Raw genomic sequence first — 210021 nt, forward strand, 5'->3', positions numbered from 1 at the left:
ATTGTTCAGACACTGTCCATAAAAATATTCCACCCTGTTAGGGACATAAACGTATATCACATGTTAATAATGTAAATGTTAAACAATAATGAGCTTTTCTTGCATAGTATATGTCCCTTATGCCATCTTAGATTTTTTCTTCTTCTTGAAACAAGCAAAACTATTTTTGATGAATCGAATATGTTTAACATTCCACCCTGTTAGGTTTATAGATCTAACAGGGTGGAAAATTCTGAGCTAAGTTGGCCATAGCTCTTTGAGTGATCAACATTTTTAGCTAGCTAACCTTCTACAGATGAACAGAACTTTTATAACTATGTCAGATTTGTTTTTAAATTTTTTTTGATAGGACAAACATTCTCAATAACATAGCCTAACAGGGTGGAACTTTAAGGGTGGGACAAGCAGGATAACATTTCAAAAACTAAAAAAAAAGTTAGGAGTGAGAGCTGAAGCATACCTCAGTTTGTAATGTTGAATTCCAGCAGGTAAAAGAAAAGAAATTTCACTTCTTGAAAATGGTCTTTGCAGTTGGATTTGGAAGGCAAAAAAGTACATACTAACAGGGTGGAAGATGAATTCAGGTACGCAGTAATTGAAGAAAATTTTAAGAAAAAGACCTATATTTCCACATGATTTATATGTATGATTAGAGGCAATTTAGCCTAGTCTATAACATAATTTAAAAATATTTTGAGGTTTTTGTCATTTCATGGTTTATATTTCTTATACTATATGAAGTCATACTATATTATGATGTGAGAGAGAAATTTAAGTCATTAAATTCAAGTTCACGAAAACGTTTCCCTCCGCTGCGGCTGTCAGTCATTCTCCATTCAGCATCAAACAGCGCGTCGCGTTCGGTTACAACCTTTACAGTCTATGGTTACTACACAGTCAACGATGAAACTCTCTCCAAGATGATTCAATGTTAATATTATTATACTTGATCTATAGATAAAGCTCTATGGTTTCACATAAAATGACTATCTTGCTGGACTTTATTGTTGTATCTTAATCATGTTCCTTTCTACCGTGTGTCTGTTAGATCACAACACTGGAGAGCACTATAATTGTTCTTCACGCGCACAGTAACTGAAATTTAAAACTGTTAAAAGAAAAGGCTCAATAAACTATTGCATAGATAGATACTGTATAATTCACTACGTATCAATATGTCTTTCCTTTGTGCTTTGAAATTTTCAATGCGGACTCGACGGCACTGTGACTCCGTGTTGTTTCAAGCGCATCATTCTGCGCTCGGGATGCGCATAAGCGCTTTGTGTTGGATCCTTTCATAATCATATAATAGGCTACTTTTGCGCAATGAAAGATTATTAATAGCCTTTTCTGTTCTGTCCTATCTATCATATGTTGCTGCCTCATTAAACAGCTGTGATATACATTTAAACAAAATTCTTAATTTTATAGTAGCCTAGACTATACATAAAATAACATAATCAGGCCGTATAGAATGCAATATGTTTATTAGCCTAACTTTCAAATAGACAGAAGAAAACATGAACGTCCGATTCATTCAAAGATGAAATTGACTATCACCATCTCCGTGAACGCGCCTAGAGAGAAATGCATGTAATGGATTGCATAATCAGAAAGTAGGCCTATCCTATTTCTTTTCGTTTTTAATTGTTTCGTTTAAAGACATTTCAGGCTTTCTATATAGATATATTTCTCATGGGTGAGGCATACGCTGAGTTTCGGTTAATTTATGATGAGATGCGCTCCAGTTCACGTGCAATGCAAGGGACCGCGCCCGCGCCTCCATGTTATGATTATATTGTCTATTTGCTTCCTATTTATTAAATCCAGGGCAATTGGTTTATGAATTTTTTTTAAAAATTAAGATACAATTTATAGAAATTCACTTTAAAGAAAGGCTTTCTACAAAACAAAATTTAATTAAGTGGCCAAAATCATGTCTGACCATTTCTCCGCCCAGCCCCCCCCATATATTTGATTTGAATGCATTTTTAACATTGCTGTATTTAAGGACTGGTATTTGTATGTGTGTTATCTTTAAATTTGTTTTATGTGTTGGACAATATTGGAACGTGACATTGGATATATTTATTTTATTTTTACTATTTAGTTTATTTTACTATTTATTTTGTTAGGCTTTTATATATTTCATGCATTTGCAGTTATTTAATTTATATTCATATATAGTATTCATTTAGAGTCCCTGATTATATGTTGCATGTTCTCTTGTTGTTGTTTTTTTAAAAGACAACCCATCAATTTTTGGAAAAGAATTGATGGATTTATACCGTTTAGAAAAAAAAGTATAACTCTGAATTTATCATCAACAATATTGTTGTTTGATTTAATAATAATTTTTCAACATGTTCAGACTGAGCAAAAAAAACCAAACATTTTTTTACAGCAAAAATTGAATATTTACAAAGTGTGTGGGTCTGGGTAAAAAATGTAATTTTCCTGAAAACTATTGAAATGGATTTATATCGTTTTGGAAAAGAGCTCCTCAGTGCTGATGTTATCGGATTTTCAGCTGATATTCTCAATTCATTCAGTTAACGTACGGTCTGAAGCAGGGGCGATTCTAGGGTCAGAGTTTTAGGGGTGCTGAGCACCCAATAAGCCCCACTGCCACCACCCACCCTCTTTTCTCACAAAAACAAAAAATATGTCTATTGAAAAATTACTTTATCATTTTAACATTGGTTCAACTAACTCAAAAATCCAGATTTTTTTCCTTCTTTTTTTGAGACCTTTTTCAGAACACCAATTGTGAGAGTTCACACAGACATCCAAAAATTGAGCCCTTGCATTGTAGCCACATCAGCCCACATTACCCCCCACAGCCATGTGCATTTAAATGTGAATAAATTGATTTCTCTGACCTACATATGTGCAATTTAAGACTTTTGAAGGCCAAAAAATTGATAATAAATAGCTTTAAAACCATGTCAGTGTGCATTGGATTATTTGTCAATACAGGCTCTCTCATCTAAATCTTTCTTTTTCTCTCAGTCTTCTTATCCTGCCGTATTTCTTCCCCTCCTAAAGCTGAACTTTGACTGATAGTCTTTTCATTTTTGTCTGTGTCAGTGAAGAAAGTATTGTTTTATGAATCATTTTCTTCGATAAGTTAATTTACTCAAGGCTTCCAGATCAGCATTGCCAATAGGAACCTTCTACAAGCTTTGGAATTTGAAAGGCAATTTTAAATAATACAAATTATAGGCTACATTTAACGCAGTTAGTGGAATTGGCAGATGTTCCCTTAGGCACCATAAGTTGTGGAAACGCGTCAAAGCATTCTCAGGTATAAATATGCAGCATTAATGCACAGTGATTTTGAACGAATATTTAATGTCAATAATGGTGGTTACATATGTTAAAACTAATCCTGCTATTGATATCTTTGTAAGACTGCCGACCCTATAACAGTGGCTAGGGAAAACAATGTCCGGCGAAATATCGAACATTAAACTAACTTTACCGCGCTCAACCACCGTGAGAGAGAGAGAGAGAGAGAGAGAGAGAGAGAGAGAGAGAGAGAGAGAGAGAGAGAGAGAGAGAGAGAGAGAGAGAGAGAGAGAGAGAGAGAGAGAGAGAAATGCTAGGAGGAGTTCGGGAGTTAAGCCTGGTTCAGGTTAAATCCTCTGTGTGTGAGGAATGAATAAATAAATACAGCAAAAGAAAAACATTAAACTGTTCAATATTTCTCTCCGTTTATGACTATGGACGAGTCACCCAGGTCCTGTGCTAGCCTACTCCAAGGCGGCGGCGACCCGCTGGACTAAAATAGTCCGAAAATAAACACTTATTATAGGTGTACTATGGTGATTCAGGATACTGACTACAGAACTCACCGATATGGTTTCGGAATCGGAACAACTATAGGTAACGTTAAAAGGAAAGAAGTGTGAGACACAGCTTTGGAGCAACTTAGTTGATTCACATTTCACATAACTACATAACTGGATGTCACTCTGCGTGTGTTTTGCGCTGGATGACGGTCGTGCAGACTCGTGCTGAGCAGTGCAAGTCCAGAAAAGTAGAAGAAGAGAAGAGGGTGACACATTTGCTAAGCGGGGCCAGGGATGTTTTCATTTTCATCCTTAACACATACATTTTAAACCACAAAATACGAAGTATGTTTTGGACATTATTTAACCTTGTCAAAGACGAATTTTTTTTTTAGAATAACAACATTTCTTACTCCAAGCTTTAGGGGTGCTGAGCTCCTTTTTAGGGGTGCTGAAGCTCCTCGTCCTCCCTGACCTTGCGCAAGGTCTGCGCAAGAAGGCTCACTGGGGGAAACGCATACTTGCGGCCCTGCGGCCAGATGTGCGCAAGAGCATCCGTACCGAGCGTGCCCTCGGTCAGAGAATAAAACTGGGCGCAATGGGTCGAGTCGTGAGAGGCAAACAGATCTATCTGTGCGTCCCCGAACTGGTCCCAAACCAGCTGTACCGACTGGGGATGGAGTCGCCATTCTCTAGGGAGTGGCTGAAGGCGTGAGAGCTCGTCGACGGCACAGTTCAGCTCTACGGGAATGAAAATGGCTCGAAGCGACCTCAGATGCTTCTGACTCCATAGGAGGAGGTGGCGAGCGAGTTGTGACATACGGCGACCTACGGTAGACCACCTTGACGGTTGATGTACGCTACAGTGGCGGTATTTTCTGAACGGACTAGTACGTGTTAGTGTCTATTACTACTTTGACAACCCCCCCCCCCCCAGTAATATTGTGAAATATTATTATAATGTAAAACAGCTGTTTTCTATGTGAATATAGAGTAAAGTGTAATTTATTTCTGTTTATAATACATCATGTGACACTGAAGACTGGATTAATGATGCTGAAAATTCAGCTTTGCATCACAGGATTGAATTATATTTTAAAGTATATTAAAATAGAAAACGTACTCGGTTACTAACGTAACCTCGGTTCTCTCTAGAGATAGAACGAGTACTGCGTAATATCTTACGCTATGGGGAAAACCTCTTTTCCACGAGATATTGAAGCAAAAAATTATCCTTAATTTTGAATTAATGTAAAACGCTGTGCAGCAGTATGCAGATATAGGCAGGACGGCTCGCGTGCCTATTGGCTGCCCTGCGGCAACAGCAGCAGCCTATCGAGAGAGGCGCTGTGTGACACCATCCTATGGGGGCATTTCGAGCCCATTTCGTCACGTCCCGCCAGAAAAGGCGCAATCTCGCCCTATATATATAGCTCGATAAGGCCGGAACACTGGTTTTCATCACCGAAGCGAACCAGAGCTGTGTATGCACGGCAAGATACGCAGTACTCGTTCCCTCTCTAGAAAGAACCGAGGTTACGTTAGTAACCGAGTACGTTCTCTTACGAGAGTATCTCTCGTACTGTGTAATATCTTACGCTATGGGGAACACAATGCAAAACGCCGTGTGTACTGGGATCCGACACCAAGGTCCCAAGGGCAGTAGCCCGGGGCCAGGCTTGGGAGGGTTACTTTAAAAATGTATTCCGTTACAGTTGCAAATCACGTCATAAAAAAAGTATTCAGTAACGTAATCCAAGTACCACAATATGAAAGTAATGTAACTGATTACTTTTGGATTACTTCAAGGACAGATATTATTTTAAAAAACAGCAACTTTTATTTATTAAGAATTTAACAGCCCTGAATAAATATTTATGCAAAGGACTATACAGACATCTAGTGGCTACAGTATGGTATTACAGATTATTTTGTTTTATTTTTAACTTGACATGTACAAGGAAAAAATAAAATGGAAATGTTTCTTCAACAGGAAAATAGAGAATACAAATTAATTTTTTTCAAGCAAATATATTAAGAAACAATTTTTAGACAATGGAAATGTTTCGTCAACAGGAAAATAGAGAATACAAATTCCTTTTTTTCAAGCAAATATAATAAAGAATTTTTAGACAATGGAAATGTTTCTTCAACAGGAAAATTCCCTGTGTACAACCATGTTGTTGGCATTTTCTTCTTTAAAACAAAATAGCAGCAGGAATTTTCAAGAAATTAAAGCATTTTTACCCGTGAGCAACATCGTTTCTAGCAGCAGTGATTCAATCTGTGTCTGAGGAGATTGTTGTAGAGAGCTGTTATTTTGCGCATGCACCAGCGGGTGGCACACGTGACTCGTGTCGTGAGTCATTAATCAAGCAACGCTTAAAATAGTGTTATCATGCAAAAAAAAAGATTTATTTTGTTTTAAATGAAACCATTGTAATCCTGAAAGTATCCCCCCTTTTTTCAAAAAGTAACTATAATCTGATTACTACGTTTTTTGACATAACTGTAACGAATTACAGTTACTGGATTTTTGTATCCTTATTACATAACGCCGTTACATGTATTCCGTTACTCCCCAATCCTGCCCGGGGCTCATGTAGTGCATAATCACCATAGACTCACAGAGAGTCGGAGAAGAGAGGCTGCAAGCATCGTTCCCCATGAAATAGCATCCTATAGGAGCTAGTTATGTTAATAGTGTTTGACACAGGCAGGGTGAACGTGTTCAGCCTGAACTGGGTAATAGTACGGGTTATTCAACACCCATAGAGCCGTTTTATCGCTCAGTGAGCGATACATAAGCAAAACTCAGCATCTGGGCCGGCACAGCGGGGCAGATAGCACTGAATTCTATACCGACAGAAGCTTGGCTTGTAAGGCGGGAACATCTAGGTTATAAAACCTTATAAATGTAGACGGCGAGGCCCAGCGCGCAGCCGTACAGATATCCTGCAAGGTAACCCCACTATACCACGCCCACGACGAGGCAACGCCTCTCGTGGAGTGCGCTCTGACACCCAAAGGACACTGCAGGCCCTTAGAAGTGTAAGCCAGTGCTATGGCGTCGACTATCCATCTGGATAGGCTCTGTTTCGATGCGACCAGTCCCTTGGAGCGTCCGCCGAACAAAACGAAGAGCTGCTCGGTCTGTCTGAAGGCAGACGAGCGGGACACATAAGCTCTCAGTGCCCTGACAGGGCAAAGGAGACTCGCATCCTCCTCCTCATCATGAGCCGAGAGAGCGCACAGGGAAATAACCTGGGCCCTGAACGGTGTGTTGAGGGATTTGGGCACGTACCCGTGCCTTGGTTTGAGTATGACTTTTGAGTCATTAGGCCCAAACTCCATACATGACGCGCTTACAGAAAGCGCTTGTAAGTCCCCTATGCGCTTCACTGAAGCGAGAGCCAAAAGAAACACCATTTTGAAAGACAAATGACATGACGGTCCCCGTCGCTGAGTGTGGCTCGGCACGAGCCGCAGGATCTTTGCATCTTGAAAAAGACACAGCTCTTTTAGCAGAGAGAGAGACAGTGAAAAAATGTGTGTCGCAGCGGCGAACACACACACACAGTAATGAAAGGATATAACGCCTGAAAGCGTAGCAGGTACGGCGGCTAAAGGCGGCGGTGCCAGCGACTTCAGACACAAAGGCTCGTCCTGCTGTGTGCTTGTCCTCAGACGGCGTTGCTTCTCAATCCGGATCCAGCGATGCGTGTTGCTTCGCTGAAGAGATGAAAATCAGTGTACCAGCCTTATCGAGCTATATTTATAGGGCTAGATTGCGCCTTTTTCTGGCGGGACGTGACGAAATGGGCGCGAAATGCCCCCATAGGATGGTGTCACGCAGCGCCTCTCTCGATAGGCTGCTGCTGTTGCCGCAGGGCAGCCAATAGGCACACGAGCCGTCCTGCCTATATCTGCATACTGCTGCACAGCGTTTTACATTAATTCAAAATTAAGGATAATTTTTAGCTTCAATATCTCGTGGAAAAGAGGTTTTCCCCATAGCGTAAGATATTACGCAGTACGAGAGATACTCTCGTAAGAGAACCATTATTTTACATTGTAATTATATTTCACAATATTACTGTTTTTTTTCTGTATTTTTGATCAAATAAATACAGCATTGATGAGCAGAAGATACTTATTTTCAAAAACTTTACTGTTATTAATGTTTCTAAACTTTTAACTTGTATAATCAAGTGATGTAACTATGTAAACTGTGTAATCAAGTGATATCTAAAATTAACAATGGCTGGACCCTGTTGACCCAATCAACATTTCTTGTCCAATGGTTGGTCAGATTAATTTTCTAATTTCATCCTAAATGAAGACGTGGGGGGAGTAGTTTGATGTTCAAGCTTCTGGGGAAAACCTTTGTTCAGTTAAATGTTTATAAACCTGTTTGCATACTGTTTTTTTCTTTTTGTGCTTTGTTCTATAGTAAATTAACTGAATGAATCAAATTCTGTATCTTTCATATGTCGTTGAAAAAGTCTCTAAAATAGTTTTGGGCAAATGAGGACAAGTTAAATTAGACCACTGCATGTCCGCCCATATTATATTAATTAAAAACTAAAATGACCAAATGCTTACCAACACGCGACTGTTGATCCACGACGTCGCAGTTCCTGACAACGTTACAAAGTTACGTCGTAGCAATGAATCGAGGAATTTCACTTTTCAGTTTGCCAGATTATGTTGCAGTTACGTAACGTGTATTTTTGTTAGCTGGGCTGTCACCAAACCAAGATATAAATCAGACCGAAGTGACAGAACCCTGACAATAACACATTTTGAATGTTTGATTTTTTGTTTTACCAAATGCTAAATGAGAATTAAAGCGAGACACTGCAGGCAAAACGTCTTTTTTTTTCCACTGGTCTATTTTGAGATTTTGGGCTATTTGTCTCAATAACATGTCTTTTAGTCTTGTGGTGAAAATATTCCAAAATACACATCTAGGTCTTTATTTTACTACACTTTGTCTATTTGCGTCTGTAGATTTCTCCTAAATTCAACAAAAAGTTGTCGTTCTAAAACAACATGCTGCTCCGCAATAGCTGCATGCACCCTGTCATCACATACACCGTTGGAAAGCTCTCTCTCTCCTTTACGTTGTTGTCGGATCCAAATATGGTCCTTTTTATCAGCAACCAATCGTGAAAGTACAATGGGCATTTAACTCTAAAAACGAAATCTCATTGGCTGATGTCAATTTCTGACAACGTGATTCGTTCAGATGCATCACGTGACGTGCTCTGACATGATTTAGATGTGTGTTCCCTTTCGAGAGGTCTCTCCTATTGCGTAATGCTTACGCTATGGGAAAACTCCTTTTCTCGAGAAATATTGAAGTCTTTATGTAAAACGCATTGCAGCTGCACAGCATACAGCAATGAGCGAGGCAGCTCGGTCATTGGCTGTGCTGCGGCAACTTGCACGAACCAATGACCGGGCGACTCTGAACCCGCTTCCAATGAGCGTGCTTCGCGTCCACGCGCGTCAGAGCCCGCCAGGATGGGCGTGGCCAAAGGCTATATATTGGGCGCCCCGTCGTCTGAGTTCTTTAGATTTAATCTCCTTCAGCAAAGAACCTTCTCTTCGCTGATCCTCCGGATTGTTGGAGTCTTTCGCCGCCGCCGCCGTCGACAAGCCTACAGCAGGACTGCTTCGAGGACGCCGGCGCCTTCAGCCGCCTTCGATCACCCTTCTGCTAAGCCATCCGGCGCGCATCACTATATCCTTTTTGCAAAGCTAATCAGTGTTCGCCCCCGCGACACTTTTATTCTAAAAGAGCAATTTTCAAGGCGTCAAATGCCTTCCTGCGCTTCGTGTCGAGGCCCTCTTCAAGACGGGGATCGCCACATCATCTGCGCCCGCTGCCTGGGACCGGACCACGCAGAGGCTGCCCTTACTCGAGGCGGATGCGCCGAGTGTAATGCCCTGGGCCTCACCGAGCTGCGCGCTCGCTTCGCCGTCTTCACCGCGAAAGAGCCCACCTCTTCCGTGCTGCCATCTCCTCTGGTCGAGCCGCGAAAGAAAAAACGCCGCTCACAGAGGCTGCCTGAGCACGTGGTTTGCAGCGATGTCACGCCGGGTCAACGCTGCTTCACCGCCACCCGAAGATTCCACGCCGCCAGTCCAGTTCACACAGGCGGACCAGCACCCCTCCAGCGGAGCGATGGGGCTCGTCTCGTTTGGCGCGTCAGGGGATGACGATGACAAGGATGACAGCTTTTCCTGCGATGCTGCATCCGATGACTGGCCGGGCTCGTCTTTCGACCCCGCGCCGTCGACACTAGCCGGCACGAGCGCGGGCTCCAGCATGGACTCAGAGATCGTCCGCGTTCTCTCCAAGGCCGTGGAAGACCTCGGGCTCGATTGGTCTTCCCCGGAAGAACCCGCCCGCAGCCGACTGGACGAGTGGTTCCTGCAGGGGCGCCGACAGGCCCCTCGACAAAGACCCTCCCCCTTCTTCCCGGAAGTTCACGACGAACTCACGAAGTCGTGGAAAGCCCCGCACTCCGCTCGCCTGAAGCCCTCTTTTTCTTTGTCGCTCTCCTCCGTGGACGGCGCAAAAGAAAGAGGCTATGAGGGGACTCCACCCCTCGAGGAGGCCGTGGCCAATCACCTGTGTCCACCCTCCAACGCTGGATGGAAAGCTAAGGCTTCTCATCCCTCGAAGCCTTGCCGGTCCACGTCAGCTCTCGCCGGTCGCGCATACGCCGCCGCCGGCCAAGCTGCATCAGCGCTTCACTCTATGGCTGTCCTACAGGTGTTTCAAGCCAAACTTCTCCGCAGTATGGACGAGTCTGGACCCGAGCCTGAGGCATTTAAGGACCTGCGCAGCGCCACTGACATAGCGCTGCGAGCCACAAAAGCCACCGCCCAATCCATCGGCCGTGCTATGGCTAACCTGACTGTCCTTGAGCCCCATCTGTGGCTGACGCTAACTGATATGAATGATGCAGATAAGGCGTCTTTCCTCGATGCGCCTATCTCCCAAGACGGCCTGTTTGGACCAGCGGTGAAGGAGTTCGCCGAGCGCTTCACCGAAGCCCGTAAGGACTCACAGGCTATGCGTCACTTCCTGCCTAAGCGATCTAGCTCATTGCAGAGCCGCCAATGGCCGCCTCAACAGCAGCGAGCTAAGACGGCGCCCCCCGTTTCTCAGCCCAAACCTGAAACGGATTTTCGACGCCGCTCGCGCTCGGCCAACAGGAAGCAACCGCCCGAGCGACGGGGACCTCGGCCCAGGATTGTGCTGAACCCAGAGCCTCGTAAGTCCTCCTAGCCACAGGGAGGAAAAGGGAGAGAGCGTGTCTCGCAAAAGCCGGACCGTTCTCTCCAAAACGCCTAAAGCATTACCCAGTTCCCTTACAGGCGGCTGGAAATGTCTATACAGCAGTCAATGTGCCAGCCACACAGCTCGCCCACCTGCAAACAAACGCCGTTTTTACGGCGACACACAGAAATCAAATAAAGAGCTATTTTCTGCCTGTGTCATTAAAGGGTCACGTGTCCACACCAAAGTGCGCATTCCCAGAATTTCAAAACTGTCAACGCAGTGCCAAATGTTGTCCCAGCTCAGGCTGGACGCCCCATAAATGTAGATTGTGTGCCAACTGTTACGTATGCACCACTACACACAAGCACTGTTCCCACAGTTATAAACACTTCCCCAGTAAAAGCGGGAAGTTGTATAAGAGTAGCGAGTGTGCCCGCTGTTATGCACGCACCCCAACTCACAAACACTGTTTATATGGCCAAAAAACCCCCGCCACGAGCGGGAAGTTTTATGAAAGTGGCGCGCGTGCCTACCACAGTATATGCACCCCCACCCATAAGCACTATACACACAGTGTCAAACATTGCCCCATCTCACTCTGTGAGCATTACAGCGAGCGTGCCTGTAATCTCACACGCACCCCTGCACTCGGCATTCAGCAGAGCTGCTCAGCGCGCGTCTGCGCCGCTGAGAGCTGTAAGCTCGGTGTTAACACAGAACGATTCGCTGACGGGAGCCATACGTCACTACGACACGCCCCCAGCCAGCAGTCAGCCCATATCTGTGCGAGCAAAAGCTTGGGAAAATATCCCCGACATGCCGAAGTGGGTTATGAACATAATAAAACACGGTTACTCGCTTCAATTCGCTCGCAGACCGCCCCGCTTCACAGCGGTGGTAGAGACGAAAGTGAGAAAAGATGTTTCACATGTTCTACGCACCGAGATGCTCAAACTGATAGAGAAAGGCGCTATAGAAACAGTCCCCCCCTCTATGAGCGAGGAGGTTTTTACAGCCGCTATTTTCTCGTCCCGTAAAAGGATGGCGGTCTCCGCCCCATTCTGTGGCGGTCTCCACATCTGAACAAAGCTTTAATGATTCGTTCGTTCAGAATGATAACTACCAAGCATATCCTCGCGCAAGTTCGCCCGAGGGATTGGTTTCTGTCAGTGGATCTGAAAGACGCTTACTTTCACATTCCAATAGCGCCTCATCACAGGCCGTTTCTGAGATTCGCTTTCGAGGGACAGTCATACCAGTACACAGTACTACCATTCGGCCTGTCACTGGCACCCCGTACATTTACGAAATGTATGGATGCAGCACTTTCCCCCCTGAGACAGCGGGGAGTGCGAATACTGAATTATCTCGACGATTGGCTAATACTAGCACAATCAGAGAGCCAGTTAGTGACACACAGGTCTTGGATTATCAGTCATCTAGAGTGCCTGGGTCTAAAAATCAATTTTGCAAAGAGCATGCTATCCCCCAGCCAGAATATTTATTTTCTGGGAATAGTGCTAGACTCAGTGCAGATGACGGCGCGCCTCTCATCAGAGCGCGCGCTCACTATCCGGCGCCTTGCAACATCGTTCAGAGCGGGCGCGCGCGCCCCCGTCAAGCGGTTTCAGAGGATGCTCGGTCTCATGGCCTCAGCATCAGCTGTACTCCAGCTAGGATTGTTGCACATGCGTCCTCTCCAACGCTGGCTCAAAAGCCGTGTCCCCACTCGCGCGTGGCGCTCGGGCCACTTTTTAATCAGGGCAAATCACGGCTGCATAAAAGCCCTGACGCCCTGGAAAGCTGTCGACTGGTATCAGTCCGGCGTGAGTTTGGGTGTAAACACAAGGAGAAAAATGATCACGACAGATGCCTCCAAAATAGGTTGGGGGGCCCTTTACGAGGGCAGGCCTGTCTCCGGCTTGTGGTCAAACCCGGAGAAGCGCCTACATATCAACTGTCTGGAATTGAAAGCGGTCGCTTTGGCTCTCAGAGCCCTGCTCCCGTACTTGAAGGACGAGCACGTCCTAGTCCGAACGGACAACATGACGGTAGTCTCGCATATAAATCGTCAGGGTGGACTCAGATCGAGCTCCCTGCACTCGATGGCCAGGGAGCTCCTCCTATGGTCCCAGCGCAACCTGCGCTCGCTGAGAGCAGCGCATGTGCCAGGCGTTCTGAACCAGGGAGCGGACATGCTGTCCAGAGACAAAGTTCTCCCAGGAGAATGGTCTCTCCACCCCCTGACGGTTCAGTGGTTATGGCAAACCTTTGGCAGAGCAGAGGTCGACCTCTTTGCCTCCAAGGAGAATACGCACTGCCCCCTCTTCTTTTCAAAGAGCACGGACGCGCTCGCCCAAGTCTGGCCGAGCCGCCCGCTGTATGCCTTCCCTCCGGTTGCGATGCTACCCCAGGTCATCAGTCGGATCAGGGAGGAGAAATGTGCAGTGCTCCTGGTAGCCCCACTCTGGAAAAACCAGACGTGGTTTCCAGAACTGATGCAGATGATACAATCTGCCCCATGGCCGATCCCACTGAGGCTAGATCTCCTCAGGCAGGCCAACGGGACGATCCTCCATCCCCGCCCCGATCTGTGGGCCCTCCATGCGTGGCCCCTCAACGGATTCCCGGGAACCTCCCCAGTGGAGTGTTGAGAACCATCACTGAGGCACGAGCGCCCTCTACGAGGCGCTTATATGCCCAGAAATGGAAGGTGTTCAGTGACTGGTGCAAGCCCAGGAACCTGAATCCTGACACATGCAAAGTACCGAGTGTGCTCGTTTTCTTACTGTTGGAGCTGTTGGAGGCAGGCCGCACCCCCTCCACGCTCAAAGTATATGTGGCTGCCATAACGACAACACATGAGCCGGTCGAAGGACGCACACTAGGGAAAAACTACCTAGTTGTTCGTTTCCTGAGGGGCGCCAGGAGGATAAATCCCCCACGCCCCCCCTCGGTGCCGATTTGGGACCTGACCACGGTCCTGGACGCACTTAAGCGTGCCCCGTTCGAACCCCTCCGAACTGTGCACCTTAAACAGCTCTCGCTCAAAACTGCTCTCTTGCTGGCTCTCGCCTCGGTCAAGAGAGTGGGCGACCTGCACGCGCTGTCATCAAGCGCTACCTGCCTGGAGTTTGGACCTAACGACAACAGGGTTGTCCTCAGGCCAAGACACGGGTATATTCCTAAAGTGCTCTCTACTCCTTTCAGAGCACAGGTGATATCTTTGGCCGCGCTATCGTCCCCAGCAGACGAAAGTGACGCCAATTTACTCTGCCCGGTCAGGGCACTCAGAGTATATTTGGAACGTTCTGCCCCGTTCAGACAGACAGAGCAGTTGTTCGTATGCTTTGGCGGCCGCACTAAGGGTCTGGCTGTATCAAAGCAGAGAATATTGCGCTGGATAGTTGATGCTATAGCGCTGGCTTATGAGGCCAAGGGCCTTCAGTGCCCCTTGGGCATCAGAGCTCACTCTACGAGAGGCATGGCCTCCTCGTGGGCGTGGTCGAGTGGGATACCCATTCAAGATATTTGTGCGGCTGCAGGCTGGGCCTCACCGTCCACATTTACCACATTTATCCACACAGTACATAGAAATGTGCTTGTGTGTATATTTGGACGCCCTTTGGGCCGTTCCACGTTGTCCCTTTATAAAGCCCGCCTTCGGCTGGCTCGTTGGATAATTACTTCGCTCAAAAAAGCTCAGGCACCGGCCTCCGGCTTAATAGATGCGAAGTCAGCACGCACGGCGTTTTACATGGCGTTCCCATAGCGTAAGCATTACGCAATAGGAGAGACCTCTCGAAAGGGAACGACTCGGTTACTAACGTAACCTCGGTTCCCTGAGAGGAGGGAACGAGTATTGCGTAATCTGCCGTGCTTGTGCTTGGTCAATTTGCTTCAGTCGATTGAACCTAAAGAACTCAGACGACGGGGCGCCCAATATATAGCCTTTGGCCACGCCCATTCTGGCGGGCTCTGACGCGCGTGGACGCGAAGCACGCTCATTGGAAGCGGGTTCAGAGTCGCCCCGTCATTGGTTCGTGCAAGTTGCCGCAGCACAGCAAATGACCGAGCTGCCTCGCTCATTGCTGTATGCTGTGCAGCTGCAATGCGTTTTACATAAAGACTTCAATATTTCTCGAGAAAAGGAGTTTTCCCATAGCGTAAGCATTACGCAATACTCGTTCCCTCCTCTCAGGGAACCGAGGTTACGTTAGTAACCGAGTCGTTTTTGACTGTTTTTCTGTTTAGTTGAAGGCCATAAATGCTGTGTTATAAGTTGTAATGTGATTTAGGTGGTTTGTATTGTTGTTGCTAATGATTTGATAAGATATTGTATCTGTAAATAGTTGTTTCCACTAAAAAAAGTATGAATATTTACATTACAAATCTTTAAATGCTGTTTTCTCAAAATGAGTTTTTTGTCATTCTCCAGTACAAACATCTCAGCCTTTTTTCTCAGCCATCTCAAGGATTTGTTTATAAATCATTCCTGGCCTGATTTATGTGACATTTTAATAAAAAAAATATGGTGAGAATTTATTTTTTAAGGCTATGGACAGTATATTTTGATTTCCTAGGTAATGAAAGCATATATCCTGAAATCCCTCTGAAATTCTTTTTTCGTCTTGTGTGTAAACAAAATGAAAAAATAATTTTGCACATGGCTTTATCATATGTTCAGATATATCTACTGAAAATATATGCAAAATTGTGCATATTTAATGAGATAATGCCTAATTGGCATTATTAAACATACAAATTTGAAAAACTTGAAACCTCACCTGTAGTGTCTCGCCTTAAAGACACAGAGGCTATATTTAAAAAAAAAAACAATAACATTTATTTACATTTACACATTTGGCAGTTCTTCTATTCCTTGGGAATCAATCCAATGATTGTGGCGTATCAAACACCATCTCTCCTGTTTGCTCTACAGGAATGCTACATCTGTCTTAACAGCTGTATTTTTTCAGTATGAATTCTGTCTTAAAATAACGTTGCAATTCATAATAATGTAGCAGTGACGTCTGTCTTCATGTTGGGTGATCCATGCAGCCACTACAAGACAGTAATGCTTGTCTCTTTGAAGGGAATTCACCCTGTGTTGTGTCTGTTGTGACCATAAACTGTAAAAAAGAAAATATGGACGTAGTGTCCGTGACGTCACCCGTAGGTTTCTGAAGAGCATTTTTGTTTCCCAAAGTGGGCGGATTTTTAATTATGCAGAACTTTAAGGCTTAATATAATTTAAACGGATGAGTTATAAAAAAAATCACCCCCCTCACAGTTGTCATGAAGAGCCAAATTAGCTATACAGATCAAAACTACTTTTTGTACCAGGCTGTAAACATATTATTTTCTGCTGTAAAGTTGGGAATATTAACATGGGGGTCTATGGGATTGACTCTCTTTTGGAGCCTGTCTCTAGTGGCCAGTCGATGAATTACAGTTTCAGTCACTTCCGGGTTGGAGTAAAGAGAGAGACTGGAAGGCTGCCACTTGGTTGTGACTTGAGTTTGTCATTGTATGACGGCTGATCCTGGAACTGAGGACACATGAGATGTTAATCCTGTAATCCTGATTTCTGTTTTAAGAAAACCCTGATGCTTGTGTTGTTTCCTCCATGTAGGGAACTCAACCTTAAAAATGCTGCCTACAAAGGCATCTCGTTTTGTACGGAGTGAGGAGCTTTAATCCATCAGGGTGTTTTCAGAGGGCAGAGATGCTGTTTCCACGGATATCACTTCCATTCTCTGATTCTCTGTCAGGATCTGTTACTATCCTCATCCTAGAAAACAGAACACATTGGACAAAATTATAGATGAGAATTTAAATTCCATGTTTATGACAAAATTAAACTTGAATGATACAAAAATTGTACTTCATGAATTTTACTCTATGCGTTACAGTAAGGTGTTTTACCTCTCTGGATTCTGGGTTTCTGTTAACATAAGAAAAAACATGTTTAGTCAAACTTCTCAGATCAAACCAACGCATGTAACTGATGCATATTTTGTTTTTTCACAAATGAGTTTAACTGTTTGTATCTAATCTTTAACAATATTTTGGCACTTACGAGTTAAAGTCAGCAGGAATACCAATACTACATCTCCTTTCGAGTAAATCACAGTCAGTAGTTGAGCTGTTTGTGTGAGAATATGTGCCCTTTTTCCTGAGGCAGGAAAAATATGTTTTATAACTAATTGACCAAACATATTAATTTTCTTCACCGTACAAAAAATTACCCCCCAAAACATGAGTAATGTTCAAAATCAAACGTTATTTTATTACATTGAAGATAACTGGCATTACATTACTGCATTTTATGCCTAAAAAATGCTGCATAACTGTTACTTTAGACTTTAAATGTATTTCTCATTTAGGAATTCTTTTTAGGCCAGTTGATAACAGTAATAACTTACTTGACAAGATAGACAGACAGCAACAAAATAGCCACAATGCTTACAGCCAGCACAACACTGACAGCGATGAGAGCGATTGTGACGGCTTGACTGGATTCTCCAGAGTCTCCAGAACTGTCCTCCACTTTGATTACCAAACCAGGACCAAATACCTTCTGCAGTTCAGATGTTAAATCTTTAAGCTCACTGTTCAGTTTCCTGTGGGAGTGAAGATATTTCAGATGCTGCCCATAACAATCTCATCCTTATTATATAGAATAGATGTAATTCAGGCAAGAAGGCCAGAGGAAATGTGAAGAGTATATTTTTGTTATTGTACTTATGTAAAGTATTCATAAATACATATTTTTGATTTATAAATAAATCATAATTTTCAGGGAGAATACTTTTCAAGGTACATTTCTGGGTATTGTGACGTTATGTGCGATCATGCACTTGTCACATAATTCACATACCTTACTGGTATTTTTGCACGAACATGATTGATAAACTAATAACCTCGTTGACAGTCGGAGTTAAAATGGAAATGAATGTACTGTAGATCAATTTTATAATTAATTAAAAATATTATTGATTTACAGTCAGAACATGCCATCCATTATAACTGTATTTATTGTGAACATGTTTTCTGTTTCCTTGCACACTTTCCACATACTCAACTTTCACATTAGAATAGTCTGAATGAACTGATATTCAACTTACTCTTTGACCTCCATGGCTTGGATGACAGCACCACTGGAGTCCATGGCGATGAAACTGGCGTAAGTTTTGTCTGTAGATTCTCTGAGAATGGTGCGCATCTCATTCCCATTCTCAGCTCTCACACTGAGGATTTTCACAGTCCAGCCTAAAACTGTCCCGATGGAACTGAGAAAAACACACTATCAGATGGTGTATAGAACACAAAACAATAATGAGAGGTAACGAGAAGTACCAATTAAGTCCAATTTGTAAAACAGAATTTTTTATTTTTATTTTAACTGGATTATAATGTTTTATGTTATATGGACTGTTTTTTGTCTTATTTGAAGCACTTATGGTCCTTACTGTATGAAATTGTGTGGAAAAGAACTGTATGACGATAATTTTTGTGCGCAAAACCCCCCCAAAAAGGACGACTTTATTTCAACTATTCATTTCCTTCTCTGTGGGCCTCTAGTCAGTTAACTAGTATAATACCATAAGCTTCTGTTGTTGTACGTCACATGCATCACACACATGACCAGCGTCGGCCAATAGTGAGCCTACGTGTGACGTAGATCTAAGCAATCACACTACGTTAACTGACTCGAGGCCCACAGAGAAGGAAATGAATAGTTGAAATAAAGTCGTTATTTTTGGTTGTTTTTGCGCACAAATGTATTCTCGTTGTTTGATAAACTTAAGATTGAGCCACTGTAGTCACTTGGACTATTTTAACGATGTCTTTAATAACTTTTCGAGGCCGGCAAGTTTCAATCCCTGAAGAAGCCAATGGACTAGTATGGAGGAGTGACCCAGTTCTCAGATTTCATAAAAAATATCTTAATTTGTGTTCTGAAGATGAACGAAGGTCTTACGGGGTTGGAACAACATGAGGGGGAGTAAATACTGACAGAATTTTCATTTTTGGGTAAACTATCCCTTTAATAACATGTTTCAATAACAAACAGAGATTACTCACTCTTCCATCTCTGGTATCATCTTCTCCACTATGTATACTGGCTGGTTTAGGGAGATTACTGAGACACTGTCATGATGTACACTTTGTTTTACTTTGATCTGCAGGTGGCAAACACAAAGAAGTCAATCTTTGCATCGACTGCTCTGTTTTACTGCTCTATTCTAAATCAAAATGCCATTGGTGATTTGAAACAGTCTTACAAAATGTTTGTCTTTTTTCTCTCTCTGTATCTGCTCACCTGTACTGTTGTAGTCGTGAACAACCCATGTTTATCAGTGGCTTTAACCTGAAAGGTGAACAGATTGTCTTTAAAACTGGATGGATCCAGTACGTAGATCTGACCAGTGCTTGCCTCCACATCCAGCAGAGTTGTGGACTCCTGCAGCGAATACTGCAGTTCTGAGCTCTCGCCCACATCAGGGTCCGACGCCTGAGGGACACACCACCACATTTCAACCACATTTACTAAAAAAAAAAATCAATTGCAAAAAAATATCAAACACTACAGAAAACCTTTTAGGGGATCCCATTCGGGGATTATTGTATGGATTTAGTTTTAATTAACACATTTTTAGGGTTTTAACAAATCGCTAGCCATTTAGTATGAGCAATAGCAACAGTAACAGTGACGTTTGCCTTAGTGAACACCACTAATTATAAAATAGATCTGACTACATTCACTGCATTTATAACTGATGTCTATGCCAAGCCACACTCACCTGGACCTTCACTATAGGGAATTTGTATGGAGAGATACTGAAAATTTCTGCTTTATATATTTCAGCATCAAACACAGGAGCCTCATTCATGTTCTCAACCTGAATGTTGACCTGAAGATAGTGAGAGAGAGAGACAAAGAAAGTCAAATTCTCTGTGCCAGATTTCTTTTAAGAAGAGAAACTTTGGCTTTGACATGCTTGAAGAGTAAGGTTGAATCCGAAATCGCCCCCTATACGCTCAAATAGGACATACACTCAATGGCTGTCCGAATTCACTCTCTTGTTTTCATTCACTCCTTCAAGTGAACGTATTAGTGCACTAATGTAGTGGATTTGGTGGTTGAGGGTTTAGGATGTGATTTTGGATTCAGCCTAAGACTTAGGCCAGAAACACTCTATGTAAGTATGTGAACACAAATACTTCTAACTGCACATGCTTGTCACTGCATTTTGAGATATAATTAATGCATTAAAGGGATAGTTCACCCAAAAATGAAATTGCTGTCATTAATTACTCACCCTCATGTCATTCCAAACCTGTAAGACCTTAGAATTGATGGATGGATGGCCATATGCAACAACGTCATTGCAACTTTGAAGGCCCAGAAAGGTAGTAAAGACATCGTTAAAATAGTCCATGTGACTCCAATGCATCCGGAAAGTATTCACAGCGCTTCACTTTTTCCACATTTTGTTATTTTATAGCCTTATTCCAAACTGGATTAAATTAATTATTTTTCTAAAAATTGATGTTCAATTGGGTTCAAGTCTGGGCTCTGGCTGGGCAACTTAAGGACATTCACAGAGTTGTCCCATAGCCACTCTTTTGTAATCTTGGCTGTGTGATTAGAGTTTATGTCCTGTTGGAAGATTTTAACCGTCGCTCAAGTCTGAGGTCCAGAGTGCTCTGGAGCAGGTTTTCATCAAGGATGTCTCTGTATATCATCTTTTCCTCGATCCTGACTAGTTTCCCAGTTCCTGCCATCGCTATGCTTTGTCAGAGCTTCATGTTCTTGGTCACCTCGCCGACCAAGGCGAAGGGCCTTAGTCGGCAAGGTGACCAAGAATCCCCCAATCGCTCAGTTTGACTGGACAGCCAGCTTTAGGAAGAATCCTGGTGGTTTCACACTTCTTCCATTTATGGATGATTGAGACCACTGTGGTCATTGGGACCCTCAATGCTGCGAAAAAAATTTCTGTACCCTTCCCCAGATCTGTGTCTCGATACAATCCTGTCTCGGAGGTCTACAGACAATTCCTTGGACTTCATGACTTGTTTTTTGCTCTGACATTCCATGTTAACTGTGGGACCTTATATAGACAGGTGTGTGCCTTTCCAAATCATGTCCAGTCAACTTAATTTACCACTTTTTGTGCTGATTATGTGAGTACCACGACACATGCGTGTGATGCTGACGCAGGAGCTGGCCAATAGTGAGCCATGGAGAACAAAGAAGCACTTCACTGTATTCACTACGTCAATAGCATAGGAGAATTACGTAGAAGAGAAGAGATTGTTGAATAAAGTAACTATTTTTGGGGGTTTTTGTACACAAACTATTCTCTTCACTTCATAACATTACATTTGAACCACTGGAGTCACATGGACTATTTTATCAATGTCTTTATACCTTTCTGGGCCTTGAAAGCAATTACGTTGCTGTCTATGTGGGGTCAGAAAACTCTCGGATTTCATCAGAAATATCTTAATTTGTGTATCGAAGATGAACAAAGGTTTTATGGGTTTGAAACGACATAAAGGTGAGTAATTATCCCGTTAACATAAATTGCATACTTGTGTAGAGTCTGTTTCTGGCCTTAGTTTAAAGTAAGAACAGTACCGTTGTCTCTGCAGTATTTGTAGGAGTTCTGGAGTCTATGGCTTCTACTGTGAGGATGTACCACTCCTCTTCCTCCTTGTCCAGCGGTCTCAAAGCTTTTATGGTTCCCTCACCATCCACAGAGAAGACATCCTCATGTGACTTCATGTTATAGCTGACTGTAACCAGTGGACTTCCTGTTAATGCCCTGATCTTGCCCACTATTGAGGCCTCAGGTTCATTCTCCTTTATTGTGAATTTGTAAGAGGAGCTTTCAAAACTCACACTCTCAGTGAGAGAGGCAATTTTGAAGTGGATCAAGACTTTGGCTACAGAGAGAAGAAATCAGAAGAAATGATCAAATTATCAGGGGGAAATAAGCGCTCCCAATAAAAACTGCTCACATTATCTGCATTGTTTTAACACCAGAATCACTAAAGGAATATTACGCAAACTAAGCCCAAACCTTCATCAGATTCTGGTGGTGTTCCATGATCTGTCGCTATAGCAGTGAGGGTTAGCAGTGTGTCTTCTGTGACCCCGCTAAGGTCAGAGATCAAAGTGATGTCTCCTGTTTCTGCATCCAATGCGACCATTGAGGAGTCTTCAGAGAAACTACAGAAAAACAATATTCATGCATCTGTCTTAAAGGATTGATGTAGGTAAGTGTGTTCATGCTTTAGCCATCATATTACTGATCCTAAAGAAATGGAAGTTTAGTCTCAAGCTTACCTATAACTAATTAGCGCGTTGTTTCCAGCATCTTTATCTGTGGCCGAGAGCTTCAGTAACATATCTCCAACCTTGGCATCTTTAATCAGAATGCTTTTCCTGTAGGTGTCAGAGCCTAAAACTGGAGCGTTGTCATTGACATCTGTGATACTGACCCGCACTGTGGTGATGTTCTGCAGAAAATGAACCCGTTGTAGTGCAGAACAGAAGTTCATATTTGCAATCTGTAGTATCTAACTTAATGTCTGTAATTAACAGTAGTTTACTTGTAAGGATTGAACTATTATCAGGTAGCCAGATTTTTGAATATCTGCATAAAATCTAGAACATACTGCAGCTTCTTTTTTCATGTTTGTGTCATTTAGGAATGGATAAATCAAAAATTCAAATGAAATATAACCTTTAGGACAAAATGAATGTGCAAGTGTGCTCAAGGTTGTCATGTTACTTAAACAACGCCTCCAACAAAATTGGGGAAATCTTTCAAAGTTTATATTTCATGAAGCTATGGCCAATCAGTTAACTAGTTTTTCCTTGGAATCAACTTTGTATGCTGGCAGACAGATAAAACCCTTTACAACCTTCCAGATATGCATAAAGCATGCCAATAAGATTACACACACACACACACACACACACACACACACACACACACACACACACACACACACACACACACACACACACACACACACACACACACATATATATATGTTGTTTTTAAGCATGCTATGCGCTCTGTGATCTTTTGGATTTTTTTGTAAATCTGGGCAGGAAATGCCACAGAATATTCCAATCGCAAATTGAATTGAACTATCATGCAATAATAGAAATAAATAGATATTATTTCTGTACATTTCTCTGTGGGACTGCATGGTCCACAGCAACAATGACCACATCATACACCTCCTGTGTCTCCCGATCCAGCTTCTTGATGGCTAGAAGAGTCCCATCCTACAAGTGAATGAAATTAGCAAGATTTTTACAAAAAAAATTAGATCTGAACATTGACATTACAATTTCATATTTATAAAATAATGATATCATGCATTGTAGGCACAGTGACAGCTGCCTTCCTCATAAGTCCCCTCACCTCTCTGAATCTAAATATTTCACTGTGTGAGTGAGTAGTGATGGTGACACGTCCGTTGTCGCCAATGTCAGCGTCTGTGGCTGAGATTTTGCACACCTCTCCAGGTGACGAGGGTGTGTACACACCTTCCTGAATCTCAATGGTCTCTGGGAGAGTAAGAAATTGTGGGTTGTTGTCGTTGACGTCCAGAACAGTGATGATGACCTGAGCTGTGGAGCTTAAACCATCGACAGGCTGGTCTACAGCTACAACCTGAGAAAGACAATGCAAGCATCTCATTCAGAATGAATAGTCCTCCTGGACATTTTGTAAATAGCTGCATTTAAGAAATGAATGTGATTGCTTTGTACCTGTAGGATGTAATTGTCTACAGTTTCTCTATCCAAGGAAGCGTCGCTCCGGAGTGATATTACTCCTTGACTGTTGATAACGAAGGTACCATTATCCATGATAAAGTGACCTTTAGAGAACCCACCCTAATCAGAGAGAAAACTAGAAAAGGTAAGTACATCAAAACAGACTAGGAATGTTGGCTTGATAAAAAACTTTAAGTTTATAACCATGGGCGTAGGTTTGGTCTCAGGTTTGGTGGGGACATCCCCCCCTCCCCCTTCCCCCTCATTCTATTCTTAAAAAAAAGTGCATTAGATTAAACTGGGAAGGGTCATAAAACTTGCATATTGTTATCCTAGGTTAACAGCTTCTATTGTTCTCAATTGTAAGTCGCTTTGGATAAAAATTGTCTGCTAAATGAATAAATGTAAATCTGTTGTGGTTTGATGCTGTCTTTTCCTGCATACAAAATGGTAAATTAATTTTGTAGTCTATCCTATGGCTAGCAAGTTTAACCCTCCTACCAGATATTGTTATTTGGATATTATCAATCAAATAATGATTCATTATATTTGAATAACCAACAGTGTTAACTTTTGCCTTTTTAACATTGCCAACATATTTTTCCAGCACATGTGTCTAGCAAGTAGGCTACACTCACAAATACATTAAATAAACAGAATGTAGAAACGAAAAATGTCTCAGATGATCCACTGTTTATGACTGCAAGATTCTAAGTTAAGGTAGGCTAATTAACATTCAGTGACTTGCTAACGTAAGTTAGCATTCTATCATGATAGCCCGACTTCTATGAGTCTATCCGTGCTGCACACCCCTAATTAATGCTCCTAACCTTGAAAGATTGCAGAAGCTAGGTTTAACTGTAACAATATCCTGGGTAACCAGGATCACCAGTTAATACTATTTTCCACAGTAGAATCTGCATTTGAAAGCCTGGTCAGTCACTACTACTAAATGCTATTTGTGTGACTAGTTATTTTTGCCTACTTACACTCTGCTTTATGAAAAAGCTTCGTATGTCCCCTTTCTTCTTCTTGGGTGACATAGCTGATCTACAAAGTACAAAAAGGGGCAAAAACGGAATATTAAAATGTTTTACTCTGGCCTTTGAATATGGCAGGCAGAGACAGCCCTGGTAACTTACCGTCGGCTTCGTCAGGCGCGCGCGCACACACACACACACACACACACACACACACACACACACACACACACACACACACACACACACACACACACACACACACACACACACACACAAACACACAGGCACACACCCCCCGTGACCCGACCCGCTCGCTGCCCGTGAGTGCAAGCACTAAAAGTAGTCCCGGCCCGCGCGTGTAGCCTGCCTGTCAGATACCCCGCCGCCAATCAAATTACGGCGTATCTTGTACTGTCGTCGTCCTGGCCGTTGGAATCGATCCAAATAGCAGCGCAAAGATCCAAATGCAGCGCAAATATCAAAATAGCAGTTCAAAGGAGCTTGCTAAATATTGGTGGGGACAAATTTGTCATCTCAAAATATTGATTGGGACAAGTACCCAGCGTCCCCCCCTAAACCTACGCCCTTGTTTATAACAGTTTTAAGGTTGAAGACTTGGCCAGTAAGAAAAAAGATTTTAATGTTATGGCTTGTAAACTTGCATTTCTATACTTTACGTTTCATTAAAATGTCAAATATAACCAGACTTTTCATTACAGTTTTCATGCGTTTCACCATTTTAGTCACCATTTTAGGAACAACAGTACCAGGTCTAGATCAGTGACTCTAGTCTGAAGAACCAACTGATCCTGTGGTGAATTTTCCAGAATAGATTGCGTGTATTCATCCTGGTCAAATTTCGGAGAGTTGTCGTCCAGATCCTCAATGGTGACGGACACCACAGCGTTAGCCGTTTTACTGGCATCATCCTGCTGAGTTGTCTATTTATAAGGATATGATGAATAGAAAATGTGAACAATCAAAATAATGAAATCTCTTCAGATTCTTGAATGTCTTCAGAAACATCTGATACCTGTATGTGAACAGTTATCTGGTCGATTTCCTCTCTGTCTAGTGCTGTTGTCACAGATATCACTCCACTGTTTTGATTCATTTCAAAGTTGCTTTGATATTTTTTTGGAAGGACTGGAACAGAAATGTGGATATTTGCTGTGTCATTATCAGAAACTTAAAACAGAATCACACACATCATTTGGAGATCATGCTGTTCACACACAGAAACATTCAGGAGCACAGAAACAAAAGCACAGAGTTGTTGTCAATGCTGCCCGCGACTTTAATAAAATGGCTTCACTACTGAATCGGTACATTACATTACTCATTAAGGAGGTGGTAACATTGCTCTTTTTGATGTAACTCACAGCTTCATTGATAGTAGAGAGATGCAGCACTGACACAGGTTATTCACACACACACACATCTCTCTCCAATTCCTTAAAAAAAAGGAAACCTTACCACACTTTATTTTCGTGTCTGATTTAAAGTGTGCAGAATGCTAGATCTAACAAGTCGTAACTTCCTTCAGGGTCAATTTATTGCACAGCAAACAGCTTTAACTTTTCACTGTTACCCAGGGGGCAAAGGGGGTTTAGCAGACATGGGCTGCTGTAAAAGGTTGTCATATAAAAATGAAATCTATGATGTCTGAGGATCACAACCTGGGTGGACAACCCGGTCAACAAGCTGCTGGAAACTTGTAATTAGGGTCAAAACAATGCTACCTCAAATTCTGCTCCCCGGAATCACCCAATAGTCCAGTCATTTTATGAAAAAAGGTTGAACAAATTGCAACTGAAGCAAACTCAACTGATTTTGAATCCTCAATATGTCCTAAGTAAGGGAAAAAAAGCCCTGAAGAATCCCATTAGGGGAAAGTTTCGAAAAAGACCCAAATATAGCCTATTCATACGCCTATTCATTATTTTCTCACGTGAATAGGATAAAAAATTTAACCTTTAAATATCACCATGAAAATTACTGAGTTGATTACTGAACCCCATCTAATAATAATTAATAAAGGCTGGTTTCTAAAGTAATTCTTCCTGCCTCTATGTATTAATGTTCATGGATAGCCTAAATGTGTTCCATTCAGACCTTAACATTAAGTCTTTTACTGTTATATGTCAACAAGATTCAACAAGACATTTTCACCTGCTATACCCAATGTTTAGATTTGTTGTGGTATTTATGCAAATTGGCACATATGTAATTAGATTATGCACCGTTTGTCCATGTTAACAAACAATTTCAAAAAACATGTAATACATTTTTTGTTTGTCTTGATGTAAGTAATCAACTTTTCATGGTGATATTTAAAGGTTAAAATTTTTACCCTATTCACGTGAGAAAAATAATGAATAGGCGAATGAATAGACAATATTTTTGGGTCTTTTTCGAAACTTTCCCCTAATGGGATTCTACGGGGCTTTTTTCCCCTTACTCAGGACATATTGGGGATTCAAAATCAGTTGAGTTTGCTTCAGTTGCAATTTGTTCAAACTTTTTTCATAAAATGACTGGACTATTGGGTGATTCCGGGGAGCAGAATTTGAGGTAGCATTGTTTTGACCCTAATTACAAGTTTCCAGCAGCTTGTTGACCGGGTTGTCCACCCAGGTTGTGATCCTCAGACATCATAGATTTCATTTTTATATGACAACCTTTAACAGCAGCCCATGTCTGATTTTATAAAAAACAGGTGTTTTGCCCCCTGGGTATGTTGGCAAGTGACCTTCTTGCATCCCTCCATTTTGTCAGATTTAATAAAATCCGTATTTCATGCCTATCAAAAAACTAATAGTAGAAATCTTCTGTTAACAGCACCTGCTGTTATGCTGTAAACTACAGGCTCGTTGATGCCCGTGTCGCCATCTTGAGCTTTTATGGCCTCAGGAGTGATGTCTGAAAACTGTCCTATCTGTGCATGGACAGAAAAGACATGGAGGGTTTCATTTGTTTGGTCAGACATGCGTTTAAATATTGATCATGACGTCATTTACCTGGTTTTCCTCAATGGATGCCTTGTAGAGACTGTGATCAAAATAAGGGTTTAGATTGTCAAAATCTTCAACTGTTATTGTAACTGTTGTGGTGTCACTGAATTCATCTTTATCCTGCAAAGAAATGTGGTGTTGTATTAGTATCTTTAAAATTAAAGTTCATCCAAAAATGTATATTTCATTGTATGGGTAAAAGCAGTTTGGATGATTATACTAAAAATCTGCTTTAGAGTTCCACAGAACAAAGAAAGTCATACACTCTCAGAAAAAAAGGGCATTGGAGTGGCAATGGAACAGGTATTATGTATCTTCAAGGTAGTAATATGCACCCTTTAGGGGTAAAGAAGGAACAAAGGTGTACCTTTTGAAAGGGTACCACCCCGCTTTTTTTCTGAGAGTGTAGAGGTTTGGAACAACATGTGGGTGAGTAAGTGACGAAATAATTTTTACTCTTGGGAAAATTATTCCTTAAAGTTTAGAACAATAGTTAATAAAATGGAGGTTAGTAGGATGTCAGAGAGTTTGTCTTTACTTTAGCGTGCACGGTGAAGATGTACTGTTGAGCATTGTCGTAGTTCAGAGGTTGTGTCAACCTGATGTATCCGTCACTTCTCACTTCAAGTTCATCTGGTGCTGGAGGCTGTCGGGGTATGTGATTTAAATGAGAAAACACAAACCGAGCTCACACATTATTGAGCTCACACATTATTACACTCAAACGGTAGCTAGATCAGAGATGATTGAGATGAAGAAGTGAGTTTTAGCTTTTGTTTTGCCATTTTGTTTTATTCTTTGGGAATGAGACCTTTGTACCACTCGCACTGAGACATTTCAAATTATATCAAACGTGTAATATTGTATGATAATTATTCACATTAAACCATATAAATTCTTGGGTGAATTCAATTAGGGATGGCTGTAGTGGTAAAAACAAGTTTCCTATTTTTAATCCTTGTTTCTTGTCCACTGTGGGAGATGCTGATGCTATGATTCTGACACGTGCAAACTACCATAAATAGATCCAGAAAGGCGTGTAGATGTTCCAAACAAATAACTGAAATTTATTAAATCAAAATAAAGATGCATTGTAACAAAGCAAACAACTTTTAGGCCGCTTGCAGGTTTGTGGCACCATGCCAGCCTAGCTCCATGTGCACTGTCAAAAGACTGTGTGCTCTTGCACCAGCACCCCCTTCCTGTCAGGGGTGGCCTATCCTTTATACAACTTTTCCCCTCTGACCTATAGAGGGCACACACTCAGAGAAATAAACACAATTAACAATATACAACAAACTGATATTTAAATGAACAAATTTATAAAAATTAAATAAGGTGGTAAGTATGGCTCCTACACCCGCCCTTAATTTAGCGTTTAAAGGATTAGTTCACTTTTAGTGAAGGATCAGTTCATTAGAAACGATCAGTCATTTCAAAAATAAATAAAAACATTTTATAAGCACAAATGCTCGCCTATTGCGTATTGCGTGACGTCACGAGCGCGCATCACAGAGCAGACCAAGGCGAGCATTTATGCTTATAAAACTTAAACTTTTTTATTTATTTTTGAAATGACCGATCGTTTCGCTAGATAAGACCCTTATTCATCGTCTGGTATCGTTTAAAGCCCTTTGAAGCTGCACTGAAACTGTCATTTGGACCTTGAACCATTTGGGTCCCATTGAAGTCCATCAAATGGAGAAAAATCCTGGAATGTTTTCATCAAAAACCTTAATTTGTTTTCGACTGAAGAAAGAAAGACATGGACATCTTGGATGACATGGGGATGGGTAAATTATCAGCAAAAGTTTTTTTAAAAGTGAGCTAATCCTTTGAGCATCAATTACAATACATTAAATGTAAATGGAGCCAAATGAGTCTATACAAGAAAAATGAAAACTCATCCTTTAATCATTATTCAGTCATCACTTCTATGGTTCAGATCTAATTTTCTGCATCTTCCAATAGCAAGCAAAGTTTGGTAATAGGTCTTTCCAAGAAACCAGTCTTTGTCTTAAGTTTTAATTCTTATGAGTCCTTTGGAATCAGGTAGAACTTCTGTTACTCTTCCAAATGGCCATGATCCAAGAAGTGCTGATCTGTCCACGACTAGCACAATATCTCCTTTCTGCAGTCCTCTTTTTGCAGTAAACCATCTCTGTCGTTCCTGTAGTAATGGTAAGTACTCTTGGGACCACCTCTTCCAAAACAGGTCTGCTAAATATTGTACTTGCCTCCACCGACGTCTGTTGTATACGTCTGACCTTTGAAACAAGCCAGGTGGCAATGTAGGGCTAGACTTTAACAGAAGAATGTGATTTGGTATCAAAGGTTCCAGATCATGATGGTCATCAGACAATGTGGTAATGGGACGACTATTCAAAATTGCTTCAATCTCACAAAAGAGTATTTGTAGTCCTTCATCATCGAGGGTGTGTTGTTGTAAAATAAAATTTGAACGAGCCTCTCCCATACTCCCCCATGATGTGAGGCTTTTGGAGGATTGAAAGTCCACTGAATTCCTTTCTGGAGCATTGCCTTCTGGATTATGCTTTGGTTCCATTCTGAAAGTGAATTCTGTATCTCTCTTTTTGCATCCACCAGGTAAGTCCCATTATCGGATCAAATATGCAGTGCTTGGCCCCTTCTGGCAATGAATCTTCTTAAAGCGTCAATGCAGGAATCTGTGTTCAGTGAGTGAGCCATTTCTAGGCGAACTACGCTGCTTGTCATACAAGTGAAAATAACCCCATATCTTTTCACCTGACTTCTTCCTCTTTTTGTCACGAAAGGTCCAAAGTAGTCAACGCCAACATTGTTAAAAGGTGGAAGATCAGCTTGTCCGAGCTGTTCGTGTATGTGTTGAAGGATAAGTGTGGAGATGTGAAGATCTTTTGGAAGTATTATTGGTCGCTTGGTCTCCTCAGGAATTGCAGACTTGTCCAAACTTCCTCCAACCCTCAAAACTCCATCATCTATCACAGGATCTAACTTGTACAGGCTGCTGAATCTATTCAAGCACTTTCCAACAAATTATGTCTTTTCAATTCTTGACATTTCCTCGGAATACCTTTGTATTTACTTAACAATGGCCTTTTCTGCTTTCAAGACATCATCCAGGCATACGGATTGTCCTCAAAGTGATGTATTGAATGCTTTAATTTCATTACATACCTTGTTTTGGCTCTGAGTGTCCTTATTCACGCAGGTTCGCTGTATTTCTTTTCTTTTTGCAGTGAGCAAGCAAATTATATTCTTGAACTTCAAGAACCATGCTACTGCCAACTTTAGCTTTGTCCAACTTGAGAAATAGTTAAGCAGTTGGCTGGTAGGATTTTCCTTTTCTTTAATGACAGTACTATAAACAGTGGTGTTCCTTTTAACTTCAAGATCATCGAGTGATAGAGATATGGGTCCCAGGGACTCTTTAGGCCATTCCTCTTCTTTCTTCTATAGAAAGTCTGGTCCATGGATCCACTCTTTGCACTTCACCAATATGCCGGCACTCACCCCTCCTGATGCTAGGTAAGTAGGTGTCAGGGTTCTGTCACCTCTGTTTGGTTTATATCTGGTTTGGTGACAGAGCTCTCACATCCCCGGTTTGTCATGTGTTTGTGCTAAGTCTGGTTTGTTGTGAGCACATGGCTTGTCTTGTATTCCTTGTGCCATGTGCTCTCTTGTCATTTGCCTGGCCCCTTGTTACCTGATTATTGATTGATTTGCCTTGTTCTTTACCTTTGTTTGTTTGCTTCCTATTTAGTCTCCCTTTGTTTGCAGTCCTGTGCTGGTTCGTTGTCTATGTTCCCTCATGTTCCTTGTTTTATGCCATATGCCTGTCTTGTTTTCCCCCACGGGGAGTTTTTGTTTGTAGTTTTGTTTTGATTAATAAAGATCCTGAGTTTCCTGCACATGAATCCTCGCTTCACTATTTACCAGTTTCGTGACAGAACAAACCAGCCACAATGAGGATTCAGTGGAAGGATTCACGCCAGCCACCAGCCTCTCCTATTTTTTGCCCGAGTTATGAACACATCGTAAAGTTCACCGCTTTGAGTTCCCTTCGTCAGAAGGGGACGAATATGAGAGACTGTGCCCTGGAATTTAGCTCCGCTGCAGAGGGGTTGGGGCTGGGTGAGATGGCCCTTAAGGACCTATTTAACTAAGCCCTGGAGGAGACAGTCGATGTTTGGACAATGGCAGGGCTGGAGCACTTGATGTTCTGGAAGTTTGTTGCTTTTCGTGACCGACGAAAGAGTCCTCCAGTCAGGCAGGCTGCAGTGCTTCCAGGGCCTTCCAGTTCCGAAAGGCCTACAGCATCCCTAGGGGGTCCCGAAGAAGCTGCAGCACCCCCAGTGGACCTCGGAGAACCTGCAGCATCCCCAGAGGGTCCCGAAGAGGTTGCTGTGCCCTCAGTGGTCCCAAGTCCGGTAGTCCAGGAGGACCCGACTTCGGTGGTCCCTGACCCCGTTGTCCCAGAGCTGTCCACTCTCCCTGCAGCTCCCCCAGTGGTGGCCGAGGAGCCTGTAACGCCTACTCGCTCGTGAAGGAGGAGGAGGAAGCAAGTGTCCACCGTCTCTCAAGGCACGGAGACCGGCCCCGAGCTGCTTGCTATCGTCCACGAGAACCCCAACGTCGGGGGTCTAAGGTCCGATGGTCCTGGAGGACCCACTTTCGCTGGTTCCAGAGCTGTCCACTCTCCCTGTTGCAACCCCAGTGATGGCCAAAGAGGCTGCAGCACTGCCGCACTCTCGTGGATGGAGGAGGAGGAGGAGGAGGAAGGCGTTTTCGATCCCACAGGGCCTGGAGACCATCCTCAAGCGCCTCGTCCTTCCGGCGCCACTCCAGCGCCTCGCCCTGCCGGCACCATCCCCACCGCCTCGGCCTTCCAGCACCACCCCACCACTTCGGCCTTTCAGCACCACCCCACCACCTCGGCCTTCCAGCGCCACCCCAGCGCCTCGCCCTGCTGGCACCACCCCAGCACCTCGGCCTTCCAGCGCCGCCAAAGTGCCTCGGCCCTCCAGCACCACCCCAGTGCCTCGGCCATCCAGCGCCGCTCCAGTGCCTTGCCCTGCTGGCTCCACCCCAGTGCCTCACTCTGCCACTGCCGCCCCAGTGTCTCGCCCTACCGGGCCTACCGATGCAACCTACCAAGCCAGTGCTTCTTTGCGTCACGTCTGCCGATCAAGAGACTGTACACGACACGTGTGCCGAGCCAGAGACTGTGCACACCAGCTCAGTCACGCCAGTGGCTCCGGACAAGATGGCCACCGCCGAGCCAGTGTCCCTGGACAAGATGGTCATTCCAGTGTCTGTTCCTGAGGCGGTGTCTGTTCCTGAGCCTGTGTCTGTTCCTGTTTCTGAGCCGGGTTCTGTTCCTGTTCCTGCGCCGGTGTCCCTTCCCCGGCCGGGTTCTGTTCCTATGCCATGGCCGCCCAAGGGGTTGTCTCCATCCTGGTCATCTCCGCTATGGCCACCCGAAAGGCCTGCCCTGTCCCGGTTGCCTAAACAGCGTTCTCCGCCCTGGTCGTCTCCACTGTGGCCGCCCGAGGGGTCGTCTCCATCCTGGCCACCCGATGGACTGTTTGGTCTGCCCTGGCCACCCGATAGCCGGTCTGCTCCGCCCTGGCCGCCTGCCAAGCCTGCACCACCCTGGCTCTCAGCCAGGACTCCAGAACTGCCTGAGCTTCCCTGGTTTCTCCCCTCGGCACCATCCTGGTTCTCCGCCTGAGCGTCCCTGGCGCAACCCCCCCGTCCCACCCTGGTCTCCACAAACTGGTTCAGTCCTGGTTCCCTTCCCTCCCTCCCTCCCTCCCCTCCTTGTCTTTGTGTTTTGATCTGTCTGTCTGGTCTGTTGTATTGTTCGGTTGTATGTCATGTTCCTGTCTTGTTTGGTTTCTCTCATTGGGGATGCCAGGTGGCCTTTGAGGGGGGCTAATGTCAGGGTTCTGTCACCTCTGTTTGGTTTATATCTGGTTTGGTGACAGAGCTCTGACATCCCCGGTTTGTCATGTGTTTGTGCTTAGTCTGGTTTGTTGTGAGCATATGGCTTGTCTTGTATTCCCTGTGCCATGTGCTCTCTTGTCAATTGTCTGGCCGCTACCATCTTTTTACCTGATTATTGATTGATTTGCCCCACCTGCCTTGTTCGTTACCTTCATTTGTTTGCTTCCTATTTAGTCCCCCTGTGTTTGCAGTCCTGTGCTGGTTCGTTGTCTATGTTCCCTCGGGTTCCTTGTTTTATCCCATATGCCTGTCTTGTTTTCCCCCACAAGGAGTTTTGTTTTGTTTAATAAAGATCCTGAGTTAAGATCCTCACTATATCAAGAGAGTTCAAATGTTAATTTACTTTGTTTTCTCAGAGAATAGCCCTCTCTTCCAGTTCTTCCAGTTTCTCCAGTCTTACAACTTCAAACATAGCCGCCACGGACTCCATATCCCAGAATACTCAAACATGGGAGCTCACTGGTCTTCAGATCACACATGCTGCATCTCAATTCGCCTACTTATACTACGCCCTAAAAGTACGTACTGTTTTTGTGAAGAAAACGGTACTTACTTTTGAGTGTGTAGTAGAAGAGTAGACAAGCTTTGGGACATACTATTATGTCATAAAATTGTGCCTTTAACAGTTGCTCTCTGTCGCTTGCATCCTGTCACAGTAAACCAGAGGTGGGAGTAAGTCACACATGTGCAAGTCACAAGCAAGTCTCAAGTCTTAACCTTCGAGTCTCAAGCAAGTCCAAGTAAATTTTTTATAAAGGCAATTCAAGTCAAGTCAAGTCACTGCCTTATGTCAAGCAAGTCAAGTCAAGTCGTAGCTTGGGTCACAAGTCACTGGCAAGTCATACAAACGTTTGACGATTTCACTGAATTTATATATTAAAATAAGTTAAAACTAAAGAAGTTGTGGACTATGGTTTTATTTGCAACTTAATTTTTTTTAAATATATGCATTATATAGCTGAGTGGTTACTACAATAAAAATCTAAATGTAACTGAAATTAGGCCAACATTAAAGCATGAAAAAATAAATATGCCTCAAACATTGCAGAAGACCATTAAAAGGTATTAAACAATTCACAATTCAAGTATAATTGCTATGCGACCAAAGGCATTCTTCAAACTGGCATACCCTTAATACAAGTTATATATTTTTAATTATGAAGTTAAAACCGCCAATAGGTGGCGCCAAATTACTGTATTAATGTACGAGTCATAGAAGCATTCATTTAACTTATGTTCAAAACGGCAGATTCGTTCTGGAACTAAGCAACTAGGTCACTGAATCACAAATACGCATAACTCTTTCTGTGGCTTGTATGGAAATGGAAGCTCTAGCGTTATGTTCTGCCAGGAAGACTCAATTGCTACGTCACTTATTACCTTCTCATCTATCCAATCGTGTCTAAGACTTGTGGTTTAAAAGACCAGTACTTACACATGTCTGAGTTCACAGATGCTGACGCTTTCATGCAGATTCAGCTGTTAAGCTCAGTAGTAGAACCAAACCATGTCTCAGGACACGCAATCAATTTGTGATTATTCCGATTCAGAGGATTTCGTTCAGCCATCTCCTTCTGCTTCACGTCGCAGTACCCGTATTCAATGCCGCACCTCTCTATGGGCGAGTTGGTCTTCCGAACTCATCCTAAACGCTCTCGAGGACGCCGGCATCCCTGTTAGCGAAGGAATTTCAAGAGAAGATCTTCTGCTCTTAGCCCAGAATGCTCTGGGCAATCCACCTGCATCTACTCCTCATCCAGATGCCGCTGTGACCACCGCCCAGCCGAAAAAAGCCAGTGGTAAAAGATCAGCAAAATCCACATCTCGCTCAGCTAAACGCCCAGCTCTACCGGCACAAGAGATATCTCCTCCGCATTCAGCTGTCTCTCTCGATACTAATCAGCTGCTTCTTTCTGCTGTTCACGATTTATCCCAAACGGTTAAAGGGTTACAGTCTAAGATGTCGGTTTTTGAAAACTCTTTTGGCATCCCTGACCACAGCCCAGATCCCATTACAACCCGGCCTTCATTTTCCGGTAGCATCTCAACAAACATACCTTCTACATCGGCCTCTCTGCCCGCTCCTCTCCTCGGGATTCAGTCGTCATCTCAAAATGTCTCAGCTCCACCGGCTTCTCCCAGCTTTAATCTCTCCTCATCTATACCAGCTCAAGCTTTTGGTAGGAGTTTCGTTCCTCCCGCTGCTGCTACAGTATCTCCACATCTCATGTCAAATATTATCCAAGGTAAGGATATCAACTTGGCTTCCTTACTTCTCCCTTTGCCAGCTGCTGACAGAAAAATGGTGGACTGTGGTGACGTGGCAGTGCTCCTCAAAACTTCAGACCCGCGTTTGCAACGCAATTTATCGTTCGGAGAGTTCGTAATCGCCTTTAGCATTTACAGGGACACCCTATGCCAGTTTTCCCAAATAGAAGGGAAGAGCTTGACCTTTATCTTTCGATGATGGCAGACTTTAACCAAAGGTACGGAGGCACTTTATTTTACGAGTACCATAAATCATTTTCTGCTAAATCCGCGTCTTGCATTTCACTCTACAATTCAAGACTTGACTGGTCGATTACTGACACTGAACTGCTAGTTCGTCACTTCGGTGGTCAAAGAAGTTTGTCGTGTTCTATCTGCAGCGCTCACGGACACTCAGCTGCTCTCTGCCCGAAAGCTTTTACCAACCTCGATTCGGACGCTGTCCGTGGTTCTGTAAATGTAAGACGCAGCTCCTACAGCAGAGGTCGCCCTGCTGAAACATTTTATGACAATCCCATTTGCAATTTGTTTAACGAATCTGTGTGTTCATTGAATAATTGTCGTTTTGCTCATATTTGTAGCCTGTGCAAGGACCCGCACCCAAGATCTGTCTGCCCACGGCGATACAAACCTCAAACCAAAAAGAAAGCCCCTTTTCAGAAGAAATTCTGAGAAAACATCCATCCACACCCATCAACATCCAAAACCTCTCTAGCTACCTTTCTTCTCACCCCGATCCATCATTTGTTGACTATCTCATCACTGGTTTGTCCCAAGGGTTTAGGGTGGGGATACTCTCACCTCTCACCGCATCTTTTTCAGCAAAAAACTTGCAATCAGCTATGAACGAGCCCGGCGTCGTCTTTACTCTGCTCGAGAAAGAAGTCAATAAAGGCTATGTTATCGGCCCATACGCCTCTCCTCCTTTTTCCCCTTTCAGGATTAACTCTATTGGCGTCGCTACCCGTAAACACTCCGGCAAAAAACGTCTCATTTTCGACATGTCTTCCCCTCATTCCAGCATAATACCAAGCGTTAACGAATGCATTCCGCTAGAACCATTCTCCCTTCACTATGCTTCGGTGGACAACGCAATGCAGTTAATCAAGCTAGCTGGTCATGGCGCTTGGCTGGCTAAAGCAGACATAACAGACGCTTTTAAAATCATGCCCATACACCCTGCTGACTGGCCACTCTTCGGCGTTAAATGGGATTCAAAGTTCTATTTTGCAGTAAGGCTTACTTTTGGGTGTAGGAGCAGCCATCATATCTTCAACAGTCTCTCGGAAGCTTTGTGTTGGATCCTGCTGAACGTCTGTAAACTTCCGTTCGTTTTGCATCTACTCGATGATTTCTTGCTAATCGATTTCCCCTCTCCACGTTCTTCCATTCTTGATATCTTAAAGCAGGTTTTCAGCGACGTCGGTGTTCCCCTCTCTTCAGAGAAAACTCTGGGCCCCTCCACTATCCTAGAATTTTTAGGTATCTCCCTCGATACGGTTAAAATGCAAGCCTCTCTTCCCCCAGAAAAGCTCATAAGAATCAGATCCTTTTTGGAAAAATTTTCTTCTCTTCATGTCGTTTCGAAGCGCGATTTATTGTCCCTGCTGGGCCATCTAAATTTCGCCATGAGCATCATCCCGCAAGGCAGGGCTTTCATATCGCGTCTTCTAACAGCGGCTCATTCCGTGCCTGAACTCAGTAATCCGGTCCAGTTAGACGAGGGCTGCCGATCTGACATCACATTTTGGTCTCGCTTACTAAACGATTGGAACGGCATTTCTTTTTTCTATAACGAGGCTTTCGAATCGTCCGCAGATTTACATCTATTCACCGATGCGGCTCCGTCTGTCGGGTTCGGGGGATATTTTCAAGGGCACTGGTTCGCAGAGAGATGGCCGGACGATTTCCCCAAATCAACATCCAATCCTCTCTCTTCAGCGCTATACGAACTATATCCCCTAGTTGTAGCTAGTGTAATCTGGGGTCCCGAGTGGTCTAGGAAACGAATTCTTATGTTTTGTGATAATGAAGCTACCGTAGCTATCATTAATAAAGGCAGATCATCTTGCCCGATGATCATGCCTTTTTTGCGTCGGCTAATCTGGCAATCTGTCATTTACAACTTTATCATCAAAGCTGCTCATATTCCTGGCCACTTCAATGTTGTCGCTGACGCTCTCTCTCGCTTTCGTTTTCAGACCTTCAGACGGCTCTGCCCCGCAGCCAACAAGGATCCAACACCATGCCCTCCCATGCTCGCCACAACGCTATATTAGAAGATTTGCTCTGCTCAGCTAGACTCTACATATCTAAAGGCGTTGCTCCATCCACTCTCAAAGCTTATGCTTCCGCCTGGTATTCGTTTTCAATGTTTTGTTTTGCCTTCCAACTTCCTCGCTTTCCTATTTTGATTTCGACCGTTTGCTCCTTTCTCGTGTTCAATTTCGACAAACGTAATTTAAAAATCTCTTCTATTCGTAAACTACTCGCAGGCGTTCAATTCTACGCCAAATATTTCAATCCCGATTCTCCCAGCCTTTTCACCGCCACTCCTATTCGCCTTATGCTCAAAGGCATAGCCAAAACGTCTACTGCGTCCTCCGACAAAAGGCTGCCTTTGACGTTACCTTTAATCCATAGGTTAATAGTTTCAGTTCGCAACGGCCTGTTTTCCACTTATATTAACACTCTGCTAGAAGCAGTTTTTCTAACAGCTTTTTACGGTTTCATGCGTCCAGGAGAATTTACTTCACCTACCAATACATTCGATCCAGCCCGCGGTCTTTCCTTTTCAGATTTATTTTTTTTCCCTAATTTTTTCACACTCTTTCTTAAACATTCTAAGAACGACTCCAAAGGTTCAGGCGTTACTTTAACGATCTCTAAAACCAGTAGCGAATTTTGCCCCTTCTCTTCTATGGCTAAATTCCTTAAAATCCGTCCCAGACATTCCGGTATCTCTCCCCTCTTCATTCTACCCAACGGAGCACCTCTCTCTCAAAACCGGTTCAGGTTCTACCTCAATTCTGTTCTCAAAAGCTGCAGCTTATCCCCCTCTCAGTTCACTGGACATTCCTTCAGGATTGGAGCCGCTACTACAGCAGCCGAGCGTGGCATCTCTCCAGCTGCTATTAAAATCCTGGGCAGGTGGTCCTCCTCGGCATTTGAATCCTACATAAGACCAGATTCAAAATCTATTCTCGAAGCTCAGCAAGCTCTCCAGTCATGATCTAGGTAAATTCCTATTTATCTACTGGTGGTGGTGTTTTTGCCAAAGTGGCTGGCACTTTTTATGATAGCATGGTTTAGCTACTAAACCAAGATGGCCTGCGGGCCAAGTGTCTGCTTTAACGGCGTTTCACACTATAGTTCTAGACGGCCCGTGGCCATGTGTCCCATCTAGATGGCCTGTGGCCCACGTGTTCTTCCAAAAGATGGCCTGTGGCCATGTGTCCTATCAAAAGATGGCCTGTGGCCCATGTGTCCTATCAAAAGATGGCCTGTGGCCCATGTGTCCTATCAAAAGATGGCCTGTGGCCCATGTGTCCTATCAAAAGATGGCCTGTGGCCCATGTGTCTTATCAAAAGATGGCCTGTGGCCCATGTGTTCTATCAAAAGATGGCCTGTGGCCCATGTGTCCTATCAAAAGATAGCCCGTGGCCACGTGACTCTTCAAAGATGGCTATATAAAATATATAATAAAAAAAAAATAATAAAAAAAACCCACACTAATTCTAATTTCTTTTCTATTTTAGGATCTCCAGGATTCACAACCGGTGGGTTTACTTCCTCTACCGTTCTTTGGGGGTGGGCTCCGTCCCGGTGGATTATTATTCCACCTATTTTTGGGGGTCGGCTGCGCCCCTGCCTTCGTCTTCAGGCAGGAAATGCAGAGTCCGGACCCTCGGATTGCGAGCTATGGACGGGGCCTACGCCAAAGAACTTTATTGCTTGCTGGGCTATCAATAAATGTATTTATTGTTACAGTATTTATTCTCCCGAGTCTTTCTGGTAGAACTATTGTCATTGGGGAAATCGAGCAAAAACAGAAAATATTTGGAATATTAGGCTATGTCTAAATGTCACATCACAATATTCACTCTTTGTGTACTGAACTGTTTTATAAAATCATTATCACATTTGCAATCGCGTCAATATTCTGGAAATATTTTTTTAATATCATATGTTATAATTATGAAAATAACTCATACTAGGGCATTTTTTTTCCACCACATTGATGTAACCCCTGATAACATCTAACCCTGCTTTAAGAGAAACATAAAACACGACAAAACATTAACAGTTTTCTATGCTGTTTTTTGTCATTGGAAAGAACGACATATTTGGCTTTAAAGCATGATTTAAAAAGAAATGTGGCAAATGTTATACAAAACATATGACATCATTAATTATCATTTGAATATTCACAACATTAAGCTACATTTGAAAACATAATTGTGTATAAAGAGGCATGCTGTTTTGACCAATATTCTCGATTTAAAGATAGTCAAATTAACTATAACAAACAGGTTAAACAAGCCATAGCTTTTAAACGTGGTAAATGAAGTTCGACTGTACGAGGTTGTGATGGTCGTCCGATATCCCTTGCCAGTTATTATGCGTACAGCAAATCTTCTTGTATGAATATAGTCAATTTCTAGTGTTTATATCCAAAAAGAAACGATGCTGGGATATGTTTTTGTATTTAGCGCGCTCACCGCGATGTATGTTTTTTCTGGCCTTGTGCAGTGTCACGCAATCGTGCAGAATCTGATGACTGGCGTCAATGGTTCCGTTGCTTTCATTTTGTTCATCAATTGATGTTGCGATGATAAATGTTTATCAAGTCATTCTCGAGTCATACAGTTCAAGTCAAGTCAAGTCACAAGTCATTGGATCTCAAGTCAAAGTCAAGTCGAGTCATTTTCTTAATTTAGTCAAGCAAGTCTCAAGTCCTTAAATTTGCGACTCGAGTCTGACTCGAGTCAAGTCATGTGACTCGAGTCCCCCATCTCTGGTAAACTGGCCTGTCAATCATCTTGTCAAAGATAAAATCCTCCACATTTAATTTAATTTAATTTCCTACTATATTGGAGAGAAATGCAGTTGCAGTTTGATCTGCAGTCGAGGGTCTTTCATGCAGAGAACTCTCCTCATATTAATGCATAATGATGCATTTAAAAGTTAATGGCCAAACGGATCTTTATAAAAGTCCACATTGTAATTGCAGATTAAATATAACACAGATAACATTAAATAAATATTTTTTTATCAGATTCAACTTTGATTAGTCAGTCAAACCTTTATCTAAACCTCTCACCATTGGTCGTGCATATCCGCCATGATATGTAGTTTTTGTAACACTACTCGTGTTTGTAGTTCCTCCTCCAAAGCGCAGGGGCTGTGGGCAATATTAGCCGTTATAGTGAGCACGGATCCACACTTCGAAAATGCACCAGAAACAGTAGACCATCCAGGGACTTCTGGCATATACTCTTTTCAACTTACTATGCTTTGGGACACACTTATTTTAATCTCACATAATGTTTAGGATGGATAGTATGCACATTGATATGCAGGGACACACTTGATATCAATTTACACACATACTCAGACACCCTATATAAAAAGACTCCCATCTCCACACTTTGTGAAATATACACTCATTCCCTGTTGTTGTGATGTATTTTTTTGTGATCTGTGTTCTGCTTTTTTGACTTTGGACTGGTTCTCTGGATTATTGTTCTTTGACTTTACTGTGTTATATTGTTTGTTGATCAGCTGACCTCTGCCTGTTCTGAATTATGCCTGTTGGATTTTGGACTCTTTGGCTTGTGGTAGATTTGATAAAGCTGGCTTATCTTCAGCTTCATCAGTCTTGTAGCCAGGGCCTGAAATTAACACCTGACCACGCACCAAATGCGGATGAATTTTACAATTGGCGGGTGAAACTGTCAATCTACCTGCCAGACTGGCGGGTAGCCAATGAGAATTGAGTGATTCAGTAGTTTTTTTTTTTATTGCGTCTGTCCGATAACATCAGCAATTTTCACTCAAGCAGCTGGTTTCTGTGAATGCATGTAAAACTAAATGTATATTGCAGCACAGGGTGAAGTCAGTATATACATTAACGACGATTTGAGACAAATAAATGTACATTTAATGTAAACTATGTGTATGTAACTATGTATTTATTTTATTTTAATTTATTTTAGTAAGTATTTATTTAGTTATCTTCTTTCCTTCTGTCCCTGTCATCTCATTCGGTGGTGGTTTCCTGTATTCTGCATGTTTTGTTTTTTCTTTGTGTGCTGTTGCTTTGGTTCTACTTTGGACTAAATCATTAAATTTTTTCGTCTTTGTAAGTGGCAATAATTGTCGCTGTACCCCATTCACGGGGTCCTGCATGCTGCATGTCTGCTCCTCTGTCTGTTATTTGCATGAAATTTGTTGTATGTAATTCAAAATAATTTACCAATCATTTTACCTGTGCCTTGTCAACGTCTGTGTGCGGTGTTGTCTGGGCTCACTGTGTGTCAGCTTGATGTGGTTATGCATGTAACACTGCATATGCATTCATGAAAGAGTGTGTGTGTGTGACTGTGTGTGCGTGCGTGTGTGTAAGTGAGTGTGAGTGAGTACGAGAGCCATCAGTTGACCCTCAGGTAAGACCACACTTTTGCAGGCATCTGAGAAATACATTTTTATCCTTGGATGATGCTAAGCAACTCATACATATTTTTATTTTCTCTCATCTTGATTACTGCAATGCTATGTACACTGGCCTTTCGAAGAGTTCTTTAGCGAAGCTACAATTGATACATAATGCTTCTGCCAGAGTACTAATGAAATTAAAGCGTTGCATTCCATGTATGAAAAGTGCTATACAAATAAATGTAGTAACCCTTACAAGCAATGCCATGTGTTCTGTGCACTTTATAACATTTTAAGGGCAATTGGGCGATCACAACAGAATATTTATTTATTAATATTTATTTACAGAATTATTTGTATTCATTCTCATTCAAACGAGGCCATTGAAAGCCCTGATAGGTCTGGTCACCACTTTGGAAGTTTTGCCTTATGGTTGAAACCACACATGAGGGTGGAGGCTTCCTTATACTCATCCCTAAAACTCCATAAGCCCAGCGTATAGCCTGCCTGTACGCAGTGTACCGGTATTGCCTAGGGATAAGTAGGAAAGATTCGTAAGTTTTAAACTCTGTAAGTAGGTTGGAAACGTCATTTGAAGCCTGTCTCTTATGCATGTTTGTGCATGCAACACATCTCTTGTCACCTATAGCTGTTGTTCAAAGGACTCCCTGTAAAAAGATTGGTAAAGTAAACATAAACCATGAACATACTCGTGCGTGCTGGCTTGAAGAGGGCCATGATCCTGCCTGAAGTGTGAATAAGCTATGTGTAGCACAAACGGATTCAGGCAGCATGCCTCAAATCCAGGATGCTGCGTTAGGCACGTTACATCTGCTGGCCGCGGGGTGAGATCCTCGACCAGAGACCAAAACGCGCTCACTTCCCTACAACACAAGCTCTCCACCACAGTTTCCATGTGACGACACAGACACCTGCCAAACACAGCGACACAGACGATTACTACTAACTCCCTCTCCCGGTAAGCCTGACTGTGTCAATGACAATCAATCGCGAGGAAAACGAGTTGGCACTATCAACAATAATCACACTGAAGACATGACCAGCCTACTCGGCGTCGGCTACGGTGAAACAACATTTTCACCGTAGAAAGAGGTAAAAGTTTAAAAATAAACACTCACAGGTGGGACTGTCAAGCTTGCATTATATTTATAGATCTTCTGACTAAGTTTAGGTAACGTTACTTTTCTGAGCCAACGACATAATCACTGTCACTGGATAAAAAGAAAACGTTGACTTTCACTCGATGCTATTCACTGACAGTAAAAAAAATGTTATTGTATGCGCTGCTGTTCATTGACTACTAGCTCCAGCGGTCATTGCTGCGTTTCTAAATGGTAGCAACTCACCAGGACACTACACCAACTCTCCATTCATTCTCCTCTGACCATGCATTTATTTGTCTTTGACGGCCATCAGCTCTCGGTATTTCCTCATTCGCCCTCTCACGTCAAAACGGTTCGAAATTATATGGCTGTGGGCCATCAGAAATGTTAACTGTTGGTCTTGCCACCTCTTCCTCATCCCAGTTAGACGCCATAGTAGTCAGTGCCAGTCTGCTAGAATCAGTTCAAGTAGCTGAGAACGACTGAGGCTACATTCCACCGCGTCTACCCTCGTGTGACGTCATCGCCGAGTTGCGTAAAAAATAACCGTTACTAACCAAAAACTACAATAACTAGACTTTAACACCATTTTGGAGACATTTCTAACTTTATATACATATCTTGATTGATTTATCTATGCACCATGGCCTTTAATAGTTATTATTACTTATAATGATTTCGTTAATAACTTGACAGCACTTAAATGTGTATTCTTACAACTTAAAGAACAATGTTTGTGTGATTTCTATTTTTCACCTTTATGAGGCAAAAAAAAAAAAAGGCTGGTAAAGAGTTACTGTTGCTGGTGGTCAAAAAAGTTAACTTCAGGCCCTGCTTGTTGCCCATACATAACAATATTGAAATGTCTTAATTTTTGTCTTTCTCTTTGTGAAAATTGGACCAAAAATATTGATTAATTGTGCACTCACTCATTTTGTCCAGTCAAATGCTCTCTTGAATTTTGCTCCTTCTAGTACTACCTACCCATTGACAAGCAATAGCAAGTAATAAATTCCAGTCCAAGTTTTCAGAGAAATGTATTTCCAGGAACATGTCTACTAACACGGTCACCAGTAATTCAGTTTTGTGAATGACTATTGTGTTAGTTATATATCAAATACATTAGACTCAGTTTAGACTCACCAGTATAGAATATATAATATTGCTGTTTTCTGGAGAAACATCTGCATCTTCAGCTATAACCCTGAGCACATCTGAACCCACAGCTGTCGTCTGGAGCAAAAGACACAGTTTACAAAGAGATATGAGTCTCTGTGATCAAACACACTTCTGCTGTATAAAGATGTGACGTTACACACACCTCTGACACTCGGGTGCTGTATGTTTTACTCTGGAAGATCGGAGGATTGTCATTGATATCCTGAACTTCTAATGTCCGGGTATTTTTTATCTGAAATGCACAAAGACTTTATAATTAAGGTTTATTTTAAAAAATGTTATAATGCCTTTACATTTATAATGTCTTAGTGAATGATTAGATCATGCTATTGTGTAAATAAACATACCCCTGTGTTTGAGCATGTCACTGAATAATACAAACTCCCTCCTGACTGGAAGAAATAAAACACACAAAGAGACATACAGTATGTGTCACTTTCTTTCTTTATGAAAGATATATATATATATATATATATATATATATATATATATATATATATATATATATATATATATATATTATGTATATTAAATATGATTATGTTAATTTTATATTTATTTACTTTATCTAACAAATATAATAGTGAAACAAACCTCCTTAAGTTGATCAGCATCCAGTGGTTTTCTGGTTTGTACAGTAGCGGTTGAGGCTCCAATAAAGTAATGCAGCTCCACAAATGTTACACCAATGGGATTGAAATATCCCTCCAGCACCAGACGATCATCGGGTCCGATATTAGTGATAATCTCTACATCTCCTGTAAGCCAGATTTTATACATATTTAAATACAAGTAATGTATTTTAATACACATCTAAAAAATAAATACTAGATAATGTAATTTTGATCGTGCATTACTGCTCTTGTAATGCTGTTCCCAGAAGGAGGTGTTTTAATAAACCATAGGTCTTTAATCAAAATATTAAAAATTGTAGATTAATATTACTATAAAAACATATTCATATATTAATTAATTATAATTAACATTTTTTTACTTATAATTGTGAATCTATATAATGCGGACTATAGAGTTGTACTTAGTTTTGTTAAGTGGACATTTCTCACCTTCATATTCCTCCAGCACTCTCCCTACATATGCATTAGTTCCAGTTGTACAGTTTATCTGTGAGATACCTTAAACAACAAATCATTGGTTTCAGGACGTAATAAACAGATAGAAGACAACATTAGACAAATTAAGCATTAAGTTGAAAATTGTTCTGAAATGCTGAATTTTTTGTTGAAATGCTTTAGTGACATGGTTCAACTGCCATTCTCAAACATTCTCTTTACATCAATTATTTGTTGACACTGTAACAATTTAGAGAATGTAGAATGACAGTGTGCACTTAACCCTCTGGTGCTCTTCGTGTGGCGGTCAAAATTTATTTCAATGAAAGGAGTGTACTATTTAGTTTGATAATGTTTTTTATTTCATATTGTGTAGGGGATATTATGGTACTACATTATATTTACGCAGTAGTTATAATCCATTTATTCACATTTTGAGCATTGACCTGACAATTAAATTTACAACTTAAACTGTCATAAATCTTGAATGCTTTTAAGCACAGACTTAAGTTTGGTCCCTTTTTAAAAAAAGTCACGTGGCAAATTATTGCTGAAGTGAAAAAAAGTTTTAAAAAGTCAACTTTTTATGTTTATTGTTATGAAACATGCACAAAATTACTATTTTCGATTTTATTTTCAAAAATATGTTTTACTTTAAAACGTCAAGAAAATCAAAGCCATAAATTTAAACAAGTTGTTTTCCAAATTTGTGCTTGATATCTTAAAAAAATTGCTTTAATTGAGTGAGATTTTATTTGGCCGCAATACCAAAAGATTTCACTAGATTTTCACTAGAATTTCGTCTCCCATTAATTTCCAATGCGCTCATTATTGACCATGAGGAGCACCAGTGTGACTATTTTTTCAGGACAATTTAACCCTTTAGAATCATGTCGATGATTTTTTGGTGTGTTCACATAGCAAGCGCCAAAATCTTTCGTACCATTCCGATGAAGTAAAAAAAAAAACTTACATTTTTCAAAGAGCACTGGAGAGCACAAGAGGGTTAGGAATGAAAATAAAACAAATTATCACTAAATCATGACGTAAAACATGTTTTTAAACAACAGGTATAGGTAGGTATTCAAATCTTGATGTACATTGTCAGATTTATTTTTTGATAAATAACAGCGTCACGTCAGCAAAGTTCTGCCTCCCATCCAAACATTTGAACTTCTGCTGGTTATGAATAAATTTGACTCACCGATATTACTCCTTACACTGTCTACATGCAGACAAGATAAAATAAATAAAAGTGAGAATAAATCCATCTTTTCCATAATTAATTGTCAACAATGCATGTATTATGAATGTATTATGCATGTATTATGAAGGCTGGCAGGGAAGAGAATGAATATTTCTTGTGTAATTTCTCCCTCTGAGCTGTTCTTTATTGTATGCCATAAACAGTTATTATCTGGTGTAAGCAAGTATCAAAGGTGCTTCATTGAGGCCACTGATACAGGAGTGATGTGGGAGGGATTTTCTGGAAAGAAGTTGATGTTACAAGTTTATTTAAGGATATTTGAGATGTCTTGAACTCAGATTTTGTTACTGACCTTGTTTTGAGTTTGTACCACCACACCTTCACATGCAATAGTTTATACAGACCAACACAACAGTAAAAGCTAACATCCCAAACCAACAATTACTGTACTTCAAACAATTAACTAGAGTTTTAAATATATTACACTTGTTCTTAGTTTATACCTTACGCATATCAGGAGTCTTCACCCTTTTTCAGGCCATGGACCATTTAGTAGAAAGATTGAGCAAGGAATCCCATTACATATTGTATAGCTAACATGTGTTGAGTGTTTCATTTTAGACTATTTTTTATTTTTCTCTCAAAGACTAGCCCTAAACTCAAATTTGGCTTCTGTAAGGATACATGACAACAATGAACATTTTACACTATGCACTGCTGGATAACTCAGAAAAGTTTATATATATATATATATATATATATATATAAACTAGATTTATTATTATAAATACTATTGTTCCTATTGCCAACACAATCAAAATATCAATTATAAACTTATCACTGCTTGAAAATAATCAGAACGAACTATAAACCTATAACATATTACAGGGGTGGTGATGGTGCAGTAGATAAGACACATGCCTCTGGTGTGAGAGACCTGGGTTCGAATCCACTGTGAGACACCAATGTGTAGTGACATTTAAACCCTAGTTGCTCCATAGGCGTGCAACCTCTGAAATATAGCAATTGTAAGTCGCTTTGGATAAAAGTGTCAGCTAAATGAATACAAAAATGTAAATGTAAAAAAATAACACCAACATCATTGAACAAATCAAATGATGATTTCTCCCAGTTCTGGATGATAAACAGGGATTATATCTTATCTTGATGGTTTTATATAACAAACGGTTTACTTTAGCTATCACAAATAGACTTATGATTTACCACATGACTGTGGAGCCATATGACATGCAGCTTTTTGAGAAGTGTGCTATTATTTTCTTTTATTGCTTGCATGTATAGCATGTTTTGCCGGAAGAATTTTTTTTTATGGAAAACATTTTTTGAATAGAAATAGAATAGAATAGAAATAGAAAAATATTACTTAGTGTTTTCTCCATAGATTTAATGATTCGGCAGATAATTATATCTGCTTTTTGGTTGCAGGTTTCGTGCTCAAATTGATTGTGCTATGTAAATTTTAAAAAGTGCTGTTCAACAAATATATTATTTCCACCCTTTAGCTTTAGACAGGCTACAGTCTGATTCAGCTAGTTATTTTGGGGCTTTAAGTGAACGTGTGTTCCCTTTCAGTCGATAACGTCGGACGTAGTCGACGTCGACTGAATTGGGATCTCGCTAGAGAGCCTGTCTTCTTCAAGTACTATTGAACGAGCCAATGTAATTGGCGTGCGTGATTCGCATCACACACTCCGCCCCCGCGGCGCGGGTATAAATACGGAAGTGGATGCACGCACTAGTTGCCTTTCGCTTCGGAGCCGATCGTTTGATGTCTCTGAGAGTGCTGTTGTCTACAACGAGCGAGTGTGTCGGTGTTCTTCAGGAAGACTCTCCCAGTGCTGGTGTTCTACAGCGCGAGTGCAGCGGTGATCGCGAGCTTTGAGCTCTCAACTGCTGTTTTAACAGCAACAAATTTCTAAATGTTTGTGTGTGTTGATGGCTGGTTAGAGGGCGGAAAAGTGAGTGCTTCACTGTTTCAGTTCTCTGTTCAGTGTTGCCGCGGTCATTCCCCTGTTTGCTCCGGCACTGGTGACGGTCCTATTTTCTGAAAGAGCAACACGGGTGCGTTTGCGTCTTTTTCAAGATGTCATTCCGCCCGTGCGTTTCTGGGTGCGGTCGTTCCCTGTCTCTCTCTGATGGTCACAACTGTTGTGTCACGTGTTTGGGCTTACAGCACGCTGAGACAGCTTTTGTGGACAGCTCGTGTTTTCACTGTGGGAACATGACTGTCGCAGTGTTGAGGGCGAGACTCGCCTTCGTTCGCGGAGAGCGAGTCCCCATTACCATTCCCCATCCTCGGGTGCTGTGTGGGATGGGTGACCGGAGGATAGTGTTGGATGTCCCGCCCGGTAACCATTCCCTGTGGGCTCCTCACTCCTCCCTTCCACTGCAACCACTGGAGCCTCCTGTGTTGTCTGCTGGTCCATCTGTAATGGGTGGGCCAGCGGTTTCACTCGGGGCTCCCCTGGAGGACAGGACGCCGATTGCAGCATCGGAGGGTGAGCTGACTTCTAGAGATGATGACTCGGCTGCATTGTCTCCCTCCGGGAGTTCAATGTTGCCCGAGCCGGATCCAGAATTATCAGCTATGCTGAAACGGGCCGCCGAGGCTGCCGGGCTCGAGTGGAACCTCCACCGTGTCCCGTTCAGTCTCGGTTGGAATCTGGAGTTTGGTATCTTGGGGCGGGCCGCGCTGGTTCTCAGCTCGCCGCCCCAGTGCCTTTCTTTCCCGAAATGCATGGAGAGCTTATCAGGTGGTGAACAGCATCTTTCTCTGCCAGAAACTGCCTGAATAGCTTTTCCCCCTCATTACCCTTGATGGAGGAACGGTGAAGGGTTGCGAGGTGTCCCTCCATTGGAGCGGTCTGTCGACACAGGTGCACCTGTGTCCGGCGGCCGCTGCCTTTTGGGGGGATCCTCGTCTCCCCCCTAAGGCCTGTGAGGTTTTGTCCGTTCCGACGGGCAGAGCTTACAAAGCCTGTGGGCAAGCCGCTTCCTCTTGCGTGCCATGGCGTTGCTGCAGGCTAGGGCACCCATGGCATGCACAAGGGTAATCCAGACCGTGCGCTCATAAGTGAGCACCGCACTGCATCCGACCTCACCCTCCGGGGTACAGGTGTCGTAGCGTGCGTGATCGGTCTGGCGATGTCCACCTTGGTGGTCCAGTAGCGCCTTCGTTGGCTCAGCCTGGTTGGTATGGCGGATGCGGACAAGGTTCGGTTCCTGGTCTCCCCAATTTCCGCGGTGGAGAACTGCATCCAACAGTTCTCTGCCGCTCAAGCGCAGACGGAGGTCATCCGGCACATCCTGCCCCGGTGGCCAGCTGCTGCCTCCACCCGCCGCCGGTGGCAGCTCCTCCGCCTGCTCGTCGCCGTGGGCGTTCCCCGGCCGCCGCTCCTGCTGGCCCTCCGCAGCAGCCTCCACCCAGGCCTCAGCATGGAGCCGGCCGCAGTAGGGACGCCCAGCCCGCTCCAGGCGCTGCCAAGCCAGGTGCCAAGCGACAGCGAAAGCATTCCGGAGCGGGCCGCCCAGGAATGGATGAGATGCTCTTGGAGTGGCACGACCACTCCCTCCCCCCGGGTGAGGGCCGGGTGGAGCCTTTGTTTGTGTGTGTGTCTGTTCCGCCGCTGGCTCCCTAAAAAAAAAAAAAAAAAGCGGAGCAAGCGGTACCCACACTTCAAAGAGAGAGCAATTTCATCTGTTCCTGGGTCTCAAGAGGGCCAGTCTGGCGGGTGTGACCCTGTATAGCCTTACACCCCTCAGCTCCCCCTTGGTCGCCAGCAGGCAGCTTGGTGCGTTCGAGGACCCGGTCATCCGCCTTCTCACGCGCCCCCTGCCGCTTGTGGGGACAGGAAGTGTTGCACAGCACACTAACACCACTCTCTCTACTTTGCTACCCCACCTCAGGCTCGGCTACCCCGCTCAAGTCAGTGATAGTCATCACATTAGGTGTTGAGCAGACGTGCTCCTGAAAATTCAGTGATATTCATCACACCGAGCTTTGAGCAGTGCTCCTGTCTTGTGCGTGCTTATCTTATCCTGCTGGCGCAGGATTTGATATAGCCGCTCCTCCAGCCGGTACGAAGGCCAGTTGTAAACTCGTTCTTCGTGCTACTAGGTGGTGGGTCGTGACCATCTTGGCCCAGGATTGGTCTGCAGCTCCGACCTGAAAGACATGTGCTTAAAGACAGATCTCTACCTTCCGCACCGCAGGCCATCCTGTGGGTTGCGTGTAAGGGTGGAGTATCAGTACAGCGTCCTTCCCTTCGAGTGCTCCAGAGCCCGTTGGGTCTTCAGGTCAACTGGAAGAGAGTAATCTCGCCCACGGGCTTAGTATCTCTTTTTCAGTTTTGGAGATGGACTCGGTCTAACACGTTTCTCCAATGAGAATGTGTTCAGCTGGTGTTTGAAGTGAGAAAGGGTCCCACTGGAAGAACTTTCAGAGGCTCCTGGGGTATATGGTAGTTGCAGCCATTGGCTTCCTCCATATGTGACAGCTTCAGCGCTAGCTTCATGATCGAGTCCCGAGGTGACAGTGGCAGAGCAGCTCACCCTGTGTGACTATAGTTCATCCCGGTCTGCTGCCAAACCCTCTTAGTGTAAAATTGCACGTTGTGTTGAGCCTTCTTAGTGTTTTAAAAATAGCCATTTTTGATGCTATCATATACGTGCCCCTAGCTCTCCCAATCAAAAGGCAATTTGGCCGAAAACAAAAATACGGTCAAACTTTAAAGTGACGTTTCCATTTTAATTATGCTTTTAAACGAAAGTTTGCCTCCAGTAGATAAACAAAACGACAGTTACCCTTTAACGTTAAGTACGCAAAGGCGCGTAGTAACACAAGTGGCATTACGCATTCCTGATTTTTGTCGCGCATGCGTACCTGCGTACCAGTTATGTGCACCCCTGCATATATATATATATTCCACATGGTCCAGATGTGGGCCGGATCTGGGACAACACTATGTTGCTGTCTGGGTATGCAAAAGCAGCAGCCCTTTGGCACACTCAGTGTCCAAATTTACTCACTCGTTTTCATTCACTCATTCAAGTAAGCTTTATTAGTGGAGTAATGTAGGGAATAGTGAATGAGGGTATAGGTTCAAACACAGCCCAGGCTCCAGTTATACCTTTCTCGCTGCTCGAAATCTCAAACTTTAGATCTACATTTGAATTTGGACTTACTTTGCGACCATTAAAAAGTATGTTATATTGTTAGGAGTTCTAGTTTAACTGTCTTAAGTCTAAGCATAGTCCACGGCCTAAAGTGTAAATGCAATATAAGGGTTCCTTTGTTCTGTCTGAGTGTACTGGCATCATCTGTTGTTCATTAGGAAGGACCTCTGTGTTCGGACGGTGAAGTCTTCTTATGTTATACATTGAAGGGCCTTTCTGAATACAGATGCATGTGGAGATCTAGCCGGAAACTGACTACATATGAACTTGTTATACAATCTATATTCTAAATGATGTAATGTATGTTCCTATTGGCCAAAGCCAAAGACTCCCCTCATATTCTTACTGTATATATTCTATAACCCAGGGATCAGGGGCTGAAAGAGCTTAAGGCCTGCCCAGCGCTGGTTCATTGTTCATTCAACTGCTAATTAAAGACCGGAAAGAGGCAGTACTTGGACCCTTCATTTCTGACAAGTATGAATGTGTGTTGTGTTGTGTAGTGTGAATAAAATTCGAACATACTCCACATGTTGTTACTATCACGTGCCCTACCAGCGTCAGTTGCGTCGCTTCACTTTCATCTATAAATCTTCTCCCGTGGCCTCATGGGATAGAAAAGTGTCCATATATTCCCTTTCAAGTCCCTTGCCATATTTGCAACGCTTCCTTGCAGCTATTTCAGACATCCAAAGTCCTATCTGTTTGAATGTGGGAATCCTGATATCTGCTTGCCGAACTCACCATTAAATAACATATTTAAAATCAGCAACAAAATCTGACATTAACTGTCCCATAAATGTTGTTTTTTTATGCGGAAATAACGTTGAAAAGGCTTATGTTTCAGGCTAGACCAATCATTGTCAGGTTTCTATGGGAACCGGAGCTTTTAAGTGTAGCTGCAGTGACGTAATGACTTTACTAATCAGCGATAGGCTCTTTTACTTAGAAGGCGGGACGTATTCCATAATCCACATAGCAGTTTTTACTGAGTTTTTTCCATTCAGAAGTAAATATTAGGAGTGCACAGTCTTTGTATATCTAATTGCTGCGTCCCAATTCGCATATTATCCACCCATTTCACTACATTTCTCTCCGAAGCGGTAAGAAATTAAATTAAAGGGAATGAGACGGATTTTAACTCTGACAAGATGACTGACAGGATCAGTAGCAGGATCTATGGGCTGGATGCACGTAACTAAGTGACAGAGCTGTCAGTTAAAGACGCAGTTATGACGTCTTAAGTAATATTTATGTCCCAAAGATTGCCTATACTCTTCTGCTACGCACTGTAGTGTTACAAATTTATTAAATGTTTTAATTTTCCAATACACTAGTATATAAACTGAGAAAGTTTAGTAGACTGAATTTAGCAGAATTATCAGCAAGAGATTCATTGCCAGTCCTGATCTCTCTATTGTAAGTCAAGCAATTCAGGTGTCGGACATTAACTTTTGTCTGTATGCACTTCCTGGCCATTAACATGGGTGATACAGTCGGGCTGATTGGATTGCCATCTATACATGACACTGTTATGCTGATTCGATTAGCATCTGATGTCACAAACCTGTCTGTTCCTGTCCGTCCTGCTCTCTCTATTGTAAGTTAAATTGATCAGAGCACTGAGACTATCACCTTTTGTCTTTATGCACTGCCTGGCCATTAAGCTCTATGATAATGTGAAGGTATCGGTGAAGAGTCTGGTTGATTGGATTAGGATATTTGCATTACACTGTTATGCTGATTGGATTAGGATTGGTAACACTCTCAGTCTAGGGCAGGCTCCTAAACCTCTATACCTCATTTACATGCTTTGTTTCAGTGTCCCCACTTATATGTAGCTCCTCCCCCTTTCAAATGTATATTAACTACAGTGTATACTGCCTTAGTTAGACTTGGTGACTACAGCGATGCCAATAAAGAACTGGCCTTAAAAGATACCCCCAAGTCTCCTGGTCTTCGCTTCTGACTTTTTCTACACTTAAGAAGGAAAAGGCTTACAACTGCACTCAAAAGTATGTACTTTTTTTTTTTTTAAACCCCAAAACATTACATACTCCTGCTGTCAGGATACAGGCACAGAGACAGAGGTAAGTGAACTCAAACGTTGTTTTATTTAATGTGAAACAAGTGCAAAGGTGAATATTCAAAGTTCAGGTGAAGATTCGGTGATGATCACTACGTGCGGGGCAGATACAGGTGAGCAGGTCCTCCTTAGGTTAGTTGATATCCAGCAGTCACAGTTCATTAATACTTGTCTTTTCTCTTTCAGATGCAGACTCAAGCACGTAGAACTCAGCCTGAACCAAGGAATCTCAGGTGAATACCAGATCTCGGGAAACATGGATTCAGACAGGATTTCTGGAGACAGCGGAACAAGGATACAGAGGTTAGTATTTCTCAGGTAAGTATACGTTACTTAGCGGACACTGGATGACTCAGATACTTCGGGAGACAATGCTTTGGTCTGTTCCTGTTGGAGGCTTGACAAAGACTGAAATCACAGTGAGTGTTTTATTGAGCTGGTTGATGAGGTAATTAATGATGAACAGGTGTGTGTGGTTAATATTCTGGAGAGAGTGATCTTTGAGTGGTGGACTGAAACGAGTTTGCTTGATTCCTGACATTACCCTCCCCTCCAGAGTCCGCGCCAGCGGACCCAGGACCCCGATGTCGTGGGGGTCTACCTCGAGGTCGTGGAGCAGGTCTTTCAGGATGTTGTTCATGGAATTCAGTGAGTAGCATGGGGTCGAGGATGTCCTTACGAGGTACCCAACACCTCTCCTCTGGTCCATAATTCTCCCAGTCTACCAGATATTCGAGTTGACCACCTCGACGTCAGGAGTCCCAGATCTCCCGTACTGTATAGATGGATTCAGCTTCAATGGGGAGTACTGGGGGATTGTCATCATGAACTAGGTCTGTAGAGGGAACAGGAACAAGTGGATGATGGGATTTCAGAAGAGAGACGTGAAATGAGGGGTGGATGCGATACTGGGCCGGCAGACGGAGCTGGTAGGTAACTGGGTTAATTTGTCTTACAATGGGAAATGGACCAATATAGTCCAAAGGTAGTCTTAAACTAATGTCTCTGGTCGAAAACCAAACCAGTTGTCCAGGCTGATATTCGGGGGCGTTACGACGATGAACGTATGCAAAGTGTTGTTGACGGTTCAGAGCTTGTTGGAGATGATGATGAGCTTGGTTCCATAACCTCTCACTGTCTTGGAACCAGGTGTTGACTGCAGGGACTTCTGATGGTTCATACTCTGCCCACACGAGATATCGTCTCCAGAGATGTTTATTAGAATGGCAGAAGGTACGAAGGAAACGACTGACATCTTGGATCTTCCGTTCCGCCTGACCATTCGCCTGTGGGTGATACCCTGAAGTTAGACTCACTGTTACATTCATTAATGCAAAAAATGCTCGCCACACATTGGAGTCAAATTGCGGTCCCCTCTCCGACACAATATCCTCCGGAATGCCGAAATTCCGGAAGACATGCTCCATCAATAATTCTGCGGTTACAAATGCTGTGGGTAAATTTTTCAGGGGAATTTGCAAGCTTTAGAAAAGCGATCAATGGCTACCAGGATACATGTATTCTCATCTGAGGGAGGAAGGTCAGCAGACAAAGTCGACTCCAATGTGCGACCAGGGTCGTTGCGGAACAGGTAAAGGCATGAGCTTCCCAGTGGGTAAGGAATTTTGGGTTTTTATGAGCTGTATGCCAAAATCATCAGTATTAAAACAATAAAAGACCTGAAATATTTCAGTTGGTGTGCAATGAATCTAAAATATATCAAAGTTTAATTTTTATCATTACAATATGGAAAATAATGAACTTTATCACAATATGCTAATTTTTTGAGAAGGACCTGTATATATATATATATATATATATATATATATATATATATATATATATATATAACAAATCTAACTTAGCATTTCAAATAATATCTATGTATTACATAATGGTGTAGTTTTGCGTTGCGATTACATAATGATGTCATAGCGCAATGACATCACAAAGACATTTAGCAACTTTTAGCAACGAATCGATCTGCTTTTAGCAACTCTCTCTGAAAATTAGTAGGCAACAGGGGCTGTTTCCCTACAGGAGTTCTAAAAGTCTTTGTACCCTGTACTTAAAAACCAACAACAACCTTTAGTTCCACGTGCCTAATCAACATTAAAATGGTAAATGGACTGCACTTACAACAGACCCATGGCCACCAAAGCGCTTTACATATTGCCTCACATTCACAGACCAACGGCAGTGTCAGCCATGCAAGGCGCCATCCTCGTCAGGAATCTTGCTCATGGACACCTCGACACTTCGTCAGGTGGAACTGGGGATAGAACCACCAACCTTCCAGTTTGTAGACAACCTACATGATGCACTGAGCCACTGCCACCATTTACATTACATTAACATTGTGTTTTATCACTCTCACTTCTTTCATTTAAAGCTTCCTGGCTCTGTTTATCACTGTTACACAGTTCCTTTAGGAACATTTCTTATGTGTCTCATTAAATTGTGAGTTAAGTCTGTCTATAAGATACATCATTCTTATACAGACAAACTTAACTCACAGTTTAATGAGACACAAAAGAAATGTTCCTAAAGGAACTGTGTAACATACATCTTCATAAAACAAATGTTGCAAACTTTTCTTCCATCATTTTACAGAACACACATAGAATGAACACATCAGCAAAAGTAACAATTAGACAATTTGGTGAATGTTAGCAAAGTAAGCAACCAAATTCCTTCATTAAGTGCCCTTTTATGAGACCATTATTGAAATTTAAATGCGATGGTCACTTCAAAGAAGTAATTGTAGGTTTTTTAAATTTTTTTATTATTTGATATTTTATCTGGAAATGTAACAAAATATCCCTAACATAACACATTTTTAATTTTTTAATTTTTAAATTTTTTACCAAATGATAAATGTGAATTAAAGACACAGAGGCTATAAAAAAATAAAATAAAATAAAATACTTCATTTATTCACATTTACACATTTGGCAGTTCTTGTATTCCTTGGGAATCAATCCAATGATTGTGGCGAATCAAGCACCATCTCTCCTGTTTGCTCTACAGGACTGCTACATCTGTCTTAACATCTGTATTTTTTCAGTATGAATTCTGTTTTAAAATAACATTTCAATTAATAATAATGTAGCAGTGATGTCTGGCTTCATGTTGGGTGATCCATGCAGCCACTATAAGACAGTAATGCTTGTTTCTTTGAAGGGAATTCACCCTGTTTTGTGTATGTTGTGACCATACACTGTAAAAAAGAAAATATGGACGAAGTGTCCGTGACGTCACCTGTAGGTTTCTGAAGAGCATTTTTGTTAGAAGTGGGCGGGTCCGCCCGTCGCCATCTTGACAGCGCGTCAGTACCGGATAAATGACAATGGGCAAAGAGGCGGGATTATCTGAGGTGACGTGACGCTAACAGACAGCAGACAAACGGCTAGTAGTGACCGCAGCGGCAATCCACCTGTCACTCAAGTGGCCATGCCCTTAATTATGCAGAACTTTAAGGCTTAATATAACTACTGCAATGCCTGTGCAAAATCTGTTTTTGTGGATTTTTAGTAATTGTTAGTTTGGTATGTTTGAGTTACTGAATTGCCTAGGCTACTATTACAGAGGAGCCTAAACTCTGAGAAAACGATAACGTTAAGCGCACCAGAATAAAATATAATATTCAGAATTAAAGGTGCTCTAAGCGATGTAGGGTGACGTCACTTCTTGTTGACGTTTAAAGTATTGTCAAACACAACGGAGGCTAGCTAGACCCTCCTTCCTCCTCATCCGCACACTAACCCCCCAATGTTTGTTATGTTTCGTGGTGCATGTTAGCCCAGTTTTTTTTTTTGCCGTTTGTGGAGCCTGGGGTGTCTGCAGAGACCACGTTTTTTTACAGCGTGTTCAGGGGACAGGCAGCTAGCGGATAGTGAGGAGATGTTTGCTGTATGAAATTTTTTTTGCCTAAAAAACATGTGACATCGCTCAGAGCACCTTTAAATAGTTTAGCTGACTTACAGATTCAGTTAACATCCACAAATGAATAAGCATGACGATTCAGGGGAGGTTCAGACTTTGGCTGGAGCCGCGACACAGTGAACTCCGAGAAAACGCTATACGCTTGAGCAAACAGTTTTGTGAATAGGCTACTACAAATGATGGCTGTGAATAAAATATAATATTCAGATATTTTTAAACAACAACCCTCTAATGTCAGAATGTTTATTTTGGGGAGTGGCCACTGAGTGTGTGTGTCTCTGGCCTGCGGCTAGAGCGGCAAAAGCCAATGTGTGCTTATTTTACCGATATATTTCACGATATCTTTTGCATTTCTAATCCAAACAATGTCAAACATGGCACTGCACTTACTCATGCCCGTAGCAAGACAACTGTCAAGTTTGAAATCCATCGGACTAACGGTTTGAGAGATATGCAAAAAACAGATATGCCCATTCAAAATCAGTTTTTGTGCGTGTTTGTAGTAATTGTTGGTTTGGTGTGTTTGTGCGCTTATATACCAAGGGTTAGGGTTAGGTTAGGGTTAGGTAAACACTAACCCTAACCCTAACCCTAACCCTAACCCTAACCCTAACCCTAACCCTAACCCTAACCCTGAGCAAAAGTTCAGTGACATTTTTATTTGTGCATGGTAGAAAGCAAATACTGATACTGACATAATGATGGCTGTGAATAAAATATAATATTCAGGTATGTTTAAACCACAACCCTCTAAACATCTTCTTTTACCAAGATATGCGAATAACAGACACACAGACAGACGTTTCTGTAATTTATAGATAGATGTATGTGTGTCTGTGTATAGGCTATATTATATTTATATACTGTATATTATATGTGTGTGTGTACTGTTTATTTTTTTAATGGCGATTAATGGATTTGACAGTATGTATGTGCAAAATCAGTTTTTGTGTGTGTTTTTAGTAATTGTTGGTTTGTTGTGCTTGAGTGCTCATTGTTTCAATTACACAGCAAAAGTTCAGTGACATTTTTATTTGTGCATGGTTGAAAGGAAATACTGATACTGACATAATGACATACAATAAATATGGAAAATGTAACTACATATATAACTAACTACTGACAACTAACTACTTCTGAATAACTACAATATTCAGAAGTAAACAGTGTAGCTGACTTTTTTAAACCACAATTTTTAAACCACAACCCTCTCTAATGTCAGAATGTTTATTTTTCTTCAATCTGTGCTTCTTTTACCGATATATTTGACGATATCTTTTGCATTTCTAATCCAAACAACGTCAAACTTGGCACTGCACTTACTCGTGCCCGTAGCAAGACACCTGTCAAGTTTGAAATCCATCGGACTAACGGTTCGAGAGATATGCAATTAACAGACACACAGACAGACACACAAACACACAGACAGACCTGTAATTTATAGATAGATTTAAACGGATGAGTTATAAAGAAATTCACCCCCCTCACAGTTGTCATGAAGGGCAAAATTAGCTATATAGACCCAAACCACTTTTTGTACCAGGCTGTAAACATTATTTTCTGCTGAAAAGTTGGGAACATTAACATGGGGGTCTATGGGATTGACTCCCTTTTGGAGCCTGTCTCTAGCGGCCAGTCGATGAATTGCAGTATAAGTCACTTCCGTGTTGGATTCAAGAGAGAGGCCCTGTCCCAATATCTGCACTTCCACCCTTGTGCCCCTCAAATGCGCGTTCTCAGTAAGGGGTGCAAGACTGTAGGTGTCCCAATCCTCTAATGATGTTCTCCAGTGGTGATCGTCAGCGCACTTAATGCACCCCTTTCGCAAGTGCACATCAGACCTCACTTTGCTATGGGCTATTACCCAGAATCCTTGAAGTACCGTGACGTTTTGAAGAGCTAAACAATGGGGGAGCAAAACGGTTGCTATGGTGCTGGTCGGCAGCGGGAAAACTCAGAAGAAAAAGGAAGCCGGTGCGGTGAAGTGTTGGGTCCCAGGTTAGGACCCAAGCAATCCGATTGGTTCAAAGCACGTTTTATGGGTAATTGCTTTAGTGCCTGGCAAACGTCAGAAGGACTAGCCGAGTTAAGGCTAGTCCTTAACTAGTCCTAAAAATAGGCTAGTCCTAAAAAAAAAAAAAATAATAAAAAAAATAAAAATAAAGGATGTTCCAGGCGGGTTACATGAGCGCTGAGCGCCAGGTGATCGCCTGGATCTCACAACTCCGAAAACTTCCGATCAAATTTTAAATAGGCGCTATCTTTATAAATAAATCACAGATTTGAGCTTTAAACAACTACATTCTCGACTGAAAAACTCTTAAAACTAAATTTCGTGACACAATAAAAGTAGTATTTTTAAATTTTGCGGCCTTTCTCTCTGCTGTTGATGTGACCTACTATGAAAAGCGCTATACAAATAAATGTATTACTTGATGGCAACAAACTGCTTTTATCAAGAATGACATGCTATTCACGGGGCACAGAAATGCCTCTAGCCAGGGATAAGTTAACATGGCCATAACATGAGCAGACAAGTTTGTTATTTGAAAGTAAGGGCTTCATTATAAACAGAAGTGAGGTGTGCAAAATTATCCCAATTCTGCTCTTCGCAGCTTCGGGCCCTTGCGCACTTTTCTCTGCTAAGTGCACTTTCAACAAGTGTCCACTTCGAGGAAGACCTTAGGGCTTAGTGTGAGTGTTGGGACAGGGCCAAAGATGTTATTCCTGTAATGCTGAAGCCCAGAGCCTGATGTCTGTCTTAAGAAGACCTGATACTCGTGTTGTTTCCTCCATGTAGGGAACTTAACTTTTAAAATGCTGCTTACAAAGGCATCTCACTAGGTTTGTACTCCACTGAGAAGAAGTGAGGAGCTTTAATCCATCAGGGTGTTTTCAGAGGCCAGAGATGCTGTTTCCACTGAATACACTTCCATTCTCTGATTCTCTGTCAAAAGTTCTCTTTAACCTCATCCTGGGAAACACACAAAACACATGTGACAAAATTACAAGAATTTAGATTCCATTTTTGATGACAAAATGATACTAAATGAATACTCTAAATGAAATGAATTAGTTTGTCGTTACAGCAAGGAGCTTTACCTTTTCGGATTCTGGGTTTCTGTTAACAAAATAAGAAACCTGTTTACTCAAATATCGCAGAACAAATCAATGTAGATAAAAAAAAATCGTAACTGATGCATATTTGTATTTGAGAACAATCTTTTCAAACTATTTGTATCAGATTTTTAACAATATGTTGACACTTACATGTTAAAGTCAGCAAGGTTGTCAATACTGCTTCTCCTTTCAGGTAAATCAATGCCAGTATTTAAACTCTGTCTGTCAGAATCGGTGCCCTTTTTCCTGTGGCAGTAAAAATATATATTATAACTAAATGACCAAACATATTAATTTTCTTTACTGTGAAAAAATACCCCTAAAACATGAGCAATATTCAACATGAAACATCATTTTATCACTATAAACACCACTGACATTACATTACGGCATTTTAGGAAAGCTGTAGTAGTACAGGTGAAACAGCACAGACAATTTAATCAATCCTGATTTCATGTTGACTTTAAGCTTATTTTTCAACTAGGAATTCTTTTCAGGTTAGTTGACCACAACTGAGTTTATTCTCTGTCACACACAAACACGAACGATAGATAGACAGACAGACAGACAGATAGACAGACAGATAAATAGATAGATAGATAGATAGATAGATAGATAGATAGATAGATAGATAGATAGATAGATAGATAGTGTTACGTTCAGTGGTTGTGTTATGGCAGTGTTGGGGTTTTGTGTGTGTTTTCTCTTTTCCCCCTCTCTGCAACTCTGCAGCTCAACCAGGTGAGAGAGAGAGAGAGATGATTGAACGCACCTGCTGCTCGTTATACCGGAGACGCTACAAATTGAAAAGAGGCTTCGGAGGACATTCAAACTGAAGCTTGCCTTTCAGAGTGTTGTGACTGTTTTGCACTTGTTGGTCTACTTGCTATTGTATTGTATTGTATTGTATTGTATTGTATTGTATTGTATTGTATTGTATTTATTGTGTTGTGTTGTGTTGTGTTGTACAATCTTAAGACTTCTTGTTGTTCACCAGGCTAAGGCTTATTGTAGCCTACTACCACTTCTTTTTGTTTGTTGTTGCTACTTTACTTTCGTATACCAAATGGTCTGGAAGCTGTAGGGAGGTGGGTGCCTATTTTTATTTTTGTAATATCTTTTCTCCCGTTTTTGGCTAGTTAGGGAGTTAGTGTAACTTTCTGTGGTTTATTTGTTTTCTTTTGGCAGACTAAAAAGTTTTATTCCCCAACTAGTCAGAGGGTACTTGTGTTTGTTATTTTGGCTTACCCCCCCCCCCCCCCCCCCCCCTCCTGAGGTAATTAGTTTTTTTCCCCTTTTTGTTTAATTTTGTCAATCATATGTTAATAAATTTTGAGCTACAATTTGATGTGTCTGTCGTACGGGGCTGGGAACGGGTTCAGGCACATCTATTTTCTTTTCACTGTCTACTCCCTTTAACCTAGACAAATTTTACATCTGGGACGTAACAATAGATAGATGGATGGATGGATAGATAGATAGATAGATAGATAGATGGATGGATGGATGGATGGATGGATGGATGGATGCAGTTATGGCCAGTAATAACTTACTTGACTAGATGGATAATCGTCGATGTTAAAGTCACACTGATTACAGCCAGCACAACACTGACAGCGATGAGAGCGATTGTGACGGCTTGACTGGATTCTCCAGAGTCTCCAGAACTGTCCTCCACTTTGAATTCCAAACCAGGACCAAATACCTTCTCCAGCTCAAACGTTAAATCTTTATGCTCACTGTTCAGTTTCCTGTGGGAGTGAAGATATTTCAGATGCTGCCCATAACACTCTCATCCTTATTATATAGAATAGATGTAATTCAGGCAAGCAGGCCAGAGGGAAATGTGAAGAGTGAAGAGTATATGTTGTTGTTAATGCACATATATAATTTTTTTCATATTTATAGCTTATACTTTTGTTAAAGCACTTACATAAAGTATATATATATATATTGTAGGGTCTGGACCAATCAGACACACACTAATTATTCATATTCACTATATTTAATGAATATAAAGGTCTATGAAACTCTCCCCCAAAACTAACCTCTGTGATGATTTACTGTCTCGTGTACTATTAGGTATAACAACATGGTATGTTTAATTGGGGTGTATGTGGTTGAACAACCACCCAACGGTCAATATAACCTCACCTGTATCATGCTTCCTAGCAAATTAATCCTCATTTAATGACACACACTTTGATGTACATCACCTTCTCTTAGAATGCAATGTGAATTTGTTATGTCTATTTGAGCTTGAATGAACAGTCTAAGCATGCTTGGGACAAAGATCCGTAAATCAACTAAGAGCCACTTTCCCTCTCAGACATGTCCCCTTTCTGATTGGTCGAGTTCAACCCTTAGGGGAGGATCTTCTCCAGGCCTTATTAGAGACAGTCCACATGTGACCTCCCTCTCTTAGTTTTTTCATCCAGCCGCAACACTGTTCTGGTGAGACTGGGGAGCCCCCTCCCCCTCCACGGGGGCCCCAGGGCCCAGCAGGCCTCGATTCCAACCAGATCCGGCCTCATGGAAAAGAGAGAAGACTCTCTCACGAAGAACCAAGGACAATCCCAGGAGTTTTGGAACAAAGACTCCAACCAACAACGACTCCAATCACCCATCCTTCCGACTTCCTCACTTCTCCTGGGTGCTCGGCGTGGCCTCAACAGAGTCCCAGGCCTTGCCCAAACCAGTCATGCGTTCCTGGAGAAAGAGAACGCTCAACCAACTTCCACTTGACGCTGCCGGAACCATCAACGACTTCAATTTTCAACAACTTCAAGAATTGTTCCCATTACAAATGCAAGTATTCAATTCAATGAAATGTGAAAATGAAATTCTGATGGTTCTTCTCATAGACCCTCTTTCGGTTTCCAATTTCATCCTATCACTAACCTATTTATGTATTCATGTGTGTATGTTGTTTAGTTTATTTATATTCATATAAATATCTATATTTAGTTAATAAAACTTGTACATAATATGTATTTGGTTCTGTTTTGTTTGCAATACAAGTCACTTTACGATCACGGTTTTTGCTACTGGCTCAAAGTACTGTACAGGCGAAGAAATAATTATTCTTCGGTGGCCATGGAAGATACCCTTTATTAGAATAAATTAATAATCAAAAGAGTTCGTTGGAAGAACTGATTAATTGATTGTAATATTAATTCAGCCACATCAAGTTAATCCAATTAACTGACCCAAATATTTATAATTAATAATAACAAGATATTATTGATTATTAATATTTCCAAAAAGCTGAGTTCCTTACATAATGGTGGAGAATTTTAAGGCATCGTATTAAACATTGTATGCAAGCAGACAGTAATCAATCATATGTTGTCCCATAAGTTTTATTAACATCTCATACATGCACGTACAAGTTTCTGAGTAAATCAGCAAAACTATAGCTTGAATATGCCTTCCTACGAATGGCAGAAAGTTCACAAATGCTATAATGCATATTTAAATCGTACGATAAGAAACTCCTGATATTAGCGAAGAAAGCCTAATTTCAGATATAAATCGAGCATTAGCCTTCTCTGACGAAGAAATCTCAGATTAGCCGCGCGCATAAATGGTACCAGAACTAATTAACCTGATATGGACGAAGAAATCTCCATTTTCAGCATTTTTGAATGTGATCTGAGCGATGTTCCTCAATCACCGATTAAGGCCTTATTATGCGTTACGTCATTGTATTCATATTAAACCGCTGAAGCGCCCATATGAAACAATCGCGTCGAATTAGTGGTATAAATTCTAGCTTAGCTAACTAGTAATTTGCCATTGTCTGTGAAAGAACGGTGCTGTTTTGATTTGTTAAAAAGAGTCACTCACACGCAACGTCGTGTCTAAGCGAGAGACTCAGTGCAAACTGTCAGCACAGCTCGATCGCTGCTCCGAACGATCTGTGTTGTTGGTTGGCATTGCGTCCGGAACGCGAGCAGGCGTTCCTATCTAGTTTTTCTGACAACAGCACCAATCTCACAGACCCTCGTGTAAACAAGCGACGGTTGTAGCCAATAGCTCCCTCAATCCTAACTTACACGCATGACTTACAAGTAAAACCCTCTACCTCGAGTGATAGTTTTAGCACCGCCTAAAAACTTAGACACGTTAGATCGTAAAGTGTAACCTTAAACCAAAGACTATAGATTTTGCGTGATTTGAACTGAGTGATTTGAACACGAGTAATGAGAGTCAAAGCTCTTCGAGGCTTTGAATCAAAGGAGTCAACTGAGTCACAAATGACTCTTTGTTTGAAGCGCCCTCGCTGGCGACCCCTGCTGGTCAAAACAGTGGAAGTGTAGCGGAAACTCAAATCAACGGAACACCTTTTACAAACCAATCGCAAAGGTTTTATCAAAAGGTGTAATCAGGTAATGGCAATCCGCGAGCTACCTAATATCGTTTAATATGAGGTGTCTTTCAAGGCATAATATCTTAGTAAACCGTAGGGCTCGTTTTATGAAAGCTTGACTTGAAAGTCAATCAGACCCTTTATCAAATGCGTCATTAAATGTGTACGAATCTATAAAGTGATACGAGATCACATAGAGACCAGATACACAATGGTTCACAAACCGTTGAAATTTAAAACAATTTCGAAGCAGCTATGACGCGTAACGAAGCCCAGTTTAATAAAATCACGTGACCTTAGCAGTGATACACTCCGAATGATTTGAGACGAATGATTCACCCTGGTGTCAGAGCTTCACGAAGCACGTCTCATAAGAGGGTTAAACCACCCTCTTCTCTCTCTTTCTCTCTCTCGACCCCTTCCTCTTGGTTTCACTTTCAGATTGAAACCCAGATACTTTGGGTTTTTATTTGTGTTTCTTTTATTTTTACTTAAATCTACCCCTATTTTATTTTGTGTATTTACACCTGTTGAGCCTGAATAGTCCTATTCAGTTAAATTGAATTTAATTAAATTGGGAATTTAATTAAATCAATTTGCTTAGTCAAGTTCCCCTCTAGTTACCAGAGCTATGAGAACACACAATGTTTACATACATTTTTTTATTTTATTTTATTTTATTTCAATTTAGTTATTTACTTTTGTTTCAGCCTGAATTCTTATATTCAGCTAAAGAAAAAAAGAAGGGCTTAACTAAATTTGAAATTTAATTAAATTACTTGATACGCTTCCCTTTCCTTTTAGTTTTCTTAGAGCTATAAGGACGTTCTAACTTTACCTTTACCTTATTTTAGATCACTAATCACTATCCTCATCTTCTCTCTCTCTATAGGATTACAATATCTAGCGACTGTTGTTTCCATAGCGAGTTACACAGGTCATTAATATCCTACTTCCTGTCTGTGTTTTACCCATCCTCACTCCTTAGCACCAAGCTAAGTACATGAAGTACGGCTAAACACAAACGCACAGTAGGCACCAGACAGAACTGGAAACACTTCCCATTGTTTCTTCTTCTTCTTTTGGACCTTGAGATGTCTGATGTGTCCCTGGTAGCTTAGTCTAACAGCAGCATAACCCATAAGTGACTCCTGTTTACCTATGTCTCCTAGCTAAACCTAAATAGGTAAAACACTCCTTTCTTCCTCTTCTTTTCTGGTTTCATCCCTTTGTTTTATTTTGGTTTTGCTCTATCTGTTACTCTCGTAGCACAACATGTGAGAAGAACCATCAGCATTTTTGAGTAATAGGTTATGACATGTAAGAGCCCAGTCATCAGTCGATGCTGCTTAAAGCACGTCAACTAAGATACTCAAAACTTTTTTTTTGTTGTTGTGTGTGCTCACCAACACTAAATTTTAGCTGCTCCACATAGCCATTCTCCCACACAGATAGCTCACCACCTCTGTAGAAACTTGCATTTGCCTTTGCCATTTCTCTCTCGTGTTCCCACAAGTGTTCCAGTAGGCCTCAGACACCCAGCCCTGCCACCAGGACCACCTGAAGACCTGGCAGAGCAGTGTCATGGACATCCTTCAGCCTGAAGCAGGCAACGACCTGCCACGGCAGAGGAAGGAACAGTTAGGCAACAATGAAAGCAGACGTCTGACACCCAGCCTGAGCCACCAAGAGCTGACCAGCATTATCTTCTCCTTGGCCATGCTCCCGCAGGCCTCAAACAGGAGGTAAATGAACTAACGCTGCCAGCCACAGGACTCCACAGAGAACGAACCCTGCTCAACGGGAGAAGGCACAGGACAGATGCAAGGACCCTGACAGAGCAGAGCAACTGAAAGAGATCATCAGTTTTCAGGCGGACGACAGCTCTGAGCACCTGCAAACCGACGGGTAAAGAACTGTTTCACTCAAAGAACTTAAAGAAATGGTTGAACTCAAAGAGAGCTAAAGCCATCAATGTGCAGCGGAAGTCCGAACACTGACTTAGCGATGCTGTAACATTATTGACGCACTCCATGTGGTCCAAAGAGAGCTGCAACAGTCCAACCCACTGCAAATGGACCACACAAGAAAGATGGACCCTGCTGACCTTCACATTAGCAGCGTAAGCTTCCCCAGCCCTGCACAAAGGGGGGAGGAGCCAAAGCCCTCGGCTTAATACTTCACCAGACAGTGCCCTGAGAGCCCCTGCAGCTGCAGGAGGAAAAGGTAAATCAGACAAACCCTGAAATGGCACATGAAGTGACACTCAACAATCTCAAGTGAAAGGTCAGAAACATCCCTGCCAATCTACGAGACATTGATTTTCACCTGCAGTCTCCAACCGGTATGGCACACCGAGACAGACTCCATCTGATCTGGACACATCCAGCCCAGCTGGGCCCTGCCCAAACACCAAGCAGGACAGACCTAGAAGGCCCTGTGCTACCACCACCAACTCCGAACGAGTTGTCTGTGGAACTTACAACGAACCTGTGACGGAGGAGGACACCAGCTTCAAGAAACTTTTCCTCCAAAACCAGTTAGTCACCATATTTTCACCTGCCCCCACGCAATGCCCACTCAACGATGTGTGACCTGATGCGGAAGGCCTCTAACACAGAAGGCCTCCCCAGAAAGGGTCCCTAAGACCCCATTGATCCTGAAGTGCAAAACCAGAAGCCACACAGCATGAACACAATGCAAGACTCTGCTAAAAAGTCCCTGGTCAGCATAGGACATAAAACTTTTAAATGAAAAAAGTGAATGAAAATGGGTGCTCAAAGAGCAGCAAGACTCTGCATTAGTAAAAATAGAATTTTACTGATATAAAGAAAATCTTGAATGGACGTGTAAGCCTCACCTGCCAACAGACTATGCACAACTCTTTTGAAACAAACATTTGCTACATGCTGGTTGAATTGGCACTGCTACATTAGTTTCCATGACAATGAAGGGTTACAGGAAACACTAGCTCCAAATAGGGCATACCTTGACGCCATAGTGTAGGAAAACCACCTGAGTTTTAAACTACTGTTAACCTACAGGCGTGCATTTGACCATTGCGGTCCAACTGGAACACAACATGCGATACGCATTTTGATCACTGGTTGCTGGCTTGTCTAAATGCAGATAAAACGATAGCGGGAATTGACATCTCTACTGTAAGTGAAAGAGTCTTAGATTTCCAACTGGTATCAGTAAGTTCAGCATTAAAGCGTAAGTCTGTTTGACAAAGGAATCTCATCTCAGCAGCTTGTAAACTGTACCGATATCTATCCTGCTTTGGTTAAAGAAATCCAAATTGCAGTATTGCTAAACCTGTTTCTGAAAAAGAAAGCCCAGGACAGTGTTATATATACGTAGACCTGGGTGATGCTCCCCTTTCTACAATGTAAAGGCCTTACAAATTATTGTTAGATTGATGTAATTCACCTAAATTTTTAGCTGCATCCACAAGCAGCTACCTAGTGATCAAAACTGTTCACTCGCTGAAAAGTCAGCATTTATGCATGAGAGGGACGTAACTATATAGGCTTAGACAAGCTTTGACTTACAGCAAATCTATTTCCTTACTCTGTAAACAAATAGAATAAGTTGTGTAAAGTAAAGAGAAGAGTTCCATGCGTAAAATTAGCAAATGCCAAGACACATTAGCATTTTACTGAATGTAACATCAAGTTCTCGAAAGACTTAAAGTATAGGCGCCCCCTTTTAACCCGTTTAAACATGCATAACTCAGTAAAATGTGTAGACATCCATCAGGTACTGTTGAATTGTTCTGACATGCACTGGTTCCCATGACAACGACTTGTCACAGGAAGTGCTAACTCGTGACGTCATTTTGTAATCAAACCAGCCTAGGTGGCTAAGCTAACTTAACCTAGCGTCCATCCAGCTTAGGCTAAGCTAAGCTAACCTAGCATCCATCCAGCTTAGGCTAAGCTACATAATAACTTCTACAGTTAGCGGTTAGCATCATTTACTTGAAGCCTTAATTACAGCTTTTATGTATACAGCGCAAAGTATTCTAAAATACTTTCTTTAACCCCATTTAGGGTTTCTAATTTTTCTCTTTCCTTACTTTCAATTCTTCTCAGCTGAATTTCACCTTCACTAGTTTAGGCATAGTCCTTGCTGAGCGCTGTAGGCTAAATTTGCAGATGCCCTGGCAATTAAACCCAAGTTTAATTACATGTAAGCTGTGTAGCTAGAGAAGAATTATTATAGTTATGAGAATTTTCATCAGCATATTGACTAAACCTTTGGAGGGACACACACGGTGTGGTCGTAAACACGCAACAGCTGTGACCCACTAGGCAGTGTTGGTCCAGGCAAATCTAAAGGTTAGTCACTAGTGCTATTGATTATTCTCAATTTCAGATCATTACCGCTGTTTTGATTACTTACTTTATTTTTTTATTTTATTCTTTTATTTCCACTTTGATAATAATAGCAGTCAGCTATTCCCTTGTCTATTCAGTCATCTATATGATTTAATTCCATTTCCTCTCTTGTTCGAATGTGGTTCTATTTCCCATTGGGCCCAGAAAGGAAACAGAGACACCTTTATTTGTGATTGTGTTTATTTCCAACAAGTGCACTCATTTTTGTGACCCTGCGACACAAGTAATTTCAACAATTACTAGGGCATAACTATAGTCCTGAGGATTGATAATAAGCATAATTTGAATAGGAAAGCTGTTCCTTTTCCTCCTATCCTTCACTTCGTCAAGCCGCAGTGAACCACCATTTAAGTCCAGAGAAATAATTTAGTCATAAGAACCATCTTAAGTCATTTATTTCATCTCGGCTATGCCCTTTCCAGGAAATACTCTAGGAACCACACAAGTCTTAGCCTCCTAACATCCACAGCTAAGATGATAAAGATACAAGAGACACATCACTAGCTAGATACACATGAAACACCTAACTTCATGCTACATATCTAGCGAACCCATTAAACAGTGGTTCTGAACTTTTAGGGTCATGAATTAGTCTCTCACCACAAGTGTGCCAAAATGTCACAGAGCCTCTGCTTAACCTGACCCCAACCTTCCAGCTTACCAAAGACTATGACAAACCAATGGACACTATGAGAAACCACCTCTAACCCCTCCAACCACCCACGAACGCCGTCTGCACCCACCGACAACCGGTGCCCCAGACAACTGAAATCAACAAGCACATGCTGCGTGCACAGGACAACACTCTGTGTTATGCACCTGATGACATCGCTGCGCCAAAGCTTGTGGTGCCACAGTGCAAAAGGGGGGTTCATGCCAGTGTATGCCCATGACGCAGCATGTGCTGCACACCGCAGCACCAGAACACCAAAGCAATTGGCATACCGGCGTCCTCGAAGCGGAAAGACTGTCCTAGCCAACAAAGGACGACAGTCGCTGAGATCTTTCCTCCCTTTCTCTCTCCCTCTCCCCTTTGTCTGTTCCAGGATGCTGCTGTGGTTAGTCTTCCTGTGCCTCCAGCCAACCAGAGGACAGCCGCAGTCGGTCATCTCACCAGGTCCGGTATCAGGCAGCGTCCCGAAGGAACAACCGGGACTCCTTATCACCAACTGCAGGACCCACACCCAGAGAGTGATGTTCGACTCCACTCCCTCGCCCACGCTGAGGCCAATGTCGAACACATGCTCAACCAACTTGAAAAAAAAAATGTCACACAAGCAGAGCCAGATGGACACAACCGCCACTGCCGTCGGAACTCTGTTAACATTGGCATGTCCAGTGTCAACGCACTGAACCTAGCCACCGTGAGACAACGTGTGGCTGAAATTCAAACTAAAATCCCACAGCTAAAAGGGCAACTCACAACACAGAGTGCCTCCCTGCCGTCCATCGGCAAGACATCGAAGGGAACTGTGGTAATTCTCAACACCCACAGCGTTCGGCTGAACCAGACAGTGAACTCCATGAAACAGCTGTTTACTGTCTTCCAGAATGACTTTACTCAAACTCAGCTGGTCTGCAGTCTCTGATCCAAGACACACGCTGCCCTGCTGAGGCCAAACCTGAATCAAAGCTGGAAACCTCATCCTTCTTCAAGAACCACAATTTCACCCTAACTCCAGAATGACAGGTGATACCCAGTCAAGGCACCTTCTGCCCCAACACCTGCTGCAGAGACCTGTACTGGGCTACTGTCCACATCAACCGCCGTGGAACGACCACCACTCCAGAAGACGCGAGCAACCAGAGGCCACCATGGCCTTCCAGCCTTCTATGACAAAGGTGTGTCTGATCTGTCGGCACTTTCAACTTCGATCATGGTTGTCCTTGAGGGGGACAACAACGGTCGAAAGGGGGGGATGTAGGGTCTGGACCAATCAGACACACACTAATTATTCATATTCACTATATTTAATGAATATAAAGGTCTATGAAACTCTCCCCCAAAACTAACCTCACAAATGAAGTTACTTTGTCAGCCGGGTGTCCGGTTACAGAACACTTTAAGACTGATAACAGACTTTACGACCTCAAAGGAATGTGGCCACATGCGCTACATGCTTAAGAGAGAGAGACCATCTTTAATTAAATAAACTTTGCGGTGTTACTCTGATCTATGAAGGGACATGCCTCACAGAAACTGTGATGATTTACTGTCTCGTGTACTATTAGGTATAACAACATGGTATGTTTGATTGGGGTGTATGTGGTTGAACAACCACCCAACGGTCAATATAACCTCACCTGTATCATGCTTCCTAGCAAATTAATCCTCATTTAATGACACACACTTTGATGTAAATCACCTTCTCTTAGAATGCAATGTGAATTTGTTATGTCTATTTGAGCTTGAATGAACAGTCTAAGCATGCTGGGGACAAAGATCCGTAAATCAACTAAGAGCCACTTTCCCTCTCAGACATGTCCCCTTTCTGATTGGTCGAGTTCAACCCTTAGGGGAGGATCTTCTCCAGGCCTTATTAGAGACAGTCCACATGTGACCTCCCTCTCTTAGTTTTTTCATCCAGCCGCAACACTGTTCTGGTGAGACTGGGGAGCCCCCTCCCCCTCCACGGGGGCCCCAGGGCCCAGCAGGCCTCGATTCCAACCAGATCCGGCCTCATGGAAAAGAGAGAAGACTCTCTCACGAAGAACCAAGGACAATCTCAGGAGTTTTGGAACAAAGACTCCAACCAACAACGACTCCAATCACCCATCCTTCCGACTTCCTCACTTCTCCTGGGTGCTCGGCGTGGCCTCAACAGAGTCCCAGGCCTTGCCCAAACCAGTCATGCGTTCCTGGAGAAAGAGAACGCTCAACCAACTTCCACTTGACGCTGCCGGAACCATCAACGACTTCAATTTTCAACAACTTCAAGAATTGTTCCCATTACAAATGCAAGTATTCAATTCAATGAAATGTGAAAATGAAATTCTGATGGTTCTTCTCATAGACCCTCTTCCGGTTTCCAATTTCATCCTATCACTAACCTATTTATGTATTCATGTGTGTATGTTGTTTAGTTTATTTATATTCATATAAATATCTATATTTAGTTAATAAAACTTGTACATAATATGTATTTGGTTCTGTTTTGTTTGCAATACAAGTCACTTTACGATCACGGTTTTTGCTACTGGCTCAAAGTACTGTACAGGCGAAGAAATAATTATTCTTCGGTGGCCATGGAAGATACCCTTTATTAGAATAAATTAATAATCAAAATAGTTCGTTGGAAGAACTGATTAATTGATTGTAATATTAATTCAGCCACATCAAGTTAATCCAATTAACTGACCCAAATATTTATAATTAATAATAACAAGATATTATTGATTATTAATCAATCAGCCAAAAAGCTGAGTTCCTTACAATATATATATATATATATATATATATATATATATATTTGGTTTGTAGACCTTTATAAATCATAATCCTGAGGAGGACTTTTCAAGGTGGATACATACAGTACCTGCATATTGTGATGTTACAAGTTTGTGCAATCATGCAATTGTAGCACTCGCACTTGTCACATAATTCATATCCCTTACTGGTATTCTTACATGAACATAGTTGGCAAACCAATAGCCTTTTGGGCAGCCAGAGTTCAAATAAAAATGAATGTATTCCCATATTTTTTATAACTGATTAAAATTATAACCAATTTAAAGTCAGAGCACTGACCACAAGGCTACAACCATTAGAACTGCATTTATTGTAAACATGTTACTTACAAATTTGCACATCAGCTTTCACATTAGAACAGTCTGATATTAGTTTAACTTACTCTTTGACCACCATGGCTTGGATGACAGCACCACTGGAGTCCATGGTGATTAAACTGACGTAAGTTTTGGCTGTAGATTCTCTGAGAATGGTGCGCATCTCATTCCCATTCTCAGCTCTCACACTGAGGATTTTCACAGTCCAGCCTAAAACTTTCCCCATGGATCTGAGAGAAAAAAACACAATGGTGTATAGAACACAAAATACCCTGAGTTAACAGCTCAGTAGAGAAGAAGCTTTTCTGTAAATAATGGCATATATTTCAATCTGTTCTAAGTAAATTATGTGGAAGACTTGGAAATACAGCCCACAAGTTATTTGCACTACTTTTTTATTATGTTTTTTTGGTCTTAATGAAAAAAAAAAAGAAAACATAGCAGCACACAGGTTAGGAATGCCATGAGGGTGAGTAAAATAATACATGTTTATATTTGTTTTGGGTTAATTAATCCTTAAACATGTTTTCCACTTACACTCATATCTCAAAACACATTAACCGTTCACAACTGGAAATGTTCTTATTTTGTCTCAATAACATGTTTCAATAACGAACATAGATTACTCACTCTTCCATCTCTGGTATCTTCTTCTCCACTATGTATACGGGCTGGTTTAGGGAGATTACGCTGTCACGTTGTGCACTTTCTTTCACTTCGATCTGCAGGTTGCAAACATAAGAACGCAATCTTTGGATTGACTGCTCTGTTTCACTGCTCTCTCAATCAAAATGCAATTGGTAATTTGAAAGAGTCTTTCAAAAACGTTCTCTTTTTTCTGCTCACCTGTACTTTTGTAGTCGTGAACAGCCCATGTTTGTCAGTGGCTTTAGCATGAAAGGTGAACAGATTGTCTTCAAAACTGGATGCATCCAGTACGTAGATCTGACCAGTGCTTGCCTCCACATCCAGCAGAGTTGTGGACTCCTGCAGGGAATACTGCAGTTCTGAGCTCTCGCCCACATCAGGGTCCGACGCCTGAGGGACATACCACCACATTTCAACAAGTTTAACTACAATAAAATCAATTGTAAAAAAATACCAGGCACTTCACAAACATAAGACCTTTTAGGGGTTCCCATCCGGGGATCATTTTATGGATTTAGTTTTAATTAATACATTTTTAGGGTTTTAACAAATCACTAGCCATTTAGCATGATCAATAACAACAGTAACAGTAATGGTTGGCTTAGTGAACACCACTAATTACAAAATAGATCTGACTACATCCATTAAATTTATATCTGATGTCTATGCCAAGCCACACTCACCTGGATCTTCACTACATAGGATTTGTATGGAGAGATACTGAAAATGTTTGCTTTATATATTTCAGCATCAAACACAGGAGCCTCATTTACGTTTACAACCTGAACGTTGACCTGAAGATTTTGAGAGAAAGAAAGTCAAATTCTCTGTGACAGCTTTCTTTAAGAAGAGAAACTTTGCCTTTGACATGCTTAAAGAGTAAGACGTATAGGCCAGAAACATACTCTATGTAAGTACAGTGTGTGAACGCAAACACTTCTAGCGGCACAAGGTTGTGTCATTGCATTTTGAAATGTGTCAGAATACAAATGTGATGCAAATTGCATTACCAATGTAGCTTTAATGGGGGATAAAGCTGGCATTAACAAATGTTATTCTTATAACAAAGTACACTATGTATGAACATAAATTGCATACTTGTGTAGAGTTTGCTTCTGGCCTTAGTTAAGTAAGGACAATACCGTTGTCTCTGCAATGTTCGCAGGAGTTCTGGAGTCTATGGCTTCTACTGTGAGGATGTACCACTCCTCTTTCTCCTTATCCAGCGGTCTCAGAGCTTTTATGGTTCCCTCACTATCCACAGAGAAGATATCCTCATGTGACTTCATGTTATAGCTGACTGTAACCACTGGACTTCCTGTTAATGCCTTGACCTTCCCCACTGTTGAGGCCTCAGGTTCATTCTCCTTTATTGTGAATGTGTAGAAGGGGCTTTCAAAACTCACACTCTCAGTGAGAGAGGCAATTGTGAAGTAGATTAAGACTTCAGCTACAGAGAGAAGAAATATGTTAATCTTGACATGTTTATCAGATCAGGTTTGAATATTGAAGGGGAAATTAACTGCTCCCAATACGAATTGTTTATTTGCTCAAATTATCTGCATTGTTTTAACACCAGAATCACTAAAGGAATTATGCAAACTAAGCCCAAACCTTCATCAGTTTCTGGTGGTGTTCCATGATCTGTCGCTATAGCAGTGAGGTTTAGCAGTGTGTCTTTTGTGACCTCGCTAAGGTCAGAGGTCAAAGTGATGTTTCCTGTTTCAGCATCCAATGCGACCATTGAGGAGTCTTTAGAGAAACTAGAGAAAAACAACATTAATCTGTCTTAACGGATTGATGTAGGTAAGGGTGTCTATGGTTTTGCCTTCATATTACTGATGCTAATGAAATGGAAGTTTAGTCTTAAGCTTACCTGTAGCTAATTAGCGCGTTGCTTCCAGCATCTTTATCTGTGGCCGAGAGTGTCAGCAGCACATCTCCAACCTTGGCGTCTTTAACCAGAATGCTTTTGCTGAAGGTGTCAGAGCTGAAAACTGGAGCGTTGTCATTGACATCTGTGATATTGACCCTCACTGTGGTGATGTTCTGCAGAAAGTGAAGCCAAGCAACTCTTTGTATTACAGACCAAAAGTTAATATTTACAATGTCTAGTATCTAGCCTAAGGATTGTACTAGTATAAGATCCAGAGCTTTGAATATTGACAAAGCATTGGATCCACAGTCCAACATGTTTGTCAAGAGTACCCCACTTAGATCATCTGCGCAAAATAATAATAATGAAAAAAACATCTGCCTGGTGTTTGCTATGTGTCATTTGGGTATGTAACCTTTATAGATGGGCTTCTCAACTCTTGCCTCAGGATCCAATTTCCTGCTGAATTTAGCTCCAACCTTTATCAAACTCACCTGGACTTTCTAGTAATCCTGCAGGAAAGTGGACCTTAAGGAGGAGAGTTGAGAAACCCTGCTTTAGACCATTGGGCTACCATCCAGCTCCTACCATCCAACCAAATATACCTGAATCAGCTATTCAAGGTATTCAGGATTACTAAAAACATTTCAGTCAAATGTGTTGAGGCTGGTAGAATCTAAACTCTAAAGAACATTGGCTCTCTATGAGCAGGTTTGCACACCCCTGCTTTAGAGCAAGGTTATCAAAACCTGTTCCTGGAGAGCAACCTTTCAGCAGAGTTCAGTTCCTATCCTGCTCCAACACACCTTCCAGACAGCAACATAGTGTTGGCCCAGATCTGGCCCACATCTGCTTCACGTGGATTCCACAGGTACCAGATGTGGGCCAGATCTGGGCCGACACTATGTTACTGACTGTAGTTTTGAAGTAATCCTAAACACCCCAGACAGCTGGTTCAGGAGAGTTTGAGTATATTGATTTAGTTGGAGCTCAACTCTTGTGGAATGTAGCTCTCAAGGGATTGGGTTTGCCTTCCCCTGTTCTATGTAATTATGTGCTACTTTGTGCCTTAAACAAAACCCTAAAATATCTTTTAAAAATTTGGTTCCATGAAACTTGCAAACTCTGGAAAACCAAACAACTTGGCAGATATTTACACTCTGACTTCCATATTTTGCATAAAGCCTGATGAACAGATTGGAGCTTGCATTTCAAGATAGTTCTTGTGATTTTTTTTCTACACTTGCAATATGCACTTGAACTCCATTAACAGACTCAAAACTGTATTGAAGTACAATAACGCATCATGGAAATCATAAAACTAAAAATAAATTACATTTCCGTGTGGCATCCCATGATCCATAGCAACAATGACCACATCATACACATCCTGTGTCTCTCGATCCAGCTCCTCGATGGCTAGTAGAGTCCCATCCTAACGATGAGAATGAAATAAACATTGTTGTTTTATTTATTTAAATAAGATCTGAACATCTGACAATACATTGTCATGTTAATAGGTTCATGTCCTCACATCTCTGAAGCTGAAGAAATTGCTGTAAGAGTAAGTGCTGATGGTGACACGTCCGTTGTCTCCAATGTCAGCGTCTGTGGCTGAGATTTTGCACACCTCTCCAGGTGACGAGGGTGTGTACACACCTTCCTGGATCTCAATGGGCTCTGGGAGAGGAAGGAATTGTGGGTTGTTGTCGTTGACGTCCAGAACAGTGATGATGACCTGAGCTGTGGAGCTTAAACCATCGACAGGCTGGTCTACAGCTACCACCTGAGAAAGACAATGCAAGCATCTCATTCAGAATGAATAGTCATCCTGTATATTTTGTTAATAGCTGGATTTAAGAAATGAATGTAATAGCTTTTTACCTGTATGGTGTAATTGTCTACAGTTTCTCTATCCAAGGTGGCATTTCTCCGGAGTGATATTATTCCTTGACTGTTGATAACGAAGGTACTGTTATCCATGATAAAATGACCTTTAGAGAACCCACCCTAATTGGAGAGAAAACCCAAAAAGGTAAGTACATCAAAACAAATAAGCTTGACAAAACCTTACATGGAACTTTACATGATTAATTTGAAGATCATTTAGATCTTGTGTAGTTTACATACTTGAGCAGTTAGAAGAGATATTCCTTGTATACTTCCATGACTAAGCTGTAGATAAATTGTTTTGAGCAGTTGGTAGCGAATTCTACCAATTTGTTGCTGGGGTAGCTAAGATGTTACTAAGTTTTAAGTTGTTGCTAGAGTGTTCTGGGAAGTAGCTTAGGGTTCCTAAGAAAATGCAAATGATTTCTGAGTGGTTGCTATGTGGTCACCATGCAAGAGTGATGAGTTACCTGTGCATGAAAACGGAAATGCAACAACCTAAAACACCTTTACAACTGCTTAGCAGGGTGTATATAAGAAGGGTGTTATTATGTGGTTGCTAATTTTTCCTGGTGATTGTTAGATTGTTGCTAAATAATTTTGAGAGGTCGCAAGGGCATTTCTAGGCAGTTACTACACAGACAGACTTTGGTGGATGTTGCTTGAATACTATAAGCAGTGTTGTGCCTGAACGCGTTCATTGAACGATAGTTTGGGCGAACATGAACTGAACGTATTGTATTACTGCCTGATGAACGTTACTGTGAACTCGTTCATTCTGGTATCTGTGAACGGTAGCACTCTCATTTTAACTTCGTTCAATAGGATGCCAGATTTCTATAGAGCCTTCTAGGCAAAAACCCGGCAAAAGCATTGTATTGGAAAAAATACCCAAACTGGCAACACCAGCCACCAGTGCCGCACCGCCGCATGCGTCATCAAAACAAAAAGCAACAAGGAGGCGTCGTATGATCATTTAAACAAGTTTTATGACAAGGTCGGTGAGGATGGGAAAATTATTACATTTCTGTGCAAACTTTCCCCGCCAATAAAATAATTGCTGTCTGTGGTTCTATATGGGCTGTGGCAATAATTTTGAAAAATAATAGCTCGCAGCAACATATGGAAAAAAGGGTTAACTAGTTCAAAATTTTAAAGTGTGAACTATGAACTGAACTAGTTCATTTTAAAATTTGTGAACTGAACTTTGAACTATTTACTGTAGAAAGTGAACTTTCCCAACACTGACTATAAGAGTAACATTTGGAAATGCAGAAGTTTAATAACGATTATAAAATGGTTAGTTCCCTTTCAGTCGGTCACTCCCAACATCCAACGCGTCAGTGAACCGACGAATTGTGATCTTGCTTGAGAGACCAATCCACTTTGAGTGTAACTAAACGAGCCAATGCACATTGGCATGCTGGTTTTGCATCTGACGCTCCGCGGGTAAAAATACGGAAGCAGATGCATCACATATTTGCCTTTGGCTTCAGAGCTGAGGGGTGCATGTGTTCTGCTCTGCCAAATTTTAAGACAAGTGTTCAGCTGCGAGTCTGCTGCTCTTCCTGGAAGGTACCTCTCGGTTGGTGTTGGTCTGACGGTGCTCTCAGTGGAGATCGTGAACTTCAGAAAGAGCATTTCTAACAGCTGTTTTCACAGCTCTTCAGAGAGGTTGCGCCTTCAAAGAGTTGTGGGAGCACACAGCGGACTGAGAGAGCAAATTCCTCATAGAGCAAGCATAGGTGTGATTTCTGGGTCTTTTTAAAGATATCATTCTGCCTGTGTGTTTCTGGATGCAGTCATCATCTGGCTCTGGTTTATGGTCACGATCACTGCCTCTCATGTCTGGGTCTGAAGCACACTGAGGTAGCGTTTGTAGATGCGTCATGTTCTCATTGCGGGAACATGACCATCGCATGTTGAAATCGATCTTGGAGCTGGGAGTTTTGAATCGGGCCCTTCACAAGCTCCCGTTCAAAATGTTGACACAGAAACACATTTTCTAATGCCCAAGTCCCCGAGATTGGTTTGCAGCGATCAACCTGAAGGACACTGTACAGTCAGTGTTGAACTGCTTGAATTCATTCAAAGGCAGCGGCCCCACTGAAATTATTTCAGAGGCTCCTGGGGCATATGGCAGCCACAGCCGCAGTAACGGCGCAGTAATGCTGTAGTAATCCCACTTTATATGAGGTCGCTCCAACGTGGCCAAGTTCCGAGATGGGCATGGCAGAGTGACACGTGCCGGGTTTCCATTACCCCGCACTGTTGCCAAACCTTCGGCCCGTGGTTGGACCCTTCGTTTCTACAGGCAGAAGTTACCCTAGAACAAGTGTCCAGGCATGCTGTGGTTTTCACGGATGCCTCTGCCACCGGCTGGGGGGGGGACTTACTATGGTCATGCAGTCTCAGGTCTGTGGACGGGTGCTCAACTGCATTGACACATCAACTGCCTCGAGTTGCTAGCAGTACATATTGCGCTGCGCCACCATAAAGGGCCGCTCCATGGCAAGCATGTAGTGGTCTGAACGGACAGCACTGCGACCGTTGCGTTGGTGAAGTGGAACCTATTCGTTGAGTGGTGTTCTTCCCAATGGGGAGACCACCGGAGATGCCTAATCAAGGCCATGCTTTCCTTCCTTCAGCATGGGTTGGAGCGAAGGTTGTCTCCATCCACCCTGAAAGTGTATGTTGCTGTGATTGCCGCACATCACGATGCAATACTGTGCCCAAGGTTCTAACCACTCCTTTTTGTGACCAGGTAGTGAACCTCCAAACGATGCCCCTGAAGGAGGCAGACCCAGCCCAAGCTTTGCTCTGTCCCGTCCGCGCTTTGCACCTGTACATGGACCAAACACAAAGCTTATGCAGGGCGCTGAAAGGGCCAGCAACTTGGCGTTTTGCGAGATCCCAATTCGTCGGTTCACTGACCCGACGTGACGTCTCCGTTCCCTCCTTCAGGCACTAAGACATTTTACCTGCAACCATCCTTAGCAAAATCTACAATCAATATAGTTCCATGTATTAGGTATTTCAGCTAATTAACTGTTTATTATTTATGTAATGAATTATGAAGGACCTATGCTGGTGTTATGTTACCTTTCATTTTGAGGCTACACCCTTCCCGCTCTCAAAGAGTCTTCTCTTATGGGAGATACATTGATGCGCGTGTCTGTGTGAAAGCCCACAGTTTCCGAAGTGCGGAGGGAATATGAATGTATTTAATAGTTTATTAAAAGTCACGGCTTAAGGTGTTGTAGGCAGGACGCCAACGCCCTTTAGTCGTGACTTATTCACAATACAGCACGCCTCGAATCTCACAATAATTATATTACTTTATAAACAGACAGTGATTTTTTCAGGAACAGTACCAGGTCTAGATCAGTGACTCTAGTCTGAAGCAGCAACTGATCCTGTAATGAATTTTCCAGAATAGATGAAGTGTATTCATCCTGGTCAAATTTTGGAGAGTTGTCATTCACATCCTCAATGGTGACGGAGACCACAGCGTTAGTCGTCTTACTGGCATCATCCTGCTGAGTTGCCTATTTATAAGGAAATGATGAATAGAAAATATGATCTCTTCCGATTCATAACAACAGCCTAAGGGTTTTCATGAATGTCTTCAGAAACATCTGATACCTGTATGTGAACAGTTATCTGGTCGATTTCTTCTCTGTCTAGCGCTGTTTTCACAGAGATGACTCCACTGTTTTGATTAATTTCAAAGTTGCTTTGATATTCATTTGGAAGGACTGGAACAGAAATGTGGATATTTGCTTTCTTTTTATCAGAAACTTAATATAGAATATGAGTACATTTCTTTATTCAAATAGAAGTGTATTATTAGGTGTGTAAAGTGCTTGTTTTATCACAATTACTGTGCTTGACTGTAGTTTGGTGGAATTTTTTATATTATCAGAATTAAAATCAGTTTTTCACCTCTAGCTCTCACACGTCTACAGAGAAACTTTATTTGTAAACAGGTGGAGGAGGTTATTTAGATTAGGACACATGTCATGTAAGTGTGTTGTAAATCTCCTGTTAACATCACCTGCTGTTATGCTGTAAAGTATAGGCTCGTTGATGCCCGTGTCGCCATCTTGAGCTTTTATGGCCTCAGGAGTGACGTCTGAAAACTGTCCTATCTGTGCATGGACAGAAAAGACACGGAGGGTTTTATTTGTTTGATCAGACTTGCGTTTAAATATTGATCATGACGTCATTTACCTGGTTTTCCTCAATGGATGCCTTGTAGAGACTGTGATCAAAATAAGGGTTTAGATTGTCAAAATCTTCAACTGTTATTGTAACTGTTGTGGTGTCACTGAGATCTCCTATATCCTGCAAAGAAACAAAAACAAAAAAAAACTGTTTTATTACAAATGTATATTCAAAAATGAAAATTGTGTAATTTATTTTTCGTTCTTTCATGGAAAAAGCAGCTCGGACATTCTGCTAAATATTTGGTTTTGTTTTCCACGAGTGAGTACACGATGACAGAGTTTGTGTAAACTATTCCTTTAAAGAATAAACTAACAAAGCAATTATTTGGAGTTTAGTGTCAAAGTAATCTGAAGTTGGTTGGATGTCAGAGAGTTTGTCTTTACTTTAGCTTGCACAGTGAAGATGTACTGTTCAGCAATGTTGTAGTTCAGACGTTGTTTCAACCTGATGTATCCGTCATCTCTCACTTCAAATTCATTTGGTGCTGGAGGCTGTTAAAAGAGGGAAAGTGATAAATTAAAATGAAATTCATGGACACAAGCTGTGCTACTGACGAATTAAATATATTATTTAGTTTCCTTTCCTTTACACCAATCTGCATGAATAAAAACTATTAAAAAACCCATGTGATTAGGTATGATTAAATACTATAATTGATTGATAGTCCTGTTGAAAATGTAACTATATCTAGTGCCTGATACCAGTAATGCGGTTTTGTGGAAGCCTATTATGATATTATATAAAAAATATGAGAATCATTCATGACTCACCAGTATAGAATATGTAATATTGGTGTTGTCTGGAGAAACATCTGCATCTTCAGCTATAACCCAGAGCACATCTGAACCCACAGCTCTCGTCTGGAGCAAAAGACACAGTACAAAGAGATATGAGTCTCTGTGATCAAACACACTTCTGCTGTATAAAGATATGACGTTACACACACCTCTGACACTCGGGCGCTGTATGTTTTACTCTGGAAGATCGGAGGATTGTCATTGACATCCTGAACTTCTAATGTCCTGATGTTTTTCAGCTGAAATGGAGAATGAAGATTTTATAGTGAAGGTTTACGTGCTGAATCCTTTTTACTTATTGAATGATTTGATAATGTTATTGTTTAAACTTACCGATGGGTTTGGGCAAGTGAGTGAATAATACAAAATACCTCCTGACTAGAAGAAATAAAACACAAAATGACATGTGGCACTTCATTTCTTTATGAAATAAAAAAATAAAATTGAATACAATTAACTATACCTAAGCTAAACTATTAGTCAGTAGGGTCTATTGTTTTTTTTGTTTTTTTTTTGTTATTGATAAGCTTAAATCCCATTAAAGGTATTAAAACTGAAAAAATAGATGTATATATACTGTAAAAAGTAAACATGCAGTTGTTGCTTTAAGGAGGTATTTCTACCTGATTCTACTTATAAATCCTAATTTTGTTGTTGTAACCTAATTAAATCAGGTTTATATAACATAAAACAAGGGAATACTGTTTTAACTTAATTGAATTACATTGATCCAATATACAATTTCCAATAAAGCTCAGGATGGACACATTCGACACATGCGCACCATGACTACATCAGACCTATAGAGGACAGTAGAGTCGTGATTCGTGTCAGTTACAGGACAACTGCTCAAGGACAAAGAATAAATTTAGGGATTAAGTGTTTTTTTAGTGATTAAGTTATTTTATGTGTTTTTCAGTAAAGGGAAATATGTTGGTAGTTTGTCTTAATGTTTAATGTTCAGTTATGGTGGATATTTAGAGGAGTTTCTGTTTTTGAATGTTGTGGTTTCTATTGTGCTGAAGAGTAGCTAGCACTTATGTTCAGGGTGAGGGCACTTATTGAGCTATAGTACTGTCCGTACTGACACCTGTCTTTACTGAGTGGTTCATTATTTTGTATAATGATGAATGACACGACTTGATTGAAAATTAAGCGTCTGTAAATCTATTTTAAAATTAGGTTCGACAAACAAAAATGTAATAATAATGTAAATTAAACTAAATTAAATTGTATGTAAAGAAAGGGTATGGGTATGATGTATTTACATCAAGGTGGAAAAGGACTTTCATCATATAAAACAAAAAAGATTATATCAAACTTAAGGATTTTACGTAGTTGGAGAAATCAGGTTATATCTGCTGACAGTTATGCTTCAGTAAAATCTTATTGTTTCAGTTTGGTTGAATTCAGTAATAATCAATAATCTTAAATTTATTTCATTTCAACAAAACCAGTTATTGTAGATGTTACCACATGAAGTAAATTGTTGAACTGACAGAAAAAAAATCAGAGTATATGTAGATCAGTGAGAGACGAACCTCCTTAAGTTGATCAGCATCCAGTGGTTTGATGGTTCGTACAGTAGCGGTTGAGTCTCCATTAGAGTAAACCAGCTCCAGAAATGTTACACCAGTGGGAAAGAGATATCCCTCCAGCACCAGATGTTCATCAGGTCCAATATTAGTGATAATCTCTACATCTCCTGAAGGCCAGATCAAATACATATTCTGTCACACAATCTAAACATAAATGCTAGATAATGCCATAATTGTTCTTGCAATTACTACTCTTAATATTCACAAGCAAAGGCATTTTAAATTACTACAGAGTTTTTTTTTATTATCAAATATCAATTATTTTACTGTTGGGGAGTAATAGTTATATGTAACTGAGTTATGTAATTTAATTACAAAAAATGTGTAATTGAATGATAGTTACTTAAGAAAATGTTAACGATCACAAAGGGGGTTACATCTGAATATTTTCTGTAAAAAGCTAGGATATGCTGAATTGAATAATATTAATTTTATTGGTTGCCTGTTTTTGATGTGCACGATGTCTCCTGCTATTTAAAGGCCGTTTAGTAAAGCGATTCTATTCTGATTCTTTTGATTGATTCTTTAGGCTACAAGAGTTGCCACCATGGCGAGTGATGATAAATGCGTACCAGAGCTGGAAATTAGAAAAGTAATCAAATAGTAGTCAAATGATACTCATTATAATATTATAATCATTTACAGTCAAACCAAAATGTATTCAGAATTTCAGACACCTTCAACATTTCTCACATTATCACAGTTTATTCGCTATAGTTTAGAAAATGGTAATAAAATATGGCAAAAACTCATAGTTATCAAACCAAGCAATGTTTAATTTTGTTCAGTATGCGTTGTAAAAAGGTCACATTAGCAATTAAAGAAAAAACAATTAAGCAAAACATGGTCAGGTCAAAGTGTCTGAATAATGTTTGGTCCCAAATTTGTATACATTTTACTGGTCACTGAATGAAGAATTTTATTTTCACAGTTCACTTTATTTTGCTAACCTCACTACATAAATAAACTACAGTCGTGTGGGTTTTGTGTCTTGTTCCTTCTTGTCTGTCATGTGATTCCCTGTTTGTCATGTGATCCTGCCATGTGTCTTGTAATTTGTTAATAGTATGATCATTGTTCACAGGTGTTCCTTGTCTTGTAATTAGTCTGTGTATTTAAGCCCTCCTGTTTGCCCTGTGTCTTTGTCGTGGATTGTATGTTTTGCATCTCTGAACATTTCTTTGGTTCCCTGTTTTTTGGTTTCTTGGACTCTCTGCCTGCCTTTGGATTACCTGTTTGTCTTGTTCCCAACCTTGTGCGTTTATTTGTATGGATGGCCTACCTGGACTTCGACCTGTTGCTTGTACATTTGATTACGTGTCTGGATTTTCCCCTTCTTATTAAAGCTGCATTTGGATCTAAAACTTTCTGGTCTCAGAGCAATTTGTGACAATCGTGTCCTGCACCCACTAGTATTAAATACCCACTAGTAGTAAATCTAAAATATCTGGTGTCTAAATAATTTTTGGTTTCGACTGTACATTACTTTTAATAAAGTAATTGAAATAGTTACATTTCTTATTACATTTTAAATAGGGTAACTTGTCATCTGTAACCTATTACACTTCCAAAGTAACCTTACCAACACTGCTAAGCTATTTTTTATGGGCTGTTTCAATACCAATATTAAAGTACAAATATACAAAGATAAATGTTGGCTCTTGAATTTTTTTTTTTTTTTTGCTTTCAAAGAAAGCATAAAATAAAAACGATCATTTAGACCCATACAATGTATTGTTGGCTATTGCCACAAATATACCCGTGCAAGTTGTGAAAAGATGCATCTAATATTGTGGCCATTTCTCACCTTCATATCCCTCCTGGATATTCCCAACTCTGAGATTGGTTCCAGTTGCACAGTTTATCTGTGAAGTACCTTAAACAGAAACAAATCATGTTTGAGGACTTAACAAACAGCTTAAAGCATGAACATGTTACGGTAGCACAAAATACACTAAATCACACAATACAGTAACAACAAGATGAATAACAATTTATATGAGCATAAAGTTTTAAAATTGTTTTCATTATGCTGGAAAATGTACAGACCGTTCTAATTTCTGATTGGAAAACTAATATTACTCCAATGTTCAAACTCATGTAATTTAATCTTAATCATTTTACTTAGGTGTATATTACTAAATAAAGCGGTTTCCTATTAAATCCTGACAAGCATTTTACTTCATAAGAAGTTTTTTAACAGTAGACAATAGATTAAACTAAATATATATATAACTAGATATATCTTATTAAAGTAAGTTAGGCCTCACATCCACATGTTTGAATTTAAAATGAATACTACAGCTGGTTATGAATAAATTTGACTTACCAATAGCACTCCTAGCACTGTGGACATGAAGACAAGCTAAAATAAATAAAATAGAGAATAAATCCATCTTTTCCATAATTCACTGTCATAGCCGCCTGTATTATGAAGGCTGGCAGGGAAGAGAATGAATATTCCTTGTGTAATTTCTCCCTGTGAGCTGTTCTTTATTGTATGCCATAAAACGTTATTATCTGGTGTAAGCAAGTATCAAAGGTGCTTCATTGAGGCCAATAATAAGGAGTGACATGGGAGGGATTTTCTGGAAGTAGTTTCATGTTTTGAGTTTATCAGAGGATATCTGAGATTTTAAACCTAACTTTGTTATTACCTTTACTTGATCTTGTTCTACCATTCCTCCACATGCAAATGTTTCAGTCATCCAGGTCTATTCTTGTTTATTATGATGAGTCCCTCTGGAATTTTGAGATTAAGACGGCGAGAGTCAACAGTAGACTTTCTGGAATTAACGAAAAAGCTGGTCCAACCCTGACATAGCCTAGCCTACCTCATTTCTGTGATAGTTCTTCTTAATTATTCTACCATCACTCCAACAACTCCATCTTTATTAGTAGGCCTATTGTTGAATATTGATTATATTGTTTTGTTTCACAATTTATTTTTATGTAAAATTATGTTTACACGCACGCACGCACACACACACACACACACACACACACACACACACACACACACACACACACACACACACACACACACACACACACACATTTATTTTAAATCGTAGGAATCCGTAATCTGTGTCCTTCATTTTCTGATGGAAAAAGGGAGCAAGTCTTTTAGTATGGAGTTAGTGATCACATACACTCAGTTGCACTTCTTGTAATTGGGAACAGGGGCGGAGCGGGGGGTGGCTAATTGGGCTTAAGCGCCGAATGGTTTGTCAAAAGCCCCGAATCTTTTAGGTTTTTTAAAATAACTTCAACTTTGTTTAATTTCCTCTCAGAATTTCTGATGGAGCGGCAAAAAATTAAACAATGTGCGTGGTGGCGGACGGTAATGCATCGCGCATCACTCAACTTGTTTTCCAACTGCCAATAAAAACTAACGAAGAAGAATATAAATTAATCTTCTTCGCCGTTGTCATCAGGGGTTGGCCGCTTGCGGGCTGTTGTATGTTTAAACCGGCGTCGTAGCGAGCTTACTGGCTAACCGGCTGAAGTTATTATGGACATCATAAAGTTTTTTTATACGGAACACTAACAGTAAACCTCACCGGCCGGAGAGAGATTCAGAAGCAGCGTCAGACGAACCGCGGACAAGTGTTACATGTGAATCTGCTGTTGTAGGCCTAACACTTGAGTTAAGTGATGACAACAATTCCAAGTACAGATGCATCAATATCGTCAATAAGTTATTTCCCCCCCCCCATACTTTAATTTAAAAAGTAAATCTTTAATATATTCTAGATTCATTACATAAAAAGTTAAATATTTCAAGCCTTTTGTTGTTTTAATCATGATGATGGGCTTACAGCTCATGGAAATCAAAACTCCAGTACGCCTATCTCAAAATGTATTAGAATTTTAGAACAAAGAATTTTTTATACGACCTGACAAGATCTCTAATCAGCTAATCAACTCAAAACACCTGCAAAGGTTTCCTGAGAATTCAATCTGTCAGTTTTGTTCTGGTGGTGCAGCACAATGACCTTTTCCACAATATTACATTTTTTTGAGATGCACCTGTAATAATGTAATAAACATATTAGTATTTACATAATTAAAGGAATTGTTATGGTGAACAGTGATAATGAATAAATGGTAGCAGCAGAGTATTGCTAATTAAATGAATATCACTGTCCACAATTTTATATGTAAGCTTTTTGGGCAACGCATCATTAATTTACTGTAAGATATTGCACAATATCATCAATATTTAATGCAGCAATTCTGAACAAAAAGTATACATATTTAATAATAAGACACAGGTCTTTGGAACTTTTATTGCACACATGAGACTTAAATTATTCTCAGCGAGTTATGGTGGCGTTTTGGCCCCAGTCTAAAAGGGCTGCTATATAAGTTTTACACGCCACCAGATACCACTGTGTGTTACCTATTTAGGCAAACTTAAAAATAGTCAGATAATGGTTGCCTCTTTTTAGTTGCCAGGGGTGAAAATGAGTCATCCTTAACATTTTTGGTGTTTTGGATTCACTACAGCTGGAGAACAATTACATACAAAATAGGTTGTAGGCTCTACTCTGTGATTTTTTTTTTTTTTACTGAGTAGGCCTAACTATCATAATTTTCCCAGGTAGTGTATAGATTTTTAGGCTTTCTAATATCTCAAACAGCCTGAAAAATAGAGCATTTAGCTGACGTAAATGGGGAAAAAATCTCGAAGGGAGTATGCCCCTGCCCCTAGGTTTGGGCTAAGCCCCGAATGTTTACATCGTCTGGCTCCGCCCCTGATTGGGAATATTTGCCTACTCCCATAGGGAGCTGCCTTCTTTGGGCCGGTTTACACAGAGCACGTTTTGCATTCTCCTGCACTGATTTTTATTTGTTTTTCTATATAGAGATGATCTAGTCTAGATATTTGAATGTTGATGCACTCTGCTCCTGACCTGCAGAGGGCGCTGTTGCATGTGCTGTTTCCCTCCAGGAGTTATGGTCTGAAAAAATGTATTTGTACTGTGTACTTAAAAAAAAACTTTAGTTCGACATACATAGATATATGGGTATCTACCCACGCCTAATCAACATTAACATCTATTGTTGTGCATGGTCTTCTCAAGTTTGTTTAAACAGCTTTAAACGCTTCCAGGCTCTATTATATTACTTCTGAAGCTGAATGCAAAGCTACCGCAGAATTCATCCTGACCAATCACAGTAGTTGTGGTCTGGTAGATGCAATGCATCTAGTTACTTTATTGTCATCTTATCATTATGTATCTTTTATAGACAGACTTAACTCAGTTATTTAATGAGACAAATAAGAAATCTTCCAAAAGGAACTGTGTAACATACATCTTCATAAAAATAAATATTGCAAACTTTTCTTCCAACATCTTACAGAATGCACATACATTGAATACATCAGCAAAAGCAACAATTAGATAATTTCTTGAATGTTATGTGATGTAAAATGACAAACCAAACATCGATCATTCCAAACCAAAGTGAGTGATTAGTCCTTCATTAAGGCCAGTTTTATGAGACCGTTATTGAAAGGTAAATGTGATGGTCACTTGAAGGAAGTCATTTTAGAATTAATTTGATAAGTTACCTGAAGATTTACCTAATTTAAATATCCCTAACATAATAATGTTTGTTAGTTTTTACCAAAGGTCAAATATGAATTAAAGACACAGAGGCTATATTTAAAAAAAAAAATTCTACATTTATTTATATTTACACATTTTTTACATTTACACAGTTCTTGTATTCATGGGGAATTAATCCAATGACTGTGCCGTATCAAGCACCATGCATTTTTCAGTATGAATTCAGTTTTAAAATGACGTTCCAATTCAGAATAAAGTGTCAGCGGTGTCCGGCTTCATGTCTGGTGATCCAGACAGCCACTCTGAGACAGTAATACATAATGAGTGGAGCAGAGTGATGCTCGTCTCTTTGAAGGGAATTCTGTGTTGTGTCTGTTGTGACTTGAGTTTGTCATTGTGAGAGTCACATGACGGCTGATCCCGGAACTGAGGACACATGATCAAAGATGTTAATCTTGTAATGCTGAAGCCCAGAGCCTGGTTTCTGTCTTAGGACCTGATACTCGTGTGGTTTTCTCCATGTAGGGAACTCAACCTTTAAAATGCTCCTTACAAAGGCATCTCACTAGGTTTTGTACTCCACTGAGAAGAAGTGAGGAGCTTTAATCCATCAGGGTGTTTTCAGAGGCCAGAGATGCTGTTTCCACTGAATACACTTCCACACAAAACACATGGAACAAAATTATAAATAAGAATTTAGATTTCATGTCTAATGACAAAATGATACTTGAATTATACTCTATGAGTTTTTTGTTAGGGCTTTAGCTTTCCGGAGTTTCTGTTTACAAAAGAAGAAACATGTTTAGTCAAACATCTCAGAACAAATCAATGCAGATAAAAACATGGTAACTAATGCATATTTTGTATTTGAGAAGAATCTTTGCAAACTATTGTATCAGATCTTTAACAATATTTTTGCACTTACGTGTTAAAGTCAGCAATGTGTTCAATACTGCTTCTCCTTTCAGTGGGAGTATCACTGCCAGTATTTGAACTCTGTTCAGAATCAGTCCCCCTATTCCTTTTCCTGAGGCAGCAAAAATATTTATTATAACTAATTGACCAAACATATTAATTTTCTTTACTGTGAAAAAATACCCCTAAAACATGAGCAATGTCCAACATGAAACATCATTTTATCACTTTAAAGACAACTGACATCACATTAAGGCATTTTAGTCCAGGTGAAAAAGCACAGACAATTTAATCAATCAAATCAAAAAATCAATTCTGATTTCATGATGACTTTAAGTTTATTTTTCAATTAGGAATTAGTAGACAAGGTTAGTTAACCACAAATAAGTTTATTCTGTGTCAAACGCACAGAGATAGATAGATCAATAACTTACTTGACAAGATGTATAATCGTCGCCACTAAAGCCACACTGATTACAGGCAGCAGAACACCTAGAGCGATTGTGACGGCTTGACTGGATTCTCCAGAGTCTCCAGAACTGTCCTCCACTTTGATTACCAAACCAGGACCAAAAATCTTCTGCAGTTCAGATGTTAAATCTTTAAGCTCACTGTTCAGTTTCCTGTGGGAGTGAAGATATTTCAGATGCTGCCCATAACAATCTCATCCTTATTATATAGAATAGATGTAATTCAGGCAAGAAGGCCAGGGGGAAATCTGAAGAGTATAATTTTGTTAAAGCACATAGGCTAGGCTACATCATTTTTTTCATATATATATAGCATATATTTTTTGATTTGTAAACCTTTATAAATCATAATTTTGAGGGTACATACTTTTCAAGGTGGATACATATCTGCACATTGTGATGTTACAGGTAAAGTGACAGTGACATGACTTGTTAGCCAAGTATGGTGGCCCTTAGGGGCCGTACACATATCGTGTCTTTTGCTCACTCAAGTTCGTTATTTCAAATGTTGGCGCACGGCAAGTGCGCTCAGAATAGAAGCTATTATGAGCTATTAGCGGTCGGGCGCGTCTATGCCACGGCGAGATGAGAACATCCCAACTTTTCAGAATCCCGTAAGCGCACCGCAGGTCATGTGACAAAAACCAAACGATCAGCTTCGGCCTTTCCGTAACAACATCGAAAGCTCGGCCCAGGGCGGGTTTTTATTAAGCTAATGCAAGGGCTAGAAATCGATTAATTTTTTGCTAATACTTCGTCATCACGGAGAGCGCAGTTCATGTATAGCAACGACAGATGCCATGGGAGCGCAAGCGCTTGTGGAAAGGCGGAGAAAGCGGTGCGGAAGCGTTTTCTACAAGTTTTTAGATGTGATATGTTATCATGCTTACTCTGCATTTCACCCATCCACGTGCACACACACAGCAGTCAGTATTGAACACACACACACACACACTCACAATGTACACACATGTATTTCCGGAGCAGTGGGCAGCCAATTTTGCTGCGGCACTCAGGGAGCGATTGGGGGTTAGTTGCCTTGCTCATTGGCACCTCAGTTGTGTGTAGTGAGAGTGAAAGACTGTTCATTCAGTCCTCCACCTACATTTCCTGCCCGCATTTCCTGCCAAACATGGTTGGTAAACCAATAGCCTCATGGCCAGTCAGAGTTAAAATGGAAATTAATTTATTCAAATCACAGATACACTTTACAACTGATCAAAATGATACTTCACTTAAAGTCAAAGCACTGACCACAAGGTTATCGGCTCCAACCATTATAACTGTATTTATTGTGAACATGTTTTCTGTTTCCTTGCACATTGCCACATACTCAGCTTTCACATTAGAGTAGTCTGACTGAACTGATATTGTTTCAACTTACTCTTTGACCTCCGTGGCTTGAATGAGAGCACCACTGGAGTCCATGGCGATGAAACTGACGTAAGTTTTGTCTGTAGATTCTCTGAGAATGGTGCGCATCTCATTCCCATCCTCAGCTCTCACACTGAGGATTTTCACAGTCCAGCCTAAAACTTTCCCCATGGATCTGAGGACAAAACACACTATGAGATGGAGGACACAAAACAATAACGGGAGGTAACATGAAGTACCAATTCAGTCTAATTTGTAAAACAGAAAAAACAATTCATCGATAAGAACTGGCTTAAAACAACATTTTGCTCACGATTGATCAATCTTTTTAATTTGACACCCTGACTTAACACACTAGAAATGAAACTTTTCAGTAAATAATGGTGTAAATTTCAGTCTGTGTAGAACATATGACTGTCATATGACTTGTCCTAAGAAGACAAGATGACTTAGATTTGGAAATGTCATATGGACTATTTTTAATGCTGTTTTTGTGGAAAAGAACCATATGAACATTTTCTTTGAAAACATAGCAGGACACACAGGTTAGGAATCCCATGAGGGCTAAAATAATTAATTAATCCGTAAACATGTTTCCTCTTAGCTCAAAACACATTAAGACTTCACAACTGAAAATGCTCTTATTCTGTCTTAATAAGATGTTTCAATATCAAACAGAGATTACTCACTCTTCCATCTCTGGTATCTGCTTCTCCACTATGTATACGGGCTGGTTTAGGGAGATTACTGATACGCTGTCACGATGTACACTTTGTTTTACTTTGATCTGCAGGTGGCAAACACAAGAACCCAATTGCATTGACTGCTCTGTTCTTAATCAAAATGACATTGGTGATTTGAAAGAGTTTTTTAAAAAGCTTTCCCTTTTTTTCTCTGTCTTTTTCTGCTCACCTGTACTGTTGTAGCCGTGAACAGCCCATGTTTATCAGTGGCTTTAACATGGAAGGTGAACAGATTGTCTTTAAAACTGGATGGATCCAGTACGTAGATCTGACCAGTGCTTGCCTCCACATCCAGCAGAGTTGTGGACTCCTGCAGGGAATACTGCAGTTCTGAGCTCTCGCCCACATCAGGGTCCGACGCCTGAGGGACACACCACCACATTTCAACAAGTTTAACTAATATAAAATCATGAAGTCAATTGTAAAAAAAAGAAAAAGTCAGGCACTTCATATATAGAACCATTTTGGGGATCCCATCAGGGGATCATTTTATGGATTTAGTTCATATCAACAGAAAAAATGTAATAACCTGTTAAACATGAAAGTATTTCAATTTAAATATAAATAAAGGGTTCTTTAAAATTGAGTCAGGAATCTTAGGTTTATATATAAAACCTCACTGAACCCTCGCTGTTTCTAAGAGTAGTTCAGCTGCTTTGGGGGAAACATTTCAGACATCAAATTTTATATGTCAGGAGAAAAACAGCAACAATTATAACAGTAATGTTTGCCTAGTGAACACCACTAATTATAAAATAGATATGAGTACATCCCAAGCGTGCCGCACAAGCCCTGAAAAGTGAAGCCAAAGTGTCTCGATCGCCCCCCGGTTACCGGTCCTAGTATGGGTCATAAATCCTGCCACGCCATGTTATTCAATGGGACGTGAGAGCAACTAAACAACTAAATTACACTTCACATATCTTTTTTCCAAAGATAGTTTCTGTCGTTTACTGTAGTTTCTATCACGCTGATGTAATTTCAAGTGTTTGTTTTTAAAATAAGTTTGTTTTTAGTTAGTTATTTGAGGCTATAAAAACGGTGCTGTGACGTCATGATTGTGATTGATTCAGTGAGAGTGAGGGCGGGACCAGAGCAGGACGTTGATTTCGCACCTTTTCTTCCTGCTCACTCACTACTGCGCATTTCTGGTCCTGAGATTGCAACTGCGCAGACTCAAGTCCCAAGATGTCAGTGCCATATCGGGACACTGGCGGCTTCATTTCTCGACAATGGAAGAGAGCGAAGGGGCATTGTCCATCTTTTTTTACAGTCTATGGTACATCCACTGGATTTTTTACTGATGTCTATGCCAAGCCACACTCACCTGGACCTTCACTATGGGGAATTTGTATGGAGGGATACTGAAAATCTCTGCTGTATATATTTCAGCATCAAACACAGGAGCCTCATTCACGTCCTCAACCTGAACGCTGACCTGAAGATTGTGAGAGAAAAAAAGTAAAATGCAAATATAAATGATTTCTTTTATGAAGAAAAACTTTGACTTTGACGTGCTTGAAGAGTAAGACTTAGGCTACTAAGAGACATACTCTACTCTAAGTATGTGAACGCATACACTTCTAGCTGCACAAGTAGTTGTCATTGCATTCTGATATATATATATATATTTATATATATATATTATGTATTAACATAAATTGCATACTTGTGTAGAGTTTTTTTCTGGCCTTAGTTAAGTAAGGATAATACCGTTGTCTCTGCAGTGTTTGCAGGAGTTCTGGAGTCTATGGCTTCTACTGTGAGGATGTACCACTCCTCTTCCTCCTTGTCCAGCGGTCTCAGAGCTTGTATGGTTCCCTCACCATCCACAGAGAAGATATCCTCATGTGACTTCATGTTATAGCTGACCGTAACCACTGGACTTCCTGTTAATGCCTTGACCTTCCCCACCGTTGAGGCCTCAGGTTCATTCTCTTTTATTGTGAATTTGTAGGAGGAGCTTTCAAAACTCACACTCTCAGTTAGAGAGGTAATTTCGAAGTAGATCAAGACTTTGGCTATAGAGAGAAGAAAGATGTTAGTCTTGACATGTTTATCAGACCAGGTTTGAATACTGAAGGGGGGAATTAACCACTCCCAATATGAATTGCTCACATTATCTGCATTGTTTTAGCACCAGAATCACTAAATGAATATTACGCAAACTAAGCCCAAACCTTCATCAGATTCTGGTGGTGTTCCATGATCTGTCGCTATAGCAGTGAGGGTTAGCAGTGTGTTTTCTGTGACCCCGCTAAGGTCAGAGCTCAAAGTGATGTCTCCTGTTTCAGCATCCAATGCGACCATTGAGGAGTCTTTAGAGAAACTAGAGAAAAACAACATTCATGCATCTGTCTTAAAGGATTGATGTAGGTAAGTGTGTTCATGCTTTAGCCTTGATATTACTGATTCTAAAGAAATGGAAGTTTAGTCTCAAGCTTACCTGTAACTGATTAGCGCGTTGTTTCCAGCATCTTTATCTGTGGCCGAGAGCGTCAGCAGCACATCTCCAACCTTGGCGTCTTTAACCAGAATGCTTTTCCTGTAGGTGTCAGAGCCGAAAACTGGAGCGTTGTCATTGACATCTGTGATACTGACCCGCACTGTGGTGATGTTCTGCAGAAAATTAACCCACGCAACTCTTTGTAGTACAGGCCAAAAGTTTATATTTGCAATGTCTAGTATCTAACTTAAGGATCAAGTATTAAGAACTTTTAATATTAACATAGAGTTGGATCCAAAGTGTCAAGAGATTAGCCCTCGTGCCAAAAAAAAATATGCCTCTGGTTTCCTATAATGTGTAATTTGTAACCTTTGTAGCAGGGGATCTCAACTCTGGCCTTGAGATCCACTTTCCTGTAGAGTTTAGCTTCAACTTTTATCAAACTCATCTGCCTATAACTTTCTAGTAATCCTGCAGGAAAGTGGACCTTGAGGAGGAAAGTTGGCAACCTCTGCCGTAGCCAACCCTGATCCCGGAGATCAACCATCCTCTGGAGTTTAGCTCCAACCCTAACCAAATACACCTGAACCAGTTAATCAAGGTATTCAGGATTACTAGAAACATTTTAGTCAAGTGTGTTGGGGCTGGTAGAATCTAAACTCTAAAGAACATTGGCTCTCTATGAGCAGGTTTGCACACCCCTGCTTTAGGAGTAAGGTTATCCAACCCTGATCCTGGAGAGCAACCTTTCAGCAGAGTTCAGTTCCTATCCTGCTCCAACACACATGCCTGTAGTTTTTAAGTAATCCTGAACACCCTGGACAGATGGTTCAGGAGAGTTTGTTTTAGGTTGGAGCTCAACTATTGTGGAAAGCAGCTCTTCAGGAGCAGTGTTGGCTACCGCTGTTCTATGTTGTCTATCTAACGTGCTACTACGTGCCTCAAACAAAACCCTAGAAATTCTTCCAAAAGATTTGATTCCATGAAACTTGCAAACTCTGGAAAATCAAGCAACTTGTTCTTTCTTGGAACACAATTTTTATAATTGCAGATATTTACACTCTGACTACTGTATATTGCATTAAGCCTGATAAACAGATTGGAGCTTGCATTTCGAGATAGTTCTTTGATAGTTCAGTGATTTTTTTTTTCTTCTACATTTGCAATATGCACTTGCAGTCCATGAAGAGATTCAAAACTGCATTGAAGTGCACAGTCACATCATGGAAATCGTGAAAAATAACATTAATTACAAATTACATTTCCCTGTGGCATCCCATGATCCACAGCAACAATGACCACATCATACACATCCTGTGTCTCTCGATCCAGCTCCTCGATGGCTAGTAGAGTCCCATCCTGAAGGAATGAAATAAAGGAATAGATTTTTAGAAAATTAAATAAGATCTGAACATCTGACAATCAATTGCCATGTGATTAGGTTCATGTCCTTACATCTCTGAATCTGAATATTTCACTGTGTGAGGAAGTGGTGATGGTGACACGTCCGTTGTCTCCAATGTCAGCGTCTGTGGCTGAAATTTTGCACACCTCTCCAGGTGACGAGGGTGTGTACACACCTTCCTGAATCTCAATGGGCTCTGGGAGTGGAAGGAATTGTGGGTTGTTGTCGTTGACGTCCAGAACAGTGATGATGACCTGAGCTGTGGAGCTTAAACCATCGACAGGCTGGTCTACAGCTACAACCTGAGAAAGACAATGCAAGCATCTCATTCAGAATGAATAGTCATTCTGAACATTTTGTAAATAGCTGGATTTAAGAAATGAATTTGATTGCTTTGTACCTGTAGGATGTAATTATCTACAGTTTCTCTATCCAAGGAAGCGTCGCTCCGGAGTGATATTACTCCTTGACTGTTGATAACGAAGGTATCGCTATCCATGATAAAGTGACCTTTAGAGAACCCACCCTAATCAGAGAGAAAACTAGAAAAGGTAAGTACATTAAAAAAACTTGGAATGTCGACTTGACAAAAACTTAGTTTATAACAGTTGTAAGGTTGAAGACTTGGAGAGTTAGAAAATAGATTTAAGTGTTGTGCCTTGTCTACTTGCATTTCTAAACTTCACATTTAAAAAAACAAAACAAATATAACCAAACATTTCTTGACAGTTTTCATTAGTGGTGGAACAGATAGCAAAATTCACGGTTCATTTGCTTTTTTTGAGCCACGGATCGGATCATTTTTCGGGTCAGCAAAAAAAAAAAAGTATATATATGCATATGTAGGCGTCGCTAGCAGTTTTGGGACCTATGAAAGATTATGAGGTTGGTGGTTTAACTTTGCTTTTCATTTATCACTTAAAGCTCACTTGTGTCAATAGCTACAACATCAAAAACTGATATCTGATAACTGACAAACCTAACTGATAAAGTTCACTCATTATATAAAACAAGTGAACAGTCAGAAATAAAATAAGGACAAATAACACAAATTACAAGCAGAGATGAATACTAAATTACAAAGTTACAAAAGTCTTAAAGTATATTCAGGTACAGAAATGAATAATTAGGCCTAAATGTAAAATAACACTATTTCTTCACTATAGAAATTAAATATAGTTTCAGCTTGGTAAAGCTGTATCTTGTTGTTTTATTAACATTAATGACACAGACAGCAGTAGGAATATTAGGAAATGTGTCCTGTCTGTCCCTTTAAGACCGACTGCAGACCAAAAAACGTACTCGGTTACTAACGTAACCTCGTTTCCCTGAGAATATACATATATATATATATATATATCAACTGCGATCCGTTCCACTAGTTTCACCATTTTAGTCACCATTTCAGAAACAATGAACAGTACAGTACCGTGTCTTGATCAATGACTCTAATCTGAAGCACAAACTGATCCTGTGGTGAATTTTCCAGAATAGATGCGGTGTACTCATCCTGGTCAAATTTTGGAGGCTTGTCATCCGCATCCTCAATGGTGACGGACACCACAGCGTTAGCCGTCTTACTGGCATCATACTGCTGAGTTGCCTATTTATAAAAGGAAACGTTGATTAGAAAATATATACCATCAAAATACTGAAATCTCTTCCAATTCATGAATGTCTTCAGAAACGTCTGATACCTGTATGTGAACAGTTATATGGTCGATTTTCTCTCTGTCTAGTGCTGTTTTCACAGAGATGACTCCACTGTTTTTATTGATGTCAAAGTTGCTCTGATATTCATTTGGTAGGACTGGAACAGAATTGTGGATATTTTCTGTGTTATTATCAGAAACTTAAATCAGAATCACACACATCACTTGCACACAGAGATTGGAGATCATGCTGTGCACACACAGAAACATTCAGGAACACAGAAACTTGTTGTCAACGCTGCCCGAGACTTGTATTAAAGGGGTCATCAGATGCCCATTTTCCACAAGTTGGTATGATTCTTTAGGGTCTTCATGTAAAGTTTGTAATATACTTTGGTTAAAATTTGGTGCATGTCTCTTTAAATGATAATGAGCAACTGCTCACCCCACCCCTCTCTTTCATGGGGCGTGTCAAATGACTGAGGGCAGAAATATGCTAAAACGGTGCAGTCCTTCAGCGGTCGTGGACGGAGCATTAGCATTATGACATCATAGTGCTCAGAAAATCCAAACGGCCTGATTATTGAGTGTCTTTAGACTTTTTAAGGATTAAAAAAAGGAGTGAAAGGATTTTTTTCATTGTAAGGTGGTTCTGTCCACACACTGCAAATACACATTTATATGCAAACACTATATAAAAGTGAATTTTGCATCCAATGACCATTTACTAAATGGCTTGGCCACTGAATCGCTACATTACATTTCTCAGCAAGGAGGTGGTAACATTGCTGTTTTTGATGTAATTAAACTCACAGCTTCCGTGATAGTAGAGATGCTGCACTGACGCAGGTAATTCACACGCACATCTCTCTCTCTCTCTCTCTCTCTATAATTCATTCAAATAAATGTAATCTTACCACACTTTATTTTCATGTCTGATTTAAAGTGTGCAGAATGCCTGATCCAACAAGTCGTGTCTATCAAAAAACGAGTAGTAGAAATCTGTACCACTTTATTTTACAGTGTCCTTGTTACATAATGTTACATGTAGTTACCATATAGTAATAACAGTAAATTAGGCATAATTACATGCAACTAACCCTGAACCAATCCCTAATCCTACCTTAACCCTATAAGTACATGTAGTTCATTAATATTACTCAGTACTTGTGTAACCTAGAAATCTTCTGTTAACAGCACCTGATTTTATGGTGTAAAGTACAGGCTCGTTGATGCCCGTGTCGCCATCTTGAGCCTTTATGGCCTCAGGAGTGATGTTTGATAACTGTCCTATCTGTGCATGGACAGAAAAGACATGGAGGGTTTCATTTGTTTGGTCAGACTTGCGTTTAAATATTAATCATGACGTCATTTACCTGATTTTCTTTAATGGATGCCTTGTAGAGACTGTGATCAAAATAAGGGTTTAGATTGTCAAAATCTTCAACTGTTACTGTAACTGTTGTGGTGTCATTGAGATCTCCTGTATCCTGCAAGGAAACATAGGGTTTTTATTACTATCTACCTTCAAATAATATTTAATCCAAAAATGTATATTTCATTATATGGGAAAAGGAGTTTGGACAATCATACTAAACATCTGCTTTAGTTTTCCACAGAAGAAAGAAAGTCATACACTTTCAGAAAAAAGGGCATTGGAGTGGGACCCTTTCAACAGGTATTATGTATCTTCAAGGTAGTAATATGCACCCTTTAGGGGTAAAGAAGGAACAAAGGTGTACCTTTTGAAAGGCTACCGCCCCGCTTTTTTCTGAGAGTGTACAGGTTTGGAACAACATGTGGGTGAGTATGTGACGACATAGTTTTTACTCTTGGGCAAATTATTCCTTAAAGTTTAGAACAATAGTTAGTAAAATGGAGGTTAGTAGGACGTCAGAGAGTTTGTCTTTACTTTAGCTTGCACGGTGAAGATGTACTGTTGAGCAATGTCGTAGTTCAGAGGTTGTGTCAACCTGATGTATCCGTCACTTCTCACTTCAAATTCATCTGGTGCTGGAGGCTGTCGGGGTTTGTAATTTAAAAAAGAAAAAACAAACCGAGCACACACGTTATTATTACACTCAAATTCAGATCACACACAGTTGATATCAATTCACACACATACTCAGACACCCTATATAAAGAGACTCACATCTTCACACTCTTTGTGAAGTATACACTCATTCCGTGTTGTTGTAATGTTACCAAGCCTTTTGTATTTTTTTGTGATCTGTATTCTCTTGCTTTTTTAACTTTGGATTCTCTTGATTATTGTTCTTTGCCTACTGTGTTATATTGTTTGTTGATCAGCTGACCTCTGCCTGGACTCTTTGGCTTGTGGTAGATTTAATAAAAGCTGCCTTATCTGCAGCTTCATCAGTCTTGTAGTCCATACATACCAATATTGAAATGTCTTAATTTTTGTCTTTCTCTTTTGTGGAAATTGGACTAAAAATATTGATTAATTGAATTGTGCACTCACTCATTTTGTCCAGTCAAATGCTCTCTTGAATTTTGCTCTTTCTAGTACTACCTACCCATTGACAAGCAATAGCAAGTAGCAAATTCCAGTCCAAGTTTTCAGAGAAATGTATTTCCAGGAACATGTCTACTAACACGGTCACCAGTAATTCAGTTTTGTGAATGTCTATTGTGTTAGTTATATATCAAATACATTAGACTCAGTTCAGACTCACCAGTATAGAATATATAATTTTGTTGTTTTCTGGAGAAACATCTGCATCTTCAGCTATAACCCTGAGCACATCTGAACCCACAGCTGTCGTCTGGAGCAAAAGACACAGTTTACAAAGAGATATGAGTCTCTGTGATCAAACACACTTCTGCTGTATAAAGATGTGACATTACACACACCTCTGACACTGTGGTGCTGTATGTTTTACTCTGGAAGATCGGAGGATTGTCATTCTGAACTTCTAATGTTCGGGTATTTTTTATCTGAAATGCACAAAGACTTTATAATGAAAGTTTATTTGCTTAATTCTTATATTTATAATGATTTATTTTTTGTTGAATGATTGGATTATGCTATTGTGTAAATAAACATACCTCTGTGTTTCAGCAGGTCATTGGTTTCCGGACATAATAAACAGATAAAAGACAACATAAGACAAATTAAGCATTCAGTTTAAAATTGTCCTGAAATGCTGAAATTTTGCTGAAATGCTTTAGTGACATGGCTCAGCTTGCCAAATTGCCATTTTCAAATCTTCTCTTTATGTACATCAATTATTTGTCGACACTGCAGCAATTTAAATAATGTAGAATGAGAGTGAGCAGAACGGTGTGTACACTTAATAGGAAATCTAAACTTGCTGTAAACAAATCAATACTAAATCCTGACGAGCATTTACTTCACGAGAAGACCTTTGTCCTGTAAAACATGTTTTTAAATAACAGGTAGGTAGGTAGATAGATATTATTTATTAGACAGATTTATTTTTTGATAAACAACAGCGTCATGTCAGCAAAGTTCTGCCTCCCATCCAAACATTTGAACTTCAGCTGGTTATGAATAAATTTGACTTACCGATATTACTCCTTACACTGTGTACATGCAGACAAGCTAAAAAAAATAAAATGGAGAATAAATCCATCTTTTCCATAATTCACTGTCAGCAGCATGCCACCTGTATTATGAAGGCTGGCAGGGAAGAGAATGAATATTTCTTGTGTAATTTCTCCCTCTGAGCTGTTCTTTATTGTATGCCATAAACAGTTATTATCTGGTGTAAGCAAGTATCAAAGGTGCTTCATTGAGGCCACTGATACAGGAGTGATGTGGGAGGGATTTTCTGGAAAGAAGTTGATGTTACAAGTTTATTTAAGGATATTTGAGATGTCTTGAACTCAGATTTTGTTACTGACCTTGTTTTGAGTTTGTACCACCACACCTTCTCATGCAATAGTTTATACAGACCAACACAACAGTAAAAGCTAACATCCCAAACCAACAATTACTGTACTTAAAAACAATTAACTAGAGTTTTAAATACATTACACTTTTTTCTTAGTTTATAACTTACACATATCAGAAGTCTTCACCCTTTTTCAGGCCATGGACCCTTTGGTAGAAAGATTGAGTAAGGAATCCCATTACATTATATAGCTAACACGTGTTGAGTGTTGCATTTTAGACTTTTAATGCATATTTTAAAAAGAATTCTCTCAAAGACTAGCCCTTAACTTAAATGTGGCTTCTGTAAAGATACATGACAACAATTTCACTCTGTGCACTGCTGGGTTACTCAGAAAAGTTTTTATTTATTTTCCCGTGTTCCTATTGACAATCAAAATGTCAAATATTGACTTATCACTGCTTGTGTCACGTGTCTTCATCTGTATCACCTGTCTAGTTAATCACCATCATCATCATCTGTTTCTTGTCAATCAATGTTCATCTGTGTTGGTATTTAGACCCCTTCTGTTCAGTCAGTCCTTGTCCGTTCTAGTGTGTGTGAACTTCACTTCTGCCTGTCTGTACTTTCGTGAGATTTGCAAGTAAACTCTTTAAATTGGAACTTCTGCCTCTTCGTCTTCTTCTGCCTACACCACACCCTGACAGCTTGAAAATGAACAGAACAAACTATAAATTTATAACACCAACATCATTAAACATATTAAAGGTTGGACTGGATGATAAACACGGATTATATCTTATCTTGATGGTTTTATAACAAACAATTTGAAAGTGAAAGATTAATGTTTTACCAATATGGTTTACTTCAGCACTCTGTTTAACAAATGCATTATTTCCAACCTTTTGCTTTAGACAGGCTACAGTCTGATTCAGCTAATTATTTTGGGCTTTACGTGAATGTGTGTTTTACCTGATAGTTTCTTATAAATGAGCTCTGTTCAGATGGTTAAAATACTCTTTTCAAAGATTCATTCCCTTGTTCTGTTTCCAATTTCATTCACTTTCACTTTTCCATTTCCCATGTATGCATGATTTGTGTTTGTTTACATTAGTTATGAGTTTGTGATTTAGTTTAAACTTTTGTGCACATTTCACATGCGTATTGATTCTGTTGATTCATTGCTTGTATACCATTAATGGTGCGATGCAGCTACATGCTAAGAAAGAGTTATTTTCCTGTGGCCAGGAAGAATTGGTCCCACTTTAATTTGTGGCTTTAACTACTATGTACTAACATTGAAATTAATAATTTGATACAATGACTTATTGTGTACATGGGTCAAAGACGAGACGTCACCAGTTTGCTGTCCGCATCAAATTAAATTTACAAAAGGGATTTTATATACAAAAAAAAGCATATTAAATGCAAGTAAAGAGTCTACTTTCATGTTTCAAATAACTTTGAACTAAACTAAACTAATAACTTTGAACATAACTAAAATAATGCTCCAAAGTGTAAAATTGTCATTCAGCGTAATGGCCCGTAGTTTGAATTTGCTTCCTTGGCATGCATAAGTGTTCGCTGTATTATATTAAAAGGACTATGTGTTATTTTTTTCCTTAAGTATTGAAATAACTAGGGGACTTTTGTCCCGAATATGCAGTTTGTCAGAGGTCATTCAGTGTAACAGGATCAGGAAGCAATTTTTAAATGAAATAAACAACCAATAGTCATCAATCAGTCTGTGACATCATCAAAGGGCACCCTGAAGATCTCGTGGTGCTGCAGCAAGTTAAGTTTATTGCTCTTAAATATTTTATAATTTCACTCCACAAAAACACTTGTCATTCAGTGAAATGCCATAAAACACTTTTATTGTTAGAGTTTTTGAGAAATATGTAGATGTTGTGAATAATTATGATTAACCTTTCTGGTCAAGTTCACTGTTTGATATAGGTCAACCCAGTCTCACGGCAGTTCGTGACATAGTCACGAAATTTAATCTATTGATTCGTGTTCATGGACACGAGTTTCCCCATTTTTTCGTGTCACTCAGCACGACTTTCAATCTAATGTATTTCAATGGGACGTATTTTTCGTGCCTGCACCACGTTTTTCTTTCGAGAGCACAGTATTGTTTTTTTCTCAATTGTTATTCATTTTGCAAACTTAAGAGCTACATTACTCAACATTTAATCAATAGATTTTAATCCTCGTTTTTATTGCTTTATATTCGGTAGGCTACTCAACATTAATCTATTTATTCGTGTCCAAAGGGCACAAATATCCTTCTTTTTTTCGTGCCACTCAGCACGACTTTCAATGTATTTCAATGGGACGTATTTTTCGTGCCTTCACCATGTCTTTCTTCCGAGAGCACACTATTGTTTTTTCACAATTGTTATTCATTTTGTAAACTTTAAGGGCTACATTACTCAACATTTAATCAGGTGATTTTAATCCTCGTTTTTATTGCTTTATATTCGGTAGGTTACTCAACATGAATCTATTGATTCGTGTCTATGGGCACGAATTTTCTTCTTCTTTTTTCGTGTCACTCAGCACGACTTTCAATCTAATGTATTTCAATAGGGCGTATGCACCACGTCTTTCTTTCGAGAGCACACTATTGTTTCATCCTCAAATGTTAGGCTATTCCTTTTGCAAACTTTACATTACTCAACATTTAATCAGGAGATTGTAATCCTTGTTGTATTGCTTTATATTCGGTGGGCTACTCAACACGAATTGATTCGTGTCCTTCAGCACGAATTTCCTTCTTTTTTTCGTGCCACACAACACGAATTTCAATCTAATGTATTTCAATGGGGCGAATGCACCACGTCTTTCTTTCGAGAGCACTATTGTTTTTTCCTCAAATGTTAGGCTATTCCTTTTGCAAACTTCAAGGGGTACATTATTCAACATTTAATCAGGAGATTTTAATCCTCGTTTTTATTGCTTTATATTCGGTAGGTTACTCAACATGAATCTATTGATTCGTGTCTATGGGCACGAATTTTCTTCTTTTTTCGTGTCACTCAGCACGACTTTCAATCTAATGTATTTCAATGGGGCGTATGCACCACGTCTTTCTTTCGAGAGCACACTATTGTTTTATCCTCAAATGTTAGGCTATTCCTTTTGCAAACTTTAAGGGCTACATTACTCAACATTTAATCAGGAGATTTTAATCCTTGTTGTATTGCTTTATATTCGGTTGGCTACTCAACACGAATTGATTCGTGTCCTTCAGCACGAATTTCCTTCTTTTTTTCGTGCCACACAACACGAATTTCAATCTAATGTATTTCAAAGCCGTCTTTAATTTTGGGCTACATTAAAATTACATAATTACAGGACTGCATATTCTATATGCTTAAAACATGCCTTATTTTATTGTGGGATATTTTATAATTGTCGATGGTATTTCAATTTGCAATGGCTTATAGTGAGCCTACTTTGCTTTTTTTTGCGCCAAAAAAATTAAAAAACAGAATAGCCTACTTTTATAGAACTTTCATCTCAATACTGATTATGAAGTTGTAATAAATTAATTATATAGCCTACTGCAGAAATGTTTATTGCTTTATATGGACATATCCTTTGGCAAAGAGATGGATGCATTCTGGGAAGTGATATGTGTTTAAATGTAATGGCTACATACTCGTGTTCCTTCACTTGGACATTTACGCTGACCCCTTTAAAATTTTGAGCACGGATATAAAATATTAAGACTGTACTTTTTAATTATTTCGACAGTTTGGCGCAATTTTGTGCAATACGTCACTGTGTGCGACCATCGCAGAAACCATTGCCCAGCGCGATTCCACCACGGTAAGTCGCTTACAATAGTCTAATAAGCAAAATGAATTCATGAGCATTTACACGTCCAAAATTAATAAAATTACGTGTTTATAAAAAAACATTTTCTAGGCCTAGATATAGGTTCTAGATGTGTGTGTATATATATATATATATATATATATATATATATATATATATATATAATGAGTATTTACATAAAAAAAACATGTGATATATATAAGTATATATATATATATGCATATACACACACACACATATATATATATATACATCACATGCTTTTTTTCACTGTAATGTGTCAGTAATAACAATATTATCACTTGGTCTAACGTTATACTGCACATATGAACACACACTGAACCCTAGACACATGTTATGCGCCATTAAAAAAGTAGCACAGGAAATAGGAACAACGTGAATCTGTATTTATTTATCCTAAGCATTTATTAGAAAATGGGAATCACTCACTATATTAGGGTACACTTTTTAAATCTTATATCAACATAACACTACATAATTAACATTTTCTGTTGTTCTCCCTGCAGATCCTGTCAAACATATCACCTGTCGAACCTATCCGAACCTGATTTTCAAAACCCAAAGGCACTTTTAAGAGCCAACCTCTATCTCTTCATTATTTTCTATATCTTACATCCTCTCTGTTCTCTCACTATCTATATTTCTGTCCATCTCTTCAATCTTTATCTATCTCACAGTCTTTATCTATTGCTCTTTCTTTCCTCCCTGTCTGTCTTTGTCTACTTGTCTGTCTCACCCATCTTTGTCAGTCTGTCTGTCTGTATCTGACTGTCTGTCTGTCTGTATCTGACTGTCTGTCTGTCTGTATCTGACTGTCTGTCTGTATCTGACTGCATTGCAATGGCCACCAAGCATAAACTTGATTCAAAGGATCCACACTACCAAGAGGGGAGACGCATGGCTCTGGAGCTGAAACATGAACACATTCTAGCTGAAGCCAAGGTTAGAGTTTTTGTACACCTCAATCATTTTATAACAAACATAACAAATTAAAGTAAAACGTGATGAGGAATATGTAAGAATGATGAGTGCAGAAGATTTAATACAGGTATATTGCATGATGCATCCTGCCATGCTCTGTGACATGTGTTAATAAGGGAATATAATAATACTAATAATAATAGTATATGCAGTTCCATCCCTCTGAGTTACAGAGACTTGAGAATCTATTCCAAGGCTCATTTAAGCTGTTCAACACCTTACTAACACCCTATGTTGTGTTTTCCTTTCACAAGTTACCTGCCTTTTGGTTACCGTACTTTTATCAACATCAGTCTTACAAGAAATATTAACTCCAATACACAGAGAGCAGCTGATGAGAGGAAACGTGTACGAGACCCTCCACACACCTCTAAAAGGGACTCTGTAGGACGTGGTAAGCCGAGGGGGAGGCGAGGAGGGCGACGCCAAGCCTCCGCTACAGGTTATATCTGAATTATTTGACATTTGTAGGAATTTACTATGACAATGTTGGACCAACTCAAAATAGAACAATGTAATTGTTTATTGAGAGTTTAAAATATTCAAATATCTAAAAAGACATTAAAAAGTAGATAAACCTTTCAGTGACACTATTGTAGAAGACACTACCAAGTACTTAACAAAAATATGTCTGATTTCATAAATTGTTTAGTATATAGTTTGAAAAGAAGAACAAGAATAGAGTGTGATAGCCTAACTTGTTCTTATTCTTCTATGTTTTGTTTTACAGCCACATACCCCACGGTTGAGTGCTCCCTGTCATCCAGTGTGGAGGTTCCACTTACTGCAACCTCAACAAGACTACATCCTCAAGAGGAATTTGGTAATTCACAGTGATGAATTTATGAATGTACAGTATAAAAAAAGTGTTCATTCTGATACTGATCAGTTGACTTTTAATTGTTCCTTATCTATAGTGAATGATCCCTTACAGCTTTATTTTTGGATTTTCTTTACAGAAAAAAATATGGAGAGGCTCTCTGATATTTTGGCGTCATGTCCTTCTGCTGCTCAGCCTCAAAGTAGCTCTGCATCATCATGGTCTTTTCGGCAGCAGAAAGCCTCAGAGCGCTGGAAAGAAGCAAGGCCATACCACCTAAAATGCCTTATTTCAAAAGAGGCTGTTGGTCATCCCCTGTGTTGCCTTTGCAACGAGCCTGCTGTTATTAGGTTGGTTTTCATTAATACCAAACTTAAATTACCCAGGGTAGGTTTGCTGAGTGCCCTGCTTTATAGGCTAAGATACATGTCTTTTGGGATGGGAGAAGACTTAGATACCCAGATGAAAAACACATTAATGAGAAAAGTAAATCTAGGACCTTCTTGCTGTGAGGTGACAGTGCTAAACACTGAGCCACTATGCAATCCTTTACAATTAAATCAAACCTGGAATAGCTTAAATAGAGTATACAGTACTTTATATGAGTTATTCACCTGAAATAATGTATTATATTATAATATTGTTTTCTTTTCTCCCTAGGTGCAGAGAGTGTCTTCCTGAGGAGTGGTTCTGTGGGGACTGTGATGTATTGCATCACAAAAAACAGCCACTCCACAACAGGGAATGCGTGATTCGTGGTTTTTTTGAAGCCATTCCTCCAACCACATGCATCATTAAAGGGGAAGATGGATATTGCACCCATGAGCAAGGTACGTTCTCAAGAAAGCTTTAATTTTGCTGTTCAATGTATGTCTGCAGACAGTTACAGATCATCTAAATTATTTGTTTTCCTTATTTTTGCCAGCTTGCATTTTGCCAACTGTGAAGGTGCCAGACTGCTCCTGTGGAGGCACAAATTTCACTGTGTTACCAGGCAAACCAGTGATTTTAATTACCATCAATGGTATAAAAAATATATATATATATAATTTGATGTTTTTCACACTAGTGTGCTGTGGCATTGTGCTTACAATTGCAGAAGTGTCAGAACATATGGAATAGCACATGGTATTGTTATTAACTGAAACAAAGACAGATGTTTTTTTGTTTTGTTTTTGTCCTCCACAAATAAAAAAATTAGCATCTTTCCAGCATGATGTCCAATCAACACAGCAGTGTGGAATTTAGTGAATTAGAAAATATAAATGTGGGATTATAGGAACTTGTGCAATGTCTCTGTCATGTATTTGTCTCGTGTTTTGTGTGCAAACACATGGCCAGTTGTTTTGGGCTATGTGTTTGCATTGTCTTGTGTTTTACCTCGTTTCCTTGTTAATGTTGTATCAGTGTCACCTGTGATTGTGATCATGTGTCCTTACCACGCCCCTTGTTCCCTCATTAGTATTGATGTTCATCGGTGTCACCTGTGTCTTTGTGATTATGTGTTCTATGTAAGCTCCCGATTTTTGTTCCTCAGTGCTGTTTTGTCTTGTTAATATTCGATCCTGTGAGTATTGTGATCTGTTTGTGAAGGTTCCAGGTCTGTTTTATTGTCAAGTCTAGTTATTGTTTCAGTTACTGTTTGTTTGCCCCATCGTGGGCTTTTGTTTTCTGGTTGTAAATAAACCGTGTTTTATAAAGTTACTGTCTGCGCTTGGGTTCTATTTAACGTAACGTGACAGTCTCTCAACCATTCACAATGTGCATAATGAACTAAGTGTTGTAAAGTTAAGTATGTGGTAAGTGTGTATTTTATATATATTTATATTAATTTGTTTTTTTGTTCCAAGGGCGTTTTGACTTGCATCAGCCACTGTATGAATGTCAAACATGCCAGCAGCAGTGGACCCCTGACTTTAAAGACCTCCTAAGAAGTGGATATTGGCCAGCCTCCGTCACCAATTCCACACTTTATACACTGGACCTCCTGAGCTCCCTTCAGGAACTCAAGATCATATCTCCGGGATTCTCCAGACAAGCCTTTGCAAAGCTGCTGGAACATCGCACTAAGTGTGGAGGAAGAGTAAGTGTAAATGTAATTACCATTTTATAAAAAAAAATTAATAAGCAGACAATATCAAAATACTATTTCATTCTATATATTTTCCAGTCTGGACCTATCAACGGTGATGCACTGCAGCGCAGCTTCTTAGAGCTTTCATATGCATCATATGAGGAAGACCAGCTCTGCTGTAGTGCTCCTTTCACCTGCCCAGCCTGCACGCCGGAAATGTTGGCTGTTTCAGCAGATGGAAATAGAAAGCTATATCGCTTTCGCCGAAACGGAAGGTGATCTTTCTTCTAGTCTTTTTATTGATTTATTTTCTTACTTCATATATTTCATGAATGGATTTTCTATTTTTCTTTCTTCCTCAGCTCTGATGATCCTGGCTTTTTTGAGGGGCTCTTTGTGGCTGAAGACAGTACGGTGTCTAGTTTTGTCGACACCATACAGAAAGCAGTGAAAAATGCAAGTTGACAAAATAGTTGTTACAATAATAAACGTAACCCCCACTTCAATTACTCCTGCCTACCAATTACAAAATCAAATTAAGAAAATAAATGCCATATATTGATTGACAATATTGCTTTTATTTGATTTGTCATGTTTGTTTTGTGTGTCATAGACACAGGGAAGAGGCACATGTGGGGACTCCCAGTGGACAGCAGCGAGGGAGACTTCAAGGAGGGCTTCAAAATTGGATGAAGAGGGGATGGAGGTTGCTGTGTGCCGCCATGGGTTCCTTCTGAAAGCCCTTAATATGTACAGGGGGGAGATATTTGCCTACCCTCTGTACCTTCAGAAGGAGCTCATGCCAGCCAAGGCACAATTCTTCGCAATGGACGTGGCATGCAAATACTGGCCATACCTGGAGAAAGTTGCTAGTGTCCTTCCTGCTCTTCAGGAACTGACCACTATGAAACCCTTTCTCAGTGTAATGCATGCTCGAGCCCATGCTACTAAGTGTGAGGTGTGTATAATATTTTGGCATCATATGTACATTTGTAATATTTACAAGCACATTAATAATATGAAATAAGTTAAGCTACACTATATTATCTTGTCTTTTTGCATAACCATTTCTTGCATGGAATGTAATGCCCTTTGATGCAAATTGTGGTTTGTGATATTGGGCTATATAAATAAAATTAAATTGAATGTCTTCCACCCTTTACTAAAAGATTAATTGGAGTGGCAGGAACCAGGAAGGAGCAGGGACAACCGCTGGTGAGGAGGTGGAGCAAGTGAACAGCTACCTCTCACGTTGTGCCCTGACAACCAAATACATGTCCAAAGCAGGTGATCGGAGTTTGCAATATTCATGTATACTTTTTTTTTAGATTGATCATCATAACCTCATTATTTGCTTTCAACAGCACGGGTGGACATGCTTACATTGCATGCAATGGGGTGGAACGAGAAAAAAAATCTCTCTTTACATCAGGCACTTTCCACAAGATATGTGAAGGTAAGTCTCATATTAATTGTTGTGTGTCCTTTTGTGTTTACTTGGCCTGTTGTTAATCATACAAAGTTTTAATCCTGATTATTGTGTAACACTGTTCATCAGACTTGTCAGAGACTCCAGGATGAGACTGCAAGGCTAGCTGACCTAAAAACGGAGCTAGATTGCACAGATGAAGTGGTGTCACAGTGGCTATCTGATGTAAAGGAATGGGCAACTGGTGGTAAGCATGACCAGATAAAAGAAACAACCATCCCTTTCTACAATCTAAAGTTTGATATTAAAGAGCAGCAAAAAATAGTAGGTGGATCATCTAATGTGATGCCACATTTATGTCAGGTTTATTACTATATTCCAGTTCCCTGCAGGAAGTGCACATACAAAGTTTAAATAAGTTGGATTAAAAGGTTTTACATAAAATTCAAACAGAGAAACGGTTCTGTGTTTTAACAGTAAATTTGCTTTCACTATTTCTTCTACAGAGACACCTGATACATCTCGTGCCAGTCAATGCACAACACTCAGAGGAATGCAGCAATCAATTGAGGGGCTCTACCTTAGTGTGAGGCACCGGAAGCGAACCCTCTACCGTCAGAATGGTATAACTATATAATATAATAGGTTGATAAATTCAGGCTACTGTATGCATCCTACTCCACCAACATGGAATTAGCAAATAATGTAGTAGCACAGTTCAGCTCAATCATTGAATTCTGTTCTTTAAATGACCAGTCTGTAGGATTTAGTGGTATCTATCGGTGAGGTTTGACGATTGCATCCACCTCCCCTCACCTCTATCTTTCCAAGCTACGGTAGCCGACGAGAAAATGTGCGGTACTATCTAAACCCAGTGTTTGTTTGTCCGTTGTGGGCTACTGTAGGAACGTGGAGGTGCAACATAGCGGCCTCTGTGGAAGGGGAACGTATTTAGATACAAAACTGCCCATTCTAAATTAATTAATGCACTATTATTTTCAGGCAATCATGAAAAGTGTGTTAGTTACTCCTGCAAATAGATTCCCCCCAAAATGTTAGACGCTGAACAATTTGTTTCCCATGTCAGTCTACATTATAATTTTCACATACTTCAATAACTGGAGCTTTGCTTTTCAATTTTTTGGTGCTATCATTTTTTTCTTGTTGAAGAGTTCTGTCAAAAACCTCTGCCCCTGTACTTGTCTTTCTAGACAGCAGCAAGTTTCGCCATCGCCTTCGAAGGAAGCTGGCAGAAGACAAAAAACTCCTTCTTCAGGAGATACAGAAATACAATGATCTTGTACTAGAATCGGCAACAACCATTGACGTAGCTGTGGTGGAGCATTCCCTAACTGGAGAGAGTACTGCGTCTCAAATATGGCCGTGGGAGGTTCATGGCAGTGGTATGTTTGTTTTTAGATGCTTCACAGGAATTTATTTACAGTTCTGCTTTATAGAGTATACTGAACTAAGGCATGCATGTTACATATTGAGTGTTGTAATATTAATCTAGTTTAATGGTGTATTTTCAGTTTTCTTATGTATCAATTTGATAAAGTCAATGTTTGTAGTGATTATGCAAGATTGTCTCATGTATACATATAACTGTTATTGATTCTTAGCAAACATTTCAATCAAGAAACGAGTGCACGACCAAGTGATGTTAACAAGGCGACTGCATGAGGAAACAAGAGTTTTGGTGTTGGAGATGGCACAACACTGCACATGGTTGCAGAGCCTGGCAATGGTTCTCAAGAACAAGTTGGCTGAGGAGGGTAAGTTTAATTAAAACCCTGTCCATCTAATGTGTTTAAAAAAAACACAAAAAAACACATCAGTCACAGAACTTGGATGGAGTAGAACGGTTATGGCTCTCTTTGCCGTGGTCCTTTGGGATATACATAAAATGGGGATTAAAGTTGTTACTGTAGCTATGGTAACAAGTCAGTAAGGCTATAAAGATTCACATTTGCTTGAAAGATGTGCAGATTTGTTGTACTATGTCTGTTACTGGAAAGCGGAAATGAACAAAAGAATTTGAACATTGGAATTTGTGTCCTGATGTGCTACATGGGGTTAGCATAACATCAAGATTAATCTTATTATCTCCTCCAGTCAACATAGAAAACCTTGCTGGTCAGCAAGTAACACAATGTGTTACTTCAGCACAACTGTAGTGAAGAAAACTGTTAACTTAAAACAGCTATCAGACAAGTATACTGTATGCTACTTTGGGCCTCCCTCCATAAAGTCACCTCAGTGAGCCGTCATGTTGCCTTAAGTTGTTTTATACAGAAGCTAGCCTGGTCCCATGTCAGCGATACACATAAAAATGCCAATCATTCTGCTATGTAGATTTGAATTGGTACATCTTTTTACTCCATTTAAGTTATTTGGCCTTATGAAACCATCTTAAAGGTTGTATCAGTGATTTCAGGCCCAAACATAAATGATCACATTCATCTAATCTTTCCTAACGATCCGCTAGCTGCCCGCCCCATAAGCAAGCCGTCAAAAAAAAAACGCGTCTCTGTAGGCAGCCTAGGCTCTGAGATCTGCACACAAAAACGATTGCGCTTACCACCACTCAAAACCAAAGTAAATAGTGTTCCAACCAATCACGGCGGGTGTTGTGAGGTTTTGCGCTCGTGCACGGCTGCCTATGACGGCTGCACGCAAAACCTCTCCACACCCGCCCCTGTTGGTGATTGGTTGGAACACCATTTATTTTGGTTTTGAGTGGTGGTGTTTGTGTGCAGATCTCAGAGCCTAGGCTGCCTACAGAGACACGTTTTTTTTGACGGCTTGCTTATGGGGCGGGCAGCTAGCGGATTGTTAGGAAAGATTCGATGAATGTGATCATTTATGTTTGGGCCTGAAATCGCTGATACAACCTTTTAATATAGTTTGTCTTTAATGTAATCTCGTTTGTATTTTGAGACGTAGACCAGGGAAATGAGGGACTTTGCTGTCTCTTAAGAAGAAGACTGTCAGAGGTGTCAGAAAGGTTCCAAGTCGTCCTCCAACAGTACAAGACTGCCTTAGGTCCTGAGGCCTCTGTCCTTCTACATGTTGAAGAGGAAGATCAAAGTGGCCTCAGTAGTCCAGACACCAGTGAGGATGAAGAGGAAAACACAATTTAGGTTATTTATTATGTTTGTTTGTTTTTTGGAATAACCCCCTGTTACTGTTATTCTTAATTTATTTGTGTATTTTATTAATGCTTTACACACCTTACTTATTCTAAAACAGCTGAAATTCACCCTCTTATCTAGGGATGGGAATCGAGAACCGGTTCTTCAGAACCGGTGCCTAGTGAATCGATTCCTTGGAACCGTTAGCATGCCTGCTTAACGATTCCGCTTATCGGTTCCGCTCGTTGCAAATGTGTCATGACGTCACACACGCGCTGCGTTGTTTTGGTTCAGAACGCAGAAAACATGGCATCGAGGCAGAAGCGCTCTAAAGTTTGGTTATATTTCATGCGAAAAGACGACAATATGGCGCCGTCTAGGGCTTAAATCAAACTTCATTCACGCACACATTTATGAAACACTTGCATACACTACGTAGTCAAACATACACTGCTGAATGCGCAAACAAATACATATGAAATGCACAACGACACACCTAAAGTCGCACACGCACATACTGTACAAGCAAACTCTACACACACGAGATGTGCGGAACTCCAGGCACATACTCGTATGAGACGCGCGCGCATACACACACTCTCCACGCACATACTCGTATGAGACGCGCGCACACACACACAAACTCTCCACGCACATACTCGTATGAGACGCGCGCACACACACACAAACTCTCCACGCGCATACTCGTATGAGACGCGAGCACACACAAACTCTCCACGCACATACTCATATGAGGCGCGCGCGCACACACAAACTCTCCACGCACATACTCATATGAGACGCGAGCACACACAAACTCGCGCACATGAAAGGATGACGGCGCCTCATAACAATACGGTCACTTGCAACACGTGTAAAATTTCCATTTCGTCAAAAGGGGGAACTACATCCAATAGGCTATGCAGAAACATTTGGCCACACAGCAACAGTGTAACATACACTGATGATGAATGAGCGCTGCTTTTAAATGAACACTTTTTTTAAACAAAAATTGGCAGAATTTCATTTTCTTAATGGCATAAACAGACTTTAGTCCCATGAAACTTAAACTGGAATGTCTCTGTTTCTGTCACTGCGACTTCCCGAACAGGCGAACACGCACACGCACGCACACATCACTTTTGAAGTAAAATTGAAAATTGATGATGCAGTGCATCGTAATGCATCGAGATATCGAATTGAACTGAATCGATGACATGATAATCGTAATGAACCGAACCGTGAGACCAGTGTAGGTTCACACCCTAATACTCTGTGCTTTGTCTTCTGATCAGATATTAAAGCGAGTTAATACAAACAAACAATTTGTACTTATTCCCTCACCCAATGAGAATCGATAAGGAATCGATAAGCAATATCGATAATGGAATCGGAATCGTTAAATTCTTATCAATTCCCATCCCTACTCTTATCCTAATTCTTGCTTTTTTGTTTTTCTGTGTTTCCCCAGATGGAAGCTGCACGAAGGACTATGTTGAAGGAAATGGACTTGCCCTATATCCGTGTATTATTATTATGCTGATTGATTAACCACATCAAAATCTTTTTGGAAATTCAAACTGTGTCTTTTAGATTTTCCAAGTAATTTAGTAAGCACATTGCACAGTTCGTTGAAAATGCACAAACCTCTCAGTATAAGTGCACTAATCTTGTTAAATGTTAACTTTGCATGTATGATATTACCAGATGTAATTACTGGGCTCATATGATATTAGGGTAGTGTATACTCTTTTAAGAGAGACTCCCCTTAATTGTGGTGACCCTGTAACCTTTCCTTTTGCACCAAGGTTAGGCCAAACTTTTGACTTGCATACAACAAATGTTATGAACCGATTTCTGTAATTTGCTGAGCAATGAATCATGTTATGTTGACCTTATGACATTCCCTGTAGCAAAATCATTAGACCAGAATGTAAAATTGAATAGTCTAATTGGGCAGATTGCCATGAAATCTTGTAAGCACATGATGACCTCATGACAATTCCTCTATCATCACATTTAGGACTTAATGTGAAAACTCATTCTTGATTGCATATCTCAATATTCACTTATTCTGCGGTGCAGCAGCAGTGTCTGTGTCAGTCTATGTCATTTTGTTTTTCCCCAGAGGAGGCTGCCTATGGATCACTACTTGATTGAGTGTATATACCTGTTGTGTAACTTTGTTACTGCAAAGATGCATTATAGTATGTAACAGAAAAATACACCGTTTTTTATTTTATGATTATACTTTATATTGTATATTATTACAGATGACTTAATTCTTTGTTCTGCTGGAGGTTTTTGCAAGTGAATTTAACCTCAGTCCAATGTTTTTAAATGCAGCCTTATGGCTTTGACAAATATGCATTTGGTGTATTTTCACTGGTATTGTTGAGAAAGACGAGAAATAAAGTATTTCCAAAGATTAATATTTTGTTTTTAATTTTTCATACTTTATTGAAAAACAATATTTTATAGTTGATAAAAAAAACATCACACTGTGGAATCTTGTTTACAGATAAACTGTTTAACAGTTTAAACTCTGTTTAACATCAAACTGCATTATTCATTAATTACTTTAATGCATGTCTTTTTACTTATTTTCAAACAATCAACCTTGTTTGTAATTAAACAAGATCTATCATAATAAGTAATGTGTATCTGTTACAGTTTTTCTCTAATGCTGAAACACTATAACTATGGATTTGAACTCAAATTTCAAAAACGCAACACCGTTTATCAAAAAGCATACCCTTTTCCTCAAACTATAAACACTACTCCCCAGTTTTGACACATGAGTCAGATTTGTTAAACTTTCACTGCAAAACTTTACACACATATCCATTTATCATTGCCTACACAATGTTGTAATTTAGAAAGCACTACACAAAGAGTCAAAACTGATCACACAGCAATCAGAACCTTCAACAGATCGATGAAACTGACAAGATGAGAGGGGGAGGGCAAAGAGACAGCAGTCTCAGATGAGATTTGTGCCAGCTCCCTAGTTGGGGTCATCCCTCTGTTCCCACAGCTCTAAGTTACCATGGCCCTATGTTCCCTCTGCCCTATGTTCCCACATTTCTGAGAATTTTCTTTTACTGAAAATTTTGAAAATTAGGTTCTATGTTCCCACAGCCCTATGTTCTCTCTATATTTGTCTAATTTCAAAGATTTTTCTAAAAATGAAACTCTAAGTCAAGTCATTTTCTTACCACATTTAACCATCCCCTGTCCCCCAAGCAGTTACTGTAAGCAAGAAGCGCCAAGTCACCAAAAGGTCGGGAGAAATCTGTCAGGAACTCTGTGATCCCACATTTCTAGAACATTTTCAAAATTGAGTATTGTGTTCATAAATTTCCCTATAATTTCAACAGCTAGTCTATACTACTACAGCTAGTCTACACTACAGCTATTCTACACTGCTACAGCTAGTTAGGGTTAGGTTTAGGGTTACCCTAACCCTCTGTAGGAACAAAGAGCTGTGGGAACTTAGGGCTGTGGGAACATAGGCACGCTCCCCCCTGTAGAGACGTGCCATTGAACTTGTTACTAAGCGTACAAATCAGCGTCCATACTTGAAGTTCTTCCAGTTTCCAGAGTAGGGTTAGTTTTAGGGTTATAAAATTGTAGCTTTACTATATATATCAACAATCACCTACAGTTAAAATATACATTATACTATATTTAAATGATCAAGATGAAAAAAAAATCGCTATCAGGTCATTGAGTATATTCGACTGTTATTGTAGTTGTAGAACAATCAGGGCCGTCTTCAATGTACACTATTTACAGTTTTTTTCCAACTGCTTGCACACATTTTCAAAACTATGTCACCTTTTTTCAAAACTTTCCCAAAACTGCACACACAAAATTGTGTAGCCTAGTGTTTTGAAAAAAGTGTTTTATGCAATTGAAAACTGAGTCAAAGGCTGAGAAATAGTTTATTGTTTTTGGAGATGTGGTGTGCAGTTTTGCACTTTGAGTGAAAGGTTTCAAAAAATCGTGTGACAAAAAAGATTTTGTGTGTAAGCAGTTGGGAAAAAAACTGTATAAACTACAATTCCCACGAGAGACGCGCCATTGAACTTACAAAATGTACAAATCAGTCACCATACTTGTAGTTCTTCTGGTTTCCGGACCAGGAATAATGTTATAAAAATGTGTCTTTACTATTCTATATTATGAAGCATACATTATACAGCCGAAACATACATTATGCTATATTTATATATGATTAGGATGAAAAAAAAATCGCCAAGACTTCAAATCTGTGGTTTTAGCTGGTACAGTAGACATGAATTCAAGATTGTCGACGGGAGTTATGCTACCCCAAAGAGCGACTTATTATGTTTATTTATTTAATTATGGCCTGCAAATGTTTGTTTTACCAACTGATGAATGTAATAAACTGCCACTTATAAATATGTCAGCATTAGATGCAATAAGTATACAAACAATATAATATTAAAGAATTCCAAAATGTGTGAAATGCTACTCTCCAGATCAAGACCTTCTCAATAAATCAATATTTGGCTTTTTAACTAGTGACAAAAACTGTTTAGAAGATAAAATCATTTATTTTATTTGGATGAATTGGTCTGTTTATCAGATTTACCAATTGCTATAATTTGTTTGTCAAGAACAATAGATAAAATTGAATTGCAAGTAAAAACTTGGGGCCACTGTTTCAAATATGTGAGTGGCTCCTCCCCTAACAAATGTAACCTCACTCCAATTTTTTTATAAAACTTGAGAGCCCTGATTAAATTATATATGCTAACCTAAATTTTAATTAAAAAAGAATCCACTTGTAAAGTTAAACAAATTTCACATATAAATATGCTTAATGTAGTCTGTTTATTTTGTCTCAACCACTTCATCCTCATATTGTTTTGAATTAAATGTATGTATGGAAAAGTAAAACAAAAATGATCATCTTTTGCAAGTGTTATTGTAGTGTATTTGTGTTCTTTCACAAAAATATAAGTGGAAATATGCCAAATGCTTATTTATTGCTTAATTACTCACTAGAGGCTTAAAGAATGATCAAATAAATTTATTGACAAGGTGCATAACAAATTAAAACTATATAGTCTTTGGCAATTGGACCACATCAAGACATCATTCTTTTAAGAGAAATGCATGATATGAAAGGAGCCGACACTGGTGGTGGTGAAGGGGTGAGTAGCAATGCTGAGATCTGGATGAATGTGGAGCTCTTCTCCTGATGACCACAGTGGAGGGACCTACTGTATGACACGATTGGCTCAAGAGGGTTGAGATGAAAATACATTTGGTTTAAGACATAAAACACCCAGTCAGCTGATGAGTTTGGAGTAGAAGAGAGTGAGAGAGACAATGTAAAATATATGATATAATGTGCGAGTATAAAGAAGGACAGTCTTATTTGTTGAACTTCATATTTTAGCTTCATGTCAAACAAGCCATAAGGCTGAAATCAAATTACACGTCAACTGTAATAAAATAACAGTGCAATTTATAATCATTCATGAAATATGAAACATGCTTTTGAATAACATCTGAAAAAGAAAATTCAGTTGGATTAAGTACATTTCTAGTACATTCCCTTTTGAGATTAAACTCCAGGTCATATTCTTGGAGATGTTCCCCTTTCACTACTACAGAAAGATGAGATATGACTTCAAATGCAGCACAGAAACAATTTAATAAATAGCCTGAAACCAAAATGGAGTTCTAAATATACACTTTATTTATTTTCATTATTTTGGAGTGAATCCTTTGGCTGCCAGGACTGGGCCCACTGCTCACCACTAAAAACAGAAGGGATTTTTTTTCTGTTACTGGTTGGGGTTTCCAATAAACTTAAAACATTACCGAACATGTCTTTTATAAGTATAAGTTTCATTTTCCGTCTATGAAGGACCACCTCCTTCATGCATGCATTAATGGTGGTGGTCCTTCATAGATGGAAAATGAAACTGTTATACTTAATTGTAGCAAAAAAAAAAAAAAAAAGTTTAAGTAAATAAATAATGTATGCATTAATTCATAAAGCAGAAGAACAGAATAATACATACCATACTGGACAGGGCTCCCAGTCAACCAGCATTTCTGCTTTGCCCTAATGTAAGAAAAGACAAAAAATAAACTCCATTCTTAGCATAAGGCTATTATGTCCGATTATAGGCATTGAGTTTCATTGATTTTCAGAAGACACTCCTTCATAAACTGTAATTCAAAAAGACTGAACACATAAAAAGTATCTACCTAACAATTATGGTATGTATAATATGTATTTGCCAAAACACACAGAAGTTTCTAAATCCTATATTACACTCTGCATACTGCCTACACTCTGCAGTTCCTTTATGACTGTCTAACCTTTCTCACTCTTTCTCTTACTACACTCCTGATGGGGAAAGCCTCTAGGCGAGTGTGGTAGGAGCAATCTGTGAACATCAAAAACACATTTCAAATATTTCTTAGATAGTTAGATTAGGAACAAAATAAACACAACTATGAAGACTTAAGTAGTGACCAGACTTGCAAGGAAGACAAGTGATGTTTATCACTAATCAAAACATGTACCATGGAACCAAATTACTCTCGGTTCCAATGTGGTATGCTTGCTTGAATAACCATACTACTGCTAAGCCACAGCTCGCAACTAAGAATACTCCACTGCTGCTTCTTCTACTACTTGGCAATGCATTTTGGTCAAATTTGACTAATTAAGCCTGTTGGATTTTATAGCTTGTCAATTGTAATAATCTCAATAATACTAATCATTCTATATCTTTTATGAATAATCATGGTTACATGTGCTATGCTGGACTAGCTGGACTGGTCACAACATTTAGGTCACAACATACATTATTGTTGCCCTGTTGTTGATTTGACTGCTTGTACTGTAAATATTGTATTTATTTGTAAGTCACTTTGGATAAAAGCGTTTTCTAAATAATTCATTAAATAAATAAAATTGTGACTACCGGAAATTGTCTGTTGTAGTAGTTAAAAAAATAAGCAATTGAACTGAAGCGAATTAACAGGGGTTAAGTTGCAATGTTTAGCAAAGTATGAATCATTGCATTTACATGCACTTACTCTTTTGTGGCCTTTTCCTTTCAGGCATTTGCCTTGGTCCCCCTGTGGGATATAAGATTACAGTCCAGTCATATATCCACTCACTGTTTAATTTAGCTCCAGATTTTACATCACATGCAGGCTCATTGGAAAATAGTAATCATAGTAGGCTTATAGAATACTCCATCTAAAATGACCTGTTTCAGACAGGGTCTGCATAAAGGACCAGTTTAAGATAAATAAGGACTTTTTTAGGATCATGCAAAGCTACACTAGTGGAGTATCAGAATAAAAATATAGAACTGGAAATTAGCATAATAGGTCCCCTTTAAATTCTATTTAGGCCTAAGTAATTAATTTACTTATTAGAGAATCTGCTTGACTAATGAGTTTCATAGTTACCAAGCTATGGTAACAGTTATCAGAACCACCAATAATTACCCTAATAATAATAATAATAATTCATTACATTTATATAGCACTTTTCTGGGTACTCAAAGCGCTTTACATAGAAGGGGGGATCTCCTCAACCACCAACAATGTGCAGCATCCACTTGGATGATGCGACGGGAGCTATATAGAGTGCCGAAGTTATGACGTCATTTTGTAGGACAACTCGGAAGCTAGCGGCGCATGGGTTCCCTCGATCGAAAAGCTATGCATTTTCCCCATAGACTTTTGGAAAATCCCCAAAAATAAGATCTGTGTTCAACAAAGAGTTGTGACCCTTACACATTTTGCCTATCAAGATAATCTTTACAAGTTCATCCAAAATGTATACATTTTGAAGCCTAAATAAAGCCGTCAGATATTTTAAAGACACAATAAAGTTTAAAAAAACACAAGCAGGTTATAACTGGTGTGTTTTATGTCATAGATCAAAACGTGAAAATATTTAGAGGCTTTGTTAAACACAGACCTTATTTCAGGCGATTTAGCAAAAACCCATTAAAAAAACCCATAGACTTTAGGGCGAGGGAACCGGAGGTGCTAAAATGCTAACTCACTTCCACGTTTTGGCCTATAAAGTGACGTCATAACTTCGGCACTCTATTGCGCCAGAACGACCACCACACACCAGCTTACTGGTGGAGAGGAGACAGTGATGAAGCCAATCAGTGTGTATATATATATATATATATGGGAATGATTAGGAGGCCATGATGGACAGAGGCCAAGGGGCAAATTTGGCCAGGATGCCGGGGTTACACCCCTACACCCCACCGCACCCTACTTTTTCGAAGGACACCCTGGGATTTTTAATAACCACAGAGTCAGGACCTCAGTTTAACGTCTCATCCGAAGGACGGACAAACATTTACATACCTGACTTTTTTTTTTTCCGATTTGCGACTGTGCCCCTGGCTGACCCTGTGAAGACAGCTGTGGGTTTGGAGAAAGAAAATAACTCATATACCAAATAAATCTTTAACTTATTATTTAAAATACTGGAAGATCACAACATCGCACAAGTGTGGCAGTACATGTATTAATAGGTGTAAAGTATATGCATTCTTATTGCGATTGAATTAAGGTTGCTCCATTAACTCCACGTGTTTCATTTTCTCGTTTAGGTCCATCCTGTTTGTGATAATCCTAATTTGTTTCAACAAGCACTGATCCTGCGCTGAGTTGTTCAGGGAACGCAAGGGGTGGGAGAATGGTTAAGTTCAGTGTTCATGGGACACTGACATTCCCAATTATTTTGAATATTCAATTTATCCTAATATCTTTAATAATAAAATTTGGCCTAGTAATTTCAGCATTTGATTAGTAGTACTTATTTTACTTTTAGATTTATAATAGACTCACAAAATTCCTTCCAACAGCCCTAGTACAGAATCAGATAGACCTATCATCTATCTAATTATGTAATATCAGATCAACTTTTCTAGCAGATTATCCATTGAAAATGAGAACCCTGTAGGTGATGATACACAGGGCAACTTTTTGAGCAATGTTGCCGTCAACGGGCAACCAGATGAGACACAGGGCCCACAACCCATCTAAATTATCCAGATAGAAATGTGTTGCCCATTTTCAATGTGAAAGTGCCCAAGGAATAATCCCTCGGCAAGATTGCCCAGCAACATTGCTCAAAAAGTTGCCCTGTGTATCATCACCTAGTGAGTTTTACTTTATCAAGCAGCAAAAAAGTTATAGCATGGTGTGTTTGAGTTCATTTCGTTGAAAAGAGCCCTAACCTGCATCAAGCTCTATGGGGGAAAAACACTGGAAGTCAAGTCAAAAGTTTCACTTTTGGCCTTTACAAATATAAACTGTAACTCTTTAAATTTGTTCTAATTACCTTGCCCCTCTGTGGATTCCGGCTGCTCCACTTGCCCCTCTGTGGATTCCGGCTGCTCCACTTGCCCCTCTGTGGATTCCGGCTGCTCCACTTGCTCCTCCGTGGATCTCGCCTCGCAGGGTGTGAGCTGCAGTGTAATCAGCTGATCCTCATTGCCACTGGAATCCTGGGTCCATCCTGTGCAAGTTAAACAAGTGTTGTGTTTTGCTTATTTAAAACATAGAGGTTAACCATAAATTATCTGTACCTGTTTTAACTGTTAGGTAAATGTTTTTGAATAATATATACCAAATTTTCCCCAACCAGATTTGAAGGCACTTTTGATTGCAGGAGAACTATTGAGAGTCCACAAGATGTATTAGATATCTGTAATATATTTGATTGATTTTCTATGACGATAACCAATACAATATATCTTTAAACCCAGAGTGCTCATAATATCTATTGAAAAAATTACAAGTTTAATGTTTGTTTACAGTCTGGGTCAAACTATTCAGTTAAGACTAGACTGTGTGTGCTTTATACCTCAAAGTTAGCAGTGTAAGTTTGTGGTGTATCCAGCAAAAATTTGATGGTTTTCTTTTTCTTTGTGTTATTTCTGTTAATGATCTACATTTTAGCACTGTCCTCGATATTGTTTTAATGAGTATATATAGATTCATTATCATTTGATTCATCGACCCAGTGACCAAAATGGGTCTTTGCAAATGTAACGTGTTCAATTAGTATGTCACTACAAAAATTGCTGTGGTCAGTGTGCTTTAAACATTAAAAATATGGTTGTATGTGGGCTGAAAACAGAAATGAAATATGGCTCCTACAAAATAATACCAAACATAATTGTTAAAAGTTAAATAAAAGTTGACAGTATATGCTTGAATGCACTTAACTCTGGGTGCCAAATCCCATTGTAGACCAGTGTGCTGCATGCTATTAATACAAACAGGGCTCAATACACTAATAATCTACATGTCTACATCTGCACTTGCAGGAAACTACTGTTTTGAAACAGTTTACTTCAATTCCCATAATCAATTGCCAGGTGTGAATTTTTATGTTTTTCTACCCATTGCTACATTAAATGTGTTGGTAGAGACGTCACATAGAGTAGACTATGATCATACAAGCATTCAGCAGCAGAAAAAAAGAATGACTGAATTTAAGTTTAAGGGGTGAGCCATTCCTTTAAGATTTAAACATTAATAAAATATTTTGCGTACTCAACACAAGTTGTGAACGGTGACTTTAAGATACAGTGCATGCATCTCACCTTCACAAAGGTATTCATAAAATGAACCTATCTTCTGTAGGTAGTCCTGGGCAAAGATGGAGAGTGTGCAGCGAGGCATTAATATTTCGCACTTAATTTCTTTTTTTTTGTTCTCCTTTCCTAGTAGCAGAACTGGTTTGTAGCCAATGGCATGGAGTTTCTCAAGCTGCAATGACAAAATTGTGTGTTTGCTGTTTAAAGTAATAGAAAAACAACATAAAAAATAATTAAGAATATTAATTTAAAAATATATAACATTATTAATGACAGCATCCAGGTTACTGCCATTCAGGATTTTTAACCTAATGGTGAGTTTAGCTTTATGTGCAAACAGGAAAGGCTCATACATTAGAAGCAAAAAACAACTCTATATAGAAAAACAGTAAAAAGATGAATCTGACACCATGAGGGTACCCTTTTTATAACGTTATAAATATTTATTTTTGTAACATTAGTAACTCGTTCATGTGTTATTTCTCATCCACTCGAAAATAAAGTTTGATTATTAAATTGCACCTGTAATTCTGTCATAATGCTTGCCTGTATATATTAGGAACTCAAGAATTCCTGAGTTTCAATTATATTTGCTGTTTGTTCAAATTTTGCTCTGGTAGATCATTTAGGTATGTGATGTATTACGGTGAAGATGTGATAACTTTATGGTTGTATTACCACCACTAAAATAAAAAATACAAATCACAATTACGTGTGCCTTCAAAGTTGATAGTTAAATTATACTTTTAAATTTATTCTGATGACACAGGGAGGACAAAGTATCATTGGAAAAAAAAAGATTCAAATTTATCTATATTGGCAAAAAAAAAAACGCCTTTCTGACCTTGCGCTGGCAATGCTCACTTAATAACAAATGGTACCACTGAATGTACTTACAGATGATCTGGACAGTTTACTGTCATGTATGAAATTGTACGTACCATGATATTGGCTTCATCCTTGATGGATGCAGTGTTGTGGTTTTTCTTACGACCAACCACCCATTGCTCTCGCTTCTCATCAAACCTCTGAAGCTTCTTCTTGAGGCGCTGCTTCAGAGGCTGCTCCTGTTTACAATGTGAGCAGATCTTTTGAGCGCAAAATAAAATCCCCTGACAAAAGGGGCAGATCTTTTTTGTAGACCCCCCTGGCATTATAACACACAGTCAGATACAGACAGACAGACAGTCAGTTACAGACAAACAGACTGACAAAGATGGGTAAGACAGACAAGTAGACAAAGACAGACAGGGAGGAAAGAAAGAGCAATAGATAAAGACTGTGAGATAGATAAAGATTGAAGAGATGGACAGAAATATAGATAGTGAGAGAACAGAGAGGATGTAAGATATAGAAAATAATGAAGAGATAGAGGTTGGCTCTTAAAAGTGCCTTTGGGTTTTGAAAATCAGGTTCGGATAGGTTCGACAGGTGATATGTTTGACAGGATCTGCAGGGAGAACAACAGAAAATGTTAATTATGTAGTGTTATGTTGATATAAGATTTAAAAAGTGTACCCTAATATAGTGAGTGATTCCCATTTTCTAATAAATGCTTAGGATAAATAAATACAGATTCACGTTGTTCCTATTTCCTGTGCTACTTTTTTAATGGCGCATAACATGTGTCTAGGGTTCAGTGTGTGTTCATATGTGCAGTATAACGTTAGACCAAGTGATAATATTGTTATTACTGACACATTACAGTGAAAAAAAGCATGTGATGTATATATATATATATGTGTGTGTGTGTATATGCATATATATATATACTTATATATATCACATGTTTTTTTATGTAAATACTCATTATATATATATATATATATATATATATATATATATATATATATATATATATATATATACACACACACATCTAGAACCTATATCTAGGCCTAGAAAATGTTTTTTTATAAACACGTAATTTTATTAATTTTGGACGTGTAAATGCTCATGAATTCATTTTGCTTATTAGACTATTGTAAGCGACTTACCGTGGTGGAATCGCGCTGGGCAATGGTTTCTGCGATGGTCGCACACAGTGACGTATTGCACAAAATTGCGCCAAAATGTCGAAATAATTAAAAAGTACAGTCTTAATATTTTATATCCGTGCTCAAAATTTTAAAGGGGTCAGCGTAAATGTCCAAGTGAAGGAACACGAGTATGTAGCCATTACATTTAAACACATATCACTTCCCAGAATGCATCCATCTCTTTGCCAAAGGATATGTCCATATAAAGCAATAAACATTTCTGCAGTAGGCTATATAATTAATTTATTACAACTTCATAATCAGTATTGAGATGAAAGTTCTATAAAAGTAGGCTATTCTGTTTTTTAATTTTTTTGGCGCAAAAAAAAGCAAAGTAGGCTCACTATAAGCCATTGCAAATTGAAATACCATCGACAATTATAAAATATCCCACAATAAAATAAGGCATGTTTTAAGCATATAGAATATGCAGTCCTGTAATTATGTAATTTTAATGTAGCCCAAAATTAAAGACGGCTTTGAAATACATTAGATTGAAATTCGTGTTGTGTGGCACGAAAAAAAGAAGGAAATTCGTGCTGAAGGACACGAATCAATTCGTGTTGAGTAGCCAACCGAATATAAAGCAATACAACAAGGATTAAAATCTCCTGATTAAATGTTGAGTAATGTAGCCCTTAAAGTTTGCAAAAGGAATAGCCTAACATTTGAGGATAAAACAATAGTGTGCTCTCGAAAGAAAGACGTGGTGCATACGCCCCATTGAAATACATTAGATTGAAAGTCGTGCTGAGTGACACGAAAAAAGAAGAAAATTCGTGCCCATAGACACGAATCAATAGATTCATGTTGAGTAACCTACCGAATATAAAGCAATAAAAACGAGGATTAAAATCTCCTGATTAAATGTTGAATAATGTACCCCTTGAAGTTTGCAAAAGGAATAGCCTAACATTTGAGGATAAAACAATAGTGTGCTCTCGAAAGAAAGACGTGGTGCATACGCCCTATTGAAATACATTAGATTGAAAGTCGTGCTGAGTGACACGAAAAAAGAAGAAGAAAATTCGTGCCCATAGACACGAATCAATAGATTCATGTTGAGTAACCTACCGAATATAAAGCAATAAAAACGAGGATTAAAATCACCTGATTAAATGTTGAGTAATGTAGCCCTTAAAGTTTACAAAATGAATAACAATTGTGAAAAAACAATAGTGTGCTCTCGGAAGAAAGACATGGTGAAGGCACGAAAAATACGTCCCATTGAAATACATTGAAAGTCGTGCTGAGTGGCACGAAAAAAAGAAGGATATTTGTGCCCTTTGGACACGAATAAATAGATTAATGTTGAGTAGCCTACCGAATATAAAGCAATAAAAACGAGGATTAAAATCTATTGATTAAATGTTGAGTAATGTAGCTCTTAAGTTTGCAAAATGAATAACAATTGAGAAAAAAACAATACTGTGCTCTCGAAAGAAAAACGTGGTGCAGGCACGAAAAATACGTCCCATTGAAATACATTAGATTGAAAGTCGTGCTGAGTGACACGAAAAAATGGGGAAACTCGTGTCCATGAACACGAATCAATAGATTAAATTTCGTGACTATGTCACGAACTGCCGTGAGACTGGGTTGTATAGGTGGCTAGTTGTTAGCCTGCAATATTATCTTAGGTAGAAGTTTCGTCATTCAGGGTAATGTTATGTCCATTCGGTGTAAAGCAAATTGTCTGTTACACCACAGTGGCATCCATTACACTGAATGACAGTGTCACTGTTTAGATAATATTTTTAGCATTTTATTTATATTTCAGATAAATGAGGGATGTTTAGCACTAAAAGAAAATATTAATCTTTATAAATATTAATGTTTTAATGTATTTTTGTATTTTTTTTTCTTGTGTTACTGATTTATTTTAGATGCCCAAAAACAAAGAGAGAGTTACTAGGCACCGGCAGAAAGTTAATTCAGACCCAGTAGCTAGGGCAGCGCTTTTAGCAAGGAGACGAGAAAGATATTGAGGATTGCAATGTCAAAATAATAGGGCTGTGTTAAAAAGATAGATTTCTCGATTTTAATCGATTCTCATTTTTAAGAACCAATACTGATTTGTAAATTGATCTTTCTGTCTATGCTGTTTTCAGTTGATTTTAATAAAAAATAAAATTGATTTGAAATCGAATCAAGTCGTGAAATTTGTCAAAAAAGCCTAGGCCTAAAGTGCAAAGGCAATAGTGTCTGAACCTGAGCCATTAACCCTGAGGAAGTCAAAACTCACTACAGCAGACTGGGAGAAAGTTATCGACTCTCTCTCTCTCTCTCTCTCTCTCTCTCTCTCTCTCTCTCTCTCTCTCTCTCTCTCTCTCTCTCTCTCTCTCTCTCTCTCTGTGTGTGTCTGTTCTCAATGAAATGAGAGACATTGATTATATGTAACCCTGGATGACAAAACCAGTCTTACACAGATTTACCAGATTCATACACCACATGAAAGCTGAATAAATGAGCTTTTCATTGATGTATGGATTGTTAGGTTAGGACAATATTTGGCCGAGATACAACTATTTGAAAATCTGGAATCTGAGGGTGCAGAAAAATCGAAACATTGAGAAAATCACTTTTAAAGTTGTCCATTTATGTGGAACTAATATCCTAATGATTTTTGGCATAAAAGAAAAATTTATCATTTTGACCCATACAATGTATTGTTGGCTATTGTCACGAATATACCCGTGCTTAAGACTGGTTTTGTGATACAGGGTCACATATTACCACCAGTTTGTTTCACAACTGTTAAAGGGATAGTTCACCCAAAACTGAAAATTAACCCATGATTTACTCACCCTCACGCAATCCTAGGTGTATATGACTTACTTCTTTCAGACAGAGAATACACTCGGAGTTATATTAAGAAAATGTCCTGGCTCTTCCAAGCTTTATAATGGCAGTGAATGGCCGTTTATGTTTTAAAAGTACATCTATCCATCATAAAAGTGCTCCACACTGCTCTGCGGGGGCTAATTCTGAAGTGAAGTGATGCTTTCGTGTAAGAAAAATATCCATATCAACTTTATCGACTAAAATAACTAGCTTCTGACAGACGGCCGTACGCATCGATTTACGGTGGAAGAATAGCACTTGACCTGACGCACTGCGTAATGACAAACGGGGAAGTGCAGAGGATAGAGCAAAAGAAAACACCACTCACGAATAAGAGTCTAATAGTAATAATATTATTCAGTTGCTGCCTGCTATTACTACTGCACTCTACATGGTAAAAAAAAACATACAGAACAAAGTGAGAAAAGACATTTAATTGACGTTATCTCTCAATTGACAAAGTCAGATTTGTGGCGATCTTGTGGCCTTGAAAACGTACTCGGTTACTAACGTATCCTCGGTGCCCTGAGAGATAAGGGAATGAGTATTGCGTAGCTATACGCAGTGGGGAAACTCCTTTTCTCGAGAATATTGAAGCCTTTATTTTAAAACGCAGTGCAGCTGCACAGGGAGCACAGTGCAGGCTTTCTAAGCGCGCTGATTGGCTAGGCTGCTGCAACTGCACGAACCTATGGCGAAGCAGCGAGGACGCACAAACCTATCAGGGCGCTTCCCGCCTCGTGCGCCAGAATGGCCGTGGCTGCTGACTATAAACGGCCCATTTCACCATGGGAATCAGGTTAAATCGACTGAAGCGACATCACCTGGACATGCAGCATAGGAGTAGCACGGCCGGCTACGCAGCTATACGTAGCTATATGCTAAGGAAACCCATTTTAAAACGCCGTTCTATCAGCTGATGACTTCGCTCTGACTACCGCCTGGAGCTGAGAAGCCCGAGACTTATAGTAGAACTAAAGCCAGAATCCAATGGGGACCGGATGAATCAGGGCGCTCGAAGGGATATGTAGAGGCTTGGGCCAAAAGGGGCCAAGACCTCCTATATAGAAAGGACTCGTGCCTGCAGGGCCAGCACTTCCAAGTTGTAAAATCGTACAAATGTGGACGGCGAAGGCCAGCCGGCCGCCGCACAAATGTCTTCAATTCTGGACCACACCCATGAAGAGGCCATGCCCCTAGTGGAATGAGCCCTGACGCCTATGGGTCATTGAAAGCCCATTGAAGCATAGGTTAGATAGAGAAAGCATCTACTATCCATCGTGATAACCTCTGCTTCGTGACCAGAGACCCTTTGGTGCGGTCACCGAAGCCCACAAAGAGCTGTTCTGACTGCCTGAACGGGCCAGAAAGCTCTGAATAGACTTTGAGAGCCCTGACAGGGCAGAGTAGATTCAAGTCTCTATCATCTTCCGATGGGGGAAGAGCCGATAGTTAAATTACCTGGGCTCTGAACGGAGTCGAGAGCTCAGTTCAATCAGGAAATACTGATTGTAAAATCAGTATTTGATATGGTATCAAATACCATATCAATTTGATATCATCAAAATGATATCAAATTTTGATATCAAACTTTTATATCAAATTAAATATAAATTTAATCAATATCATCATACTGATGATATGGTGTTCTTTAGGAAATTGTGTAAGGAATAGCCTTACAACTCTCCGTCCACAATCCAGTTCTCTTCCACTCATCTTTTCAAATTATATTGACTTTTTTGATGTCCATCAAAGGGGAATGAATATCTGATTTAGGGCCTATTTGAGTTTCCTCTTAGGACAAGAAATCCCTTCTTATTTGCAGACATCTGTAAAATAGCTTATAGGCTAGCCTACTAGAATTAATGTCCATATTTTATGGATTTGTATACCTTTATCTTCAGATGTATCCTTCATTTATTTCATTATTTGACAGAAACTTATATGCCCTTTACTTGGCCAGATCATGAAAAAATTATCAGTAGTATTTGGTGAAACGTCAATCTTGTGCTATTTTTCAGATTTCTCGTATGTCATTATCCTTTATGTTAATAATTTCACAAATCTTTCTTAAATTCTAAAATCATATACAATACAAATAGCCTATATCTAACTGCTTGATTCCACTAACCCAGTCACTTACGTTTTGAATTAAAATTGTTATTGTTACTCATCGGGATTGGCTTAATATCTGGATGAGTTGAACAATGTTTTTTTATGAACATGTTGTCCTGAGTTTACAAAACCTAGTTCAGCCCTGATCAACCTGATCATAAAAATATTTTATGATTTTTCAACTACCCAACTACCACACCTTTATTTCTATTCAACACTAATAATTATAGGCTACTGTTTGTTTAGTCACTATAGCTGTCACTCACGGGTGGTTGCAGAAAGGCAGACGAAGATGAAGCATTAAGTACAAATATGAATATTAATGAGAGTAATACAAATAATACTAGGAAAAGAATGGCAACACACACTAAACGCAACGTAGACCGAACAACCAGTGCAGGTGAAGGAACAACTTAAATAGTGAACAAAAACGAGGACGATTAATTAAACTATGATGGTGACGATGAGACAGATGAGTGGCGGGAATCTGAAGGAAACATGTGACAATGAACAAACTGAAAGTCCATGAACAAAACTAAACATACTAAAGACAATAGTGTTAAGAAGTGTTAAGAAAATGTTCTTTCATCAAGGAAAATCACACTTGCTCACTTAAAGGGATAGTTCACCCAAAAATGAAAATTATGTCAGTAATTACTCACCCTCATGTTGTTCCAACCCTAAGACTTTTTCTCATCTTCGGAACACAAATTAAGATATTTTTGATGAAATCTGATAGCTGGATCACTCCTCCATAGACTGCTAGGTAATTGATATCTGCCAGCCCAGAAAAGTTAGTAAAGACAGACATCGTTAAAATAGACCAAGTGACTGCAGTCGCTCAACCTTAAGTTTATCAAGCGACGACCAGAATATATTTTGTGTACTTTAAGTTCCTCTAAGACTGAGCTTATTTATTTACAAGAAACAATTTGAAAATCAGTCAATACAAAACTGGTTTTCATAAATTCATTTTAGCCTTTTTTTTGTATAAAAAGTTTACAATACCAATTTAAGATGCTGTCTACTGAGGACAGAAATGCACTTAATCAATTGACAAAAACTTGCATCTGAGAAATATTGCCAAGATTCGTCCTTTTTTATCTTTGGATGATGCTAAGAAACTTATTCGTGCTGTTGTCTTCACCGTTCTTGATTATTGTAATGCTATGTTGCCTAAGGGTTCTATAGTGAAGTTACAATTGATACAAAATGCAGCAGACAGAGTACTTGAAATTAAAAAGGAGAGAGCACATTACACCAGTTTTAATGGAATTGCATTGGTTACCAGTTCATCAAAGAATTGATTCGATCTTTTATTGGTTTATTAAACAGTGCATAATCTGGCACCTCTATACATTTCAGACTGTCAAGATACGTCCAAAATCGTAGTTTAAGATCCTTTAATGCTGGTCTTTTGTTTTGACACATTATAGTAAATCATAAATGATCTAGTGGTAGTTATTTTAGCCACAATGTTCCAAATATTTGGAATTGCTTACCAAATGAAGTGAAAGAGGCTACCAGCATTCATATTTTTAAAAGGCGGGTTAGGCTACTTCAGACATATCTTTTTAAAGTTGCTTATCAGAATAACAATATGGTGTGGAGTTGAGTGTAAGTCTGTTTTATGTTTTATTTTACCTTCTGGTTCTCATAAAGTTGTTTTATGAAGAAATTTAAAATATGTTTTATTTATATTTTATATTGATATTGAGTTCAAATTATGCTGGAAATTTCTTTATTTTACATTGTGAACCTTTTAAAGTTGTTTTCTAATATTTTTTATATTGACAGTGAAATTGTATTATTTGTTTTTATGCTTGTGAAGCACGTTAGGGTTTGCATACCACGTATGAAAAGTGCTGTACAATTTATGTTTATTATTATTTTTTATTATTATAGGTCCAATGTAGGAGGTTTTATAAACGGTATAACTGTTTTTTAAATCTGTCAAAACCATTGTTTATTTCTAGAAAGAGATATTTAAGTGCCTTGAGCAAAACCACTACTGGACTGTTTTATTCACAGGCTTGACATGACATTTTCAGGTCCACCCTGATGACAGATCCACCCAAAGAAGAAAACAGTAAAGATTTAAAAGCTCAAAAAAGTATCTTCTCCTCTTGATTATTCTTGAGCTCTATTATATTCAATTCAATTCACATTTATTTGTATAGAGCTTTTCACAGTATATATGGCAGTGCAGTTTGGATATCTAGCTGTAAAAGATCAATTACCTGCTTGTTTTAATTGGAATTATTTTGGTTGTCTGTGTGTTTTGCCAACCAAACATCATGATCTAAAGTCAAGCAGAATTCAAAGGCTGAAGTAACACAACCTGCTGGAGCTGTTTTCTTTGTTCCAAAACGGTTCTACAGAAAATAGTGCCTTAAAACACCCAAACGGTTAGTTGGTTTGGGTTGATGAAGAAACTTTGGGAGGAACCAAAACTCAGCAGTGAGAGCCCATCCTTCTCTGGAACATGTTGAAATAAATTTGTAAAAAAGTCAATAATAGTGGGATGAACCAAATACACAGGTGCAGCTGCAGGTGGAGGCGACTCTAACATATATAAGTCTGATGGGTCACAGACAGTGAAGACTGAGGAACATTTAAAGACTCTCATTCATCTGTATCTCCAACAACAAAGCGTCTGGTAAGACTAATTTAAATATGGTTCTTGCCCTTGTATGATTGAAGCTTCTATGCTCCAATTGTTTACTTTGTCTAATAACAAACAATATTAAGCTATTTTTCATTTTATTTACAAGAAAAAGCATAAAAAGAACCTTGATATACAACTCCAAATCAGAAAAAGTTGGGACATTTTGTAAAATGCAATAAAATCAAGAATCTGCGATTTGTTAATTCTATTTAACCTTTTATTAACTGACAAAAGTACAAAGAAACGTTTTCCAATGTTTTCACTGACCAACATAATTGTGTTTTGTAAATATGAACAAATTTTGATTTTGATGGCTGCAACACACCCCAAAAAAAGTTGGGACAGAGACATGTTTACCACTGTGTCACATCACCTTTCCTTTTAATTACACTTTTTAATCATTTGGGAGTTGAGGATACTAATTGTTGGAGTTTTGCAAGTGGAATATTTGCCCAATCTTGTCTCATACAAGACAGCCGCTCAACAGTCTGTGGTCATCGTTGGCTGATTCTCCTTTTCATGATTGGTTATACATTTTCCATAAGAGACATATCTGGACTGCAGTAAACAGGCAGGCACATCCCTTCTATGGTGCAGAGTGTCTAAAAACCACTCAGTTTTAGCACGTGCAGAATGAGGCCTGGCATTGTCTTGCTTCCCAGGATAGATGTCATCTTGATGGCAGTTTATGTCTCTGTACAATCCAAATATATGCCTCCATGTCAATGGTACCTTCACAATAATGCAAGTTACCCATACCGTTTGCAATGATGCACCTCAATACCCGGACAGATGTTTGCTTTTGCACCTGTCGCTGGTGAAAGTCTTGTTGGTCCCTTTCGTCTTTGGGACTGAGAACTCGATGTCCATTTTCTCCCAAAAACAAGCTGAAACATGGACTCATTTGACCATAGCACACATTCCCTGACCATAACACACAGTCTTCTAGACCATCTGAGATGAGCTCAGGCCCAGAGAACTCGCCGGCATCTCCACATAAAACTGATGTAAAGCTTTCTTCTTGCGTAACAGAGATTCAAGTGGCATTTCCTGATGCAGCGTCAGACTGTGTTCAGTGAAAACGGTTTTCCAAATTACTCCTGAGCACATGTGGCTGTATTTAACGGATTAGCATGATGGTATCTTGTGCAATGCCATCTGAGGGCTCAAAGGTCACGCACATTCAACAGAGGTCTCCTGCCTTGCCCAACACAGACTGAGATTTCTCTGGATTCCCTGAATCGTGTGACAATATTATGTATGGAAGATGATGAAAGGCATAAATTCTTTGCAATCTTGCAGTGAGAAATGGGATTTTTTAATTGTTTGACAATTCTCTCAAGATATTTGGCACAAAGTGATGAGCCATGACCCATCTTTGCTTAAAAAGACTGAGAAGCACTTTTACACCCAAACATGACACCTTCAACTACTACCAATTTACCTGCTCATTGTGGACTGTTTCAAAATAGTTGGATAATCTAATTTGGATAATCTTTTCACTTTTATTTGGTCTCTGTCCCAACTTTTTGTGGTGTGGTGCAGCCATCAAAATCAAAATTTGTTCATATTTACAAAATACAATTATGTTGGTCAGTGAAAAAATTGGAAAATATTTCTTTGTACTTTTGTCAGTTAATAAAAGGTTAAATAGAATGAACAAATCACAGATTCTTGATTTTATTGGATTTTACAAAAGATCCCAACTTTTTCTGATTTGGGGTTGTACAACCACATTAAGGTGAATTCTCAGTAACTATAAGTGAATACTGCAAAATACAAACTGACTTATAGATGTACTTCAGCAAAAAGGTATGAGAGACCTAACAAAATGTTTAAATTTATCTCTGCTTTCACTTTCCTTGTTTAATCTCCAGATATCAGAGAGGAGAGAGATGAAGAGCATAAACCCAGCAAAGATGTTGGCTGTGTTGGCGCTGGTTCTGCTAGTATCCAGTGTGATTGAGGGACGGATATTCAGGAAATGTGAGCTGAAGGCCAAGCTGGAGGCAGCTCGGCTTCAGGAGATTAAGATCATGGGAGAAAAATTGGACACGAAAGATCTTGTAGCTAGACGTGAGTAATGAGTTACTTTTCTTTCAAATTCCCTTTTTTTTTCTTGCTCAGTCTTCAGATGCCATATTACCATGTCACATAATGGCTTCTAAAAGCTTCATTACCTTCTTCCATCTGTTTCTTTCTATCTGAGACAGTTGTCTGCAAGGCCAAAGACTCAGCCTTCAACACCAACTTTATTAAAACCATCACTGAGGACGAGCCTGATGACACCCCACTTCACCCATCTACCTCCACCTTAAAGCCTACATTAAGTCCCACCACAGGATCAACTACAAGACCCACCACTGGCTCCACCACAAGACCTACCACAAGCCACACCACAAGTCTCACCACAAGACCTACCACAAGTCCCACCACAAGACCCACCACAAGTCCCACGACAAGAGCCACCACAGGCTACACCTCAAGTCCCACCATAGGATCAACCACAAGACCCACCACAGGCTCTACCACAAGACCCACCACAAGTCCCACCACAAGAGCCACCACAAGTTCCACCACAAGTCCCACCACAAGACCCACCACAAGTCCCACCACAGGCTACATCTCAAGTCCCACCACGGGATCAACCACAAGACCGACCACAGGCTCTACCTCAAGTCCCACCACAAGCCCCTCTACAAGACCTACCACAAGTCCCACCACAAGTCTCACCACAAGAGCCACCACAGGCTACACCTCAAGTCCCACCACAGGATCAACCACAAGACCCACCACAGGCTCTACCTCAAGCCCCACCACAAGACCCACCACAGCCTCCACCTCAAGACCCACCACAGGCTCCACCTCAAGCCCTACCACAAGTCCCACAACTGGATCAACCTCAAGCCCCACCACAAGCCCCACCACAAGCCCCACCACAAACCCCACCACAGGATCAACCACAGGCTCAACCAGAAACCCCACCACAGAATCCACTACAGGCTCCACCTCAAGCCCCACCACAGAATCCACCTCAAGCCACACCACAGGATCAACCACAGGCCCCACCACAAGCCCCACCACTGGCTCAACCACAAGCCCCACCACTGGCTCAACCACAAGCCCCACCACAGACTCAACCACAAGCCCCACCACTGCCTCAACAACAAGCCCCACCACTGCCTCAACAACAAGCCCCACCACTGGCTCAACCACAAGCCCCACCACTGCCTCAACAACAAGCCCCACCACTGGCTCAACAACAAGCCCCACCACTGGCTCAACCACAAGCCCCACCACTGCCTCAACCACAAGCCCCACCACTGGCTCAACCACAAGCCCCACCACTGCCTCAACAACAAGCCCCACCACTGCCTCAACCACAAGCCCCACCACTGCCTCAACCACAAGCCCCACCACTGCCTCAACCACAAGCCCCACCACAGACTCAACCACAAGCCCCACCACTGCCTCAACCACAAGCCCCACCACAGAATCAACCACAAGCCCCACCACTGCCTCAACCACAAGCCCCACCATAGGCTCAACAACAAGCCCCACCACTGCCTCAACCACAAGCCCCACCACTGGCTCAACAACAAGCCCCACCACAAGCCCCACCACAGAATCAACCACAAGCCCCACCACTGCCTCAACCACAAGCCCCACCACTGCCTCAACCACAAGCCCCACCACTGGCTCAACAACAAGCCCCACCACTGCCTCAACCACAAGCCCCACCACTGGCTCAACCACAAGCCCCACCACTGCCTCAACCACAAGCCCCACCACTGCCTCAACCACAAGCCCCACCACAGACTCAACCACAAGCCCCACCACAGACTCAACCACAAGCCCCACCACTGCCTCAACCACAAGCCCCACCACAGACTCAACCACAAGCCCAACCACAAGCCCCACCACTGCCTCAACCACAAGCCCCACCACAGACTCAACCACAAGCCCCACCACTGCCTCAACCACAAGCCCCACCACAGACTCAACCACAAGCCCCACCACAAGCCCCACCACAGACTCAACAACAAGCCCAACCACTGGCTCAACAACAAGCCCCACCACTGCCTCAACCACAAGTCCCACCACTGCCTCAACAACAAGCCCAACCACTGGCTCAACAACAAGCCCCACCACTGCCTCAACCACAAGCCCCACCACTGCCTCAACCACAAGCCCCACCACTGGCTCAACCACAAGCCCCACCACTGCCTCAACCACAAGCCCCACCACTGGCTCAACCACAAGCCCCACCACTGCCTCAACAACAAGCCCCACCACAGACTCAACCACAAGCCCCACCACAGACTCAACCACAAGCCCCACCACTGCCTCAACAACAAGCCCCACCACTGCCTCAACCACAAGCCCCACCACTGCCTCAACAACAAGCCCCACCACTGGCTCAACCACAAGCCCCACCACTGCCTCAACCACAAGCCCCACCACTGCCTCAACCACAAGCCCCACCACTGGCTCAAGCACAAGCCCCACCACTGCCTCAACCACAAGCCCTACCACTGCCTCAACCAAAAGCCCCACCACTGCCTCAACCACAAGCCCCACCCCTACCTCAAGATCTCGCACAATTTTGCCTCCAAGGTCTTCAGCAAGACCCCAGAGACGCCGCCGTCACCTTCCCTCTTTACACAGACCCAACGGTCCCATTTTTGAGAAGGAGCCAAAGAGGCCTGTCTGGCGCCTTTATGGAGTGTTTCAGCTCAGTGATCAGTGGGCCTGTGATTCCGGCCTGGTGCCATCGCTCAATATTTGCAACATGAAATGCTCTGGTAAGTTAGAGGAAAAAATGCCATATCAAATGTTTTTAAGAAATTAACTAAATACAGATACGATTAATGTGAACTTTTTTTCTACCAAAGCTTTTTTGGATGATGACATCACAGATGACATTGCCTGCCTGAAAACCCTGATGAACACAAGTACTTACTTGTAAGTACACACAAGCACAAACAAACACATCAACAAAACACAAAAACATGATTACATTCTTATTTTAGCTACGAATTGTTTAAAATTTTTAATTAAAAATAGGATAAAATTATTTTATTTACGATAGTTCTGTATATTAACAAATGTCTTTACACCTTAATAAATGGTTAGAAAATTAAAGAAACTGAAACTGTTAGAAGTATATCTTCACTAAATATAACATTAATGAGTCTGTGCCTTCTTTTGTAACAGGCCACCTAAACCCAAAGTCAATCCCTCTGATTTAAAGAAGATGTAAGTATTTTTGTAAGACTTCATGATTGTAGTAATTATGCTGCGTTTCCATCTAGGCCTTAGTAGATAGAACCATTGTCACTAATGGTCTCTCCGATTAACTTAGCTCACAGTGCTTTTGAGAAATGCATGCTAATTATAATAATACACAATATATAAATATAAGTATATAGTAATATATTTTAGTAATATTTTATGTAACAAATAATATTTAGGGGTTGTTTTGCTTATTGAGTAGCTTTATGTATATTCTAATATATTCCATTTTTCAACATGTTGTGACATATGTTGAAATAATGTGTTTGAACTAACAGAAGTTCAACTATCATACTGTAATTACTAGTGTTTTTGTTTCATATGACAAAAGCAGAGTAATTATTTATTATATATTAGGCGTAATAGGCTTAAGAAATCAAATCATGCCTGAATGTGACTATTCTATGTGTTGCAGCTTGGAGATGTTGTTGGTGAATGGGTGCCGCTTTGTTGTTCCCTCATTGTATTTTTCTGAGTGTTTTTAGAGGAATATCTGATAACTTTGATTGGATGGTAATTGGGTCAAATAAGGGTTGACAATAGTGATGTGCCCTGTTTGAGTTTAAATATAGACTCTTGAAAATGTCTTAAAACAATGTTTGTGTATTAAAGCACTTTATTTTATTGCTGTAATATTATTTGCATATGGCAATTGTTTTATCTAAGCATTCAATGAAAATATCTCTGTTCCTTGCATTTACTGTCGCTTGATCATTTAAAAATGTACAAAATTGTAATACTCAAAATGACCTTTCTTTTTGCACTTGTGCTGTTGATTCATCCCACTGCCTATACTGATGACAGTTTTGCGCCTCTTCTCGGCTTTTGAAAGTTCTGAACAGAATCAAACACATTCACACTAACATTTCCATTTTAAATAGAAAAATGCTGTAGTAGGGCCATTACATTTTTATAACTCCTTTTTAAAAAGGATTTTCCTTAGGTTGATGTTTTGGAAGGGTAGAACTGAGAATTAGGCTAGGGGAGACCGGGGATGGTTGTAACATGGGTCAGTTGTAACAATTCCAATCTGTCCAATCAGGAACTAGTTACAAATCAACTGATTCATTTCGCACGTGCTCAGTTTAGTTCTTATTCCACATGTAATAAAGAAGAGCACTGTGGCAAACACAGCGCATGTTAGAGTGGAAAAAACTATTTTGAGGTAAGAAAGTTAATTTTTTTGTTTTTGTTATGGGAATTTCTGCTTTGTAGTTAAACTCATCAAACCTTTATTATGATTATTGTGTGTCTGTGTAGATATTTTCCATGCAAGTTGTTAGTGCTAATGTTTTGCCTGTTAGCTGTAAAGTGAGCTAGTACATGGCTACATGACTCTGGGTTAGTTGTAGCAACAATAAAACGTTACAATTACTATGACAGAGTCACACACACACACACACACACACACACACACACACACACACACACACACACACACACACACACACACACACACACACACACACACACACACACACACACACACACACACACACACACACACACACACACTAATTTCTCACTAGAAATTACATCAAAAGTGAAAAACGTTAGCCAAAAACGCACATTTACACACAAACTGACCATCAAACGCACCTATCAGACACCATCTTTATTTTTTTTTATTCAACTGTCACAAAATGGAACGCACAGGATTGTGGGATATCAAAGGAGGCGAAGCATACATCTATCATTACATTGTTTAGTTAGTGCATAAGAAACAATGTAGAATTTTTTTTGACAAAAGATATTTTATTCATGTTATGCTATGTCTTCTGTAGAGGACACCAGGACTCAGTTCAACAAGACTTTCATGTCATAAAATGGCATGTAGCATATATGGCAAAAACAATGGGATTTTTTTTTCATTCCCAAATCAATTTTTAGATTTCAGTTTTTTTTTTAAACCAAACTTTGTATGATTCTCAACAATATTATGAAAGATATAATGGAATGAATTGATATACCATTTTCATTTATCCAATATGTGGGTAAAAGGTGTATGTAATTTGCATATTAATGTGTTCTTGGGCCAACATGTTATGAGAAAAGAAGTGTAATAATGGGAGAAATAATTGGCAACATTTTCATAATAATACCTAATATTTCATAGGAATATTGATCTATAACTAAGAACTAAGAAATTCCTATTCTGATCATATTTTGATAAGAAACCCCATAACATTTTCTTGAGATGTTGAATGTCAAACAATAAAAAAGTAATATGATCATATTTCCATAAGAGTGTTTCATTTGATCAGTAAATTAATGTCAGTCTTTTTAAAGACCAAGGAGAAGTTGTTGTTGTCATGGTGAAACTCTTTACAGCAGATCCAGACTAAAACTGTGACGTGTATGGTGTCAGATAAATTCACTAAAATATAATGTCCACTACAGTGGACAAAAGTCTATTCCTGGGTCCCAGGAGGATTATGTTTATATTAAACAGAAAAATACCGGAAGTGAACGCGGGCTGCGCGTGACGCGGATCACATGACCCCCCTGTCAACATCCAACATGGCTGACGCGGACAGCCAGAGATGTGTGAGCGCTTTATTGAACGGAATCACTCAGAGACTCTATTACGGCAATACAGAGATCACAGAGGAGTTTCTGAAGAATGAGCTCTACGCCGAGACGACGCAGGACGAGTTCCGCGCGCTGCATGACAAGATGAGGTCGCTTCTCAAGGTATCTAACGTTATAGCCTACACGAGTTTTACACGGTAGCGGGGACGTTTATTGATGTTTCTGCATCAAAATACAAACGGATACATTCATAGAGAACTTTCATTGTTTAAAACTAAATGCGGGTGTAGATTGCATTGTCTGCCCACCGCTAGAGAGCAGCAGATTTCTTGCAGCACCAATGCTAGTTTGTCAGGTCGCTAGATGTCACTTGCTGAACGTGTATCATTCCATAATGCGTTCGTTTCCTACTTAGTAGGTAACGTTAGTAGCCTAAGTATTCAGTGTATACTACGGCATACTAATCGATTATATGGATTTTTTGATGGCCTTAGAGAGCAGGTGGTTGATGGTCGATATTATAAAGCTCGTATAGTGTGATATATCACATTATTCAATCTAAAGATGGTAAATAACTCATTAATAACAATTGCTGGCTGCAATAAGATTTATATTTGTTTAACATAATTACTAAATTACAAATAATTGGAGAATAAATAAATATGCAAAATACTTATTAAATGTAAAATATCTCAGATAAACAGATTTTTACTAGAAACGTTTTCATTATGTAATCTCATATATTATATTTTTTTTTTCAAAAAAAAGAAATAGTTAAAAAATTTGTTGCAATATTGTTCTTTTTACTAACAGTGAGGCAAACTCTATAATACATTTCATATACTGTTCATTTTCTTTAGTAGTTGTCTAATTTTCCATACATTCTTACATATACAAAATCACTTTTAAACAGTGACCTGTCAAAGAAGGCAGCAGCAAATAACATAAGAACCAGTTTACATTATCACATATATCTCGAAAGTAACTTAAATTAATTCAGTGATGGTACCATGAACAACTTTAAAATATTTAGCAGATTATTCCAAGTAACACAGGCATTATACTTAAATCTTTCTATCCCAAGCCCTGTTCAGACCCAAGAAACATTGAGAAATAACAGGTCATATGAGAGAAGGTTATAATGTACATTAGTGTTAAACGAAGACGGTAATCAAATGAAGACGGAGAATGAGCTCCTGTGTATCTGCGTATTCAGCGCTGTCAAAATAAAAGTCTGCGTCTGACTCCTATCAGCCAAACAGTAAAACTTGTCGGCCGATACTGATAATTCAAAAAGCCAAATATCAGCATTTATCCCATACTACACCCATAACCTGATCCGTCTGTCCCTCCTTCAGTCCATGGCATCAGCGGACATGGATCAGACTCAGCTGGAAGCGTTCCTCACGGCGCAGACGCGTAGGCAGGGTGGTGGCGGCGTGAGCCCGGAGCAGGCGATCGCTCTGGGACGCTTCTGGAAGAGCCACCGGACGCGGGTGCGAGAGAGTCTGTTGGCTCAGAGTCGCTGGGAGCCGGGCCTCAGGGGCCTGAAGTGGAGGGTGGACCTGCACACGTCCGCCAGCAGGGGGCAGGTGTCCAACAGCCCTGTGGCACTGGTGGAGTTAGAGCTCGGCCGCACCGGAGAGGTGAGAAATGAGGGTTCAAATCATGCAAGTTTAAGGGTTGATCTCCATACTGCAGTGTTTTAAAAGCACAAAAGACGTTTTTATTTCACCGCCCAGCTCTGGTGTTTGAATTTAGCATGTTTTTGCATGCTAAAATCAGTCAAGTGTGTTTTGCCAAGGCTAAGTCTACGATAATATCGTGATGGTTGTTTTAACGATGTGCGATCTGACAATATCGAGTATGTTCCTCACTTTACAAAAGCACACAGAAAGAGTGCACACATACATCACACACTATGTGATGTAGTCTAGTAGGTTAGAGTACTGCGTGTGAGCATTTACAGTCTACGCTTTCATTGTGTGATTTAGTTTATTAAAATGCATTTAGAATGCCCACAATATTCAAGATAAAGGGTCATGGACAAATATACCTCTGTTTGTCTTTTATATTTAGGCTATATCATTTAATATAGTTATTCGATATCACACGAAGAGTGCCGTTTTTTCTTCAAATATCAGCATGATTCATAAATGTGATTTTCAGTTTAATAAACAAGAAGTTAATATACTTACATTTTAGACACAATATTGCCTGTTTTTGTTATATTTTGCCATTAAAATAGTTTGAAACAAAGCCACAGGACTGTTTTTTTACGTCTCTGAGCAACATGTGCCGGTGTTTCGTTTCTGAATGAACTCGGCCGCACCGGAGAGGTGAGAAATTAGTGGTTGATCTCCATACTGCAGTGTTTTAAAAGCTCGACTTAAGCATGTTTTTGCATGCTGTGTGTGTGGGCAAGGCTACATCTACATTAATCTGGATCCATTAAAAATGTTCGTTTCAAAACGCTTCCTGTCCACGCTAGCGTTGTTCAAGCGTGTTCCAAAAGTTTCTAATCCACAGTGAAAATGCTTATGAAAAATTCCCCAGGAACTGGAAGTTGCGACCCACTTTCGCTTTGTGACGTATTTCCAAGTGAAACAGAATATTGAATAGAGGGCAGGTTATACTTTAGCGCACCTCCTCTCCATCCCTCACTCGTAGGAGACTGACGGTTGGAGGGAAGTGAGATACTCAACCCAAAAGAAGGAACGCCATTCCAGAGCAAATTCTAGATTTGGATTAAAGATTACTACGACAAACCAAATTTTCACTGATTAATCGTTCACGTTAAGACTAGCAATGTGCACTAACAACGTAAATTGGGTCAGTTTTGATTTCATGATGACTTTAAATCACCTTACTTAACATGCGTAAAACCTAATAAAATCTGACGAGATGATACCGAGAGAGCAGATGTATTAAAGTACTCATGCTTTTTTTTTTTTGGCACAATCATTTTCTTTGCAAAATATCACCTTCATAAATATCCCACCATGCACTGTTGTGTCCAGGTTGCACTCACAATCACATGGTCTAAAACGCAATTGTCATCATGTTTTGTGGCAGGACAGATGGTAATTAACTCATGCATAACAATTGCTGGCTGCAATAAGATTTATATTTGTTTAACATAATTGCTAAAGTACAAATAATTGGAGATATATAAATATGCAAAAATGCTTAAAAAATGTAAAATATGTCAGATAAACAGATTTATACTAGAAACTTTTTGATTATGTAATCTAATATATATATTTTTTTTATTCAAATAAAGAAAAAGTTTAAAAAAATAGTTGCAATATTGTTATTTTTACTAACAGTGAGGCAAACTCTAATGTTACATTTTTTACTGTTTTGTATGTGTTGTCTATTTTTTATTCTTTGACTTTGTTCTGCGCTTTGGTCAGCTTTGCTGTGATAAACGTGCTATATAAATAAATTTTACTTACTTACTGTACTTACTATGCGTACATGCGTCACATAACTAATATTTTTGAATACCTCATGGCGAACGAAAGGATAAAACGGAGAGAAAAAATGTGTTTTGAAATGAAAATGTATTAGTGTGGACAAGGCCTGAGAGTATTGATGATGATAATTTTTGCCAATCGCTTGTGAAGTCTGGGTACTCAGTCTGGTGTAACCGCACACACCTATGAATATGTGTAGACATGTCCCGAAAAAATGAGGTTATACCCGTCTGTGTTTTATTGCACATTGGTAGGTAGTTGTGACATGTTGGGTGGGTGTTCAGAGATGTGTGTGGAGAAAAGTATGTGAAAAATGTCTGTAAGCCTCAAAGTTGAAATCTGAGAATATTTTAACTGTATTCAGTGTAATGCAAACTGGCCTAATGTATTTATGTATAATAGTTCAAATTGTTGGTGAAATGAGAAAAGTTATTTTTATTCAATTTATACCATGGCACAGTTCAATTCTTGTTGTCTGACAGATGTTCAGAGGTTTTGAATAATCTTCTGTAACTGCACAGCTGTCAAGTAGTTCTGCTTTCCGTAATGAGGTTTTTTTGAAAACGGTATTTTGTACTGACTGTTCACTTGCCTTTAAGTGTGTTTAAGTGTTTGAACTTTATTAGCTAGTAGTTTTTGCTGTGGTATAGGAGTACTTAAAGTGTGCTTTAATTAATAAATGGAAAGCAAAGTTACCCCCCCCCCCCCACCCCAAAATATTTATTTTTCGAGCTGATCCAAAAAATTGTCTGATCCGTGACTCAAAAACCATAATATGATCCGAACCGTGAGTTTTGTAAACCATTGAACCACTACTTGGCAGTGTGCCAGTCAGCGCGAGCACTCGAGTTGTTTTTCACCACTTTTTGCACTTAATAACTCCTTTTAACATCAGGCAAGTCCAGCTCTTTGACTCTTTCATGCGTTTCATCTCACTAAAGTGTCAGTAGTTTTGTGGTACGTGTATATTTGCATGCTGTGATATACATATCTAACGATAGACATTTTATACCATCACCTCTATATATAACACCATACCGCCCAGCCCTAATTTTTGTGTAAATGCACATTCTGCACTGTAAGAGGAGCCTCCTTTCAGCTGTAAGTGGCTCTCAGACCGTTTGTTTGAGTGCTCTAGTTGTTTGGTATCATTGGTACGTGTGCAGAGAGCTGCATTACACGCCGTATGATTCATGCTCAGAGAATAGGGGACTGTTGGGTATTCAGTTCTCTTCAGAGCAGCGGGAGAGCATAATGGTCCCTCATCACGGCCACAAAGATGCTAAAAGAGGAGATTGATTTTTAATTCTGGGTCACGAGAACAATTACTGCATGATAAAACCACGAATCATTCTCAGTGCCGTGTTTGTGTTTGGACTGCAAGAAGGAAACGAGATTTTCACACATTCGCAGTCCAATATGGTTATATACTGTATAGTTCAGTTATTAAAAAGAGTAAAAAATTGCATTTTATAACCTAAACGACGAATTTTACAGGACAGACCTGTTGCCTAGTTGTCTGTCACATCCGTGGTGTGAGATATCAGATCATGTTTCTGTTTTCCAGCAACTAGATTGCACAGATGAATTTGCCCCTTAATTGAGCTTGTTTATTAAAAATCTTTGTCAATTGTGCTTTCCGATGTTATTATATTTACTTTAGTTGCTGTGGTTGCAGGTTATGTGATATGGCTATTGTGACTATACAAAAGGGGCTTGACATTAGGGGTGGGTGATATGGCAAAAAAAAAATTTGTGATATGGTTTAATATTTTGCAAGTGACTGAGTATTACAGTCCCTATTTAAAAACAAAGCCTTACAAGGTAAAAAAAATATAAAATAAAATAAAATGGCAGACATTTAGGCCAAAGTGGCGAAGATAAAAATCTTGGTATTAAAAGAGAAGAACATAGGCCTACACATACAATATACAAATGAAACAAACAATGTTTTTTTTCAGCTACAGGAGGTTTATTTAACAGAAGCATTCAAGAAAGACATTGAATGAACAAATATAAATATAAAACACTACATATATTTTACTGTATAAATTACACATTGATTCTTATGTATGTACTTCGGGTGTACGCGCTCAGAAAAACGCATGTTAGGACAGCTTTCATCACGCGAATGAAATGATTAACCGGCAAGGGTTTAAATCACATGCACAACTTTTGTAAATTGCAGTGTCCCATGAGTGTAACTCTACCTCTGCCTTAACATGTGATGTGAATGTATGTTGCATTGTACAGTATGTTGAGACTGAAGCGCCCGAACTGAACTGATAGGATAGACTGTTGCACCATACTACGATATTTCTTAAAAAGTAGATTGTGGAGGCAATTTTATCATCCATGATCAAAAATCGGCCACCGGCACGAACACAGTCACGGACATGGACACAGACATGGACACCGGGACGGACCCTGGACGCCGGCACAGACACGGACGCTGGACACGGACACCGGGACGGAAATCTGGACACGGACACTGGCACATCGGGACGGACACTGGACATGGATTCTGGGCACGGACACTGGCACACTGGACACGGAGACCGGCACAGACGCTGGACACGGACACCTGTACACTGGACACGGACACCTGCACACTGGACACGGACACCGGCACACTGGACACGGACACCGGGACGGACACTGGACACCGGGACGGACACTGGACACCGGGACGGACACTGGACACCGGCACGGACATGGACACCGGCATTGATACTGGACACGGACACCAGCACGGACACTGGACATGGACACCGGGACGGACACTGGACACCGGCACGGACATGGACACCGGCATTGATACTGGACACGGACACCGGCATTGATACTGGACACGGACACCAGCACGGACACTGGACATGGACACCAGCATGGATACTGGACACGGACACCAGCACGGACACTGGACATGGACACCGGAACGGACACTGGACATGGACACCGGCACTGGACACGGACACTAGACGCGGACATGAACACTGGACATGGACACCGGCACGGACACTGGCACAGACATCGGCACAGACATCTATATGAACACCGGCACGGACATCGACATGGACACCGGCACGGACACCGGCACAGACATCGATATGAACACCGGCATGGACACTGGACATGGACACTGGACATGGACACTGGACAAGGACACTGGACATGGACAAGGACACTGGACAAGGACACTGGACATGGACACTGGACAAAGACACTGGACATGGACACTGGACAAGGACACTGGACAAGGACACTGGACATGGACACTGGACAAAGACACTGGACATGGACATGGACACCGCAGGGCTCGACATTAAGGCTTGTCCGCTTGTCCGGGACAAGTGGATTTTTTGTAGGACAAGTAGAAGAGAAAATTAGTTGTCCGACCGGACAAGTTAAATTTCAAACAAAATAAAATGCCATGTTACTTCACGTTATGTGCCACTCGTTACGTCTATTTTACAGATTTAATTTTACAGATTTGAAACGAAGACATGTCCTGAATGTGAATGGCCTGTGAATGTCCTGAATGTGACTCGCAGAAAGACGCGCACCAGTATGATGCGCATGCACAGACCGCGCGCCAGAATACAGTTCTCTTTCGCGCTTGAACGAACATCAACACACACAATTAAGCCAAAATGTCATTTGTTGAGTATCTTCATAACACAAGAGCAGTCTTATGATGGACATAAAGAGTTGTGACTCATGAGAGAATGAGGCGCGTGTGAGATCCGCGTCTCTGTCCACAGCGGCTGCTCTTAAAGGGCCAGCTACCAATAAAGTGTTCTGTCAGTAAAGTTAATGAAAGAACAAAGGGAACAGAGAAAATTACTCACTGCTCTTGACTAAAGAACTTGTGTAGCTTTAATAAGGAGTAGTCTATATATAATTTATAATTTATGCTGCGCAGACTGTTTGATAACTTTATTCAATTTCTGTATATGTCCTACCTGTTAGACAGTTCATTTTTATCCAAACATCAATGGCTTATTGATCATTATAGGTGTTATCAATCATTTAGTTGTTATTGCTAATTTCAGAATTATCACTAATCTGTGTGTGCATTTGGTTTAGAACCAAACAAGTTGACTCATGAAACCATTTGTTTATTATATCGCAATCGCATATCACAACCGCAATATTGATCTCAATAATAGGAATATGACATTTTCCCCAAATCGTGCAGCCCTAGATAAAATTATAAATCTTTACCCGGACAAGTGACTTTTGTGCATGGACAAGTGAAACATAAATTTACTTGTCCGAAGGACAAGTGCCTCAAAAAGTTAATGTCAAGCCCTGCACCGGCACGGACACTGGCACAGACATCGATATGAACACCGGCACGGACATCGACACGGACACCGGCACGGACACCGGCACGGACACCGGCACGGACACTGGCACAGTCATCGGCACAGTCATCGATATGAACACCGGCACGGACACTGGACATGGACACTGGACAAAGACACTGGACACGGAGACTGGACACGGGACACGGACACTGGACACTGGACACTGGACATGGAGACTGGACACGGACACTGAACACAGAGACTGGACATGGACACGGAGACTGGACACTGGACACGGAGACTGGACACGGAGACTGGACACGGGGACACGGACACTGGACACGGACACTGGACACGGACACTGGACACGGACATGGACACTGGACACAGAGACTGGACACGGACACTGGACACAGAGACTGGACACAGAGACTGGACACTGGACACGGACACTGGACACTGGACATGGACACTGGACACAGAGACTGGACACGGACATGGACACGGAGACTGGACACGGAGACTGGACACGGAGACTGGACACGGAGACTGGACACTGGACACGGACATGGACACGGACATGGATACAGACATGGACACGGAGACTGGACACGGAGACTGGACACGGAGACTGGACACGGAGACTGGACACGGAGACTGGACACGGAGACTGGACACGGAGACTGGACACGGGGACTGGACATGGACACTGGACACGGACACTGGACACGGACATGGACACTGGACACGGACACTGGACACGGAGACTGGACACGGAGACTGGACACGGAGACTGGACACGGACACTGGACACGGACACTGGACACGGACACTGGACACGGACACTGGACACGGACACTGGACACGGAGACTGGACACGGAGACTGGACACGGACACGGAGACTGGAGACTGGACACGGAGACTGGAGACTGGACACGGAGACTGGAGACTGGACACGGAGACTGGACACGGAGACTGGACACGGAGACTGGACACGGAGACTGGACACGGAGACTGGACACGGAGACTGGACACTGGGACTGGACACGGGGACTGGACACGGACACTGGACACGGACACTGGACACGGAGACTGGACACGGAGACTGGACACGGAGACTGGACACGGACACTGGACACGGACACTGGACACGGAGACTGGACACGGAGACTGGACACAGACACTGGACACAGACACTGGACACGGACACTGGACACGGACACTGGACACGGACACTGGACACGGACACGGACACTGGACTGGACTGGACATGGACACTGGACACAGACACTGGACTGGACATGGAGACTGGACACGGACACTGGACACGGACACTGGACACGGACACTGGACATGGACACTGGACACGGACACTGGACATGGACACTGGACACGGACACTGGACATGGACACTGGACACGGAGACTGAACACGGACACTGGACACTGGACATGGACATGGACACTGGACAACGGCACGAACACTCGACATGGACACTGTGAAAGAAATACCTGTAAACAATCAAGACGATCAACCAATAAGAATATGACATATGGCTGGCCAAATACATTATCACAATAAAAAATTTCATATCAGTCGATGTCGATAATTGTCACATTAAATGACCAAAATGACATCAGTTATGCAGTAGTCGAAGAAGGACATCTTGGGAGACACTTGTTATGAAATGTAGTTGTAATAATCTGACTGCATTTTTGTAAGCATAGTTTACTACTTTTTTTAGTTGTATGTCCTTATAGTTTGTTACCTGGTCAGATTCAGCCCACGAATGTGTGTTTTCCTCGTTTTGGAATCTGCTTCTATTTCCTTTTACCCCTCAGTATTTTCAACCAATCAACAGTATTTGGGATCTGGTAGCACTTCACAATAAGGTTTATTTTAGTGCTGTATAAATAATAATGGACACAACTTTTATTGCATCTATTAATCTAGGTTCATGTATTTCCTGATCTTATTAATCTAGGGTCATTTTCTGTGTGTAATAATACATTTTTAATAATGCCAGTCACATAAATTAACATTAGTCAATAATGTATTAAGAACAAACATGAATTATCAATGAACAATAATATCAGTAATGAAATATTTATGTAATTAATTATAATTGTTAATGTGTACATACATTACCATTCAAACGTTTTAGAGTCAGTAAGATTTATGTTATATATCTCTAATAAATGCTGTTCTTTTGAACTTTCTATTCATTCAGTAAAAATTATCACGGTTTTCTCAAAAATATGAAGTAGCACAACTGTTTTTTTTAACATTGATAATAATCAGAAATGTTTCTTGAGCTTCATATTAGAATGATTTCTGAAGGATCGTGTGACACTGAAGACTGGAGTAATGATGCTGAAAATTCAGCTTTGATCACAAGGAATACGTTTTGACATATATTCACATAGAAAAGCAGTTGTTTTAAATTGTAATAATATTTCACACGTATACTGTTTTCATTGTATTTTTGATCAAATAATTGCAGACTTTAAAAAATTTTAAAAAATAATAATAATTGTACCGACCCACAAACGTAAATTTGCATTTCCTGAAGGAGAGACCAGTGCAAGTCAGCACATCGTGTTAAAAATTTGTGTTAGGGTTATATTATGCTCTGGTTCTGTTCTGTGGGAATGAGACACTGCATAGAAGCCGCTTCGGCGACTGATGATGTCATAATGATCTGCTGCTGATGTCATTCCCGACTTCATCAGTCCCTTCTGCCCTTCTAGATAATTTAAAAAAAAAGAAAAAAAAAAAGGCTTTAACACTATTCTTTTGCTGCCCTGTAATTAAGGCATAATGTAGTAGAATAAGTTACAAAATAAGCCATGAGGGTGATCGGAACCCATGCCAGATTTGTAGGATAAATGTAACTTTAAGTTCACGGTTTTCCCAGTAAATGCACTGCGTCCGAAACAAATACTTCCCAGAATCAAAGATCAAAGTTATGTTGAGAATAGATAAGCCCACTGTTCCCATTTTTAAAAAGGATAAATGGTATGTTATAAAGGTTATTTGTCCGAAACAAATACTTCCCTACTATATAGCATTTGAAAAACAGTACACCAGCCGAGTAGTATGTCTGAATACATAGTAGAGGATTTATGAATGGAGGTGAAGGGATGTAACTGGTGGGTCATGTGACCGTAACAACATGGCGTATGTAGTACGTCAGAATGTCGTTTATACTACCCATATTCATACTATATAGAACAAACCTTTTCTACAATCATGAAGTAAATTCAAATTCAAATAGTAGTACCTAGTCAATATGTGATTTCGGACGCTGCACATAAAATTGGTTCCCATGTGATATGAGAGAAGAAACCAGTTCAGACAATGATGAACAGTTTAGCATCACTGTGCAAACAAACTTGCTCACGGAATGCTGACTGACCAATCAGAATCAAGAATTCCAGGAAAACCCTTTGCAAATGCAAATCTAAGCTGATTGTTTAAAAACATTCTATTCATTGATTCTAAATAACAAGTTTAGAATTCTGAGGATTGATGTCGATTCTCTATTTTTAGAGTGTTTTCCGTGCAGTGAATCTTACACCGCTGTGTTGATGCAGGCGGACTAACAGCCGAGTCAGCAGCAGTTCTGATATTACACGTTATGTGTTGTTGTTAAATGATTTTGGGTCCTTTCAGCTTCACCATTCATACTGAATGTAAATGGTCTCTCTTTCTCTCTGCTTCAGAGCTCTGAGTTTGTGTGTCTGGAGTTTGATGAGCAGAAGGTGAATCTGGTGCTGAAGAAGATGGCAGAGCTTCAGGAGAGCATCGACAGCGTCGTGCATCGCAGCTAGCTCATCTCTGTGTGTGTGTGTGTGTGAGAGAGAGAGAGAATGTGTGTTTAAGTGCTGGATTGTTTTTTCATCATAAAAAATCATTGTCAAACCTCAAACTTTGATATCTGTGAGTTTATTTAAAAGAAGTTTTCCTCTCACAGGATTTTAGGTTCTGTATTTCAGTGTTAGTTTTCCCCTAGTATACTTTGATAGATATGACTACGGAGCACGTGAAGGGACGTGCTGGTGGAAAAAATATGGGATGGGAGAATTATTATTATTTTTTAAAATCTATTGGTTCCCTCGCAAAGATGTTTGCGTTTCCTCGCAAAACCTGTTGTGAGTTCGGGCAGACCTGTTTAAAGGGGCATTCGGCAACTCTAGCTATTTCTTCGCTGATTTTCACTTTTGTTGTCGCATGTTTTGTCAACGAGCTCCCCCTACAGCTTTGAGGCGTATATTTCACAACAATGTCGTAAAAAAAAAAACTCACTTGCGGCTCCTCCCCCTTTCTACCGCTGCTCATGTGCATTTGTTATTATCGGAGCCGGCCAACTTTATCGTGTGTAAGGCTGAGCAATTTTATCGATTCTGCGATATAAATCGATATTTTTTCCCCCAAGAAAGTATCGATTTTTAAACCGCGAGTATCGATACAAAAGTCCCATTCAAATCCCCAGAGTTTACCCCCGTTCGCTTTAAAGCTCTGACGTTATCGGTTCTGCTGTCGGTACTGGAGAAATTAAGAAAATACACGTACTATTTATTATTGCTTTAAAGACGTAATCTTGAACATGTTTATCTCGCCAGCCAGTTCTATATATAATAATATTAAGCCATTTATCTGTGACTGTGATGCAATTTTGCTATTCGCAGTCCAGCAGAGAGAGAGAGAGAGATCTGGCACAACACCACAGCCCTTAATGAGTGACAGAACTAAACATTCAAACGTGGTTACACTTTAGATCTGGGATATTATTCTAATTTTATTTTAGATTTCGCCTTTTAAAGATTATAAAAAGAAGATATTGAAGATGAAACCATTACAGACTAGAGTAGACGCAGAGCAACCTCCTCCCCTTCACAGCGATGCGCTGTCATTTCTTTCTAAAACCCAAACGTACCGTCAGAATCAGCATGATCGGTGATAGTTGTAAAATGCAGTCTCTACTGTTGCTAAATTGCGTACGCGTTTAATCATTAAAAGAGCTAGTATAAGCACAAAAATCTGCGCAAGAGCTGTTCACAAGGCGCGCTCCATTTCGGAAAATCCCTACTTAACTTTGGGCTTCATGTGCGCATCTAAAGCCTAGTTCACACTACATGATTTTAAGCCCGATTTGCAAATCGTTGAGCTCGCCGACAGGTCAGGGTGTTATCGTGTGCAAATCGCGGGCGATGAACGATCGCCAATCTGTTAGTATGAAAGAGCCAACAACGCATCAAAGACACTCGCAGACGCCTCGCAGACGCGTCGCCGAGCCCAGGAAAATATCTAGCATGCTAGATATCCAGAGCTGTCGCGCGACTCAAGCTCACGTGATGTCATGAGCTACAGCCAATCAGAGCAAGGCATGGGTTGAGGTCTTGATGTCATGAGCTACAGCCAATCAGAGCAACGCATGGGTTGAGGTCACCGGGTAAAGACGCGGGTAAATACGGGATTTTCAAAGAAACACGGAAGACGTGCTGTTTCGCGTCATTTCCGGTTCGTTTTATCGCGTGATTTTTCGTGACAAAACGTGGTTTGTAGACCAGATAGAATCGTTGGGTGACAGAGTTGTTGTCAACTCGTGTAGTGCGTTACCTCCTGTTGCGGATCAATCACGTTGTGTCGTGTGGTCTGAACAGCTCAACAACTTGAACACTCCTGATTTCACAGAGAGCAAGTCATGTAGTGTGAACCGCACAGTTCAGCCCGACGTTTTAAAATCATGTAGTGTGAACTAGGCTTAAACCATCAAATATACATAAAATATAAAAATGACCAGCTCTGAGATTCACTGAAACACAGTCTATTCACTTAAACACAGTTTATGTCTTAAATGGACGTAAATAATTGGGAGAAAATGATGGTGCATCAGTCACCTATTAGATCTGCACTCGTCTTAAAGGGGCAGCAGTCTAATAAACCTGCTCACGATTGAGCCATTAATGCTCATCAAACTACAAAAGGCACTCACAGCTCTTGATTGAATAACTTAAACTTGTCCAGTCAGAGACATATATTGTGTAATTGATGTTTTTAGTTTTCAGTTTAATTAATTCAATCCAAGTAAATGGAACACTCACAAGATGTCACCAAAATCACTCTGTCCCCTTTAAATCTTTCAGAAAATGATGTAAGTGTATCGAATTATATCGAATCGTATAGTTGACTGAATATCGTGATGTATATCGTATCGTCAGTTGAATATCGTGTATCGTATCGTGAGATTAGTGTATCGCTACAGCCCTAATCGTGTGGAGCTATGTCTACCGAGGTGGGTAATACATCATACACATTGAGGGTGGCGTGTGTGTGTTTATGTCGAATTGCCGTAAAGCAGTTTGTGTTTCTCGCTCGTTCTCGCTTCTCACGAGACTTCCTATTTCCAACTTACCGGGACGTTAGTCCACATGTTACAAGGTTGGTTTTCCGCCTGGAAACGCTGGGGGGGGGGGGGGAGCAGGGAAAGTCATCATTCTCACCAGAACAGGTTATTAAACCATCCAAATGATTTCTAAACGGTTTTATTAAGGTGAAATAGTTGCCAAATGCCCCTTTAATGTCCTGCTGGCAGTGCTTCAGGTTTTGCGAGGGAATGCAAAAGTTTTGCGAGAGATTCCCAAACACATGTAAACCAACCAAAAACAGGACGTGAAGTCACAAGGGCTTTAGGTCCGGTGTTAAATTGCCAACGTGAACGCTAAGAGGACCAGGACTAAATGTTTGTTTTTTGGTCCGGACCAAACGAACCAAGCAAACCGAACTACAAGTGTGACCTTAAATTGAACCAAACCTGCCAAGTGTGAACACTCCCTTACTTGCTTCATAAGGATAATGGTGCTTTTACATTAGTCACTTAATAACTAAATGAAGTAATAACCATAGTGGCAGTGCAGGACTGAATGATCTGACATGAACCTGTAAATCTTCTTGTATGCTAGTTAAGATTTATTATGTGTGCGAAATGATTTGGTGTTTTAGGAACAGCACATATATACTAATATCATGATCCATCTTTATCACCACTGTGCTTTTGAGCAAAGGTCATCATTATGAAAGTCAAAGCAAAGTTAAGTTGTTAATCTATACTTGTATATAGATAAGACCACTGTTCCCATATTTTAAAAAAGATAAACGGTATGTTTTTAAAGATAGTGTCTATTATGATACAAATGCCATTTGTTGTAAAAAAAAAAGCAACATTTTGGATGTACCATAATTTAACACAAAAAAGCTGGTTTTAAATGCACGAATGTTTGTATAAAATATATATTTATTTTACTTTTATACAGTTTTATTGTTAGAAAATAAAATTGCCAACCTCATATGAAATTAATAGGAAATAAAACAACTTTTAATATAAAAAAATGCCCTATTTTATAAAGCTATAAAGACAACATTCACTGACTTTTAATGTTGTTAAATTTTGGATTCTACTTTGTACCCCTTTATCTTTTATTTTTATTTTGTCTGTGTTTCGAGAGCCTTTCTGTTTAAATTTTTAGGAAGAGTTAACACCCATCAGGTGAACGGGTTGAGACGTGTCTCAGGTCGCGCAGGTGTGATTATCTGGACGTGAACCAGACAAGGACTGTTGTGTTGTTTATCATAGACCAAACACATCAGTGAGCTTTTGTTGCTGCTCGACCTCAAACAGATGGTCCTCTTTCTATCATTTACAACAAATGTGTGGTTTAAACAGCCTAAGAGCTGGTGGACAAACTATGAATTATTCAGAAGAGAAGACAATGGGTGCAATTGTGGCCTTTGAAAAGTATCATATGAGTTTAATAGTGATGATCGCAATGAAGCAATGCAAACATCTCAGAAGAACGCTAGATGAAGCTGACGCTCTCATTGTATGTGAATGTGCTGCTAACTAATGATTTCATTCAAATAGGGAGTCATTTGTTCTTTTTACAAGCCTGATACTGACAGAACCAACTGTTAATGCTGCCACTCCGGGTTTACTGTGCTGAACTGAATAGAATAGAATAAAATAGAATAGAATACTGTTAGGTTGAGATAGGATTAACAAATATCAGGAGAATATTTGATTTGAACAAACAAAAAAACATTTGATCTTTCTTACATTAAATGATTCTCATTACTAAAATAAAAAAAGCGAAGTAATATTTCTAGTGAAATTGAGTGCCTGAAAAATTATGTCACCTTTCAGAATACTAATATTAAAAACAGCAGAGGACAATTTTAATACATTACCTATGCTTAATTTGATTTTACTTTTACTTAGCATAAATACTAAAAGGACAGATACTTTAATAATGGGAAATATATAAATAAATAAAATGACATAACTGCAAAATTGTATATTGTGGCTGCATCCATATTCCACTGCTTTTAGGTAACAAAGCATTTAAGGAATTTTTCATACAAATTTTTTTTAAGTGAATCATGAAAAATCAAAAGATTTCAGCCTTCCACGTAATGCAGAAAATATTTTAAAATGACTGCTATAGGGTGTATAGTGTGATAAAGAAAAACTGTTGTAATGTTTAAATGTCATTCCTTCATATTGGCCATTTTTTGCATGTATAACATTTCCAATTGGTTAAACTTAGAATCGAAAGTTGACCTGCATGCCTTAAAAACATGAGTAAACTCAACTTGAAAATAACCTTTGTTTCAACTCACAAATTGTCAAGACAATTGATTAAGTTTAATTTTTGAAAACTTGAGTTCAAAATCCCAAACTGGCCACGACAATTGGAGTTGAAGGTATGAAATAAGTTCAAATAACTGAATGGGGTTATCAAACATGCATAATGTGCTTTCAAGGTGAAGAATATGGGTTTGTTACCCGGAGGCAAGTTTTAGGCAGTAATCAGAGGAATACACACAGACATTTGTATAGGACATCTTGTAGACACAGTGGTATTTAAGCAGGTGATGTCATAGGCTCAACCCTAACCCCACCCCCAAACCTGTTGATATCAGTACGTAAAGCAAAACATAATTTGTGCACATTGCAAATAGTAACGGGCGTTTTCGCCGTGCTCGATTCTGTTTGAGAGATTATACAATATTGGCATTGACATAGCTAAACCTGTGCACGTGCGTGCCCGTGCGCGCGGCCGTGGTCAGAGTGGTTCGCGCGTGAGGAGACTCTGACCTGTTCGAGTACATGCGCTACCGCTCTCTCTGGCACGATAGCATGGAAGACTAACTGCAAACGGGACTTTCAAGTTTACTAAAGAAATAAACAACAGAGGTTCCGTTCGTTGGACTAAAAAGAGCAAAGGACAGAGGAAAATGTCCCTTCTTTGAAGAAACATCAGCTGTGAGTCGCTGTTATAAAGGTGAGAAGAGTCGCAACTACCACGTACCTACACGTACAGGTAAATCAGACTAGATAAGAGTTAACCTTAGGAGTTAGGACAAATAAAATGCCAAAATGCGATTGAATTAAAAAATAACGATGATGATCGTATATAGCCTAGGTTACTACATATTCTGTTTTAATTTTGTTAAGTAAGTTAGTCACTTTCACCACAGTGATATTTATAAGGGGAAATGTTTGATGATTTTATTATTATTAATTTCAACAAATAATTTATCTATCCGTCCGTCTGTCTGTCATCTTTCTAACTTAACTGTTTTCTATCTATCTATCTATCTATCTATCTATCTATCTATCTATCTATCTATCTATCTATCTATCTATCTATCTATCTATCTATCTATCTGACAAATCCTTAAAGGGATATTTAGTTCACCCCAAAAATGAAACCTTTATCATTATTTTCTCACATCTTGCCTTTTCAAAGCTGTATGAGTTTGTTTGTTTTCTTTATTTTGTGGACAACAAAAGTACAATTAAAGAATTTTTACATAGATCCTTTGACATCTACAATGACCACTGAATGTTGCTAATACAATGCTATAGTATATCAGATATGTTAAAAAAAAAATAACATTAAGATTGCATTGCTGTGAAAACTCGTTTAATGTGATACTTTAATCCTTACATCTACTATATCTATAAATGAACGTCATCTGGATATGTTTTGCATTCGGTATATGAAGGTATATGAAGCGAGATGTTTAAAAAAATTGTTGGCGACAACATCAACCCTGGCAAAAAGGGGTGGGGACGTGTCTCTCCCGCCCCACCCGCAAATTACGCCAACGATAACATTATAATCTGTATGAACCATATGTGGGGGGCAACAGGAAATTTGGCTTTGACACACTTGGGAACCATTAATAGTTTTTATTGATGTCCAACCAGCACCATATTTAACATTTTGGGTAACAATTTCAGTCTGTTTCTCACATAAAGCTATTATATGGCTGAATAAAGTGGATGCGATATGGACCACATTTTTATTGTGCTTTTGGCTTTTCCTGGTTTCTTCCATGGTAAAGAAATTATAGGCCTATCTGTTGAATCTTCAAAAAAACAATTGTGTGTGTTGGGAAAAAATCCATATGTACCTAAAATGTCACGAGGGTGAACAAATCCAGAATTTTCATTTTTAGGTGAACTATTGCTTTAAGAATTATTCACAGTTTCAACACTGTTTAAAAAAATATGCTACTCTGAGCTTTAGCGAATAAACCATGACGCCTGTGGAAAGTCCTCGTAATGATAGGAATATCAACATGTGTGTACTCCGAGATCTAATGAACACACACACACACACACACACACACAAAACTCATTGCTGTTTACAGTACAGTGAGGCATTAGCCTATGCTTTCAGGATGTTGACTACACCTTTAAAATCACAGTTTTCAGAAAGAGACAAATATATCTAAAGGAAAACAACATGACTCAGCCAAAAGCGATTCAGACCGTTTTTCCAGTAATTGAATTTAGTCCAAATAAACTCTCAACAAACAACCTGTTGGTGCAACTTGTCACTCACATGTGATTTGACAATGATCCAATCAATTCCCGATGGACAAAATCAAGTCTCACCCTACATTTGTTCTTTGTTTACATTTGTTTGTTGTTTCACTCACAATAGAGAAGAAAAACCCTCTCAGCTTCAGGTGCATGCCAACTTTAAGAGCATTAAATGGTGGCACATTGCAACTATTACGCATTCTATTACAGATATCATAAGCAGCCTATATCACAAAATACTTAAAGGGGTGGTATAATGCCCTTTTCATAAGATGTAAAATAAGTCTTTGATGGCCCCAGAGTGTGTATGAGAAGTTTTAGTTCAAAATACCCAACAGATATTTTTATATAGCATTAAAATGGGTCACTTTCTGAGGGTGAGCAAAAACTTCTTCAAGAGCTTGTGTCCCTTTACCTCACACAGACATGCACTGAAAATTTCAAAAACATTTAGTCTTTTATGTTCAAACCGGAGTCAGACAAAGATGGAGAGACTCAAGAAGAAGTGACAACATGTAGAAACAACAGGACATTTCTGAATAGTTAGTTGATGAATTTATATAGCTTATGTGTAGTTATCGTTTAGTCATTGATTAACATATTCTGTCATGATAATCTATAAAACGCGTTCCCGGGGGCGGGGTTTATGTAAAATTTAGGGTTTGTGATGTCACTAACCCGAGCCGTTTGTTGTATTCTTTAAAAAGCAAATTCTTTAAAAGAAAATATTTCACTTTGCTTTGAACTTTGAGCATTGTAACTTTGCTCTTTATTTGCTCTTTAATTCTAAATGTTGTTTATGCTCAAACAGCAACATTACACACTAACGAAAGTTAGAAAAGTGAATCATAATCAACCACCCCTTTAACTAGTTTGTTTAAAAAACAGTATTTTAAGAGATTAATATGTGTGTACTGTAATGGTGTGTGACACTTTAGTATGACATTAAATTGAAAGTGATTGCATCCTAAAAACATTTTAGTTCCGATGTAAAATTTACAGATTTTCTTAATTATTTTTCTTGCATTCTTATTTCCATTGCCAATCTAGCAGTTGCTCAGTCGCTTATGAGTCAGTCACTCTTAAATGCTGCACAAGACATGCATGTGGCCTGTAAAGAAGAGGGCTGAACCAACAGGAATTGTGATTGTGTCTGGATTGGACTCTGCTAATGCCTTGCTTTAAAAACTGTTAAAAGTCGAGAGAAGTGATAGCATTGAGTCACAGTGTGGAAAGCTTTCCTTGTGGGAGTGTAGGTAATGTCATGCTGGGAAAATATCTAAATTGCAGTCATAAAATGGACCTGTTGCCCTGCAATAAATGTTTTTGAGTTTTTGACACCACGTGATGCCATCTGATGCATATTGCTTGCAAAATATGACAAGCTGACGTCAAATCTTTGAAAATGTTCAGAGGCTGAATATCATGAGGCTCATCATACAGTATTTTGGCCTCTTTTTTGCTTTGCAAATACATAAACCATCCCTAAACTATCAATCGACTGCTTAACATGCAAGTCAGACGTTCTCTTCCTGGGTTAGTGAGACAAAATAAACTGAATGCCAGAGCTGTTTAGTCAAAGGTCTGGCTACACGAGAGTCTGAAGAGTCTGACGCTGCACATCTGTAATTGGTGTCATGAGGAACACATGATGTGTTTGAGGAATGAGAGAAGGAAGCATGTGACATTACATGAAATTCAGGGTGATAATGGACACTAAGCTTGAGCAGGAAAGAAAGACAGATATTAGGAAGAAAACAGGTTTGGATGGTGTGGAGACCTTGGTTTTGGGATGAAATATTGGCTGATATGCAGCAGGTTCATCCCTTACTGTTCAGGTACAGTCGCAGGAGGAGAAACCCTGGACGCTTCCCACCGGATTTGCTCATGGATCTCACCCTAGACTTACCCTGCAGATGCCCTCGCTGTGAGTCACGGACCAACCGCTACTTTAACGTTTTACTGACATCTATGTTTTAGCTGACGCTTTCTTAAAGGAGTGGTTCATCCAGAAATTAAAATTCTGTCCTGTTTTACTCATCTTTATGTCATTCAAACCTGGTGCTGTTTTTGTGGTACACAGAAGAATAGTTTTTATTCTGAGCCTTCTGAAAGGCTTCAGCTTTGTGTGTCGAAAGACTTAAATTGAGGTTTTTCATGCACAATGCTATGATTTTGACTTAAAGTCATTAATTGTGCCATTTCTTTTTAGGGATACACAATATATCGGCCACCATATCGGTATCGGGCCGATATATGTTCATTTTTAATGTTATCATAATTTGCCTGATAATAAAATTTGGCCGGTATATTAAAGCAGATAAATAATTTACTATTTTCTTCAGTTGAGACACTTCAGATTGCCACTGTTCGCAATGATGGTTTTGAATTGCTTGAAATATGATTAGAATCACTTCAAAAAAGGAAAATAGAGTTGAGTGCAACATGTGGTGTCATATAGGCTGCATGAAATCATAATGAGAGCATTATAATTGTGTGCTTGGGACATGGCTGTTAATGGTAAGACTTTAGTTTTTGTAATCAGGCTCTCAAAAATTATATAAAAATTTGGATTTAGATTCATCTGCCAATATATTGGTTATCGGCTTTCAAATATAACGAATTATCGGTTATCAGCATCGGCCAAAATGTTCATATCGGTGCATCCCTAATTATTTAGTTTTATTGTAAATTTTGCCGTATGTATAAACTCTTAAAAAAAAGTGCTTTATTAGCATTGATGGTTTCATTAAGAACCTTTAACATCCATGAAACCTTCCAATTGCAGGAACCCATAATGGTTCTTCTTTTGCGTATATGTAGAAAAGAGCTGTAATGATATGGGTGAGTGAACAATGACAAGTTTAATTTCTGGATGAACCATTCCAGGAAGCTCTTTATACTTGTCTACTAAAAGTAACAACGAAAGGTTGTTCTTTGCACCTTCCTTTGGAAAAGTTAATAAAATTATGTGGTTAGTGTGTGTTTTTGCATGAGCACACTGCTGCTTTTTGGGTTGAGGTATAATAATGCGCTGCACTAACACCAAAAACTTTTATTGCTCAATTCTGGTTATCTACTCAAATCCATTTGTTTGTAAAGTTGTTCAGATGACGTTTAAAATGTGGCAAACCCCATGATTGGACATTCATTTTTCAGACATTTTTTATGCTGTTTTTATCTGAATATGTTAAATAATAAGTTCATTTTAAAAATAAAATAAAAAAAGTAGTTTTAATGAAAAAAAGAAAGAAAATAAATTAAAATAAGCATTTTGTGGCATGGAGTAAGTCGTTTTATTAGGGTGATATTGTTTTTTATTTGAAATAACATTCAACAATGTAATGAATTGTGCATAAAAAAACAGGAACCTGCATTAAGACAATAAAGGTATGTTTATTTAAAGAGAAGTGACTCTTAGAATAAAGGTTCAGTGCTGTTCTATATAGAACATTAGGATACTTGACTCAGTTTTAAAGAACGTTTTATGCCAAAAATGATCATATTTACACTTACATTTATTCATTTAGAAGATACTTTTATCCAAAGCGACTTACAATTGGGGAATAATGAGATCTTTAACGGGTTATTTAAATTTTTTCTTGTGATATGTTATGTTTACAAATTTTAATTCATAAAATTTAATTAAAACTAAAAATGTTTATTAACTTAATCCATAAAATGGATCCATGATGTAACCCCTAAAAAGTTCTATATATATGAAGCACCTGATCGAACCCTTTGAGATTCTAACTTTGTCTCCTTAATTATTAGCGAATACTGCTGCTTTAAATGCTCGAGCTCTTTAAAGTCATGTGATTCTGATTGACTCTCAATGTTTTTATAGTTTTTATAGTAAAAAATTCTTGAGGACTTCCCTATTCTCAGAATTAGAATGATTACTATTACTTTTTACTTTATCATTATCGTCCTTGGTGTATGAATGCATGAATTTCAATTCTGATCTGGGCTGCTTACATATGTGGAAATGAATTATATTTATTACCAAATATGTAAGTGTCACAGATCAAAATTGATATTCATGATTTAAACACACTGTCATTCAGTAAAAAGAGTCTTGATTCACTGTATCAGTAAAGGTTTTGCAAAGTACTCTCATGGTTGAGGTTTTAACACATTCTGTTTGGGATGAAGTCCATGCTAACTGACTTTCTATCCAACGTAACTAACATGTTCCTCCACTTTCCAGGTAATTGAGGTTTGCCCATCCCACTTTCTCCACCATTTTCTGTAGACCATCCACACCTCTGTTTCCAGACTGTATCCCAATAGGTAATAAATCTCCTTCTGTGTCTATAGGTGGCGAGGGCATCTTCAAAATGAAAAGCAACTGGAACAGGACCAAGCTGGTCGGAGTGCTGATGTTAGCCAATTTCCTCATCTACATCGTGGTGGAAGTGTCCCGAAGCTACGGGAAGGAGCAGGTCATCTCCAAACGGGACAAAATGATGCCCAAAGTGTTCTGGAAGATGGCAAAAGTCAGTCAGGCGTACTGGAATCGGGAGCAGGAGCGTTTGGACGACATCTACTACCTGCCCCTTAGGAATGGGAGCGAGCTTCCTCCTGACTTTCGGGGAATCCCGCATTGGCTGAATCGCACAAGTCTGTGCCGGCCAAACGGCAGAGTGCTGAGACAGATTGAGGACTTCCGTTCCCTACCACAGCGATTCCAGGATTTCCTATTGTACATGGAATGCAGGTCGTACCCGTTGATAACGGATGCACCCAAAGTGTGTTCTGAACCGCCGTACCTTTTGTTTGCAATAAAGTCCATTGCGCCACATTTCGACCGACGGCAAGCCATCCGGGAATCATGGGGTCGCGCTGGTTTCCTCGACGGCCACCGCATCGCCACTGTGTTCCTACTTGGGAACACGACTGCGACGGACCACTTCCCGGACTTGTCGGATCTGGTCAAGCACGAAGCGGCGTTGTACGGCGACGTTTTGCAATGGGATTACCGGGACTCGTTCTTCAATCTCACCTTGAAAGAAATCCTTTTTTTGGAGTGGTTTGGGACACGTTGCGCTTCTGCTCAATTCGTCTTCAAAGGAGATGATGACGTTTTCGTCAACACGCACCATGTTCTGACCTACCTAGGCAACTTTTCGATGTCCAGCACAGAGGATCTGTTTATTGGTGACGTGATCACTAATGCCGGCCCACACCGGACCAGAAACCTCAAGTATTATATCCCTGAAAGTGTGTTTCTGGGGGGTTACCCTCCGTACGCGGGTGGCGGAGGCTACCTGTATTCGGGAAATTTGGGACTGCGGTTAAGAAAGATCGCTCGTCTGGTCACGTTGTACCCGATTGACGACGTGTTCACGGGGATGTGTCTCAGGAGACTGGGACTGGTACCGGAGAAACACGTGGGCTTCAAGACCTTTGACATTGAGCAGAAGAACAGAGAGAATCCATGTGCTTACAAAAGTTTGATTCTGGTCCATCCCAGGAGCCCACAGGACATGATAAAGATCTGGTCTTGGATAAATGACCCTAAAGTGAACTGTACCATTGTGCCTACACCGAACACGAAAGCCACTAAGCGAAGCGGCAAAAGCAAATAGAGCTCATTATAATCAGCAATGCGTCTATACCGAAGAGAACGACAGTATACTGATGTCCTGTTCTATTGCTGACGTACTCCACACATGCTAATTCTTTTACTTTGACATGTTCAGTGTAGACGGTGCGACACAGCGGTCATGCAAGAAATTGCATTCGCAACCCATCTACCTTTTGGAACGGCATGTATTCAAAGTAAAAATAAGTAGGACGGGGTTTAAAAGTGAGAGGGGCTCAGTGATGCCACTTGAAAGGGACTTTGTTTCAGGGGTGGAGCAAGTTATATTTAAAAATTCCCCTGTGGTGAAAATCAAGCTTTTAATGTTGTTTATATGCTATGTGGTGTTTTTAATATGCTTTAAGACAAACCATGTGTAAAGTCAACACCATTGCTGAGTATTTTCTCCTTAAAACTGCAGTGAACCAAAGTCGCTGGTGTTTCTGACATCACAAACTACCTTGTAACCAATCAGATCAACGTGTGATCGTCAACGAGTGGATCTCTGATCTGCTGTGAGTGAGTGGAGGCGGGGCTCATTTGCATATTCATAGATCCCCGTATACTAAATGAAGTAAGGGTGTAGAGTTACATTCAAGCTATTTTAAAGCATGATAAAAAAAAAATCAAGGATGAAACGCTTCAATATGTCATTTTGGTGATCAAAGATTAGTTTTAAGTGATACAATTATTGACTACAGGGGGCTTTAAAGAAAGTCAAATTTTCATTGGAATAATTTGAACCGATGAATCGTTCACAATGACATCAGGAAATGTATTAAAAAAAGACATAATATGCATTAAACTCCTCAGAGGGATTGTGCTGAATTTACACAGTTCCTGCCTTTATTTACTCGCAATGACTAAAATATGATGCATTGTGAGAAATCAGGGTGTATTTTCATAACAAGAATGAGCTAAAGAGACTCATGGGTTTATTTTGTGTAATTTTATGTTGTTGCTTTTATTTATGCCTGTATTTGTGTTTGGGAAAAGCAGAACTGATCTGTTTGACTTCAATCACATTAAACCTCCATATTCTCAGGAAGCTGTTGTTTGTTTGATCGCCAATTGCACTTGTTAGGTGTGTAACACACAATATTAGATGTTTTTATTCATTTGTGTGCTGTTTGTTCAAGTGAGTAGTGACCTTTCCACCATTGTTGTAGGGCAATTTACAACACACACACAAGGAGCTGAATGAGACTCTGACGTTCAAAGTCTAGCCAAATCTCATCACTGTATAATTCTCTGTTAACTCCATAGAGAGCTTTGAGGACGGGATTTCCATGTCATATTTAGTGTGAAGTTCACGATGTTGTTCAATATGAGTTGTAATCATGTTCACAGATTTTTAATCATGGATAAAATTAAACCTTCTGAAACAGGCTTGACCCCTTATATGTAAAACTTGTCTTTATCATTTCAGTTAAGCACTCTGTGTTTTGTGTTTATCCTAATAAAGTTCTGCTGTGTCCAATGTCCATATTTGTCATTGTCGTCTGAGGCTATCTAAATGAAAATAATTAAACAGATGCAGATGTGGACAATTGTGGACCATCCATGGAAAAAACAAAAAGCAATGGCTGCATGTGAAATCGAATACTTCCCTATTATATAATAGGCGAAAAACAGTATGTGACAAAAGAAGTATGTCTGAATTAAGTACTCATAAAGAGTAGGCAAAAAGTACCCGGATAACCTCCTACTTCCGGTGAGATTCTGAAGTGTGCATACGATGGACACTTTACTACCCCATGAGGCCACAGGAGAGGATTTGTTAATGGCAGTAAGGCACTGGTAGGTCACATGATAATGACAACATGGCTTATATAAAACTTACTTCTTTAGTGGTTGTGAAGTAATTACTTATTCAAAATAAGTACTACCTACTCGAGAGAGTATGTGATTTTGGATGCAGCAGCAAAGTAATTTTTGATCACATGATCCTGGTGGCACATCCTCACAATTCATTAAAAGATTAGGCAGGTTATTTGAGATATTACCTGGGATTTAATCCCAAAGTACACAAATTAGAGGCTATATTTGATGAAAACGTTCTATTTACTATACTATCAAGCTTACATTCAGATTAAAAATGAAGCAGCAGTGACATATATCTTCATGTAGGGAACATATAATGCCCTGTACTCTTTCAGAGTACTCTCTTCCAGCATTTTGCCATGTCATCATTGTTATATTTAAATTCAATTTCAATTCATATTTATTTGTACAGCGCTTTTCAAAATACGTGCACGAGTCCACATTACAATTTAGAGTGATCTGTTACCAGAGGTGACTGTCTAAGTTACTATGTATTTCAGAAATGTACATATACAAAATCAAAGTTAGCAAAAAAGGTAATCATTTAAACAATTAATAATTTAATGCAAAAAACAATGAGCTCATTTAAGTAATGAATACTTAGCAAATGATTATGACATTCAGAAAAATGTAGCATTGGTACATGTTGATTCAAAGTTTGATTCACATTATGCTTACGTTATCATAGTAAAATGTTTAGGAGGCTATTTCACGTGCTATTTTTAAAAGTGGGCAGAATACGGTCTATACTAGCCAGTATGTAGTACGCTAGTAGGCTACACTTCCAATTCGACACGGCCAACCTGAATATATATACGTTATCGAGCAGCGCCCTCTGTCGGATCCAGAGAGCGTCGCATGTCATTGCGTCATGCGCGACAGGTAAACTTATCTCATTAACTGCAGATATAATACAGGTGATGCTGCCAGCTTCTTCCGTTTATGTTTTAAAACAAGCAACTGAAAACAACGTAGAAGGTTCACGATCATAATACTAAAATGACTAGATATATTCCTCTGATATTAATCTATTTGACGCGTTTGATAAACAGTGCTGAGGTGAGTAACTTGTCATCATAAATCATCTGATCGCTTCACATCTCTCTCATACTCTCTGTTTTTGGCAGATCAACAGAAATGACGGACATGCATCCGCAGGTAAACAGCTGTCAGTCACATTTATGAAAACTTTTTACACGAATGAGAAAATTGCGCTCTTGCTTTAGATTTAAAGGATAGTTCAATCAAAAATGAAAATTCTGTCATTATTTACTCACCATCATGTCGTTACAAACCCGCAAGACTTTTCTTTCATCCTCGTAACACAAATGAAGATCTTTTAGATGAAATCTGAGAGATTTCTCTTCTTCCTTTGACAGTCAATGCTTCAGAAAGTTCATAAATTGATCGTAAAACTATTCCAAATGAATTGAGCGGTTTAGTCCAAATTTTCTGTAAAGACACGATCGTTTTATATGATGAACCGATTGTATTAGGCTTTTTATTCACTTATAAACATTGATCAGAGAACACAGAAGCTCAAACGTGCTGCGTAACACGAGAATGAAACTCATTGATTCCGGCATGTCAAGAGAACAGTTTACCATAAATAACTAATGTGTGAGTTGATAGATGGGTGCATAAAAGCCTAAATTCAATCTGTTCATCATATAAAGCGATCGTGTCTCTTCAGAAAATTTGGACTAAACTCATGAATTCATATAGAATTGAGCGGTTTAATATCAATTCAAAGTTTTAGTTGTGCAGCCTGTCAATGGAGGCAGAGAAATCTCTCAGATTTCATTAAAAAGATCGTCATTTGTATTCTGGATATGAACAAAAGTCTTATAGGTTTGAAATGCCATGAGGGTAAGTGAGAATTAAAATTTTTGGGTGAACTAAACCTTTAGCATGTTTATGGTGTCCTCCAACTTTTTGATGCGAAGGACCCCTTTCCTAAAATATAACGTTATTTAATAATGACCATTGTGTGAGACAGTACGGTAAAGCTAAAAGAAATTATAAAATTAAATGTTATTTTTGTAAAAGAAATGTGTATTTATTAACATTATTTATTTTATTTGATCTTTTATTTTAATTCCTTTATATAGCCAGATATAAATATTTAGATATATTGAGGGATAGGTGTGGTCATATCTCTCGCTCTCGCTCTCATATCAGGTGGAGGGCAATACGCCTTCTATGCCCTGCGGAGCTGCCATCAGGTCCTGCACGCTGACAGCGGTGAGTTCTTCTCCCCCGACTACCTGTGCTCAAACCCCGCCGTGTGGTGCAACTGGACCATCCAGGTGCATCCTGGGAAGCGTGTGGAGCTGTACCTGGAGGACTTGACGACCCCGGACTCCTGTCAGCTGAAAAGCGATCAGATCCACCTGGATGAGTCTCCGTCGGCTGCGGGGGGGCAGAGGGTCCTGGAGAGGTGCTGGAGGACGGCCAGGTACACCTCAGTGTCCAACACTGTGCAGGTGGTGCTGCTCATCGACGAGGACCAGCCCGCCCCTTACAGGGGCTTCTACGGGCGGTACAAAGCTTTCGGACCACTGGATATTCCTGATCTTCTGTATGATGGTGAGTGAGTTTTTGTAAAATGTATTATTATTTATATTACAAACACACACACATACTCTCTAGAATTTAGTGCTGTCAAATTGTTTGGAAGAATATAATAGGCTATATCGATATCTTGTCACCTAAAGGATTATTAGGAACACCTGTTCAATTTCTCATTAGTGCAATTATCTAATCAACCAATCACATGGCAGTTGCTTCAATGCATTTAGGGGTGTGGTCCTGGTCAAGACAATCTCCTGAACTCCAAACTGAATGTCAGAATGGGAAAGAAAGGTGATTTAAGCAATTTTGAGCGTGGCATGATTGTTGGTGCCAGACGGGCCGGTCTGAGTATTTCACAATCTGCTCAGTTACTGGGATTTTCACGCACAACCATTTCTAGGGTTTACAAAGAATGGTGTGAAAAGGGAAAAACATCCAGTATACGGCAGTCCTGTGGGCGAAAATGCCTTGTTGATGCTAGAGGTCAGAGGAGAATGGGCCGACTGATTCAAGCTGATAGAAGAGCAACTTTGACTGAAATAACCACTCGTTACCACCGAGGTATGCAGCAAAGCATTTGTGAAGCCACAACACGCACAACCTTGAGGCGGATGGGCTGCAACAGCAGAAGACCCCACCGGGTACCACTCATCTCCGCTACAAATAGGAGAAAGAGGCTACAATTTGCAAGAGCTCCCCAAAATTGAACAGTTGAAGACGGGACAAATGTTGCCTGGTCTCGATTTCTGTTGAGACATTCAGATGGTGGAGTCAGAATTTGGCGTAAACAGAATGAGAACATGGATCCATCATGCCTTGTTACCACTGTGCAGGCTGGTGGTGGTGGTGTAATGGTATGGGGGATGTTTTCTTGGCATACTTTAGGCCCCTTAGTGCCAATTGGGCATCGTTTAAATCGTTTAATGCTCCTACCTGAGCATTGTTTCTGACCATGTCCATCCCTTTATGGCCACCATGTACCCATCCTCTGATGGCTACTTCCAGCAGGATAATGCACCATGTCACAAAGCTTGAATCATTTCAAATTGGTTTCTTGAACATGACAATGAGTTCACTGTACTAAAATGGCACCCACAGTCACCAGATCTCAACCCAATAGAGCATCTTTGGGATGTGGTGGAACGGGAGCTTCGTGCCCTGGATGTGCATCCCACAAATCTCCATCAACTGCAAGAGGCTATCCTATCAATATGGGCCAACATTTCTAAAGAATGCTTTCAGCACCTTGTTGAATCCATGCCACATAGAATTAAGGCCGTTCTGAAGGCGAAAGGGGGTCAAACACAGTATTAGTATGGTGTTCCTAATAATCCTTTAGGTGAGTGTATATATACTATACATTTTCTATCTATATCTCGCTGTAATATTTCCTCCTTTTAAAATATTTAGATATTTTGGGGGCTCAATGTGCTAAAATCTCTGCTTTTTTAAAAAAAAAATTATAAAATGTTTTTAGGCATATGTGTATATATTGCCTTTAATGTTCAATGAAAATATTTAGATATATTTTTTTGTGTGTTTTTCCTCTTCAATGAAAAACAAATACATGTATGAAGTTGAGTTTTTATTTATGTATTTGACTGATGGGTAGATGTTGACACCAGCTGCACTCTTTGTGTTTTTCTCTACATGCATTCCTAAAGACGTGATAGAAGCAGCATTAGATGGAGATGAAACGGATGCAGTTACGGATGCTCCACAAGGTCTGAACAACCAAACCACTTCTGGTCTGACCGGGTCAGGGACGTTCGGAACCACATCAGTGACTAATGAACTCCATTATGGGAAAAGGGAATCCTGGGAAAAGAGTCCCGGAGATTCAACTACTGATTCAGCTCCTCGCGTTCTAGCATCTGGTTACGACAGTGAGTTTTCATCCGATGATGATGCATACTATGATAATAATTTCTCTGAAGGAGCTAGTCGGTGGGCCCCTGAGACCCAGCAAAACCAACTGGGAAGTGGACCGTCTCGAATCCGCTCCAGATACCAGGCTGCTCACACACCCCTCACAGACACACTCAGCACACACACTCGCATGCCACACATCTGGACCGAAGCTGCTAAACCCGTCGCTCGCTCTCCGTCTGCCATGCGCAGGAATGTGGATGCACAAGCACGCGCTTCTGATGAGACCAAGCCGGACAGAGCCAAAATGGCGTCTGATGTTGGGGTGAGGTGGGTGAGAGTGGGACAGCGGGATGATGGGGAAGACGTTTCTATGGAGACGACAGGGACTGAGAGCGGCGTGTCACTGGACGCACAACCCAAATTACACCGTAGACCTAAAGGTGCAGTTACATTCTTTACATTTAAAAAGCATTACGTTTGGTATAAAGAGAGACTCTTTTATGACCATCGCTGGGAATTTTTCCTATTGTAACTATTTTCATGACAATCAAGCACACCAACATTTTCCAATTACTTAAAGAAATGAAAAATGGCCGTTGTTGTTGTTATTATTATGCAAGGGGTAATATTAATTATATTAATGCTTATAAAATAATTAATTATTATTATTATCATCATCATCCTCCTCCAAAGGGTAATATTAACGATATTAATGAGGTTATTAATATATAAAAAGTCAACAATAATAATAATAATAATAATACCAAAAATATCATCATCACCAGCCAAGGTGTAATCTTAATGATTTAATTAATTTTTTTTAAAAAATAATGATGATAAAAGTGGTAATCATCATCCAAGAGGTAATTAATTTTTGTTTAAAAAGTTAATAATAATATTTATTTTTTATCATCATCAAAGGGGTAATATTAGTTTGATCACCATCAAAGAGTTAATACTAACAATATTAATGATTTTATTACAACATGTTTAAAAAGTTAATAATAATTATTATTATTAATTATAATTAATTATATATTTTTATTGTCATCATCATCATCATCATCATCCAAAAGGTAATATTAACAATATTAATAATTTTATTGTTTAAAAAAAATTGTAATAATAATTATTAGTTTTAAATATGACCCAGACATTTTATCTTTATCTTGGGGTTTCTTGCATTAACTGTTGTTTCCATCCACAGAGAAATCTCACTACCAGCATACCTCAGGAAATGTCACACGCTACAGTCATTTACCTGGCGGTGAGACGTGCTTTCAGACGGAGTAACACATTAACCTCAACATTTAGCTGCCACTTATGGTTTATCATTCAAATCAAAATAACAAAGTAATATTACTGTAACATCATTTGTCCAATCAGAGCTGTTGTTGGAGGTGGGTGTGGAGGTCCGTCTGGAGCCTGAACATCATGAAGAATCCTCTTCCCTCAGATCTGCTCTCGAGATCATGGTGATGCTCAGTATTATGATTCCTTAAATGTGACCCTGCCTGGACCACAAAACCAGTCACAAGGGTCAATTTTCTCAAATTGAGATTTATAATTGAGATCTTAATAATTCTATTGATGTATGGTTTGTTAGGATAGGACAATATTTGGCAGAGATACAACTATTTGAAAATCTGGAATCTGAGGGTGCAAAAGAATCGGAACATTGAGAAAATCGCCTTAAAGTTGTCGATTTATGTTCACGATTGTGCTGTATTCACTCACAAAAATATATATTAATATATTTTTAAGGTAGGAAATTAACAAAACATCTTCATGGAACATGATCTTTACTTAATATCCTAATGATTTTTGGCATAAAAGAAAAATCGATAATTTTGACTAATACAATGTATTGTTGGCTATTGTCACAAATATACCAGTGCGAATTGTGACTGGTTTTGTGGCCCAGGGTCACATATATTCCCTAAATATTGCGATTCCCTTATATATTTAGAATATTGTTGTCAATCGGGCAACTTTTGGGCTCAAAATTGGTTTACAGATACGAGAAGTGTGTGGACAACTCACCCTGAAGAGCCTGGACTTCAAACGACTGAAAAAGTGAGTAGTTCCTGAAGCATGTTCACTGGGTCTTCTAGAAGGTCTGCTGACAGACTGTCCACGGGTTTGTTTGTAGGTTGAGTTCTGGTGTTTTCTTCATCGTGTGGCTGAGGTTTCAGAAGGCCAGTGTAGGGGATCTTCAGTCGAGTCTGCTGGAGCTACAGGACAGAACCATCAAATCCCAAACCAGCAGAACTCAGGGCGTCATTGCATCGGTCTCTACTGAAGGTGATCGCACACTCATCACATGACCTTTCAGGTTCCTCTGGGCTTCCAGAAACCTTGCTGTGAACTCATACTAGCCAAAGAAACATCTCTCACTCACACACATGCACTCTCGCACACTCACTCACACATTCACTTACCCACACACTCACTCGCACTCTCTCTCTCACACACACTCACTTGCGGACACGCTCGCTCGCACACGCTCACTCGCCTGCACTCACTCGCCTGCACTCACTCGCCTGCACTCACTCGCTCTCATACTCACTCGCGTCCGCTCACTTACCCGCGCGCTCACTTGCCCGCGCGCTCACTTGCCCGCACGCTCACTTGCCCGCACGCTCACTTGCCCGCACGCTCACTTGCCCGCACGCTCACTTGCCCGCACGCTCACTTGCCCGCACGCTCACTTGCCCGCACGCTCACTTGCCCGCACGCTCACTTGCCCGCACGCTCACTTGCCCGCACGCTCACTTGCCCGCACGCTCACTTGCCCGCACGCTCACTTGCCCGCACGCTCACTTGCCGCCCGCTCACTTGCCGCCCGCTCACTTGCCGCCCGCACGCTCACTTGCCGCCCGCACGCTCACTTGCCGCCCGCACGCTCACTTGCCGCCCGCACGCTCACTTGCCGCCCGCACGCTCACTTGCCGCCCGCACGCTCACTTGCCGCCCGCACGCTCACTTGCCGCCCGCACGCTCACTTGCCGCCCGCACGCTCACTTGCCGCCCGCACGCTCACTTGCCGCCCGCACGCTCACTTGCCGCCCGCACGCTCACTTGCCGCCCGCACGACGCTCTCATGCACGCTCGCGCTCTCATGCACGCTCGCGCTCTCATGCACGCTCGCGCTCTCATGCACGCTCGCGCTCTCATGCACGCTCGCGCTCTCATGCACGCTCGCGCTCTCATGCACGCTCGCGCTCTCATGCACGCTCGCGCTCTCATGCACGCTCGCGCTCTCATGCACGCTCGCGCTCTCGCACGCACGCTCGCTCTCACACTCACTTGCGCCCGCACAGTCACTGGCGCACACACACACACCTCTGAAGGACAATTTGTTGTGTCAGTTCCTTACTGGGGTGTAGAGTTGATCCAAAGGTCAACCCGTGGCCGGTTGCATAAACTGCTAAGTTACTCTAAAGTTACTCATCCAGTGACTGGGGCCACCAAACTCTAAGACTGCATTTAAGAACTAGTCTAGAGGTAATCAGTCTGTCAATTTCTGTGTCTTTGAACAGACATCAATGAGTGTGAGACACAAATGGTGGTGTGTGACGCTCACACCGAGTGTGTGAATCAGTTCGGCTCGTACTCCTGTCGCTGTCTCCATGGTTACCGCGAGGGAGCAAGCGTTTGCGCGGCGTCTGCCGAACCTGGTAAGAGACTGATATTCAGAAGTTTATATTGACAGGTCTACACTGTTTATGGGTGATTAGTCCGCTCTCATTTTAAATTAAATATTTTCCCAAAAACTGTTCGCTGATTACCTTTCATAACTTAATTTCCTCTCCACTCATTTTCTAGACTGTAGCGAGACCTCATCTCCCACAATCCTCCGGGGTGTTTACGCCATCTGTGTCCTGCTCGTGTTGCTCATCTTGCTGATGTTGTTGGTGATCCTTTATCTATACCGTCGACACTTTAGGCGGGTGTTTCTGCTTCGTTGTCAGAAAACTAGCGTTAGCAGTGTTGTGAATGCTGTTGGTAATGACGATGACAACAATAACACAGAAAATGATGACGGCAGTGGTGCGAATCCGTCCAGATTCCCGCCTCCACCTCCACCCATGAGGATCCCCAAAGATGGCCACCGCTCTCTGGACCTGCCATTATTACGCTTCAGCTCGCTAGTGCCTCCTGATGGATTTAGAAGTAAAATACATGCAGAGAAACACCAGTTTTGATTGTTACGATGTAACTCTTGTCTGTCACTAAATGCACTGCACTTCACAGGGTGTGTGACTGGTCTGATTTGTACTAGTGAACGATTTACTTTGTTTACATGTATGCTTTTTTCCTGAGTTAGTTTATAATTCATCAATTATTTTGGTAAAAAACTGGTTTGTGTTTGGTCTGTTCTTGTATTTTTGTTCACAGAAGACTTCTCACTCAAAAATAGAACTGAATAGAACTAAAGTGCTTTCTGTACTTTGTCTTCAGTGTTTGGGTTACGTAATCGATTACTTTTTTTTAGTAACTATAAAGTAGCGCATTAGCTTATAGTTTTTTGTAACTGCATTCTCATTAAAATATCCTTGGATATGCAAATGATGTGGGAATGTTTTCAATAGCATCTGCTGTAAAAAGCTAAGAGATTATGGCAAGCCATATCTTAAAATGTTTCCAACTCGAGTAGTAAGAATTAAATTAGAGTGCTCTACAGTTAAATTCTTAACATTTACAATTAGAGAAATCTGAAATTCAATTACTAGTAACATTTGCTATCAGAGATCTCTACAAATTAATTTTTACTAGTCATGTCTCCATTGACTTCCATTAATTTTTACAGAGCTGTACAATTCAATTCTTACTAGTAACCATTACAATTAGACAGCTCACTATTCAATTTTTACAAGTCAAAGAAAACGCATTAAAGGTATAATTGCAGAGCTCTGCAATTGCATTGTCACTAGTAACAACTGAATTTGAGAGGTATCTAATTTAATTCTTACTCTTAAAAATGCAATTACGACGAGTAAGTTAGCGCTGGGAACATTTTAAGCTAAAACGGCGTGCATACGATTTATAATTTTCCTCTGCTCACGTTGTCTGGGGTTTTTTAACTACTGAATTTCTTGGAAAGATTTATTTTGGATTGTTTTGCCAGCAGAACAATTTAAAAACATTAAAACCTGTTAACCGTTTCCAGAGCGTCGGCGCACTGAAGCGGTTTTTTTTTTATTTAGTTCAAATTTACTATCAGATTTAATGTTATACCTTGACAAACTATACATCATTAAAAAGATATAATACTCAAGATTCAGTATTTGACCACTATTGTATTCTGAGAAACTTATAGTGACAGTTATGTCTTAATTTGTGCCAGGAGTTATGAAATGGAAAAATGAGTCGATACCTTTAATATGAATTATGAGCGTCAGCTGGTCCATTCATAAAAACACTCCGTGCTGTCGTCATGACAGCGATTCACAAAACATCGTCCCTCAGGGCTTTAGCTCAAAAATGTGCAGACTTGGAGAAATATTGATATATTCTCATAATTTCACATCATATTTCTATAGACAGGAATAATATTTGTTGAATTTATACCCAAATGCGTCGATGTAATCATTATGATCGCTTCTTACTGAGATGTGCTGTGTTTTCAATTCATACCAATAGCCTGAGGGCGCTATATGCACAATAACAGTCCATATATCGACCACGAAGAAGACCCATAGTCATGTGACATTCCAGGACGTCACTGATACAGAAAGTAGCTGACAGAGATCGCTGTAACATGCAGATAAAGATTTTTTGAAGACAATAAACATGATTGCAATGATATTTGAGTTACCTGTGTTCTTCAAGCCATGCCAGGTATTTCATAATAATAGATTATATTTATAATGTAATGCTAATCGATATAGATTTCATCATCGTGCAGAACACTATAAATAATACATTTTCTGTCGGATTTTTTTTTATCTGAAGCCAAATTAGATCACAGAAGATTATTTAAAACACTCGACTTGCGTTATAAAGTAAGTTTGGAGCACAAACATGGTTTTAATCTCATAAATGGTCGTGTATTGATGGTGTGCAAAGATAACATGCTAGCTAGCCCAGGTGCACCTGCCACCAGCAGTTATTGTTTTATGATTTTTTTCTAAATAGGAATGCTTACTGAAATGTTTCAGTGCATTTGATACCAGTTTCAAATATTTAGTGAGAACTTTGATAAAAGAAATTAGGGTTTGAAACCCTATGAATAGCCTGTGAATAGCCAGTCGTTAGTAGCTATAATGCAGACAAAAGAAATGCATATTTAGAGCCATAACCAGTCTGGAGAGGTGTAAATGTGTGCAGGGAGAGACTCACACTGAATGGGGCTCGTTTACACCACAAAATAATAGAGACAATAGACTGAATAGATGACTCAGAAGATGACTAAACATCAGTTTGCATTTTAGAGTCTAATCAAAATAAAGTAATTTGACATGATCTTGAAAAACATTTAACTAAATACAGAGTTTTAGACTTATCATTTTCAGATTTTAAATATAAAATGGTCACACATATGGCTTTAGCTGCAGTGCATTTCTAGATTCCTCCAGGGCCAACTTCAATTTTATTTTTATGAAGATGTTTCATAAAAGTAAATTTCTAATAACTTTACAAAACTTTGAAGCTATTTAAACATTTTTTTTTCATTATGACAATAATTATTTCTACATTTACAATAAACTACTAGGTGTCAGCTTTCAAATGAGATCATACTTGTGCTTTTAGTGCAAAGGGTTCATGAACTGTATCTGTTTAAGTTTGGGTATGCCATTTCTGGGGATTTTTCAAAAGTGGCCTTGAAGGTTAACAGGTTAAAAAACAGTACAGCCCACTGAAGAGATTCATGTTAATCCCTCTCAGCCTCGCTTTCATTCCCGTTGAAAATCAAAGACTGCGCTGCTGTGAATAAGGTCGATAGATCAGTGATTCTTACTCTTAACACGTTTTACTCTAAATGATCAGTTTATTATATATCAAAGATTAAACTAAAAGTGAAGTCACAGAAAGGCTCACTTGCGCCCTCTGGGTTATTCTACGCATGCGCGCCAATCCGAATCATTTCCGGGCGAAGTGACTGCTAGTAAGTATGATCCATACCGTTACTGCACTTTATAAGATTCTTAGTACATAGTATTAAATCCTATAAAAAGCAGCGACTCAACGTGAAGCTGTATAAACAGAGGCAGTGTCATGTGAATTTGAATGCGCAGCTTATTTGTGTTTTTGATGCCCAATGTCTCGTGAACAACCTGTTGTGGTGTTGTGCGGCTGATATTCTTAAAGCATCATTTTTGGGTTATGTATAAGCTATATTAGTCACGTAATTGAAAAGTTTTTTGTGAGTTCTGAGGGCTGATTTGATGGTAGACAGTGTAGACAGTCATGCACAGATCGTAATAGATGCCCTAGCAGAATGCTTGTTGTTTTGACTGAGTACAAGGATCAGCAGCTCATTTGCATTGAATGAATTGTACATTATTTATGTGTAGACATAGAGACAGTAAGAGCTGTATGCAGTTCATTCTAAGAAAATACATGGAAAGTGTTCATAATGTGTACGTTGCATTCCTGTTAACGTTACGTGCCTAATAATGCACTGGGGAGAAAGTGCAGTAGTTGGACTGAAACTAACTGATGATGTTTGTGTTTCAGAGGATGTTGGGATATATCTGGCAGTGTTTCTACTCCTCCTGTCTGCGCTTCTGGCTGAAATGGTTCCTCCGGATTCTCACTGGAAGATGCGAGTTACAGCGCATTTGTGCCCGATGCAAAGCTGGAGCTCTGAGGACATCACAGATAGGTGACGTGTATGGAAGAATAGTTAAAGGGATAGTTCACGGAAAATTCTGTCATTAATTACTCCCCCTCATGTCGCAAAACTTTCGTTCACCTTCCAAACACAAATTAAGATATTTTTGATGGAATCTGACAGCTTTCTGTCCCTCCAAACTACTACTTAACGCTTCAAAAAGTTCATAAAGAGATCGTAAATCTAATATGAATTTAGCAGTTTAGTCAACATTTTCTATAGAGTGAAAGATTTATATGATGAACAGATTAAATTTAGGCTTTTATATTCACTGATATAAACATTAATCAGCGCACACATCATGGTCGCTTGATTTAATTAAAAATATCTTCATTCGATGAACCAAATTACAGGTTTGGAACAACATGAGGATGAGTAAATAATGACAGAGTTTTCATTTTTGGGTGAACTATGACTATCCCTTTCAAGGTATTGTTTAACCAAAAATGTAAGTTCTGTTCATGCAGTGACCTGTTTATAGTGATTATAATTGGTTGAAATGTGTTATTTTAAGACAGTATTTGAATTGCCATGCATCACTTTTGCAAACCTGTTGTTTTTGCCTTTCTTTGTAGAGTATTCTCTGAAGTCCTCCAAAAGCAAGGTATGTGTAAAGACAATCTGTTTGCTTCAGCACTTTATTATCTGAGTATAAGCTAAACATTGATGTGGACCACAATCTTTAGGCAAGATTGATCTGATTAACTCACTTTATAGTGTACTCTAACGTTTGTGTTTGATCAGGTATTGCGAGCAGCTTTGTCTTTGAAGGAGAATAATTTGGAGGACCATCTGGCCCAAATAATCCGGGAAAAGAGAATCAAAGAGCAGAAAGATCCTACGTGAGGCTCTATAAAGATTGCTTTAACTTCATTCCGTTGGGAAAATAAACTTAAATGTGAAAACGTTCACATTTTTTTATTTTGTTCACAATATGCGATTATCTGGGTTTTTTACATTATTAATCCTTCACACCACATTTATATTTGCACTGAAATGGAATAAACTTATTTTTATCTGATTAGAGGAACCATCATTTTGACCAAATAGCCTCTGTTGCCAAGTTTGTTGCAAGATGTTTATGTAATATTTTATTTTTAACAGTATACTTATTAAGAAACTTTATTTTTTTACTTTTCACAAAATACAAATTACAAAAAAAAACATTAATTTGAAAATCTAGTTAAAAATAATCAGTTTTCACTTATTAAAATAAAATATATATAATAACAAATGAAAATAAATAATATCAAAACATTTTTAATAAACATTTTAGATATTTATTTTAATACATTTAATATGACAAATGCATAAGGGTAAACAAAAACCACTAGGACTTCAGAGAACATTTGAAGAATTGAATCATTGAACAAACATTATGAATTCATTAATTGAAACAGACAATTTGAAGATATTCATGGGAATGAGTAAAACTTACCAACTACTTTTTTTCTACGGAAGTTTAAATCAGAGACTCACTAGTCAAGAAGTTTTATTGGCTTCACACTTTTTATTTTCCCAGTTGTCCATTGTTTTACTTCGGCCCTGTTTACTCCTGGTATTAAGATGTGTTTTGGTCGATCGGATCACAAGTAGACGAGGGAGACACATTCCCGTTCACACCTGGTGTTTTAATCCGTCTCTTTTGTCCACTTTCAAACACTTCTGTCCTGATTTCTTCGAGGGGAGGGTTTATGGGCGGGTAAATGTGTGTGTTTTCAGATCTTTCAATCTAATGGACGAAATAAGCTCTCGCAATTTACATAAGAACACGACCGGAGAGACGGAAAAACGCAAGGAGATCATCAGCTTTCATTTCTTCACTGAAAGCCGTAAGATCACACTGAATGAGTGTGTGTTAGAAATCAGGAATGATGAGAGAACATTGTGCTTGATACGTTTTTCATCTTCAAACCAAACTTGAGTCTCCAGCCGACAAAGTTTAAATCCCGTCTGGCTAGAGCTCTTCCCATAATGTTCACGCATTAGATCAGCAGACGGAGAGAAGACGGTCTTTTGTGGCTGTTTGAACACATTCGATCACATGAACGTTTACACTACGAAAGCAATCCGTGTTTTTGACTTCCTCTGGAAGTGGTTGAAAGTGGACAAGCTCAAAACGCTTTAGACCCGGTTTATATCTGTATTTTTTGTCGTCCTATTGTGATCCGATCGACCGAAACGCATCTTAATACCAGCTGTAAACAGAATGTGCTATAGATATTTGTATGTTGTGGATATTATCATGTCTAACAGCAGTTTCACATGCAAAAAAATAAAAATCTCTTACAGGTTTAAGGTGAATCTTCGTCACTGCTTGTTGCAAATCAACGGATATAACAATCTGTTTGAGGCGGTCGAGGAACTAAGAAAAGAGGTGTTCGACTCTGAAAACGAGGAACATGAGAACATGCTTCTGAAGGTGATTGATTTACAGTCTGATATCATACCTGACTATATGATTTGAGCTTTAGCTCTGACTGCTCTGTGTGTTTGCCTGCTCTCCTCCAGTTGTGGGACCTGATTATGCCGTCAGAGAAGTTGGAATCGAGGATCACGAAGCAGTGGGGAAACATCGGGTTTCAGGGCGATGACCCGAAGACTGACTTCAGAGGGATGGGGATGCTGGGACTCACAAACCTTCTGTGTGTGGAACCTTTCTGATTATGATGAGTTACAGGAAGGTGAGATTTTCTTTATTGTTTTAAGTAGATGTTTTTCTTTGTTTCCTCAGTTTTTTCAGTGAGAAATACACCGACGCAGCCCGGCAGGTCCTGTCACATGCTAATCACCCCACACTAGGGTAAGTCCTCTACATCATACGCCACACTTAAGGGGGTCACACACCGGATGAGAAGCGCAGCGCTGCGTTGCGTCTAGGACAACTCGAGGTATCAAACACCGGACGCACACTTTCTCAGTTTATGGCCAGCAATATTGTTATGATTAAGGACATTATGAAATTAAGATAATGTCTGTACTATATGTTATGATTGTTCTGTACCATAGATATATACACTAGATGTCGTCTTGGGGTTCTAAGCATGTGTCAAAACCGCCGCCATCTTGGAACAGGGGTCTTGTCATAGGAAGTAGCTAGGTAACGCTGAATTCATGGATGATGCCGGACTTTTGTGCTGCGTATGGATGTTCACACGAAACGAAAACTAAAAAAAACAGACAGCAAGGGATTACATTTCACAAGAATGATATATTTTGTAATTTTTTTTAAATTTCTCTGGACTCAATGATAAATACATGTCTGACCGTTGGAACGAACCAAAACAACTAGAAAATCGCATTCATGACGATTTATTGTGATTTTATTTCCGTTAGACCTTTTCCTACATTGACGCTGATGCATTAAAGGGGTGGTAAAAGGGCATTTTCACAAGATGTAAAATAAATCTCTGATGTCCCCAGAGTGTGTGTGTGAAGTTTTAGCACAAAATACCCCACAGATATTTTCATATAGCATGTTAAAGTTGTCACATTTTGAGGGTTTGCAAAAACGCACCGTTTTGTGCGTGACCCTTTAAATGCAAATGAGCTGCTGCAGAGGGCGGGGTTTCAAGAGCTCTTGTGTGTTAGCAGAGCGATTACCTCACGCAGACACACTAAAATGACAGAAACTGTTCTGCCTTTAATGTTAAAACAGAGTCAGACAAAGATGGAGAGACTCAAGAAGAAGTGACAACATGTAGAATGCAACAGGACGTGAATGGTTAGTTGATGAATTTATGTTGCTGATGTGGAGTTAACTATCTTCAATTAGCATATTCTGTCTTGACAATCTATAAATCGCTCGTATAGGAACTGTTGTGAGATGCACACAGTGATTTTTTATTGCATGTGAAAAGAAGGATGCTAAAGTTTGAGCTGACTCACAAATGTACTCTTATACAACAACTTTTCCTCTTCTCAACATGGACTGCGTGTTCCCGGGGGCGGGGTTTATGTACATTTTAGGGTTGCTGGTGTCACTAAACCCGGGAGGAATGTCGTGTAGTCCCTACCAGCCGTTTTTTGTAGTCCTTTTCTTTAAAAGCAAATATCTCCCTTTGCTTTGAACTTTGAGTGTTGTAACTTTGCAGATGTTGTTTATGCTCTAACAGCAACATTACACACTAACTAAAGTTAGAAAAGTGAAATCATACTTTACCACCCCTTTAAAGAGGAGGGGCTTCCCTGTTCCACGATGGCGGCTCTATTGACACATTCGTTCCGATGAACTGCCGTAGACAAGGTGACATCTAGTGTATATATCTATGGTTCTGTACAATTAAATACAACCGTTGCTAAGTCTGCAGTCTGAACACTTTACCTCAGAGCGTCCGTTAACTGAAAGAATTAAGAATCTCACCTGTAAATCCGATTAATATCAGCAATTTTCATTCAAGCTGCTGATTTCTGTAAATGAATGTGAAACTAAATGTATCTTGCAGCACAGGGTGAAGTCAGTGTACATTAACGACGATTTGAAATAAATATAATGTAAATTTAATATAATTTTGTAAATAATTCTCTGTAAATGGCAGGATTTTGAACAAGGTCAGTGTGTGTACACTCATAGAGAATAATGTGTTCAAATTTTAAAGACGTGGTGCTGCGCTTCTCCTCCGGCGTGTTACTCAGCATCATCACTCAGGAAGTTAGTGAAATTATTGTTGTAGTTATTGTAGATTTCTTTGTGTCATTGCAGGTACTCGTATGCCATAGTGGGCATCAATCTGACTGAGATGGCGTACAGCTTGATGAAGAGTGACGCTCTGAAGCTTCATTTCTATAACACAGTCCCTGGAAAACCACAAATGCAGCACTTCCATCAGTTCTACTGTGAGTAAACACACACACACACACACACACACACACACACACACTATGTAGATCATACTGTAGATAGATAGATTTATATTTGAATATATCAAAATAAAATCCCTTCCATAGAAATGTTTAAAAATAGTGTATAAAAAAAGTAAAAGAAAAAAAGTTAAAGTTCTAAATCATGGTCTTATAATATTTCATTCCAAAATAAAAAATTAGAAATTATATTTTGCTTTAATTTTTTTACATTACAACATTTTCTCGTTCTCATTACTTTAAAAAAATATCTAATTAAAAAATAAAATACTGTAAAAAGTTTTTTTTTATTCAGCAGAAATCCAAAACAAATACTACACAATTTATACTTTAACATTACTTATTGCTTTTTTAGTGAGTAATACAAAATAAATGTTTTTTTTGCATAAGTGCGTAAGTCATACTACTTTTATGCTTATTTGAAAAAGTTTTATAAAGTATTAAATGTTTACCTTATATTACAGTAAATGTTGTATTCAAGGGTCCTAAAATATGCTTACGTTTCATTTATGTAAAACTAAAAAAAAGAAGGTTTTTTTTGTTGGACCGGTTTTTCGCTCAGAAAATCCTCAGTTATGATCACGTGTTTCCTCTGTCTCTGTTGGTAGGTTACCTGGCGTACGAGTTCGATAAGTTCTGGTTGGAAGAGGAGCCGGAGAGCATCATGGAGTTCAATCGCTACAGAGAGAAGTTTCATGACAAGGTCAAAGGGCAACTTCAGGTGCCGGAGGTCACGCTCATCATGACCGTGGACCCACAAAAGTGACTTCAGCATTCCAGCATCGTTTCAAAGACATTGGGAAACCGCAACAGTTAATTTTGTTTTCTTTTTCCATTGACTTCATGATATTTTTTAGTTGGGAAATGTACAAAAGTGCATGAAACGTTATTTGAGTATAAATAATTAAACAACAACTGTATGAAGTGTACATCAAGGGTACATAGCTGGTTGTTTAGCTACATTTACCCGGTCAGGGAAAAGACTTACACTGTTAAGTATTACTAATAATACTTTAGAAGTGATATTTTAAACTTCCCCATCAGACTTGAACGTTTTGGTCGTGTACACATGACTCCTGCTTCTTAATGTTTACCCATCTCAGGAAGTTGACGTTTCTGTTCAGAAGATGTTAGGAAGTTGTTTTCATTCTGTATGCAGATGATGCAACATCTTTGCATGTAAAAATGCGTTTAAGTTATATTAAACCCTCACCCGTCATTATCCTCGGCACAATTCTTCGATGCGGCCTACAAACATGTATTTAATGTCTAATCTGTTCTGTGAATATTATTATTCAGACCTCAACTCAATTCCAAAGTACAGCATTTTTATGCACAAATGTCAATGTAACACTGTGTTGTTTTATTTATAAACGGTGTTTGGTTTTGAAGATGTAACTTTATTCCTGATGACCCAATTAATTTTATAGTGTTGGATTCATACCTAATGTTGAAGAATAAAATTAGTGATTGAACATTATTACACAATGTTTGCTTCTTTTCATTAGAGCTTTTGCAATAAGAATTAGTTTTGAAAATATATTTTTGAAATAGGTAATTAAATTAATGCAGTTTTTTTGCGCGTCTTCCATCCTATAATTGGTCAACGTTTCATGTAATCATTTGTATTCACCTTTTTGCCTTTACTAGATGATCTTAACTTTTTAAAAACATCCTTGTAGTCGCTCAACAAATATGGCCATACAATCTGCATGGCTAACAACAAGCAAAATGCTATTACATTGTTGTCACAAAAATTAGTTTAACCAACGAACATTTTCGTGATGTCATGAATATTAATACGGGTTATAGATTTGAAACTCTTATTAGCGACACCGGTGAAACTGTAGCCAGCAACTATTGCTCGTGCACACCACGTACAAAAAGAGACTGAACGCGATTCAAGGGCCTGATAGGGCCGAAGATCTTTTTCGTAAGTAAATAGAATTTTGAAATTGTATTTTATTTTGAAATGCTATTTTATATTTAAAATTCTATTAAAATACATTTGAAGTGATATACATTTAACGTACATCCTGACGCCGTCCACGTTGCTGAGAGTGACGGTTAAAATATGAACTTGCGGCTCGCGCGCGCGCTTTCCTCTCAATAACAAAATAAACAGAACGAAAATGACAACAGTGAGAATCAGATCATAGCGACGTGTATACGTTTGCACCAGCTCTGCGATTCTCCGGGTAAGTAAAAATACACGATGATGATGGTTTGATTATAAAGTATATTTGAGACTAGATAGATATGCAAGACCGTTTGAATGTGAAGCCCGGCAAAACGTCCCGAGTCCTCAAAAAACAGTCTCTTTCATAAATAACCTAGGAATCCGGAGAAGGTCTCGGTTTTGAAGTTTCGTTACAAGCTGTTCACACACACTGGCAATAAAAAGCAATTAATACATTAAAATTCTAACTGTAATTATCGAAAATTATTTGCATCAGCATGAATGCAGGCCTACATTTTTTTTAAGAAGGGAAACTCGTATTTGTTTAAATATCAATCTTATTTCACAGAATATCACAACTTAATATTCCACAGTCCCCAAAGACATCCAGAAGTTGTATAAAGGTGTTTTATTGATGCATGCATGCTTATCTTTGTCTTTATAGGTTTCCAGTGATGAGGCAATCTAACTTTCTCATTCCAGGGTTACGTGTTGCAAAAGTTTTAGGGTTAAATAGACATTAAAGTAAATGGTTGCTTTAAACAAAGCACTAATTTCTTAAAAAATTAGGAAAGATAAATATTACATCAACATTATGTACATTAACATATGAAGGGGGGTGAGGTTCAGAACATCCTCTCATTTCAATCTGTGTGATGGATGATCAATCGTTGTTCAATGGCTTCATAATGGTTTATACATTAAAAATGCCCTGAAGGAGAAAGGATGGGGATCATGATCTTGAATCTGATGTTTCTATCAAATGCTCATCGATGAATCCCGTATTGTTGCCTGTTCAGCTTCCAAAGTGGAAGTCTGAAACTGGAAGTTTCTGCGCCTGCGCTCTGGTTTTCATCGTCCCATCAGTGGTGTTTAAAAAAGCCGCTCATGTGAGTCCGTGTGTTTGAAAGGATGTTAGTTTGAGTTTAGCATCTACGTGGTGGCTTCGAATCTGTCCCTGGACATCATCATAGCCCTCTTGAGCTGCTCGAACGACACGAACATCACCACGTTCCAGGAGCCCAACCTCAGGAAAGATGGAACGAAACTGAAGGAGAAAGAGAGCAAAAAAAGTTTCGTCTGTTAACGAAAACTACAACGATAAAGACATAGTTCTAAAAATCGTTCTAAATATAAAAGAATAGTTGTGAAACACCACAACTACAGAGAAACAATATCGTTGGAATCACTTTTTTTTAAAATTATTTTTGTTTCCAGTTGATAAGCCAATCAGAATCCATCCTGCTGTAAAGAGCTTGAGCATTTAAAGCGACAGACAACCAAACCTCAGTGTGTGCTTAGAATAAACGGCATTAGATCAGGTTTTATTATTATTCACCTTTATTTAACTAGGATGCAAATGTGAAATTTACAAGTAGTCTCCAATAAAATTTCGTAATGTAACACTGATCCCAGTAGTAGGCTATATTAGGCCCTATAAGTCGTAAACAGCATGCAAGACGGATAGGATTAGTGTTAAAGTGTGTCTCGCTCACCCTTTGTAAAAGGCGGTTGGTCCCTCTTTGGTCATCATCGTCCAGGCGCAGTTGATGGAGCTTCTGTACTGACCAGGAGGAGAGTTCATGTAGCGAGTCTTCACCACGTCCACTGGAGACGCGATCACGGTCGTGATGAAACCAGCGCCGAACGCAGACACAAAATGACACGGAAGATTGTCTGCGATGCAAAAGCGGGAATAAGTGTTACTGAAATGTGTGTTTGAATAAAATAAACAAGAGCCTTCAAGTTCAATGTGTCCAGTGCGAGTTATTATAGTTAACTAAAACATTTAAAAAATGTGTTACTTGAAATAAAATAAACATTAACTGAAATAAAGTAAATATATAAAAATATTAGTTGCCAGGGCAACATTTCTTATTTAGTTTAACCCTCTGATGCTGTTGAGCAATTTGGGGCCGAAAAGTTTTGTTTTTTTAGAATTTTTTTACTTCATATACACACACACACACACACACACACACACACACACACACACACACACACACACACACACACACACACACACACACACACACACACACACACACACACACACACACACACACACACACACACACACACACACACACACACACACACACACACACACACACACACACACACACACACAAATGGTCCTTAAAATAATAGTCACACTTGTATTGTAATCCGCCAAGTGTCTTCGTTTGAAACTTAAGTCTATACTCCAAAGCATTCAAGATTTATAACAGTTTAAGTAGGAAAATTATTTTTAGGTAATAAATGGATCATAACTATTCCATATATATAATTTAGAGCCAGAAAATATATAAATAGTCGCCTTAACGCCTTAATGTCCAAAAATTGTTTTATTTAAACAAAAAATTTGTGTGTACAGTATGAAAATTACATGTCCGGTATAGACCAGTGTTATTTAAGCAGTATTTATATAGTATTTATTAATATTTTGAATTAGCATTTAATTTTATATTTACAGTTTTCCCTGTAATTTACAATTTTAGTCGTTTTGTAATGAGCTTCTATCTTTTGAATTAGTTTTTTAAAATATTTTTATTTAGGTTTAATTGATTTTTATTTCAGATTTGGTTTTTAGTAATCTTACTATTTAAACTAAAATTAGAAATGCTACCTTGGCAACTAACTGAAATAAAAATAAGTTCCTTTTTTTTAATGAACAACAAAGAATTAGAAATGTTTTAGTTTAAGTTAACACTATAACACGACTGGTGCCTTCACTACAGATGTGCTGATGTCATGGTTTGCTGATCACCAGTACTATCTTATCTGGTGGAAGTGGTTTGTACTGGTTGATTCCAACACGATCCACACTGGTTATTGGAGGTTGGAAAGGGAGTAAAGGGAGGGTGTGTGAGCTTTTGACCAATCACAGACGCTCCAGCTGTGTCGCCTTATGGACTCCTGGCCTGATTTCGAGGCTCCGTCACACACTGGCACATGCTTTGAGTTTTGGGAAACGTGCTGAAATCATATTTTATGGATTTAATGATCCCAACTTAAAATGCTCCCTACTCCCTAATAAAAATGCTAAATAAAAACAAGATGTTATGCTATATGAACAGGACGTTGGGGTGCGACAAATCAAAGAGCTCGCCCTGTTTTTTTTAAATATTCAGCTGGCTTTTTTTAAGGTTCCTGATTTCTGAGTTTTCAGTCATGGGTCTTACCTGACAGGAGTTTATGTTTGAGAATGGCTTCTTTGATGAGATCGTAAGACACCAGCTCTGTGCAGTTGACCAGGGCGTTCCTCGTGATGTTCGGCAGAGTTCCTGTATTCACACAAATCACATATAAATAAGATATTCATAAGGATCATCAGTGCTGTTGTTTCTTAAGCAAAGACAGAGCTGGCATAACACATACATATTGAATATATGCTATGCACATCTTGGAAATACATTTTTCAAATTGAAAATATATTCAGTTTAAATTCTAAAATATTTTACATAATGTACTTAAAGATGTGAACAAATTAATTACTAGTCTGTTGAGAAGGAAATCGGATGTGATATATCATTATATTGGATCTATATTATATTATCATTATATAGAATATATCATTATATTGGATCTGTGGATCAGGTCTTAAAGTGACAGCAGCCTATAAATACCTGCTAACTTAATGTTAATCAAACAAATCACAGATTTAACAAAGATTTAGATATTTTTATTACACAGCTCTGTGGAATACTTGATTCCCAGATAACAACTGCTGGAAACATAACGCAGGCTCATCCGCGTTACTGAAGTCAGCAGTGCTATACGCTAGGAACGGTGTTTCTTCGTGGAAGTTTTGCATTTGGTGAGCTAATCAAATATTAAAACTCAGTCAAATCAATATTTTGTGTAAAGTTATTTAATTATGCCATCCAGTATCATGGACTCTCTGTTGTTTCATACAAACGCAGCTGCTGCCATTTTGTGATTATTGTTTTGTACACTGTTGGGTTATGAGATACAGACAGGTAAGATTTTGAAACAGTTTAATCTGAAATCAATATCTCTTATTTCCGTAATTATTTATGTGGCGAAATGCTGTGTAATAATTCCGTAGCTCCTAAATGTCCGTCTAGTTTGAACTTGTCACGCTGCTCCGCGTAAGCTTTGCGTTTATAGACCTAATAAAATATTTAAACTCAGGCCCCATCCACACTACTGCGTTTTCGTTTAAAAACGGAGACCTTTTGCTACGTTTGCACCTCCCGTCCACACTAAAACGGGAAAAACGAAGACCCAAAACGGAGAAGTTTAGAAACGCTGCAGCTCCGTTTTTCGTTTTGAATCTCCGGAGGGCGTTTTAGTGTAGACGGGACAAAACGGAGGAGTTTAGAAACGATGACGTAGAAGGTCACGCTCGGCTCTATGATTGGGTGTCATCACCCATGACGTATCCTTCCCTGATTCGTCAGCCACCCATCACATGTCCCGTCACCGGAAAAAAACAAACAAAAACATCCTGGACTACGTAGCTGATGTTAGTGAGTGCAACATGGATAACGAATTACAAGCGTTACTGACTTTGATGTCTTTGTTAGCAGCTGTTGTGCAAGCAAATTCTGCATTTTACAATGCTATAACTGCCTACATGCGCCGTAGGCAAACTATTATTCGAGCGATCTATGACAATTCCCGTGTGCAGCGGCGGTCCATGAAAAGAAATCTCTGGTCTTCGACATTTTCTAATCTTTGCAGAGGTAGCTAACGTTACTTGCTTCCTCATCAAATCTGAGGAATAGTCCATCCATTTCTTGTTTACACCGGCACGCGCATGCACAGTGTTGGAGAATGGTCACGTGATCCGAGTTTTCAGTCGTTTTAATGTGGACGGAGATCAATTCTAATACGCAGCTAAAACGCTGGTGTGGACGGAGATCGTTTTCGTTTTAATTCTCCGTTTTTAAACGAAAACGCAGTAGTGTGGACGGGGCCTCAGATCAACTCTGCTTTGCGTCGGGGTCCTCATCACCCTGACGGGGTTTATTCTGAGAGAACAACCCGACTGAATGTACAATAACCCCTTACTTAATTTAGTATAGTGTCATTTTACATTTTGGCCTAATTATTAGCCTACATATCTGTACCTGAATACACTATTTAGACCTTACATCATAACTTTATTATATTAGTGTATTTGATCTTTTCTTTTTTTTTACTGACGGTTCACTTTTTAAGTAAAATTACATGGTTCACTTTTTTTTTTAAGTTCACGCGTTTTAAGTAATAAATAGAAAGCAGAGTTACATTGGCCCCCAGAGTTTAGTTTTTTGCTCCTGCGAAAAATGATCAAAAAACATAATATGATCCAAACTGTGAGTTTTGTGATCCACTATTAGCCAGAATCTGAGTAAATAAAACTGCAGGGCTTTGTAAAAACTTCTTTCTGAGAAGAATACACACCTTTCCACAGGCCTTTGAGGCCCTCGAGCTGGAAGATCTGCCTGTAGGCCTGCATGGTCCCGTTGTAGCGTCGGCCCACACCCTCAAGGTTCATCTGGGCCTGGAAACGCACCTTCACCACATCTGTGGGCTGAGCCACGGACACGGCCATCGCTCCTGTGGTGCAGCCCGCCAAGATCCTCACGCCCACGTTAGGGTCTGCGAGGCCAAAACCAAACCTTCATCCCAACACTCATTCTCATCTTGCAGAATCCGCACAGATCTTACTCTCGTCTTCTCTGTGCAGTGATGTGTGTTATAGAGAGCTGAACTCACTGTCTTTGCCCCGCGTGTAGAAGCTCTTGACGCTGTCGTAGAGGCCGATTCGTATGGATGCGAAGGCCATCTGCCTCTGAAGACCTGCGACCAAGCCGTTGTAGACCGAGCGCGGGCCCTCGGTTCTCACCATGGTGCTGATGGTCCCGAACACACCTCGGTAACGGATGCCTTTAGCAGCGCCCGTCACCGCCTTCTCTCCCTGGATCTGGGACAATACAGGGACATGGACAGATTGGGAGGGAGTTCATCAGAGGAATGCTTGAGTTGCAAGTATATGTGATAATGAAAGACATTAAAACTGATATATCATAATACAACTTTAAAAACAAAAATGTGTTTTTGTTTAATATATATATAGGACTGGTTGCACAGACAGGGTTAAGATTAAGCCAGGATTAGGTGTTAGTTCAATTAAGACATGCAAGTAGCTTTTATAAATGTGCCTTAAAAAACTTTACTGGTGTGCATCTTGAGACAAAACAATGACACTGACATATTATAAGATATATTAGTGCTTTCAGTTAAAACAGCTCAAACATGCATTTTAGTCTGGGACTAGCTTAAGCCTTGTCTGTGAAACCAGGGGAATATGTTTAATATATCATATTTAAATATAATTTATAACTGTCATATTCATGGAACAGATTATATATTATAATATAACACGAAATAGATTTTTTTTAATATATCAGAAAGAAGGTATGCATTTACAATTTTAAATATTAATACCCAACAAAATTCTAAAAAAATCAACCCAGATTATTTAACATATTATAATCATAAAAATAATTTTTAATATATATCTAAATATAATTTAAAACAGAGTCATATTCAGGAACAATTATAATCATTTTAAATATTTTTTTATATTGATTATATATTCTTCAGAAATCTAAAAAAGAAGGAATATATTTACAATTAAAAAATATGAATAAAATTATTATCAATACAAATTTGAAATTTTAATATAAATATTAAGCAAAGAAATTAATTAACAAAATTCTAAACTACCCAGATTATTTATATATAATATAAATAGATGTATTAATGGTGCAAACACAGTAACATCAGCTCAGAGTCCAGTGGCTGTGCTGGGACGTCCCGTCTGTACCTGCAGGCGCACTTTGGCCGTGTCCAGAGGGAAGGTGACCAGATCAGCGATGCAGGCGGCCGTTCCTGCACTGAGGACCTTCACAGCCAGAGGAGGAGGAACATCGGACGGCTTCAGACCCACCATACTGACCGCTGTCACACACACAGCACACACACTCAAACTTCATCATGACCATCCTGCACATTTTACATGCATATAGTCAAGTCTCATGACTGTTATGCTGCACACTTGTTGCACACAGTACAGCATACTCTATTTTTCACCCGTAAACATATTTCTTAAAGAAATTCATTTCTAGGCACAATTGATAATTATCTGCAGCACTAACTTCAGAAGCCTTTTGATCAAAAAGTTTGTAAAATCATGAGAGATATAAACTCAAGCTTTTGACCGGCCGTGTAAATATTTACAACACATGCAAATGATCTCCAAGTAAAGATCAAAGTGTTTCAGCTAGCGTGTGTACTTTCATAACACCATATGAATAGTATTACAAATAATACATTACATTATTTTAAAGAATACAATTCTTTTTCCCATATTTATTCAGATTTTTTAATAATATTCAAAGGTTATTTTATAAAACATTTGATTATAAACTCATATTATAATTTATAGAACCCCCCCCGCCCCCCACCCCACACACACACACACACACACACACACACACACACACACACACACACACACACACACACACACACAGATATAAGATGACTGACCTGCGAGTGAATTCCTCTGTCTGATGGAGTGACAGGGCTGAGAGGATGAAAACCGGCGCGTTGGAGGGAAGAGGACGGGTTCGCTCCTTCTTTATATCATTCTCCAAGACGGGCTTTTCCCTCCTCCGCATGGGGAGGTGTTCCTCTGGGAACGATTACTGGCCAACACAAAGTCCACCCTCCAGCACAGAGTCCAAAACATCCCACATCCAGATAAACAAGTCTTTCAGATAACTAAGTGGACACAAAGCTGGCAAAAGCTTGAATCATTGCATCAATGAATGACTACAATTACAACGTGTTGGTGTGTAAACACATTCCCTTCGTATGGTTAAGGATCTTATGATTATATATGTTCACTGCAACACTGACTGGAGATGTTTGTCATATAGCTAATAATGAAAGTGGATCAACCAGGACCGTCCTGCGGGGTCTCAAAGATGATTGGCTTCATGGCAGGGTGGGAAACCAAACAACACACCTCTAGGAATGTCTATACATTTATGTTTAACAGATGGAGGAAAACATTCAGTCGCTGCACAAGTCTATTCAAACACAATAGTACAACCTGTACGTTCCTTGACAAACATGTCAAGCCCACTAAAACTAAACAAAGTGCTCCAATTATAGACTTACATATCATTAAAAGTCAAAGACCTCTCTGATTCTTTGAGCAGATATGGTTTTAAATTGAACCATCAATATCATCAAAGGACCGATAAAATGTGTTTTCTCTGCCACTACTTTACCAAAAAAATATACATTATAAATGTATATTTAAATTAAACATAATATGGTATTAATAATAATAACTATAATTCAAAATTATTAAAATTTAACTGTGATTTTTCTGCCAAAAAGTTTTTTCAATAGTTTTTTCATTACCAAAAAAATATAAATGCTAAATGTATTTTAAATGAAACATTTAAATATTAATAATAATAATAATTTAAAATGATTGAAATAGAACTGCGATTTCTCCGCAACTGCAATAGGAAAAACTATAAATGCTAAATTTATATTTAAATTAAATAATAATAATAATAATTCTACATACAGATATCAAACAACTGTTAAAATTGAACAGTTAAAATTGAACTAAAGTTTGATTTCTCCGCCAATTCATTACAATTTTTTTTAAAATAACCATATAAATATTAAAAATATTAATCTCACACAGATCAACTTTTTTTTTTAAAGTAGCTAACTGAATCAAAGCTTTTTAAGAGAGCAATATCTCTCAGATAATGTCAGATTATATAATAATAATAAAAAAACAGATAAGTATTTTTATGACACAAAGACTATTACAGTGACAGCATTAAACTTTTACCTACCCAAAATAAATAAATATATCAGACAAAAATGGTGAATTCTGATTGACATCACTCAACCAAACATTTTACTACCATTGACGATGAGTCGTACTCATGAACCAGCAAATCAATGCACTGAAATTAACCATTTCCTAAAAATAACCGTCCAGAACCAATTCACCGAAAGAGGGAGGGGGATATTCTAGCTGTGCATGTTTGCTCGAATGCAATGAAAAACATATGAGCTACTCAAACATCTATCTATCTATCTATCTATCTATCTATATATATATATATATATATATATATATATATATATATATATATATATATTTTTTTTTTTTTTTTTTTCAGAACACTGCAGAGTTAAGTGTCTTTGTCAATCTAATCTGAGCTTCACTGTACGGAGTGATTCCCCCTCGAGAGCGGTCCAGCAGTGGTCTAATGTTTATCTTTATGCGAAGGTGCGACTGAAGTTCATGAGGACTGATAACAGCCTTTCACCTTATGCAACAGAGCCCAGACAAAAGCCACCAGATGCAGCTGGATCATAATCTTCAGCATCTGCTGACTGTTTCATGAACCACAGCTTATCACAAGTACATCAAGACTGAGATTTACTTTACCTCCAGTTATGATGGCTTTTAATCTGGTCCACACGGTCATAATAATAATAATAATAATAAATATAGCTGCAGCAGCCATTATCGGGGCAAATAACAGGATAAGCCATGCCAACATGGCTGGGAGTGTCAAACCAACTGCGACAATGAGCAATTAAATATGTTTTAAGATTATTTCATTAAAAATGGCTGAAAAATCATAAATACAGTCACTAGTGATGTTATTTTAATGGTTTATCACTTTCGACCGATAGGTGGCTCTGTGACCAAACTGATGTGGTGTGATCAGAGTAAGGTGACAATAGCTATGTTTCAATCACCCTGTTTTTAGGCGCATTTTGAAGTATCGCATCAGAAATGAGTGATGGAAACGTCATATTTCTGAAAAAAAATCTCTTAATTCACAAAAAAGTTTTTACTTTCGCTTGAGGTGGTTTTTGAGAGTTCATGCGAATAATGGGAGATGGAAATGTATTTGCCAAATAAATTCTAACGTAGCGCACATTAAACCCACGTGACTGATAGGCTGTTTCCTCATGATGGGAATTCCGGATCTTTTCAGGGAACCAAACCGGATCATTTGGCTCAGCTCATGCAGTATTAAGAGTTAAAGTATGTTTTTAAAGAAAATCAGAATGGCAGACAGGAAGTTCGGAAGACTATATCAAAGATCTATGTTCTCGGCATGAGCCAAGGAATCTATTAAGACCAGTATTATAACAGGCTAATTTAATCAAAAGTTACCAGCATTTTGGGAAATTTCATTATAAATTTTGACCACAAGGTGGCGCTGCCCTGAAACTTTGAGTACGGTCAGGGCATGTAGCCGAAGACACATACAGAGTTTCGTAACGCTGCGCTTAATGCATCCGTAAAATATAGCATTTTACGAACAATTAAAAATGTATCGTTAACGTTCGACTCGGCATGCTGCACCAAATCTAAAGTGACCAGTTGTGATTTTTGGGCAAACCTTTCAAAAGTTATAAGCAAAAATATCAATTTTTCATATCTCCTGACCACCAGATGGCACTGCCCAAAATCTGTGCAGGCAGCCTCAGGTCGTGGTTGCGACGCACACCAAGTTTGGTCAGAATTCGCTAAAGTGTTGCGGAGATATAGCCTCACGTTCATTCTGGCATGCTCTTCATCGGATTCATTTACACGTTATTTGGAAACGGTTTGACGAATCAACTAGAATTCCATAACTTTTTGTCAGCGATGTCACTTTGTAAAAAATCCCTGAGCAAATAATACTAATGCGCATGATGTCACCGTTTTTGCATTTTGTAGTTTACACTGAGATGATAATGCTATAGTTTTCAAAAACTTGCGTTTTCAGGCCGTTGTAGTGTAAATGTCACGCTTTACGTTTTTAGTTAAAAATGGTGTAGTATAAATTGACCCTCAATTTATATTTAAATTAGAAATATAAATACTAAACTGTATTAATGATAATAATAATAATCATCATTAGCACCATAATAGTAATAATTCTTGCCTTTTCCTGGGTTTGTAAAAATTATTATTTAACCTATTAATTAGATAAAATCAATGAATTAATGAATGAATGAACATAAATAATGAAAAAATTATCAAATACATAAATTAATGAATATATAAATACATAAACAAGAAAGAAAGAATGAATGTTGAAAAAATAAAACAGCATGTATAATATTGACCTCGAAGGCTGAAGGAATAACCAAGTTTTAAATGCAGTTTAACTTCATTCATCATATCAATTAATAAAATATCTTAAAAGTTAAAAATAATTTTAAACAACTTTTTGCGTTTTAAAACACACATCAGTGCATCAATAAAGCTGACGCTTAAGTTGCATCAGAGTGCTGTTACGCAGATTTTCGAGTGTGCAGATTAAAGTACACTTTGATTTGAGGTTAATTCATAAACGACAAAATGTACAGGGATGATTGACTGTTTGTATTGCTTTACAATCTATGGCACAATACTTGGATCGAGAGTACAAAAGATAGGAGGTTAAAGATCAAACAATCCTTGATAGGTAAGCGAATAACCAGAGCAGATAAACAGCTGACTTATCCTGAGGCTAATGATGGGTAACTGCTTTAGCGTGTAAAGAGCTGTCTTTACAGGGGGTTTTGATTCGGAGTAAACAAGAGGTGCTCATTAAAGCTGAGAGAAGGGTTTCTGCCAGGTAATGACGCAAGGCTTGTTGACACAGACAGCATGGTGTCTTTATTCGAGTGCGAAGTGTCTCCTGTGCTGGGAAGATCAGGGGACACTAGTGTCTGATTGGATGGCTCCCCTCACACCCTCTGAACGTCAGCGGTGGCCCGACAGGGAGAGCAGAGAGTGCATGTGTATTTCATTCAGGACATTACAGCCCTGAACTCTTACAGACAGCAGGGAGTTGAAACACTCAGTCAAATGTGTGCAGATGAAAGCATTTCTCTACTGGCCTCTAGAGGACAGGACTCGAGCAGCATCACACTCACACTCAGCATGACCAAGCAGAAAAACACAACCCTTCTGCTGGGCTCCTAAAGGGACATGGTGGTGGGGAAAACATATGAGATGGGAGAAAAAAACCCAGAGACATAAAATGTCGCCCGAGAAACTTTGTGTTCCCTGTCCACCGAGACATTAAATGTCCCCCGAGAAACTTTGTGTTCCCTGTCCACCGAGACATTAAATGTCCCCCGAGAAACTGTGTTCCCTGTCCACCGAGACATTAAATGTCCCCCGAGAAACTTTGTGTTCCCTGTCCACCGAGACATTAAATGTCCCCCGAGAAACTGTGTTCCCTGTCCACAGAGACATTAAATGTCCCCCGAGAAACTGTGTTCCCTGTCCACAGAGACATTAAATGTCCCCCGAGAAACTGTGTTCCCTGTCCACCGAGACATTAAATGTCCCCCGAGAAACTTTGTGTTCCCTGTCCACAGAGACATAAAATGTCCTCAGAGAAACTTTGCGTTCCCTGTCCACCGAGACATTAAATGTCCTCTGAGAAACTTTGTGTTCCCTGTCCACCGAGACACTAAATGTCCATAGAGAAAATATGTGTTCCCTGTCCACAGAGACATTAAATGTCCCTTGAGAAACTTTGTGTTCCCTGTCCACCGAGACATCAAATGTCCACTGACAAACTTTGTGTTCACTGTCCACAGAGACATAAAATGTCCTCAGAGAAACTTTGCGTTCCCTGTCCAACGAGACATTAAATGTCCCCAAGAAACTTTGTGTTCCCTGTCCACCGAGACATTAAATGTCCCCAAGAAACTTTGTGTTCCCTGTCCACCGAGACATTAAATGTCCCCAAGAAACTTTGTGTTCCCTGTCCACCGAGACATTAAATATCCCCGAGAAACTTTGTGTTCCCTGTCCACCGAGACATTAAATATCCCTTGAGAAACTTTGTGTTTCCTGTCCACCGAGACATTAAATGTCCACTGACAAACTTTGTGTTCACTGTCCACAGAGACATAAAATGTCCTCAGAGAAACTTTGCGTTCCCTGTCCACAGAGAGATTAAATATCCCCAAGAAACTTTGTGATCCCTGTCCACCGAGACATTAAATGTTCCCAAGAAACTTTGTGTTCCCTGTCTACCGAGACATTAAATGTCCCCTAAGATACTTTGTTCCCTGTCCACCGAGACATTAAATGTCCCCCAAGAATATTTGTATTCCCTGTCCACCGAGACATTAAATGTCCCCCGAGAAACTTTGTTCCCTGTCCACCGAGACATTAAATGTCCCCCAAGAAACTTTGTGTTCCCTGTCCACCGAGACATTAAATGTCCCTTGAGAAAGTTTGCATTCCCTGTCCACTGATACAATAAATGTCCCCCGAGAAACTTTGCATTCCCTGTCCACTGATACATTAAATGTCCCCTGAGAAACTTTGTGTTCCCTGTCCACTGAGACATTAAATGTCCCCAAGAAACTTTGTGTTCCCTGTCCACCGAGACATTAAATGTCCCCCGAGAAACATTGTGTTCCCTGTCCACCGAGACATTAAATGTCCCCTGAGAAACTTTGTGTTCCCTGTCCACCGAGACATTAAATGTCCTCAGAGAAACTGTGTTCCCTGTCCACCGAGACATTAAATGTCAACTGAGAAACTTTGTGTTCCCTGTCCACCGAGACATTAAATGTCCACTGAGAAACTTTGTGTTCCCTGTCCACAGAGACATTAAATATCCCCCGAGAAACTTTGTGTTCCCTGTCCACCGAGACATTAAATGTCCCCCGAGAAACTGTGTTCCCTGTCCACCGAGACATTAAATGTCCCCCGAGAAACTTTGTGTTCCCTGTCCACCGAGACATTAAATGTCCTCAGAGAAACTGTGTTCCCTGTCCACCCAGACATTAAATGTCCCCAAAGAAACTTTGTGTTCCCTGTCCACCGAGACATTAAATGTCCCTTGAGAAACTTTGCATTCCCTGTCCACTGATACAATAAATGTCCCCCGAGAAACTTTGCATTCCCTGTCCACTGATACATTAAATGTCCCCTGAGAAACTTTGTGTTCCCTGTCCACTGAGACATTAAATGTCCCCAAGAAACTTTGTGTTCCCTGTCCACCGAGACATTAAATGTCCCCCGAGAAACATTGTGTTCCCTGTCCACCGAGACATTAAATGTCCCCTGAGAAACTTTGTGTTCCCTGTCCACCGAGACATTAAATGTCCACTGAGAAACTTTGTGTTCCCTGTCCACCGAGACATTAAATGTCCACTGAGAAACTTTGTGTTCCCTGTCCACCGAGACATTAAATGTCCCCCGAGAAACATTGTGTTCCCTGTCCACCGAGACATTAAATGTCCCCTGAGAAACTTTGTGTTCCCTGTCCACCGAGACATTAAATGTCCTCAGAGAAACTGTGTTCCCTGTCCACCGAGACATTAAATGTCAACTGAGAAACTTTGTGTTCCCTGTCCACCGAGACATTAAATGTCCACTGAGAAACTTTGTGTTCCCTGTCCACAGAGACATTAAATATCCCCCGAGAAACTTTGTGTTCCCTGTCCACCGAGACATTAAATGTCCCCCGAGAAACTGTGTTCCCTGTCCACCGAGACATTAAATGTCCCCCGAGAAACTTTGTGTTCCCTGTCCACCAAAACATTAAATGTCCTCAGAGAAACTGTGTTCCCTGTCCACCCAGACATTAAATGTCCCCAAAGAAACTTTGCATTCCCTGACCACTGATACATTAAATGTCCCCTGAGAAACTTTGTGTTCCCTGTCCACTGAGACATTAAATGTCCCCAAGAAACTTTGTGTTCCCTGTCCACCGAGACATTAAATGTCCCCCGAGAAACTTTGTGTTCCCTGTCCACCGAGACATTAAATGTCCCCTGAGAAACTTTGTGTTCCCTGTCCACCGAGACATTAAATGTCCTCAGAGAAACTGTGTTCCCTGTCCACCAAGACATTAAATGTCCCCTAAGAAACTTTGTGTTCCCTGTCCACAGAGACATTAATTGTCCCCCGAGAAACTGTGTTCCCTGTCCACCGAGACATTAAATGTCCCCCGAGAAACTTTGTGTTCCCTGTCCACCGAGACATTAAATGTCCCCTGAGAAACTTTGTGTTCCCTGTCCACCGAGACATTAAATGTCCCCCGAGAAACTGTGTTCCCTGTCCACCGAGACATTAAATGTCCCCCGAGAAACTTTGTGTTCCCTTACCACCGAGACATTAAATGTCCTCAGAGAAACTTTGTGTTCCCTGCCCACCGAGACATTAAATGTCCACTGAGAAACTTTGTGTTCCCTGTCCACCGAGACATTAAATGTCCCCTAAGAAACTTTGTGTTCCCTGTCCACCGAGACATTAAATGTCCCCCGAGAAACTTTGTGTTCCCTGTCCACCGAGACATTAAATGTCCCCTAAGAAACTTTGTGTTCCCTGTCCACAGAGACATTAAATTTCCCCCGAGAAACTTTGTGTTCCCTGTCCACCGAGACACTAAATGTCCCCTAAGAAACTTTGTGTTCCCTGTCCACCGAGACATTAAATGTCCCCTGAGAAACTTTGTGTTCCCTTACCACCGAGACATTAAATGTCCTCAGAGAAACTTTGTGTTCCCTGCCCACCGAGACATTAAATGTCCACTGAGAAACTTTGTGTTCCCTGTCCACCGAGACATTAAATGTCCCCTAAGAAACTTTGTGTTCCCTGTCCACCGAGACATTAAATGTCCTCAGAGAAACTGTGTTCCCTGTCCACCAAGACATTAAATGTCCCCTAAGAAACTTTGTGTTCCCTGTCCACAGAGACATTAATTGTCCCCCGAGAAACTGTGTTCCCTGTCCACCGAGACATTAAATGTCCCCCGAGAAACTTTGTGTTCCCTGTCCACCGAGACATTAAATGTCCCCTGAGAAACTTTGTGTTCCCTGTCCACCGAGACATTAAATGTCCCCCGAGAAACTGTGTTCCCTGTCCACCGAGACATTAAATGTCCCCCGAGAAACTTTGTGTTCCCTTACCACCGAGACATTAAATGTCCTCAGAGAAACTTTGTGTTCCCTGCCCACCGAGACATTAAATGTCCACTGAGAAACTTTGTGTTCCCTGTCCACCGAGACATTAAATGTCCCCTAAGAAACTTTGTGTTCCCTGTCCACCGAGACATTAAATGTCCCCCAAGAAACTTTGTGTTCCCTGTCCACCGAGACATTAAATGTCCCCTAAGAAACTTTGTGTTCCCTGTCCACCGAGACATTAAATGTCCCCCGAGAAACTTTGTGTTCCCTGTCCACCGAGACATTAAATGTCCCCTAAGAAACTTTGTGTTCCCTGTCCACAGAGACATTAAATTTCCCCCGAGAAACTTTGTGTTCCCTGTCCACCGAGACACTAAATGTCCCCTAAGAAACTTTGTGTTCCCTGTCCACCGAGACATTAAATGTCCCCCAAGAAACTTTGTGTTCCCTGTCCACCGAGACATTAAATGTCCCCTAAGAAACTTTGTGTTCCCTGTCCACCGAGACATTAAATGTCCCCCGAGAAACGTTGTGTTCCCTGTCCACCGAGACATTAAATGTCCCCTAAGAAACTTTGTGTTCCCTGTCCACAGAGACATTAAATGTCCCCCGAGAAACTTTGTGTTCCCTGCCCACCGAGACATTAAATGTCCACTGAGAAACTTTGTGTTCCCTGTCCACGAGACATTAAATGTCCCCCGAGAAACTTTGTGTTCCCTGTCCACCGAGACATTAAATGTCCCCTAAGAAACTTTGTGTTCCCTGTCCACCGAGACATTAAATGTCCCCCGAGAAACTTTGTGTTCCCTGTCCACCGAGACATTAAATGTCCCCCGAGAAACTTTGTGTTCCCTGTCCACCGAGACATTAAATGTCCCCCGAGAAACTTTGTGTTCCCTGTCCATCGAGACATTGAATGTCCTCAGAGAGACTTTGTGTTCCCTGTCCACCGAGACATTAAATGTCCTCAGAGAAACTTTGTGTTCCCTGTCCACAGAGACATAAAATGTCCTCAGAGAAACTTTGTGTTCCCTGTCCACCGAGACATTGAATGTCCTCAGAGAGACTTTGTGTTCCCTGTCCACCGAGACATTAAATGTCCCCCGAGAAACTTTGTGTTCCCTGTCCACCGAGACATTAAATGTCCCCTAAGAAACTTTGTGTTCCCTGTCCACCGAGACATTAAATGTCCCCCGAGAAACTTTGTGTTCCCTGTCCACCGAGACATTAAATGTCCCCTAAGAAACTTTGTGTTCCCTGTCCACAGAGACATTAAATGTCCCCCGAGAAACTTTGTGTTCCCTGCCCACCGAGACATTAAATGTCCACTGAGAAACTTTGTGTTCCCTGTCCACCGAGACATTAAATGTCCCCCAAGAAACTTTGTGTTCCCTGTCCACCGAGACATTAAATGTCCCCTAAGAAACTTTGTGTTCCCTGTCCACAGAGACATAAAATGTCCTCAGAGAAACTTTGTGTTCCCTGTCCACCGAGACATTAAATGTCCCCCGAGAAACTTTGTGTTCCCTGTCCACCGAGACATTAAATGTCCTCAGAGAAACTTTGTGTTCCCTGTCCACCGAGACATTAAATGTCCACTGAGAAACTTTGTGTTCCCTGTCCACCGAGACATTAAATGTCCCCCGAGAAACTTTGTGTTCCCTGTCCACCGAGACATTAAATGTCCTCAGAGAAACTTTGTGTTCCCTGTCCACCGAGACATTAAATGTCCCCCGAGAAACTTTGTGTTCCCTGTCCACCGAGACATTAAATGTCCTCAGAGAAACTTTGTGTTCCCTGTCCACCGAGACATTAAATGTCCACTGAGAAACTTTGTGTTCCCTGTCCACCGAGACATTAAATGTCCACTGAGAAACTTTGTGTTCCCTGTCCACCGAGACATTAAATGTCCACTGAGAAACTTTGTGTTCCCTGTCCACCGAGACATTAAATGTCCACTGAGAAACTTTGTGTTCCCTGTCCACCGAGACATTAAATGTCCCCTAAGAAACTTTGTGTTCCCTGTCCACCGAGATATTAAATGTCCCCTAAGAAACTTTGCGTTCCCTGTCCACCGAGACATTAAATGTCCCCTAAGAAACTTTGCGTTCCCTGTCCACCGAGACATTAAATGTCCCCTAAGAAACTTTGTGTTCCCTGTCCACCGAGACATTAAATGTCCCCCAAGAAACTTTGTGTTCCCTGTCCACCGAGACATTAAATGTCCCCCAAGAAACTTTGTGTTCCCTGTCCACCGAGACACAAAATGTCCCCTAAGAAACTTTGCGTTCCCTGTCCACAGAGACAATTATTATGATTATTTTTTTGCGGTTTAAGATATATTGAGAGAAAACAATGAAACCACACCAATCGAGTCTTAAATTACTTTAAGCATGTCTCAAAAATGGCAAAACTTGCATAAAATGTTTAGTATTTGGTTGACCTGAGATGGAAGGAAAACATTCTTTGAAGGTTCTTTCACTGAGACAATGTACTTCATTTTTAACAGTTTCACACCCCTTTCTGTACCTCATTAATGGAAATGCCAAGCAGCAAATGGGCTGAAATACAGTGAGCAATAAATGAAACAGAACTGAAGGGTGTCTGATAACAGGACGTTTCCTTTTATACGTTTAATTCCGGGAAGTGGTCTGAATCATTTACAGGTCAATTTGAACCATTCACAATAAAAACGTAAACTTAAAAACAGCAGCATGAAATAAAGTAGAAACTCGTCTATTAAAAAAAAAAACACAATAAGTTAGAAAAAGGTGCACAGACATCATGCCTGGTGAGAACACAGCAAATGAAAAACTGTACAGGATACACTATAATAAACAGTGAACGTCAGATATTATACACAGCTGGACTGCATCATCTCTCAGCCCATTCATATCTCCAGGTTACGAACATCCTCACTTTCTACAAAGAAGAAAAACCCAAAGTGCAGGTGCAAAGGAAGTGAGAGCGGAAGAGAGAAATGAGGAATCTGGGAAATTACAGGTGATTTTGTGGCACATCGCTCCAACAATCCCAGTATTTCACGTCCCAGTTTATCGTGTCAAACCTTACGTACGTATTTCCCCATTATCCCAGTGAACGCTCTCACATTAAAGATGCTTTACTATACTGTAAAAACAAAACCATTCTCTTAATCTGTATTTTTGTCTTATTTTTAAAGTAAAAATATCTAGATTGCACAAGGCTATTTTAGAGAATATGATTTATATTAAAGTATGCCAAGTTTCTCTGCATCGTTCTTCCAAATAAAAGTTTTTATTAGCATAAATCTAAACATTTCTATTGAGGTTCATCCTTACCAAAAATGTTTATTAATAAATAAAATTCAATATATATTTTTAAAAGTCATGTGATTGCACGCAGTTTTGTTTCCCGAGTAAACTGATATTGTTTTTTTAGGATGTTTAGATACACTTATTGGAACACAACCTAAAAATACTGATTAAGAAAATGTTTTTCTCAGACTAGTGAGCTATTCTAGTCACGATTACTGTGATAAACAGTCTAAGTGTATTAGATACTATTAGTAAACATTTCTGTATATAAAGTACATCAAGCACATTGTAGTATCCAACAGTTCCTCTCAGACTCTGTACAGGTAAAAAGGTCATTCTGTTGGTCACATGATGAGCCTCTGGGGAAACTCGTTACTGTCGGTCCATAACAAGCTCACGCAGACATGAAGCCTCTGAAGTCTCGCTCTGATTTAACACCAGATCCATTGGTTTAGAGGACCCTCATGTCCTTACAAATTTGACTATTTAGGGTAGAATACAAAACGAGATATTTAGCAGAATGTCCATGCTGCTCATTTCCATACAATGCAAGTTAATGGGGACTGGAGATTCTGACCTCCTAATGACAATAAAAGTGGCCAAAATAATGACAATTACAAAACATCTGAGTCTTTCAATAGGTTTGTGCGAGGAACATACTAGAATTTACGTTGTTATTTGCTATTGTATGGTTTAAAGGGATTGTTCACCCAAACATTACTCGCCCTCATGTCATTCCAAACCCGTAAGACTTTCGTTCATCTTCGGAACATGAATAAAGATATTTTTAATGATATTTTAATGATTTCTGTCCCTCCTTTGACAGGCTTCATAACTACAACTTTAATGCTTCAGAAAGTTCATAAAGAGATTGTAAAACTAATCCATATGAATCAAGTGCTTTAGTCAGAGACTCGATCACTTTATATGATAAACAGATTGAATTTAGGCTTTTATTCACATATAAACATTCATGAATTCAATCTAAATTCTATCAGTTCATCATATGAAACGATCGAGTCTCTTCAGAAAA

The 210021-nt window shown here is 39.8% G+C and overlaps 12 protein-coding genes across 21 annotated transcripts in view; 6 read left to right on the top strand and 6 right to left on the bottom strand.

The window, feature by feature from the left end:
• Nucleotides 1-19181: 19181 nt before the first annotated feature.
• On the bottom strand, nucleotides 19182-31513 carry LOC143753988 (protocadherin-like wing polarity protein stan). The gene is made up of 15 exons (XM_077246927.1): nucleotides 31457-31513; nucleotides 28441-28548; nucleotides 27909-28022; nucleotides 27733-27826; nucleotides 25922-26034; nucleotides 25656-25829; nucleotides 23900-24025; nucleotides 23550-23801; nucleotides 23312-23410; nucleotides 22457-22629; nucleotides 22191-22339; nucleotides 21746-22053; nucleotides 19905-20015; nucleotides 19424-19615; nucleotides 19182-19283 (listed from the first exon to the last, which is right to left on the bottom strand). Exons 1-15 carry the CDS (start codon nucleotides 31511-31513, stop codon nucleotides 19182-19184), a joined length of 2172 nt encoding a protein of 723 aa, XP_077103042.1.
• A 44898-nt stretch (nucleotides 31514-76411) lies between these two features.
• On the bottom strand, nucleotides 76412-87864 carry LOC143754004 (protocadherin alpha-3-like). The gene is made up of 17 exons (XM_077246940.1): nucleotides 87694-87864; nucleotides 87172-87240; nucleotides 85308-85471; nucleotides 84100-84144; nucleotides 83916-84005; nucleotides 83740-83829; nucleotides 83353-83460; nucleotides 82973-83086; nucleotides 82797-82890; nucleotides 82385-82497; nucleotides 82114-82287; nucleotides 78734-78859; nucleotides 78384-78635; nucleotides 78186-78284; nucleotides 76850-77022; nucleotides 76577-76736; nucleotides 76412-76423 (listed from the first exon to the last, which is right to left on the bottom strand). The coding sequence occupies exons 1-17, from the start codon at nucleotides 87767-87769 to the stop codon at nucleotides 76412-76414; spliced, it is 1959 nt and encodes a 652-aa protein (XP_077103055.1). The 5' UTR covers nucleotides 87770-87864.
• Nucleotides 87865-91218: 3354 nt separating this feature from the next.
• On the bottom strand, nucleotides 91219-105816 carry LOC143754005 (protocadherin-15-like). The gene is made up of 20 exons (XM_077246941.1): nucleotides 105802-105816; nucleotides 102823-102906; nucleotides 102645-102734; nucleotides 101861-101968; nucleotides 101325-101438; nucleotides 101149-101242; nucleotides 99994-100106; nucleotides 99759-99899; nucleotides 98697-98822; nucleotides 98347-98598; nucleotides 98152-98250; nucleotides 96892-97064; nucleotides 96626-96774; nucleotides 96159-96466; nucleotides 95773-95883; nucleotides 94615-94806; nucleotides 94392-94489; nucleotides 93713-93877; nucleotides 92293-92481; nucleotides 91219-91369 (listed from the first exon to the last, which is right to left on the bottom strand). The coding sequence occupies exons 1-20, from the start codon at nucleotides 105814-105816 to the stop codon at nucleotides 91219-91221; spliced, it is 2772 nt and encodes a 923-aa protein (XP_077103056.1).
• A 5914-nt stretch (nucleotides 105817-111730) lies between these two features.
• Nucleotides 111731-118536, top strand: LOC143753973 (uncharacterized). Of its 2 annotated transcripts, XM_077246913.1 has the most exons (11): nucleotides 111731-111846; nucleotides 111934-112027; nucleotides 112185-112529; nucleotides 112741-112858; nucleotides 112936-113027; nucleotides 113130-113247; nucleotides 113507-113623; nucleotides 114212-114403; nucleotides 114623-114775; nucleotides 115947-116143; nucleotides 117606-118536. In XM_077246913.1, exons 1-10 carry the CDS (start codon nucleotides 111788-111790, stop codon nucleotides 116141-116143), a joined length of 1485 nt encoding a protein of 494 aa, XP_077103028.1. In that variant the 5' UTR covers nucleotides 111731-111787; the 3' UTR covers nucleotides 117606-118536. The 2 variants fall into 2 exon arrangements, with proteins under 2 accessions (XP_077103028.1, XP_077103029.1); XM_077246914.1 differs by lacking the exon at nucleotides 111731-111846 and having other exon boundaries at nucleotides 111924-112061.
• A 3314-nt stretch (nucleotides 118537-121850) lies between these two features.
• LOC143753536 (uncharacterized) lies at nucleotides 121851-128456 on the bottom strand. 3 transcript variants are annotated; one of them, XM_077245930.1, is made up of 8 exons: nucleotides 127722-128455; nucleotides 126787-126952; nucleotides 125517-125693; nucleotides 124535-124591; nucleotides 123230-123271; nucleotides 122504-122571; nucleotides 122200-122243; nucleotides 121851-121932 (listed from the first exon to the last, which is right to left on the bottom strand). In XM_077245930.1, the coding sequence occupies exons 1-8, from the start codon at nucleotides 127932-127934 to the stop codon at nucleotides 121869-121871; spliced, it is 831 nt and encodes a 276-aa protein (XP_077102045.1). In that variant the 5' UTR covers nucleotides 127935-128455; the 3' UTR covers nucleotides 121851-121868. The 3 variants fall into 3 exon arrangements, with proteins under 3 accessions (XP_077102045.1, XP_077102046.1, XP_077102047.1); XM_077245931.1 differs by lacking the exon at nucleotides 123230-123271 and having other exon boundaries at nucleotides 127722-128456; XM_077245932.1 differs by lacking the exon at nucleotides 122504-122571 and having other exon boundaries at nucleotides 127722-128453.
• A 7868-nt stretch (nucleotides 128457-136324) lies between these two features.
• On the top strand, nucleotides 136325-143977 carry LOC143753508 (uncharacterized). The gene is made up of 6 exons (XM_077245883.1): nucleotides 136325-136437; nucleotides 138324-138522; nucleotides 138660-141251; nucleotides 141342-141411; nucleotides 141664-141705; nucleotides 142157-143977. Exons 2-6 carry the CDS (start codon nucleotides 138342-138344, stop codon nucleotides 142224-142226), a joined length of 2955 nt encoding a protein of 984 aa, XP_077101998.1. The 5' UTR covers nucleotides 136325-136437; nucleotides 138324-138341; the 3' UTR covers nucleotides 142227-143977.
• Nucleotides 143978-144202: 225 nt separating this feature from the next.
• On the top strand, nucleotides 144203-155997 carry commd1 (copper metabolism (Murr1) domain containing 1). The gene is made up of 3 exons (XM_077245884.1): nucleotides 144203-144435; nucleotides 145632-145919; nucleotides 155792-155997. The coding sequence occupies exons 1-3, from the start codon at nucleotides 144238-144240 to the stop codon at nucleotides 155897-155899; spliced, it is 594 nt and encodes a 197-aa protein (XP_077101999.1). The 5' UTR covers nucleotides 144203-144237; the 3' UTR covers nucleotides 155900-155997.
• Nucleotides 155998-161025: 5028 nt separating this feature from the next.
• b3gnt2a (UDP-GlcNAc:betaGal beta-1,3-N-acetylglucosaminyltransferase 2a) lies at nucleotides 161026-170034 on the top strand. Of its 5 annotated transcripts, none has more exons than XM_077245918.1 (3): nucleotides 161047-161410; nucleotides 164802-164890; nucleotides 167284-170034. In XM_077245918.1, the coding sequence occupies exons 2-3, from the start codon at nucleotides 164851-164853 to the stop codon at nucleotides 168552-168554; spliced, it is 1311 nt and encodes a 436-aa protein (XP_077102033.1). In that variant the 5' UTR covers nucleotides 161047-161410; nucleotides 164802-164850; the 3' UTR covers nucleotides 168555-170034. The 5 variants fall into 5 exon arrangements, with proteins under 5 accessions (XP_077102036.1, XP_077102037.1, XP_077102033.1 ...); XM_077245920.1 differs by having other exon boundaries at nucleotides 161058-161410; nucleotides 164808-164890; XM_077245921.1 differs by lacking the exon at nucleotides 164802-164890 and having other exon boundaries at nucleotides 161026-161410.
• Nucleotides 170035-171244: 1210 nt separating this feature from the next.
• Nucleotides 171245-179260, top strand: LOC143753529 (uncharacterized). The gene is made up of 10 exons (XM_077245916.1): nucleotides 171245-171433; nucleotides 171502-171532; nucleotides 172556-172963; nucleotides 174613-175260; nucleotides 176028-176087; nucleotides 176207-176295; nucleotides 176838-176896; nucleotides 176973-177124; nucleotides 178363-178500; nucleotides 178649-179260. Exons 1-10 carry the CDS (start codon nucleotides 171374-171376, stop codon nucleotides 179026-179028), a joined length of 2025 nt encoding a protein of 674 aa, XP_077102031.1. The 5' UTR covers nucleotides 171245-171373; the 3' UTR covers nucleotides 179029-179260.
• Nucleotides 179261-180531: 1271 nt separating this feature from the next.
• elmod2 (ELMO/CED-12 domain containing 2) lies at nucleotides 180532-189000 on the top strand. Of its 2 annotated transcripts, none has more exons than XM_077245924.1 (9): nucleotides 180532-180664; nucleotides 182504-182651; nucleotides 183236-183264; nucleotides 183405-183502; nucleotides 184953-185082; nucleotides 185172-185305; nucleotides 185395-185463; nucleotides 187363-187496; nucleotides 188129-189000. In XM_077245924.1, the coding sequence occupies exons 1-9, from the start codon at nucleotides 180617-180619 to the stop codon at nucleotides 188284-188286; spliced, it is 948 nt and encodes a 315-aa protein (XP_077102039.1). In that variant the 5' UTR covers nucleotides 180532-180616; the 3' UTR covers nucleotides 188287-189000. The 2 variants fall into 2 exon arrangements, with proteins under 2 accessions (XP_077102039.1, XP_077102040.1); XM_077245925.1 differs by lacking the exon at nucleotides 180532-180664 and adding an exon at nucleotides 181854-181931.
• Nucleotides 189001-190093: 1093 nt separating this feature from the next.
• Nucleotides 190094-197467, bottom strand: ucp1 (uncoupling protein 1). Its single transcript, XM_077245929.1, has 7 exons — nucleotides 197269-197467; nucleotides 196544-196677; nucleotides 195430-195637; nucleotides 195115-195312; nucleotides 192885-192986; nucleotides 191196-191376; nucleotides 190094-190747 (listed from the first exon to the last, which is right to left on the bottom strand). Exons 2-7 carry the CDS (start codon nucleotides 196667-196669, stop codon nucleotides 190633-190635), a joined length of 930 nt encoding a protein of 309 aa, XP_077102044.1. The 5' UTR covers nucleotides 196670-196677; nucleotides 197269-197467; the 3' UTR covers nucleotides 190094-190632.
• Nucleotides 197468-208295: 10828 nt separating this feature from the next.
• tbc1d9 (TBC1 domain family, member 9 (with GRAM domain)) overlaps nucleotides 208296-210021 on the bottom strand; it is a 35247-nt gene continuing 33521 nt past the window's right edge. The window contains exon 22 of one of the 2 annotated variants that reach the window (XM_077245906.1): nucleotides 208296-209714. In XM_077245906.1, coding sequence (XP_077102021.1) covers nucleotides 209695-209714 — 20 coding nt within the window. In that variant the 3' untranslated portion in view covers nucleotides 208296-209694. The other variant, XM_077245904.1, reaches the window with a different exon arrangement.

Source organism: Siphateles boraxobius, unplaced genomic scaffold, assembly GCF_051911475.1.
Source record: "Siphateles boraxobius isolate OS27281-9 unplaced genomic scaffold, OSU_SipBor_1 29, whole genome shotgun sequence".
Lineage (NCBI taxonomy): Eukaryota > Metazoa > Chordata > Actinopteri > Cypriniformes > Leuciscidae > Siphateles > Siphateles boraxobius.

What these genes read in the sequence shown, in the direction of transcription:
- LOC143753988 (XM_077246927.1), bottom strand. Translation starts at nt 31,513, where the DNA reads ATGACAAACCGGGGATGTGAGAGCTCTGTCACCAAACCAGATATAAAC. An exon ending in CAGATATAAACCAAACAGAG is followed by an intron (nt 28,549 to 31,456) that starts GTGACAGAACCC and finishes ATACCCCGACAG; the next exon opens with CCTCCAGCACCAGATGAACT. An exon ending in AGATAACTGTTCACATACAG is followed by an intron (nt 25,830 to 25,921) that starts GTATCAGATGTT and finishes CCTTATAAATAG; the next exon opens with ACAACTCAGCAGGATGATGC.
- LOC143754004 (XM_077246940.1), bottom strand. Translation starts at nt 87,769, where the DNA reads ATGGAAAAGATGGATTTATTCTCTATTTTATTTATTTTAGCTTGTCTT. An exon ending in ATATTACATATTCTATACTG is followed by an intron (nt 83,461 to 83,739) that starts GTGAGTCATGAA and finishes CTCTTTTAACAG; the next exon opens with CCTCCAGCACCAAATGAATT. An exon ending in AACGCGCTAATTAGCTACAG is followed by an intron (nt 76,737 to 76,849) that starts GTAAGCTTAAGA and finishes GTTTTTCTCTAG; the next exon opens with TTTCTCTAAAGACTCCTCAA.
- LOC143754005 (XM_077246941.1), bottom strand. An exon ending in ATTCACCACAGGATCAGTTT is followed by an intron (nt 98,823 to 99,758) that starts GTGCTTCAGATT and finishes CTCTCTGATTAG; the next exon opens with GGTGGGTTCTCTAAAGGTCA. An exon ending in TCCCCATAGTGAAGGTCCAG is followed by an intron (nt 94,807 to 95,772) that starts GTGAGTGTGGCT and finishes TGTGTCCCTCAG; the next exon opens with GCGTCGGACCCTGATGTGGG.
- LOC143753973 (XM_077246913.1), top strand. Translation starts at nt 111,788, where the DNA reads ATGTTGGCTGTTTCAGCAGATGGAAATAGAAAGCTATATCGCTTTCGC. An exon ending in CAAATACATGTCCAAAGCAG is followed by an intron (nt 112,859 to 112,935) that starts GTGATCGGAGTT and finishes TGCTTTCAACAG; the next exon opens with CACGGGTGGACATGCTTACA. An exon ending in AAAGGAATGGGCAACTGGTG is followed by an intron (nt 113,248 to 113,506) that starts GTAAGCATGACC and finishes TTTCTTCTACAG; the next exon opens with AGACACCTGATACATCTCGT.
- LOC143753536 (XM_077245930.1), bottom strand. Translation starts at nt 127,934, where the DNA reads ATGCCAGGGGGGTCTACAAAAAAGATCTGCCCCTTTTGTCAGGGGATT. An exon ending in GGAATCCACAGAGGGGCAAG is followed by an intron (nt 124,592 to 125,516) that starts GTAATTAGAACA and finishes CCAAACCCACAG; the next exon opens with CTGTCTTCACAGGGTCAGCC. An exon ending in TGGGAGCCCTGTCCAGTATG is followed by an intron (nt 121,933 to 122,199) that starts GTATGTATTATT and finishes TTCTGTTTTTAG; the next exon opens with TGGTGAGCAGTGGGCCCAGT.
- LOC143753508 (XM_077245883.1), top strand. Translation starts at nt 138,342, where the DNA reads ATGAAGAGCATAAACCCAGCAAAGATGTTGGCTGTGTTGGCGCTGGTT. An exon ending in GAAAGATCTTGTAGCTAGAC is followed by an intron (nt 138,523 to 138,659) that starts GTGAGTAATGAG and finishes TATCTGAGACAG; the next exon opens with TTGTCTGCAAGGCCAAAGAC. An exon ending in TTGCAACATGAAATGCTCTG is followed by an intron (nt 141,252 to 141,341) that starts GTAAGTTAGAGG and finishes TTTCTACCAAAG; the next exon opens with CTTTTTTGGATGATGACATC.
- commd1 (XM_077245884.1), top strand. Translation starts at nt 144,238, where the DNA reads ATGACCCCCCTGTCAACATCCAACATGGCTGACGCGGACAGCCAGAGA. An exon ending in AGATGAGGTCGCTTCTCAAG is followed by an intron (nt 144,436 to 145,631) that starts GTATCTAACGTT and finishes TCCCTCCTTCAG; the next exon opens with TCCATGGCATCAGCGGACAT. An exon ending in AGCTCGGCCGCACCGGAGAG is followed by an intron (nt 145,920 to 155,791) that starts GTGAGAAATGAG and finishes TCTCTGCTTCAG; the next exon opens with AGCTCTGAGTTTGTGTGTCT.
- b3gnt2a (XM_077245917.1), top strand. Translation starts at nt 164,731, where the DNA reads ATGGTGTGGAGACCTTGGTTTTGGGATGAAATATTGGCTGATATGCAG. An exon ending in ACCCTGCAGATGCCCTCGCT is followed by an intron (nt 164,891 to 167,283) that starts GTGAGTCACGGA and finishes CTGTGTCTATAG; the next exon opens with GTGGCGAGGGCATCTTCAAA.
- LOC143753529 (XM_077245916.1), top strand. Translation starts at nt 171,374, where the DNA reads ATGACTAGATATATTCCTCTGATATTAATCTATTTGACGCGTTTGATA. An exon ending in GATCTGCTCTCGAGATCATG is followed by an intron (nt 176,296 to 176,837) that starts GTGATGCTCAGT and finishes ATTGGTTTACAG; the next exon opens with ATACGAGAAGTGTGTGGACA. An exon ending in GACTTCAAACGACTGAAAAA is followed by an intron (nt 176,897 to 176,972) that starts GTGAGTAGTTCC and finishes GTTTGTTTGTAG; the next exon opens with GTTGAGTTCTGGTGTTTTCT.
- elmod2 (XM_077245924.1), top strand. Translation starts at nt 180,617, where the DNA reads ATGATTGCAATGATATTTGAGTTACCTGTGTTCTTCAAGCCATGCCAG. An exon ending in ATGAGAACATGCTTCTGAAG is followed by an intron (nt 185,083 to 185,171) that starts GTGATTGATTTA and finishes GCTCTCCTCCAG; the next exon opens with TTGTGGGACCTGATTATGCC. An exon ending in GCTAATCACCCCACACTAGG is followed by an intron (nt 185,464 to 187,362) that starts GTAAGTCCTCTA and finishes GTGTCATTGCAG; the next exon opens with GTACTCGTATGCCATAGTGG.
- ucp1 (XM_077245929.1), bottom strand. Translation starts at nt 196,669, where the DNA reads ATGGTGGGTCTGAAGCCGTCCGATGTTCCTCCTCCTCTGGCTGTGAAG. An exon ending in CTACACGCGGGGCAAAGACA is followed by an intron (nt 195,313 to 195,429) that starts GTGAGTTCAGCT and finishes TTGGCCTCGCAG; the next exon opens with ACCCTAACGTGGGCGTGAGG. An exon ending in CCAACCGCCTTTTACAAAGG is followed by an intron (nt 190,748 to 191,195) that starts GTGAGCGAGACA and finishes TTTCTCCTTCAG; the next exon opens with TTTCGTTCCATCTTTCCTGA.